The sequence below is a fragment of the Marmota flaviventris genome, chromosome 6 (assembly GCF_047511675.1).
Source record: "Marmota flaviventris isolate mMarFla1 chromosome 6, mMarFla1.hap1, whole genome shotgun sequence".
Classification (NCBI taxonomy): Eukaryota; Metazoa; Chordata; class Mammalia; order Rodentia; family Sciuridae; genus Marmota; species Marmota flaviventris.
The window spans coordinates 118,672,209-118,941,456 of NC_092503.1; the positions used below are offsets into that span (position 1 = coordinate 118,672,209).

At 46.1% G+C, this 269,248-nt stretch overlaps 4 protein-coding genes, 2 long non-coding RNA genes and 1 other non-coding gene across 10 annotated transcripts; 5 read left to right on the forward strand and 2 right to left on the reverse strand.

Moving 5' to 3' along the window:
* The first annotated feature begins 30,269 nt into the window (after nt 1-30,269).
* Nucleotides 30,270-36,156, forward strand: Rps10 (ribosomal protein S10). Its single transcript, XM_027943581.2, has 6 exons — nt 30,270-30,351; nt 31,179-31,328; nt 31,658-31,829; nt 33,540-33,617; nt 35,193-35,248; nt 36,066-36,156. The coding sequence occupies exons 2-6, from the start codon at nt 31,179-31,181 to the stop codon at nt 36,105-36,107; spliced, it is 498 nt and encodes a 165-aa protein (XP_027799382.1). The 5' UTR covers nt 30,270-30,351; the 3' UTR covers nt 36,108-36,156.
* Nucleotides 36,157-60,501: 24,345 nt separating this feature from the next.
* On the forward strand, nt 60,502-164,770 carry Nudt3 (nudix hydrolase 3). The gene is made up of 5 exons (XM_027943580.2): nt 60,502-60,878; nt 118,666-118,776; nt 159,207-159,251; nt 160,411-160,495; nt 164,076-164,770. The coding sequence occupies exons 1-5, from the start codon at nt 60,780-60,782 to the stop codon at nt 164,252-164,254; spliced, it is 519 nt and encodes a 172-aa protein (XP_027799381.1). The 5' UTR covers nt 60,502-60,779; the 3' UTR covers nt 164,255-164,770.
* On the reverse strand, nt 139,517-160,754 carry LOC139706043 (uncharacterized). The gene is made up of 4 exons (XR_011707757.1): nt 160,687-160,754; nt 140,275-140,515; nt 140,007-140,159; nt 139,517-139,898 (listed from the first exon to the last, which is right to left on the reverse strand). It is a non-coding gene; the product is annotated as an uncharacterized lncRNA (long non-coding RNA).
* Nucleotides 164,771-186,961: 22,191 nt separating the features above from the next.
* Nucleotides 186,962-189,462, forward strand: Smim29 (small integral membrane protein 29). 2 transcript variants are annotated; one of them, XM_027943520.3, is made up of 5 exons: nt 186,962-187,067; nt 188,167-188,350; nt 188,535-188,560; nt 188,832-188,937; nt 189,084-189,462. In XM_027943520.3, exons 2-5 carry the CDS (start codon nt 188,240-188,242, stop codon nt 189,147-189,149), a joined length of 309 nt encoding a protein of 102 aa, XP_027799321.1. In that variant the 5' UTR covers nt 186,962-187,067; nt 188,167-188,239; the 3' UTR covers nt 189,150-189,462. The 2 variants fall into 2 exon arrangements, with proteins under 2 accessions (XP_027799321.1, XP_027799322.1); XM_027943521.3 differs by having other exon boundaries at nt 188,167-188,290.
* A 1,365-nt stretch (nt 189,463-190,827) lies between these two features.
* On the reverse strand, nt 190,828-198,192 carry Hmga1 (high mobility group AT-hook 1). Of its 2 annotated transcripts, none has more exons than XM_027943518.3 (6): nt 198,081-198,192; nt 197,719-197,838; nt 194,726-194,868; nt 192,852-192,935; nt 192,109-192,159; nt 190,828-190,969 (listed from the first exon to the last, which is right to left on the reverse strand). In XM_027943518.3, the coding sequence occupies exons 3-6, from the start codon at nt 194,825-194,827 to the stop codon at nt 190,916-190,918; spliced, it is 291 nt and encodes a 96-aa protein (XP_027799319.1). In that variant the 5' UTR covers nt 194,828-194,868; nt 197,719-197,838; nt 198,081-198,192; the 3' UTR covers nt 190,828-190,915. The 2 variants fall into 2 exon arrangements, with proteins under 2 accessions (XP_027799319.1, XP_027799318.1); XM_027943517.2 differs by having other exon boundaries at nt 194,693-194,868; nt 198,081-198,191.
* A 13,539-nt stretch (nt 198,193-211,731) lies between these two features.
* Nucleotides 211,732-211,805, forward strand: Trnav-cac (transfer RNA valine (anticodon CAC)). Its single transcript has one exon. It is a non-coding gene; the product is annotated as a tRNA-Val (tRNA).
* An 856-nt stretch (nt 211,806-212,661) lies between these two features.
* On the forward strand, nt 212,662-222,454 carry LOC114099375 (uncharacterized). 2 transcript variants are annotated; one of them, XR_003583880.2, is made up of 3 exons: nt 212,662-212,988; nt 216,003-218,107; nt 218,316-222,454. It is a non-coding gene; the product is annotated as an uncharacterized lncRNA (long non-coding RNA). The 2 variants fall into 2 exon arrangements; XR_011707758.1 differs by having other exon boundaries at nt 216,003-222,454.
* The last annotated feature ends 46,794 nt before the right edge of the window (nt 222,455-269,248 follow it).

Consider the following 269,248-nt stretch of genomic DNA (forward strand, 5'->3'; position numbering starts at 1 on the left):
CACAAACTCTAGTGACATTATACTAAGTGAAAGAGGCCAGTCTCAAAAGGCTTATATGATTCCATTTATATGAAACGTCCAGGAAAGGCAAATCTATAGAGACAGAAAGTATATTTGGTGGTTGTCTGAAGCAAAGAGTCTATTTGGTTTCCAACACATACAAAGTAAAAACAAAAACAAAACATCAATATCTTTTAACCCTAACTATTTAGAATTGTGGATACCTTTGCAGGTAGCAAGGGGCTTGTGGTGGGGAAGGGCCCCAGGGTCTTTTTTTTTTTAAGTTTTTTTTTTTTTTTCTATACTGGGAATTGAACTCCAAGTGCTTTACCACTGAGCAACATCCCCAGCCCTTTTATAATTTGTTTATTTTGAGTCAGGATCTTGATAAATGTTCTAAGCTGGTCTCAAACTTGCTATTGTCCTGCCTCAGCCTCTCAAGTAGCGGAGATCACACATTGTGCCACTATGACAGATCAGAGGTCTTTCAGACCTGTGACAATCACATGATTGAGATATATGGTGGTGAGCTACATGGTGGTGACTTGGGTGTGAGCTCTTGATTAATTTGTTAAGAGGTCTAAACTATTTTATACAGGTTTATATTTTTTAAACAGAAAAAATGCTCAATGGTCACCTTTGGAGATTGCTAGAGCATCGACTCATTTCTCTAAAAACTGCTGAATAAAAAGAAAAACTGGCCAGGCACAGTGGTGCACGCCTGTAATCCCTGCAGCTCCGGAGGCCAAGGCAGGAGAATACCAAGTTCAAAGGCAGGCTCAGCTATTTAGCGAGGCCCTAAGCAATTTAGCAAGACCCTGTCACAAAATAAAAAATTAAAAGGGTCGGGATGTGGCTCAGTGGTAAAGCGCCCCTGGGTTCAGTCCCTAGTACCAAAAAAAAAAAAAAGAAAAAGAAAGACCGGAGCTTTTGTGTTATAGGCACCAGATGTCAGAATAACAAAGGGAAAATTTTTTTTATTATAAGTCTAGCTGCTAAACAAAATGACCAAATTAGAAAAAAATCGCCATCTGGCCGGGAGTTAAAATGCCACGGAAATCAAACCCTAAGTTGCAGTAAAGGGGGGTGGCCGCAGCGCTGGGGGCTCCTCGGTGCCCTGCGCCCCCGCACCCCAGCTGCCACCTGGAGTACTGACCGCTCGGGCCAGCCGCCTGGGCAGGCGCCCACGAGTCCGGTCGGTGCATGAGCCACGTACGCAGTTTCCCGTCTAAAATGCGGGCGCAACCGCTGCTCAGCGCGGCCCCCGGAAGAAGCCTCCAGACCGAGGTCCGGGCCAGGGCTCGCAGCCTCCGCCGCCGCAGCCCAACTGAGCGACGGTGCGGATCCGCGGGGCCAGCGACCGGGCGGCCTGAGCGACCGCAGGGACCGGTCCCCGCTTCGGGCCTCACCAAGCCCCCTGCCCAGGCAGTCTGGGGGGTCCCCATCCTACGTCCCTCAGGAGGCAATTCTTGACTTGGTTCTTCCGGTCGGGCTTGCAGGCTACTGTGACTGATCGCCAGTCCCGGGCCTGGGCAGGGTCACCGGAGCCCAGTCAAGACAGGTCTGCGCTTACCAGGCCCGCAGGGACCCGGGGGGCGGAGCCACCAATGCCCAGGCCCCGCCCATCCAGCCCGAACCAATAACAACGGGCGGGGCGGGGAGGGGCGGGGCCGGGGCAGGGATCAGGCCCCTGTACAGTCCGTCTGGGGCAGGGCCAAGTGGGGCAGGTGACACGGTCCCCGGTCACCCAACACCCCGGGAGCAGACAGCTGTGGCAGCCTGGCGTCTGATGGAGATGTTGATAGAGGTGACACCAGATACCCTGCTGTGGGAGGGGTTGGGAAGGGGAAGCAGAAGGGGAAAGAACCTCGTTCAGACCCACAGATGAATCACACACTCACAGAAGGACGCTGGCTGGAAGCTTTAAGCCCCTTTGCAGCCTCAGTTTACCTACCTGTAAAGGGATCGCTGTGAAAGACGAAGGAAACTAACACAGTGCCCAGCACATAGTATGTGCTCAACAAATATGGAAGTTGAGGCTGCCAGGGGCTCTAGGGTAACCAGGGTGTTAGGCGGCTAAATGCTGTACAGACCCATTGCTGGAAGCTCGGAGGCAAAGGGACAGAGAGTGTTTCCTTCACTGAATGGCCAGCGCTCAGTTCAGGTCGCAGGACATCACACCCAATACGCACTCACTCAACAGTCAACGGAACAAATGATGAGAGTAAATCCACAAACCAGCAACCCCCAAGTCCATTTATCAGCTAAGCAGAGGATCCCGAGCAAGACTCTGAGCTCAGTCTGTCCCTTTCCTGGCTGTGCAACTGAAAGCAACTCACTTCGCCTCTGAGAACCTCGGCTTCCATCTGCGAAATGGGAATATTGATAATTTAATTAATGATACTCTTCCCGTAGGCTTGTGACCAGGCTCACAGCAGAAAATGGGCAGTGCCCTATTATCAGGTGGGGCCCCAATCTCCCAGCAGCTGTGGGTGCTGCCTGCTCCCAGCTGCCCCTTCTCCTGGAAGTGGCCCTTGGCTCACAGGAACTGCCCCTCCTGGAGATGCTCCTCTGCGGCTGCTGGCCGGACTCCAGTGGAGGCTGCTGGAAGACCCAGGAGCATGATGGAAGCTGGCAGCGGCGGAAGTGGAAGGAAGGGGGCAAGTTCTGGGTACTTTGAAGGCAGAGCCAGGAGGATTTACCGATGTCTAGCAAGAAGATTCAAGAAGACAAACGAATCCAACTACCAATTTATAGAGGGGACAGAGGAACGTGCCTAACTACACCACGGGGATGGGAGCAACCCAGGGAGCCTGCACATCTGTTTTCCCCAATAGACAAACTGCAAAGAAATGAGAAAAAGAGCCGGGTGCAGTGGTACATGCTCCTAATCCCATCAACTCAGAAGCAAGGCAGGAGGATCACAGGTTTGGGGCCAGCTTTAGCAACTTAGTGAGACACTGCCTTAAAATAAAAAATAAAAAGAACTGGGGGCACACGCCTGTAATCACAGCAGCTCGGGAGGCTGAGGCAGGAGGATGGAGACTTCAAAGCCAGCCTCAGCAATGGCAAGGGGCTAAGCAACTCAGTGAGACCCTGTCTCTAAATAAAATACAAAATAGGGCTGGGGATGTGGCTCAGCGGTCGAGTGCCCTGAGTTCAATCCCTTGTGCCAAAAAAAAAAAAAAAGTGAAGACAAAGCTACAGATTGCAAGAGACTAGAGCATATCAAGCAATCAATCACAATGAGTGGACTTTGGATCTTAGCTTAAATGAAACACACACACACACACACACACACACACGAAGACATGGCTGAGACAGGAGGGAATGTGAATAGTAAGTGAATATTGGATGATATGAAGAAACTATTACTTCCTAGATACAATAATGGATTGTGGTTATGTTAGAAAAAGTCTTAATCTTTTAGGTATCTTTATATCTAGATATATTTAAGGTGAAATGATATCTGAGATTTGGTTTGAAATATTATTGGGAGCAAGAGAAGTGGAGATAGAAATTATACACTATGTTTATAAATGTTTATATTTTTCCATAATAAAAAAAATTACAAATAAGAGGTACATGAGGACCTGGATTCAATCCCTAGCACAAGAAAAAAAAATCAAAGACAGAATAGGAAACAGAATCCAAGAGAGGCGCTAAGTGGCCCAAAGCCCCCATGGTGAGTAAATATCGGGGCTGGGATCTCAGCCTGGACCCCAGACCCCTGCACCACTCAGCTGCCTCTCTGGTCTGAAGGCAGATGGTCAAGATGCAGGCAGACCCAGGGTGCACCCAGGCAGGGAAGCCCAGAGGTGGCAAGCAAGCTGGGTATGTGCCATGCCTGTGAGGAGTGGGAGAGCCCTGGGCCACCTGCCCCCGGAGGTCCACTCATGTGGACCATTTAAGATGCCAGCGTCAGCAATCCAGACTGGTTGTCCTGCCAGGCTCCTAGCCACGTCCTCCTTGTGTTCCCACACAAGTCTCCTCCCCAGCCCCTGAGCCCACTCTCTCAGGCCAACTTCGCCCAGCGGTCACTCCGCCTGGAATGCCACCTTCTGTTCCTCTGAACCCAGCCATCCTTCCAGGCCCATCGCCTGCAGAACAGCCACCGGGGTTTCTGGAGCACATAGACCCCAATCCCTGAGACAAGCCACCATCTCCACCTGTGGATGTCTGACAGCACTGAGGTCCCCGAGGAGGAGCCACGCTGCACAGCTGCGGCTTGTGGCTCAGTCTTGTGCTTACTGTGACCTCAGGCAAGCCCTTTAACCTCAGCTGCCTGGGGGGAACTTCATGAGGTTACTATGAATACGGAGTTAATAAATGTGGGTAAAGTTTTTGTTTTTGTTTTCTACCAGGAATTGAACCCCAAATCACGTATTCACTAATCCACATCCTCAACCATTTTTAAATTTTTTATTTAGAGACAGGGTCTCACTAGGTTGCTTACAGCTTAAGTTGCTGAGGCTAGCTTCAAAACTGCAATCCTTCTACCTCAGCCTCCCAAGCTGCTGGGATTACAGATGTGTGCCTCCATACCCAGCTGCCTGAGCCCTCTTTTGTGTCCCCTGGACACCCCACATTCCCCATGCTCCTTTCTGCAGCCCCCTGACACACACTTTACTGTCCCACCACAGCTTTTGGGTGGGAGGTGGGGGGACAAGCCCAGAAGGGACCAGTTAGAAACCAGTCACAGATTAAAAACTCTCCAAACCCAAGTTAGCAGCATGTGATTCAAATGAGAACATTTATTTCTCAAATGGGTTAGCATTATTTACTGACTCAATCTTTGACCATTGAAGCCTCCTTCGTCTCACGTAAATAAATGAGAAGGACCATCATTTTATCATTCCTCAGCAGCGCTAGGGAGCCCAAATCCACAAATGTATGACCACTGTCTAAGCAGCATTCAGAAACAGCGCACAGATGCAAAATTCAAAACATCCAATTTCTAAAAATGCACATGCTAATGTTCTAAAATTGTCGCCTTCAAGCAACATCCACTGACCCCTCCCCCAACACAAAAGAAGAGAAAATTAGGACCCTTACTGGCTCTCCCTCTCTCTCCACCCCTCCTCATCCAGCCTAGAGTGGCCAGACCAAGTCAATAAAAATGTAGGACACCTAGTAAATAGAGTTTCAGATAATGACAAATTTTTTATTTGTGCTGGGGACTGAACCCAGGGCCTCAACCATGCCAAGCCTGAACTCTGCCACTAGCTACACACCCCAAATAATTTTTTTTAGTACAGGTATATCCCATGTACTATATACTTATGTAAGTATATAGCATAAGTATATACTTATACTAAAAAACAAAAATAAATGTTTTTATTTATTTGAAATTTAACTGTGCATTCAGTGTTTATTCGGCATGCCTACCCCAACACCCACCATGCATTTTAATATTAAGTGATGTTTAAACCTTAGCCAAGGTCTGCTGGGTGCGGTGATGCACGCCTGCGATCCCAGAAGCTCAGGAGGCTGAGACAGGAGGATCCTGAGTTCAAAGCCATCCTCAGCAACTTAGCAAGGCCCTAAGCAATTCATCAAGACCCTGTCTCTAAATAAATTACAAAAAGGCTGGAATGTGGCCCAGTGGTTAAGTGCCCCTGGGTTCAATCTCTGGTACAAAAAAAAAGAAAAACCAAACCTAGCAGCCCGGCTCCTATCTGGTGTGCTTACTTCTCCCAGCCCCTCCACCTGCTTCCCCTGGAGGGAGTACCCCGGCCCCCTGCAATCAGTGAACTCCCCCACTCCTAATGCCCCCCTCCAGTCCCTTCTGTCCTGCCAGGCTCACAGTCAGTTTTACTTCCCCCAGTGAGGTTTTCGGCCACCAACTCATTCTTACTGGGGGTGCATGCAAATTTCGGAAGGGGCTCCTCATCTTCCATTGGGAGAAAACTGCTAAATATGACCTGAAATTGGCTGGAGAGACCAGTGGTCACTCGCTGCACAAGTACAAGCTAGGGCTTCTCTGTGCCTGGCCCTGGGGACATGGGGAACAGGACACGAACCACGCACCATGGACTCCACAGCCCAGGGGGAGACAGCAGTGGTCCCAGGAGAGGAGAGCAGGCTGTGGAAAGGAGCTCTGTGGTTGGGGCTCCCAGCCCAAGCTGCAGAAGCTTCTGGAAGGAAAAGAATCCTCGGGAGATGAGGGTGCAGCCTGTGCAAAGGCCTGCAGGCGAGAAGCATGGTTGGGGGAGGAACTGAAAGCAGGTCAGAGCAGCTGAAGACGGAGGGAGGGTGAGACCGAGGGAGCCCGGGGCAGGGAGGGGAGCACAGTCACATCAGGGAGACTGCAGGGCTGTCAAAGGAGCCGCACGAGCCAGGAAGGGCTCTGCAGATGGTGATGCCCTTCACAGGCACAGGCCTGTGGTGAGGAAGAATTCTTGGTGGCAGTCCCTTTCCCCGCTCCTCCACACGGCAGGTCTATGAGACTTGCCCAGAGCTCACTGGGAGGACCCCAAAAGCTGAGGATACCCTGGCTTGAGCCTCCCCAATCCTTAGATGCTGACCTGGATTTCTCGCTCCAGGGCTGCCACAGAGGTGAAGAACTCTGGTCTTAACATAGCATCCCAGGAAGACTGTGCCATCAGGAGGCCCAAGGAGAGCAGGACTGCCCACCACTAAGGGCCCTCACACCACGGCCCAATCAGAATCTCTGGAACTAGCAGGCTTGCAACACTTTTTTCCCAAAACCATGGCTGCCCATCAGGCCCAGGGCTGGGAAGGGTTAAATGAAACTGTCAGGTTTGGGTAGCTCTTTGGTCCTGGGGAATGTAAGGAAAGTTCAAGGGGGGCTCACCCTGCTCCTTCAGTCACCGACTGTTTCCCAGAGTCCCCATCCATTCATTCCACCTTTCATTCATTCTGCAAAGGTTTACTTGGTGCCCAACCCTGGTCAGGTGCAGAGTGATGACAGAGATGAATCAGAGTCCTAGCCTGCAGGCACTCCTGTCCAGAGCACCACAGTCAAGACGTAAATAAGCAAGCCTCCAGGCAGCCTGGGTCCAGAGCAGAGGGCAGGAGGGAGGACCTCACCTGGGGTACCAGGGAAGCTGGGGGGGGGGGGGCTGGTGAGAAGTGATTTGGACACTTGATAAGAAGGGCTGGAGGGGGGAGAGACTTCCAAAATCATTGAGAGACAGTCCAGTTTGCACTCCAGCTGTGCCAGGGCCCCTGGGCGAGAAGGGTTATTTATGGTTGTACCTAGAAAAAGCAGCTACCTGTGTCACTGCCCACGGGGTGCAGAGCTGGGTTTCAGAGGGGAGAGGACAGCCAGAGCTTAAAGCTCAGGTTTGAAGCTGGACCTGGCCAAGCTCTGGGGTCTGCCACAGCGTTCCTCATGTCCCCATGACCCCGTAATCTGTCCTCAGCCTCGCAAAACGCAAAAACAAGGGAGAGAGCGCGGCTCCAACAGGCAGCCCACGGCCTGGGGCGGAAGAAGGGCAGAGTCCAGCAGACCAGGCTCCTGCGGTATCCGCCGGCCTTTTAGCTTCACCTCCTTCTCTCTCTTTCCCCCTCCCGTCCCGTCGGTGGGGGAAGGGGTGGAGGACAGAAGGAAGTACCTGTAATCTAAACCAGACAGGCGCGGGCGCATCAGCGGCTGTGTTTCTCCCCGGCCCACTCTGATCCATAAATAGCCTACGCACCGAGCCGGCACCAGCCCACCCACCCAGCTGGTACCAAAAACATCACCACCCCCTACGCCCCAGCCCCCGGGGCCAGGAGGCCCCCGCTGCCCAAGAAAGCTATTTCCTGAGCTCTCCCCAGGGCAAAGGCCTCCGCCACCAGCTCCCTCTCCCGAGGGGTCCAGAGTGGGGACATCCTGGCACTGCCAGGGTGATACCCGCGCATCCCGGCTGCAAAGCATCCCCAGCGCGCCCACCTCTCTCCAGGTACCTGCTCCACGCACCCCGCGCCCCCGACTCCCGCCCAGCCACACGTCAGTCGCGGCGCCCGCCGCCACCAGCATCCGGCAGCCAGACCCGCCGCCGCCACCCCTGGCCTCTCTCCCAGGGCCAGACCCCTACCTGGGGGCAGGAGCGCCGGGCACCATCGGTGGCGCCGCGGGGCGAAGCGGGGCGTCTGGGGCCCGGCCTCAAGCCCGGACGACTTCCCGGGGGAGGAGGAGGAGGTGGCGCTGCCGCCGCCACCGCGTCTCTACGGGATCTCTCCGGGGCTGGGGAAGGAGGAAGGTCAGAGCCCGGGCGGCGGGGAGCGGAGGGCGGGGGCCGGCGGCGCGGATTAGAGAGGCATTTTTAGCGAACCAATGGCAGCGCGGCCGGGGCGGCGCGGTGGCTGCGCAGGTGGCCGCGCCGCGGTGCTGAGGAGGCAGCGCCCGGCTTAGCGGGCGCCGCGGGAGGGGCCGCGGGCATCGGCGACCCCGGCCTGCAGCCCGGTCCCGGGTCCCTCCCCGCGGCCGCGCTCTGCGCCCGGTGTCGCTGCCTGCCACCTTACCGTTCCCACCTCCCTGGCCTTTCCTCCGGCCTTGTCCGGGGGTCTCCGGTCCCTCCTAGTCCCCGCGACTCCTCGCGTGGTGGGTGTATGATGAGAGTGTTGGAGGGCTGGGGGGGGGGGGCGGAGGGCTATGGAGTAACGACCCCCTCCACGTCACCCCCACCATGCTCCACTCCCGCCCTCGGACCCCTGGGGCAACTGGGATCAGGCGGTGTGGGGCCTAAAAGGTAACCCAAGGCCTTCACTCTTCCTGTCTTGAACCCTCAGTGCCTCCCAGGGTCTGAGCTCTGCACCGGGAAGCGGGGCTTCGAGGTGATTCATTCATCACAGGTCCATCCCGGAGCTCACCCGCGGAGCTCACCGAGCGCTGGGCTGCAACAGAGTACAACAAACCAGGAGCTCTGCCTTTCCGTGGTTGACATTTATGAGGGAAGACAGATCTCAGGGGTATAGGAGAATATTTAAAAGTGGCATGCACAAAGGAGAGGCAGAGGCAGGAGAGGGAAGAGATGGGGAGGGGGTCGAGGCATCTGGGAGGCTTCCCGGAGGAAGCGTTTGAACAGGTGCTGAATGATAGCTGAGATTCCGATGAGCCAGATGATTCAGGAGGCAGGGAAAGGTTACTAGGAAAGGCAAAAGTCAGGGGACATTTGGCAGGAGCTGCGATCCTGGACACCCTCTGGGTAAAGGGTGGGCTGTAGTCTGAGGCTAATGAAGTCCCCCACACACATGCACACACTCCTACCCAGGTCCCAGCTATCCCAGTTCCAGGATTTGTCCTCACTTCAACCTGCAATTTCCTATTGGCCCCAGGGGGAGGCAGTCATGAGCATGGGAGGAGGGGACCCAGAATTCACTCAGTCTCTTTTTGAACACTTAACTCCTCTGGAGTTCAGCTTCCTTGTCTCCATAACTGTGTGGCAAGTTGCTTAACTGATCTGTGCCTGGGTTGCCTCATTGGAAAAGGGCATTGCAATGGCACCTACCTCTCGGGACAACCTAGGTGAACTGATTAGCATATTAAGTGCTGTTAATTTTGTTGCATCCATCATGATGATAACTATGCTTGCTACATAGAGTTATTGGAATTAGACAAAGAGTATAAAGCTTGGAGCCTAGTAGGTGTGCAAAAAAAAATGGCACCTAGTATTATCACAGTCACTAATTGCCTACACCCCAGATTTCCCCCCTTTTGGTTTAACATAGCGCTGTGGAATTCCCCTCTTTAGACAGAGCTGTCTTAATGGAAAGAAGCTACTTCCCCTAAGAGGATCTTAAAGTGCAATCCAGGATGGCTAGAGCAGAAGATCTGTCCTTCCCCTTCTCATGTTTCAGCCCCGCTCTGTGTCGCATTGAGGGCTTTGACGGAGGTGGGATGAGCCAGGATGGGTGGGTTTTAGAAGTCAGTGAATCCAGAGCGTTGACACTTGCTGATGGAGGACACTCCGTGCCCCTTGGCAGCCAGACGTTTGGTGGAGAGTGGCAAGAGCAGGAAGGGGGCATTCAGAGGAGGAGGGTAGTAATGCCTAGAGCAGAGAGAGAGGCTGGAGGCTCCAAAGCAGGCCCAGGAGCTGTGGACAGGATCAGGCATGCAGGAGGCCAACTGGGAGGCTTCCTGGAGGAGGCAGTGTTTGGAGAGGTGCTGATTGACAGCTGAGATTCTGATGAGCCCCATGACTCAGGAGGCAGGGAAGGTTACTAGGAAATGCCGGCAAAGTCAGGGGACATTTAGCAGGTGACTGGAGCTGGGGTCCTGGAGCACTTCTGGACACGCTGTCGTCTGAGGCTACAGGAGGTAATGAAGCATGCTCAGTCTGGGGAGAAGAGAGCAAGATGGGCGAGCTCCGTTACCAGGCAAGGTCTGCCCAGGATGGAATTCAGACCTTGGCCACCACAAGCCTGGAAAACATGAGAGGGGAACACACACACACACACACACACCTGCCCCGTGTAATCCAAAATAAAGTGTTATTTTAGGAATTGACACAGAACTTGCACGCTTCCTAAAATAAAACTAGCTTCCTTCGACCCTTTTTGATTGCAAAACTTACGTTCATCAGAGATGAATTTCCCAGCGCCCAGGTTGCCCTCTCTCTCCTTTATTGTTCAGGCCCTACCCAGAGAACAAGGCTCTCTCCCTTTCCCAGGGCATTTTTCACTTTTCCAAGACTTTTTCCCATCTCTTCTCTCCCAACACCTCTCCTTTCTCAGTCCCGTTAAAATCTGACCAACCCCTGTTCTCATGGGTCCCTTCTTCCCAGTATGACCTCCAACTTCCCACGGGCAGGAGCCTCTTCCCTTGGACTCTGCACCAGGCCTCCCTGAGGAGTTTCAGATGCTGACAAGACACAAAGGACATGTAGACAGAAGGACAAACCAGCACCGAACAAGCATGTGAAATAAATAAACCAATGAATGAATTATGGATTGGCAATTAATACTGCATGTCTGAGAGATGGAGGGTGACGGGGAGGATCTGGATTCTCTTTGTTCCATCCCACATGGAGGTTTCAATGAGGAGGGAAGGTTTTGAGGAAGTTCTCTATTATAACACACCTCCAGTTGGAAAGGAAGGGCAGGGATCATGTCCCAATTTTGGCAGAACAGGACTCTGGGAGCCCAGAGAGGGAAAGTGACTCATTCAAGGTCACACAGCACGCCAGTGACAGAGCTGGGGCTATAAACAGATCTTCTGACTTCTGGTCAGGTGCTGTCGTCACCCGATTCTTCTGCCTCCCCCACGAACCTGCATGGAGGTTGGGCAAGACCGAGCAGGAGAGCGATTGGCCCTGATGCCCATCGCAGGGTTTTATTTTCTGAGCTGGCTTTCGGCAGCACGCACAGAGGGGAGCAGGACACACCTGACTGATAAAAATACTTAAAAACAGTCTTACAGGTCCTCTGCCCTCGCCTTATCCACCCACCAGCTGGCTTCGCACTTGCAAATTAGGCTCCGTCACCTGCCTGGTGGACACAGGCTGTTGCCAGCTGTGCCCTGAATCCGGAGACCAGGGTGGCAGGAGCCTTGGAATTGTGGCTTTCTCTGCCTCTGACTCATGTCTGGGAGTTTAAAATGCCCTGGAGAAACACCACCTTGACAGAACCCTCAATCTTAGGAGGTGCCCAGATTTAGGACCCAGACCTAGCCTACACTCAAGAGAGGGTTCACCCCAGGACATACAGACTTGCAGACACAGAGCCCTTTCCCTGGACAAGGCACTTTCTAAGCTTTCTGCATGTAAATTATGGGGATAAGCATGATTACTAACCCCCTGTTACAGACAGGGAGACTGAAGCCAGAGAGGTTAGGTGACTTGCCCAAGGTCACACAGCTGGTAAGCAGTGGAACGGGATTCAAGGCCAGGCAGGCTGGTTCCAAGGGACATGCTCTTAACCCCACAGAAGGAAAGGAGCCAACGTGGGCGGAGGGTCTTACTATGCACAGGAGGATTTGACATACATGATCGCATTCGGTACTCTTAAACCCATTCTACAGATGAGGAAATGGAGGTAAGAGGGTCCTTTAGAGAGACCTCTCTCAAGGCATAAGAAGGAAGGACATTTGAGAATGTCCTTAGGGTATCCTCTCAGGGCCAGGCCTCAATGGCCTGGACACCATTGCCACCTAGTGGCACTGTACCTTAAATACCAGCAGAACACCTATGGCCAAGACTCTGTGTCCTGAACAGGAGAGCAGTGTGGCTCGCTAGTGACCATCCTTTCTATTTGGGCTGTGGCCCTGGGCTGAGTTCACATTTGTAATGTCATCCTCAAAATTAATAATTGGGGGAAGGGAAGTCTGCGTACTGGTTTTTCAGGGTCCCCAGGGCTTTCGCACGCTTGGTTTTGTCCTGTCACCACACAAAATGTTACTTTGATGCCCACATTAAAAAAAAAAAAATGTTTATATTGGGCTGGGGATGTGGCTCAAGTGGTAGCACACTCACCTGGCATGTGTAGGGCGCTGGGTTTGATCCTCAGCACCACATAAAAATAAAATAAAGATGTTGTGTCCACCGAAAACTAAAAAATAAAATGTTTTTAAATTGGAACTTGAAGCCAGGGGCACTTTCCCACTGAGTTACATTTCCTGTTTTGTTTTTTTTTTTATTTTTCATTTTCAGTTAAGGTCTCGATAAGTTACTGAGGCTGGCCTCAGACTTTCCATCCTCCTGAATCAGCCTCCCAAGTCACTAGAATTTCAGGCATGTACACCCCCACACCTTTTTAGAGGAGGCCAGTGAATGTCCCCGCGGCATCAGTGATACAACACAAAGATGATCTAAAATTTGAAAGAATCAGAATTTCTTGACGGGGTCTCTTTGCTGGTGTCAGAAAGTCTGACTAAGGTGGCACAGTGGGTGCTCCGCCAACAGTGGTGGGGACCATGCCTGGTCACTAGTGCTCTTCCCCAGAACATCAGGATCCTTGCTGGAAAGAGGACACCGGTGCTTCTTGCAGAAAAGAGACTCTCCTGGTTGTCATGGCTCCTCTCTGGCTCCTCAGGCACAGAATCTGCGGTGGCCCTAAGTGCAGGCAGGCCTCTGTCCCCCTCAGCCCTCTCTTTCCTACATGGCCCCCACCTGAGGCAGGACGGAGGGCCCCAGGCCCCCTCTGCACACACACTGCCCCTTCCCACAGGCCTGAATGCAAAGCAAGGAAGGCAGGCCACCGCCTGACTGCAGAACTGCTCAGGACAGGCAGAGTCCCTGTCCCACCCTCACATTACAACACATCCCCAACCCAAGCCCCTGAGCCCTGCTGCCGGGCCTGGCCGATACCTGAGCTCAGGGAGGGCAGCCGCTGGCGGGTGGACAGAGCTGGGGGCTTCCTGGGTGGACCTGCGGCCTCTGATCTGCAGCCCCTCTCCTCGGTGATGGGGGGTCACGGATGCAGGCCGCATCACTCCCCCGAGGACCTCTGAGTGGGGCGGTGAGATGGAGGGCAGGACTCCAGTGAGGTGACCTGCCGAATGGTCTCTCTGGATGCCCTTTATGACCCCATGTTGACAGTAGGGTTTGTTGTGGGCACAAAGTATGTTGGAGATTCATCTAAGGCTGAAGCAAAATTGAGCCAGACCAGAGATGTGCGGGGGCTGAGTCCCCAGCCACGTCACACCCCGAGAGGCCGAGGGCGGCATGTCCCACCAGGCCACCATCCTACACTCAGGGGAAGATTTGGCCTGCAGCACCCAGAGCCCTGCGCCCACTCCAGAAGTGGGGCCCCTCACCCTGCCTGGCTCCCTCTCGTCCCTCATGCTAGGACACAGGCCTCCCTGCATCATCACCCAAACTCACACAGCAAATACCGACTGGCCATTTCCACATCTGAACACAGCCCCTCCATGGGACAGCCCTGTCATCACCCCTCTTTACAGATCAGGACACTGATCACGCCAGCCGCTCACCACCTGAGGCCAGAACATAACAATGACCGCGCTGCCTTCTGCTAGTTCCTGGGTAGTAGGCCAATTGGTGAGTCTCCAGGGATGTCCAGGCCTCAGTCTCCAGAAGCTGTGTATGTCTGTGGGGAGCCACTCCAAACGCACGCACCTGTAAGTCCTGGTGCACCAGGGGGATCTGAATGGTCACTGCAGTTGGGCTTTTCCCCACTTGGATAATGAGGTGTGGCCCTAGGAGTAGGCAGCACCCAGAGGGGTTGAGCTACACTCACCTGTTCCTTTGTAATCCTACCCCTTTGCCCTTTTGGGGGTAGAATGTTACATGGAAACTCCCTGTGTGTCCCCTATATAAGAATAGGGGGGGCTGGGGATGTGGCTCAAGCGGTAGCGCGCTTGCCTGGCATGCGTGCTGCCTGGGTTCGATCCTCAGCACCACATACAAACAAAGATGTTGTGTCCGCCGAAAACTAAAAAATAAATATTAAAAACTAAAAAAAAAAAAAAAATAGGGGCTCTGTCTTTCCAAGCACCCTTAAGGTCACAGAGCCGTCTCTGGATTATTGAAAAGGTAATTCTGTGTGGCTGCATGCTTTCTTTGTTGTTTTCTTCAGTTATTGGAATAATCAGATTTTGTGAGCCCAGCATTAGGTTGCCAGCAAGGATAGATGGCGATATATCTTATATTATAAAAACAGATCTTAGATGGGCACCGTGATGCACACCTATGATCCAAGTGGCCTTGGAGGCTGAGGCAAGAGGATTGCATGTTCAAAGCCAGCCTCAGCAACTTAGTGTGGCCCTAAGCAACTTGTCGAGACCCTGCCTCTAAATAAAATATAAAAAGGGGCTGGAGATGTGGCTCAGTGGTTAAGTGGCCCTGAGTTCAGTCCCCGGTATTAAAAAAAATAATAATTCCAGATGTGATAAGTTATGGATTTTGAGAGATTATCCTAAATTATCTGGAGAGGCCTGATTTAATCACGACCCAGCCCTGCTAGCAACTTGATTTTAACCCTAACTTATCTCAGACTTCCATCCTCCAGAACTGGGAGAGAACAAATGCACGATGTTAAGCTGCTGAACGTGCTATTGTTGTTACAGCAGCAGTAGGAAACTAATACACACTACTAGACTCCAACTCAAGGTTACTATTTCCATCTAACAGAGTGAGAAACTAAGACTTGGGAAGCTAAGTGACTTGCCCAAGTCCACACAGATAGTAACAAAGCCGGGATTTGGATTTGGACTATTCTAATAGACCCTGTTGCCTCGCTGACCAACGTTGGAACCCAAACCCATGGCTCTGGCTATTTCTACATTATCTGCCATATGGCTTGGGGTGCATGAGTTACACTCTTTGTGTCTCAGGGTTTTTTTTTCTGTAAAATGGTGCTGTAACCATCACAGAGCTGGCTGGCAGTAAGTAGGCAGCCATTTTATCCATTATTGTTCTCTCTTATCCTAAATGGCCTGTAGGTTGCCCTGGCTCTTCCAGTCACAGGGCCGGGGACCCTCACAGAAGGCTCTGGTCCATCTGCCTCTGTGCCAGTACCACCTTCACAGATGACACCCTCCCCAGAAGCCAGAGAGATCAGGGGATCAAAGCACGGGGTTGGTAATAGGAGCTGACAGCTCCCAGCCCAGACACCAAGTGCACCTTCCACCCCCAGCCTCTGCTCTGTCTGCCCGCGAGGTGGATACTGCAGGGAGATGTTGGAGACATCCTAGGGAAGGGCGAGTGTGCTCAGGCTCTCGTCCCTCTACAGAAAACAGACCCAGGACAGCACACACAGCAGGTGAGTCATGCATGTGACCAGGTTCTCCCGTGAATCGGGCAGGGCACTGGTGAGTGAGCGTTGGCAGGGCCTCTCCCTCTCTGGGTCTCTTCCCTGCTCTGAGCACAGCCAAGCATTTGATTCTCACAATGATCACATGAACATGAATGAGGTGCTCCCCGATTCTTGAATTTTTATCCCTGGAACACTCCTATCTCTGAGAGATGCTGTTATCTTTCCCATTTTGCAGATGAGAACAATGAAGCCCAGGGCGGGGTGGTGGTGGGGGGAAGAACAAGTTGCTTTCTAGATGGTTCTGATTGCCGGCCATTTTGTCCAGTTTGGTTTCAGAACCTGATTTCTGAACCACCTGAGACAAGAAGCCTTCTTGGGCCTCAGAGTCGCCAGAACCCTCTTTTAATATGCAGCTTCCCGTGCCTCTTCTTCACAGCTTGTGATACAGCAGGGCTGGTGACACCCAGGAACCTGTCACTTTTAAAAGCTCCTCAGGGGACTCCCACGTGGGAGCTCAGCTACACTTAGAGAATCAAAGCTGTAAGATGTTTGCAAGTTCAAACAAATTCCTTGACATCAAGTAAGGCAGGAAGAGACCCTGAGATGACAGTAACTCCAATATCCCAAGCCTGCAGCTCTTTGTCACCCTCCACCATCGGAGCTGTGGTCCCAGCCCCCCTTTGTCACTCATCTTCGAATCCTCGGAGCCTCTGGGGGCTCGCGGAGGATGCAGAGCGGCAGGCAGAACTCAGAGCTCTGTTCCTCCTTCCCCAGAACGAAAGGCACAGCTTGTGGAATCTGTCTAGAGGCAGAAAATCCACTCTTCACCTTGAAGGGAGAAAGCCAGGCACAGAAGACAGCTGGAGCGGGCCCAGGGCCGGCCCTCCAGTTTGCAGTCTAGGGCTGGGGAAGGGGGACTGCCATATGGCCGCAGCCTGGCTGGAGCTCCCAGCAGCCCCCAAACAAAGCGGAGGCATCCAAGAGGACAATGTCGTGCCCTTTACTCCATCAGAATGTCACGGCCCCAGCAGAGCCAGCAGTGGCTGGAAGTCTCTGGGAATCAAAGAATGGCTTTAGGAGTGACCCCGACACCTGATCTGCCTTCCCCTTCAGCTGTCCAGGCCCTGCAGGATGCAGGGAGCAGATGACGGCTTCCAGCCGAGGTGAGGGGGCCACCAGGAGCCTGCAGAGCAAGGCACCCCCAGGAGCGTTATTCATGTTTGGGCCTTCTTCCTGCTCCATCTGGCCCTCCCTGGCAGAGCTCCCGGCTCGACTTACCCCTGGCAGGGCCGTGTGTCCTGCCAACCCTCCGAGGGCCCGGGAGGGACGGGAAGAGATGGGGCGGGGAGCGGAGACGGGAGCCAATTCTTTCCCATGGTGCTGGACCACACAACCCGGAGCCCCAGGAGGACACTGCACATTTGGGCCGAGGCGGAACCCCAAGATTCTTTTGTGTCCCCTACCCACCCCTGAGTGACCGTAACGGTGCAGCCCTCAGCCCGCATGGGGATGGGGCCTGCACGGGCACTGAGAGGGACCAGCCTGAGCTGGAATCTCTGGAGGTGGCACCAGCCATGCCCCCTCCTGTCTGTACCTGTCACTCCCCCACCAGGGGCTGGTGTCTGTTTCTCCTAGAATCCGGCCTGACCTTGTGATACTTTGGCCAACAGAAGGGCTCAGGGGTGACACCTGACCCTTCCTCATTGATCCTTAGGAGGCTTAGTGGCTCCTGCTTTAATGCTCTCTGGGGAAGCCACCTCTATGCTTTAAGGAAGCTCAAGTTACCGAGAGACCTGTCCCTGTGTAGGGAGGGAGTGGCCACATGGGGGTGGCGGGGGACTTGGAGCCAAGTTTTCTTGCCCTTCTACCTGCTCAGTGGTGACCTTAGAGTCACCAAAACCACAGATAAGGTTTACAACACAACCAGAGACCAACAGCCAGCAAGGCCGAAAATCCAGATGGATGAGGACAAGCTACTGATAGTCACAAGACCATGCATCTGTGGGGGAGGACTCAGAGGGACGCCACGGGGCAGCATCCGGTGGACAGGAAATCAGGAGACCTCAACAGGCAGCAGATATTCACCAGAAGGCAGGAGCCAATTTAAGGACTCCCGAAACTGGGTGACCAAGCCCAAGGGCCAAGGGTTCTGGAGGGTCTGGGGAGCTCACGGGGGTCTGGAAACAGGCACGGCAAGGCCACCTGCTCCGCTGGGCCAGGATCCACCCTCAGGAGACACTGCTGGGCATGGCATAGAATTTGGAGTAGAATAGGGACAACAGAAATGAAGGATGGAGCCATGTGAGGTGGGGCACGCCTGTAGTCCCAGGGACCTGGGAGGCTGAGGCAGGAGGACCCCAAGTTCAAGGCCAGCCTCAGCGACTTAGGCCTTCGGCAACTCAGCGAGACCCTGCTTAAAAAAATAAAATAGAATAAAAGTAAAGGGCTGGGGATGTAGCTCAATGGTAAAGCACCCTGGGTCCAATCCCAAGTATCAAAAGAAATAAAGAGAGAAATGAAGGACAGGAAGAGAGTCTGAAACAAATGGGAATGGCAGTTTCTGATTTATTGTCTCTCCTCTCTGGCCCTCCCTTTGTTCCTCATATCAGATGAGCTCACAAAGATCTTCCTAGTACTGCCTCCTAGTGGCTCAGGAGGCTGAGACAGGAGAACAGCAAGTTCAAAGCCAGCCTCAGCAAAAACAAGGCTCTAAGCAACTCAATGAGCCCCTGTCTCTAAATAAAATACAAAATAGGGCTGGGATGTGGCTCAGTGGTTGAGTGCCCCTGAGTTCAATCCCCAGTACCAAATAAATAGAAATAAAATAAAATAAAGGCATGCTGTCCATCTACAACTACAGAGAGAGAGAGAGAGAGAGAGAGAGAGAGAGAGAGAGAGAGAGAGAGAGAGAGAGAGATTAGAAACAGTAATCAACCCAGTATCAGCGAGTGTCCTAGATCCTGAATTGGGTGTTGAAATATCATTTCCCCTGGAAAGAGATCTGGCTTCTGGAGAAATGCCTTGTTTCAGGTCTAGATCAGAAAAGTACAGGATACAAGGTGAGCAGGATCCACTAGACGGACCCGCCAGCAGGAAAGCTCCTGAGGACTAACAGGATCACGTCAAAGAGACCCAGAAGCCAGGGGGAAGAGGCTCCAGCTGGAACATGGGGGCTTAATAAGGATAAGAATTACAATGGATTTAAATCAATCAAGTAGATTTAAATCTATGGGTTCATAATGCTATTAAAAGATAATTGCCAAGAATTTATTAATTTTGAAGAGTGGTAAAATTTTAAAAAATGGATAAAGAATTTATCCTGCTTTAAATATATATGTCTATATGTGTGCGTGTGCCTGAGTTTAAATATAAATGAGACAAGGCAGCTCCTTATAGAAGTATGACAAGGAATAAATTAAAAAGAAACAATAGATTAGATATCATCTCTTTTGGGGATGTGGGGGACCAGGAATTGAACTCAGGGGCACTCGACCACTGAGCCACACCCCCAGCCCTATTTATTTTATTTAGACATAGGGTCTCACTGAGTTGCTTAGCGCCTTGCTTTTTCTGAGGCTGACTTTGAACTCGAGATCCTCATGCCTCAGCCTCCCGAGCCACTGGGATTACAGGCGTGCGCCCCGGTGCCCAGGGGGATATCCTCATTTTGATGTCTTCAGTGAATTGGCTGGTACATGGCATCAACAGCTGCTACACAGAAAAGAAACAGCCAGAAATTCAGTCCCTCCTAAGGGAAGGTCATACAGCTGCCTGATGTACTGCCAAAGGGATCTGAGCCGAGTCTGATGATCCCCTGGAGCCAGCGGCCAGTGTGCCAGAAATACTGGGAACTGAGGAACACATCGAACTGCACCATGTGTGTGTAACCAGCAAAACCCAGACTGCAAGACCTGACCACAGGAGCGACACCCGTCATGCCCCTGTTCTACTGGCTGGAGTAAGTCACAGGTCCTGCCACACCCAACAAGAAAATGTTATCCAAGAGCATGACTCATGGGTATGGGTCACTTAGTGTGTGTTGGTCTCTCTCTCTCTCTCTCTCTCCTTTTTTTTTTTTTTGATACTGGGAATTGAACCCATGGGCAAATAACTCCTGAGCCACATCTCCAGTCCCCTTTTCTTGCATTTTATTTAGAGACAGGGTCTCGCTATGTTGCTGAGGGATTCACTAAGTTGCTGAGCCTGGCTTTGAACTCTCCATCCTCCTGCATCAGCCTCCTGAGCCACTGGGATTATAGGCCACCATACCTGGCCAAAACTAGAAAAATTCTAAAGGAAAACAGGAAAAAAAATTCTTGTGGCTTGATATAGGCAAAGGTCTCTTAAGCAAAGAAATTGAAGAAAACCTCAGAAGATGGAGAGATCTCCCATGCTCCTGGACAGGCAGAATTAATATTGTCAAAATGGCCACACTACCAAAAGTGTTATATAGATTTAATGCAATTCCTATTAAAATCCCAAAGACATTCTTCATAGAAATAGAAAAATCAATCATTAAATTTATTTGGGAAAATTAAGAGATGCAAAATAGCTAAAGCAATCCTTAGAAAAGTGAAGCAGGAGGCATCTCAATACCAGACCTTAAACTACACTACAGAGCTATAGTAACAAAAACAGCATAGTATTGTCACCAAAATAGACTTGTAGACCAATGGTACAGAATACAGGACACAGAGACTAATCCACATAAATATGGTTATCTCATACTAGACAAAGGTGCCAAAAACATTCACTGGAGAAAAGATAGCCTATTCAACAAATGGTGCTGGCAAAACTGGAAATCTGTATGTAGCAAAATGAAATTGAGCCTCTCTCTCTCTCACCCTGCACAAAAATCAACTCAAAGTGGATCAAAGACTTAGGCACTAGAGCAGAGACCCTGTGGCTACTAGAAGAGAAAATAGGCCCAAATCTTGACCACGTAGGCCTAGGATCTGACTTCCTTAACAAGACTCCTAAAGCACAAGAGTAAAATCAAGAATCAATAAGTAGGATGATTCAAATTAAACAGCTTCTTCTCAGCAAAGGAAACAATCAATAATGTGAGGAAAGAGCCTACAGATTGGAAGAAAATCTTTACCATATGCACCTCCAATAAATCATTAATCTAGGATATATAAAGAACTCAAAAAACTGAACACCAAAAAACAAATAACCCAATCAATAAATGGGCTAAGAGACTGAACAGACACTTCACAGAAGAAGAAATACAGTTGATGAACAAATATATGAAAAACTGTTCAACATCTCTAACAATTGGAGAAATCCAAATCAAAACTACTCTAAGATTTCGTCTCACTCCTGTCAGAATGGCAGTTACCAAGAATACAAGCAATAATAAATATTGGTGAGGATGTGGTAAAAAAGGCCAACTCATACATTGCTGGTGGGACTGAAAATTGGTACAACCACTGTGGAAAGCAGTGTGGAGATTCCTCAGAAAACTGGGAATGGAACCACCATTTGACCTAGCTATCCCACTCCTTGGTTTATAGCCAAGGACTTAAAATCAGCATACTGTAGTGACAAGCCACATCAACGTTTATAGCAGCTCAATTCACAGTAGCTAGACTATGGAACCAACTTAGGTGTCCCTCAATAGATGAATGGATAAAGAAAATGTGGTATATGTATTCAATGGAATATTACTCAGCTTTAAAGAAGAGTGAAATTATGGCACTTTCCAGTAAATGGTTGGAGTTGGAGAATATCATGCTAGCGACGTAAGCCAATCCCACAAAACCAGAGGCCGAATGTTTTCTATAATATGCAGATGTTGATTCACAATAAGGTGGGGGGCAGGGGGCACTAGGGAAGAATAGCATTGTCTTAGATTAAGTAGAGGGAAGTGATGTGGGGGGGGGATGTGGGGATAGGAAAGATAGTAGAATGAAACAGACATTATTGTTTGTATATATGTGACTGCATGACCAATATGATTCTGTAATACGTACACTCAGAGAAATGAGAAATTATATCCCATCTATGAATGATATATCAAAGTGCATAAATGCATTCCTTTTACTATCATGTAAAGCTAATTAAAACAAATTAAAAAAATTTAAAGATCTCTTAAGCATGGGCCATTAAAAAATTAATAAATTAAATGATAAATTTAAACTTCTGGCATTCAAAAGACACTACCAAGCTGGGTGCGGTGACACACACCTATAATCCCAGCAGCTCAGGAGGCTGAGGCAGGAGGATCACGAGTTCCAAGCCAGCTTCAACAATGACGAAGCACTTTAGCAACTCAGTGAGACCCTGTCTCTAAATAAAATACAGAAATAGGGCTGGGGATGTGGCTCAGTGGTTGAGTGACTCTGAGTTCAATTCCCCGTACCTACTCTCAAAAAAACAAGGGCAAAAAAACGAACTATACATTTAAAAATGGCTAGGACAGCTCTCTCTGCTTTCTGATCACCATAATATGAGCGGCTTCCCTCCACCACACTGTTTCACCATGATGTCCTGCCTCACCTCGAGCCCCGAGGAATGGAGCTGGCCTTCTGTAGACTAAGACCACTGAAACCGTGAGCACTCAAACTTTTCTTCCTCAAAAAAATAAATTAAATAAATTAAAAATGGCTAGGACAGAAAATATTATGGGATATATATTTTAACACAATTAAGACCTTTTTTTTTTTTTTTTTTTTTTTTTTGGTATCAGGAATTGAACCTGGGGCACTTAACACTGAGCCATATCCCAAGCCCTTTTTAAAAAAATTTTATTTTGAGAAAGGGTTTTGCTAAGTCACTTTGGGCTTCTCTAGTTGCTGAGGCTGGCTTTGAACTTGTGATTCTCCTGCCTCAGCCTCCCGAGTCTCTGGTATTACAAGCATGCACAACAACACCTGGCCAATGAAGACATTTTTAATGAATAAAAGACTTGAAAAGACCTTTCAACTTGGTGCGGTGGCACACACCTGTAATTCCAGTGACTCTGGAGGCTGAGGCAGGAGGATTGCAAATTTGAGGCCAGCCTCAGCAACTCAGTGAGACCCTGAGCAACTAAATTAGTGAGATCCTGATTCAAAGTAAAATGTCAAAAGGGCTGGGGATGGGACGCAGTGATGAAGCCCCTCTGGGTTCAATCTGTGGCACCAAAACAAACAAACACCCCCCCAAAAACAAACAAACCAAAAAAAGGCTTTTCAGAAAAGAAGATATTTGAATTACCACTAAACACACGAAAAAATGATTAACATTATTGGTCACTAGGGAAAACTATAAAAAGATCCCACTAAATACCTATTAGAGTGGTTTTAAAAACCGATCTTTAAAAAAAATCATGACAACTTTAAATGCTAGTGAAGATGCAAAGTAACTGAACTCTCATCTATTGCTGGTGAGAACATCCAAGGATTTGGCCACTTTGGAAAACAGTTTGACCGTCTGATGCCTCCTGTGCAGCTGGCAATCCCACCCCTGCCTATTTACACCCAAGAGAATGAAAACAAATGTCTATACAAAAGCCTGTTCACCAACGTCTATAGTCTATTTGTTGGTTGCCAAAAACTTGTAAAAACCCAAGTGTCCATCAAAAGAAAAACTGCATGAGTAAATTTAGTATAATAATTCAACAGAATACTACACAGCAATGAAAAAGCAAGAAAATCTAACATAGGCAGCAATAGGCATGAATGTCAAAACCACTGTGCTGGGCTGAGGTTGTAGCTCAGTGGTAGAGCACTTGCCTAGAACGTGAGAGGTGCTGGGTTCGAGTCTCAGCACCACATATAAATAAATAAATAAATAAATAAAGGCATTGTGTCCATCTTCAACTAAAAAAATTTAAAAAACAGTATACTGAGTGAAATAATCTGTAAACAGGAAAAGAGTAGTCCACATGACTTAATTTATATGAAATTGTAGAAATGAGAAATTTTTCAAAAAAATTTTTTAATTAAAAAAATTTTGAGACAGGGTTACAGCTAAGTTACATTGCTGAGACCAGCCTCAAACTTGTAGTAATCCTCCTCCTGCCTTAGCTTCCACAGTGGCTGGGATTTCAGCCTGAGCCACCACACCTGGCTTAAGGAAATCTAATCCAGAAAGAAGATCAGAGGTTGTCTGGGGCCAGGAAGAGGGAGGGATTGAGTATAAATGGCACAAGGAAAATACTGGGGAGCCGTGAAAATGTTCTTAATAGCACAAGGGCTATTTGTCAAAATTCATCTAATCAAACACTTAAAATGGGTGAGTTTTATTTGGTATAAATTTTACCTCCACAAAGTTGATTTTTTAAAATGGCCTAGACTGAACTATGGCATCTAGAGATGCCATAATGAGGCAGGGTGATGGGTACCATTGAGGGAACCAGGGACCATAACTGGTGTGGGATAGTGGGGGGCAGGGGGGGACTTCTGTAGAGGTGGGGGATTACAAGGGCATATGCATGATAAGTATTCACCACACAGGGGCTGGGGTTGTGGCTCAGTGGTAGAGCACTTGCCTAGCATGTGTGAGGCCCTGGGTTTGATTCTCAGTACCACATATAAATAAATAAAGTAAAGCTGTTGTGTCCATCCACAACTAAAAGTGTTTTAAAAATAGAATTCACTACACAAAAAAGAAAATTCACTAAGTTATACCTTTGTTTTCTGTGTTCACGTATCTGTTTTTATTTTATAATATTTGAAATGAATTTAAAAATAAAAGTAATACCAATCACTAACATTTCTTGAGTATCTTCCATATTCAGGGCCCTGTCCTAAAGTAATCCTTCCCCCCAAATCCATGGGGTTGGTATTGCTGTTATCTCCAGAAAAAAGGGAGAGGAAGTTGAGGCCCAGAGAGGCCAAGCAATTTGCCCAAGGCCCCACAGCCAGTGGCAGAGCTGGATTTTGGTGTAGGCCAAGTAGCTCCTAAGTCTGTGCTCAGAGGTAAAAGGAGGCTCTAATGGGGGTTAGAAGTAGAAACTTAGGAGGGGAAGGTGGCCGCAGGCTCTGCTGAAGAAGGAGGCTCCATAGGAAGAGGATATCGAGGTAGGAGTTTCAAGCCAAGATGTACACAAGCTTCGCTTGTTTCTTTTTTTATTTTTTCGCTTCTGGGGATTGAACGCAGGGTTGCTGTACCCCTGAGCTACAACCCTGATCCTTTTTATTTTTACTATGAGTCCCATCAGATTGCCCAGGCTGGCCTCAAACTTGGATCTTCCTGACTCAGCCTCCTGAGCTACTGGGATCATTGGCATGTGCCACCAGGTCCAGCTTCACTTGCGTCTTTAAGAAATCTTTCCCGAGTCCCTTTGTGTGCTGCTGGGCCCCACGGTGGGCATTACAGGCAGAAATCCCTGTCACCCAGGCCCGGACATTCCAAACTCAGTTTTTCCAGCTCAGGGTGTCACCCATGCTAGGCACTTGAATACGTGGTTAGCCAGGTACAGTGGCTCATGCCTCTAATCCCAGCAGCTCCGGAAGCTGAGGCAGGGGGATTGCCGGTTTGAAGCCAGCCTCAGAAATTTAGTGAGGCTGTAAGCAACCAAGTGAGACCCTGTCTCAAAATTAAAAAACGGAAAGGACTGGGGATGTGGCTCGGTGTTTAAGTGCCCCTGGGCTCAAAAAATTTAAAAAAAAAAAAAGTGTTGTTAGACATTCAAACCGAATATAAGGGAGTGGGAGAAGTGCTCCAAGGTTCACAGGTGGCAATAGAGGACCCAGACCTGACGGCAGTGGGGGTCACCTCCAGGGTGGATCACCCCAGCAAGAGCAGGGACAACAGGCAGCAAACGTGAGGCATTTCCTGAGTCCTGCTGTGTTCATCTTGACCCTGATCAGAGTCAAAGTGACAGGAATAAGGCGGGCAGGTGAGGCCAGAGTAGCCACCCTCAGCAGTGACAGCCGGAGGTGCAGTCACCTTGCAGAGGTCGTGCACGATTTGCCCTGGTGCAGGGCACGGCCAGGCTCCACTGGGAGAAGAAATCAGTCCTCTGTCCCCTGGCTCCAGACGCGGGTGACTCAAAGTGCCCGTGTGGTGGGCCTGGGTGTATCGGCAGCCATCGACCCACATTCCCAACTCACGTGTGTCAGGGGAGCTACAGAGGGAGACTCGCGACACAGATGGCTCTTTTTAGGAGGTTTCTGCCTGAGTGGGAAGAGGGAATGTGCTTAGAAAGCTATTCTAGGTGTGGGGAAGGGGGATGTGGGGAGAGGTGAGGCCGGGGAGTCTGTTGAGGAACGTCTGGTTCGTGGTCACAGCCAGAGCCTCGCTGCAGCTGGCCCGCCCCCAAAGCACCCAGGAGCTACCCCACATGGTGCTGCTGGCGGCGGCTGCCACTGTTCCCCTAGGCCCTGCTCCATTCCTGCTGTGACAGGAGAGGTACTTGGTTTGTTTGTTACTGGGGATTGAACCCAGGGATGCTTAACCACTGAGCCACATCTCCAGCCCTTTTAAAAATGTCAGTCATTTATTGATTGATTCATTGATTGATTATTGTAGATGGACACGATTCATTTTACTTATTTATTTTTATGTGGTGCTGAGGATGGAGCTCAGGGCCTCACCCATGCTGGGCAAGAGCTCGATCACTGAGCCACAATCCCAGACCCTTATTTTTTGAGACAGGGTCTTGCTAAGTTGCTTAGGGCTTCGCTAAATTGCTGAGGCTGACTTTGAACTTGTGATCCTCCTGCCTCAGCCTCCCCGAGCTGCCGGGACAGAGATTTTATTAAAGGCCCAGGAATTTCAAAAGGAAAGGAACTTGAAAAACTTTGAAAGCCATAGCTTAGCTTACTCATTTTTGAACCTGGGGAGAACCTGCCCCCAGGCTTCCCCAGGACCTAGACCCCAGCTTCTTCAATAGAGGACCCCTGGGGACTTGTAGATCTCTCCCAGTCTCTGGTTCTGACTGCATGAGAAACTCCTGCGCCCAATACCTACATTCACCAAAGGACACTATAGCGGAAAACTGAGAACAACCATCGACCTAGCCATCGACTGGCGAATGGATAAGCAAACTTAGAATCTTTTTACCATGGAATAATACTTAGTAACCAAAAATACCTATTGATACCTACTAGAGATAGGAGGGGGAACACAAAGTACACACTGTGGTGATAGCAGTCAGAATGAACACGTGGGAATGGGCAGGGGGTTGATTGGAAAGGGAGATTCCCGGGATGTTGACCATATTCTGTGACTGTGTCTGGATGGCAGGTAACGTGGATTTACACACACACACACACACGCGTTAGAACGCACTGAGTTGTGACCTAAAAACCCGTGCACTTTACTATATGCTTATTACACACCAAGAAAAAAGGAAGAAGTAAAATACTGACATCTGGTCCCACCCCCAGGGATGAATGTGACCCATGTGGAGTGTGGCCTGGTCAGCGGACCTTCGGAAGCCTTCCAGGGAGTTCTGATGAGCTGCAGGGCTGACCCCTCCTTGCCCTGCTCTGCACCCAGGGCTCTGGTGCCCTGTCCCTGCCCTTGGCTCCCTCAGGAGACCTCATTGCGAAAGGGCAGCCTGGGGCAGTGGGAAGCCTGCAGGAAGCCCGGAGAAGGAAACGTCCATTTCTCTAAAAACCTCAGGGGAGATGGTTTATTTCTGTTTTTGGTCCCACGGATTGAACTCAGGGGCACTCAACCACTGAGCCACATCCCCAGCCCTATTTTGTATTTTGTTTAGAGACAGGGTCTCACTGAGTTGCTGGCTTTGAACTCGAGATCCTCCTGCCTCAGCCTCCCAAGCTGCTGGGATTACAGGTGTGCACCACGGAGTGGGTTTATTTGTTTTCTTTTGAACTCGCTGCAGGTGATTATACCTTTATCTCCTGGGTTAGATCTCATAGCAATAGAGTGGGGTGGGGTGGGAAGGGGGTTGGTCTTTATAAAGGCACTCTCTAAACCACACCGCACCTTTAATACCATCACTACTGCTTAATTGCCTCTGGGGCTTTTTGTTACCTGTTGAAGAAAATTTGACCACCTCCCTGAGGCCACGTGCCTGTGGGACACCAGTCCTAGCCACTATGGCCGCCTGTCAATCAAGCTCTCTGTGGCCCCCAGGCCTTCCAAAGACATGTTTCCCCTTCCCAGTTCTCATCCGGAGCCTGATGCCTGCTCTGGGGCTCTTGGCTGAAACTTCACTCCTCACTTAAATCACTCTCTGCCACCACCTACGCTCTGACCATGTTCTCTATAGGTTTTTTTTTTTTTTTTTTTTTGGTATCCAGGATTGAATCCAGGGGCGCTTAACCACTGAGCCACATCCTCAGGCCTTTTTAATATTTTATTTAGAGACAGGGCCTCCCTGAGTTGCTTAGGGTCTCACTGCTGAGGCTGGCTTTGAAACCCCAAGCCTCCTTCCTCAGCCTCCTCCGCTACTGGGATTACTGGCGTAATCTCTGGCTTTTCCATAATCCTTGACATACAACAGGAATATCCGTTGCTTGGGGTGTGATCTGTGTATGCTCCTGTCCCCGTTTTAGCCCCACCACATGGGCCAGTGCCAAAGCCTCAGAGCCGAACTGCTGAATGGAAGTCAGCAAACTCCATAACGCGGGCACTGCCATCTGAGAAGGCTTCTGTAACGGCAGAGGTTCTATTATTCACTCCCTTCATGACCGCCTTCCATTCCCTCTGCTCTCCAGGAGGCTGCTGTTTATCCCTGAAACATTTAAGTGCAGTAAGTCACTGTATTAAAGGCTAGAGAGGGCACAGTCCCTGCCCTCAAGATAGTGCATCCAGGGATGGATATGCCCCCAGGAGCAGCACCAGAGAGGGGGAGGTGGAAGTGCTGTGGGTTCTTCCTCCTTCTCTCCCCTCTCCACATCCTCTCCAGGGGATCTCAGATCCTCACAGCATCTTGGATGACGTCCTTCCCTAGCCTAACCCAACTCTCTCCCACAGGACACAGGCTTAGCTCTATCTGAAATCACCCGAGAACCTGAAAAATCTGTGATGAAAGGCTAGGGTTGTAGCTGGGTGACAGCGTCTGCTTAACGTGCACAAGGCCCTGGGTTCCATCCCCAGCACACACATACAAATGTGACATGAGGTTAACAGCTTAACTGTGTACAGAGTGAGTCATACCAATAAATCAGGAATCAACACTGAAAAGTAGGTAATAAAAATGAAAAGACAATTTATAAAAGATGGAACAAATATTCTAAAAAGAAAAAAATGTTTAACCACATTAATAATTATATATACACACACACACACATTTAAAAAGCAGAAAAATTAGCATTTCATTTTTTAGAATGGCCAAAAAGCATAAGAATGATATCCTTCAATATCAGCAGGGATAATGAGAGTGAGCTTTTTTTTTTTTTTTTTTTTTTTTTTTGATGCTGAGGATTGAACCGAGGGCCTTGTGCATGCAAGGCAAGCACTCCACCAACTGAGCTATAGCCCCAATCCCCTAATGAGAGTGAGCCTTAATTGTTAGAGTCTGTAAACAAGTCTGGATGGCGCCTGGCAAAATGCCAGAGGGAGTGGTTTGTGAACTAATGCCAGGGAGCCATTAAGTGTGGAGATTTCTTATTGGTTGACTGATGTATCTAGTTTATGCTAATTAGATAAGCTGTGTGGAATGTATAAATACTGCTCCTGTCCTACAATAAATGGCTTCCACTCCTGCTGTATCAATGTACACAAGTTGCTCGTTATACCCCCGGTTATTTTGCTGCAGCCGGACTGCAGCACTTAATAACTGCTGGCATGAGTGTAACTGATAATGCTTTATGTAACTCAACACCATGCATGTAAGAAGCCTGAGATGCATGCTTTCTCACTCAGTGGTTATACATTCAAGATTAAGCTAAAGAAAAATACTGGGCAAGGGTGCAAATATGTGTGTAGCATTGCTTATGACTGTGATTTTTTAAAAATAGTTATAAAGCGTTTATTCAACACTGGATTACTATTCAGTCATCAAAATTGTAATTTTTAATATGAAAAGATTCATGACATTCTTTTAAGGAAAAAACAGCTTGCAAAACATATCATACATTACGTACAAAAATCCTATTTTTGTTAACTTTTTTTTTTTTTGTACTAAGGATTGAGCTCAGGAACACTTACAACAGAACGACGTTTCTAGTCCTTTTTATTTTGAGTCGGTGTCTCCCTGAATTGCTTGCGACCTCATTAAGTTGCTGAGGCTGGCCTTGAACTTAGCAGTCCTCCGGCCTCAGCCTCCAGAATCACCGATATTACAGGCGTGAGCCACTACGCCCGGCTTGTTAAAAGTTTTAAAAATAATAATACATTTGTGTGGGTGCATGTGAGTTTGGAAGAACATATACTCAAAACAATGATTATCTTTTGTTGGGGAACTATTTTTATTTGTGTATTTTTTTATTTATCTGTGCGTTTTCTCTCCTCCTACTCAAACAGCATATACCACTTGCATAAGTTAAATTACCGATGGGAAAGACGCGTGTTTCTAAAGACACCGTCTAAATATAAGCGACCATTTATCTGTTCATAAAGCACGCAGGCTCCCAAGCTCCCGCCCGGCGGCGGTTTCCTGGCTCCTGAATCCGTGAAGCGGATACTGGTCGCCAGAGCCTCCCACTCTTCAGGCAATGCCGAGGACACCCCAGGCAGCGCGCGGGTCCTGGCTGTGGGCGGGGCCGCGCAGCCCGGAAGAGACGCTGCCCCGCGCATGCCCCTTCCTTTCCAGCCTCGGCCTCGGACCCTGAAGCCTCCGCGGTGAGTTCTTCTGGCGTTCGGGTTCCATCTGCCACCATCGGGCCGTCCTGTCGTCATAGCGGCCGTGTCTCCCTAGGGTTTGGACCGAGGACCTCTCTGCCCCTCTTGGCACTCCCATTTCTAAGCGGCGAGAAGGGTTGGGGGTGTTGTTCAGGGAGTTAGAGGGGTGCTGGTAGGCGAAGTTCGGCGTCCGGATGGCGGAAGACGGAGGAGGGGAGTTTGAAGCCCTAGTGTGGCGGGGACCAGCCAGGCGAGGCTAGGGAGGCCGTACCCCACCTGCACGCGTTTCCTTCGCGGGAGGACCTTTCGCCTGGCCCTGGAGCTCTAGTTTGGGGTAGGGAATTTTAGGGGATGACGGTTGCGGGAACCTTAGCCCTTCTGTTGGGGGTCAGTGATCTGTGAGGCATCGGTGGGGGGGGGGGCTTTTCCACTTCCGAGTCCTGCTGCGTGCCTTAAAGTGCAGATGGGAGAATCCCCACTGGGTAGGTCTTGATGACCCCCCAGGACCGCTAGAGTACCATGTCTGCGTACTCCCCACTCCCTGTACCGTTGTGGTTGTCAGAGCTTGTGAAGTTGGATCAGATACGTGTCCATGTCCCTGTTTTAACGTCCTGGCCAGTATTCCATCTGAAACATTAGGTGGTGTGGGAGAGGGCTGGTCTCCAGTGAGTTTATTCTGCTGTTTTTTTTCAGCATGTCTTCTATGGTGTGTTTTGAATTTTCCATTCACTGGGCAGTGATTTTGTGGTCACTTAGGGTCATCAACTTAGTTACTGGGATCCTAGCTACATTGCTCAGAAACGTTCTTCATGATCACTTTCTTGCAGATGTTGATGCCCAAGAAGAATCGGATTGCCATTTATGAACTCCTTTTCAAGGAGGGAGTAATGGTAGCCAAGAAAGATGTCCACATGCCCAAGCACCCAGAGCTGGCAGATAAGAATGTACCCAACCTTCACGTCATGAAGGCCATGCAGGTATGGACTGGGATGGAAATGGGGAGATTTCCCACTAACGTTCAAGGTAGATTCCAACAAGAGATCAGGGTAGCTGCTTGCTTCCTTGAAGGACACTGATGTAGATATATGCTGTGAAAACTTGTCTCTCTATCCCCTTTGAAGTGCAGAGTTTCCAGCTTCTAATTATGTTCTTTGTTTTGTTTTGAGATGGGATCTCTCACTATTGCACAGTCTGGCCTTAAACTCTTGTGTGGAGGGGATCCTTGTGCCTCAGCCTCCTGAGTAGCTGGGACTACACACACTCGTGCCCAGCCTTGTTATGTCTAAACAGTAGTTTTCTGCCTTAGTCTCTCAAGTCTCGAGGCTACGTGAAGGAACAGTTTGCTTGGAGACACTTCTACTGGTACCTTACCAACGAAGGCATTCAGTATCTCCGCGATTACCTCCACCTGCCACCTGAGATTGTGCCTGCCACTCTACGCCGTAGCCGACCAGAAACTGGCCGACCTCGGCCCAAAGGTAGGTGCCTAATTAATGCCACCAAGGGCCTGCTCTGAAGCTGCTTTTTTTCTGAGGGAAACAGTGTATGTGAAATGGTATGATCTTTTGTGTGGGGGACAGAAGTGTTATTAAAACTTACAATTGGTGTTAGCTTTAGAGGGGAGGTGGCAAGGGCCTTTGGTCAAGTTCTAGAACCTTTGAACTGAACCCAGGTCTTTGTCCGTTGATGAAATTGCATTAAACATGAGTAGAAATTTGGTCTTTCTTCCCGAATGACTGCAAATATTCAGATACGTGGCAGGTCATTCAGTGATTATTTTCTAGCAGAATGAGATTGTGCTCAAGAAGTCCAGAGCAAAGCTCTTTACCAACATGTAAAAGAAATGAATGGTTTCTTGGCAAGGGGAGCAAACATTTTGAAAACGGGGGAGAATGTATATATAATTTGGGTGTGAAATAGGCTCCCTTATGAATAAAGTTATCTTCTGGCTCCTGAGATCCTTACTGGCTCACAGTTAGCATTTTTGTCAGGGTTCTGGTTACTTGTTATTAACTTGGTAGGAGCTGCAGAGAATTTCTTTTTTCTTTATTTTGTGCCTGAGATTGGACCCAGGGCTGCTTTGCTGCTGAGCTACTTCCCTACTCCTTTTATCTATTTTTAATGTTATGAATTAGGGATTGAGCCCAGGGGTACTTTGCCATTGAGTGTGTGGACAGCCCCCCCACCTTTTCCTTGGGGACGGGGTACCAGGGATTGAACCCAGGGGTGGCTTAACCACTGAGCCACATCCTCTGCCTTTTTAATATTTTATTTAGAGACGGAGTCTTGCTAAATTGCTGAGGCTGTTTCTGACCTTGCGATTCTTCTGCCTCAGCCTCCCTGATCACTGGGCTTTTAGGAGTGCTCCACTAGACCAGCCCAGCCCGGCCTTGTGAATACTAAGAGCAAAGGTTCTCTACCTAAGAATGAAAATGCTGTTGTCCTTCTGTAATCCACAAATTCTGATTCAGTCAGTCTATGTGGACCTGACATTTGCTTTTGCCATTCACTTAAGAGTCAAAAGTTTTGTTTTTTTTCTACTTCAAAAACAGTTTGTTTTTTAGTTGTATGGATTCCATTGGCTAGAGAGAATGCTGAATTAAATTTAATATTTTACATGTTTGGGAGAATTTTTAAAGGTAGACTTTACCTTAAACTTCTGACTGGGAATGTAGCTAAGGGGTCGTCTAGTGGCACAGGATCCTGTGATCCACCCCAAGCATAACATGCAAAAAACTGTGCCTTAGCCCATGAAGTCACAAGTTTTCAATTCTGGCAATATAATTATGTTCTTGTTATTATTACAGCATAATTATATATCATAGATTTCTATAGGTGTTCCACATCTGGGACAATGGGGGAAATAATGGGTTAATATATATACCGCTTATGAGGTATGTATAGAAGCCCAAGAGAAACTAAAGGATTCTTGGTGACCTCTACATTATATAATTACTTTTCCAGTCATATACTAAATTTTTCACTTGGAAAGATGGGGAGAATTCAAAATTTGGATATTTGTGTCAATATTTCTAAAATTGCCAAGTGATTGGAAAATGCCTTTATGTGGAGAGACTCAGTAGAAGAAAACCAGTTTTCTTGCAGTTCACCAGAGATGGAAGAGCCATGCCTCAAGAAACAGAGTTCCCATGCTGCTGTGTGTTCACAGTGTGGTTTAATTTATGTAGGTCTGGAGGGTGAGCGGCCTGCAAGACTCACAAGAGGGGAAGCTGACAGAGATACCTACAGGCGGAGTGCTGTGCCCCGTGAGTAATGGCATCTTCTGTATCTGGGCTGTTGGGGAACTCAAGAACCTGTTAGGAACACTTCTTAAGGGATTTTAATGGATTCTTCAGCCCTTACAGGTACAGGAGAGGTGCTTGATTTCAGTCTCCACATCATCAGAACAGCAGGAGTCCTTTGGAAATCAAGCCCTCTCAGGGGACACTAAAAACCTGTAACCAGAAAAAACAACTCTCAGGAAAGCCACATGCTTTCCTTTTTCCTATTTGCTGTTTTGTAAGCTCCTTGAGGGCAGCGCTCACTCAACTGTTTTTGCAAAAATAATGTGAAATTAGCAAGTGCTTACATTGACCCAGAGTGACAAGTTCACTGGGTTGGGTGCCTTTTGCATGCCAAGCACTATTGTAGGGACATGTCTGTATAGTAGACAAAAGGCTCAATTCTCATTGAGCTTTCAGTGCTAGGGAAGATGGGTTTGTCAGGTGGTCTGGGTGCTGTGTGAGAAAGTTAAAGCAGAAGTGGGTGGGTGTTGGTCATATTCAGTTGGGTTTTCAGAGTCTTTGCAGAAGTAAGCAGATATCTGAAGGACAGGACAGAAGGGGAGTCAGCCAAGGGAGCGTCCCAAGCAGAGTCCCTCAGAGGGCACCTAGCTTGTCAAAAGAGGGAAGATAAAGATGTCATATGGGAAGAACTTAGAGTCATTCACTCTGTTGCAAAAGTTGTGATATAAAAGCAAGTTCCAAAAAGAAATTCTTACTTCTACCACTCTTACCTGCCACCTTGTCATCTTTTCTGGTTCTTCGTATGTGAAGAAGAGAGCACTTGGCCTGAGCGCCTTACAGGGGGAGAGGGTGAATTCTTCCAGCTCTTGGTTCAGAGGAAGTTGGTGATGGCTTGTATTAGAAGTCATGCCACATGGGGAACTTGGGAACTGTTCTTCAGAGAATGAGACAGTTGAACTTGAGCCACAGGGTCCTCCCTTGAGAGTGAGCATAGCTTGGCAAGTGCAGAGGTGGGGAGAACATGGTGAGAGGGCTGGAAGTAAGCAGTCAGGACCCTGAGGTGGAAGTGGGCTGAAGGGAAACTCTGCTTTTAGTGGTATTCATTGAAACCACGTTATTGGCCCTGGCTCCCCGCCCCCCTTATTCTCCATGTGACTTACATATGAAATACACATTTCCTAGCCATACAATTTAAAAACAGGAGGAAATGGGTTGTGTGTTATTTTAACATGAAACCCTTATAAACATTGATATTTTATATTGTTTTGTTCCCAAGTCTTTGAAATCTAATGTGTGTTTCGAGCACATCTTGACATAAACTCCTGGCTGCCTGTAGGATAGCCAGCACTAGATCTTTGATCTTGTCTCTCCCATTTTGCAGCTCTGGGCCCTTAATTGTCCTTAAAGTTTTCCCTTATTGAGCTCCCTCTACAAGCTTAGTGCAGGATGGGAAGTGAGGGTCCTTTGTGGCTACAGTGGCCTTCCTGGAGAGGTGAATGGTTTGGGCTGAGTTTTGAAGGGTGGTATAGTGAAAGCTGACTGTGCCCCAGGAGAGGGAAGATAACAGTGATTTCACATTGATGTTTCTCTTTCCAGCTGGTGCTGACAAGAAAGCCGAAGCTGGGGCTGGGTCAGCAACCGAATTTCAGTTTGTAAGTATTCCCCCATTTGCTACTATAAATAGTCACTCTACTAACCTCAGGCTTGAGGCTTTACCAGTTCTGGGGATATGGTTTGGGTGGGGAGTCTGTTGCCTGTTTTTTCCCAAATTTCAAATAAGTTTTACATTGAGGAGGACCCAGTATGCAAACTTTAGTAAATATATGTTGCTGATGTGAGTCTCAAAAATCAGTACATGTGGCATGCTGGTGTTCTGTTTTATTAATGATGGTCGTAACTCCCTGAATTTTTAGAAAGTGAAATTTGAAATTGAACAAAACACTAGAGATTGAGTGGACTCCAGAATAAAGTTGGTCTGAAATCTCATCGTGTGATCTAGGGCAGGTTCTTTCCTTTTTTAAAAATTTCTTATTTTAGTTGTCGATGGGCCTTCATTTATTTATATGTGGTGCTGAGAAGCGACCCAGTGCCTCACAGACGCTAGGCAAGCACTCTTCCACAACCCCAGCCTTTGGGCAGGTTCTTTTCTGCTTCACTTTCTCATGTGTGAAACAGGGATGCTAATAGAGCAATAAAGGTACTGTGAGGTTAGTTGATCCAGTTGAAATGCAGGTCCTCCTGTGGCAGGTCTTCTTGTGGGCTGGGTGGCCACATGCCCATTCTATCAGTGAGGAAGTAGGCTTAGATATTGAATGGCCCCGTAGCAATAAGGGGCAGGGCTGGGGTTTATGGCCTGCACTCTCTTGGCTGTTGGCTTCGTATCTCTCTCCAGTGATAATGAAGCCAGAAAGCATGAGAGGTACAACCCTGCATGCTACTAATGCTGACTTCATGTTATTTCTCTTGCAGAGAGGCGGATTTGGTCGTGGACGTGGTCAGCCACCTCAGTGAAGTTGGACCGGATTATTTTGTTTTGAATAAACTTGTAGCCAGAAAAAAACTTGTGTATCCACTTTTGTGTGTGTGTTATATAGCTTTAACAGAAATGGCTTAAGGATCTGAATGTAAGTGGGGCGAGATTGGATTGGTTTGGGGAGTTGTCCTGTCTGGCATGACATCATTGTTGCTGATAGGGCTGTTGTGCTTGGCTTTGCCTTGTGCCCTCTGCTCTATCCAGCACCTTCCTGCAGAGTTGTGTTCTATGGAACCCACGCCTCCCTCACAGCCGTGCTGACTCAGTGCTACATGTGGGAAAATTACTCTTTGTTGGCCTGGAATTGAGATTTTGTTCTGAGTATCTTGAGAGGTTCTGGAAAGGATTAAAGGAAACAAATACTGTTCTTGGAATTCTGCACAAACAATTTAAAGGGACCATGTGCAAGGAATAGTGTTTAGGCAAACGGTTTTACTAATACCAATCTTAAGCCTATTCTTGGAATTCTGCACAAACAATTTTTTTTTTTATTTTAGTTCTCGGCGGACACATCATCTTTGTTTGTATGTGGTGCTGAGGATCGAACCCGGGCCGCAGGCATGCCAGGCGAGCGCGCTACCGCTTGAGCCACATCCCCAGCCCTGCACAAACAATTTAAAGGGACCATGTGCAAGGAATAGTGTTTAGGCAAACGGTTTTACTAATACCAATCTTAAGCCTCAGGATTTATAGAATTAAAGTGCATTAAAATGGCTTGAGGGCTGGGGCTATGTATGGCTCAGTGGAAGAGTGCTTGCCTGGCACATGTGAGGCACTGGGTTCGATCCTCAGCACCTCATCCACCTACAACTATGTATGTAAACTGGCTTGGGCTATAGTTCAGTGGTAGAGTGCTTGCCTTGCATGCACAAGGTCTTTGGTTCAATCCCCAGCACCACACACACCCACACATAAACTAATAGGCAGTTGGAACCCTTGTTATTCCAGGTCTTCCCTTTGAAAGAGGAAAAATTAGAATATTTTTCTGAGGCTTTCATAAGTGGTGACCCAGTGTAGCACTTGAGGAATTGGATAAGGGCTGTATGTCCAGTTTCCTGGGGGTAATGCCGACCATCATAGTGGTGTGTCAGAGGGGCTTTGATGGGAAGTGAAGTAGACTGAAAGGATTTTTACAGTGCTTGGCACAGTGACTGAAGGACCTTCAAATGGCCTAATGAGACCTTAGGAACACCCTTGCAGACTTTTGTAAGTGTGCTACTGGGGTTTGGGGTGGTAGGGTTGTTGGGATTTGAGATGGTAAGCTCAGCTAGGCAGTGACTCAGGACAAACATACCAAGTTTCAGCCAATTAAAATAATAATAGAAATACCGCTTTGGACTCTGGGGACTTGGGAATAATTTGTGAAGTACTATGAGCCAAGCTTTGTATCGAGATGGACAGTTTGTAAAAACCAAAAATGGTGGTATTGTGCTGGTACCTGACCTTGGGTCTTGGTAGGCAGTTGTACTTTAGACCACTAGGTGGCAGCTGATGGCAACTCCAAATAAAGCACTTCACAGTCCTGGGAGGTGAGCTTTGGAGTCTGAACCACCAATAAATAGAAGCTTGCTTTGGCAGGAAGAGGCAGTGTTTGGGGAAGCTAGTTGCAGCATGGCCTTGGCTGCCCTGCCAAAGATTGCTTTTTATCCAATTTTTCTGCTGGCTCGAGGATGTCAAGTGGTTTGCCCGTGTTCACACGCCTTGTGATTGTTTAACCTGGATTCCACTATGAAATATTAGTAGCTTCCGCCTTTCTGTTTCCCACTGAGATCAGTGAGTGGATGGACTTCTACAGCCTTGGTGATTTTCTGGCCCTAAAATGTCACTGTTTTTCAAGTAGGGCTCTTTGCCAACCTCTTCCCTTATGATTTAAATTAGTTCCAGAATATATTCTAGATCACCCCTGACTCTGGATAAACCCCAAGGAACCTATAAAGTAGTCCAAGCAAGTGGATAAGCATGCTGTTGGAGGAGAGTCTTGCATCCTCCAGTCCCCTCCATTGATAAGTTGAAATTCCCCTGTCAGTCATTCCTTAGCTGCTCAGGGATCATTGCTGGTAAGTACTCTAAGAAACAAGCTCAAAATTTGCCCTCAAGCACCTTATATATTGGTTATATATTGAGTATAATACCAAATACTACCTGGTAAATCATAACCAAACAATTTTTTTTTTCTTTTTTTTGTACTAGGGATTGAACCCAGGGGTGCTTAACCACTGGGCCACATCCCTAGCCCCTTATTTTAAAAGTTTGAGACAGGGTCTCATTAAGTTGCTGAAGCTGGCCTTGAACTTTGAATCCTGCCTCAGCCTCCTGAGTCGCTCTGATTACAGGTGTGTGTCACCACATCCATCTCCAAACTGAATTATAAGAAAATGTAGCGCAGGGGAAAGAAATTAAAGGGAAGCAGCCCAATGGGGTTTTTGTGGGACAAAGGAGGCATGAGACCAGATGGGGCATCTTGAAGAGTTTTATTGTAAGTGCCTCCTCGCTTGGGGAGAGTGGGTTAGGAAAGACAGTGAGAGGCCCAGCTGGAGGACTGCGTGGGCACAGCCACCACTAAGGGAAAGCTTTGGGGAAGGTTTTGGCCTCTTCCAGGGTTGCTTTCTAGGTCCATCATAGCTTGCTTCTGCCCTCCAACCCCTGCCTTACCAGCTCATTCCTACCACACAACCGTCACGAAAAAACAAAGAATTTTTAAAGGGATTTTGGAAGTTGATAGATGAAGGGGTTTTTCCCCCCCTAACTTAACATAAACTTCCTGATATGGTCACAAATCTCCTTTCCCCGAAAACTACAATTTCCTTATAACTAGTGCCAATAGCAGCTTCAATTCTCTGTGACGTAGAAGGCAGCCACCCTGCCTCTGGTAGATGCTGGGAGACAAAGAGGTGAATATAGAATCAGTTTAAAGGATTTCCCAAGAGCCAGGTAGAGGTGCACACCTGGAATCCCAGTGCCTCAGGAGGTGGAGGCAGAAGGATCAAAAGTTTGAGGCCAGTCTAGGTAATTTAACAAGACTCTGTCTCAAAAAAGGGTGCTGGGTGTGGTGTCACATGCCTGTAATCCCAGCAGCTCTAGAGCCTGAGGCAGGAGGATCGCTGGTTCAAAGCCAGCTTCAGCAATTTAGCAAGTCTGTAAGCAATCTAGTGAGACTGTCTCAAAAAATAAAAAGGGTTGGGGAGTGGCTCAGTGGTTAAGTGCCCTTGGGTTCAATCCCTGGTACAAAAAAAAAAAAAAAAAAAAAAGGCAGGGAGTGGGGAGTGCTGGGTATGTAACTTCAGTGGTAGAGCACCCCCAGGTTCAATCGAGTATGGCAAACAAACAAGGATTTTCCAAGAAACTCATTTTTGAGGAGGTTAGATCCTCTGGCCCTGAAGATAAGAGGTCCTGCTGAGGATATTTGCTGCCTAGTTCTTGGCAAGGGTCCTCAACAGGGTGGAGGAATTCAGTGCAGATTGTTTTGCATTTTCTAATTTTATTCAAATGGAATTATATAATATGCACTCCTTTTAGTTTGGCTTCTTTTACTTAGCAGCACTGAGTTTCACAATGTTGTTACAGATATTGGTAGTGGCTTTTTATAGCTGAGTATTTTACCTGTTGATAGGCACTTGGGTTATTTCTACTTTTTGACTATGGTGATTAACGTTGCTGTGAACATTTGTGTGCGGTTTTAGGTGAAACTGTGTTTGCAGTTCTCCTAGGTATATACATAGGAGTGGAGTGGCTAGGTTCTGTGGTCCTGGGTAACATTTTGAGGAACAGCCAAACCATTTCCCAGAGTGGCTGTACCATTTTACATTCCCTTTTGCAGGTTATGAGTTTTAATTGCTTCTCATCCTTACCAAGTCTTGGTTTGGCCAGTCTTTTAATCTCAGCCATTGTGAAAGTTTGGATTTTTTCCTACAGATGACAATTCACAGAATGAAGACGGGGTAGAGGTGGTGGAGAAAGGGAGACTTTGGTCAAAGGGTACAAATTTAGGAGAAGTTTTTATATCATATTGTACAGCATAATGACTATAGTTAACATATTAATATATTAAGATAATATATAATCATATAATATACATTATATCATATTATATGTCATACATAATATATTTCAAAGTAGCTACAGAGGATTTTAAGTGTTCTCACCACAAAAAAGGATAAGTATTCGAGGTGGTAGATAGGCCAACTGGCCTGATTTTTCTCATTTCAAAATGTTATATTTGCAGGGCATGTGGCACATGCCTATAATCCCAGCGGCTTGGGAGGCTAAGACAGGTGGATCGTGAGTTCAAGGCCAGCCTCAGCAATGGCGAGGCAAATACTTAAATCCTTACTGCAGAAAAAAATCCACATTCTTTACAGTGGCTGAGATTAAGTGACTGGCCAGACCAAGGTGCGGTGAAGGTGAGGATCTACCTGACTGAGTTTGGGTCTGCATGGTGACCACACAGGGGCACTGAGTGGTCATGGGTGAAGCGCTCTGTCACTGGGGACTACAATACACAGCCTGCGGGAAAGGGAGAGGAAATCCATCATTGGACTGCTCAGTTCTAGAAAGGAAACTGGGACAGAATGAGGGCTTTGGTGTGTGTGGGGGAGAGGGATGAAAGGGATTGTTTAAAAAGTTTCAGCCATAGAAAGCCTGGAGCCCATTTCTATTTAAAAGTGCTTTATTAAATAGAAACCCGTGATAAATGCATGGCATGGATCCAAAAGAACAGCCACTTGAAAAATAAGCCCTGCATGGTTTACTGACATATCAAAGAGGCCATTGTAAGAAAAGGGCATCTTTAAAAATAAATAAATATTAAGTGAGAGAGGATACTCGAGCTGAGGGACTAAGGAAGCCTCAAAATAGGGCAAAATTTATGGAAGCAGTGAATCCAATGGGATTTTAAAATTCTGAAGAGTCCCTGAAAGAAACGTCCAAATAAATAGTTCTAGTTTATTGAAATACACGAAAAGTTGGAGGTCAGTTTGAGGATCTGGAGGCACCAGTTCCTCAATATGCAAAAAGTGTATGGGGCTGAGTAGCCAGCTGATTCTGATAGCTTGCCACTATTACATAGAGATCTCCTCCTTCTGTTAAAGCTAAAAATATTTTTAAAATTTATACTGCAGTGGGGGATCCAATCTAGGCCCTTAGGCATGCATTCTAGGCAGGCATTCTCCCACTGAGTTATACCCCAGCCCCAAAGCCATTTTAGTAAGGAAATTTTCAAACATAAAATAAACATGATTATAGTAAACCACAGTGTAACCATCTCTGAGATTCAATGTTACCAACATTCCACGCCATTCTTTTTTATCCTCAGTCCTTTTTTTTTTTTTAAATTGCCAGACAGGGTCTTGCTAAATTGCCCAGATGGCCTCAAACTTGCAATTTTCCTGCCTCAGCCTCTGAGATCACTGGGATTAAGCCATGCACTGCCCCCCAAAAGTGGGCCCATTCGGTCATTCTTGTTACATGATACCTGCACCCTCTCCCCACCCATCCCATCCATAATTTGATGTGTTTTTTTAAAATATTTTTTAGTTGTAGTTGGGCACAATACCTTTATTTTATTTATTTATATGTGGTGCTGAGGATCAAACCCAGGGCCTTGCCTTTGTTAGGCAAGCACTCTACAGCTGAGCCACAACCCCAGCCCTGGTTGTTTTTGTAAGTCAGGTGTGTGTGTGTGTGTATTTTTTTTTTTTTTTTTTGCTTTACTGGGATTGTATCCAAGGGTGCTCTACCACTGAGCTACATCCCCAGCCCCTTTTAATTTTTAAATTAAAAAAATATATATAGGGGGCTAGGGATGTGGCTCAAGTGGTAGCGTACTCGCCTGGCATGTGTGCGGCCCAGGTTCGATCCTCAGCACCACATACAAACAAAGATGTTGTGTCCGCTAAAAACTAAAAAATAAATATTAAAATTTTCTCGCTTTCTCTCTTTAAAAAATAAATAAATAAATAAATATATATATATATATATATATATATATATATATATATATATATATATATATATATATATATTTAGTTGTAATACTTATTTTTATATGGTGCTAAGAATCAAACCCAGCATCTCGCAGGTGCTAGGTGAGCGCTCTACCACTGAGCCACAACCCCAGCCCTCCCTTTTATTTTTTAATTTGTGATAGGGTCTAGCTAAGTTGTCCAGACTGGCCTTGAACTTGCAACCCTTCTTCCTCAGGCTCCCGAGTAGCTAGGATGACCGACATGTGCTTCTCAACCTAGCTGTTGAATCTTTTTTATTGCTCAACAGCATTCCATTCCATGGTATGGATTTGCCACAATTTGATTAATCATTTACCCAACCAAAGGACATCTTGGTTGTTTGGGGTTACCATAAGTAAAGCTGCCACATATTCATGTTCAGGTTTTTTGTTTTTGTGGTTTTGGTACTAGAGATGGAACTCAGGGGCACTTTGCCACTGAGTCACATCCACAGCCCTTTTGACTTTTTTTTTTTTTTTTTTTTTCTTTTCTGAGACAGGGTCTTACAAAATTGCTTAGGGCCTCTGTAAATTGTTGAGACTGGCCTCGAAATTGTTATCCTCCTGCTTCTGCCTCCTGAGTCACTGGGATTACAGGTGTGCACTATCACGCCAGGCTTCATGTTCAGTTTTCTGAATAAACATATTTCTTAATTTCTCTAGGATAAATGCCCAGGAATGCAATTGCTGCTGGGTAGTATGGTTGTTGCATATTAAGTTTTTTGAAGCCAGGGGCCTTTAACTACTGAGCCACATCCCCAGCCCCTTTTTTTTTTTTTTCATTTTTTCGTGTTGAGACAGGATCTTACTAAGTTACTTAAGGCCTTGCTAAATTGCTGGGGCTGGCCTCCAATTTGCAATTCTCCTGCCTCAGCCTCCTGAGCTGCTGGGATTATGGGCATGCACCACCACGTCCAACTGCATTTTAAGTTTTTTTCAAGGAACTACCAGACCCTTTTCCAGGGTGTATCATATTACAAAAGTGATCCAGTTTCCCTTCATCTTTGCCAACATTTAGTGTTTGTCCCTATTTGTTTTTAAATATATATTTTTTAGTTGTTGATAGACTTTTATTTATTTATATGCGGTACTGAGAATTGAACTCAGCGTCTCACACATGCCAGGGAAATGTGCTACCGCTAAGCCCCAGCCCAGCCCCTGTCCCTATTTTTAATTTTAGCCATTCTGATGTGTGTAGTGATATTTCACTACAATTTAATTTACTTTAATGACTAATGATAATAAACAACTTTTTTTTGAGAGAGAGAGAGAACTTTTTAATATTTATTTATTTATTTTAGTTTTCAGTGGACACAACATCGTTGTTTGTATGTGGTGCTGAGGATCGATCCCGGGCCGCACGCATGCCAGGCGAGCACGCTACCGCTTGAGCCACATCCCCAGCCCAATAAACAACTTTTAATGTGCTGTTTTGTTATCTATATATCCTCTTTGGTGATAAGTCTATCATGTTGTTTGCCCATTTTCTTTATTTTTTTTGGCATTTATTTAATTTTAATTTGTTTTTTTCAGTTATACATAACAGTAGGATGATTTTGACATATCATACATACATGGAGTATAACTTCCCATTTTTGTGGCTGTACATGATGTGGCATCACACAGGTCATGCATTCATATATGAACATAGGAAAATTAGTCCAGTTCATTCTACTGTCTTTCCCATTCCCCTCTCCCTTCCCTTCCCCCCTTCCCCATTGTCCAATCCAGTGAACTCCTCCTTCTCCACCTTTTGCCCATTTTCTAACTGAATTATTTTTTATTTTGGTACTCAGGATTGAAACCAGGGGCACTCAAGCACTAGCCATATCCCCAACCCCTTTTTTTGTATTTTAGAGATAGGGTCTCACTGAGTTGCTTAGGGCCTTGCTAAGTTGCTGAGGCTGGCTTAGAACTTGTGATCCTCCTGCCTCAGCCTCCTGAACTGCCGGGATTATAGGCGTGCCTGGCTCTAACTAAATTATTTTTTAACCATTATATTTTTAAAATTCTTCATATATTCAAAGTACTTTTCCTTGGTCCGATATGTGGTTTGCAAATATTTTCTTCCAGGCTTGTCTTTTCAGCCTCTTTATGGGTCTTTCACAGAGCAAAATTTTTTATTTTCATGTAGACTAATTTATCATTTTTTCCTTTTATTAATCATGTTTTTGGTGTCAAGTGTAAGAAATCTGTCAAGAAGTAAAACTTGAAGTTTTCTCTGAAAGTTTTAGATCTTTCATGTAAATCCATGATACGTTTTGAGTTATTTCTTATATTAGGTATGAGGTAGTCCTTATATTAGGTTGAATTTTTTGTTTTTGTTTTGTTATGCTTATGGATGTCCAATTGCCCAGCACCTTTTGTTGAAAAGGTAATTTTCTATTAATTTTTATTTTGGTAACAGGAATTGAACCCTGGGGTGCTTAACCACTGAGCTACATCCCCTGCCCTTTCTTAATTTTTTATTTTGAGACAGATCTCAATAAATTGGGTTTAGGGCCCCACTATGTTGCTGAGACTAGCCTTGAACTTGAAATCTTTTTTCCTCAGCCTCCTTGTTTGCTGTGATTATAGGTATATACCACCATGCCTGGTGGCTTTGTTAATTTTATCTTGTTTACTTTCTATTTCATTGGTTTCTTCTCTTTATTAATTTCCACCTCTACTCAATTTAGATTTGATTTACTTTATTTATTTATTTATTTATTTGGGTGCTGGGGATTGAACCCAGATCCTTGTGCATGGGAGACAAGCACTCTACCAACTGAGCTATGTCTCCAGCCCTACTAGGTTTTTTCCCTAGCTTCTTTATTTTTTATTTTTTGTAGCCTTTATTTTATTTGTTTATTTTTATGTGGTGCTGAGGATCGAACCCGGGCCGCACGCATGCCAGGCAAGCGCGCTACCGCTTGAGCCACATTCCCCAGCCCTTGTCTAGCTTCTTAAAGTGGACACTGAATTTCTTTTAAACCCTTTCTTCCTAATAAAAAAAAAAAAAATGGTTACTTTGTCTGTGCTTCATTTACTCTCTGCCTATAAAATCCAGGCAGAGTGCTTAACAGAAGTAAAGAAGATAACTCTTGAGAGAAGAAATAATTATCCTTCCATAGATGATAGTGTCATCGTTTTTTGTTTTTTTTGTACCAGGGACTGAACCCAGGGGCACTTAACCACAGAGCCACATCCCCAGCCTTTTTAAAAAACATTATTTTATTACAGACAGGGTCTTGCTGAGTTGCTCAGGGCCTCACTAAATTGCTAAGGCTGGATTTGAACTTGTGACCCTCCTGCCTTAGCCTCCTAAGTTACTGTGATTATAGGTGTGCACTACTGTCTGGCTGATAATAGATTTAAATTTTTAAAAAATCCCAATATATATGTCATTCTACTAAGTGAAAGGAAAGTGACCACAACACTCGGAGCAACCAAAAGATCTTTATTGCAGCAGTGCAACAAAGAGAAAGGAAAGAAGGAAAGAGAGAGAGAGAGAGAAAAGAGAAGAGATGAACAGGGAGAGAGCAAGAGCAAGAGAGAGACAGAGAGTATGTGCAAGAAAGATAAAGAGCAAGAGAGAGAGAGCAAGAGAGAAAGAGAGAAAGAGAGGGGGACCTGGCAGGAGGGAGTTTTTATAGCCCAAATGTAATGGGGCCTCTGAGTCTGCAAGCTGCCTTGTTGGCCCAAGGGGGGGTTAAGTGTTCAGCCTTAAGCAGGGTTGAATGTTCAGACTTGAGGCAAACAGGTGATAAAGGACCAGATAGAGGGGGGTTTGAGTGCGTGGGCTATCTTGCAGCCAACATCTGTTCAGCCTGCCCTGCAGACAACACAGTTCAGCCTGCTCTGCACCCAACACTAAGTATGTTCAATTTTTTAAAAGTCCTGAAAAGTAAAACACTAATTAATATATTTCAAGTCCCAGGACATATCTGAAGGGAGATTTTTTTTTTTTTTAACAGAATTGGGAAGTTCATGTTTACTCATCCCTTCCACATGTCAGTCACAAGTTCTGACCCATGCCTCCCTCTACTTTGATGCCCAATATTTAATGATATATGAATACTGTCATTCAAAAATGGAATAGAGCTGGGGATGTAGCTCAGTGGTAGAGCACTTACATAGCATATACAAAGCCCTGAGTTCAAACCTCAGCACCACAAAAAGAAAGACAGACAGACTACCAGAGAGACATTTCAGGAAGATGCAATAATTATAAATATATATCCACCTAATAATAGAACTTCAAAATATATGAAGTAAAAACAGAACTAAAGGGAGAAATACACAAATCTACAAGCTTAGATGAAGATTTTATTACCTTTCCCTCAGTACTTGATAGAGCAACTCAACAAAAAATCAGCAAGAACAATATTATCAATTAATTTAACTTAATTGATATTTATAAAGCACTATACCCAACAAGTATATAATGGCAAAGCTCAAGACCAACCTGGGCAACTTAGAAAGTTGTCTCAAAATAAAATTAAAAAGGGCGAGGGATATAGCTCAGTGGGAGAGTGGCCCTGGGTTCAAGCCCCAGCACAGCGGAAAAAACAAAAATGTTGTTATGGACACAACAGGGTAGTAAATGATAAAAGAACATTTTATTTAAGAAAAGATAAAAAGTCAACATTAATTCTTAGGACGCTGTGGATATTCAGTGAATACTACCGCATGGAAACTTGGTGTTTCTTTTTCTTTTTTTCAGCATACTGTTTCATTTTTTTTTTCCTGAGAAATTAAAAAAAACAGCAATAAAGCTGGGCATGGCCGTGCACACCCCTAACCCCAGGAGTTTGGGAACCTGAGACCAGAAGATCCCAAGTTCAAGGCCAGCCTCAGCTAAGGAGGCCCCAGGCAACTTGGTGAGATCCTATCTCAAAATAAAAAGCAAAAAGGCCTGGGGCTGGGGCTGGGGCTGAGTGGTAGAGCATTTGCCTAACATTCAATTCTCAGCACCACATAAATAAATCAAATAAAGGTATTGTGTCCATCGACAACTAAAACAATATATATTTAAAAAAGGGGGGGGGGCTGGGCATGTAGCTCAGTGGTAAAATGTCCCAGGGTTAAATCTCCAGTACCAAAACAAAATACAAAGAAACAGCAATAAAATTGTTTGAACACATACAATTAAATTCAAACATGAAATAACAAAAAAGAAAAAAAAATTTTTTTTTGTACCAGGAATTGAACCCAGGGGTGCTTAACCACTGTGCCATATCCCCAACCCTTTTTATGTTTAATTTTAAGACAGTGTCTCACTAAACTGCCCAGGGCCTCACTAAGTTGCTAAGGCTGGCTTTGAACTCATGATCCTCCTGCCTCAGCCTCCCAATCACTGGGATTACAGTGTGTGCCACCACACCCAGCAAAAAAAGAAATCTTACAGAATATGTTCTTAGGGAAAAAAAGGACTTAAACTAGTAATAAAAAGGCATGACTATAGTCCCAGCAACTCATAAGGTTGAGGAAGGAGCATTACCAAGTTCAAAGCTAGCCTAGGCAATTTAGCAAGATCCTGTCTCAAAAATTTTTTTTTCAAAAGGGCTGGGATTTAGCTGAATGATAAAGTGCTTGTCTAGTGCATATAAGGCCTGGGGTTAAAAAAAAGAAAAAGAAAAAGAAGATATTTGGCAAATCCCAAATTTTGTAGATTAATAGTCTAGTTCTAAATAATACATGAAACAAACAGGAGATCATAACATTTTTAACTGATAGGAATATTTGTGGGGTTCAACTAAAGCAGTACTGGGGATTGAATTCAGGGGCACTTCCCACTGAGTCACACCCCCAGCTCTATTTTGTATTTTATTTAGAGACAGGGTCTCACTGAGTTGCTAAGTTCCTGGCCATTGCTGAGGCTGGCTTTGAACTCACAATTCTCCTACCTCCAAACCACTGGGATTACAGGCATGTGCCACCATGCCTGGCCCTGATTCATGTTTTAAGCCTCTGAGATCTGTGGGTATTTGTTATCCAGCAGTAAGTAACTGATACAAAAGAAGAGGTCAGAAACAAAAGGTGCCCCTGGAGGATTTAATGGGATATGACAAGGTGACCCTGACACACAAGGTGACCCTGGCAGACAAGGTGACCCTGGCAAGGTAGGAAGAATAAGCAGCATGTTCAGGAAGCAAGGGGAGTAAGGAATCTGTGAAAATCAATCTTCTGGAATTTTTTTTTTAATGGGATTTCTCTCTCTCTCTCTCTCTCTCTCTCTCTCTCTCGAGACAGAGAGAGAGAGAAATTTTAAATATTTATTTATTTTTAGTTTTCGGTGGACACAACATCTTTATTTTATTTTTATGTGATGCTGAGGATCGAACCCAGTGTCTTGCACATGCCAGGCGAGCACGTTACCGCTTGAGCCACATGCCCAGCCCCTCTTCTGGATTTTATTCACCATTCCATGTAGAATTGGTCCTAAGAAGTTACTTCAGGTGGTCCCTGATATGAGATCAACAGAATGCTGTGATCTTCATTCAGAAGATGGATTTTAGATGTGGTGGGTGGTGTGTTCCTCCAGACAAGTTCATCTCATTCCATCTGGAATGACTACACTCTACAAATAATGGTCACATTCTAGAAGGGCTGATTTTTCATTTAACAATAATTTTTTTTTAATTACTAGGGATTGAATCTAGGGGTTCTCTACCTCTGAGCTACATTCCCACTCCTTTTTTTAAATAAAAACAAAAAACAAACTATTTTTAGTTATAAATGGACACAATACCTTTATTTATTTTTATGTGGTGCTGTGAATTGAACCAAGTGCCTCACATGTGCTAGGCAAGCAGCCCACTGAGCCACAATCACAGCCCACCCCCATTCCTTTTTATTTATTCACTTTTTACTTTGAGACAGGGCCTTATTAAATTGTTGAGGCTGGCCTCAGATTTGTGATTCTCCTGCCTCAGTCCCCCAAGTCACAGGGATTACAGGCATGCGCCACCAAGCCTTGCTAACGATTTTTTGAACTGTGTTCTATACCAGACCCTGGGATAATTACTGAATCAGATAAGCAATTATAAATGAGACACAGACCCTGCCTTTAAGAAGACTGAAATGTGGGCTGGGGATGGGGCTCAAGCGGTAGCGCGCTCTCCTGGCATGTGTGAGGCCCGGGTTCAATCCTTAGCACCATATATAAACAAAGATGTTGTGTCCGCCAAAGACTAAAAAATAAATATTAAAATTCTCTCTCTCTCTCTCTGAAAAAAAAAAAAAAAAAAAAAAAAAAGACTGAAATGTGGAGTGCCGCAGTCTGGCTGGGCACAATCAGGAGCCACTTGTCAAAAGAAACTAACTTTATTTTTAGAACCACACACGCCAAACAAAACAGCCTCTCAGGAAAAACCCTCAGAGCCTCAACTGCCACCACCGGCTTTCCACAAGCCTCTCTCTCCCACACAAGCTTCCCTCCACCTCCCACAATCCTCCTGCTCTTGAGGCCGATTGGCTGGGTCATGTGGGCGGAGCCAAAAAAGTCCCCCAATGAGCAGCTCCGTGGTCTGAAAGGGCAGGGAAACAGCCCAATGAGCATCACCGCAGAGGAGCCAATCAGCTAGATGTTGCTGGGGCCGCTGTGAGCCAATCATCAGCCGGCAGCTGGAAGTTTGCTGGCAGCTGGAAGTTTGCTGGGGCCCCTTCGGCTGTGGCTCTCAACATCTCCCCCTCTCTGTTTAAACAACAAGCATGTGGCTTAGGGACTGTGCCTGCCTTAGGTTGTCCAATTGCAATTGGATCTTACCCGTCACTGACTACCGGTCCAGTATACAGCCACACCTGTGGAGAGGTCTTTGTACCAGCGGGGGGGTGAGGTTCTTTGCCTCACCTCTGTTGGCCCCCAAATTTTAGCTGGACGATCATGACAAGCAGAAGGGAGGAAGATACACCAAGCCAATTGACGGCTCCTTTTGGAAAAATTGTACCACCAATGACATCATCAGCAAAAATACCCCAACACTACCACAAGTCGCTGCACCAACAGATAGTTCACAATGCATACAGGTGAGCTCACAATGTGTCCAGGCAAGTTCTGCAAGCAGTTCAGTGATGGCTATTGTAGAAGCTGTAGATTGGTTTTATCTTTGACTTCACCAGCACTGGGATGAAGACAGGAATTCTGGCAACAATGGCTAAAGAAAAAATTATGTAACATTACAGAAGGCACTAAAAGAAAACAATTTTCTTAACAATTTACATTGTCTTCACCGGCACTGGGATGAAGATAGGAATTCTGGCAATAATGGCTAAAGAAAAAATTATGTAACATTACAGAAGGCACTAAAAGAAAACAATTTTCTTAACAATTTACATTATCTTTAAGAGAATTATTAAATATAATGAAAAGGAAAGGTGAAAGTAAACAGATCTGTTAACCTTTTTTGTTTACATATTAAAACAATCCTCAACAGTTGTTTACCCAATTTAAATTAAACCATATAAATCACGTGAAAAAAAATATTTGGATCCATTTTATCATGAGCGCTCATCATATATGATATATGGACATACATACATTCAAACATATAACACAAAACACAAGTGTGCACACATAATATAATACATACAACACATAACATTATAGAAAAGGCCTTATAACTTTTTACAGGTGAAATCTCCATTGCAATGTTTAAAAACTCTATAGTCAAAAAATAGAACTGATCAGCAAAACATTAACCTAGGTCTGTATGAGCTCAAAAAACAAAATAGAACTTCATGATATGGCAAAGGGCAATAATAAAATAGATATTGAAAAAAGCATCCTGGTTCTGTTGCAGATGTAAGAATAGCCAAACTGGAGTTTTGGATATCAGTTGTTATGGATTTGAGCCAAATCATCTTCTTTTTGGTCTGTAGAAATCGCTTTAGTTAATCTTTCTGGAATCCAAATCGGCTGCTGTTCTCCCTGTGGAAACACATAAACAGACCCCCGACTCCAGACAATCACTGGGTCAGGACCTTGGTTAATCTCTCTGGAATCCAAATCGGCTGCTGTTCTCCCTGTGGAAACACACAAACAGACCCCCGACTCCAGACAATTACTGGGTCAGGACCTTTCCATTGTCCTGTTAGAATATCCTTCCAAAGTACCTTGGGCTTATGTACATTTTTTGGACACATATGCCTTTCCGCAGCACTAAGTCCTGATGAATCCAAATTTAAAAAGTTTAGAGTAAAAAGGGTTATTTTAAGTTTATCTTTGGGGAATATATACCCCTTCCCAATTCCTTCTTTTTGCTTTAATAAGTACATTTTAATAGTTTGATGAGCTCTTTCAACTATGCCTTGTCCCTGTGGATTGTATGGGATTCCTCTTATATGAGTAATGCCAAATGTTGAGCAAAATTGTTTAAAAGAGGTAGAAGAATAACAAGGGGCATTATCTGTTTTTAACTGTTTTGGAACACCCACAGTGGCAAAATTTTGTAAGCAATGAGCTATAACATCTTTAGTTTTTTCTCCGGCATGAAGGGAGCCCATCAAAAATCCAGAAGAAGTATCAACTGTAACATGCAAATATTTTAATTTTCCAAATTCTGGCAAGTGTGTGACGTCCATCTGCCAAATATGGTTAGGTATCAATCCTCTAGGATTGACTCCAAGATTAACTTGTGGTAAAAAGGTCACACAATTTTGACATTGTTTTATTATTTGTCTAGCTTGTTCCTTAGTTATTTTAAAACGCTTTTGTAAAGTATTAGCATTGACATGGAACTTTTTATGAAAATTTATAGCTTCTTCTAGTGTAGAGAAAATATGTATGTCATGTGTAGTTTTATCTGCTAAATCATTGCCCAAACTAAGGGCTCCAGGCAATCCTGTATGTGCCCTGATATGTCCTATAAAGAATGGATCTTTTCTGTCCCAGATTAGACTTTGTATAGTGGAAAGCAAAGAGAAAACAGTAGAAGAAGGGGAAATCCTACCAGCATTTTCAAGAGATACTATAGCATTAACTACATACTGACTATCAGAGAATAAATTAAATACAGAAACTTTAAACATCACAAAAGCTTGTAAAACTGCATTAAGCTCTACCTTTTGAGCTGATTGTTTGGGTACTAAAAATGTAAAAGTTTGATCAGGGGTAACTACTGCTGCTGTACCATTATTTGACCCATCAGTGAATATATTTGGAGCATTCATGATAGGTGTTTTTCTTGTCATTTTTGGAAAAATTACAGGATGCAATGACCAAAAAGACAATAAAGGATTAGATGGTAAGTGGTTATCAAATGAAACATTAGATTTGCACATGATTATTGCCCAAGTATTTAACTCATTAGCTAACTCATCAATTTGATTCATAGTATATGGAGTAATAATTTTATTGGGAGAAATTCCAAACACTCCCTTTGCTGCTTTTATTCCTTTGAGTATTAATTGTCCTACAGCCTCAGGATACCTAGTAAGAATAGTGTTAGGAGAATAAGATAAATGTATCCATAATAATGGATCTTCTTGCCAAAATACTCCTGTAGGAATATTTTTTGTTGGTAGTACAATAAATAATAAAGGCAAACTTATATCAATTCTATCCAAATGCATATTTTCCATATATGTTTCAATGATTTTTAATGCCTTTCTTGCTTCAGGCGTTAACATTCGGGGTGAATTTGGATCTGATGGACCTTTTAGGATATCAAATAAAGGTCCCAACTCTCCTGTTGGTATACCTAAATAAGGCCTTATCCAATTTATGTCTCCTAATAACTTTTGAAAGTCATTAAGTGATTTGAGTTGATCTACTCGTATTTGAATTTTTGGTGGACGGACCATGGTTGAGGATAATAGAACTCCTAAATAATTAATTGGAAAATTTAATTGTACTTTATCTATTGCTATCTCTAGGTAGGTTATAATTTTTTAATAAGTTTGTAAGTGTGGCATAACATTCTAGCAATGTGTTTTTATCTTTGTGTGCTAATAATACATCATCCATATAGTGAAATATTTGTAGTTCAGGATTTTGATTTCTAAGTGGCTGGATTACTTTGTTAACATAAATTTGACACATAGTTGGGCTGTTAGCCATCCCTTGAGGGAGTACTTTCCATTCATATCTCTGATCAGGACCTTCATGATTCAGTGTAGGGATAGTAAATGCAAAACGTGGACTATCCTCAGGATGAATTGGAATTGAAAAAAAAACAATCTTTAATATCTATAACTAAAACATACCAGGTTTTTGGCAAAGCAGACAACTGAGGAATCCCTGATTGAGCAGGTCCCATAATAACCATCTCATTATTAATGGCTCTTAAATCTTGCAATAATCTCCATTTACCAGATTTCTTTTTGATGACAAAAATGGGAGTATTATGGGGAGATACAGAAGGTTGTATATGTCCTTCTGCTAATTGTTGTTTGACCATGTTATGGGCTGCTTGTATCTTTTCTTTAGTCAGGGGCCACTGAGGAACCCATACTGGTCTTTCTGATTTCCAAGTAATTTTTATTGTCTCAGTGGCCCTTTCTGAAAATCCAACCCATGTCTGTCTGTTCCTTGATCTATTTGTATTGGTGCTGCTATACCTTGTTCTTGTTTTTCTAATCTTTTTCCTTTCCTAAAACCTTGTCTAGTCATAATAGTGGGTGCATTTTGGTTGATGTTATTTGTTAATGTCAAACCTAATTGATCTAGGACATCTCGTCCCCATAAATTTACAGGAAGATGATCCAATACATATGGCTGTATAGTTCCTTCACATCCTTCAGGATCCTTCCAATCTAATACCATTGCACTTCTATGGGGATTAGTTGCCACTCCTAGGCCTCGAAGCATTTGAGTGGCTTGTTGTAATGGCCAATGTTTTGGCCATTCTTGACGAGAGATGATGCTAAGGTCTGCACCTGTATCCAGTAGCCCATTAAATTCATGTCCTTGAATATTTAGTTTTAGCATGGGGCGAGAATCTAAATTTAAAGAAAGCATAGCCCAATCTACACCTGTGGAGCCTAATCCCTTGGAACCTCTTTCTACAGTACGACTGGAAAATTTATCATGTAGGCTGGGTATTATTAGTAACTGTGCTATTCTATCTCCTGGTGAAATTACTGATATACCCTTTGGAGAACTGGCTATAATTTTTATTTCACCTTCATAATCGGGATCAATTACCCCAGGACTTATCATAAGTCCTTTTAGAGTAGAAGAGCTGCGTCCCAATAATAAGCCTACTGTTCCTTTGGGAAGAGGTCCTTTCACCCCTGTGGGAATGATTTGAACTCCCATCTCTGGAGTTAGTACTGCTCTGGCGGAGGCGCAGATGTCCAACCCTGCGCTCCCTCTGGTTTGTCTGATGAGGGATCTGATGGACAATGTGTCCTGGGCACTACCCTGATGGGGTTGCTGGGTTCCTCCAGTGCTCCGTATATTTGTGGTTTTGGGCCCCGGAGCATTGGGCCCCCCTGTCCATTTTTTGGCAATGGAGCCCGATGCCTTTCTCCACGATATCGTGGATAAACACCTGGTCCTTGTTTGTTTTTTGATAATGGAGTACCCTCTATGGTGGTTTGAGAATGGCATTCATTAGCCCAATGTCTCCCTCTACGGCATCGTGGGCAAATACCTGGTATTCTACTCCTTTGATACCTAGTTTTGTTAAACCCTCCTCCAATGGGGCAATTCCTTTTAAAATGTCCTGTTTGTTCACAATTGTAGCATGTTCTTGGCCTGGCATCTAAAGCCTGTTTTACTGCAGCTGCCACAATTTGCCCTTGTTCATTAATGTCTCTGGCATCTAAAGCCTGTTTTACTGCAGCTGCCACGACTTGCTCTTGTTCATTAATGTCTCTACATAATTTAATATATGTGTTTAAATCTTCATGTTTCCATGGTCTAATGATATCTCTGCACCAACGATTCACTTGCTCATAAGCCAGGTGTTTTAGTAATGGCATTGCTTGTTCTGTATTCCCAAAAACTCTGGTAGCTGTTTGAATAAGCCTATCTACAAATTCAGCATAAGGTTCATTAGCTCCTTGTATTACCTTAGATAATTGACCTTGTAAACCTCCATGTCCTTGTAAAGTCTTCCATGCCTTAATTGCATCTACAGCAATTTGTGCATATACACCAGGATCATATGCAATTTGTTGCTGCTGATCCTCATAAGGTCCCTTTCCTAACAACATATCTAGATTTCTCTGAGGATAACCAGCTGCTGCATTTTGCCTAGCCGTCTCCTTGCAAAATTCCTCATTGGCAACCTTCCATAACAGGTATTGTCCTCCATTTAGCACAGCTTTACACATATTAGCCCAATCTGCTGGCGTCATGTTCAAGTTGTTAATGGATTCGACCAAGCTTACAGTGAAGGGTGCTTGAGGACCATAGGTTGTTACAGCCTCTTTTAGCTGCTTCACTGTTTTGAAATTTAAAACTTGGTAAAATTGCTGCCCTCCTGCCTCAAATACAGGGCATGTTAATATTTGAGATCTTGTCTCAGGATCCCAACTATCAACTGCGGGGGTTGGGGACCTCCCAGCATATGGAGGTGGCCTTGTTAGTTGGACACTTACGTCCTCTGGTGATAGAAAGGTGTTAGTAGCAGTCTCCTGTAGAGGTGGTGCTGTTGGTTGGACACTTACACCCTCTGGTGATAGAAAGGTGTTAGTAGCAGTCTCCTGTTGTAACTTTCCCCCTGATGGCTTTTTCTGTTTTACACTTTCTTTCTCTGTCTGACTAGCTTGAGAGGCCTTCTCTTTTACTTGAATCTTTTCCTCTGTCTGACTAACTTGAGAGACCTTCTCTTTTACTTGAATCAATATGTCTTCTCCTTCCTCTACCATTGTCTGAACTGAAGGCTTTGGACTAAGCAAACAAGATATGAACGTCCACAATGGCAATGTGCCAACTGGCAGAGTCCCTGGGCTTTTCTTTTCTATTCTTTTTAAATCTTCACCATGATGGTTCCATTGTGATATATTTAACAACTCCTCCTTAAAAAGCCATGGGCTACATTTTTGTATTGTATCAACGTATGCCCTGACTGTTCTTGATTTTACTGAGATGCCTCCTTCCTCTAACAATTTACTTAACACTCTTTCAGTTTGTTTTTTACTAATTTCTGATCCCATATTTCTACTATAATACAACCCAACAAGATGACGCCAAACAAAACCGAGACAGAATGAAATAAAAAGGGAACAACAAAAAGTCATTATAGCCTTTCTATCCTCCTGACATGTGCATCCGTTCTTTCTCCCTATCTGTTCCTCAGACGTAAATAGTTTTTCCTCAGATGTGAGCGGTTTTTCTTCCGTCTCACTCATCTCCAGGGACAGGCAACTTAAAACAAAAGTGAAGCAAAATAAAAGAGGAATCTTAAAATGGCTACCCATCCTCTCGCCCTGCCCTCAGGGGAGAGCAGTTTCACTTACCCTCAGTCGCTCCCCGTGCGAGCCACCAAATGCCGCAGTCTGGCTGGGCACAATCAGGAGCCACTTGTCAAAAGAAACTAACTTTATTTTTAGAACCACACACGCCAAACAAAACAGCCTCTCAGGAAAAACCCTCAGAGCCTCAACTGCCACCACCGGCTTCCCACAAGCCTCTCTCCCACACAAGCTTCCCTCCACCTCCCACAATCCTCCTGCTCTTGAGGCCGATTGGCTGGGTCACGTGGGCGGAGCCAAAAAAGTCCCCCAATGAGCAGCTCCGTGGTCTGAAAGGGCAGGGAAACAGCCCAATGAGCATCACCGCAGAGGAGCCAATCAGCTAGATGTTGCTGGGGCCGCTGTGAGCCAATCATCAGCCGGCAGCTGGAAGTTTGCTGGCAGCTGGAAGTTTGCTGGGGCCCCTTCGGCTGTGGCTCTCAACAGTGGAGGACGAGAAAGGCAAGAAAATAATGACAACACTATGTAACACATGATGTGATAAATTAGGACAAACCCAGGCTACTAGGAGCCACCGAAGTAGTTAGGGAGGGCTTCCTGGAAGAGGTGACATGTTATCTTCATTTTGAAGAACAAATATTACTTGGCCTGAGGGAAGAGGCAATGGAGAGTGTGAGGGAGCCTTCCAGATGGCAGGTAAAGCACGTGCAAAGACCCAGAAGGTTGTCTAGAGGATTAAAAAAACTAGTTAGTTCAGAATGACTATAATATAGGAAATAAGGGAAAGGGTAAGGCTGGCAAAGGTCCAGCTCTTACAGGGTCTCATATTTCCTGGAAGCCTTTGAATTTTTATTGCCAAAGCAATGAGGAGCAATTTTAGGGCTTTAATTAGTGACACGTCTTCACTAAATTTGCATTTTGGAAGAATTCCTCTTACTGCAATGAGTGCATGTGATTGAAGGGGACTAGTTGAGAGTCAAGACCTCTTGTCAGGTAAAAGGGAGAGTCCAAATAAAGTAATGACTAAGGTAAAGGCAGGAAGGACCTGGGACTGAGGATGTCAAGAAGACAGAAGCAATCAAGTTCATGATTAATTAGATACAAAGTAAGAGATACAGCAACAATGACTCCTGGGTCTCTGGCTTAGGAAACTGAATAAATACCTTACTCTGATATGGACCTAGGAAACAACATATGGGCATGGTTGGTGCTGCATGCTTATAATCCCAGCAACTTGGGAGGCTGAGGCAGGAGGTTTTCCAAATTTTTAGGCCAGTCTGGGCAACTTAGTGAGACCCTCTCAAAATAATATAAAAACAGGCTGGGTGCACAATTCACAATAGCTAGACTGTGGAACCAACCTAGATGCCCTTCAATAGATGAATGGATAAAAAAATGTGGCATTTATACACAATGGAGTATTACTCTGCACTAAAAAATGACAAAATCATGGAATTTGCAGGGAAATGGATGGCATTAGAGTAGATTATGCTAAGTGAAGCTAGCCAATCCCTAAAAAACAAATGCCAAATGTCTTCTTTGATATAAGGAGAGCAACTAAGAACGGAGTAGGGAGGAAGAGCATGAGAAGAAGATTAACATTAAACAGGGACGATAGTGGGGAGGGAAAGGGAGAAAGAAGGGTAATTGCATGGAAATGGAAGGAGACCCTCATTGTTATACAAAATTACATACAAGAGGAAGTGAGGGGAAAGGGGAAAAAAAACAAGGGGGAGAAATGAATTACAGTAGATGGGGTAGAGAGAGAAGATGGGAGGGGAGGGGGGATAGTAGAGGATACGAAGGGCAGCAGAATACAACAGACACTAGTATGGCAGTATGTAAAACAGTGGATGTGTAACCGATGTGATTCTGCAATCTGTATACGGGGTAAAAATGGGAGTTCATAACCCACTTGAATCAAATGTGTGAAATATGATATGTCAAGAACTATGTAATTTTTTTTTTTAATATTTATTTTTTAGTTTTCGGCGGACATAACATCTTTGTTTGTATGTAGTGCTGAGGATCGAACTTGGGCCGCAGGCATGCCAGGCGAGCGCCCTACCACTTGAGCCACATCCCCAGCCCCAAGAACTATGTAATGTTTTGAACAACCAATAATAAAAATTAAAAAAAAAAGATACTCAGTAATTAAATAATAAATAAATATGAAAGGGAGAGTGATAGAAAAAGAAAACACCAAATCAATGCAGAAAAAATTATACAATGAGTAAAACAGTAAAATTTTAAATAAAGATACAATCAGTATTTAAAAAACAGGCTGGGGAGGGGATTAAGCTCATTGGTAAAGCACTTGCCTATCATGTGTGAGGCCCCGGGTTTGACCCCCAGTACTGCCAAAAAAACAACCAACCAGCCAAAGAACAAACACAGGGGAATGACCAGGAAAAAAAAATGCAGGATACAGATCTCAAAGATATACCATAATTTAGTTTTTATGCTCTTTGTGTCTTCCAAATTTTTGACAGTGTACTATGTCTATAAACTTTCAGTTTTTTATTCCTTTATTTTAAATCAGAGTGGCAGAGGAGAAAGCAAGAAAGACAACCAAAACGACCTAGTTTAGGAATTGTCACATGAGGATTGACTAAAGTGAACTGAAATTTCATACCTACTGTGGCAATGGTTGAGAGAAATGTCAATATTAGCTACAATGTACTGAGTGCCTAATATGTACTACAATCACTCCCTATTTTATGGAAGTTAAAAAAAATTGGGTAATCCTAATTAGAATAAGATGTATAATATGTCAAAATACACTCTATTGTCATGTATATATAAAAATACCCCCCCCCCCCCCCAAAAAAAGTGTGTGTGTGTGTAGTGGGGAGGAAACTGAGGTTCCAACTAGGTTTGGTTTGTCTGGTTTCAACTCCTGATCTCCCCAAGCCATTATACTAGGCTTTTCATCACTGAACCCTTTTTATGATTCTTAAATTTTTTCCCAAGGCTAGCCTTGAACTTGAGATCCTCCTGCCTCAGCCTCCCCTGTTGGGATTACAGGTGTACACCATCACACCAGACATAAAATCCTGATTTTTAAAATTATTATATAAAGTACAAGCAGATTAAAAAAGGGTAATAAGCAATTCACAAATCCTGCACAAAATTTTTCAAATGTTTAGGATATTGTAATGGTACTAGCTTGGTCGGGGCAGCCAGAAACATTCACAGCTCATACTCCATTTTTTTGTTTTTAGTTTTTCTTCCTGGAGAGCATGTATTATCTTTTTCTTAAGAATATGTTTAACATCCACAATATATACGCCTTGTGTATTGACAGAACCGATGTTGCATGATTTACATTGCGTGTGTCCCTTACATCTTCCCTCTGGTATTCGCCTCCCCACAACCTGACTTCAGTGCTGGGATCCAACCCAAGGGCTCGTGCATGCTAGTCAAGCTACATACGCAGCCCAGTATTTGCTTTGTGCATCAATAAAGAATTGCAGAATAAATATTTATTCCTTCTAATGGACAATATGTCCCAGCCTACAAGACTTTCGAGCTTCAGGCTATCGAAACAACGTGCACAATTCCCCGCCTCATTTCCATGCAGTTCCTAATCCCACACACTTCGGGTGACACTCTCGGATGCATTTAATTGTACCCACTTTCTCCTCCAGACGTTTCCCCCCCCCCCCCCCCAGGGCCAAGGGCCCGGCGGCATGACCTTGGGTCATCCTCGTCCGCAGACGCGCGGGGTGACCTTGGGCAAGTCCCCGCTTTCCGCTGACCCGCGTAGCTGGACCCCTGGGTCCGGGCCAGGTGCCCACGCCCCTCTCTTTCCTATCTCCCTCTGCTCGCAGCCCAGGGTCCCCAGGCCTACGCTGCCAGCGTAGCGGCTGCCTGGAGTCGTGCGGCCCTCTCATTCCAGACGCTCGTTTACGCCGCGCAGAATGGGAGGGCGCGATTCCCAAAAGCGGCCTGCGCCAGGGGCTCCCGGCCGTCCCACAGGCTGGCGCAGTCTTACGCTGCTGACGCAGCGCGCCCAAGATGGCGGCGCAGTCGTCGTCGGGGGTGGCGGCGGCAGAGGGGGCGGCGGCCGTGGCGGCAGCGGCGACGACAGCCGTGAGGGCTGCGGTGGCAGCGCGGGACCTGGGCCGGGGGGAATGAGGCGGCCGCGGCGGGCGAGCGGCGGAGCCGTGTAGCAGAGAAGCGCCTTCCCCTCCCTGCTTCCCGTGGCCGAGCCGGGGACGCGCGCGCGCGGCCGTCAGGAGCGGGCTCTCCACCCCTCCACTCCCGCGACCCGCACCGCACCCCCACCCGGGCTCGGAGGATGATGAAGCTCAAGTCGAACCAGACCCGCACCTATGACGGCGACGGCTACAAGAAGCGGGCCGCGTGCCTGTGTTTCCGCAGTGAGAGCGAGGAGGAGGTGAGGCGCTGGGCGCGGCGGGGTCGGGGTCGCGGGCGGCTGGCGGCCACGGCGCGGGGGGCGCGGCCGCCCGGCGGGGTGTGCGCGGGCAGCGGACTGGGCCGCCCCGCTCCGCGCGAAAGAAGTTCCGACGGAATTCCTGAGGCGGGGAAGAGGGGGACACAAAAGGGCTGGCGGGGCGGAGGGGAAGCGGCTGTGAGCGGGGCCGGGGTGGACGCGCCCGCCCGGGGGGATGCCAGGCTGCCGCCGGGGCGCTGGGGGCGGCCGCTGAGCCACCGGGGAGCGCCCGCGGGGAGCAGGCAGCGGCCGGGAGGGCCGGTCCCCGGTCCGGACCCCTAGCTCTGACCCAGGAAGGGCAGCTCCGCGCTTGTCAGCCCAGCACATGTGTGCAGAGGCCGCCGTGCACGAGGCGCAGGCCGGCCTTTGTGGCAGAGAATTAATTTTGTCCGCTTCGTTGGCAGGTTTGGGGTTTGTGAGGGATTCTGTGTGAGCCCACGCCAGGGACCGGGGTTGCATTAGGAGGATTTTGGACGTTGTGCACAAGCCAAAGCCAGCTGTTTATTTTACAGTGCGCTGGTTAGCCCTATGGTGTAGCCTGAGAAGAAAGGACACTTGAAAAAATAATTTCTGGGGAATGACTTTTTTTTTTTTTTTTCGTTTTAATTGGGAAGACCAAAAGTGGCACTTAAGATCTCTGCGGTTCCTCCACTGACCTCTAGCAAGACCCTTAGGGTTAAATTTGCCAGGAAAATAGAAATGTTTTAGAGTCTGTTTCTTTTTGCTTCGGGTACTTAAAAAAAAAAAAAGAAAGAAATCTCGTTTCCCCAAAGCCGTTTCTGTGGTGATGAAGGGAATTCAGGGAAGGCACATGTTTTGTAAATCCACAAAGAATAGCTGCTTTGGAAATTCATAAGATGCCTGTGGGAACGCATTTTTCTTTTGTGCATGGTGGTAAAATGGCAGTTAGGCTGGAAACAATGAAGGACGGTGAAATTCAATATGTTATATTCCAACGATCAGCAGTGGGCTAGGGTGGCAGGGTTGCAGTACAGTGTAAGTGTTGAAATGGGGGGGAAAGGAACTTGACCCGTTAGTTATGAAAAGAAGCTGTGATGAAAGAGACGGACAGTGCCAGGAGTTGCTGCTGTCCAGAGATATTTAGGAGGAAGTGGGAATTTAAATTACTGCCTGAAGAAAATCAAGGAAGCATTAATTGTGCTCTTGAGGGATCCCATATGTGCCCTTTTCCCGCAAAATAGAAGAAAAGATATGGAAATGTATACTTTGTGACCTAGCCTATATTAAAAACGTCCCTCAAAGAGATGCTTGTAAGAGTGATACTAATCAGGGCCATTTTGTAAATTATGTACTGTTTTGGAATACATACTTGAGTAAAGTGAAATTATTGGTGGTGGTTCCTGTTTCAGAGGTTTTGATCTCTTCATTATCATATCATATTATGGGAAATCAGATGGTATCATAGGTTGTTAACTGGAGGGAAAGCAAATTAGCATAATAACGTTTTTCTACACTATGCTTAAGTCTGAGAGCACCCTAATTATAAGTAGAAGGGTGTATAATTTTGTCATGAATGATACAAGACTTTTTTTTTTTTTTCAAATCATACTTGAAATTGAAAGCATGTGAGTATTTGGGATGAATTGGAGACCTTGTGTAGATCATAAGCAAACTAATAAAAACTTGATTTTCTATTTTCTGTTAGAAGTTTTATCATGTACTGATATTAGCAGAGTTAATGTTGCACGTTTACTTGAATGTTTAGGCTGTCCAGCTGCTGCTTGCAAATTAGACTAGCCATAGGACCTGCGTTTTTAAGAGCTTAAGATCTTAACCTGTTGAAAGAAGTTCCTTGAATGGATTAAAAGATTTGCCTGATCATGGAGTTTCCTTTAGTGATTTCTTTTTGAACATTGGTTAATGAGCAGAAGAATCATGTAAATCTTTAATTACAGATTCAGTGGGTGTTATAGCTAAAGCCTGTGAAGAACAAGAAAAATAATGAAGTGGGCCCATTTTAGACTCATTCAGTTCATTTAAGCAAGTATGTTTTAAATAAAGAACCTACTATGGGTGCAGCTCTCTGTCATGTGAGATTTAAAGAAAAGCATTCCTTCTTATCCAAAAGTAGTTTTAGATGGGGTTTCTTAATTGAGAGGGATTTTGGACCACAAAATAATCTCCAGAACACTGTTCAACTTTCAAATTATATAATTGTGTTGGAAGGGAAGTGATTTGTTAGTTCCAGAAGAACTTTTATGTTCTCAATAGATGTGCCAGAGACTGGAAGTATTAGCCGCCACACATTGTGGGAAAGTGAAATTCAAACTTAACAGGACATTCAACCCAATTTTATTTTTTAATGGGAACTAATGGCTTTAATCAAGATAAATAGTTTACAGAATATTATTAGCATAATATAGTTCTAATGTAAGTATAAACATGAACCTTGATTCATAAATTTAATTAGCTAGTGTCAAGAAACAAAAACAAATGTGAGGAAAAAGATGGAAATATTAGAAGATAATTGACCATTGAATAAAACCCTCTAGCATTGTGTTTTTTTCAGCCCCAGAAAACTTTACTTATAGGCCAGTAGTGAGAACAGCTGAAATTCAGATCTAGGTTAGGATGTGTGCACATGGAATGTTTACTGAGTGCTCATTGAATGTTGGGAGTGAAGGAGACAGGCATGAAAGGAGGGGGCTCTGGGGTTAGTGGGAGAAATAGAAAAAGAGGCCCAAACACAAGATGAAAAGGAGTTCTCTGTCTTCCAGACTTCTGGCTTCTTTTCCTGTTGATAAACTAAAGTTAACCAGAAAAATTCTCCATAACAAGTTCTACTAATTATTTGATGTTTTGATGCTGGACATCAAACAATACATGCTAGGCCAGTGCTCTGCCTCTGAGCTGCACCCCCATCTCTTACTAATGTCATTAACATTTTGATAAAATCTTGAGTTTGGGGTATTTGTGATAATGAACACATTTCCTTAGTCCTGTGAACCTAATGTACAGGGGACGTGCTCTTAACCAGCCCCCACTCCAGTCAGCTTGGCTCAGTGAACATTGGTTACTCATCAGGCCACTGGGTTCCCTGTACCCCAGGCATGGTCTCCCAGAAGTGAAATTGTGTGCTTATAAGGAGTCAGGTGTACTTATTCTTGTATCTGTTCATGCTCATCATATTTGTTGTTGTAATTATGCGACTTAATTAAATATGCCATAGGTCAGTGAAATTTGAGTTCAAAAAGGAATAGTTTATGAGGAATATTTTAAATGCTTTGGGAAAAGTCTATAAATGCAAGTCACTAAAATAAAATTACTGCTCAATTATATATGGCAGAACAGACTGGTAGAGATTGGGAAGAAATCTTGAAATTTTAGAAGGACTTTGCTTCTGTATTACTTTATGAATGTTTTTAGGATTTTGTTTTGTTTTGGTACTGGGAATTGAATCGAGGGGTCCTTAAACATGGAGCCACATTCCCAGCCCTTTTTATGTTTTATTTTGAGATAGCATCTCTCAGTTGCTTAGTACCTCCTCACTAAGTTGCTGAGACTGGCTTTGAACTTGTGATTCTCCTGCCTCAGCCTCCCAAGCCCTTGGGAATATAGGCATGTGCCATGGCAGGGTTTTTGTTTTAAAGAAACTAGGACTGGAAAACAGGTCCTTCATTATGTGTGTGGTATAGGAAAGACAGACAACTTCAGTAAGACTCATACTTAAAGCAAGATCTTGGTCTTACAAAGATTGGTGAATAAATATACTTTTATATTTTATTTTGGTACTCTGGATTGAATCCCTGGATGCTTTTTACCACTGAGCTGTTGCCCCATTCTTTTTATTTATTTATTAAAAAAAATTTTTTTAGGGGCTGGGGGTGTGGCTCAAGCAGTAACGCGCTCGCCTGGCATGCGCGAAGCACAGGGTTCAATCCTCAGCACCACATAAAGTAAAATAAAGATGTTGTGTCCACCAAAAACAGAAAAATAAATATTAAAAAAAATTCTCTCTGTCTCTTCTCTCTCTCTCTTTCAAAAAAATTTTTTTTAGTTGTAGATGAACACAATACATTTATCGTATTTGTTTTTATATGGTGCTGAGGAGCGAACACAGTGCCTCACATGTGGGAGGCCAGCGCTCTACCACTGAGCCACAACCCCAGCCCCTCCTTTTTATTTTTTAAGACAGAGTCTCACCAAGTACTTAAAGCCTTGCTAATTTGCTAAGTCTGGTTCAAACTTTTGATCCTCCTACCTCAGCTTCCTGAACTGATGGACTTATAGGTATGCACTATTGCACCCTGCTTTATATTTTTTTAATATGCCATATCATCTAGCTTATGGTACTTTATCATATTTAATAAAGTACCATATTTAATTATTTAATTTAATATGAAATTTGTTAAAATTTTATTCTGAATTGGTAATATGGCATTTTTTAAAAAAATTTTTATTGTTGGTTGTTCAAAACATTACATAGTTCTTGACATATCATATTTCACACTTTGATTCAAGTGGGTTATGAACTCTCATTTTTACCCCGTATACAGATTGCAGAATCACATCGGTTACACATCCACTGATGTACATATTGCCATACTAGTGTCTGTTGTATTCTGCTGCCTTTCCTATCCTCTACTATCCCCCCTCCCCTCCCCTCCCATCTTCTCTCTCTACCCCATCTACTGTAATTCATTTCTCCCCCTTGTTTTTTTTTTTCCCTTTCCCCTCACTTCCTCTTGTATGTAATTTTGTATAACCATGAGGGTCTCCTTCCAATTCCATGCAATTTCCCTTCTCTCTCCCTTTCCCTCCCACCTCTCGTCCCTGTTTAATGTTAATCTTCTTCTCATGCTCTTCCTCCCTACTCTGTTCTTAGTTACTCTCCTTATATCAAAGAAGACATTTGGCATTTGTTTTTTAGGGATTGGCTAGCTTCACGTAGCATAATCTGCTCTAATGCCATCCATTTCCCTGCAAATTCCATGATTTTGTCATTTTTTAATGCAGAGTAATACTCCATTGTGTATAAATGCCACATTTTTTTTTTATCCATTCGTCTATTGAAGGGCAGTAATATGGCATTTATCTTTATCATATTATTAAACTTCGGTCCCCCTAAAGTAATTCTAGCGAGATTGTCTCCCTCTCTCCCTTTTCTTTTTCCTTTCTTTCTTTTTCATTTATTTATTTATTTATTTTCAGCCTCTATAATGAGGGGGAAGGGACAGTCTTATAAGAATTTGTACTCTGTCTACCCTCTCTGGAGGAGGGATGAAGAATGTAACACAGGCATTCCATACAGTTGAAATATCTAGGACTGTGAAATACTCTTAGAAGAGCCAGTGATACGGAATATATGAAGATAATGTCACGGTTCCTGGGAGAGTTAAAGCTGCTCCTGAAGGTCTTTCTTTCTTTCTTTTTTTTTTTTTTGTTAGACAGGGTCTCACTATTGTCTGGTGTGGTTTCAAATTCTTGGACTGAAGTGATCCTCCCACCTCACCTTCCTAAAAAGCTAGCACTATAAGGAGAAAAAAAAATGAAGACTAACAAAATTGTGTCAGTTAGAATTCCTTGTGTATTAGAGCTGTTTTCAAAAAGAAAGGATAATGCTGGGTGTGGTGGTTTCATGCCTGTAATCCCAGTGAGTCAGGAGGATGAGGCAGGAGGATCACAAGTTTGAGGCCAGCCTCAGCAACTAAGTGAGACTCTAAACAACCTAGTAAGACCCTGTCTCAAAGTAAAAAAATAAAAGTAAAAAGGGCTGGGAATGTGGCTCAGGGTAAAGCACCCTTGGGTTCAGTTCCACAGTAATGTCTCCCCCCACACACCACCAAAAAATAAATAAATAAACACCAAAAGGATGAAATTTAAATTTTAAACTTTTCCACCAGCAGCCCTACAACTCTTGGCTGGGGGAGTGCTTCTGCATTTTCTTAGATCCTGGAGCTCACCAGGTTGGTTAGGGAAATGACTGACACTGAAGATCCTCAGTAAGCAGAGACTCTGGTGGCCTGAGTGTTTGTCTATAAAATGCCCCAGAGGAGCAAGGGGAAGGACGTCACTGCAGACCACACCTTCCAGCAGGCTCTAGAGAGGGGAGTGAGGCACAGGTGGCAATCCCAGGGGTAATAACCATGACGAAGGGCTTCCAGTAGATCCCAGGCTGGCTGGGGAGTATCTCATTGTCCAGTGTTACATCGTTCTAAGATCAGGATGCGTGTTCTGATATTCATTGGACATTTCTGCTCTTCATTTTTCAAAATCTTTCCCAGAGTCTGTTTTTTGTTTTATATTGTTGGCTTTTTTTTTTTTTTTTTTAACGGGGATTGAACCCAGGGGCACTTGACCACTGAGCCACATCTCCAGTCCTTTTTATTATCATTATTATTGTTTTTATTCTGAGACAGGCTCTGGCTGAGTTGCTTAGGGCCTTGCTAAATTGCTGAGGCTGGCCTTGAACCTGCAATCCTCTTGCCTCAGCCTCCTGAGCTGCTGGGATTATAGGTGTGTGCACCGGGCTGGCTTGGTGTTTTTTGTTTTCCCTTCTGCCTGCCCAATACCAGTCAGTTACTCATTTCTCCCATTATATACTTTTCTTCCCCCTTTTCCAGATGTGACTTCTGGGCTGAAGTCCTACTGCAATCCTCCTCACTGCACTTTTTTTTTTTTTTTTTAACAACTCTGTGCCCTACTCTTGCTTTAAGGTGATTCTCATTTCTCTGTAAAAATAGTGAGGTATGCTAGACTCAGCAGTGCTTGCCTGTAATATCGGCTACTTGGGAGGATGAGGTAAGAGGATCACAAGTTCAAAACCAGTCCCAGTAACTTAGCGATATCCTGTCACAGAATAAAGTAAAAGGCGCTGGGGACATGTTTCAGTGGTAGAGTGCTTGCCTAGCATGTGGGAGGCCCTGGGTTCAATCTCCAGTAAAACACACGCGCACACACACACGTGCACACACACACTCTTACACGGTTGCTTATCTACTGTGTGTGAAGCAGTCTTTAATTTTTCTTTACAGCCTAGTACAAAAGAGAAGGGGCTTGCTCAGGAATACCTTTGTTTACTCATCTCCTCAGCCCAGCTGTGGCTGGTCCCTGTCCCCCCCATCCCTCCTGCTGATTCAGCAGCCTCATTCCTGCAGTGTCTCATCTCTCCTGCATCCTTTCTTTCTCAACTTTATCATTCCAGGGAAAAGAGGCTATTATACTTCTCATTTTAAGAAAAACAAGGGGAGAAAAAGTTCTCTCCGTGCCATATTCCCTCCAGCTACCATCCTAGTTCTCTCTTCCCTTTCATGATAATTTTTCTTGTCATTGCTCTCTCTGCTTCCCCTCCACCCATCCATCCTTTCCTGAACTCATTCCATGTAGGCACTTTCTTCTGTTTGCTGAATTCCTCTTCACGATAATTTACAAGTTATTAACCCAATGGCCAGCTCTTAATTCTTGTGTTTTTTGATTTTTCCTTTCTTCTTTTTTTATTTTATTAAAAATATATATGTATGTATATATTTAGCTTTTTAGGTGGACACAATATCTTTATTTTATTTGTATGTGGTGCTGAGGATCGAACCCAGTGCCTTATACATACCAGGCGAGCGTGCTACTACTTGAGCCACATCCCCAGGCCCCTCTTCTTTTTTTAAATATTTATTTTTTAGTTATAGGTGGACACAGTATCTTTATTTTATTTTTATGTGGTGCTGAGGATTGAACCCAGTGCCTCACACGTGTTTGGCGAGCGCTCTACCTCTGAGCCACATCCCAGCCCCTGTTCCTTTCTTCTTGACACACTTTCTTCATCAGGCTTCTAGATGATCTCCCTAGTTCTTCTTCCTTTCTGATTGTTCCTTCCTAGTATTGTTGTAGATTCCTCCACATTTCCTGACTTCTCTTCATTCCGGTGTGTGAGGACACAATCTTTGAGCCCTTTCTTTTCCTTGGACTCATACAGTAAACAGTCTCACCCCATCTTTAAACACCATTTTTACACTTTGTTTTTGTTTTTTTGGTAGTAGTAGGGATTGAATGCAGGGTCTTGCGTATTCTAGACAAGGGCCCTACCTCTCAGCTATATTCCTAGTCACCTCCACCCCTTTTTAAAATTAAAAAAAAAATTCTTTTTTGTAGTTGCAGATGGGGCAGCATGCCTCTATTGTTTACTTTTGGTGGTGCTGGGGGTTGAACCCAGGGCTTTGTGCATGCTAGGCAAGCACTCTACCAATTGAGCTATATCCCCAGCCCCGCTTATTTTATTTTTTTAATGTGGTGCTAAAGATGGAACCCAGTGCCTCACATGTGCTAGGCAGTGCTGTGCCACTGAGCCCCAGCCTTTTTTTAAATTTTGAGAAAGGCTGACTTTGAATGATCCTCCTGCCTTAGCCTCCCAAGTTGTTGGGGTTATAGCTTGGGCCATCATACTTGGCTTTTTTTTTTTTTTTTTCCTTTGAAATACGGGGTATCCCTGCTTTGCCCAGCCTGGTCTCTTAATTCCTGGGCTCGAGTGATCTTTCCTGTCTCAGCTTTCTGTGTGGCTGGGACTTCTGAGCTATGCTACCACATTGGTGTAGACTGATTACTTTTAAATGTCTATTTTTTTCTCCTGAAATCAAGACTTGAATGGCCAGCAATCTACTTGATATTTCCATTTGGAAATATGATAAATTCCAAAGCCTAAACTGATTTCTTTTTTTTTGGGGGGGGTTGGAAATTGAACCTAAAGGTTTGCATATTCTACCACTAAGTTACACCCCTAATCCCCAATTGAATTTTTTTTTTTAATAGAGAGAGAGAATTTTTTAATATTTATTTTTCAGTTCTCGGCGGACACAACATCTTTGTTTGTATGTGGTGCTGAGGATCGAACCCGGGCCGCACGCATGCCAGGCGAGCGCGCTACCGCTTGAGCCACATCCCCAGCCCCTCCCAATTGAATTTTTTAAAAAATATTTTTTAGTTGTGGATAGACACAATACCTTTAGGTCTTTTTTTTTTTTTTACTGTGGTGCTGGGGATGGAACCCAGTGCCTCACGAGTACTAGGCAAGCGCTCCACCACTCAGCCCCAGCCCCAACTGAATTCTTTATTCCATCCACCAAAAAAACAAACAGCAACAAACTCCTGCTTTTCCTGCGGTAAAAGAAATCTTGATAATATCAGTTGCTCAGATGGGAAACCTTGGAAATCGTCTTTGCGTCTTCCCCTTCTCATCCCACATGTCATCTAGCAGAAATCACAACTCTAGCGTCTCCCAGCATTCACTGTGCTGTTCCTCCCTGGCCCGTCCTTGCCTCCTGCCTGACCGGTGCCGTGTCTTCCTAACCACTCTGCCTGTTTCTGCCCTCCTTCTAGCCGACTCTACCATCACTGCAAGGGTGATTCATCAACACAGAGGTCAGATCACAACACCTGCAGAGTACATCCAGAGTCTTAACTGTGACTTCTAAGGTCCTAGATGATCAGATCCCTTGCCACCCACGGCTCTGATAACATCTCTTCCCACTCTCCCTCTTACTCATGCCTCTTTTCTAGACATACTGGCCTCAGGGTCATTTTTCCCCCATATTGTCTGCCTGAATCACTCCCTCACATTAGGTCTTTGCTTAATGTACTTTATCAGACACGTCTTTAATGATCACACTGTTTAAAACATGGATGGTCTCTTGTCAACATGTGTCTCCAGTGCTTGTTATTATTAGACAGCACATACCACCACCAGACATATATTTATTTATTTATTGTCTTATTTCCTCCACTAGAATGTAAGCTAGTTTTTGAAGATTTTTGTGTTTTTATCTGTTTTCACTTCTCTGTCTTCAGTACTTAGAATGTAGAAATATCCAGTTGTTGAATGTGTGATTGAATGAATGACTCTGATTAGTCCCTGCTTTCAAGAAGCTTACTGTTTGCACTGGGATGTGGCTTAGTGGGAAAGCGCTTGACTCCCAAGCTTAAGGTCCTGGGTTTGATCAGACCTACCCACATCCACACCCACACACTTATGTCTAGTGGAGGAACTGATAGCCAAAACACACTGAATGCTAGTGTCTACCAGTAATACATTGATAACCGTGTTCCAGAGAATTCTCCCAGCTCTTTGCTTATTTCCAGTATTTTAGTGACAGGGTATTTGATAATCATGAGTATCAGCCCGATTCCAGTGAATGTGCTTTAGGTTGTAAATCTTTTCTGAGGCTTACTGGATAGTACTATAATAGGACACTCAGGATTTCTTTCAGACATTGAATATTGTGAGTCTGTGTCATCTTGCAGAATTTAAAAAAAATTTTTTGGTTGTCAATGGACCTTTATTTTATTTATTTATATGTGGTGCTGAGAATCGAACCCAGTGCCTCACACATGCTAGGCAAGCGCTCTGCCACCAAGCCACAACCCCAGCCCCATTTTGCAGAATTTGTGTTGGGTGATTGATACATAAACTAGATCCCTATTTCTAGTGGCACAAGTACCTGAGGGCAAAAGATTTTTTCATTTTGCTGATATCCTAGAACCTTTTATTAATACATAAATATTCCAGAAAACCACAGTCGAGATAGTTGCTATTTTAATGGCTTGTTGATAGTGGTTCCTAGTTAATAATGTATGTCAGGTCTGAATTCTAAAATTAATTAATATTGAATAGGTCATTTGGAGATGGAGGTTGATAGGGATGGTCATAAAATGTTCCCATGATCTTGTTCTTTATCTAGGTCAAGGTTTAAGAAACATGATGCAAAATTTGTGGGTGCTGTCCTGACACATTTGATTTATGGTGGTTAATGTTAGTGACAGAACAAAGGAACTTTCTCAGGTGGACCAGGTAACAGGATAAAAGAAGAGTAAGGAGTTGAGTTTGGAAATAAAATCCTCAAACTTAAAATTTAATAAAGAAACATACACCAAATCAGTTTCTCTGAGTAAAGTCCTTTCAATACCCAAGAAAACTTCCTTGAACCCACTTCGAGAATTTTTGCCTTAATGTAACATGCCTGCAATCTTTTCCACAGCCTTCCTGAATGAAGCCTTTGTTTCCTGACCCTTTGAATAGTGAAAACTGTTCACCCATTCACTCACTTCTTCCTTTCTGAACTTAATTTATTGAGTGCCTATGTCCAGGCTGGATGCTATTCTGGGGACACTAGTGTCAGAACAAAAGTCCTTACTCTTGTGGAACATCAGATAAAATGCAGGGAGATAGTATTGAGCAAAGAAATCGTTGCACATGATGAACTTAGGCAGCAGGGAGTGCTAGCAGAAAGTAAGTGTGAGAGTGGGGGTTTAGGCATATTTTGGTTGGGTGGTCCCCTCTGAATTACAAGGCAGAGGGAAAAATAGTTACACTCCAACGTGGAAATGACTTGGTCTGGAGAAAATACAGGAAGCAGGCCAGTGTGGCTGGAAGCCAGAGCTGGGGGAGCATGGTGGGAGAGGTGGAAGGCAGCCAGCTGGGGTGGGGCTTCTCCTTGACCCTTTCCTGCCTCCACCACCAGGAGCATCCAGTGAAACCAACTTCTTCCTTTGAATGTGAGGGGTAGAAATGAATGGGATGGTGAGAGTTTATTAGAAAAAGCTGTATTAAAATAATGTAAGAATGGAGATAAAAGGAAGTTCTATAGTTTTTTAAGAAGTTAATCTGAAAGGACTCCATCTCCCTCCAAAAATTTAAGACGTGAGGGAAAAAAGGAAGATGACAAAGGGGAGAAGAAACTTCATGAAAAATAAGGGAATACTGTGTGATGACCTAACATTTCTTCAACTCTTCTTAAGACAATTTAGTCAGAAAGACTTGTTGGAAATTGGTAATACAGGCATGCAGTACAAAATTTAAAAAGGGTGTGGAGTGAAAGGTGATTCTCCTTTCATGTCTTCCTTTGCCACCAGTTCCTTGCCTTGCCCTGCCCTAGATTCTACCACTGCTACTAGTTTATTTATATATATATATATATATATATATATATATATATATATATATATATATATATATAGTGTATGTGTGTGCATGTGCATGTCAAGCTCTTGCACACTGGTCAGTCAGGTAGTTAGAACTGATATTGCAAATGAAAGATCTGGAATCAAGGCAGGTGCAGTGGTGCATACCTGTAGTCCGAGCTACTTGGGAGATTGAGATGGGTGGTCACTTGAGCCCATGAGTTTGAGGTCTGCCTGGGCAACACAGAGACCCTGAATAAAAAAATACATACATGCATACATAAAAGATTGGGGGACAGTTTTTGCTTAATAGAATAAAGATTTGCCAAATTTTCTTAGAAATTTATTAGAACCCATATCAGTTGAATACCTATACTTTTTCATCACTTGCCTAGTTTTTTGAGGTTTGTTTACATAAAGTGCTAAGACTAGTGTGTGTGGACATGGGGTCAGTTCTTGTGAGGCAGGCAGGAGAGAGCTGGAGTGTGGAAGTCAGTTTTCTAACTGACCTTCAAGTCCTAAGAAGCAGCTTAGCAGTTGTCTGGGTCATACTGGGCTTGCTAACTCCTAGACTGTCTCATTGTTTAGACTACTTAGAAGAACTGAAAAAAGGAACCTTGTAAGCTTAAAGAACCTTTCTTTTCAAGGTAATGTATGAGCCTACACCTGTTAGGAAGCAGTTCACTTTAGCCACATGCTTAATCCCTGGCTGTGAAATGGGAACCTGTAGAATTATGGGTGGAATTGTGGTTTTTCAGCTCCTTCTGAGGCAAGAGGCCATGTCTTAAACTACTTTTGTTTCTTCTTCCCACCAGTCCCCCAAAATGCCAACAGAGCTGGGTGTGGAAAAACCTAAATAGAAAAACTTGACTTGAAAAAGATCATTGCAATTTAATCTCCTTATTTAATTTGAAATAGGAAAAAATTGCTAAAAGATACACCCATATTAAAATGTAATTGCAAAGTATTTGCAAAGCAGAGTAAGTAGTTTTATTTTTTTCTCTTTTGGACATCTCATCCCTTTCAGGGTATGCTTGTGCTTTTTAATGCATTTAATCAGAAGTCAACTGTTTCTGCAAGTCTGTTGTGTGTTTCATCCAAATACACTTTTAAAAATTCTTAGTTTAGAACACTTTTTACTCTATTTTAAATGGGAAAGTGACAACTTGAGTGTCACAAAGCCTTATTTTATGGTGTATTTTTTGAGCACTTCTAAGACGAAATAAAGAAAGTGAATTTTTAGTTCAGTATCAGAGAGAATGAAAACTTTTATTTAAAAGGAATAAAAATTGAAATGTATAGCAAGTAGAAATAAAGAGAAAAGGAATATTATAAACAAAAAAACGATCCCTTAAATAGACTTTTTTTTTGTACAATTAATCAATCTCTTTGTTCATAAAACAGAAAGGTAGTTTTCTTTTCTCTGGGTTATTTATTTAACACCTTTTGGATAAGCTTTATAAGAGCAGCATTGCACTGATAGACAGAAGTGGACATGAACTCAGACATACAGTGCTTATGCTTCTATTAAGAAGAGGAAGGATAGTGATTTTTCTTTGAATATTTAGGAATTCTAAGAAAACATGCAATAAGAAGTTGCTTTTATGAAACACTTTTTTTGTATGTATAACTTGAATTAATACATCTTAAATATGTGGTTATTATAATAGTTCTTGGAAATTTGATTATTTAATATTTTCACTTGCTTTCTCTTTGCAGAAATGACTTACTTGCTAGACCATTAGCTGAGTATGCTTAGCCCTGGAGTTGATGCCCTGCCAGTTCTCAGAGATGACTGTACTTGATTGCATGTCTAAGAAATTATTTTAAATGTTTAAAATAATTTTATATTTATATTTAAATAATTAGTATGTGTTTTTTATTTAAAATAATGCCTATGGATTATTATTATAATAAGACTTTTTAAAAAGTCTTTTATTTAAAGAAAGCTTTCTTTTTTGGGGGGGAGGGATTACCAGGGAGTGAACCCAGAGGTGCTTCGACACTGAGCCATACCCAAGCCCTTTTCGTTTTTTCTCACTAAGTTGCTTAGGATCTCACTAAGTTACTGAGGCTGGCCTTGAACTTATTTTTTTAAACTTTATTTTGTTTATTTATATTTTTTTGTGGTGTTGAGAGCCGAACCCAGTGCCTCACATGTGCTAGGCAAGTGCTCTATCACAGAGCTACAACCCCAGCCCTGGCCTAGTGGTTGGAATTACAGGGGAATGACACCACATCTTTTTTTTTTTTTTTTAAACTTGAAGTACAGTGCTGTGGAAGAAAAAGGAAGAGAGATTCTTCTTGCATTTGATTAAGTTTGTGAATGAGGACTTGGCAAAGGACTTGAGGGATTTAGAGAAGGGTGTGCTGTGGCCAGATTAGGCAGAAGAGGTCAAGGTCAGTAGGGGCAATAGCTTATGTAGCACCACCTCTTTAGAAGAGCTTGGGTAGCTGTGCAGGGAGGGATGTAGTATGTATTGGATGATTTTTTTTTTCTGGCATAAAATCAGAAATCATGGAATATAGTATGTAAAGAATTGTTCTGTAAATAATTTTGGAAGTATCTGTGTCTCTGGGAACAGGGATGTTTATTATTTCTAGAATTTCTGGCCAACCTCTCCTTCCTCAGAATACTCTTGTCTCCTTTTTGGAGAAAGCCCATCCTGAAGGGGACGAAGGGCCCATCTTTTAGTGCATAAACTGAATGGGCCATTATGCTACGTCCCTTTTCTGGTGTGCCTACATGAATGCAGTACTAAGGCTTCAGTAGTTGGCTTTTCAGTGCTTGGTGTCTGGCTCCTGAAGAGGCTGTGTGGAATCCCAGGGAGGGCATTGGCTGTGTACTGACCAGATGCTTGTGCTGAAGACCCGGGCTGTGGCTTTTGCTGCCAGCCCTGGAGTGCCTGTGGTATGACGCCAATCTTCCAGTCCTGGCCTACGGTCCCTGCTACTTCAGTTTTCTGAGCCTTTGATTTTCTTCCAGTAAATTCCTTTTGGCTTCATACCACCAGGCTTGGTTTCTGTTGCTTGCAACCAAGAATTATAATACACTAGCTGAGTAGTTTTTAACCTAACCTCCTTAGTAGTCCATTACAGCAGAAGAAATTTATATGTATTGACTCAGAAATTTTTAATTTATATTTTTGGGAGAGATCTTTTTCATTTTACTTCTGAAGCAGGCTTTAAATTTTTAAATTTTTTGAAGTAAAAAAATGTGTTCATGCTAATGGCCTTAAAATTGATTTTATTTTAAATTTATACACACACACACACAGAGTTGATAGGCCTTTATTTTATTTATTTATATGTGGTGCTGAGAATTGAACCCAGTGCCTCACACATGCCAGGCAAGTGTGCTGCTGCTGAGCCCCAGTCTCAGCCCCATAAAATTGATTTTAAATGGTGAAAAAATAATCCAGAAATTAGAGCAAATGTAACTGACAGTGGCTTGAACTCTTGATTATTTTTATGAAATGCTTACCAGCATACTTATGCCCTCCCTACCATCGATAACTTAGTTTTTAGAACTGTTCTAAAAACTGTTCAAGAATGTGTGAGGTTTTTAAAGTTTTAAATCATTTGGTTGTCAAGGACAAGATTTTAAAAATCAATTTTAACAATCCAAGATTAAAAAGACCGTAGGATGCTTTTAAAATACATATCTGTACTTTGCAAGTTCTATCTTGGCTAAGAATTGATGTCTTTATCTCTCTAGGTGTAGTGATAATTTTAAAACTATGGATATGTTCCCTGCTCTCCAGGAAGAATGCTTTTTAAATTGATTAAATGACCTTCAGCCATTTCAGTTCAGTTGAACAAGTGTCTTGTGTGGGGTCAGACAGGAAAATTAAAAGAAGCAGGACTTAAAAAGTATATGGAGCAATAAAGAAAACGGAGAAGAGACACTGTTTGGAAGTACTTAATTTTGGAGGCAAAATACACAAGTGGTCAGCCTTGGGCTCTAAGAAATGCATAGTTAGAAGGAAGAGGAGAGGGTAGTTAAGAGGAGGGAGCCCAGCACGACAGAGGGTGGGAATGAGTTAGTGAACACCAGAGACCCAGAGCACCTGAGTGGCTTGGTGGGGTGGCAGGGCAATAAAATGGGGGTGTTGACAGAGAGGGAGTTTGGGGGTATAGAGCCTTGGTTTAAGAGAATGAGGAGTTTGGGTTGACCTCACACTGGGGACCACAGTTGTCCCTCACAGGGTTGTTGTGTAAAGGCTCTGCAGGATTAACTCCACAGGCTTCTCCCCAGAGGAGTGAAGGAGTGACTTAAGTGATGCTGCAGTCAAAGGAGCAGACAGATTGGGTGACAGATGGTAAGTTAAAGATGAAATAAGAAGCCTGGGCTGGGGTTGTGGCTCAGTGGCAGAGCGCTTGCCTCGCACATGTGAGGCACTTAGCACCACATAAAAATAAATAGATAAAATAAAGATATTGTGTCCATGTATAACTTAAAAAATATTAACAAAAAAAGAAGCCTATGGGTGACAATGACTTATAAATGACCTGGGTAATAGGAAAGATGAAAATTGAGAAGAGAGATTGGTCTTGGAGAGAAGATGGGACTTCAGTTTTTTCATGTCCAATTTGAAGTAATCATAGGAATTGAACTGACAGTAGTTGGAGACGTGTGGCTAGAGGTGTAGTGAAAAGTCAGGACCGCAGCCAGAGTTGGGCATCAGGGACCTCAGGGAGAGGGTGGAAAGTGAGCACAAGAGAAAGTGGGCAGGGGGAACAGTGGAGTGCAGCATCCCAGTGCTCAGGGAGGTGCTCAGGGAGGCGGGATGGTGAAAGCTGAGGGAAGAGAACCTTTTGGAAAATTATGCCAGGCAATAGTGTCAGACCTGGAGCAGTCAAATGCCGCGAAGGTTGGGTGTAGCAGCAATGTTAGTGATGACTTTGGAAAGTGGTTCCAGTAGAATGTTAAGATGACATGTGGACTTGGGGTGGCTAAATCAGGCTTTGGGAAGGAAGTCTCCCTCACCCCCCTTTTTTTCTGCCATTGGAGGGCACATGAAAGAAAAAAAACCTAGAACCCAGATTAATATTGATGTGGATTTGAGAAAGTCTCTTCTAGATGACCTCATTCTGGGGAGAAGTTAAACATATTTCTGGAAGTGGTCTGGTGATAGGAGTTTAAGAGGCAAGAAAAATTGGACAGAGTTGCTGTGGTGTAGTCATGATCGAAGTGATGGTTCTATAAGGGGTGAAAGTGGAGGTTGAGTGGTGCTTATCCTCACACAGTCATGGGCCTGTTGGGCATGGGGAACCATGTAGGCAGCACAGACGATAAACTACAAGCAGGAGAGACAGTTTCAGATTTTATAATCTAGGCTTAAAAAAGGAGAAGGACTTTCAGTGTTGAAGTTTTGTATATTTTTTTATTCCTTTGCTTATAGGAGCTAGAGAGGGGAAAGGGAACAGTAGAGATGTTTTAAGGTTGGATAGAGACTGATTCAAGAACATCAGATAAGGTCAAAGGAATCAGGAAATTGAAAATCAGTTGCTTTATATGTGGAATGGAATAAGTCGTACCTAATTCATGAAGTTGTTGTGAGACTTGAATGAGGAAAGAGAAATAAAGTGCTTCTGAGATATGTAGTAAATGCTCAGAAAATGTTAGGTGTTGTTATTGAGATACAAGAGGAATCCCACTGGTCAACCAGTAATTATGATATATAGAGGATAATAGGAGCTGCAAAAGAAACCTGTCCATATGATTTAGGCATGGAGCAGTAACACATGCTAGATCGAGAAGAAACAGTGGGAAAGGAGAAGATCTGAGTGTCAAAGGGTAGAAGTTTGCTGCTACTCCACTGTAGAATGTGTAGGCATTAAAAAATAGTAATAAAATAAGATAAAAAAAGATTCTGGGACTTGGGATATAGCTTAGTGGTGAGCACTTGCCCAGAGTATATGGGGCCCTGGGTTCTATCTCAAGCACCCTGGGGGGAAAATGAGTGTGCATGTCTTGATGATAGTGGCTTCACAAGCCAAGTATAGTGGCACACATCTATAATCCCAGTGATTTGGAAAGCTGAAGCAGGGGGATCCCAAGTTCAAGACCAGTTTCAGCAACTTAGTGAGGTCCCAAGCAATTTAGGGAGACCCTGTCTCAGAATAAAAATTTGAAAGGGCTGGGGGTATACCTTAGTGATAGGGTGCCTCTGGGCTCCATCCCCAATTCTACATACACATACACACGCAAAATGTGTAACAGCTTCACACAGTTGCACAAAGATAGACTTCAGTGTGGTATGTGATTCAAAAATACAGAAAAGAAAGATTTTTTAATTTTTAATTTTTTTAAGTTTTTGTTTTGTTTTAAGTTGTAGTTGGACATAATACCTTTACTTATTTTATTTGTATGTGGTGCTGAGGATCGAACCCAGGGCCTTGCACGTGTTAGGCAAGTGCTCCATTGCTGAGCCACAACCCCAGTCCAAAAGGAAAGATTTAAAGGGCCTTATGGCAGTAGGTAAGACCTGAGGCTATAGAATCTTTAAATTTGTCAGTCTGGAAGTAGTCTTAGGCATGATTTATCCTTCTACCTCAGTGAAAGAAGTAAAAGGGTGTACAAATCTGTCTACTGTGATATTTCTGGTAAAATAATCTGTGCAAAGATAGGACATTCATTTCATCTGACAAATCCACAAGAGGGAGTTAAACAAGTAGAATGGAAAAATTTTGAATAAAAATATATTTCTAAGACTGATTCATAGCACCAGCATTTAAAACAAAAAACCTAGGGCTGAGGTTGTGGCTCAGTGATAGAGCACTTGCCTAGCACATGTGAGGCACTGGATTTGATCCTCAGCACCACATAAGAATCTATAATTAAAATAAAGGTATTTTTTCCGCCTACAATTAAAAAAGATATATTAAAAAAAAAACCCAGTAAACTGGTGGAATGAGAGGCTCTCATATAATTATAGAAATGTAGTCTCTACCAACTCCAGCAGCATCTGCTGTTCTGTTGTTAGTTTGCTGTAGTTGATCACGAGTCCTGGCACCAGTGCTTGTGTATTGTGGGAAGAAGCTGAATTTATCAGAAAGATGGATATTTTTGATAAATTTTGGATGCAGAATAATACTTTTGACCATTTTAGTGGTATTTCTTTCATTATGAGGATGATTTACACTCACTGTATAGCAACTTTGGAAAGTAGCCTTTGAGTCTAGTAAGTTATAAATTACCAGAGTTCTTGTTCTTTTTTTATTTTTTATTTTTATTTTGTGTGTGTGTGGTTCTGGAGACTTAACCCAAAGACATTCCCACTGAGCTGTGCCTCCAGCTGCCCAGGCTGGCCTTGAACTTGAGATCCTCCTGCCTCAGCCTCTTAGGTAGCTGGTATTATAGATCTGCGCCAACACGCCTGGAAACCAGAGTTTAAAATGTCTTCTGCTCATAGTTTATCGTCTGTGGCACTGCATGGTGCTGTATGCACAGGAGACCCACAGTTGTTTGTGAAGATAAATACCATTAATCCTCGAAATAATTTCCTCCAAAGCATATAAAAGTCATTATTTTCTTTAATCAGTAATGGTTTAGTTTTACAACATTGTGATTGATTTGGTTTATAATTTTATGATCTTTTTTAGCACATATAAGCATTTTTTCCTAGCCTGGCTTCTGTACATATTTTTTAAATCAACTCCTATCTATCTATCTATTTATTTATTTATTTTTTAGTTGTGGTTAGACACAATACCTTTATTTGTTTTTATGTAGTGCTGAGGATTGAACCCAGGGCCTCAAGCTTGCTTGTACCACTGAGCCACAACTCCAGCCCAACATTTTTATTTTTTAACTTTATTTTTTGCAGTGCTGGAGGTCAAACCCAAGGACTTATGTATGCTAATCAAGCGCTCTACCACTGAGATGCACCCCAACCCCGTACATGTATTTAATGGCTACATGTCCACTATACAGATGAAAGAATTTATTTAAATGTCCCTCTCATGTTGTAGATACATTGTTAAATCACAAAAGATGATAGTATTAGTGACTCCAGTAATAATTACTTTATTTTTGTCCCATTTCACAAAGTTACACATTTTAAAAAATATATGACACTTAACCAGCCATCTTAACAAAGCTGTCCTCTGCTTGCCACTCTCTTCCCCAGTGCTTGCTGACAGAAACCAAGCAGGCCAGGTATGGTGGCACAGACCTGAAACCCCTGCAACAGGAGAGGCTGAGACAGGAGGATCTCAAGTTCAAGGCCAGCCTGGGACATTAAACAAGGCCCTATCTCAAAATAAAAAAGACTGGGGATGTAGCTTAGTAGTAGATTTCCTCTGGATTCAATCCTCAGTACTGGAAAAAAAACAAAAATAAGAATAAGAAGTAAACCCTAAGTACATGTATGAAGACACGAATGGTGTGATTTTACTTTGTTCACAGCCATATATATGAAAAATTGTGCTCTATGTGTATAAAAGGAATTGTGATGCATTCTGCTGTCATATATAACAATTAAAATTTAAAAAAAGAATAAGCAATAAATGTGATACTCTATTCATTTAATCTGAGAACCACATAAACTGTGATTGATAGGATAGAGAAAGAGTGCCAGACATTTTTATGTGTGTCAGTGTGATTTGTTAAGTTTAGAGTCATCTCTGATGATTTCAGAAATGATCAAGTGCAGGTTTATTTGCAGTAAGAAATCAATAACATGTTTAGTAACAGTTAGACCTTCTTGTTTGTCTTGTTGCTTCTTGTCTACTGGGTACAAGACTTACTCTCTTCAAAGCATTTGGCAGTAGTCATAAAATTGCCTTTCAAAAACACAACAAAGTGGTAATAAACATTTTTAATGCATCTTTTCTTTGTTGGTGTTTGTCAACAGAACAACGATTTTAAAAAATTGTATTTTGTTTTAGCCGAGAAAATACATAAGAATTTACCCAGTAGTGCTAGTTATCACTGACTTGATAGTCAACTCAGTCTAAAATTAATATCTAATCAATTACCAAGTCCTGCTTAGGGAATCAAGTTGGACATCGATGTCCCCCATTCTGGTTCACTTAGTGCGTGACAGACGTTGTTGCTTGGCTGACCCCATGCCCATCCTTACCTCCCTTTCCACTTTTCCAGTTTTCTTTGCAATCAGGGATGCTGTATGACCTAGAAGCAGAAGTTTGCTGAAGAACAGATGTGACTGGCACTATTTTTTGTCTTGAACATTGAAGTGATATTTGAGACCATGTGGTGACAATCATAAGGAGGGATGTGGGAATGCAAAGGTATAAAGAGTCTGAGACCAGAACCAATGCTGTGGTCCATGCCTGTAATACCAGCCCTTGGGAGGCTGAGTCAGGAGAATAGCATATTTGAGGCCATTCTGGATGACGACAACAACAACAACAACAACAAAAAAGGGCTAGGCAGGGGCTGGGGTTGTGGCTCAGTGGTAGAGCGCTCGCCTTGCGCGTGCAAGACCCTGGGGTCGATCCTCAGTACCACATGAAAATAAATAAGTGAGGGCTGGGAATGTGGCTCAAGTGGTAGCGTGAAGCACTGGGTTCAATTCTCAGTACCACATAAAAATAAAGATATTGTGTCCACCTGAAACTAAAAAATAAAATATCAAAAATAAATAAATAAATAAATGAAATAAAGGTATTGTGTCCAACTACAACTAAAAAAGAAATATTAAAAGGGGGGGCTGGGCTGAGGCTGTAGCTCAGTGGTAGAGCACTTGCCTAGCATGTGAGGCACTAGGTTCGGTCTTCAGCACCACATAAAAATAAACAAATAAAATAAAGGCAAGCTATCCATCTACAGCTACCAAAAGAAAAAAAAAGAAGGTTGGGTACCCCTGGGTTCTGTTCCTGGTACCACAAAAAATAGAGAGGAGAGGAAGGAGGGGAGAGGAGTCTGAGTCTTAACTGCAGCCTGGTGGGGAACCTGGTGGGAGGAAGGACCCAGCCTAGTACTTTGGGTGCCAAACCCTGGAGTAGAGGCTTTATAAGATACTTGGTGGAGGTCTCTGTAAGGACTTTGGCCTTAAAATGTAAAGACTTGGACCAGGAATGAGATGGAGAGCCATTGAAAGGTTTTTAGCAGAGGAGGGACATAATCTGAGATGTCCACCTTTATATCTGTAAAGCACCAATTTAAAATAATTAAATAAATGAATGAAAGGAAGACCAGTAGAATAGTGCACCTCCATTTTGACTTTAAGCTGTTACGTGTCATGTGTGGATTTTTTTGTGCCATTCATGACATTATGTTGTGCTCAAAAAATTTTGGATTTTGGAGCATTTCATATTTTGGATTTTTTGATTAAGTATGCTCAGCCTATAATAGTCAACTTTATTGAAGAATCTTTGCTATGACAAGTAGCAGAGCTGGGCGAGGTGGCACATAATCCTAGCTACTCAGGAGGCTGAGGCAGGAGGATTGCAAATTAGAGATCAGGCTTGGCCTTTTAAAGTTTCAGGTAGGAGGGGTTGGTAGTGGTACAGTGCTTGACTGGCGTGTACAAGCCCTGGATTCTGTCCCCAGTATTGCAAAGGCAAAAAACAAACAGAAATGAGGTAGTAGATGGAAAAGGATGTTGAGTCAAGAGATAGTTTTATTTTTTTTCTTGAGAGAAATTGCATCAATTTTGTACTGATGGAGATTATCTGATACGATAGGTAAAATATTATGATACAGATAAGAGGTGGGGGGAATTTGGAACAATGTCTCTTAGTAGAATAGAAAGAAGATCCACATGCACAAAGGGGTGATTTATTTACTTGTGTTTTTTTTTTTTTTTTTGTACTGAAGATTGAACCCAGAGTCACTTAACCACTGAGCCACATCCCCAGCCCTTTCATATTTTATTTTGAGACAGGGTCTTGGTAAGTTGCTGAGGCTGGTCTCCAACTTGTGATCCTCCTGCTTCAGCCTCCTGAGCCACTGGGATTACAGGCGTATTGCATAACATCTGGCAAACTGAGGGGTTAGTTTTTTCTTGGAGCACATATAGTGCCTCCATGGTACCAGAAGAGAGGTAAGTTGTACAGGAATGTATGTAGATAGAGATGAAAAATGGTGGGTGTTCTCTGTGGATTGCTTCTGTATTCTCAGCAAAACAAAAATTGAGAGTGAGGGTGGGGAGATGAAAGTAATATACAACATTAGGTGTAGCTCTACACTGGCAAAGAAGACCCAAAGAAGAAACAGTCTGGAGTGATGTGATGGAACTGATTTCCCCCAGGGCCTCTGTCAGACAAGTGAGGCTTGTGAATTTCATATCTGGTTATCTTAAGTGAATAAGTGCACAGATCTTCCACTTTGGTTCTGAAGTCTTACTAAATGATGTATACTTAATTTTCTTCATTATTAAATTTCTTAAATCTTAGTTTCATATCAAGGGATATTTTTAGTATCCTGATTAATTAGGCATGATATATGTGTTCAGATGATTATTTTTCGCAGTCGTGTTTTACGTTAGATTCATCTTCATATTAATGGTCACATTGTACTTTATTATTCTACTGTAAATAATATACAAAGGCATTAGAAAAATTTATTAACTTGAAAATAAAAGGCTAGCAATAGTTCATCATTTCAGGTTTCTTATGTGGTAATAGCTAATGAAAACAGCCACCAAAAAAACAGTTTTTCAGTTGGTTGGTTTTTGAGGTACTAGGGATTAAACCTAGGGCCTTTCACACTAGTCAGGCACTCACTCTGCCACTGAGATACATCCCCAGCCCTTTAGCCTTTTTAAAATTTTTCTTTCTTGTTCTTTTTGAGACAGGATTGCTGAGCCTGGCATCAAATTTCCCATTGGTGTAAGACACATCCGTAAAACCAGTGGACAACTGGGTTTCAGTGAAGGAAGAAAAGCAAATAAATACATTACACTTTTGTCTAATCATCCATTCCTAGGATTGTTTATGCACTGCCTAATCAGAGTGAGTTATCATGAATTTGAAAATATGTTGCTTAATAATTAGTCTTTTGTGCAAAATCCAAATTCATCTTCTTTACATAAGTATATGGTCAGAGCAAAAACCTTTAAATAGTTTTGAGAGAAACAAACAACACAATCAAATCCAGAAAACTTGCGTCACTCATACTTTTGTCATTCTCTTTCCTTGCTTTTGATCCTTAGTGTATCATTCATATATAGTCTTGTGGGTTGTTGTGTTTTATTTATTTAGCAATGATGTACTGGGAATGGTGATGTGGGCCTAGCTACTTGGGAGGCTGAGGCAGGAGGTTTGAAAGGCCAAGGCCAGCCTGGACAATTTATCAAGATCCTGCTTCAGAATAAAAAAATTAAAGGGCTGGGGATATAGCTCAGTGGTAGTCCAAGTACTGAAAAACAAAAATACCCCTACACCACCCCCCCCCCCAAAAAAAAAAGAAGAAAAAAAAGATGGTGTAGACTAATGTTATTTCATGTATATTTGAAAAACAACATATAAGTGATTAGCCTTTTTCTCAATCTTATTTGGAGCGAATATGTTGCTATGTAGTTAAGTCCAGTTTATGGAGCTCATCTTGGTTGATGGGTCGCCTCTTTGTTGGTGACACAGTGACCATGACAGGAAAGACCTGCTTGCACCTGCTGATGTGATCAGACTGATTAGCTGATTACTGAAGCAGCTGTTTCTCTGCATCTCACAACTCTTGCTGTAGGTTGAATTTTGGGGCCCTTCCTGTGGTTCTTTTATACAATGGATGATACCCAGGAGCTTCTTGATAATAATTGCCTTGGTTGTGCATAGGAAGATCTCAGCCATTCTGTAGAATCAGTTCTGTGCTGTAGACTGGCAGTAATCCTGAAGACAGCTGGAGTTAGACCAGATTTACCAAAGAATTATTCATACAGGCAAATGGGAGTACAGAAGGCCTAGAAACTGTCATCTGATTCCACCTGTAAACAGTATGCTACACAAGAAATAGAAAACTGATTAAGAATTCTATAGATAATTTTAAGAAATTAGCTGATAAATTGTAGAATGACATGACATTGAGTTCTAGACTGAAAGAAGTTAGTTTGGGGGAACAATAGATATGAATAGCCTCCCAAAGGGTCCTGGTACCTGGGGCTGGTATACATATGCTGAGTGGCTTACTTTTAAGCATTTGGCCAGTGATGCCCAGGAGCCCCACATAATGTTAATTGGCAATACAAATTTCCAAGTAAAAGTCTCTTAGTAACTGTTAGATAAAAATCCATGCTTCTGAAAGAGAATAACATGAAAGAGATTTACTTAATTAGTTGTTTGGCATATGTAAGCAGCTAGCTCAACCTCTGATAAACACCAGATAAGACTACCAAGAACAGGAGGAATTAGACTTAAGGGCAAATGCCTGAAACCAGCAAGAGTAAGCAATTAAATATTACATAGACTTTCAAGTCTTTTCCTAAAGATAGGCTGTATCTGAAATCGAAATGCAGCCTTGCCTATAAGTAGAGGGATCAGGGTTTCAGAAGGCCTACCCTTTAGCTTTGGTTTTTTAACTAGCAAATGGTAAGACAGTCTTAAGAACTCTCCTTACTAGATGTGTTGAATCTTTTTATTGAGCTTGGCAAAAAATAGTTTCTAAAAATGTATGAGGAGCCAGACATGATGGCACATGCTTGTCTAGAATCAATCCCAGCTACTCAGGAAAGCTGAGGTGGAAGGATCACAGTCACAGGTTCAGACAGCCTGGGCAATTTAGCAAGACCCTGTCTCCCCTCTACCAAAAAACAAAAACCTTTTTCATTGCTCACATTCAACTTTTAATTTAGAAATTAAAATGTTTGAGAAATGGTTGCTCAAAATGTTTGAAATGAAATTTTGAAGGTGTGTTTACTCTGCACTGCTGTTAGAAGCCATTTTTTTTGTTTAAAAATATGATCTTTTTTCTCTTTAAATAGAGTCTTCTTAATTCAAGTTTATATGACAAAATACCATTTAATAGTCAGAAGTCTATGTTGTGGAACTTTCTTTTTGATTCATAGGTAGTGTTAGATTATTTCTAATGAAGGTCCTCACTGACTAGTGTTAAGTAACTGATGAGAGAGATTTGTGGTTAGCATGGAATGTTTTCACATAATGAGGCATTTGATGTGCACATTTTTTTGACTATAAAATTATTTAACATCATAGATTTGATAAAAGTTAATATTTTAATCCTTTCATCAGTTATAATTTTATAATTATGTCTGAATTAATTGGTGTATCCTGTAACCAGATGCTTCATGCTGTTTTTTGATTTAGAAGGTATTTTAATAAACTTAGTCTCCTGAATGTTTATTTCTCAGGCTCTTAATTGCACTGTTGCTCTAAGTATTGAAATTAATGTGCAAGATATCCCTCTCTAGATAATTTTTACACTGAATATTAAACATGAGAAAATAACCAAAATTATTTAATTTCTGGTCTTTTCCGTTTTTTATCACCCAGAAGTTCTAAACAAAAGATAAGCCCCTTAATATCCATTTACTACATGATACACATTAAGCTGCGTGATGTTGGTGCCTGGACCGAACTGTAGAAAGAGTGTTCATGATGATTACAGGAGAAGCAGAGCAAAGTCCAGGAGCCTCTGCTGAAGCATCTCTAACAGAGATCTGCTTGCCAGTCATCAGGAGCAGGAGCTGTTGGAAATTCCTGGGGCCTGGCCGGGAATTTATCCCTGTCTTTCGGTCCTTTGATGTTGCTTTGGACGAGGGAGAAAGGAGCAACTATAAAGAAGAGTGAAAGGAGACCAGGATGTGGATTTATATGGTTGTTTTGGTTGGGGTAATCATAATACTGCCATCACAGGAATGCTGGAGACTCCCATAAATCAGAGGAAAGGCTTTCCAAATGGAGTAAGAATGATTTCTCTGTAGCAATTTGAGAGAAACTAAGACCAAGATGGCAAGTAGTTTTTTAAAAAATTGGACTTTGTTTTGTTATAAAAAATTGAAAGTAGTTCCCTTGGAAGTCTTTAAGATAGCAATAGATCCTTCAACAACTATTTTTAAAGCACTGGCTCCCTGCCAGGTCCTAGGCTGAGTGCTTGGAAAGAGGAGTACTGATGAGCAAAAACAGGGGCTCTACTCTTAGGAAGCTGACAGTCACACTCAAAATGCTTCATCGCAGACTGAAGTGACATCGTCCAGGAAAAGAAGATCAAGTCACTGAGGGCATTTGACAAAAGGCCTTGATATGAACTTCCTGGGGCAGGGATATCTTAGGGCAAGCTGCTCTCATCTCTGAGGAGTGTTAGCCAGGCATTGGGAAGGACACAAAAGGGAGAACAGTATGATGAGCTCAGCGTCCTCATCCTCCAGCTTTAGTCAGCACTTGGACAATCCTGTTTCATCCATATTTTCACTCTTCTGATCATAGTCCTGACTTTAAAAGCAATAGAGGCATTTGAAGTGTTTTTAATAAAAGCAGAACCAGGTAAGAAATGTGATCAGAATTTTGTTTTAAAAGATTATTTGGGCCAGGAATGGTGGCACAGTTCTGTAATCCCAGCAGCTCAAGAGGCTCAGGCAGGAGGATCTCAAGTTCAAAGCCAGCCTCAGCAACTCAGCAAGGCCCAAAGTAAGTCAGTGAGGCCCTGTCTCTAAAAAAAATTGAAAAGGGCTGGGGATGTGGCTCAGTGGTTAAGCACCCCCGGATTCCCTCTCCAGTACCAAAAAAAGATTATTTGGGCTGTAGAATAGAGTAAATTGGAAGGGGGAGAGCACATATATTGGGAGACCAGATAGTTTATTATAAAAGTTCAGCTAAGTAAACATCTTGAGTTAGGTTAGTGGCATTGAAGCAGAAAGAAGGATTTCAGATATGTACTGGGGTTGGGGAGATTCTTTGAACTAGGTAACAGGTCAAATAGAGGAGGAAAGGAGAGGGGAGAAGATTCCTCAGGTGATTCCTAAGTTTATAACCTGAACACCTGGGTGGTTGATGGTGCCACAGTGTGAAGACCAAGCACAGAAAGAAGGAAGTCAGCCAGTTTCACTGAACTAATCTGAATTTGAGCTGTATTCTCATAACCTATCTCCAGAACAGAGGTTATCATTGTATCTAGATTCAAATAACATTATAGAGATGGCTGGTAGAATGGTCCAAAGACGGTAGCAAAAGGTTTATCCATTGGGACGGGTGTAAATTGTCAAAAATGTTTTATGGCTAATCTGTCTGGATTTTGAGTAATACTTGCCATTTTCTTTGAAGAGTCACCAGTCTTAAAAACGAACCAGGAAAAGTGTTACACTTTCAAAATATTTTTGAAAGCCTTATTCAAGTGTTATTTCTTCTTTAATCTTTTTGATTAAATAGATTTTAAACTGCCTCTAGGAAATCTTAGCTTTGTCTACAAGAATATGAATATCATATGCCTTATGCATGTGCATTGTGTCAGTCATAATACCAAGAGGTCAAGAGAAGGGTCTCTGAGGCTGCTGATCTCTGATAACTCCATAACATTCCTGAGAAGATCCCCAGGTACCTGCCCTGGTCATGGCTAGATATAATTCTCTGTAAGAATTTTTAAAAATCCTTTCACTGTTCTGAGTGGCATGTGATAAATGATTTTAAGTAAAAGACGAATTACTGGGGCTGGGATTGTGGCTCAGTGGTAGAGTGTTTGCCTAGCAAGTGTGAGGCCCTGGGTTCATTTCCCAGCACCGCATAAAACTAAATCAACAAGATAAAGGTATTATGTTCATCTACAACTACAAATATTTTTAAGAAAGTTGAATTGCTCTGGATCAGTATATTGCTTTTCTAGAGAAACCTTTCGGATATTGCCCTTCAAGTCACGCACTATTGCATCATGTTCTTTAATTTCCCTCTTAGCACCTCCCACTATTTGATATTATCTTCTTCACCTTTTTGTATGACTCTCCCTCCTTTGTGGTGACTCCATCAGAGCAGTGGTCTCTTTTGTCTTGCTCACCAGTATCTAGATTAGATATACATACACATCCCAGCAGATATTTTTTTCCTAGCCCTGCTGGCTGAAAAACTTAATTTATGACTCAGAATTATTCCTTTCCACAAAAATCTTTTTTAAGAAGTTGAAAGATTCATAAGATCTAAACAGAACCAGAATATATCCAATAGATAATTTTTGAATCAATATGAAAATGTAAATAGATTTCTTCCTCTGCTCTCATTTATCACATAATTCACATTGTTAAATTTAGTCTAAAATAATCATGTAAGAAAAGTGTTGCTTGAGCTGAGCATGGTGGTGCATGCTTGTAATCCCAGTGATTTAGGAGTCTGAGAGGAGGATTGCAAGTTGGAGGCCAACTTGCCTCAGCAAATTAGCGAGTCCCTAAATAACTTAGTGAGATCCTGTCTCAAAAAAGGCTGGGAGGGCTGGGGTTGTGGCTCAGTGGCAGAGCACTTGCCTTGCACATGTGAGGCCCTGGGTTTGATTCTCAGCACCACATAAAAATAAACAAAATAAAGATATTGTGTCTGTGTATAATTAAAAAGGGATGGAGGGTGCTGGGCATGTATCTCAGTGGTAAAGTACCCTGAGCTCAATCCCCAACACCCCTCCCCAAAGAAAGAAGTTATTTGTCAACAGATAAATTGATAAATAGTTTGGTACTTAATACAAGTTAAAGTGTTACATTGAAATGTAATGATTTACAAAGTATACAAAAGATGATTACATGTGATAATGTTTGGAATTTTTGCCTTGTCTTCTAAAAACCTAGTAGTTTATTTCATATTTTAAAAACTAATTATTTTTCTAAATGATGGAAATTTCAGGATTCTTTTAACAAATTTTATTTAGTAAGTGAAGTTGAAGCTATGAGTAACGTAATTCTCATAAATAAACATTCAATGTTGTCTTCATTATATACTTTTTCTTTGTTATTAACTTCTGAGTATGTGAGTGTACTCTTATATAGTCATTTTGATCAGTTGGCTTCAAATGGCAGGTCTGGTAGAAATCATTTTGAAAGAAATTAGCAGAGAGCTGGGGATGTGGCTCAAGCGGTAGCGCTCGCCTGGCATGCGTGTGGCCCGGGTTCGATCCTCAGCACCACATACAAACAAAGATGTTGTGTCCGCTGAAAGTTAAAAAATAAATATTAAAAAAAAAATTAGCAGAATTGTGTTCTTTGCTAACTATATTAGTCTTCCATCTGTATCTTGTATTTAGCCAATGACCTATTTATTATAGGTACACAAAAAACAGAATAGATCTAAAACAGTCAAAATCCCCAAGGCTGCCCAGGGGTTGAGCTTCAAGGAACTCTTCACTCTCTACAAGGAATACTATGTGTCCATTAAAAACAAAATTGCAAAATAGAAACAACAGATTGAGCTACTGTTTCCCAGGTGCTTAAATCTGGGAAGTTTTGTTTTGTTTTGCTGGGAATGGAGCCCAGGACCACATGCATGCTAGGCAGGCACTCCACCACTGAATTACCCATCAAACTTGGGAGTTTTTGAACAATAAATCGGGAATTGCTCTCCATGATCCATACTGGTTTTTTTCTTTTTTTCTTTCTCCATTCCATGTGTGATTTGGTGATGTGATTTGATGAGGGCCAAATAAACAAGACTTTCTCTCCAAGTCCTGGAGTTGAGAGGTTGTAAACTGCTGATGCTTCCTTGCTGTCTGAGGTCCTCTGGCCAGATTAGTCATCCCTCCAAGAGTTAGGTCCCTTCTCAACTTGTAAGGAGCCCTGTCCATCCCCAAGCACTTGATAGGGAAGAGGGAGAGGTGAAAAAGCAGCTTCAGGCAGTCCTAGAAGTAAAATATCTTTTAAAAGGACATCCAAAAAAGACATTCCTCATGAAAGATACAGTTTTATTGTTTTGTTTTGGTTTTGGCTGTACTGGGGATTGAATCCAGGGGCATAATACCACTGAGCTATATCCCCAGCTATTCATGCCAGTATATATTTTTAAATTTTATTTGGTCCTTTTAGATATATCATGTCAGTATTTTTTATAATAAAATGTTCTTTCCTTTTGAACTGATGGTCATTCTGGATGATACTTATATTTAATCTTCTATTTACTTACTTGGCAAAATATGGTGGTAGCAAGTATAAGTTCCTTATTAAAACATTTTTTTAAATTGTGGTAAAGTATACATAACAAATTTTGCAATTTTAACTTTTACTAAGTGTGCAGTTTATGGCATTAAGCATATTCACATTGTTCTACAACCATTACCTCCTTCCATCTCCAGAACTTTTTTATCTTCCTGAGCTGAAACTCTGTGCCCTTTAAACAATAAGTCCCATTCCTCACTTTCCCAGCCTTGGCCAAAACCACCAATCTTTGTGTCTCTATGAATTTGAATTTGGCTACAGATACCTCATGTAAGTGAAACATACAATTTTTGCCTTTTTGTGACTAACTTATTTCACTTAGCATAATGTCTTCAAGGCTTATCCATGTTGTAGCATGTGTCAGAATTTCATTTCATTTTAAGACTAAGTAATGTTCTAGTACCTTATTTATTTTTTAAAAACTTACTTATTAATGAGGTTTTAAAAGTCTGAAACTCATTACCAACATCATGCCCTGAGTGGACTGATATTTCACTGATTGGTTATTATTTAATAAGTATTTGTTATACCTTACACATACTATGCTGGATGCAGTCAGTGACACAAAAATTACCAAGGTTTAGGCCTTCCTGAATGGGCTTGTAATTTCTAGGGCAGGGAAACCTTCACTTACAAAGTAAAGGTTGAACAGAAGATTGGTGTTGAACTTCTCTTCTTGTGGTACAGTGTATTAAACCTACTGGTGCCTTGCCACCAAACTACACCCCCAACCCTTTTTATTTTTTGAGATCAGGTCACATTAAGTTGCTGAGGCTGTCCTCAAACTTGTGATTCTCTTGTTTAGCCTTTTGAGTTATTGGGATTACAAATGCACACTGTATTCAGCATTTGTTTTAAGTTTTAAAGGATGGTAGGATTTGTATATTGGCTTCCCATGATTTACACTTAGAAACTATCATTAGCATTTATATTTTTAAGTGTACTTATTAAAAATAAAAGCATCTGTGTTGGGGTTGTGGCTCAGTGGTAGAGCGCTTGCTTAGCATGTGCAAGGCACTGAGTTCGATCCTCAGTACCACATAAAAATAAATATATAAAATGAAGGTATTGTGGGCTGGGGTTGTGGCTCAGTGGAAGAGCACTTGCCTAGGATGTGCAAGGCACTGGGTTCGATTCTCAGCACCACATATAAATAAATTAATAAAATAAAGGTCCATTGAAAAGTTTTAAAAATATATTTTAAAAAAGCAACTATAAAAGGAAAGCAATAGGTTGAACTGCTGTTGGAAATATTAGAAATGAAAGAAGAACTGGCAGTGGTGGTAAACTCCCGTAATCCCAGCAGTTTGGGAGGTTGAAGCAGGAAGATTGCAGGTTTGGACCCAGCCTCAGCAACTTAGTGAGTCTGTGAACAACCCAGCAAAATCCTATCTCAAAATAAAAAATAAAAAGGGCTGAGGATGTGGCTCAGTGGTTAAGCACCCTTGGATCAATCCCTGGTACCTAAAAAGAGAGCTATGGGAGCTAAATTCCTAGACAAAACAGAACCTTAGTAAAGTCATTTAGATTCAGTTATAATATTTATAGTAAATGACAATAATACAACATACCAATTATTCTTGTTTCCTCTACCAATCATTTTTTCTGACTTTTTATAATAATCTGAAACATTCCTTGATTCTTGATGTTCAGTAGAGGTAGGTTTAAAAAAGTCCTTGTGCCAGGTGCAGAGGAAGGGAGGGAGGGAGGGAGGAAGGAAGGAAGGAAGGAAGGAATTTTTAAATCCTTGTAGTAAAAGAACTTGAAAGCAATTAAAAACAAGAGGTTGGGTTTGTAGCTCAATGGTAGTGTGCTTGCCTGGCGCACAAGAGGTGCTGGATTTCATACTCCCACCACATAAAAATAAAAAATAAATAAAACAAGGTATTTTGTCCATCAATATTACTACTACTACTACTACTACTACTACTACTAATAATAATAATAATAATAAATTTTTTAAAAACCCAGCAGAGGAATTTTTTATTAAAACAGTGTGGTTAGGTTTAATATTCTTAATCTTTTTATTTAAGCCATAGATGGACACAATACCTTTATTTTATTTATTTTTATGTGGTGCTGAGGTTCAAACCCAGTGCCTCAGATGTGCCTGGCAAGTGCTCTACCACTGAGCCACATCCCCAGCCCCAGGTTTAATTTTAACTTGAACTTGATTCAGTCTGGTCAGTTAGCAAATAACTTCCTTGTTTAGCATTTTATGGATAAAGAGGGAACAGAATATGGAAGACATACAAAGGTTCTCTTTATGTCTTCCTTTCCTCACTGCTTTCCTTAGGCCATGCACATCACACCCACCCCCAGCTCAACTGTGGAACGTAGGAGCAGTACTGCAGCCGGGGTGCAGGGTGGGGAAGCTGCATGGTGGGAGTAAAAGCTCTGCCAGGCTGCAGGGCAGGGCCAGAATCAGTGCTGAGCTTCCGTTGTGACTATTTCCATTGTAATGGGGGATAGGGGCTGTGAGAGCGGGCTTTTCTGGCGTTTCTAGACAAGTACACTACCACTGAGCCACATCCCTGCCCTCTTTTCTGGCATTTCTAAAGACTTCAGTTGGATTAATGTTGAATAAGACATGTGAAAGTTATAAATGTGCAATTTCTAAAAATATGTGTTGATCAGAACTCTCACCTAACTCTGTTTAATGCATCTATTTTGGGCCTTCTTTCCCCACTGCCAAGACTTACTAATCTCCTACAACTGCTGAGTATGCTTCTCACCCTTAAATGACAGGCTGCCTCCCTCTTCTTCAGAGGCTAAGATATAAATTCATTTATTTTCTAATGCAATGGGTAAATGAGGAATTTAGTCTGCCCTTTTTCTTTCTCTTTGGTTATTTGCCATTTTGGGGAATCTCTTTTGCATAGTTTCCTTCCCCTGGTGGAAGTTACTAAATACCATTAGATTGTTGAAATATTTATAATCAAAGTTAACTTGCAAAGGGACCCAAGTAACTGTTTATCTTTCTGAAGGTGAGATGGGGATCTGGAGGCCTGGTGGGGAGTCCCAGGTTCTGCTGGGCTAGCACCCAGTGAATTTAGATATGATTGCTAGCACGTTATGCAGTCTTTGAGTTCATAAATCAGCAATAAATGTCTGACAACTTTTGGTCACCCAAAAAAGTGAAGGGTAAGACCTCATCCTTGCTGGTTTGAGTGTTGTACTGAATTGTTGCTATGTACACTGAGCATGTTTTGCTAATGTAAACTGTTAGAATTCATGTGCTATAGAGCAGAAGCTACAAACAACCTGCTCTTTATTCAGGACAGTCACGGTGAGTGTTAGCTCACGGTGGATAGTGCTGCAGCAGGCAAATGGAGTCAAGTGGTGTGGCCGAAAGAACATGGCTTTCGAGTCAGATCTGGCCCTCAGGTTCAAGTTGCCCTCTTTAACCACAGTTTCTTCAAGTGTGAAATAGAAGTATGTCCACTAACAACATCTAAATCCTACTGTTATTTTGAGAATTAACTCAGATTATATTTATATCAATAGAACTTGGAACATTATAAATTGCTATAGAAATATTAGTCATAGCTGTTACTAATAATTCTGTGAGCTTAGATTTCACTGCCAGCCTCAGCAAAAGTAAGGCACAGGTTTTTCTTTGTACATCCCTTTTCAGGTCCTTTGGGTAAATACTAATGAGCATGACTGCTGAATCTTATGGTAAAAGTACATTTAGCTTTGTTAAAAAATGCCAAACTGAGCCGGGCACGGTGGCACACACCTGTAATCCCAGCAGCTCAGGAGTCTTAGGCAGGAGGATCAAAAGTTCAAAGCCAGACTCAGCAACTTAATGAGGCCCCCTAAACAACTTAGCGAGACCCTGTCTCTAAAATGTAAAAATGGGCTGGGATGTGGCTCAGTGGTTAAGCATCCCTGGTTTCAATCCCTGGACCAAAAATAATAATAATAATAATAATAATAATAATAATACTGGCAAACTGTTTTTGGAAGTGGCTGTCCTGTTCTGCATTCCTGCCAGGAGTGAATGACCTGTATTGTCATCAGTATTCTGGATTTTGGCCTTCCTAAGAGGTATTTAGTGATATTTCATTTTAATTTGCATTTCCTTGGTGACATGATGTGGAGCATCTTCTCTTAATGCTTATTTACCATCTGTAACTGTTCTTTCATGAGGTGTCTATTCAGGTCTTTGGCTTTTTAAAATCAGATTATTTGTTTTCTTATTGAATTTAAAATATTCTTTGTATATTTTGTTCTTTATATATCTTATCCAAAATAAGACCTTCATTAAACATGTCTTTTGCAAATATTTTCTCACTAATATTGGCTTGTCTTCTTTTTTTCTCTCTCTTTTTAATTGTAGATGGACACAATACCTTTATTGTATTTATTCATTTTTATGTGGTACTGAGAATTGAACCTAGTGCCTCACGCATGCTAGGTTAGCACTCTACTACTGAACCGCATTCCCAGCCCCTTGTCTTCTTATTCTCTTGATATTCAATATGCGTTTACACATCTTCTGGGGGAAAGTCTAGTTATATGGTGCACACACATATGTATATGAGAGGGAGGGAGAGGGAAAGAGAGAGAGAAGGATTTTAATATTTCCCAGTCTTATTAATCCAGGCATTTCATCTTCCTTTAGAAGTTAGGTAATTGTAAGTTTTAGTGAATATGGGGAGGAACTAGATACCTCATATATTGTTGGTGGGAATATGAAATGGTTCAGCTGCTATGGAAAAGTTAATGGGGGATTCTCAAAAACTTAGAGAATTATGTTTGACTCCTCAATTCCACTGCTAGGTTTATACCCAAAAGAATTGAAAACAAGTGTTCAGATATTTGTATAGGAGTGTTCAACACTATTCACAATAACCAAAAAGTGAAAAGAGCCAAATTAGTGGATGAGTGAATATCAAATGTGGTATATGGCTTGTACATGCATAGGAGTGTTATTCTGACATAAAAAGGAATAAAATACTTATACAGGTTAAATGTGGAGATGTACCTTGAAAACCTCATGCAAAGTTTAAGAAACTAGGCGTAAAATTACAATACAATATATATATATATATTGTATGATTCCATTTACAGATAGCCTTCCTGTTACCTTGGTTCAACATATGGTATTTTTCAACTTTTTTTGTGGGGGAGGGCAGGACAGGGAATGGAACCTAGAGGTGCTTACATACTGAGCCACATCCCAACCCTTTTTTATATTTTATTTAGATACAGGGTCTCAATGAGTTGCTTAAGGCCTCACTAAGTCTCTGAGGCTGGTTTTGAACTCTTGATCCTCCTGCTTTGGCCTCCCTAGCCTCTGGGATGGCAGGCATGTGCCACTGTGCCCAAGTATTTTTGACTTTATGATGGCAAGATGATGTGCATGCCAGGCACAATGGCATACATCTGTTATCCCAAGCGGCTCGGGAGGCTGTGATAGGAGGATCATGAGTTCAAAGGCAGCCTCAGCAATGGCAAAGTGCTAAGCAATTCATTGATACCCTGTATCTAAATAAAATACAAATAGGGCTGGGGATGTGGCTCAGTGGTTGAGTGCCCCTGAGTTCAATCCTTAGTACCAAACAAATAAAAAAAAGATGATGTGCATGCTATAAGAATCCTACTTTGGACTTTAAATTTTTATCTTTTTCCCAGTCTAGCAATATGCAATATAGTATTCTCACAATGCTGGGTAGCAGCATAAGGTCTAGCTTCTATTCAGCCATGTGATCATGAGGATAAACAACCGATACTCTGTACTATGTTGCTAAGCTAGTAATTGCATTTCCAGTCTGTGATATTTTTTACTTATCAGAATGTTCTCCTGATAAGTTAAGGAACACCTCTCATGAAAGAAAAGTAATAGGTAAACACATAGACACAGAAAGCAGATTGAGGGCTTAAGGAAGAGGGGATAGGAATACACAGTTTATTGGTGTAAGGTTTTATCTGGGAATGATAGAAGTGTTTTGACACCAGATAGAGGTGGTAGTTTCACAACACCATGAACATATTAAATTTCACTGAATTGTTCACTTTAAAAAAAATATTGTTTTAGTTTTCAACGGACCTTTATTTAATTAATTAATTTATTTATATGTGATACTGAGGATCGAACCCAGTGCTTCACTTGTACTAGGCAAGTGCTCTGCTACTGAACCACAATCCCAGCCCCAGTTGTGTTAGACCAGGACGCAAGAAAAGACCACTGACTCCAATTAAAATCAAATTAAAGCAAGCTTATTATTTCCACCGGCCGGGCTGCCTCTCCCTCCCAAAACAGCGGGAACAAGACAGCCACCCCAGCTTTCCTGCAGCCCAGCTTTATAGCCCAGAAAGTTACACAAAGTGGGGGGGGTTACAGATAACAGAACTCTGACAAGCATCACACTAATGGTAGTTTACATTTTCTGCTGGCCCCAACATCAGAATTTATGAGGACCATTAGAGCCTCAGAGAGGGTCGTTGTCTGGCCAGGGAAGGCCAAGATCTGTGAAGTGTCACTAAGGTTTCAGAGCGGGCTGCTCTCTGGTCAGAGAGCCAGGCATAGGTGAGTTCAAGGCACGGGCAGGCATTCCAAGCAGGTTCAGAATTTGCAGTAATTTATAGTAAAGCCGAAATTATCTTTTCATGGCTTTGTGGCAAGATGGCTCCCAATTTTAAGAAAAGATCAGGTTGGGTCTATCATTCCCCCCTTTTCTTATGTGTCCCTTTCAAATCTTTGATATGGTAGGGGAAGAGCACTGAGGGAATTTTAATCCCTCAGGTAACAGTCTCTAATCTTTTAGAACTCACCCAAAACCCGTCTCCCTGATTTGATCTGACTTAATTAATTACTTATATTGACAGTCTATTTTTGGCTCCATTGTTGTAAGAAGAGGGGCGTCGCTCGTTTTGGCTTCTTCTGAGCTGAGAGGGGGGTGGTGTGAGGGGGCACGGCATAAGGGACATGAGTTTCCTTTTAGTTCGGTTTGAAGTCTGGTTGGGGAAGAACAGGTTGTAAAGTCATCTGGGGATGGGTACTTCTATGAGAGAAACAAAAACCATGAGTACTGAATAAATGTTGCAGCAGCTGGAACATGTCACTGTATAGAAGTTCCCTCACCAGGCTTTAACATCCCTAGTTATCAGGACTGTGAGCATAACATTTAACTTTTAGTGTTACAGTTGTCCCTCCCCATAAGATACAGTTTAATAATTTAATGTCATCTGATCTTGCAAAATCCTTTTACTAGTATGACCTCTGTGTCTAATAGAGAAACCTTTAATTCTGTTACTCAGGGCTGGATAACCATACTAGCAAACACCAAGCCTACCTGTGTAGGTTAGGAATATCTGTAGGCCTTAAACTAAAAACTTCTGTCTCTGGAAGCTCCTCTTGATAGTCTCTTTTTATAGTTATCAGGCATTTCTGTCTGAGAAATGTAGCCTCCAGTCTTACTTATTTTGGGAGGCTAACATAAAGTGTATACCTTAAAATATTATTATTATTATTATTATTTAAAATACCCAGGAATGGCTGTGTTTTGGTTTTAATGTCTTTGCTAAGTGTTTAAGATGAAGCAGTCAAACTGACTTTTGTTTCTATCTACTGTTAACAGTCAGCTGAGTTTTTATGGGAGTCATTCCTGGGGAAACTTGAGAGCAGCTTCTCAGTTCTGCTAGTGCCATTTGTGCTAGGATGGGTCCAGGCCTTGCTTGACCATGTCGCTTCCCTCGGAAGCATCAGGGATATCTCCCTTCTCTGATGACTCTCCTCTTCATAGCAAATGCACTGATTGGCTTTCTGTTCTCCAGTGGTCTCATTAATCTCCCTGATCGGGAGGTTATGTGGCCCAGAGTTGCAAAGCTCTTTAGAGAAGTCCCCTGTTCCCTGGATTCAGACTGACTCAGAGGGCAAGAGCCAAATATTGGTTTTTCTGGCCCTTTTAATTTAACTTTAATTTTAAAACTTAATCTTAAACATCCAGCAAATAAATTTTAACAGCCTTATATTAAGAGTACTGGGCTTTAATGTCTATAACTTTATAATTATTTATCTTTTTATTAATTGGGATCTGTATTATCTGTCTTGTAGATGATGGCTTAATATCTTAAATTAACCCAGTTTGTGTTCTTAAAGCAACACTTCTGTAAACACTAACAGGAAATCTTTAGATCACTTATAAGGAAATTACAAAATAAAATTAACAAGAGTAAAAACATTTAGTTTGTGTAATAGCTACCCTGAATTTGGTATATTTGGTATACATTATATCCTCTGTTTGAGATCCTAGTAATCTTGACCAAAAAAAAAAACAAAAAAAAAAAAAACCAACTTTTGAACATAACTTTAAATGAACTAATATCTGGCCTACGGCTTTCATAGTCATTCTCACATGTAGTAAGATGGGACACAGAGCCTTATCTCAGGGAAGGCAGGGCTCTTTATAAATCTTAAGTGTTCTAGTTCTAAAGCTGATCTTTGCCTTTTAAATATCATTTTACAAAGTTTACATAAATTGTTTCAGGTCACATGAACACTAGCTAACACCATATGATATCACATTTAAAACATGAATTAAAGAAAGGCTGAAAGTTTTTAACTTTTTGTGAAAAGTAGCAAAATATTTTGTGCTTTACAATATTAACCTTTACATAGATTAGGCTCTCATCAACTTAAAAATACATTTAAATTGTTCCCCAATGTAAAAAGTAACATAAAACTTTACATATCTTATTGATAACAGGTAAATAAATCCCCAAAATATTTTTTTTACCATATAACTTTAGAACACCAGCTTGATATAATGATCTTTTAAAGCTTCTACCTTACAGACTTGTATACCTGGAAGATATGAGCACATTAATAGCATCACAATTACATTGATGTTTTTATATTAACCAAGTTTAGCTTTTAAAGAAATGACAGTACAATGCTCTAAAATAACAGTTCTTATTTAACCAGTTGTTTAATTTTTATGGTTGCTTGCTCTAGAAAAAAATAAAACTTAATAAACACAATGTTATGAGTAAACTTACATTTTAAGAAATTTTTGTCTTTTTAACACATGACTCATTGTAAAAACAAACTTATACAGACCTTAGTAAATCAATCAGATATTTAACAAAAGTACTCAGGAATGAGTAATCCGATTTTAAATTTACTTTACTTATTTTATCAAAATATTAGACAAGTGTATTGAACTGTGCTAGCCATTTTTTTGTTGTTGAAGGAAAAGTCCTAGAACCAAGATATATTAGACATTTTATAGATATTAATATTTTATTAGTTTTTTTGAACACCTAGAAAAACTTGTAAGCTTAAATGTAAAGACATTTATTTTTATCTGTTTATTCAATTTGAATTGAACCATTTAAATCACATGAATTAAAGATCTTTGGATCTATTTTTTAAAAATTTGTTTTCATGAGCGCTATTATATATGTTAATTTGTATATCATATATATGATATACGGACATATGGACATATAAACATACAACACATAACACAGGTGTGCACACATAACACAATAGTAAAGGCCTTGTAGCTTTTTGCAGGTGAAATCTCCATTGCAATGTTTAAAAACTCCATAATTGATCAAAGATATAACTGATTAGAAAAAATTAACCTAGGTCTGTAAGATCAAAATCATGAGCTCAAGAAAATACAGAATCTAAGAAAAAAACAAGAGTTCTAGAAAAAATGACTGTCCAGTAATTAGTAAATACCATAAAATTTATTTTTTTTCCCCTTGGGCCTCAGATCAGTCTCCTACTGAGCTTGCAGGCTTCTTTCATTTGCATTTCAACATAACTCCTGGCTGAGGTCTGGAAGGAGCAGGGAAAAATTGCTATTCTGAGCAGACACATCAGGCCTAAGGCATTTTAACCATAAGCCATAATTTTCAGGTTTGGATGTTGAAAATTATGATACAAGTTTAAGATACAATTCACAAAATTTTATCTTTACATCTTGTTTTGCCAACTGATACCATACTATGATTTACTATCCTTGTCCAAATTAATGCAGTGGTACACACAGTGACATTTTCCCAGGCTACCCAATTCAAAATTGGTGAAAAAAAAAACGGAATCACTGGGAGTTACTTTCCAACTTGGATGTGGAGTTCTTTAGTTTTCCATCCTAAGTATTTAAGTTCTCTGGCATGAATTATCTGAAATCATAAACTAAACAATTACCTAAACCCAGCTTTTAACTGCAAGATTGTGCAATGCTTCAAAAACCCATTCAGATACCAGATTGTTACAATAAAACATCATCTTTTAGACACACATTCAGCCAAGATCATTCCCAAGAAACAATTTATAATATCAACACACTATTGCACATGTCTTAAAGGGCCAGAAACAAAGACACAAGACAGACAGACAGAAAGGAGCTCCAGACTATGGCTGACAGACAGAAACTTTTAAAACAGAGCAGATAAGAGAAAAATCTCCTACACCAGTGGCACCATAGATGTCCCCACAAGGGGACCAGATGTTTTCACAGAGGGGCAACCTGAAATGTAAAATCAAGAGTCTCCATGGCAACTTTACTGCATTTAGTGTCCCCTTTTTCTTTTTCTCTCTCTCTTTTTTTTTTTAAGAAGACAGAGGTGGCATAATCCTTACAGTGCAAGGAAGGAAGGCGGGAATTCCCCGAAGCAACAGGGCTTCGGCAGCTGCTGGGAGTCCCTCAGTCCCTCCTTTTACTTACAGGATTAGCTCCTCTGGTTCGGTTCCACCCCAGGCGTACTCCATCTCCTAACATTTCAGTGGTCAGCTCTCAAAAAGTTCCCGGTGGGGGGGTGGTATCAAAATTTGTAACTTAAAGTTCGGTTCCTGACCTTGAAGCCAATTTAATAATGAGGACAGGGTTTTGAGAAAAAGAAAAAGGGAGGTTTATTGCTTTGCTAACAAAGGAGAAACACAGGGGACTCTGCCCAAAGGTTGTGACTCTCTTGATCTGGAGGGACAGGGGTTTTAAAGGAATTTCACTTTTTAATCTGGGAGATACTCAGTTCTTAGATCCCCAGCAGGCATTGCCCTCTGCAGTGGGTGTACTCCAGGCAGCCAGCTAGGGGCTTCTCTCATCCTGCTTAACAAAGGGGGGTAAAGTTCATTATCGCAGTTCCTTAAAACACAGTCCAAAGTGGTGTCAGGCTTACTTGCTTTATTACCCATTTTCATGTCCAGTATCCTTAAGTTCTTACCACAGAAATCACACAACAAAAGGCACAAAAACAAACAAACAAAAAACATATAGAACACAGAACAAAACACAAGAAAACAGAAACCCGGCGCCGAAACAGAAAAACAGAGGAGCAATGCAATGTCTTGCTAAAGCTCTGGGGTAGGAGTGCGTGCGTACCCATCGGCACCTCTCTACCCTTCCAGAGGAATTCCCTACAGAACAGAACAGAGGACAGAACGATTTCTCGTTACTGTCCGGACAGGAGTATATGTAAGCCTCGCCAGGCCACCTCTCTGTCATCAGAAGAGATCTCCCTTAACCGGATACCAGATGTTATAAAGGTGCCACTTACCTATGGAGGCCTCCTCCACCAGGTGCTTGCTGATAGTTTTAGTGTGGCAGTTCACTGCAGTGCTCCAGGGACCAAAGGCTCACTCCGAGGCCTTGGAACGTCTCAAGGTGCGCACCCCCTAGAGTGGCTCTCCAGCCCGGAGCCCTGGAGCGAAGGCCGGCTTTAGAATTTCCAGCAGTCTGCTCTTGTGATCTGGTCGGGCAGGGTCATCTCACTGGGGAACTCCAAAATGTTAGACCAGGACACAAGAAAAGACCACTGACTCCAATTAAAATCAAATTAAAGCAAGCTTATTATTTCCACCGGCCGGGCTGCCTCTCCCTCCCAAAACAGCGGGAACAAGACAGCCACCCCAGCTTTCCTGCAGCCCAGCTTTATAGCCCAGAAAGTTACACAAAGTGGGGGGGGTTACAGATAACAGAACTCTGACAAGCATCACACTAATGGTAGTTTACATTTTCTGCTGGCCCCAACATCAGAATTTATGAGGACCATTAGAGCCTCAGAGAGGGTCGTTGTCTGGCCAGGGAAGGCCAAGATCTGTGAGGTGTCACTAAGGTTTCAGAGCGGGCTGCTCTCTGGTCAGAGAGCCAGGCATGGGTGAGTTCAAGGCACGGGCAGGCATTCCAAGCAGGTTCAGAATTTGCAGTAATTTATGCCAAATTATCTTTTCATGGCTTTGTGGCAAGATGGCTCCCAATTTTAAGAAAAGATCAGGTTGGGTCTATCAGTTGTTCACTTTTAAATATTTAATTTTGGGGCTGGGGATGTGGCTCAAGCGGTAGTGCACTCGCCTGGCATGTGTGCGGCCTGGGTTTGATCCTCAGCATCACATACAAAGATGTTGGGTCCGCCAAGAACTAAAAAATAAAAATTTTAAAAATTCTCTCTCTCTCTCTCTTTAAAAAAAAAAAATAAATATTCCATTTTACGTCTGTTTCACCTCAAAAAATGGTTTTAAGACCACTTAGTTTTCCCTTTGGTGGTGCTAGGGATTGAACCAGACCTTACATGTGCTAGGCAAGTGCTCTGCCACTGAGCTTCATCATAACCCACGGTAATTTTTGAAAGTATTCACTTAAAAGTATTCCTTTTAGGGCTGGGATTGTGGCTGAGCGGTAGAGTGCTCGTCTCACACGTGCGAGACCCTGGGTTTGATCCTCAGCACCACATAAAAAATAAATGAGTGAAATAAAGGTATTGTGTCCACCTACAACTATAAAATAAATATTTTAAATAAATAAATAAAATAAAGGTATTGTGTCCAACTACAACTAAAAAAAATTATTTAAAAAAGTATTCCTGGGCTGGGGATGTGGCTCAAGTGGTAGCGCGCTCGCCTGGCATGCGTGCGGCCCGGGTTCGATCCTCAGCACCACATACAAAACAAACATGTTGTATCGCCGATAACTAAAAAATAAAATAAAATAAAAAAAAAAAAGTATTCCTTTTAGGTTAGAACTAAATGGCAACTTAAGACATAATTGTATGCAGAAAAAGCCTTTGTTTTCTGCATACTTCATTGGGTGGGTGTTTTGAGGCTGTTTCATTCTCTAAATGCTTTGAAGTACAATTGAAAAACAAATTTAAGATAATTTTTTAAAATTTTCAGAGGCATGTAGAAATGTGGTCAAATTAATTGTTGAGCAGTGATGCTTTTCCAGAGTTGGGCAGAGCCATTTTTGTTTTGGCCTCTTAATGATTGAGAAAAAAAAAAGTCAAGAATAATTTTATAATTTTGATTTCCTTTGCTTTAAGAAAAGATTTGCAAGCACTTTCATTAAAAATACACGAAAGAGGGACAGGGGTTGTGGCTCAGCAGTAGAGCGCTCGCCTAGCACAGGCGAGGCCCTGGGTTCGATCCTCAGCACCACATAACAATAAATAAATTAATTAAAGATTAAAAAAAATACACGAAAAAAGTCAGCTAAACATTAAAAAGATCAGTGGAGGAAATGTTCGAAGAATGAGCAGTTTTCACTAAATCTAGCTCTATTATAGGTTAGCAAAAAGATTAGAAAGAGGAAAAAGGTGATGGATAGGACTAAAGACTTTTAATGGTGGGTAAAAGGATACATATATGCTAGTATAGAAATTGATTTTCCCTGACATTTTATATATGTGTGTGTATGTGTGTAATTTATATATGTATTTATTTTACCTTTGTTTTATATATTTATTTATTTATACATGGTGCTGAAGATTCAACCTAGTACTTTGTACATGCTAGGCAAGTGCTCTACCACTGAGCTACAATCCCAGCCCCCTGACATTGTATTTTAAGAGGCATTTATAGAGGAAATTATCACATGTAGGTAATTTGTGTGTGTGCTACTGGTGATTGAGCCTAGGGGTGTTCTACCACTGAGCTATATCTCCAGCCTTTTAAAATTATTTTGAGACAGGTCTTGCTAATTTGCCCAGGTTAGTTTTGAACTCGTGGTCCCCCTGCCTCATCTTCCTGAGTTGCTAGGATTATAGGCATGTGCCACTGTGCTCAACTGGCGATGTCTTGAAATGTGGTTTATAGAGGTTCAAAATTGTTTCTCATTTGGTCATTTTGTAAAGTTTAATGAGCTCCTTAAATTATCTATTTATGCTGGATGTAGTGATCCATACCTGTAATTCCAGCACCTCAAGAGGCTGAGGCAGGAGGATTGTAAATTCTAGGCTTGCCTCAAAAATTTAGTGAGATTCCTATTCAAAATAAAAATAAAAAGGACCAGGCATGTAGCTAAGTGGTGAAGTGTTCCTTGGTTCAGTCCATAGCGTGCGCTGGTGCGCGCGCACACACACACAAATTCAATGGTCAAAAATATGTTTCTATCATTCAGAATTCAAATGACAGGTGGGCGCAGTGGTGCACACTTGTAACTCCAGTGGCTGGGAGGTTGAGGCAGGAGGATCATGAGTTCAAAGCCAGCCTCAGCAAAAGCAAGGCGCTAAGCAAATCAATGAGACCCTATCTCTAAATAAAATACAAAATAGGGCTGATGATGTGTCTCAGTGGTCAAATGCTCCTGAGTTCAGTCCCCAGTACCCAACCCCCCCCCAAAAAAAAGAATTCAGATGGCTTAAGATACAGAGAAAATTCTGCCGTGCTCGTCTTCCCCAGTTACCCCATTTCCTTCCTCATAGACAACCAGTGTCATCAGTGTCTGTGGTTCCTTTAATAGATGTTTGATTGTATAAGATTTATTTATATATAATTTTCTGGATGTTGAATAATTAAAACTTCTTGGTCTGTAATGAATTTTTTCTCCATATTTACATCTGTTTGCATGTGAGTCTTTGAGCAGTGGTCTGACCACAAGTATAGAAACACTTAACCAGGAATTCTCAATCCTGTTTTTTTTCCCCCTCCTGTCCTAGGGATTTAACCTAGGGATGTTCTGCCACCAAGCTGTATCTTTCTTTTGTTTTTCTTTTTTTCTTTGTTTTTGTTTTGTTTTGTTTTTGTGGTGCTGGGATTAGAACCCAGGACCTTGTGTATGCAAGGCAAGTACTCTACCAACTGAGCTGTATCCCCAGCCCACCAAGTTAAATCTTGAGCCTGTTTTATTTTATTTTGGTACCAGACATGGAACCCAGAGCACTTAACCACTTAGCCACATCCCCAGCCCTTTTTATTTTTTATCTCGAGACAGGGTTTTGCTAAGTTGCTGAAGCTGGCCTCAAACTTGGCCATCCTCCTACCTCAGCCTCCAGAGTCTCTGGGATTATAGACATGTATCACCTTAATCTTAATCCTGTTTTTTTCTGTGACTTTTTGTGATAATGCCCTGTTCTACTCATCACTGTTTTGAAAGTCTTGGCCAGTTCAGTAAGGCAGGATTTAGAAATCAGGATAAATTAGGAAGGAAGAAGTAAAACTCTTATTTGCATTCAATATGATCATCTATGTAGAAAATCCTAAGGAATCTACCAAAAGCTACTAGAACTAATTAGTGAACTAAATGTGGCATAGGTTTAAGATTGATGTACAAACATTGTGTATGTTTCTGAGCAAGTGTTGACTATCACCAGGCTAATTTACTTAATACCTTTATAAAGAGTTTTTCCAAATTAGTAAGAAAAAGATCAGTAGCCCAGTAAGAAATGAGCTAAAGATATAAAAAAAGGAAACACATTTTACTCTTAACTATATGAAAGATACCATACTCCCCTCATAATAAGAAAAACTTGAATTGAAACTAAAACAGGAACACTGTATTTCACCTATCAGATTGGCAAATATCAAAATGTTAGAGAGGCTGTGGGAACAGTCAGTCTCATGGGCTACTGGGAGGCACATAGACTCGCACAAACCTCAGGAATGACAAAACATCAGTATTTATTTAATTACAAATGTGCCTGTCTTTGACATGGCAGTTCCTGTCTCAGGTTCAGTAAGCTACTCTTGTCACATGTCAATAACCTCCACTTTGCCAGCTCCAGGGGTCTGTCCTTAGTTCTTGTCTTACTTGACCCTTCTGTGGCATTGAGCCCCGTAGGTCCTTTGGGCACTTCGCCTGTGCTCCGCTGGGTTGTTTACTCTCACTGATTGTTGTTCTCAGATCCTTTGTTGGCTCCTCTAAAACATGAAGAGCCTCTAAGGGCTCAGGTCCAGAGAGCCATGGACTGCTCTGGGTATCCTGTCCAGCTCCACATACAGCCAGATGTGAACCTCAGCTCTGCCCTCCTTGCTGAACCACAGACTCGGCCCTCCACTGCCCTTGGCACCTGGGCTTTACCTGGGTGAAATCCAGCTCCTGCCCTGCCTGCCTGCCTGTCCTTGCAGGAACTCAAGTCCAGCTGAGCTTCCTTCTTTTTCCTCATCGCAGTCCCCGGTGGGAATTCTCTTGCCTCCACCATTTGGCAGTGGAGTCAGGAGTGTCACTGCTGCTCACCCCTGCTCTGCTACCTCCTTAGTGGAAGCCATCTTTGCTTCTCCTCTTGGAGAAATAATATGTGACCTGCCCCATTCCTGTCCCTCTCTCCTTCGCAGGACCTTTGCTCCCGGGGGTACTTTCCCTGACATGCCCTTTCCTGTGGAGAGCCAAGGCTTGCCTCCTCACTTCTATCAGTTCTCTCTGGGTATTGCCTCTTACGAGAGGCCTCCTCTGACCCATGCTGTTTAAAGAGAGCTCCATTAATCTCTGCTTCCTCACTCAGTCTTAATTTCTCTTAGGAGCTATTGACAGATGACGCTATTTTTGTTTGTTTGTTGTCTGTCTTCTTTTCCCACTAGATGGTCTGTGAGCACAAGAGCAAGACCTTTGTTTTGCTCATTGCTGTATCCTGAGTACCTAGAACATTGACTGGCATTGAGTTGATGTTCAGTGAATATTCAGTTAATTACAGTTTTTACCAGTATATTCATATGTGGCAAATGGCTCATGTATAAGGCTATTAATTGTAACTTTGTTTTTAATAGTGGAAGATTGGGAATACCCAAGGTGTTCATTGAGAGGACTGGTTAAATAAATTATGGTACAACTATATATTGAAATTACTGATGATTACTGTATGATTTCTTTTATATGAAAAGTTCAGAATGGGCAAAAATAATCTGTGGTGGTACAAATCACAACAGAGATTACCTCGGGACTGAGAACACTGACAGAAAGAGGCACAAGGAACTTTCTTTCTTAATGTGGTTCTGGGGATTGAACCCAGGGTTGTTCTACCACTGAGCTACATTGCCATCCCTGTCAGCGCAGTTACTTGGGTGAATTTGGGGTGACGCAAAATACCACATAGACACAGAATACCTTTTATGTGAGCTTCAGGATGGTCCCTGTCTCCTTGCCTCAGGCTTCCCAAGATGGGGGGCAAGAGAAGGTCACAAGAGGCCTACGAGAGAGAATTAGGAAGTGTGCTTTTATTTTGGGGGGTGCTGTTTCTTAGAACATTCTATCCAAAAAAGGCAGAAGGGGTAGGATTACAAAGGAACAGGTAAGTGTAACTCAACCCCAGAGGGTGATGCCACACCTTGTTATCAAGCTGGGGCAACGCCCAAGTTACTGTGGAACACAATAATTGTTCAGGACCCTGGGGGGCTTAAAGGTGTGTTTTTCCAGGGCAGCTCCCCACACCTCATCCCCAAGCCTGTTTATTTCTTATTTTCAGCTAATTTGCCCAGGCAGGCTTCCAGCTTAGAATCCTCCTGTCTCAGCCTCCCAGGTCACCAGAATTATAGGCATGTGCCACAGTGACAGCACAAGGCACTTTCCGGGGGAGATGGAAATATGTATCTTTATAGAGGTGTGAGTTCAGGTGGGTACATTAGTCAGGCTCACAGAATCCTGTCCTGACAGTCTTTGCTTTTCAGAACAGGTGAATTTCATTTCAGTTATAACAAAATACAGTTCCTAAAAATGAAAACCAAATGGGAATAACTAATTTAACTATATCACAAGCTGGAGGCATAATCATAGAGAACATAGCTCTTTCAGGAGACCTTAAAACAGTATTTGGATTTGAATGTTAAATAAGAATTGGCAAGATGTTGATAAATGTTGAAGTGATGGTGACTACTAGGGAATTCATTATATTTTCTCTATGTATGTTTGGAATTTTTCTATAATAAAGTTTTACTATATTTTTAAAAAGAGCTGGGTGTGGTGGTGTGCACCTGGAGTTCCAGCTATTGGGGAAGCTGAGGCCAGAAGATCACTTGAGCCCAGGAGTTTAAGACCAGCCAGATAATGAGACCCTGTCAATAGATACTCTGACTGATTGACCTCAGTATGTGTTGATGTAACTGTCTCCATGATTTACGTGAAAAAGTAAAATAGAACAATGTATATAATGAGTTACTATACGGTTAACAAAAAGGAAAGAAAATAAATAAATGTTTATTTATACTTATATGCTGTACTGTCCCCAGAAGTCTTCACGAGAAGTGCTCTGGGGACAGATGTAAGAGAGAAGGCTTTCTTTTCACTTTGTCCTTTGGGGCCTTTTGAAAATGATCCCCAGCACTGCAAAATAAGTAGAGGAATTAGGAACCACAATTCTAGACACATGCACCTGTGTAAGTTTAGAATGATAGAAAGCCAGTGCTGAAAGGATTTTAGAGATTCTTTAGACACCTCATTTCAAACCTAAAGAAGCTGAAGTCTAGGGAGGTGAAATTTTTTTCTTTGTATTTGTGTGATGGATGTGTATTAAAGGCAGACTGGTTTCCCAAGTTTCTTGACTATCCTCTTCTAAAAAGCGGACACCATGTACTTTGACATCTTAAATTGGGTTGAAATGTGATCAATACATTGATGCTATTTTTGAATGCAATATCTGTCTTTGAGTTTATAATGAATGTCTCCTTTGTGAACCTGTATTTTGGAGGACATCAAGTACAAGACTTGGCAAAATCAGCCTATCAACGAGCAGGAGTTTTACAGTACTTTACTATAGCTCTAAGCCTGTGTGGGAAAATAATGCAGTTTATGGATGTCAGGAATGCCATTCCTTCATTTGTTTTAATGACCCCAAGAAACTGGAGCATTCTAAATATTCCATTCACTCCATTTGGCTTTCAGAAATTTCCTAGGAAATAATGCTTGGCATTCTTCTTGGGTCAGTTATAAAAGTCTTCAGTGCTTGTTCTAAAATACGGCAGCTGTACCCGAGGTTTTAAAGTGACACACCTCCTTCTCAGGGCCCCCAATTGTACTGTACAGAGGTAGTCATTGTCTAGTGTTATATCCCACACCCTGGGTTTGCATACTTAAGGATGGTATTTGTGTATAATAGTTTGTGTCTGTGACTACCTTTTCATATCATTCTTGCTGCTCCCAAGGTAGAAACTGACAGACTGACAGAGTATCTGTTCACTTGCACTGTATGGTGTTTCTCTGTAAGTAGGCAGGAAATAAATTCATTCCTTCCTGCCTCCCTTCCTCCCTCCCAGGGATTGAACTCAGGGGCGGTTAACCACTGAGCCCCATCCCCAGCCCTTTTATATTTTATTTAGAGACAGGGTCTCTCTAAGTTGCTTAGGGCCTTGCTTCGTTGCTAAGGCTGGCTTTGAATTCGCGATTTTCCTGTCTCAGCTTCCAGAGCTGCTGGGATTACAGGCATGTGCCACCATGCCAGCTAGGAAATTTATTCTTTTATTAAATAAACAACCTAGTCATGTAGGCAAGAAAAATGATGTTTATAAGGCATTTTGTAAACTGTTTATATTTAGTGGTTCTTGCTTTTAGCAGTTTTTTGAGCGCCTGTATTTACTCATCTTTTAAACATTTTATGGATCATTGTGCACAAGCAGGTATGACATCAGTTCTTTAAAATATTCTGGAAAAGATAGTAGACCTCCATTTATTTGAGAATCCAAGCAGATACAAATAATTATTCATTTTGATGTTGGTCTTTTATTAAGAAGGGACATATACATGATGGAAAAGGGCTTGTCTGTAGAACTAGTCTACAGGGCATATCACAGATTTGATGGGGTTATGTAGTCCTTGTGCCACCTGGGTGCCAGCAGAGCTTTCTGGCCATAATGGCAGTGCTGGGGGACTGTTGAGGGCTAGGGCTTTGCATTGTTGGAAATGAGGTTGTGTTAGGTACATTACTGTGTGGCATTCTCCAGAAATTAGCGACACGTCATCATACATAGGCTAATCTCTTCAAGGGAAATATCTCCTGATCGTTAACCTGGGGTGTCTGGAATATACCTACCCCCTCAGTGGAATCGGGGGCCTAGAGGGTGGGTGGGAAAATGGGGCAGGCTCCTGGAGCTGGGGCTTTGCCTATGCATGTATTGCCCCTTGGTCAACCTCACCCTGACTGGAAGATTCTGAAACTTGTTTCCCAAATCACTGTCGCTTTTCCTTTTCTTAGTTCCAGTTCCACACTTATATGATAGACCACTTGAAATACTCGGTGGTCGTCACACTGCGCATGCTCAGAGACCGGCCTCCCCATCCCTTCCTGTGCTTCCCTTCTTCATACTCCTCTCGATGGTCTCCTTGGAGGCAGTTTCCCCACTGAGCCAGTCCCTGAGCAGTACGTAGTACTCCTGTGCCCTGGCCCTCCTCCTTGTCCTATTGGTTCTTCCTGGGATGTATCTGAAAATCTGTCACTTCCTTCCAACTCCTATTTTCCTACTGCCCTTATCATTCTGAACTTGAATTACCACGGAAACCTCCATCACCAGGCCTCTTCCATCTCAGTGCCAGAGTGACCTTTCTGAAACCCACATTGCCATTTCTAGGCTTCAAAAACTTCAGTGACTGGGCTGGGGTTGTGGCTCAGTGGTAGAGCACTTGACTAGCATGTGTGAGGCACCAAGTTCGATTCTCAGCACCCATATAAATAAGTGAATAAAATAAAGGTCCATCAACATCTAAAAAAAATATTAAAAACACACACACACACACACACAAAAAAAAAAACTTCAGTGACTTCCCTGTTGCTTTCAATCCAAAGTGTTTATAATTGGACCCTGCCTTTTTTACCTCTTGGCCCTCATTTCTTTTTTTAATTCTGTCTCTCTCTCTCTCTCTATATATATATATATATAGATAGATAGATAGATAGATAGATAGATAGATATAGATATATAGATAGATATAGATAAATATACAGTATCTTTATTTATAAAAATAAATAAATGTGGTGCTGAGTTTGAACTCAGAGCCTCACACTTGTGAGGCAAGCGCTTTACCACTGAGCTACAGCCCCAGCCCCTTGGCCCTCATTTCTCAAAACATTTCTTTGTTCTTTCTGTCACTGGTCCATTCTTTTCATTTGTTTAGCAAACATTTGTTGATTGCTTATATGGGTCAGACTCTTTGCCAGTATTATTAGGTGTGAGGCAGGCAACAGAACAGATTTTTTTTTTTTTTCCTTTTTGGTGGTGCTGGGGATTGAACCTAGGGCCTTGTACATGCTAGGCTGACACTATACCACTGAGCCACATCCCCAGTCCCAGAACAGATCTTTAGACATTTCATTGCCTCTCGAAGTTAATCAGAGCAGGCGAGGTTAACATGCAACAAATTTGACCTAAATCATTGTTTTAGCACACTAAGAGTTTTATTGCTTGTTACAATGCCTGTCAGTCATGGGTTTTAAGAGGCTCTGCTCCACACACACACACACTCCTCTGTACAGGGGCCCAGGCTTGTAGCTGCACCTACTGGACCTCCCAGGGTCCTTGGGTCCTGGGGCAAAGGAGGAGAGAGACTGGATGGGCTTCTTGCGGCTACAGCCCAGTGGTGACGCCTGTCCCTTACTCACATTTCATTAGCCAATCTAGTCACATGGCCCCACCTAACAGCAAGAGAGGTGGAAATACTGTAGGCAAGAACATGGACTGTCTGGTGAGCATTCTGGTCTCTGCCAGTTAGTGACATGTAAGCAGTTGCTGACTTTAAATTCTTAAGGGCTGAGACTAGAACCACTTTGTTTTGTGTTATAAGCACATGGACACACAGTAGCCATTGAACGATTTTTGTTGTTGTTATTGTTGGCGTTGAATAACTGTTCTTGAGCTTGGATTCAGCTTAAGTCACTTCTGTTACTATCTCTCCACCACCTCCCCTCAAGCCTCAGTAGGTGTCTCTTCTCTTCCCATGATGCCGTGGTGGTACCCTGTTCATAACTCAACCAAAGCATTCCCAACTCTGTATAATTATGCTTTTTTTTTTTTTTCTTAGTCCACTGGATACCTTTAGAGCAGGAAATATGCTTTTCATGTTCTTTAAAAAACTTGCTGGACATGGTGGCAGTCTGGACAACTTAACAAGACCCTGTCTCAAAATTTAAAGAGAAAAGGACTGGGGATGTTGCTCAGTAGGAGAGCACTTGCCTAGCATGTACAAGGCCAGTACCACCAAAAAAAAAAAAAAAAAAAAAAAGGAAAAGTAATTAAGAAATAAAACATTGCTGTATTTCTCTCTCCCTCCATTAGATTTATCATTCTTACTTTTTTTTTTTAATTCTTTCATTGTACATGCGTGTCGTAGTTGATATGATGATCTCCTCTCTGTGTCCACATGGAAAACAAATTGTCCCTGCCTTGTTGATTCCTGCCTGCTGTATACAGTCACCATATCATGAGCCTAACAGTGTGTTTATCCATCTCTGTGCTGTCACCTTTCTCAATGACTAAAGCTTCATAAAGGTCTGGTTCTTGGTTGACCGTACTCCACTATGATCTGTCTTAAAATTGCAGTGGTTTTAATTTCTGTATCTCCAGTCCTGGCTTGTGATGGTGCCTATTGAATATATTTTGAACAAATGATAAATTCTAGGATCCCCCCCTTAGCACGTTACTTTCAGAATCTTTTAGGAACTTTGTCACTTAATTTATTTTTTAGAGTATTTTGTGTGTCAAAATTAAACTTCATGATAAGAATTTAATGTTCAAGGCCCTGGGTTCAGTCCCCGGCATCTTCCCCCTCCCCCAACAAATAATTTACTGACCAGAACACCCTTTAGCATTTTACAAGGCAGGAAGGAGTAAGGCCCTGGCTAAGTAAAGAACTTTCTCTTTTGTTTTGGGGTTTCGGGCAGTAAGTTTTCAACAGGTTGTCAAGGAAACTTACTGAGGAGAGCTATTTACCAGTAAAAGTGTTTGCTTTGAAGTGTGACTAAAAGTAATGAGGCGTTATTACAGATAGTCTTACTTCATAGTCAAGCTTTGAATGTGCGAAGCAATAACACAAGCTAGATTTACCAATTACTCTTTCACAATGATTGAAATTTAAAAATTGATTGGTTATATTTTATGTCAGAGTTTTCCTTTTCTTTGCTTTACCTTTGAAATGTTCCCATAAAGATTTTTCATTTGGACTAAGCCTTGGCTGAATGGACCTAGTCAGCCTTTGAAGTCATGCTTAGGTTTAGAAAGGCTGGAAAACATTTTTCTAGGAGACAGGGGAAGAAGGACTTTATTGTCATTTATATAACAAATTAGTGAAGGATTAATTGATTTTACTGCGTTTTCCTCTTGGCTGTTTCTCATCGATTAGATTGCAGGCGTGCCGCTGGGATTGCAGGCATGTGCACCACCACACCCAGCTCACGTCTGAAAACTGGGTTTTGAAAAATTGGGATGAAATTCATGTAACATAACATTAGCCTTTTTTTTTAAAATATTTATTTTTTAGGTGTAGATGGACACAGCACAATGTCTTTATTTTTATGTGGTGCTGGGGATCGAACCCGGGTCTCGCCCATGCTAGGCGAGTGCTCTACCACTGAGCCACAATCCCAGTCCCAACATTAGCTGTTTTAAAGTAAATAATTCATTGATATTTACTGCTTCTGATCTACTTTCAGAACACTTTGGTCTCCCCAAAATAAAACCTGTGCCAGTTAAGCACTTGCAAACCATTTCTCCTCCCTCCCAGTCCCTGGCAACAACCAGTCTGTTTTTTTCTCTATGAATTTACTTGTTGTACATATTTCATATAAATGGAATCATATCATATATTCCATTTTGTGTCTGACTTCTTGTAGTGTAGTGTTTCCAAGTTTATTCATGTTGTGTGTCAGCAGTGCATTCTTTTTATGACCAAATAATATCCCATTGTGTGAATATGCTGCCTTTTTTTTTTTTTTTAATACTGGGAATTGAACTCAGGGGCACCTAACCACTGAGCTACATCCCCACTCTTTTTATTTTTTATTTTGAGGCAGGGGGCAGGGTCTCACTGTTGCTTAGGACCTCACTAAATTGCTGAGGCTGGCCTCAGCCTCCTGAGTCTCTGGGATTGCAGGTGTGCACCACCATACCCAGCTATATTTTGTTTGGATATCATCCTCTTTGATAGACATTTGGGTTATTCTGAATAGCACTGTTGTACACTTGTGTGCGGGTTTTTGTTTGAGTTCTTATTTTTAGTTCTTTTGTGTATATACCTAGAAATTACTAGGTCATGTGGTAATAGTTTTGTGTATGTTCAGTGCTGGGGATATAAAGCTAGGGCTTCCCACATGGCAGACAAGTGCTCTACAACTGAACCTTATCCCCAGTTCTGGTCATACAGTAATTTTATGTTAACTTTTTTTTTTTTTTTTTTTTTTGGTACTGGGGATTGAACCCAGGAGTGCCACTGAGCTGCACCCTCAGCCCATTTAATTTTTGAGACAACATCTCACTAAGTTGCCCAGGATGACATCAAATATGCGATCCTCCTGCCTCAGCCTTCCAAGTTGCTGGGATTATAGATATGTACCACTGCACCCAGTTTATGTGAATTTTTGAGGAAACACCGAACTGTTTTCAAAACGATTCACAATGGCTGAATCATTTTGCCTTCTACCGGCAATGTACAGTTTCTTCATATCCTTGCCAGCACTTGTTATGTCCCTTTTGTTTGTATTAAGGCTCTCCTTATGGGTATGAAGTATTGTGATTTTACATTTCCCTAATGACTAAGTGATGCTGAGCATCATTTCATGTGTCTATTAGCCATTTGTATGTCTTCTTGGAAATGTTGTCTTTTGTTGAATTGTAAGAGTTCTTTTTATATTTTAGATACTGTGCCTTTATTAGATACATGATTTGCAGTTATTTTCTTCTATTCTTTTGTCTTTTCACATTCTTTTTTTTAAGGTGGTTATAGTATCTTTATTTTATATTTATGTGGTGTTGAGGATCGAACCCACTGACTCATGCATTCTAGGCAAGTGCTCTACCACTGAGCCACAGCCCAGCCCCATGTCTTTTCACGTTCTTGACAGTGTTCTTGGATGCCTAGAAGTTTTAAATTTTGATAGAGTCCAATTTGTCATTTTTTATTTTGTTATTCATGCTTTTGGTGTTATATCCAAGAATTTGCCAAATCCAAAATCATGAAGATTTACCTTTATGTTTTCTTTTTTTTTAGTTTCAGTTCTTAAATTTAACTTGGTTCATTTTGAGTTAATTTTGTATATGATCTGAGTAGGGGACTCTTTTTTAATGGCAAAATTTCATGGAGCCTCTGCGTTATATTGTGAGTATTCTTTAATTGAACATACATACGTACCAACAACAACAAAAAAAACTACTGTGGATTTCATAGAAAGTTAAATTATTCTGCATTGTATTAATCAAAGCAGAACTTACATAGTTTTTTCAAAATACTACATGTAAGACATTATTTCTTTCAGTCTGTAACGGATGTGGGTTCATGCCCTTTCCCTAACTTCATGGTCTCCACGCAGTCTGCACATCGCAGGTGTTGTAGGTGAGAACTGGGAGAATCTGCCATGGCAGGGAAACAGGAATTAAGGATGAGGATAGAATTTCCAAAGGCCCATAATTGGAGAGACCTCAAGGGGGAGAGAGGCAGGTGACTGGAAGGTCAGTGACCAGAAGGCATTGGGGTAAATGGGCCAGAGAGGGCAACAGAATGACTGCAGAGCAGAAGTGAAGAGCTCACAGGGAAAATGGCTTAGAACAGGGAGGCCCAGTCATCATCATCAGAGAGGAGATTCAGGAATAGTTAAGCATTCCTTTAGTTTTAGAAATAATGCCAGTCCAACTCTACCTCCCAATTAGAGTCCAGCTGACTTGACTTAGCATTTGTCCCAAAGATGGGAAGGGAAAGGAAGTAGAGACATTTAAATTTTATTTCAGCTGTGATCAGAATACTGGTTTAAGTTTCAATTACTAAAGCTGTATTCTTTTTTCTTTAATTAGTGAAACTATATTTTATGACAGTGTTTTTTATGTGGTTTGTTTAGTTTTCTTTCCATTAATAACATTTCCTAGTTTAAAAAGTCCAGATTTATTTCCCCTGAGAGAATGATAAAAATAATATTCTGCTTCTCCCATAGAGGAAGGTTCTCATTACACCCTTAGGGCTTAGAGAATTTAGGATGGTGAGTTACATTGGCCTGTGGCCACCTGATAGAACAAGAATTTGGACACACAGGAGAGAGAACTGTGGACGGAAAGCATTGGACCATGGTGGCAACCACAGCCAAGGGTGCCTTCTGGCAGCTCTCTTGGTGCTTACAAGCCCTTTAGTAGCATTTTTTAAAGTTGTCTTTTGGTAACTTTGTCAGGTATATGTTCAACGGGCTTTAGAGAAAGGGACAGGGAGGAGATGAGACTGAGGACTGAGTCTGAGGAGAGGTCAAGCAGGTACCCTTCTGTTTTTACTAGGCAGAGTGTCCTTTTGAAATGAAACAGAAACCTATCTTATAAAAAAGCAATTTGGAGAGGCGTAAATAAGGAATGGGTCTTAATTATAACTTCAGCGTTTGTGGGGTTTAAACTACATTTGTCCAAATGTCTTTTTAAATTTTTAACCCTTTCCGTGTGACCTCTGTGACTTCAGGTGCTGCTGGTGAGCAGTAGTCGCCATCCAGACCGATGGATTGTCCCTGGAGGTGGCATGGAGCCTGAGGAGGAGCCAAGTGTAGCAGCAGTCCGTGAAGTTTGCGAGGAGGTATGTACTGAAGCAAAGGGCGCAGCTGTACCTCGTGACCATGAGCCTGTCCTATCTGTGTGATTCTTTAATTTATCACCACCCACTGAATAAGCATACTTAAGATCACAGAGATACCATCTAATGGTTACCATGTGTCTTCTTGATTAAAGGAATGATTGGGTGTGACATGGTAATGTTTATCAGACACTCATAGTAGTGGTAACTGTATCCAGTGATACCTGACAGTCCTTTGTGACTTTCCATGGATCTCCTCCAACACTGCCTGTTACCTGTGGCAGAGGATCAAGTATCAGCCCTAAGAAACAAAACAGTCTTCATTAGTATAATGGCTCATTCTCATTAACCTTGGGATGAGGAGGAAGAAGAGACCCTTTTCTCCCATGCTTCCTGGATCCTAGCCATGAAATAAATGGTGGCTAAAGCAACAGTTCTGTTAGCCGGAGCTGGTAATGGTGCAGCCTGAAAAAATGACAGCATCTTCTTTTTTATTTAGTCATATGGTATTCAACATACATGTAGTAAGTTCCTAGGCCATAATATAAGAGTCTTCCAAATAAACAGAAAAAGTCAAGTCATGGGCCCTTAGTTCCCATATTTCACGATTTTGCAGTCTGGAGGAAACTGAGAAACAGACTGAAATTTAGAATCAAGAGGAAGGAACTGATGTTTCTCCATAGCCTGTTGTGGCAACACCATGCTCTGCTCTGCATATGGTATCTCATTTAGGACTCATAATTAATTGTATAAGGTTTATTGTCCTCATGTTCTTACCCTGGCACACATAGGCAGTATGTCTTAAAATCCCTTTCCTTGTTCTAGAGGGCATTTAAGACTAACATATAAAGTAACATTAGGGCTAGTCTACATTCTACATTTGTTTTGGGTCTAGCTCTTGTTGAGGTCCCCTTAGACTAATTGTATCCTAAGAACATCCTAGGTTTCTCATTGCAAACTCCTACAGGCTTACATTGGCTTATGTCTAACTGATTTTATCTTGTATTTGGTATCTGTAACTGGATTGTAATCTCCAAAGGCAAAAATCATATTTCCCATATAAAATTCCCCTCTTCCTGAGCCTAATACACATACTAAATAAATAGACAATAATATTAATACATAGATCTGTGCTAGATGGAACAGTGGCTGGAATAATGCAGATTCTGAAGAAATACCCAAAATGGAAATGATCAGATACAGGAAATGATAAACATCAACAGAGTAGACATGAGAAGGTGTTCTCACAGTGGCTACTGAGGAGACTAACCTGGTGGAACCAAATGGAATCCAGAGGGTATATGATGAAAGGAAGTCAGCCATGGAAATCTTGGTTTCTCATTCTGTTAGTTAAAAGCTTCGTGACCTGTGGAAAAAAAATAGTTTTAAACTCTCTGAACTTGGCCCCTCACTTGAATATCTTCCTGTTTACTCCACCATGGGAGGAGGGGAGATAGAGTGAGTTTCAAATGAGAACATGAGTATGAATGTCCTTTGTAAATAATATGTGACTCTTATCTGTTAAGATTTATGCAGGGGAAAAGAATATGTCCTTATTATTCAATAACAGGTTTATCATATCACATCACAAGTCCCAGGTTGGCTGACTCAGTGGTACCAAGAGCCCCGGGCTTTCCCACCTTTTTGTTCCACCATCCCTGGTACATTGGCTTTTGTTCCTGGCTCCTCTCCTTGTGGTCACCATGTGGCTTCTCCTGCTCTACCTTCACACACTCTTCAAATACAGGATAAATAGTTTTGCCTTAGGGGTCTCTTTTTATTTGGAAGAAAGAAACCTTCCCTGGGAATACCCCTGTAGACTCTTTATGTTTGGTGGTCCAGAGTTGCTTCATAAGCCCATGCTTAAATTAGGCCCCAGCAAAGGGAATGACAGTTCCTTGTACAAACGCCTAGCCACATGAGGCACTGGGTTCAAACCTCAGCACCACATAAAAATGAAATAAAGAGGGGGCTGGGGATGTGGCTCAAGCGGTAGCGCGCTCGCCTGGCATGCGTGCGGCCCGGGTTCCATCCTCAGCACCACATACAAACAATGATGCTGTGTCCGCCCATAACTGAAAAATAAATATTAAAAAAAAAAAAAAAAAATTAAAAAAAAAAAATGAAATAAAGATATTATGTCCACCTACAACTAAAAAATAAATATTAGAAAAAAACTGGTAGCCTTTACTGACTAGGATTTCAGAAGCCTTTTAAGAGTTGAATATGAAACAATTTAAAAGCATAACCAATAGAAGATAAAATCTTTATCTTGTTAAAAATACTTATATTGCAATGTGACACTATATCCTCATTCTATAGTGTAAAAGAATGGACAGATAATATATACTTTTAGAGTAGAAAAATTCATTATGCAGGTCAGACAGTCTCTGTTGCAACTACTTAACTCTGCCATTGTAAGGCAAGAGTAGCCAGAGATAACACATAATACATAACAAAATGGACCTGCATTCCAGTAAAGCTTTATTTATAAAACCAGTGATGAAAGGTTTTTTAAAAAGTTGTTTGTTTAAATAAAAACAGAAACGGTGCGAGCCCTTGATACTCAGTGTGGCTGCTCCACCAGCACTGTCAGTGTCACCATTTCTTGTTAGAAACAGAAAACCTCAGGCTTTACTCCAGACCTAGTCTCCAAATCTGATTTTACTTGTGTGTGTGTGTTTTGCTGGGGATTGAACCGACAGCCTTGTGCATGTGAGGCAAGCACTCTACCAACTGAGCTATATTCCCAGCCCCCAGAATCTGATTTTAAATAAGATCCTCAGATGATTTGAGAACCCACTGTATTAGAGTATTGAATTTGTACAAAGAAGTGTTCTGAGAATTCCTCTCCATGGGGTGTGGAGAGAACTTGCTCTTTGAGGGCTGGATTCTGATTGGCTGTCTGCATATCCATTGTAGTTCCTTTGGGACATGGTGAGACTAGAACACTCAAAAGTGCTTTTCCCACACTCTCCTAACAGTCGCAACTAAGTCTCCCTGGTGAACTGAGGTTTGCCCTATATAAAGCACTTGCACAAAGACTGCTTAAGGTAATCACAAGGAGAGAAGCAGGTCAGGTTCTGAGGGTAGCCGGCCCATCCTTTTGGTGACACACATTTTGACAGAGCAGATGTGGTCTGGATTGGCAGCTATAGTGTCAGCTTCCTGATTTAGCTGTTGCCTTTTGTTTGGCAGCTTCCTGGTCCATCCTTGAGGGAGCAGCTCCCTTGGCAGCCCAGTCTGCAGTGTGTTTTGGGGTATTGTTCCTGGCACCTTGCCCAACAGTCTGTTTCTTCAGCTCTCCCAATGGTTCTGTAAGCTGTTTTTATTTATTGTTTGACAAATTCTTCTCTTGAACTAATCAGATTGGTTTCTGTTGACTACAGTTAAGAATCTTGACAATTTATTAATTGGGTCTACGGTTTTTTTGGTGGTAAGTTTTTTGAATTCATGATATTTTCTGGATATAATCCTCTTTGAGAAGAGTGACTAGCAAAGATTTTTCTCTCATTCTGTAAGTTGTCTTTTTGTATTCTTTTTTAAATTTTTTTTATTTTTTTAGTTGTAGTTGGACAGAAAGGTATTGTACTTTTTTTTAAATTCATTTTTATGTGGTGCTGAGGATCGAACCCAGGGACTCATACATGCTAGGCTAGCGCTCTACGCTGAGCCACAACCCCAGCCCCTCTTTTTATATTCTTAATTGCTTCCTTTGCTATGCAGAAGATTTTTAATTTGATGCCATCCCATTTACTAACTCCTGGCATTTTTTTCTGAGCTTTAGGGGTCCTGTTGAGAAAGTTGTTGGAATGTTGACGCTACATTGTCTTCTAGAAGTTGCATAGTTTCTGGTCTAACTCATAGATCTTTGATCCATTTTGAGTTGATTTTTGAGCAGGGTGAGAGAGAAGGGTCTAGTCTCATTCTTGTACATATGGATAACCAGTTTCCCTAGCACCATTTATTAAAAAGACTGACTTTTCTCCAGTGTATGTTTTTGGCACCTTTGTCAAGGATCAGATGACTGGGTTTGTCTGTGTGTCTTCTATTCTGTACCACTGCTCTATGTGTCTGCTTTTATATTAGTACCATGACTTTTTATTTTATTTATTTGTTTGTTTATTTGAATGTGAGTGTGTGTGCTGGGGATTGAACCCAGGATTTTGTACTTGCAAGGCAAGCACTCTACCAACTGAGCTGTATCCCCAGCCTCTATGAAGTTCTTGTTCCTATAGTTCTGTAGTATAATTTGAATTCTCAACAATTCTATTTTTGTAACACTTGCTTGGATTTGACATCTGTCTCAGGAAAGCTGGCCTTAGTTGTTACTATTGCTGTTTGTTTTTTGTTTGGTTTGGTGTTATATTTGAATTGCCTTGCGTTACAGGAGTACAGCTAAGATGTAGAATAGAAAATAACAGTTACTATGTCATCGGTTGCAATAGGAAATGCAGGGGCTGGGATGTAGCTCAGTGGCAAAGCGTCTGCCTTGCATTCGCAAAGCCCTGGGTTTGACCCCCAGTTCCAAAAAAGACAAAAAAAAGAACCCCACCAAAAAAAAATAAGATTAAAAAAAAAAAAAGAGGAAATGCAGTGAGTGAGTATGGAAGGATATAGGGTACTGTGCTTACCATTTGTTCCTTGGAAATTTGATTCCGTTCCTCTGTGGGTAAACGGAAGGATAGCGAGAAGTAGAAATGAAGTGTTTGTGAAACAAGGAAATGAAATATGCACCACAGATCATTAAATTATGTTCCTCATATACTTAATGTATTACCTGATATTCATTATCCTATCTTGAAGTGAATCCTGATCTTTTTTTTTTTAAAGAGAGAGAGAGAGAGAATTTTAATATTTATTTTTTAGTTTTCGGCGGACACAACATCTTTGTTTGTATGTGGTGCTGAGGATCGAACCCCGGCCGCACGCATGTCAGGCAAGCACGCTACGGCTTGAGCCACATCCCCAGCCCTGAATCCTGATCTTGAGATTAAGCCCCTCTGCCATTCTCAGCCCTTACGAATCCTGCCTAACCTTACACATTTTTTTCTCCTGAAAACAAAGGAGAGTTCATTTCATCATACCCCATACTTTATTTCAGAATCATTGAAAGGATAAAGAAATGTTAACTGCTCTTATCTTCAAATAAAGTTCTAAATAAATAAAATGTTGTACACACAATAAAAATTACAATTCTTTGGCTTACAACAAAATAGAATAGAGTGGGAGGCTGAATCAGGACAATCACGAGTTCAAAGCCAGCCTCATCAATGGCAAGGCCTTTAGCAACTCAGTGAGACCCTGTCTGTAAAATAAAATACAAAATAGGGCTGGGGATGTGATGTGGCTCAGAGGTTGAGTGCCCCTGAGTTTAATCCCCAGTACCAAAAAAGAAAAAAAAAAGAATGGAGGGTAGTTTTTCCAGTTCCACATCCATCAACAGAGAATTAGACTTGAAATCAGGAAAGATCTTTTAAAAAAAAATTTTTTTTTTAAGTTATAGATGGACAAAATACCTGTATTTTATTTGTTTATTTTTATGTGGTGTAGGGGATTGAACCCAGTGCCTCACTCATGCTAGGCAAGCGCTCCACCACTGAGCCGCAACCCCGTCCCAGGGAAGATTTTTTTTTTTTTTTTTTAGAGAGAATTTTTTTAATATTTATTTTTTAGTTTTCGGCGGACACAACATCTTTGTTTGTATGTGGTGCTGAGGATCGAACCCGGGCCGCACGCATGCCAGGCGAGCGCGCTACCGCTTGAGCCACATCCCCAGCCCCCAGGGAAGATCTTGATAGGTATTTTTTATTGTCCTTTAAGACCATGTACCTGTAAAATAGAAAGCAATATTTAGAAATTCAGTTTTCAAAATGTTAATATTACTTTAAGATGTAGTCAAAACCTAAGTTCTTCTGTGTGCTTGAAGATCTTATTGTTTTGTTTTTAAGCATAGATTTTATAATTGCTTTCAAAAGTCCTTATAAACTGTTATAAATACCTGTAACAGTTAATTGATAACCTTCACATTTCAAATGGCATTAATTAATTTAGTGTATGTGCTTTTGAAAAACTTCATTTGTCTGAGTTAAACAGAAAACTTACAAAGCTCTTTAATTAAAACAAAAACAAAAACTTGTGACTCTTAAACTTACAAATGAGTCTAAGTCTCCTCATCCTGCCTCCTCTTTTTTAAGCACTGGGGATTGAACCCAGGGACATTGTACCACTGAGCTACATTCTTAGTCTTTTTTATTATTATTATTTGTAGTTGGACACAATACCTTTATTTTATTCATTTTTATGTGGTGCTGAGGATCTAACCCAGTATCTCGCACATGCTAGGTGAGCGCTTTACCACTGAGCCACAACCCCATCCCCTATTTTTTATTTATTTTTATGTGGTGCCAAGGATCAAACCCAGGGCCTTGCACGTGCTAGGCAAGCACGCTACTGCTGAGCCTGAGCCCCAGCCCCAGGCCAGCATTCCTAGTCTTTTTGAGAGTCTCATTTAGTTGCCGAGGCTGTCCTTGAATTGTGATTCTCCTGCCTTGGTCTCCTGAGTTGCTGGGATTACAGATATGAGTGAGCCCTCTTGCCTGGCCAAGTCTTAGATTTCTTTAAATATTCCCATACTGTATATAAGCTTGTTAAGATTTCTAACTTAACATCACAAGTTATAAATAAATTATTCAGTAATACTCTTTTAATGTGATATTCTAAGACCGCCAGTCTAACAAATAGGTTGATTCTTACAAACATCACAAAATCATAAAATGTGTCTAGTCTCCTTCCCTTTATTTATTTTTTGTTTTGTTTTGTGGTGCTGGGGTCTGAACCTGGGCCTCATGCATGTTCTAGTCTCCTTAACACAAAAAATATTTTACTGTTATTTCGATTCACTTAAACATTTCTATATCTAATTCTAAAATAATATTTCTAGGATGTAAAGATGTTTGCTAGGGGCTGGGGTTGTGGCTCAGTGGTAGAGTGCTCGCCTAGCATTCTTGAGGCACTGGGTTCAGTCCTCAGCACCACATAAATGTAAAATAAAGATATTGTGTTCACCTAAAACTAAAAAAAATTTTTTTAAAAAAAAGAAAGAAAGAAAGATGTTTGCTCACTAGAAAAACTGATCTTTTCTTTTCTTTCCTTTTTTGTGGGGTGGTACCAGGGATTGAACTCAGGGGCACTCACATGAACCACATCCCCAGCCCTATTTTGTATTTTATTTAGAGACAGGGTCTCACTGAATTGCTTAGTACCCCACTTTTGCTGAGGCTGGCTTTAAACTGGTGATGCTCCTGCCTCAGCCTCCTGAGCCGCTGGGATTACAGGGGTGTGCTACAACGCCTGGCTGATTTCTTACTCTTTAGCTGTGCTCACAGTGGTGAGGTCATGTGGTATAAAAGCAGGCAACCCTGCTTAAGTACTGACTGCTGCAACTTCATCAAGGCTTCTGTGTATGTGGTAAAGGTGTTTATTCATACAGAAAAATGTTTGTAACACATTTCTAAGGGATCAAAGCAGGATAAAACAGGATTTATGATGTGGAACCATTTGGTGGGAAAGAAAAGGGTATATCCATTTGTGTAGACAGCATAATAGTTAACACTTATTACACACTTACTGCATGTGAGTCTGCTCTAAAGCATTTTGTATGATGCAGTGACATTGTAACTGTTATTATCTACATTTGACAGGCAAGGGGAAAAACACTAAGGTTCAGTGAAATTAAATGATCTGCCCAAATTGTGCCTTGTACTCACAGTAGGACTTGAATCCAGGACCTCTAGCTTGAATACCTGTTCTCCTAATGCTGTGCTCCTTGAAAGAATGTTTACCAGAATGTTCACATTGGTTATCTTTGGGTCAGCTTGTAGGTTATCAGATTCTCTGCATTGAACATAAATTTTGTTACTAGAAAAAAAAATTCCTGCCAGGTACGGTGGCACGTGTCTGTAATCCCAGTGGCTCGGGAGGCTGAGGCAGGAGGATCACAAGTTCAAAGCCAGCCTCGGGCTGGAGATGTGGCTCAAGTGGTAGCATGCTCACCTAGCGTGCGTGAGGCACTGGGTTTGATTCTCAGCACAAAGATAAAATAAAGATATTGTATCCACCTAAAAAACTAAAAAAAAAAAATATTAAAAAATTATTATTTTTTGTTTGTTTGTTTTATTTTTATTTATTTATTTATTTTTTTAAAAAAGCCAGCCTCAGCAAAAGCAAGGTGCTAAGCAATTCAGTGAGACCCTGGCTCTTGATAAAATACAAAAAAGGACTGGGAAGTGGCTCATTGGTCAAGTTCCCCTGAGTTCAATCCCCAGTACCCCCCCAAAAAAAAAATCCTATGTAAGCATGAATAGAATGAGATTATTAAGTAGTTTATCATGGCATGTTCAGGCCTAGGTATCACTAAACTCTCCCTATTCTTGTTCAACTCAGCTTAAAATATTCAGCATGTTGGTTGAATTCAGAAACATAAATCTTTTACATTTGAAACATCATCAACAACACTTAAAGGAAGAACTAAAAGGTTCTCCTTTATAAACTGCCCTCCACATTTTAGCTGCTCACAATCAAAATCCTATTATAGTGACCCTCACAGGGTTAGAGGGACCAGACTTTTTCTCAGGGCCTGCTGTGAGCCTTACAACAGTGCATTCCTAGCCCAGGGCAGCAAAAGCTTGTGTGAACATCCATATGATAGTCTCTGTAGTTACAAAAGAAAGGCACCTCATTGTGTGGTCCTTAGGTGTTCTTTCTTGCTAAGTTCAATGGGAAAGGTAAAACCCTTATCACAGGGTGAAAGAGAAGCTGGCTCTGAAACCCTCTGCCTCTGTTCTTGTTACATTCCTTTCACCCCTTCTCACCTCAGTCAAACCAAGAGCATTATCACAAAGATAGAGAACATCTGAAAACAAAGCAAGAGAAAATTAAGTACATAAAGCATTTGTATACAGCCTAATTAGCCTGTGACATAGGCTCACCTCAAGACAATGCGTACTTGGTCTCTCTGAATTGTAACCCTAATGTTGCACTTCTCTGTGCTTCTCTCTTACTACAATACACTTTGCTGTATAAAACTCATCATCTTGGAAATTTTTTCAAGTTAGTGATGTCTCATTATCTTTCCTATACCTCACTATCCTCCCTTAAGCTTTTCATAGACTGTCAGAATTTATGTAAAATGTATGTATGTAAAAATTTCACAGCATGTTTGACATAATCAGCCTTATTAAAGAAAAAGTTTGAAAGTCTTGATACTTAATGTAGTATTTATTATTAAGACCATTTCCCTTCTTTAGACAAGTTCTTGTTATGTTGTCCTGGCTGGTCTCAAAACTCCTGGGCTCAATTACTGTAGTCACTGGGACCAATGGTCACTGGACTTGTGAACCACTGCCAAGAAGCAAGTTTACCTCCCTAATGGGACCTCAAGAGTTCAGAGCTGCTGTTTGCTGTGGTACATGCCTATAATCCCAGCTACTTGGGAGGCCAAGGCAGGGCGGATTATAAGTTTGAGGCTACCCTGTGTAACTTAGCTTTTTTAAAGGGCTGGGGATGTAGCTCAGTGGTAGATTGTTTGCCAAGCATGGGCAAGGCCCTGGGTTCAATCCCCAGTACCACACAAAAAGAGTTCAGAGCTGCTTCTTAATTATCTTCAGTCCTCCTAATCTGTTTTATGGCAGTCTGACAAGAGTTTATTGTAACCCTTCTTGGTCTCATTGCATTTTCAGATAAGAACATAGAAAATGCCATAGTGAACTTTATTTTAAAAATCTGTATGTTTGCTGGGTGCAGTAGCATATGCCTATAATCTCAGCAACTCTGGAGACGGAGGCAGAAGGATTGCAAATTTAAGGTCAGCCTCAGCAATTTAATGAGGCCTTAAGTAACTTAGTGAGATTATGTCTAAAAAAAAACAACTAGAAGAGCTGGGGATGCCAGATGAGATGGCACACACCTATAATCTCAGCAGTTTGGGAGGCTGAGGCAAGTGGATCATAAATTCAAAGCCAGCCTCAGCAACTTAGTGAGATCCTGTCTCATAATAAAAATAGGCTAGAGATGTGACTCAGTGGTAGGCAGTATCACTGAGTACCCTGCCTCCAATATATATATATCTCCAGTTAAGACCCATATATATGTATGTATTGTGTGTGTGTGTGTGTATTTAATCCCAGTTCCTCTATTATGCATTTCCTGTCCCTGAAAAAGGTTGGTTTTATATTTATATTATAGCAATCAAGAGGGTCCATATGGTATCTCAGAATTGTCTGTAACAGGAAAGCAGAATTTCATGTCTCCTGTTACACAAGAGTATAACATTTAAAGTCTGTGACTACTTGGTAGTAATTTAAGAAATTCTTTTGTCACCTTTTTTTTTCTTTTAAGCTCATAAATGTTTAACTGGATGTAGAATGAGAAAAAGTGAAGGTTCAGTGTAAGCTCAGTATGTGTTTACTTTTTATCAGGCCCAAACAGTTGTGAATAGAAGGTAGATGGTAGGGTGTCACAGAATTTATCAAAGAAATAACATTTTAAAGCCGGTCGTGGTGGCGCATGCCTGTAATTCCAGTGGCTTGGGAGGCTGAGACAGGAGAATTGGGAGTTCAAAGCCAGCCTCAGCCAACTGCGAAGCACTAAGCAACTCAGTGAGACTCTGTTTCTAAATAAACTACAAAATAGGGCTGGGGATGTGGCTCGGTGGTCAAGTGCCCCTGAGTTCAGTCCCTGGTACCAGAAAAAAAAAAAAAAAAAAAAAACATTTTAAAAATCTAGAACTTTAGTCACAAAATATATGTCATTTAGTAGCAAACTTTAAAATATGAATTATAATCAGGCACAGTGGTGCATACTTACTTATAATCCGTACTACTCAGGAGACTGAGGCAGAGGATCTCAAGATTGAGGCCAGCCTCAGCAATTTAGGCCTTGTCTCAAAATCAGAAATAAATTGGGGCTGACGTTGTGGCTCAGTGGTAGAGGGCTTGCCTAGCATGCATGAAGCACTGAGTTCGATTCTTAGCACCACATACAAATAAGTAAAATAAAGGTTTATCAACAACTAAAAAATATTAAAAAAAAAAACAGAAATATAAAGGACTTGGGGAGGGGCTAGGGTTGTAGCTCAGCGGTGGAGTGCTCTCCTAGCACGTGTGAGACCCTGGGTTTGATCCTCAGCACCACATAAAAACAAATAAATAAAATAAAGGCATTGTGTCCAACTACACCTAAAAAATTTAAAAAAATTTTTTTAAAAAGAACTTGGGATGTAGTTCAGTGGTGAGAGCACTTCTCAGTTGAATTCTAGTTTTAAAAAAAAAAAGAATGAATTAAGAATATTTTCAATCATTTTAACATAAGTAAAACAGTTTGGGGAATTAGGAGAGGTGAAGTTATAGACCAGGACTCTCCAGCTCTTAAGCTTATAGGGAGGAGGACAGGCAGTTGGCAGTGTGTGTGGGCTTGGCAAAGTATGGAGAGCCTGCCCTAACCTCACGGCAGCCCCTGCTCAGGCCCCGCCAGCTGTCATGTGGCAGCTAAGACCAGGCGTATACACATCCATCCATCAAAACATTGTGTTCTGCACCATGACTATATATAATTTTATTCAGCAGTTGTACCTTAATAAAGTTGGGAAGGTGAGGGAAACGTCACGTGGCCAGGTCCTCAGCCGTCTCCAGGGAATCCTGAAAGATGAGTTCTCAAGTGAGATCTCCTGATCTTTCAATGTAGGCAACTAATTTAAAAAAAATGTTTTTTCAAAATGTTAAAGTTGCTTTTGGATTAAAAAAGCAATAACAACAATAATAATGAAAGGCTAATAATGAAAAATAACTAAAATTTGTTCTTAATTAGGTGAATCAGCTGTGTTCCAGATTTCGAGCTCAAACTGAAACTCTGGCCTCCTAGAAGAAGATAGTTTTCCTTTTTTCAGTCTCCTAAGTAATAAGTGAAAGCCAATGAAGGTTTTTAACCTTTGGAATATATTTAACAGAAATGTTAAAATGAGAAAGTATAGGGCTGGGTTGTGTCTCAGAGGTAAACTGCTTGCCTGGCATGCATGAGGCACCGGGTTTGATCCTCAGCACCACATGAAAATAAAATAAAATATACTGTGTCCACCTATAACTAAAAAATAAACATTTTAAATGAGAAAGTGCATATCTAGTTATAAATTGCTGTAAATTAAAAGAGACCATCAGTTAACCCCATTTGTTTGTTTAAAAGCAGGCTTTATTAAGATGACCATCTCTGAATTCTTATTATTTAATTTTTAAAGGATTTTAAATACATGAATATGAATTACCAATTTTTAATGTACATGTATGTCTGTTGGACCTATAGATTTATCTTTAACATAGGTATAAAAATAAGTTGGGCAGGTGGTGTAAACCTGTAATCCCTAGCTCAGGAGGCTGAGGCAGGAAGATTGCAAGTTCAAAGCCAGCCTCAGCAACTTAGCAAGACCCTGTGTCAAAATAAAAAATAAAAAGGGCTGGGGATCTAGTTCAGTGGTTAAGTGCCCCTGGGTTCAATCCCTAGTACCAAAAACAAACAAACATAAAACAGGTACAAAAATATATAAAGAATTTTTTTAATATTTATTTTTTAATTGTAGTTGGACACAATACTTTTATTTATTTTTATGTGGTGCTGAGGATTGAACCCAGGGCCTTGTAGATGCTAGGTGAGCGCTCTACTGCTAAGCCACAACTCCAGCCCGACAAAGAATTTTTCTATTTGACATTTAAAAAAAAAAAAAATGGCTGGGTACAAAATAGACATAAATACTTATATGCCAACCATATTCAACATCTTGAGCTGGAAACTGAAGCGCACTGACATGATGGACGCTGCTTTCCCCAAGGCAAATTGCGTGTTCATCAGGATCACCATGACTTTATTTTTACTTGGAAAAAGACATTTTAAGCTCTTTTAGTCACAGCATTACAAAATACAAGTATCTGCACCTAGTACACTACATGTACTGATTTTAGTCTGATAATTTTTTTTAATTTTTTATTCTTTTAAAAAACGGAGTATATCTTATTCTAATTAGGATGCCAGTCTGTGGATATGCATAATGTTGAGATTCACTGTAGTGCATTCATATGTGTACATAGGAAAGTTTTGTCAGATTTCATTCTTTTTTATGATAGAAATAGCTTTATTCTGTTTTATGCCATCTCTTTCTTTTCTTGTATAGAATCTTTTCTAGAGTTTATTTATGTTTTTATTAGTACATTTTCGTTTTACATGAATAATTTATTCTCTTTAAAGGATTTATTAGGAACTGTGGCATAGTCATAAAAATTTCAAGAAAGCTTTTGTTTACCTAACATGGATTTTTTTTTTTTTTTTTTTGGCTGCAGTAATGGGTCACTCATTTCATCCCAGCCATTTTTATTTTGGGGTGGGGGGTTGGTTTTGTTTTGAGATTGATTGATTGATCGATTGATCGATGGGCACTTCGTACTAAGCCACATTATCAGCCCTTTTAATATTTTTATTTTGAGACATTATCTTGCTAAATTGCTGGGACTGGCCTTGAATTTGCAGCCCTCTGCATCACTGGGATTATAGGCGTGCACCACTATGCCTGGCAAACATGGATTTTTTTTTGGTGAGGAAGCTTCGTTATTCTGCCCTTCTAGGAAAGCAGAGACACAAAAATATATACAAAGAAGTTAAGAGCTTGTTCTTAGAAGAAATAAATTTGAATACATAAAATGAACAGAGAAAACATCCCACGTTTTGATGTACAAGCTGTTGTGAGGCCATTTTACATTAGAGAACAAAATGAATCCTGCAGCCCACAGGACCTTTCAGGCCTGTGAGTGAATCGGTATTGAATCTTCTGTTTCTGGCAGCTGAGACCTTAGAAAGGACCTGGCTTCTCAGTTACAGTTCAGGGATGAAAAGAAACCTTGGCATAGACACGTCCTCAGTGAAAGGCCTGGCTGAGGTACAATTGTGAAGATCCCTGTGCTCAGCTTTTGCTGTGTGCTCATATGGCCAAGTGAAATTTCAGCTCAGGGGATACTGGTTTTTTCAGAGGAACTCCTCTATTCCACATGGAATAGAAAATGGCAGCTATCTACTCCTATCTTCCTTCCATGTTTACTTTTAGAATTATCTTCAGGAAGATTGAGTTTTGGTGACTATCATTGTGACTTTTGCAAAAACTCTTAGTGGACACTATTGACTCTATGAAAACTGATATTCATAATGTTCTTACATATTTGTGTTAGTGACTATTTTAGTTTAAAAATATAGATAATTTTGACTAGGAATATCCACTAGAGTGATGTATAAAAATATCGCTTTAATAATAGAACTGACCGCCTGTGATCCCAGTAGCTTGGGAGACTGAGGTAGGAGGATCTCGAGTTCAAAGCCAGCCTCAGCAAAAGTAAAGTGCTAAGCAACTCAGTGAGACCCTGTTTCTAAATAAAGTACAAAATAGGGCTGGGGATGTGGCTCAGTGGTCGAGTGCCCCTGAGTTCAATCCCTGGTACCTGCCTCCCCACACACAAAAAAGTAGAACTGAAAGCTGGCCTCTGTGGCACATGCCTATAACCCCAGGGATTTGGGAGGCTGAGGCAGGAGAATCACAGGATCAAAGCCAGCTTGGCAACTTAGCCAGGCCCTAAGCAACTTAGTAAGACCTTGTCTAAAAATAAAAATGGGCTGAGGATGTGGCTCAGTGGCTAAGACCCCCTCAGTTCGATCCCCAATGCCAAAATAAATAATAAATAAGTAAATAAATAATAAAAATAGAGCTGAGACTGGGGATGTAGCTCAGTGGTAAAGCACTTGCTTAGCATGAATGAGCCCCTGGATTCCGTTCCAGTACCAAAATAAAAAAGAGAGAGAGAAAGCTGGATGTGGTGGCATATGCCTGTAGTCCCAACTACTTGAGAGACTGAGGCAAGAGGAAAGCAACCTCAGTGCCAGCCTGGGCACCTTAACAAGACTGTCTCAAATGAAATTAGAAAAAGGGCTGGAAGGGGGATGTAACTCAGTAATTGGGTGCTTCTGTAGCATGAGCAAGGACCTGGGTTCAATCCCCAGCACCATACAGCAAACAAACCCCCCCCCCCCAAAATTATAATCTTTGTAAGGCCCTGATTCTGAGAGGTTTTTTTTAATATTTATTTTTTAGTTGTAGCTGGACACAATACCTTTATTTTATTTATTTTTATGTGGTGCTGAGGATTGAACCCAGGGCCTCACACGTGCTAGGTGAACACTCTACCGCTGAGCTACAACCCTAGCCTGATTCTAAGAGGTTTTAAATGCTCCTTCAAAGCACTTAGTGATTCTTTTAGTCAGGCCAAGGTTGACCCCTTGATTAAGCTGGTGCTCACCTTAGCTTACCATTTTTCTTATTGTAAAAATAATACATCGAAAAATGAAAAGACAAAAAGCACATTTTTTTTTACAGTTCTATTGCTAATTATTTGTTTCTTTTCAATCATGAACCTTTTCAAACATACAAGAAAATCTTTAGTAAAATAAACTATTTTTAAAACTACTATCTTCTAAATATAACATCTTTTGATCTTACATATTTTTGCTTTATCTCTGTATATTTACCTCCCTATATTTTGTTTCAGCATGTAACTATGCCATTTAAATAAGTTATAGATACCAGAACGTTGGCACATGCCTATAATCCCAGCAATTTGGGAGGCTGAGATAGGAGGGTAGCAAGATCAAGGCCAGCCTAAGCAATTTATCAAGGCCCTAAGCAACTTGGACCCTGTCTCTAAATAAATAAATCAAAGAACTGGGAATGTGGCTCAGTGGTAAAGCACTCATGGGTTAAATTCTTAGTACCAAAAAAAAAAAAAGTTGTAAATGTCATAATCATGATATATTACCCCTGAATTGTGTTCCAGGTTCACCCTGACCTTTCTTTTTTTTTTTAATATTTATGTTTTTAGTTGTAGTTGGACACAATACCTTTATTCCATTTATTTATTTTTTATGTGGTGCTGAGGATCGAACCCAGGGCCCTGGGCATGCTAGGCGAGTGCTCTACCACTGAGCCACAATCCCAGTCCCGTCACCTTGACCTTTCTTGAACCCAGACCTGTTATCAGCCATTTCTCTGGTGAATTCCCTTTTAGTAGAAAATGTTGTGTAGAAATGTTATATAAATGGATAAAAAAAATGTGGCATTTATACACCATGGAGTATTACGCAGCACTAAAAAATGACAAAATCATAGAATTTGCAGGGAAATGGATGGCACTAGAGCAGATTATGCTTAGTGAAGCTAGCCAATCCCTAAAAAACAAATACCAAATGTCTTCTTTGATATAATGAGAGCAACTAAGAACAGAGCAGGGAGGAAGAGCAGGAAGAAAAGATTAACATTAAACAGATACATGAGGTGGGATGGAAAGGGAGAGAAAAGAGAAATTGCGTGGTAATGGAGGGAGACCCTCATTGTTATACAAAATTACATATAAGAGGTTGTGAGGGGAATGGGAAAATAAACAAGGAGAGATATGAATTACAGTGGATGGGGTAGAGAGAGAAGATGGGAGGGGAGGGAGGGGGGATGGTAGAGGATAGGAAAGGTAGCAGAATACAACAGTTACTAATAGGGCATTATGTAAAAATGTGGATGTGTAACCGATGTGATTCTGCAATCTGTATTTGGGGTAAAATTGGGAGTTCATAACCAACTTGAATGTAATGTATGAAATATGATATGTCAAGAGCTTTATAATGTTTTGAACAACCAATAAAAATAAATAAATAAATAAATAAAAAAGAAATGTTATATAGACATCAAGGTTAAGGTGCTACTCGGTACCATTGCTCCTAGGCCCTTTCAGGAGACAGAAATAAAAAACATTTTTTAAGAGTTATGATCTCATGTTAATATTTCTGCTTCAAATTTAACATTACAAGCCTTTTTCTTTCATTTTCTGTTTGTATCTCTTAAAATATTGGTTTAATAACATTATTCTGATAACATTATTGTTACTGGCTTCTAAAAACATTGTTTGTTCTAACATAAAGCATGGGATCTTGAGAGATGTAAATTTTAGTGCTGTAAAGCAGCAACTGCCAGTAAAATTTTAATTGGCTTGTAACACATGTTTGTGCAAAACACAAAACTAAATAAATTAGAACAGAAGCACTAGGATTTTCAGGAGAAATGTCATAGAACCTGAGAATAGATTCTCGGTTGTTTAAAATGTTGCTTTTAGGGAGGAGCACTGGTAGGAGTAGACTGGATAGCTCTTGGTGCAGCTTTGTGTCATTTAGGAATTGAATCTGGGTTGCTTTGAATTGGGGATAAATGACAAAGACAATATTAGGAAATAATTGGCAGTGGCAGGAAGGTGTTGCTTAACTTTTCTTTCTAAACCTGGATTCTAGTTTGATTTATTTTAAGTACAGTGGCTTCTTCAGCTCATTTGGGAGCTGTTTTCAGAGAGAGAAATAATAAAACAAGTTAGGAAACAATCTGAGAACTGGGCAGGGAGATTATTAATTTCTTCTGTGTAGATCTGGGCCCCATAGATACCCTTATTGTGCTGATAAAAAAGGTACTACTGTGTGGTAGACTCCTGTATACACAATTACCATTCTTCTCTTCGTATATTTGCTAAATGATTACTTAAATCAGAGTGGTTCTCAATCTTGTCAAACCTGATACCTCCTTTCTATAATAAATGCTTTGTAATTAATACATTCTTCTGTATTAATATTTATCAACTAAAGAAGGGGTCTAGGGGCTGGGGATGTGGCTCAAGCGGTAGCGTGCTCGTCTGGCATGCGTGCGGCCCGGGTTCGATCCTCAGCACCACATACAAACAAAGATGTTGTGTCCGCCGAGAACTAAAAAATAAATATTAAAATTCTCTCTCTCTCTCTCTGTCTTTAAAAAAAAAAAAGAAGGGGTCTATTCTAGGCTTAAAGAGTTAAATCCATGTTTCCCATCTGCATAAATGTGTGGCAAGACTTTTAAAAAAAAAGTCCCACAGAACTAATCTTTATTTTTTTTTATTTTTTGGTACCAGAGTTTGAATCCAAGGGCTCTTAACCACTGAGTAACATCTCTAGCCTTTTTTTTGTATTTTATATAGAGACAGGGTCTCGCTGAGTTGCTTAGGGCCTTGCTAAATTCCTGAGGCTGGCTTTGAACTTGTAATCCTCCTGCCTCAGCCTCCCATTGCCACTGGATTACAGGTGTGCACCACTGCGCCCAGCCCACAGAACCACAAAATGGTAAGACCATCCTTCCAAGTTCAAGACATCTAGCAATCCTGGTCCCTTTCATTATGTGCCTCCCTTCTATCGTCACCAAAACCAAAAGACATACACTTCCACAGTGCCCTTGGGGGCAGTCGCAGTTGTGGAGAAGTGCCATTTTGGCAGATCTGGGAATTCCTTTTGTCCTCAGATCCTAGTTGCTTAATTACTCATGCTTAACTGGTAACTCTGCCAGGCTCTTGCTGTGGGCTTCTGAACATGGTAGATACAGTAGAAGAAAAGAAGGGTCACGAGTACAGCAGGGTGGCGGAGGGCTCTGGCAGCCCGGCAGAGAAGTTCACAATGGAGGAGGTTCTTAGACCGGGGTGTGGTGGTGAGATTATAGTTCTGCTCAGTGACTTGCAAATCCATGGGATGGACTGGGGAAGATAGCAATGGTGATTCCTTTTTTTTGAGAGTCTCACTGAGTTGTCCAGGCTCACCTCAAACTTCTGATCCTCCTGCCTCAGCCTCCCAAGTAACTAGAATTACAGCGGTGGGCCACAGCACCCAGCTGGAGTGGTGGTTCTCCCATGGGATTCGCCACTCAGCGAAGAGGAAATAATAACTGAAAAAAGACATATTCCATCTCACTGATCATCAGGTAAATGCAAAGTAAAACAAGCTGGTGTCTTGTTTCTGTCAAATTAGCCAAGATTTATAAATAAATTCTGTCAGTGAGTTTGAAGGAGGCATCATATATTAACAACCTTAAGAATGTCTTTGTGTCTTGGGCCCCGTGAAGTGGTCATTCCACCTGCTCTCCATGTCATGGCTTGCCACACGTGCAACATGATTCATGGTTCCCTCCTGCCCCCTCTTTGGCTTTTCAACTTGGTCACTACGTTTAATGGAACTTTCATGACTTTATGGGCTGATGTATAAAGTGCTTTATTCACCATCCCATTGTAGTGTAGGCTTTAAATTTTGCTTTTTTTTTTTCTTTTTGGTTACAATATTTGTATTTAGTATGGACATTTTAAAAAGAGAAAAATAAAAAGAAGAAAATTTAATTTTTTCTTGCCACTAGGATTTTTTGTTTTGTTTTGTTTTTAAACTAGGAATTTCACACAGGGCCTCAAACATACTCTACCTCTGAGCTATTACCCCACCTTGTAACATTTTGATGTATTCTGTGTTTTCCCAGCCTGCTATAGGGTTCCTTCTCAACTGCAGGCTTCTGAAGGAGAATCTCAAATATCAGATATTGGGACGAATTGAGAGCTTCATAAAAATATAAGAGGAAACAGGGTTTTCTAGCACTTCTCTTTGCTGTCATTTCCTACCATTCCTTTTCTCCCAGAGGAGCCCTCTCTTCCTACCACAGTCAAGGACACATTGACCAAATCTTGTAACTTTCTGTGCCTCTTGGTTATATCTCACCCCAGCATTTTCACTAAGCATCTGCCAAGAAATGTTTGTTCATGGACACAAAGAAGCATGTACAGTCATCACGATTTTTCTACCTAAATCTATCCCCAAATAAAAAAAAATTAATTAAAAGAAAAAAAGAAGCATGTAAAGAGGCTCATCAAAACTTGGTTTGTAAAAGCAAAAAATTAGAAACCATCTACATGTCCATCAATAAGAGATGGACATTTATATTATATATTTTCACCTAGTTTAAAAATAAACTAGATGATAGGAAATCTGTATATCCTAACACAGCATCCTCTAAGACATGAAGTTAAATAAGATGGCAAATGTGGTCCCATTTGTATAAACTGAAATATACTAATGCCTATACATGTGTGTGTTCATATATATGTAAATATATTTATAGAATTGGAAAGAGAAATTATTAAACTGATCATAGTGATTGCCTTTGGGGAAGGAGGTGGACTCAAAGGAAGACCTAAGGAACTTTTGCTTTGTCTTAAAAAAACAACCAGTTTTTTATAATCCTGTTGTGTTTTCTAGAGTCAGGGCAGACATATGAGCCATCATCCAGTTGTGAAAATTCATATTTAAAGTACTTAATGGTATAACCCTCCCCGCAAGAATTCTAAAGAGATATTTTTGAGCTCAGAACAGTTAAAATTAGAATTGCTGAAATTCTTTCCCACATTGTCGTCTTCTTGGATCTAAAGAAATGAAACCAAAGAACTTTAGTTAGGATTTTGTTTTTGCTTTTGAAGCAAGCTTATTTTCAACTTCAAAACTTTATCTTCCAATTCTTAGAATTTTTTTTTTTTTTTGTCCTAGTTAGAATGCTTATTGACGATTAGGTTAGTTGGAGAAGGGATAGTTCACATTCAATCTGTGAGACTGTTAATGTCTAGGTTAATTTTTAAAGGGGTAAAAGATATTTTGTCCAGAAGTACTCCCTGAAGAATCATCAAAAATGCTAATCAGCCTGTGAATTAAAGAATGTTGTTGTATTTGGGACCCCTTTTGTTGGTGATGCTGATACTTACGAACTTAGAAACTATTACCTATTACTACCTACCAAAACTTAAAACACAAATGAGCATTTTTATTTCATGCTTTCTGTGAGACATGAATTCATGCAAGGTGAAGCCATGCTCCATAAGCCCTCAGATCCCAGCCAGAAGCATCACAGACGGAGCGCAGAAGACCTTTGGGAGCCGGGAGACTCGCGAATAATTTTTTCTTGTACATCTATTTAAGTTTGCTGATTCCTCTTCATTTCTTCACCTCTAAATGTTGAATACCCCAAAATTCAGTCCTTTGCCTTTTTTTTCTTCTTGTCTGCCTCCTCTTTATTTCTTGGTGATTTCAGAGCTTTAAATATAGTAGGTGAGGGCTGGGGATGTCGCTCAGCAGTAGAGCACTCGGCTAGCTAGTGCAAGGCTCAAGGTTTAGCCCCCAGTAACCTTGAAAGAAAAGCAAATACAGCAGGTGAGTGGTTGAGTTCGTGGGTGGGTAGGTAAACAGATGGGTGGGTGAATCATCCATTCCCAACGCGGCTTTCCTCAACTTGCCTGCTTGGTATTTCCATTTGGAACTCCAGCAGGCATCTGAAACTCAGTATATGTAAACCTGAAGTCCACGACCTTCCCAGACCTGCTCCTCCAGCAGTCTTCTCCATCTTAGTGAATGGCAATTCCATCCTTTTGGTTGGTTCACCTGAAAAACTAAAATCATCCTTGTTTTCTGTCTTTTCTCTTACCTAATACTTAGTCCCTCAGTTGGCTCTACCTTCAAATACACGTCTCTACCACCGAGGTCCAAATCACCATTGCCTCTTACCTCAGTTCCTCTGTTCCCTCCACAACTTTCGCCTCTTCTATTTTTGATCCAGCAGCCAAAATGATTCTCTTAAAAGAACCAGGTTGCTGCAGTGGACCCAGCAACTTGAGAGACTGAGTCAGGAGGACTGCAGGCTTAAGGTCAGCCTTGGCAATTTAGCAAGATCCTGCCTCAAAATAAAAAATACAGGACTGGGGATTGTAGCTCAGTGGTAAAGCATCCTTGTGTTCAATCTTCAGTACTGCAAAAAGAAGAGCAGGTGAGTGGTTGAGTTCGTGGGTGGGTAGGTAAACAGAAGGGTGGGTGAATCATCCATGCCCAACTGGGCTCCCCCCAACTTGACATGACAGGTCATGTCATTCGCGGGCTTTCTGACCTGCAGCTCTTAGGTTGGCCAGTGGTCTGCCTCCTCATCTCTCACTCCATCTTTCTTAATGAGCTCCAGCCAGCCCTGAACCTCCTTGCTGTTCCTCCAACACCAGGCCTTTCTCACTCAGGGCCTTTGTAATTGCCATTTCCTTTGTCTAACATACTGTCTAAGGTGTTTAGCCTGGAGGAGAGAGACTCCATCCTGCTGGTTTTTCCTAATAGTTTTATAATTAGTTCCTTTATAGGTAAAGAAACGCTGTGGTGTGGAGGATGGGAAATTCAGTTTCCAACAACAGACTGCTCCCATTGTAAGTGGTAGGCCCAAGCATTTTTATCTGTGCCATATTAAATACCTTTACTCAGAGTCCATCCCCTGCCATTCTTGATCATTCAGAGTTCTTCTATGTGACTTCAGATCAGGTGGGAGTTCTAGGAGGTTTCTTGAATACTACTAAAGCGGTCATTGCATTTGCTGTCCCCCTCCCTTTTTGATGAAACTGGGAATTGAACCCACGGCTCTATACCACTCAGCTACATCCTCAGTCCTTTTTATTTTTTTATTTTGAAGCAGGGTCTCCCAAAGTTGACCAAACTGGTCTTGAACTTGCCGTCCCCTTGCCTCAGTCTCCTGAGTTTCTGGGATTCCAAGTGTGCACCACCAGGACCAACATTTCACTCCATTTTTGTTCCTTTCACTACATTTCGTGGCTGAGGGACCATAAGGGGCAGTCTGGTACACCGTCTGCACTGCGGCTTCTGTCAGGTGAGAAACTTGGTAGGGCTCCACATCAGGCCCTCAAACAAATATGGTTTGGTTTCAAAGTAAGCCAAAAAACCACTCTCCAGAGGGCTAAGCTTTTGAAGTGGGTTTTTAAAATGGAGAGGAAGGCAGTTAAAGAGTGGAACCATATCATTTTTAACCAAGACAGCCAGAGCTCCTCCGTGGCATGCTTTAACTAAGATTTATAAGAGCTGAAAGATGGCAATCAACTATTTATGGCTGTGTGACCAGCAACGCTCTGGGTACAGAGCTGAATGAGGACATCGCTGAGAAGATCCTTAGGCTTGAGAAGCTTGCGAGGAGCAGGGAAGGTGCCTGCCTGCCTATTTGGGGACTGTGATGTTTAGTGGAATCTATTTTTATGAGGTCATAGAATCACATTGTTACAAAGAGCATCAAGAGATTATCTGTTTAAATCTTAGTTTTAGTCAAGCAAACCTTTACAACATTTAAGCCTCCATTTTTTTCCTCTTGAGTACATATTTGTAAAAATACTCTGGTACAGTATCTAATAAGTAATTTTTAATTTTAAAAAGTCACCTTTAATTTTATCCACAAGTGAGATGCTACTATACACCTATTAGAATAGCTAACATGATAAAATGAACAATGCTGAATGAGAGTAAGAAAGGTAGTTGCAGTTTATTGCCACTTTCAAATAAACTTTCTGTTCAGTGAATTGAATATATGTGTTATTAAATGTTTCAGAGCCAGGCTTGGTGGTGCACACCTGTCATCCCAGAGGCTTGGGAGGCCAAGACAGGAGCATCATTTGACACCAAAAGTTGGCCAGCCTGGGCAACATAGTGAAATACCATCTCAAAAAAAAAAAAAAAAAAACTTAACATTTTGGTAATTTCATACAGACCAATAAGTCTTTTTTTAGTCCTGGAACTTGCGCATTTGATTAACTGCTTATATTGTGACCATCTACTCATATTATTTGGTATACATGTGATTGTTTTGAAGGATATCATGAATATGCCATAGTTTGTTTAATCATTCTATTTTAAAAGTAGTTTAGTTTTGTTTAACATTAGTTTTTAAGCATTTTTAGGTTCACAGAAAAACCAAGTGGAAAGTATAGAAAATTCTCATAAACCCACTAACCATACTCATGCATAGCCTCCCCCATTGTCAACATCCCTCCCCACCATGGTACAGTTGCTGCAGTCAGTGGACCAGCTTTGACACATTATCACCCAAAGTCCATAGCTGACATCCTTGGTCAAGATATAATAATGTGTAGCCACCATTGTCATTTGAAACATTTTCACTGTGCTAAAAATTCTTTGTGCTCTGCCTGTTCATTTCTCTCTCTACCCCCCCCCCCCCATAAACTTCTGGCAACCACTGAACTTTTTACTGTCTCCATAGTTTCTCCCTTTCCAGAATGTCACATAGTTGGAATCATCCAGTATGTAGCCTTTTCAGATAGATAACTTTCACTTGGCAGTGTGCACTTTAGTCTCCTCCATGTCTTTTCATGGCTTAATAGATCATTTCTTTGAGCATTGAATAATGTTCCATTATCCGGTTGTAGCACAATTCATTTATGTATTAAAGGGCATCTTGGTTCTTACAAGTTTGGGTCATTATGAATAAAGGTGCTATAAACATCTGTGTGCAGGTTTTTTTGTGGACATATTTTCAGCCCCTTTGGGTAAATACCAAGGAATGATTGCTAGATTGTAATTTTGAAAAAAAAAAAAAAATTCTTCTAGAGCCAGGTACAGTGGTATGTGCCCATATTCCTGGCTACTTAGAAGGCTGAGGCTGGAGGATCATGAGCCTGGGCAACTTAGAGACTGTGTCAAGAGGCAGGGTGAAGGGGAAGGAAAGGAGAGGAAAGGAACCATCTTCCAGAGTAGCTATACTGTTTTGCATTTCCACCAGCAGTAAATGAGAGTTCTTGTTGCTCCACATCTTCCCCAGCAGTGTTCTGAATTTTGGCCCTCTTAGTGGGTTTGTAGTGAAATCTCTGTGTAATTTACATTGTAGTGTGGCACAGAGTGGTTCATCCTATACGCATTTCCCATCTGTGTATCTTCTTTAGTGAGGTGTCTTTAGGTCTTTTGCCTTTTTTTTTTTTTTTTTGGTACTGGGGATTGAACCCAGGGGCGCTTAACCCACTGAGCCATATCCCCAGTGCCCTCCCACTACTTTTTCTATTTTATTTAGGGACAGGGTCTTGCTGAGTTGCTCAGGCTCAGTGGGCTCAGGCTCAGGCCTTGCTAAATTGCTGAGGATAGCTTTGAACTCGAGATCCTTCTGTCTCAGCCTCCTGAGCCACTGGGATTACAAGCATGTGCCATCTCTTTTAATCAGGTTGTTTAGTTACTGTGGGTTTTTTTTTTTTTTTAATATTTGTTTTTTAGTTGTAGTTGGACATAATACCCTCATTTTATTTATTTTTATGTGGTGCTGAGGATCAAACCCAGGGCCCCCGCATGTGCTAGGTGAGTGCTCCAACACTATTTTTTAAAAAATATTATTCCATTTAATAAGTTCCTAGAATATATGGTTTCATAGAAGCCAAAAATAGAATAGAGGTTACCAGGGATTAGAAGTAAAGAATTATGAGTTACTTTTTTATGTAATTTTTTTTATTTATATATATCAGCAGAATGCATTACTATACTTATTATAGAGAGAAAGCACAATTTTTCTTTTCTCTGGTTGTATACAAAGTATATTTACACCAATTCGTGTCTTCATACATGTACTTTGGATAGTAGTGACCATCACATTCCACCATCATTAATAACCCCGTGTCCCATCCCTTCCCCTCCAACCCCTTTGCCCTATCTAGAGTTCGTCTATTCCTCCCATGCTCCCGCTCCCTATCCCACTGTGAATCGGCTTCCTTATATCAAAGAAAACATTCAGCATTTGTTTTTTTTTGGGGGGGGATTGGCTAACTTCACTTAGTATTATCTTCTCTAACTCCATCCATTTACCTGTAAATGCCATGATTTTATTCTCTTTTACAACCTCAGTTCTTTGTGCAGTATTCCCCTGAGCACAGTACTAGGGATTGAGCCCAGGGGCACTCTACCACTGAGCTATATCCCCAGTCCTTTTTATTTTATTGTGAATCAAGATCTCCCAAAGTTGCTTAGGCTGGCCTCAAAATTGTGATCCTCCTGCCTCAGCCTCCAAAGTTGGTAGGACTATAGTAGTGGGCCACCATGCCCAGTTTTCTGTTTTATTTTTGAGACACAGTCTTGCAAAGTTGGTGAAACTTGGGATTTTCCTGTCTCAGTCCCCTGAGTTGCTGGGATTATAGGCTGTGCTAACATGCCTGTTTTCTTTGTACATTTTAGATAATAATTTTGTATCAAATATCTGTTTTGCAGATAGTTTCTCTCAGTTTGTGTCTTTTCATTCTCTTGACAGTGTCTTTCACAAAGCAACATTTTTTTCTTAAAAATTTTTATTTTTCAATAATTTCAGATTTATAGGAAAGTTGCAGAGATATTAGAATTTCCTAATGTTAACATTTTACATGACCATGGTACATGAAACAAAACTATGAAATTTTGTATTGGTACATTACTATTAACTAAATTATAATTTCATTCAGATTTCGCATGTTTTTCCACTATTTTTTTTTTTTTTTTTTGATGTATCCAGGGTGTCACGTTGTATTTAGTCATCCTATTTTCCTAGTCTTCTCTAGTCGATGACATTTTGGGTCTTCCTCTGACAGTGCGATTAATGGTTTCAGAGGTCACAGTCCATGGTCAGCCAACTCCACACTCAGGACCTGAGGTGAAGCAGAGCGTCATGGTGGAAGGGGTGGCAGAGGAAAATTGCTCACCTCATGAAGTGCAGGAAACACTGAGAGCTTAGCCCAAAATTTTTTATTTTAATAATGCTCTCTCTCTCTCTCTTTCTTTTTTTTTTTTTTTTTTTTGCCATATTATAGATTGAATCCAGGGCCCTTGCATGATGCTAAGCAAGCACTCTGCTGCTACACTGAACTATGCTGTTCCTTCTTTAAAAAAAAAAATCACACCTTTGAGCTGGGGCTGGGGCTCAGTGGTAGAGCGCTCGTCTAGCACATGCGAAGCCCTGGGTTCGATCCTCAGCACCACATAAAAAATAATAAAATAAAATAAAGGTATTGTTTCCAAATACTTCCAAAAAAATAAACATTAAAAAAAAAATCACACCTTTAGTGTCATATCTAAAAGACTGTCACCAGGGGCTGGGATTGTGGCTCAGGGGTAGAGCACTTGCCTAGCATGTGTGAGGCACTGGGTTTGATCCCCAGCACCACATAAAAATAAAAACAAAAGAAAAGTATTGTGTCCATCCACAACTAAATAGAATAAATTAAAAAATAAAATAAAAATAAAAGGCCATCACCAAACCCAAGGTCACCTAGATTTTCTCCTGTGTTATCCGACCTTCTTGGAATTTTATAGCTTCACGTTTTACATTTAGGCCTGTTATCCATTTGGTTTTAATTTTTTTGAAGGTTTGAAGATGTGTGTATGTAGATTTTTTTTTTTTTTTTAACGTGGATGCCATGGTTCCAACTTCACTTGTCAAAAGGACTTTTTTTTTTTGGTCCCTTATATTGCTCTTGCTCCTTTGTCAAAGATCAGTTGACTCTGTCTGTGTATTTGGGTCTGTTTCTGGGCTTTCTGTTCCATTATTTCTTGTGTCTTTGAACAGACCACACTGTCTTGCTTACTGTAGCTTTACAGTAAGTCTTGAAGTCAGGTAACATCAGTCTTTGACTTTATTCTTCTTCATTGAGTTACCTAAGTGTTTACCTCCCTATAAACTTGAGAATCAACTTGTCAGTATTTATAAAACAACTTGATGGGATTAAACTGGGATTGCATTGAATTTACAGATCAATTTGGGATGAACTGGCGTCTTCTGATGTTGTGTCTTCTTTCCATTCACATGGAGTATTGCCATTTATTCAGTTTTTCTTGGATACCTTTCATCAGCATTTTCTTCATACAGATATCTGGTTCATAATTTTTTGTCAGATTAAATGTACTTATTTCTTTTGGGGTGTTAATATTAAGTGATACTGCTTTTAATTTCAAGTTCCACTTGTTCATTTCTGGAATAAAAGAAAACAGTTGACTTCTGTTTTATTAACATGACAATTATGTCACCTTTAAACAAAAATAGTTTCATTTCTTCCTTTTCCATATGTATACCCTTTATTTCTTTTTTCTGTCTTATTGCATTACCTAAGACTTGCAGTGTGAAGTTGAAAAGCAGTGGTGAGACTTTGGAAAGGAGTGGTGAGAGAGAACATCCTTGCCTTGTCCCTATTCCTAGTGAGAAACCTAATTTCTCTCCATTAAGTATGATATTAGCATAGGGATTTTTTTGGTTTTGTTTTGTAGATTGTCTTTCTTCTAGTTTGCTGAGGGTTTTAAATCATGGATTAATTAATTTTAATTAATGATTAAAATGGTTACTAATTAATTAAAATTATTTAAAATTAATTAAATTAATTAATTTAATCATTTTCTGCATCTATTGATATGTGAATTTTCATATTTAGCCTCTTGATATGATGGATTGTTTTATTTCACTTTTGAATGTTGAACCAGCCTTGCGTACCTGGGATGAATCCCACTCAGCCATAGCTGTGATTTTCCTTATACATTGTTGGATTTGATTTGCAAAATAATATTGGTCGTTAGTTTTCTTGTGAAGTCTTTGTCTCGTTTTGGTATTAGTATAATGCTGGCCTCATTGAGTGACCAGAGAGTATTACTTCTGCTTCTGTATTCTAGAGGCAATTGTAGAGACTTGATGTAAGTTCTTCCTTAAATTTTCAGTAGAATTTATCAGTGAACCCATCTGGCACCTTCTGTTTGGAAAGATTATTAATTATAAACTCAATTTCTGTAATAGATACAGACTTTTTCAGATTATATTTCTTCTGGTATGAGTTTTGGCAGATTGTGTCTTTCATGAAATTGGTCGTTTCATCTAGGTTATCAAATTTGTGAGCACAGACTTGTTCTTAATATTTCTTTATTTTCCATTTGCTGTCCATGGGATCTGTAGTGGTATCCCATCTTTTATTTCTGATACTAGCAATTTGTGTCTTTTCTTTTTCCTTAATTAGCATGGCTAGCAGCTTATCAATTATGTCTATTCTCTAAAGAACCACAGCTTATCTTAGTTGATATTTTGTTTCAGTTTCATTGATTACTGCTCTAGCTTTCATTATTTTTCTTCTGCTTGCTTTGGGTTTATTTTGCTCTCTTTTTTTTTTTCCCCCCTAGTTTCCAAAAGTAGAAGTTTTTTAGTTTTGTTTGGTGAGTGGTACTGGGAGTTGAATCCAATTGCACTGGGCCATTGAGCAATATCCCCAGCCCTTTTTATTTTATTTTTTAATTTTGAGACAGGGTCTTACTAAGTAGCTCAAGCTGGCCTGCATTGCAATTCTCCAGGCTGGAATGTAGCTCAGTGGTAAAGTGCTTGCCTTACTTATGTGAAGCCCTGGGTTCGATCCCCAGTTCCAAAAAAGAAAAGACATAAAATAAACCCTTGCAATCCTCCTGCCTCAGCCTCCAAAGTAACTAAAATTATAGGCATGTGCCACTAGACCCTTAGATTATTTGTTTTAGATCTTTCTTCTTTTCTAACATATGTATTTAATACTATAACTTTCCCTCTAAGCACTGCTTTTGCTGATTCTCACGATTTGATAAGTTGTATTTTTATTTTCATTTAATTCAAAATTTTTCTTGATTTCTGCTTTGCTGTGTTATTTAGAAGTAGACTGCTTAATTTCCTAATGTTTTTGGATTTTCCAACTGTTATTTTTAATTTTAATTCCATTGTGGTCTGAGAGCATTCACTGTGTGCTTTCTGTTCTTTTAAATTTGATTAAATTTAATCCCCAACTTGCCAGGATTACAGGCACACACCACCATGCCTGGCGCCGTCTATCTTTTGATCGTCTATCATCGGGTGCATGCACATAAGGCATTATTATGTCTTTTTGGAGAATTGGCTCCTTTGTTGTTATATAATGCCTCTCTCTATTCCTCATAACTTTCTTTGCCCTGGAGTTTCCTGTGTCTGAATTAATATAGCTATTCTTGCTTTCTTTTGACTAGTATTAGCATGGTATATATTTCTCCATCCCTTTCCTTTTGATGTATATGTATTTTTATAATTAAATTGAGTTTCTTGGGGCTGGGGATGTGGCTCAAGCGGTAGCGCGCTCGCCTGGCAGGCGTGCAGCCCGGGTTCGATCCTCAGCACCACATACAAACAAAGATGTTGTGTCCGCCGAAAACTAAAAAATAAATAATTCTCTCTCTCTCTCTCTCTCTCTCTCTCTCTCTTTAAAAAAAAAAAATGAAAATGAGTTTCTTATAAACAGAATATAGGTGGGTCTTGTTTTTTAATCCACCCTGACAGTCTTTTTTTTTTTTAAGTTATATGTATTTTTTTAGTTGTTGGTGGACCTTTATTTTATTTATTTATTTACATGCAGTGGTGAGAATTGAATCCATTGCCTCACACATGTTAAGCAAGTGCTCAACCACTGAGCCACAACCCCAGCCCCTGGCATTCTCTCTCTTTTTTTCCCAAAATATTTTTAGTTGTAGATGGACACCATACCTTTATTTTTTTATTTACTTATTTTTATGTGGTGCTGAGGATCGAACCCAGTGCCCAGTGCCTCACGCATGCTAGGCAAGAGCTCTACCACTGAGCCACAACCCCAGCCCCCTGACATTCTCTTTTAATTGATGAATTTAATCCATGGTTGCTTAGGTAATTATTAATATAGCTGAATTAGTATCTGCTATGTTTGATGCTGTTTTCTAGTCACCGTCCATGTTCTTTGTTCTTTATTTTGTCTTCTCTGTCTGCCTTTTGTGTCTGTCTGTTTGTTGGTTGGTTCGTTATAGGAGAATCCAGGGCCTCTCGTAGTCTAGGCAGGCCCTCTGCCATGGAGCTGCATCCCAGCCATTATTATTTTTATTTTGAGACAGAGTCTCACTGACACCAAGCCTGCAGTCCTCCTGTCTTGGTCTCCTGAGTAACTGGGATTATGGGCCTTTTGTGGTTTTAATTGAACATTTTATATGATAGAATTTCTTTCTTTCTTACTCTCCTACTTCTATTTTAGTGGGGTTCTGGAAAGAGGAGATAATATGCATTGTCAGTCTACCATCATATTTTTTAAAGTTTTAGAATTACATATCCTCTTTTCTTTTGATTCTGAAGTAATGATAGAAGTATTTTTGTTTCTCTAAGGTAGTGACATAAGATACTATAGTATCTTATGTCACTACCTTAGAGACATACCTTATAGTGACATAAGATACTCATCCCCTGATTGCAAATAGGTCTTGTTTTTATAAATTCAGTCATTTCTATGTAGGATTTATCTTGAACACTTGTGGCTTTTAAAAAAGAATCACTCTTGGGGAAGTGGCTCAATGGTCAATTGCCCTGGAGTTCAATCCCCAGTACCCAAAACATAAAAAAGATTTTTTTTTATTAAAAATAAATAAATAAATAAAATAAAAAAGAATCACTCTTTAGTCAAATAACTGATATCTTAAACTTACTAAGGGAGCCTAATTTAAAGGTACCTTGCTGTTAGAACATTTTTAGTGCAAGTAACTATCCCTAAATTGCCTTTCAACCATTTTAAAAACTGGAATAAAAGAAAATATGATGTCCTTTATGCACATTAGCTGTTATCACACATAATTGAATACTACCCATTGATGAGTAGTTAATTCAGTGGCTAAGTGTAGAGATTAGAATCTATCCTGTTAGTGAATATACTACTGTATTTGAACTAGTTTTTGTTGGAACCCTGAATAGAGGTTGAATTACTGGGATAAGAGCCAATTGCCTTCTGCTAAACGAATTGAGTTCAGAAGAGTCTTCCAAAACAGTTGTATTTGCTTTCCACATCCAGCTCCACATTCCAGGAAAGAATGTTTAGTCATTAGGAAACACCTCCACAGCCTGCTTTCCATTGACTCTAATAAAGCTCACAGTGGCTTCAGCAAATACCACACACAGCCCTTGCCTCTAGCAAGTCCACAATTATTAAACTGCAAGAAGCCGCTGGATTTAGATGTGTCTGACAATCTGGCTGAGGTGCCACTTAGCAGCTTCTTCTTAATTCATCAAATTTACAAATGCAAGTAGTCTGGAAGTAAATTTAAGAACTAGATTGTTTCTCCTCTTGAAGAGACTTCACATGGATCAGTATTAAAAAACTGTGTCCAGGTTAAATCACAGTAAATGTAAGTTGTTGACAGTTAATTAACAGATATATCAGGTAAGTCGTAACCAAAAGAAAACTTGGATAGTAATTGTAATATTAGAGAAAATAGAATTTAAGTCAAAAACATTTGAAGAAATTAGAGGGACATAAAAGAAATCTGGGCGCAGTGGCACAGGATCTCAAGTTCAAAGCCAGCATCAGCAACTCAGTGAGACCCTGTCTCTAAATAAAATACAAAATAGGACTGGGTATGTGGCTCAGTGGTTAAGTGCTGCTGAGTTTAATCCCCAGTACCAAAAAAAAAAAAAAAAGACTACCAGTCGTTGAATAACATCATTTACAAGACTGAGGAAGTTAGGTGTGTCAAGAGCTATTGTACCAAACGAAGAAGAATAAGTAGGTTTTTAAGCACAAATGGAAGGGTTATAAAAACTAATCCTATGTAAAGTAATGAAGTACTAAAAATTCCATTGCATCCCCCTGAGTGCTGTCTTACATAACTAATTCCAGCTGCTTAGAAAACTAGGCAGGAAGATGTCAGGTTCGAGGCCAGCCTGGGCAATTTAGCAAGATCCTGTCTCAAAAAAGTAAAAAAAGGGATTGGAGTGTAGCTCATGCTAGAATGCTCCTGGATTTAATCTCCAGTACTGGGAAGAAATAAAATCTAGAGCATCAACATTATATGCTGTATATACTCTGATACAGTGCAATAAAAATTAGAAATCAACGAGAAAGCCAACCTAATAGAGAAACATGTTTGGAAAGAAAAAGATACTCTAAATAATCCGTGAGGGAAAGCACAATTCATAATAGAAATTAGCAGATGTAACTGAACAGCTACAAAAGCTTTCAGACACAGTTGCTTTCATAACTTCTGGGATGCAGCTCAGTTGGTTCTTTGTACCTTAGATATTATATTAGAAAGTAAAATAGACATTAAGTATATTAAGCAATCAATTCAAGAGGCCTGAAAAAAACAGGAGTAAGCCCAAAGAGGATAAAAGGATGGAAACAGGGAGAAAAGGAACAGAAATCGTAGGAAAAATAGAAATGAATCAACAAAGCCAAAAGTAACAGAATTATTTGTTTAATAAAATAGATGAACCTGTGAGGACTAATACAAAAAGAAAGCCAGACACAGTGGTACGCACCTGTAATCCCAGCAACTTGAGAGGCTAAAGCAGGAGAATCACAAGTTGAAAGCTAGCCTCATCAGCTTAGCGAGGCCTTGAGCAACTTAGTTAAGACCCTGTCTCAAAATTTTTTAAAAAGGGGTGGGAAGCTCTGAAGATGTAGCTCAGTGGTAAAGCACCCCTGGGTTTAATCCCTAACACCAAAAAAAAAAAAAAAAAGAATGTGTGCTATTAGTACATAAATTAACAACTAGGTTAGGAAAGAAGAATAATGTCCTATGGCTCTATTCTGAAATCTCTAGGTCCTTGGCTACTGGAGAATAAATATAATTGAGTCATAGTATAAAACTCTCTCAAAGGCTGGGTGTAGTGGCGTACACCTATAGTCCCAGCAGCTTGGGAGGCTGAGGAAGAAGGATCACAAGTTCCTGTTTCTAAATAAAATACAAAATAGGGCTGGAAATGCAGCTCAATTGTTGAGTGTCTCTGAGTTCAATCCTTAGTACCCCCACCAAAAAAAAAAAACTCAAAAGTATTATAAAAAAAATTGGAAGACTAACTTCATACCGTGGAATAGGGATGTTTTTAAAATAAGATCCTAAACTCACAAAACTAAAAGTAAAATCAATTGTGTCTAATAAAATACGTTCAACAAGTACATCAAAAATAAGGCTAAACCGGATATGGTGGCACAGACCTATAATCCCAGCAACTTGAGAGGTTGAGGCAGAAGGATTGCAAGGTCAAGGCCAGCCTTGGCAACTTAGTTGAGACCCGTGTCTCAAAATTAAAAGGAGTGGGGATATAGCTCATTGGTAAAACACCCCTGGGTTCAATCCCCAATACCACAACATTTTTTTAAAAGGCCAAAGACAAGTGCCAGTACCAGAGTGACAGAAAATAGTTACCACAGAATGTGTATCAAGACAGGACAGATTACTTCTGAAGATCAAGGAATCCAGCTCTCAGGGCTTGGTATGTAGCTGAGTAGTGGAGTGTGAAAAGGATATGACTGTAAAATTACCATTAGGGAACATCTGAATGTTCGCTGAACATTTTTTTAATATGTTTTTAGTTATTGATGGACCTTTATTTAATTAATTTATTTATTTGTATGTGGTGCTGAGAATTGAACCCAGGGCCTCACCCGTGCCAGGCAAACACTCTACCACTGAGCTACAACCTCAGCCCCTGTTTGTTAAACATTAAGGTGCACAATTTCAATTAAAAAGCAATGTAATAATTGGAATGGTGGCATATGCCTGTAACCCCAGTAACTTGGGAGGCTGAGGCAGGAGGATCACAACTTCAAGGCCAGCTGCAGCAACTTAGCAAGGCCCCTATCTCAAAATAAAATTAAAAGGGTTGGAAATGTGTGGAAATGTGGCTCAGTGGTAGTATGCCTGGGTTCAATCCCAGTACCAGAAGGGAGTAGAAAAAATGATGGCAGCTCATACACTACATGTGTATTTTGATGAGTGTTTCAGTTTGCTATATAACAAAACATTTCAAAATTCAGTGGCTTATAATGTAAGTATTTACTAATTCTTAGGTGCCCATGGATCAGCTCCTGGTGTTAGCTGGACTATTCAGATGTCTGCAGCCAGCCCTGGGTCAAGTAAGCAACTCTGCTGACTGTACTGGCTGTACTCTCTGTTTGGAGGCTGGCTGGCTGTAGGCTGCTCAGCTGAGACACCGTGGCCTTTCACGCTTTAAGAGGCTATCTCAAGCCTATTCACATGCCAGTGGCAGAATTCCGGTGCAGGTATCACGGAAAGTGCAAAGCCTCTCGAGGCCCAGGCTTGGAACTGGTACATCATTCTCATTTTGTTGGCCAAAGCAAGTCATGATTAGACTAGATCAGGGGTGAGTAAGTAGATTCTATCTCTTGATACAAAGAGCTGCAAAATCACCTTTCAAAGGACACAAATGTGAGAAGAGGTGGAGAATGGTGGCTGGTTTTGTAGTTGATATACTGCAGAGAGCAACTGAGTATCTGGGAAAATTGGGAATTCTTATCCCTGTGTCTCAGAAATACAAATTTTAATGTAGGTTTTATAGAAATTCACACATGATAAGGAGATCTATAAGAGGTTTATTTAAAGCATATTAATGATAGAACTAAAAAAATGGATTAATAAACATGGTAATTTCATAAAACATAGTTGTTTAGCAGTTAAAGTGAATTAACTAGAACTACATGTATCATATACCATATAGTGTTAATAGTGGATACATAGCTAAGTAGTAAAAGTATAAAAACACACAGGAGTTTATTTTTGGTACTGAGGATTGAACCTAGGGGTGGTATAAAACTCTGTCAAAGGCTGGGTGTAGTGGCGCACACCTATAGTCCCAGCAGCTTGGGAGAAAGTTGCTGAGATTGTTTTTGTTACCTAGATCTAAAATTCTAGAATCCATACTCTATAGTTTGAGGTTTGGGAAAGCACTTCCTCCATTTGATCAAATAATGACGAATAGAATATATTATTTTGAATTTTCACTGTTAGCTTTTAAATACAGATCCCTTCTCTGGATTATGGGGTTTTAACATAAAGATTGAAATTTAACTGCTTTCATATGATTTCAGATAAACAGGACCATACCAGCAGACTAACTGGACCAAACTTATACATACCCTAAATCAAATCTTATCCCCAAATGCCTGAGCCAAATATCTGTCAGCCGTGACCCTGACACCTATCTTGACCTGCATGTAGGAATCATGTGAGAGATAAAAATAACCCACTCTCAGGTTGCACATGGCAGCTTTTGAAAAAGAACAGGAGATAAAAGTTGGACTCAGGGTCCAGAATCGTGAAAAAGTAAAATGATTCAAGTGAGCCCTGTCTAGGAGGACCCTGCACACAAGGGGTCTTGCTCCTGATGAGCGCCATAGCTACACTGACTCCCACATGCTGGGAGGGGACCCAGAGGTTCAGGCATGCTAGACACAAGCCCTTCCTCTGAACCACACTCCTACTCTGAAACCTTCTTTCATACACATGCACACACACACACTCACACACACACAATACAAATTTTATTTCTGGATGGACACAATGCCTTTATTTTATTCATTTCCGTATGATGCTGGGGATCGAACCCAGTGCCTCACACATGCTAGACAAGCGCTCTATCACTGAACCACAACCCGGACCCTGAAATCTTCTTTCCTAAAGGGGACCTCTCCTTTAGGAAACTGCCAAATCCCCCAATATGAAAACCGGTAAATGTAGGAATATTTCTCTGCTTTTTATTGTAGACTGAGTGGTAGGATCACTTTAAATAGATTTCTGCTAAGTAAATCCCTTAAGTATGAGTCTAAAAGTCTGAAAGACTAAAGGACAAAGAAAACTGTCATAAGGAAGGCTAGGAGTGTAGCCTCGTGGTAGAGCACTTGCCTGGCATGTGCGAGGCCCTGGGTTCAATTCAGAGCCCCACCCTATAAAAAACCTATTATTAGTTTCTACAAGTTGAAAGTAAAGGGTAAACAAATGCCACTGAAATTTTCATATACAGATGGCAACATTATTTGATTTACAGTAGATTTTACAAAAATATACTTATTTCATACTTCTGAAAGGTGCTTTTATATTTCACCCAAATGCTTCTGACATTGGTGTTGAATGCATAAATTACTATTAAAAGTTTTGAATATATTGTCATAATAATAACTTGATTGTGCCCTTAAAATTTGGACGTTGTTTCCTTTTCTAATTTTTTTACTTCTTCATAAAAAAAAAAATTAGGTGGGCAGCAGCTGCTACAGCGAACATATTCCACTTTCCAGAAGGGAGAGGGGAAGGTGGCCTCTATAAACCCATCTTTCCTCACTGGCCCCTATCCCCTCCCCCCGCCCCTGCTGTGGCAGCAGCTCTCTGCCCAGGCCCTGGACACCTGGGGCCGGAGCACAGGTGGCTTGAATCCAGAGGTGATGAGAAGGGCTTTCTAGTCCAGTGCCTGCCAGCTGTGCCGCCTCTTTCAGGCAGCCTCACTGACTAATTCCTGAGGTAAAGCTAGTTTTATCTGGCTTTGAAGAACAATTATTTCTAAAAATGTAAGACAAGCAATTAAAGTAAAAGAAAGATAGATGTTTTTATTCAGGTAGATTAAAACCCACCAGGGTGCATGGATATAAGGAACAGATATAAAATAGTGAGAAAGCAGGCATGTTGGCAAGAGAGGAACAAAATTAGCAGAAATTAATGTCAAAATGTAAGTCATCCAGTTTAGGCCTTTCAATCCATTTTTATTGTTTTGTTATTAAATATCTCTTAAGAATTTTAGAGTATTTAAAATTTTGTTCATTCTGTACAAACTTATTGAGTATTGTGTTTAGAAGGTATTTTTGTGCCAGGCACAGTGGTGCACAGTTGTAATCCCAGCAGCTCAGGAGGCTGAGGCAGGAGGATCACAAGATCAAGGCCAGCCTTAGCAACTTAGCGAGACACCACGCAACTTAGTGAAACCCTGTCTCCAAAAGGACTGGGATGTGAGACTCGGTAATGAAGCGCCCCTGGGTTCACTCTTCGGTACCACCCCCCCAAAAAAAGAAAAAGTATTTTTGTCTTAATTTTTAATTTTTTTTTAATCTTTTTTTTTTTAAGAGAGAGTGAGAGAGGGAGAGAGAGAGAGAGAAAGAATTTTAATATTTATTTTTTTAGTTATCGGCAGACACAACATCTTTGTATGTGGTGCTGAGGATCGAACCCGGGCCGCACGCATTCCAGGCAAGCGTGCTACAGCTTGAGCCACATCCCAGCCCTTAATTTTTAATTTATTACCCAAAAAAAGTGGCAGTAGAAATGGAAAACAAGTTATAGCATTACCCAGGTGCTTCCAGAGGCTCTTCGCCTTTCCCTCTCGTCCCTTCTGCTCCCAGAAAATAGAGATAAATATAAAAGCTAAAAAAACATTGCCAGGGCTGGGGATACGGCTCAAGTAGTAGCGCACTGGCCTAGCATGTGTGAGGCACTGGGTTCGATCCTCAGCACCACCTAAAAATGAAATAAAGATATTATGTCCACCTAAAGCTAAAAAATAAATATTAAAAAAAAAAAAGACATTGCCAAAAAGACAATAGTCTTATCCAAAAGGAAGGTGAACACTTATGAATCACAAACAGAATTTCAGAACAGCAAAGAAAAGACAAAGCCTGTCTGGCCTTGGGTGGCACGTGGTTGAACACGGTGGAGTAAGCAGAGTCCAAGTGCCCCTCCTGAAATGGGATGTGGGATGAAAGGACACCAGGAGCTGAGACGTTCAGAAAGACCTGGGCCTAGGCAGAGAGAGAACACAGGTGCCCTGCCCAGCAAAGGACAGAGCCATGCCACCTCTGACCCCTGACTCTCCCTGCAGTGCCCCATATCACCTAGATGACCGTGCCATGATCTGGCCCTGGAGAGTGTGGGGAAAGCAGCCTCAGCTAGTGCAGGAGGAATTAATCAGAGATGAAGGATTTTGTAGCATGACTTGTGACTTAGATTTATATTCAAGACATTCAACGAGTAAATGAAGGAGTAACTTACATTTTAAAAGAATAAACACTTACCTAGCACAGGGGCACACTCCTGCAATCCCAGCAACTCAGAGCCTGAGGCAGGAGGATCACAAGTTCAAGGCCAACCTCAGTAACTTAATGACACCTTATCTCAGTAAAATAAAAAGTGCTGGGCTGGGGTTGTGACTCAGTGGCAGAGCACTTGCTTAGCACATGTGGGCACTGGGTTTGATCCTTAGCACCACAGAAAAATAAAATAAAGGTATTGTATTCATCTACAACTAAAAAAATATTTTTAAATAAAATTAAAAGTACTATGGATGTAGCTCAGTGTTAGAGTGCCTCTGGGCTCAATCCCCAATACTGCAAGATATAAACACTTGCCTAGGATGCTCTAGGTTCAATTTCCTAGCACCTCAAGAGAGAGAGTATATGTGTGTAACTTCATGGAAACAAAAGTATACATGATGGAAATAGGTTGGAATGAAAACAGTTGAACAGAAAATTAGTGAATTAGAACAGACTGAAAAATTCATCTGTTCTGGGGACATGTTTTTTTATCTATCTCAAAAATACTCGTGAAAAATTCACCTGTCACCAGGCACAGTGGTATACACCTGTAATCCCAGCTGAGGCTGAGACAAGAGGATTGCAAGTTCAAGGCCTGCCTCAGCAACTTAATGAGATCCTGTTTCAGAATAAAAAATAAAAAGGACTTCGGTTCTTTTTTTTTTTTTTTTAGCTGTAGATAGACACAATACCTGTATTTTACTTTTCTGTGGTGCTGAAGGTTGAACCCAGTGTTTCATATATGCTAGGCGAGTGCTCTACCACTGAGCCACAACCCCAGCACAGGACTGGGGTTCTAATTCAGTGGTAAATTGTCCTGAACTAGGTTCAGTCCCCATTACCCCAAAAACAAAAAAAAATCTACATGCAGTGCATCAGAAAGAAACAAATCTAGCCTAGGAGGGAGATAGGAGAATCACAAGTTCAAGACCAGCCTTAGCAACTTGGCTAGACCCTATATCAAAGTGAAGTTAAAAGGCATAGGGATGATGGGCTGGGGCTGGGGCTCAGCGGTAGAGTGCTCGCCTAGCACATGTGGGACACTGGATTCAATCCTCAGCACCACATAAGAATAAATACAAAGGTATTTTTAAAAATCCTAAATTTTAAAAAAAGGCATGGGGATGAGGGAGAGAGAGTGAATGAGGAAGAAAGACATAAATCTAAAATTTGAAAGGGCTGGTGGAAGATGGAAATTATATTTTAGGAAGGTATAATCTCTGAGGTTGTCCCTCTTCCTTTCACTCTTGGTCACATCACTCAGTACATGTCTGGCCCAATACCCTGCACTAGGATTACCATGTTTATGTGTCTGTTGGCTTGGGCTTTGCTGAGGTCCTGGGGGTTCCTGCATTATCTTCTGGCATATTGTATATAGAGAGCCACAAACAAGCCAGCCGAGCAAGGGTCTTGCTCTCGAGGGTCGTGCCCGGCCTGTTCTCTGCGCACCTCTGGCACAACACTGCTCTGGCTTAGCTCAGGCATTCCATGTATGTGTGTTACAAAAAGAATAAGTAGCGAATACCTCACTGTATTTTTATATAGTTTCATTGACTTGGTTAATCATCTTACTTGTTTGGCCAGTATTTAGTGGGGAGAGAGACCAGGAGAGATGAGAGGAACAGGAACTCCTCTTCTCCGGAATGTACCCTGGTGTGACCAGTCTAGATGTAACATGTAGGAAACCTTGGGGTAGCCTACTCAGCCCTGGAGTCTCTGCCAGCGTGTCCTTTTGGTTTTTATTAGACTGCTCAAAAAGACTCAGTGAGACCAGCAACGTAAAAATGTCTGTGTTAATTTTTCTTTTTCCTTTTTCAGGCTGGAGTAAAAGGGACATTGGGAAGATTAGTTGGAATTTTTGAGGTAAGTCTCTTGACCTCTTTGGTACAAATGGTATATTAATAACCACATATTCCTAATCTGGGAAAGAGCTATGCTTTCCTGAATTTTCAAACAAAGCACAGCAGAGAATAGCATTCTTTCTTTCTTTTTTGATACTGGGGATTGAACTCAAGGGCACTCAACCACTGAGCCACATCCCCAGCCCTATTTTGTATTTCTTTTAGAGACAGGGTCTCACTGAGTTGCTTAGCACCTTGCTTTTGCTGAGGCTGGCTTTGAACTTGTGATTCTCTTGTCTCAGCTTCCTGAGCTGCTGGGATTACAGGCGTGCGCCACGGAACCAGGCACCATTCTTTCTTTTTAAATCCTTTAATGTCTTCATCCAAAAAGCTAAAATAATTTTAGGCATTATTTATCCCATACCTACCTTTCTTCCTCTTCTCCTAAGGTGGGAGGGAGGAGAGATAAGTGTAGAGAAAACAAGAAAAATAGGAGTTAGGTGTCTGTAATACAGGAGGGAAACACAAGAAAATTGGCTGTGGTATGTGAAAGAAGGTGAAGGACCTGAGATGTCATGGGAATAGAGAGGAACAGAGTTCATAGGAAAAGGGGAGGCTTGCCATACTCAGCCAATCTGATGGGGCCACCAAAGCTGAGACCTCTTTGGCGTTCCTGCCATCCATAGTCTCTTTTCTGGCGTTGTATTTAGTTACATTTACATGGTTTTTGTTTGTTTGTTTGGGGGTTTTTTTGTACTGGGTATTGAACCTGGGGCACTTAACCACTGAGCCACATCCCCAGCCCTCTTCCTTTTTTATTTTGAGGGTCTACCTCGAAGTCTTGCTAAATTGCTGAGGCAGGCCTCAGACTTGCTCAGCATCCCGAGTAGCTGGGATTACAGGGGTGTACCACGCCTGGCTCATGGTCCTTTTTCTTGAGAGGTCTCAACATTCCTTTGAAGTTGCAGTTAAAGGAAGCGGGGGGGAAAAGTGAGTGTAAAGTCTTAACATAGACCAAAACTCAGGTATAACTTGTTTTAAATAGGCCATGATTGTAGGATGGGAAAAAGTGAAAGGAATCTTTATGTCTAAGTTCTCTGGACGTGTGCATAAGAGTGTGTTTCCGCGATCTCGCTCTCCAAGGAAAAACTCTCCCTCTACCCTTCTCTTTTGTCTGTCAGAACCAGGAGAGGAAGCACAGGACGTATGTCTATGTGCTGGTTGTCACAGAAGTGCTGGAAGACTGGGAAGACTCAGTTAACATTGGTAAGTCCTGACTGCCTTGGAAGAGCTCCCCATAACTGACACTTGCCCTTAGGGCATTACTCAGAACCAAAAAGAGCCTGTTGAAGAAAATAAATGGTAGAAGGGTGATTTTTTTCTTTTTCTTTTCTTTTTTTAATGAGACACAGTCTTGCTAAGTTGCTGAGAATCTTCACAGAATTGCTGAAGCTTACCTGAACTTGAGATGCTCTGGCCTCAGCCTCTCTACTTGCTGGGATTATAGGTGTGCACCACCATGCCTGGCATAAAAGAGTGTGTTTAATAAAATAAGCACATATATTTTGAACTTGAGAAAGTTATTATTTTGCATTGTCTAAAAGCAAGCTGAAAAAAAAAACAACAGAATTTTAAAATAAAATTAAAATGTGCTAAAATCAGGTATAGGGTCAACAAGTAGAAACATGGCCCATACATATTAGAGGTATTTCTTAAATCAAATTGTATCCTCCCCAAAAGGGTTATGCATCTGTATCTCCTGAGCAGATACTGACTGAGGCCTGCAGCTGGCCATGGGGACCAGAAGTGAGAGCAGGACCTTCTTGTTTCTCATGGTGCTCACTTATGTTGAGGATACAGTTCTGTGGTAGAGTGATTACACAGCAAGCTAAAGGCCCGGGTTGGATTCCCAGTGTTAGGGGGAAAAAAGTTTGTATTGTTGGAAAAGACTGTGGGGTGGTATACAACTGTCCCCAAAGAGTCACTCCATAGATGCAAAGTAGTGAGGACAGTGTTTAGCTTTATTCATACTACCCAGCTTCCTTGTAGGGAGCCATTTTCTTTGATTTGCTCCCAGCTATTTTATTACTTTTATTTATAAGAGAAAAACAATAAAAGATTTTAAAACATCAATTTGAAAAAAAGAGCTGGGCACAGTGGCACATACCTATAACCCCAGCTACTTGGGAGACTTGAGATATCATTTAAAAAATATGACATTTAATGGCTGCATGACATCACATTTAACTAATTCTCTATTATTGACCATCAACAGTCTGTAATTTAGTTATCATAAATAATGCTATGATTAGAAAAAGATCTTTAGAGCTGGGAGTGGTGGTGCACACCTGTGAACCCAGTGGCCCAGGAGGCTGAGGATGTGGCTCAGTGGTTAAGTGCCCCTGGGTTCAATCCCCAGTAGCAAGAAAATAAATAAAAAGGAAAAAGAGTGGCTCAAGCGGTAGCGCGCTCGCCTGGCATGCATGCGGCCCGGGTTCAATCCTCAGCACCACATACAAACAAAGATGTTGTGTCCGCCGAAAACTAAAAAATAAATATTTAAAAAAAAAAAAAAGGAAGAAGATCTTTAGCCTTGTTTTTTTCTATTTTAACCTTCCAGGGAAAGACCCATAGTCTAAGGACTACCTCAGTAAAGCATCCACACTTTGAAGGGTTCATGGTGTGTATTGAAACTGCTCTCCAGAAAGGCTGTTCCAACCCTCAGTGTCACTCATAGGGGTCGGTTGCAGTGTCTGTCTCAGCACACACTGCTGCCTGTTCTTCATCTTTCTTAGTTACTTAGTTGAAGCCCTGCATCTCACTTCAGATTTTATTTCAGCCTCCTATTTTAATGTGGCTGTAGTTAGTGTGTTTGTGTGTGTGTGTGTGCCGCGCACATGCGTTCACACCCTGCTCTGCTCTTCACCAACACTATTCCATAAGCACCTTCCTGTGGTCTGCTGCTAGGATTCACAGCCAGGGGAACACCTGTGTAACATTCCATCAGATAAATGCACCTTCATTTGTCTGCATTGAGATGTACATTTAAGACACAGTCTTTCTCTAGTAACATGAAGAAGATCATCCAAAGGAAAGAGTACAAACTTACTCCTCACATTTTGGACCAGCCCTCACATTAGGACCAGTTCTCATAAGTGGGTGTAAAAGGCTTTTTTTGGACATTAATAGAGCAAGAGCACCTTAAAAATTAGTATCACAAGTGTGCAACTGCTGCCTGACAGAGTGCTGAGGACGGGGCCGCAGCGCACTCACCTCTGTCTCGTCCTCAGGCCCCAGCACTGGAGTCCAGGAGTTAGTTTTCAGCAGTCCACACTGAACCTTTTGACATGAGTTTCTTGCACTGTTAAGAGATACAAAGCCATTAAGAACTGAAGGGCTACAGACCGCCCAGACTAACGGTGAGAGGGCATGGGGACAAGGCATGTCGACAGTAGAGGGAAGGATTTGGGCAGGTGAATTTTATCCATCTGCCAGTTCATAGCAGAAACTAATATTACACTTTTCCAGAATATACTTTCCGTTAGAGGTAAAAGATTCAACCATTAACCACCTCAGTTGATAGTTTAAAAGTCAAACACAGAACAGTATCTTGCCTAGTATGCATGAGGCCCTGGGCTCAGTCCCCAGCACCACAAAAGAAAAAAATTTAAGAAAGACTGTGAAGATAGTAATGCTTGTGTTGAGTTGGGTTCTGCTGTTTGTCGTTTTGTTTTGTTTTTAGTGCTATGGATTGGACCCAGAGCCTCGAACCCTCCAGGCAGGTGCTCTGTCACAGAGCTACATCCAGACCCCTTCCCTTTTTTTGAAACAGTCTCACTAAATTGCTCAGGCTGCTCTCAAACTTGCAGTCCCCCTCAGCCTCCCAACCACAGCCCCCCCCAACCTCAGCCCCCTGAGCAGCTGGGATTAGAGGCATGCTCCCCCATGCCTGGCTTCTTTTATATTTCCCATTAAGTAGATATACCACTTAAGTCTTTGATTAAATAACTGATTATAGGCCAGCAATCCTAGTATTCTGCCGGCTGATACTCATGTTAATTTTTCAGAAGGTAGAAATACTACTGGACCTTTCACCCAAGCTAGGGGGAGTCCCAGGGCCTAGAGAAGCACACTGGAGGTCATGTGGCATGGTCACTCTTAGTCTCAGGTTTAATTATGTACCTGTTTTCTGCAGTAAGCATTTGTATACTATTTGGAGCATATAAAATATGCTTCCTTTTCTTTTGTAAGAAAAGAAAATAAAGGCTGGGCACCGCAGCGCATGCCTGTAATCCCAGCAACTCGGGAGGCTGAGGCAGAAGGATCGCAAGTTCAAAGCCAGCCTCAGCAATTTAGCAAGGCACTTAGCAACTCAGCAAGACCCTGTCTCTAAATAAAATACAAACAAGGGCTGAGGATGTGGCTCAGTGGTTAAGCGACCCTGGGTCCAATCCTGGTACAAAAAAAAAAAAAAGAAAAGAAAAGAGGGGGAAAATTTATAAAATACACATTTCAAAAGTGTTGAGAAGCATTGCTTTAATGTTTTCTTCTTCATTTTCTCAGAAGTTCTAGGTTCATAAGCCTCCTGGTTGCAACTCAGCAAGACCCTGTCTCTAAATAAAATACAAACAAGGGCTGAGGATGTGGCTCAGTGGTTAAGCGACCCTGGGTCCAATCCTGGTACAAAAAAAAAAAAAAGAAAAGAAAAGAGGGGGAAAATTTATAAAATACACATTTCAAAAGTGTTGAGAAGCATTGCTTTAATGTTTTCTTCTTCATTTTCTCAGAAGTTCTAGGTTCATAAGCCTCCTGGTTGCTTCCCTCTTGTACTTATTTCTCTCCACAGGAAGGAAGAGGGAATGGTTTAAAATAGAAGAAGCCATAAAAGTGCTGCAGTATCACAAACCCGTGCAGGCGTCGTACTTTGAGACGTTGAGGCAAGGCTACTCCACCAACAACGGCACCCCGGTCGTGGCCACCACGTACTCGGTTTCTGCTCAGAGCTCCATGTCAGGCATCAGATGACTGAAGACTTCCTGTAAGAGATGGAAAGTGGAAACTAGACTGAAGCGCAGACCTCCCCCTCCCCCGGCTCTTCTCACCTCTCCTCACAGGCCTCCTCTTTCAATGTGGCATGATGGGCAGCAGAGCAGGGGTGCTGGTGACGTTGCTGTTTGGTGTTAAGTGATGGGGCTTTTCCTTCTTTTTATTGAGGGGGTGGGGGCTGGGTGTGTGATCGTAAGTACCTTTGTGCATGACCTGTCCCTCCCCTCCACACCCGGCACTCTCTGAAGGGGGGCAAAGAGCTTTCTCCACTTGGGGTTCTGAAGTGTTCCTGTCTCATCCCAGCCCTGGCCAGACATTTTCTTTGATTTTTAATTTTTTTATTAAAATATACCAATGTGAGATGAAACTTTTCAAGAATTTGTCCTATAATGTGCTGTTCAGTCCAGTAGGTCGGTCACTTTCACTGCAGGCTGCATTTATCTACACATTATATACTGGACATATAATATGTAAATAAATGACTTTTAGAAAGAATTTAACCATTGAATTTTTCAAGGTTTTGGGGTTTTGATTTAGGGATGTTTCTGGTGTGGAGACCCTAATAGTTAATTGACATTTTATTTTTGATGCTATGGGCTAGGTACATTTCCCTGCCCTCTCTCCATTCCCCAGTTGGAACTGTCATTCCCTAGGTGCAGGAGGAATTCGGCCACCTTCATAGCGCTCCCAGGACTCACGGTCTTCTCTTCAAGCTGTGTCTCCATGCTAAGGAAGAAACCTTTTTTTTAATTACCAATCCAGGAGCAAATGGCCTCAGCCTAGACCCAGAGAAACAATGGTAGCAATTGCGTTCTGGCCTACATGTCAACAGTAGGTTTTGAACTGGATTCTTGGGATTACGATCTTGAAAACTGGAGCATCAAGCCCTGCTTCTGCCCTGCCAGCTGGGGAGCTTTCCGCGGTGCTACATCCTGCCCACAACAGCCTCTCTTCTCGCTGTGTGCGCCTCACACCGCGCTGAATGGGCATCATCCTGGGCTCTTGGAGCAGCCACAACTGAACTTTGCAAGTGCGGCCCTGCTCAGTCCTGTCTCCACACATGGTAACCTTGTTGAGGTCCTGAAAGGTACCCAGAGGAAAGTATGTGTACTTGTCCTGTGATGTGGTGGAGCCTCTGGCTACAGCAGGAGCACCCTGCTCCCTGCCAGGATGTGAAAGGTCCATCTGCTGCAAGAGCAGCACTAGGCCATGCGTCAGCCCCAGCCTGGCCGTGTGATGCGTTGGCTTGCTGCGGGTGGTCTTGGTGTGTGGATACAGGTTCTTGCTGGCTTCCTTTGCCAGTTGTATTGTTTTGTTGGGAAGTGAGAGGGTCTCATGAAGGGTCTTGAGAATCAGGGATGGGAGTGGGGTGGGTTGGGATTAGTCCCTGGCTTAGGACAGGAGATGGTAGCCAACATGTGAAATTAAAATTGTAGATCTGTTTATTTAAAAATTCTAATAATTCATCAAACTCCTTAAAGCTTTTGCTCTTCCCTGCCACTCAAAGAAATGTGTCCCTCTGGTGGGCCTGTGTCATTTAGCCTTCAGCATTTCTGTGGACATTAGTTTTGCATTCTTTTTCCCAGGCTTGACCCACAGAGACAGAAAGTAGTGCTGGCAGTTTTCCTGGGGTGCCATCTTACCTCTGGGGAAAGAATTGTATGCCAGACAGGGTCCCAGTGGACAGACACAGCACCTTGAAATTTAAGTCCAAAAGCCCACTTGCTGTTCACAGGTCCTGCCCAAAAGTAAACACTGATTCTTATTGCCTGACTCAAAGCATTCTAAAGTTCTATCCAAATAAGTAAAAGAGGAAGATAAAATAGATTTAACTAAGCACTAAGTAGAATCAAAAAGACACATTCTTGCAGAAAAATTCTACCTTTTTGATACAGATTGAAAGTGCTTTACAGGAAAATAGATCTCCTGAAAAAGGAACCTCATTGGTAATAATAGTTTGCATTTTTCAATGATCTGAAAATGTTTCAGCAGGGCTGGTGTAAAGAGATACCACCCTGAAAAGTTCTGTTTTGATTGTTGTCTCTGGATCAAGAAGGTGCACTGTGCTAACAAGTACTTTTCAGTGACATGAATGGGTCCTATAATGCAGTCAGCTGGAGAGGGAGAGTGCTGAGGCTTTCGTGACTGACAAAGGGAGGCTTTGTCCACTCCACAATTGTTGAAGTGGTGCTATTTCCTGCTGCACTGGATTCTGACAGCAAGGCTGGTGTTTTCCCCTCCCTGGCACCATGAACACTGGCTGTTTTTACTGATAAATATTTGGAGTCCTTTTCTGATAGGTTGGTTAGAGCCATGGTCGCAACATCCTTTATCTCTCCAAAAAAAGCAAAAAGAAACAAAAGGAGGTTCAAAAACTGTCCTACACACAGAATATTTTGTTGGCATTGATTTGCTGTTATTTCTACCAGTGCTAGGCTCATGCAGGCTTGATGGAAACAGGTTCTGAATATTTATGGCCAGTACAGAGTCTCTGGCTCATAGTAAATCACACGGAGAGGCGGACTGCTGCTGGAGCGACCATCAGGGCCACCACGCTCGATAAAAAACACAGCAATGGAATTTATTATTATTATTATTATTTCTTTACTTCATAAATTGTAGCCATTGGGAAACACCAGTGAGGTCATGTGATCTTTGTGAACCAGGACTAAATTCTGTGTGTGAGTATGTGTGTGTGTGGGGGGTGCTTTTGGGAGTCAACCATGTGAGGTTCTCTGTAGAAGCAGCGCAGCCCGCACACAGCAGCCTGGCCTGTAATCCCACCACTCCAGAGGCAGAGACAGGAGGATTTCAAGTTTGAGGCAAGCCTAGGCAACTTAGGGAGCTCCTGTATCCAAAAAATAACAATAAAATAAAAAGGGCCGGGGATATAGCTCAGTGCTAGAGCGCTCGCCCAGCACGCTCACACCCGGGCCTCCATCCCCAGCACAATAAAGAAATGCAGCCGTAAAACAGCAAATATGACAGGATAGAACAGTTAGTGGGTTGATGGGTTTGGTTTTCACACGTGTCCACCACCCGTCTGCTCTGGTGGAGAGGCCTCCCTCACTGCTGAGCCTGGGCTGGACCATCTAATGGGATCAAAGGGTGAGGGAGTCTCACTCCCTCTGAGGCCACAGAAGGCCCAGGGAGCTTTGCCCTCTGCATTGCCTGTCCAGCCCCATGGAACAGGGGGCACCGAGGCCTTGCTTCCTGTGGCCTCTGGGGAGCAGAGTAGGTCACTCACTACCCTCTGGGGGTGTTGTGCAGCAGTTTTGTAAATGTGTTGCTACATGACAAGTTCTTCAGGGCAAAAATTCTGTTTTGATGTTAGGAGTCGGCCCATGTAAAGTCCCTAAGGCTTTTACTTAAAAGAAAAAAAAGTTCTGGGCAAAACCACTCCTCCCCTCCTTCCTTCCCCTTTTTCTTCTCCACAGACAGTGCTTGTTGGAGGCCCCTCCTAAGCCTCCCTAACAGAAATGTACTCAGTCTTTCCATCTGGGTATGCGTTTTGCCAGCTGAACTTCGCATATTTCTCATTTCCATCCAATGCAGTACGGCCATCTTCGGTGGAGTCTCCTCTTCATCAACTTTTAAAATAGTTTAGTCTGAGCCACATTTATGCTTCTCCTTCAGAAGAAAGGTTTAATAACCACATGCGATTTTTGCCAAAACTATATGATTTTAATATTTCTGAAGCATATTTCTAAGCCCCTCTGTTTTGATTTGAATCAAATGAAATTGATTCGGAATTGGGAGAAATATCTGGAGAAGTCTCTTCTCCACAGTGATATGACATTTGGCTGTAAGAGAAATGGGAGTTGGCTGTCACTGTTAGTAGAGCTCCGGCCTGTCCCACCTGCATTTCAGAAGGGCGGTCAGCTTTTGCAGCTATGGGGGAGGGGAAATTGCTTCATGGTGACTGAGCAATACAAAGTGGCTTTTCTAGTACTTTAAAGAGAGAGAGAGAGAATGAATTTTAATATTTATTTTTTAGTTTTCGGCGGACACAACATCTTTGTTTGTGGTGCTGAGGATCGAACCCGGGCCGCACGAATGCCAGGCGAGCGCGCTACCGCTTGAGCCACATCCCCAGCCCTCTAGTACTTACTTTTAAGGACTGGAAGAGGTCAGACATGAGGCTTTGCAGTTCAGACTGCCCCATTGAGGTGGCATCAATTTGGAGCCCTACTGGGCAGGACCTGTCTCCTGGAGGCCATGCAGCCGCCTACCAGGGCACCTGCCTCATTTGGAGTAGGCGAGAGAGTTCCCTAGAGTCGAATTCTGAGCTCTGGGATGAACTTTGTGATGGGAACTTCCCTGTCCAGGAGGGCTGTATTTTCCATGTCACTCTAGGTGTCATCCAAACCAGTGAGACATTTGAGATTTTAAGGTAAAAATATTGCAAATTAGGGAGCATTATTTACAAGCTGTAAAAGATGCTGCAGTCCATGCACGAAGTTGATCTGAGTGACTGTGGTCCTGGGGGCACTGAGGTGGAGGAGGAATCCCCATGGGCCTGACGGCCTTCCATCCCTGCCTCTGACAGGGCTGCATCCCATTTTGACCAGTGTTTGTATGAGCCCCAGAAAGTCTCTTGTGTTTTGCTAATAAGCTAATAACCCTGCAGGAAGCCTAATCAGGGCATCTGAGAAAATGATGCTTCTCACCTTCAGATTATCATATAAATTGTCTTACTCCCTTTAAAAGTTAATAAATGAAGCCAGCCATGGTGGCGCACACCTGTAATTCCAGCAACTGAGGGGGCTAAGGCTGAGGATTGCAAGTTTGAGGTCAGTCTCAGCAATTTAGCAAGCCCCTGCCTCAAAATAAAAAAATAAAAAGGGCTGGGGATATGGCTCAGTAAATAAGAGCCCCTGGGTTCAATCCCTGGTACCAAAAGAAAAAGAAAAAATGAGCCACTCAGGAGGCTGAGGGAGGAGGATCACAAGTTTGAGCTCAGATTGGACAGCTTAGTCAGACCCTGTCTGAAACTTAACAGTGAAAAAGGCTGGGGATGTAGTTCAGCAGTAGAGCACTTGCCTAGCATGCTGAGGCCCTGCTTTCAATCCCTAGTACTACAAAAAGTAAGAAAACAAAAGGAAGATTACTTTATGTTGGTTTTAGCTGTACTCCTTGAGTGAGGCTAGCAATCACCTGATTTTGACATGAAGCTTTTGAAGTAAGAGGTTCTTGTGTGGAACACACCTTACAGTTATGGCCATTGAGCCTGAGCTTGTGTTAGAGAATGGGGCTGTCCTCTGCCAGGGAGCTCAAAAGAAGCAGTGACTTGGAATTCAGCAGGCCAGAGGGGCTCTGCTGAAGAAGTAAATGCTTTGGCCAAAAAACCAAGATCAGTACCTGGAAGGTGACAAGAGTGTCACTGCTTATTTCTCCAGCAGGCGGTGTCCAGTCACTCAGGTCTCCTTAGTGTTCAAAACTGGGAATGTAAAGCAAACACTTGACTTCTTATCAGGCAACAACAGAAAAGACATTTAAAACCCTGGACGTGGTGCGTTAAAGGATGTGGAAACAGCCGCGTTGTCATCTTGTCATTCTGGTCTGGAATAAATTACCTGCTAAATCGCTCATCATCTGTGGGAGGACTGTGCAGAGAACATCCCAACAATCTACTGAAAAATAGTACAACAGCTGTTTCAGGCTTGAAAACTTAGATGAAAATCTTCATAACCCCTAGAAGCCAATGAAGATGCTTCAGTCCCAGTGGGGGCCCCTCAGCCCATGGTGCGGGGTGAAGGAGCTCACCAGTGGGAAGTCATTTTGCCAGTGAGATTGCCTATAAATGCCTTCAGGAAGTAATCCTGGTTTGGGCCTCTCTCCAAGCTGAATTGAAAATGTTTACCTAGGAATGAGGGCTCTACCACTGAGCCACAACCCCAGCCCTGAGCCTTGATCCTTATCCTCCCTTTGTCATGGAGAAAATGTATAGGTAAAATAATCCGAAGGACATCTAGTTTGGGTTATACAGTTCTGCAGTAATGCAGATTGTCAAGACCCAGGATGGCACAGGGCTGCTACTCCACATAGAGCCTCCCCAAGCCAGGGCTAGGTCAGGGTCGGGGGTCTTGAAGAGCACTGGATGCAGGGAGGACTTAGAGACCTTTCTCAGGGAGCAAGAGGCTTGTATCCTGAGAATTTGAAGGCGGTCCAAGGGGAATGACAGGCATCTGAATAAACCACAGCTTCCAAACAGAAACTTCCTCTCTTGTGGCTAGGAGCATTTTTGCTCAAGAGTTTTCCAAAGGGACTCTCCCTTCAGAAATGTGACTTGCCGCCACTGTTTCACGTAGCCTCAGCCTTCCACCTCTGAACAGACTGGATGTGTGGTTCAAGGTGCAGGTGCAAGAGGCGTGGCTTGGCTTGGCTTCGGTAGTTCGGAAATTATCATAAAATATCTATCATAAAATATCACTCTACCATAAAAGAAATATGTGGAACAGTTTTATAAATGCCAGATCTGTTCTGTTGTTTCACTGTTTTATGTCTGAAAAATTTCAAGCTGGTTTGTAATCAAAGAAAAGATTGGTAGTTAAAATAAGTAAAATTTCAGTTTGTGCACTTCAAGAAAGATGTCTGCTGGTTGGCCATGTGCCAGCACGTTTGGGGATGTTGGGGACTATTGTAAAATGAGTAAGTGTCACTTATCCTGTCCGAGAGAGTGAAGTGGAAGCTTGGGAGTGGCATCTTTATACCTGCTTTTGCCAGCCTAGCTTTTATTTCAAGGACCTTGCCTTGCATCCTGTCCCATGACTTTGGTAAGGGACAGGCTTTGAGCGACAAGGCCCCAGCTCTGTGTGACCACAGCTGTGGGGTCAGAGGTTCTCCTAAGGGGTTTCCTCACCACAAGCACCTCACTCAGCATCAGAAAGGTCAGGGTCCGGGACCATTCCATTGAAGCACTAGATGCGCTTCCCGCCTCGCATGCTTGCTGTCCAGATGTGGCCTCCTCTCCCCGGAACCCATGGGATCGAGGCAGAGATGCTGAGATATATTGAGTTCAACTTTTCACAAAAGACACAAGTCTGTCTTGTCCCTTTCCCTGGTGCTCAGGCATTTTGGTTGAGGTATAAACGGCCAAGTCCACCAGTGTCTCTGGGACTGAGACGCAGCGCCAGGGGCCACCCGCTCAGGCTGTTTCATGGTTGTAGAAAGTGGAACGACCAGCAGGCTGAGTCCTGGGGGCAGGAATGACCCTAGAGGAGTGGAACAGGACTGGGGAGTCCAAGGAGCAGCCTGTTCAGGGAAGGACAGGGTAGTGTGGCCACTGAACCTCGGCACCTGGTGCGGGAGATGAAATGGGGGTTTGGGGTGCTGCTGCCCTTGCCCTGATCCAGATGCATTTTGGGACTGATGAGCTGCCCAGCCTGTGGGTTTTTTTCTTTTTTTTCCTCCTTCCTGTCCCCCAAACAACCTTGCTTGGCACTGCATGGAGAGCACTTTCCCACCTGCACATGGCCACCACAGGCCTGGCCTCCTCCACAGTGTCTGCCCAGCGCTCCTGAGGACAGCAGTGCTCTCTGGGGGGATGGAAACTGGCCTCGAGAAGGTGAAGTTTCCTGTTCACTTCCCTCAGAGCTTTCCTCCTGTCTCCTCCCCCACAGTGCAGCCAGCCGCGCTGTCACTGTGGAGGAGAGGAGAGGGGAGCAGAGAAGAAAGGGACGCTGGCCGGACCCCGAAATAGCCCTAGACAGGTGCGTGGCAGATGCCATCCCCCTCCCCCATAGCAGGACAGCCGTGTGTGGCCCTCCCCTGCTTCACTAACATACCTCCCTATGTGGCGCCTGCAACAGGGACCAAGCCTCCCCTGAAGTCTAGGGAGAGCTCTGGTACTCCCCGCACCCTCCACTCCGAATCCCACTCCTTTTTGTAAAAACAAACGCTGGAGCCTGTGAGTGCCGCCCTTCCCTGTGTCCACCGGTTCCTTCCATGTGAGCCATGGGGGAGGGCGGGCATGGGACATGGGCTGTAATCCTGTGCCAACCAATAAAAGCCAGTATTTCACACTCTGTTAGCATCCGGTCTCTTCTCTAAAGGATTTACCACGAGTCCTTCATATCAGTCTTTAAATGTCACCCCCTGCTTCTCTGGGGTTCTTGACAATTGCCCTAGAGGTCAAGGGTAGCTGTGGAAAACTGAAGAACACAGTGGACAAGCCAGCGTCAGCCAGCACTGCTGCCTGGGGCTGGGGAGGGCCTGTCAGCAGGAAGCGGAAAGAGCTAGGCTTCATCCTGGATGAGGGAGACAGCAAGAAGCAGCTTTCCTGTGTGTGGGTGGAGTCAAGGACAAGTGCCCCCACCTTTTGTTAGTGGGGATTGAATCCGGGGTGCTTTGCCACTGAGCCACATCCCCAGCCCTTTTTTATATTTCTTTTAGAGACAGGGTCTCACTGAGTTGCTTAGGGCCTCTCTAAGTTGCTGAGGCTGGCTTTGAACTTGTGATCCTCTTGTCTCAGCCTCCCTAACTGATGGGATTACAGGCGTGCACCACTGCACCTGGCTAACAAGTACTACTTTTTGAAGATACACAGCAGGTAAGGCTTGTAGGCAGAGGACACAGGCAGACGATATTGTGAGCGAGTAAGTGAGCTGTCCCTCTGAGCCCCAGACAGGAAGAAAACCACTTTGAAGTATAATGAAAAATAGTACAATGGGGTCAATAGTACAGATGGGCACAGTGGCTTATGCCTGTAATCCCAGCCACTCAGGAGGCTGAGGCCAAGTTTGAGGCCAATCTCAGCATCTTAGCAAAACCCTGTCTCAATAAAGAGGGGTTGGGGCTGGGGTTGGGGCTCAGTGGTAGGGCCTCGTTTTTCACATGTGAGGTACTGTGTTCCATCCTCAGCACCACATAAAAATAAATAAAAGATATTGTGTCCATCTACAACTTAAAAATATTTTTAAAGGGGGGGGGCTGGGGGTGTGGCTCAGTGGTAGAGTGCTTGCCTGGTACATGTGAGGCCCTGGGTTCAATCCTCAGTCCCACATGAAAATAAAGGCATTGTGTCCACGTCCAACTAAAAAGATATATTTAAAGCAAAAGAAATTTTTTAATAAGAATTGGGGGGCTGGAGCTGTGGCTCAGGGATAGAGCACTTGCCTGGCATGTGTGAGGCCCTGGGTTCGATCCTCAGCACCACAAATAAATAAAATAAATAAAAGATCCATTGACAACTAAAAAATATCTTGAAAAAAAAAAAAAGTTGGGGCTGTAGCTCAGTGGTACAGCTCTTGCTCTTAGTGTACAAGGCCCTGGGTTCAAGCCTCAGCGCTACCCCCCAAATGACTGATAGATAATCACACCATAAAAACCAGGGACAAATTTGACTTCATGTACATGACATATTCCTGAACAAGGCAGTCTCACAGCCTCAGGCTGCTCCCTGAGGGAGTGTGGGCAGGAGGGTTTTGAGAGGCCTCCTGGAAGCCACTGTGACCTACCATGCAAGAGGTGATGCAGTCTGAAAGAGGGAACCTGGGGAGAAGAGGGGGAGGAAAAGAATCAACAGCTCATCACCATCAGGTCACCACGTGCCCCCTGGCACGGGCTGGCTTCTCAAGGCAAAACTGGGGTCACCACTGGCCAGCGTTCATAAGCCAAGAAAGCCGAGTGGTCAGTGGAAGGGGGCCACATCCAGGACAAGAGCCACACAAACCTAACCCAGAGGCTCATGTGTGGGCCCAGATGAAGTCAGAGTGTCTCTGTGGTGATAAATGTCAAACCGAGTTGAATGGCTGGTGAGTGACAGTCTGTGAATAGCCAAAAACAGAAAATTGGTGAACTTATTCCACTTCATTCCACATGGGACAGATGGCTTCTGCCCGTCGGAGCACCTCTCCCCGTAAATCCTGACTGTGCAGGCTGCCTTTGTCCATGTCATGATGATCACCCCGCCTGCTCTGGTAAAAGGAGTCTTCCTTGTGCCTGAGTCTGTGAGCATGGGACCGTAGGTGCTGACAGAGGGCCACTTCCAATCAGATGGGGTGTTCTGGAAACACCCCACTTACCCATGTCACATCCTCGTGGACCGCTGTACAGGTGTGTGGCTCATCAATGTCACATCTACTGCATGTCAACTGATTTTCATTCCATTCTCAGGGTAAAGGCAGAGTGTGGAGTCCTCATTCTGTGGCCTGCAGGACTTTGTGGCTAAAGAGAGAAACATAAAAGTGGCCCCAAAAAAACTTGGGGCAAGAGTGAGGAGAGGAAATGGTCTTGAAGGACACCAGTGCAGCTCTGACCATAGGGACAGGCAATGCGTTCCTGTGGCCTTCGCTGTCATGCTGGTGCTCTGACCTCCCAGGCAGATTTGGCAGAACTCCTGCCCATCCTCCACTCAGGCTGACTCCCCTCCGCACAGACCTGAAGCCTGCGGTGGAAGCCAGGGCCTTGGTTGCTTCCTGGTTTCAGGCATATTTAGGGTGTGAAGGGCTTGTTTTCTCTCCTTGGTCTTGTGACACCCAGCTAACATCTCAGCATCCAAAGGTGAAGCCATGAGGCCCCATGTTCTGTGTCCTGAATACCAGCAATGTGCTAAAACCAGGACACACAGTCCTCGCAGAGGCACCTGCTTGGATGACAGATGGCGTGAAACGGGAGAGGTGACAGCCTGGGTAGAATAAGCTGCAGGAGGCGGGGGTGGGGTGGGGGGGTGCTGATGTTGCAGAGCCCAGTTGAGATGATAATGGAGGAATGGGACAGAGAGCAGATCAGAAAAGGGGGAGGGACACATTCATGGGAAGGCTGCCTAGTGTGACAGGTGTGGGCGGTGGAGTTCAGCCAGGTGCGGGTCCCAGCTCCACTGCTGACAGGCTCCGTGATCTTGACATGTTGCCATCCATGACTGCTGTGTTTAATAATAAGTGAAGGAGTATATGGCACCAAAGTTGGGGTGTGATCACTATGTGCTGCACCTGCTTGGGAAATGCCCAGGGCTGTGCGTGCTGAGTTTACTATATAAATAGAGTCACAGCGACACAGTCACATGCAAGAAAAGAAGACCGAGGGGGTGACCGACCCCTTCCCCCTTCCCAAAAGAAGAGGCATCATCTGAGAGGATTTGGGATGGATGAGGGGATCCCCAGCTGAAGGGACCCCTGGGGAAGGGCAGGTATCTGGAACTTGATGGTCATAGTGGGCTGGGAGGAGAGAGGGCCAGGCGATGCCGTGGGAAAGGTAGGCTGGGGTCAGTGGCTTGGCTGGCCGCGTTTGAACTTTACTCTGCATGACTGGGAAGCCAACGAGGCTTTAAAGCAGTGGTGACTGCACTGACTCGGGCATTTGGGGACAATAATACCACTCTCTACAGAGTGCTCACACTGCTCCAGGGCTTAGTCCCAGGCCTTGCGTTCACGGAGTCTTGGTCATCGTGGGAGGTGTAGGTCATGGGAAAGGAAATGGAGGCTTAGGGGAGCTAACCACTTTAAAACAACTAGACAAGTTCATTCTGGAATCACAAGAGTAAAATACCCAGGATAACTAAGACAATTTGGAAAAACTGGACTGCAAGAGAAATCCTATCAGCACACACAAAGGTAACTCGGTGCCCTGAAAGAAGATCACTCAGGAGAAGTAAGTTAGGAAGTCGAACAGAACGCAGCAGGGTGCCAAGGAACAGACCCTGCGTGACAGGAGCGTGGCCAGAGCCAGAGGAAGCACACGTGCTCCTCAGTGTTTGGGCCTCAGACCAGCCAAATGGGAAAAATAAATAAGGTCCGATCCCAGCCTCACACCATCCAGGGCAATGAGTTCACAAATGTGAAAAAAATGAATTACAAAACCCTTAGGAGAAAACCTAGAAGTAACATCCAGGATGACAACTGAACTCCGAGCTGAGGGGTCCCCATAGGACCCACCCTCTTTGCGATGGGCAGTACTCTCTTGGTCATGGTCACCTTAGACTGCAGGATGGGCCAGGACAGTAGGGAGGTGGTGAATGAGAATGGGGTTGGCATCCTGTCCCCAAACACCTCATATGAAGGTGGCTAGGGAGGCCGAGGGAGGGGCTTCCTGGGTATCACTCAGTCAACAGGTTGGTCACCGCACTCACCGCCCACCATGGCATCGACAGCCTGAAATAACCAAGTTAGAGAAAAGGTCTGTTTGGGGGGCTGGGGATGTGGCTCAAGCGGTAGCGCGCTCGCCTGGCATGCGTGCGGCCCGGGTTCGATCCTCAGCACCACATACAAACAAAGATGTTGTGTCCACCAATAAATAAACAAACAAACAAATAAATATCGAAAAGAAAAGGTCTGTTTTGACCTGCGGTTTGGAGGTTTCTGTTCCTGATCCTTGGCACTCTGCTGCCAGCTTGGGGTGAGGCCACACAACCTGGCAGGAGCCCGTGGGAAAGCAGAGTCACTTGCCTTGTGGCCAGGAAGCAAATGAGGGGAAAAAAAATAGAGGAAGTAGCTGGGATCCCACTGTCCCCACCAAGGGCATGTCCCCAATGACCTGAAGGCCTCCCGAATAAGACCCACCTCCTAAGGCTTCCACCGCCTCCCTGTAGGGTCATAGTGGGGACCAGGCCTTTAACACACAAGTCCTTAGGGGACAGTCCAGATCAAAAACTGCAGCAGGCACTGACGATGTACAGGTGCAGTGACAGGCATCTGTGAGGCACCCGTGGGTGAATGTCTGGTCACAGCACTTAGTAGAAGAGGCTATAAATAAGATGGTTGCAGCGAATCATCGCTTGACAGTGTTAGAAACGTTTTAGGGATAGTCTAGTCCAATCCTCTATTTTACAGTTCTAGAAACAGCACAGTGGGAAGGGACTTTTCCCCAGTGTTCTGGACTGAAACCCTAAGTTCCATAAGTAGCTAGCGGCCACCAGGTGCAGTGGGGCATGCCTGTGACCCCTGATACTTGGAAGACTGATGCAGAAGAATTGCAGGTTTGAAGTCAGCCTCAGCAACTTAGCAAGGCCCCAAGCAACCCAGTGAGACCCTATCTCTAAATAAAAGTATAAAAAAGGGCTGGTGACGTGGCTCAGTGGTAGACCCCAGGTTCAATCCCTAATACTACAAAGGAAAGAAGGAAGGAAGAAAAAAAACAGCTAGCTGCTCTTTGTCGTCATGGAAAGCATTTTTAAATATCTGTCTTACTCTGGCCAACAAACTGTCCAACCAGCGTGGGGCCCAGACCCCATGTCCATCACCCTGAATTAATCCATCCATTCCTCTCCCCTCCTGGGTAAGAGCTGGTCCTGCTCAGAGAACAGTGTCATGAGGGGACACCACGGGCTCATGCTTGCCCTCCATTCAACCTCTGGTGCTGCCTGTCATTGGCCAGTGACTGCTGCATTAGCAAGTCCAAGGCCACTCACCTGTTCTGAACCCAGCTCCTGAGCTCCCCCTCCCCCTGTCCTTGGCCACACTTTGGTTCTCTCCCTACTGTAGTTTTCAGGGGAAGTTCCACCCCTTGGCTCAGCAGCCCTTTAGCTAGTCGGCCCCGCCCACCTTGTCAGACCACTTTCTCGCCACTCTGTGTCCCAGAACTTTCTGCAGATGCATCATCTACCACAACTCTACCACACTGTTCAAACCCACAGGGTCTGTGCCCTTTAGGGGGAAAGATCTCTTGAGATCCTTCTTCCTACACTATCTTGCCCCCTCAGTCCCACCCCCAGGCTGCAGGTGCCCTCTGAAGGCACACAGGGAGGCTCTCCCCAGTCTTGGTCTCTGACTGATGTAGAGCTGGTACCCAGGAAATTTGGTTGGAGGAGACAAAAAGCCAACTGGCATTTTGAAAGTGTCCACAGCACAAGGAATGTGTGTGCGGTGACGTCCTGCCCTCTCAGTTCTTCCCCACTGCACCCCACACCGCCCACCCCTCACCCCCACCGTGCATTTCCCCAAAACCCTGGAGCAAATACCTGGTCCCTGAGGGACCTGGGGCAGGAGTGTGGAGCAGGGGAGGTGGGAGGCTCCTCCCCTGGGGGCATGGTGCTGCCCATCCACTGCAGCAACATCACCGAGTCCAGCCTCCCCCTGAAGCCCATCTCCATCTTTCTCTTCCTGCCTTTAGTCTGGGGGACATGGGGGAGGTGCTTTTTCAGGGAGAGGAGACCCCCAGTTCCTGCTGCTCCCTCTAACTCAGCCAGGATCCTGTGAACTTCCCCATACCTAGGGCAGGAGGCGACAAGAGGCTGGTCACTTCCTGAGGAAGCTGAAGGGCCACCCTCACAGCTGACACTGTTTTCTGGGCTTCCCGGTTAGTCTCCAGAACCCCCTCCTGTCAATTCCGAGAGCTCCTGCACAGGACCCCGGACTTTCACATCTCTCCCCGGGGGCAGGCACCTCCATCCCGACTTGGTTCTCCTGGAGGGAGCCAGAGCCTGAGGAGCCTGAGGGCAGAAGGGAGCTGGGTCCCTGGAGAACCAGCTCGGGAGGAGGAGAGCTAGGGAGGCTGCAAATCAGGCCTCGGGTGCTGCCAGGGGACGCCATGAGGGCTTCCCACTGACTCCTGCAGGACTCACTCAGTCCCTCCTCAATATCCCAGCAGCCCCAGCGTGGAACACCTGGGTGCCCTATCCCAGCCCTGACACTGCTCAGCTTTGAAAGGAATATGGACTGTCCTGTTATTGAGAAATGACCAGCTTGGGTGGGAATCCTTTCTACTTGGGGGCCTGGGAGGACCAGCATGGAGGATGCTGGGCAAAGTCACAGCGAGCTCAGGGCTAAGCAGAGACGGGCCTGTGGCAGGTGGCTCAGCTCCTGGAAACCCATATTCACAAGCACCTGACCATGAAGTAGAAAGTCCCAAAATGAAGTTGATGGCCTTGTATATTTTTATTATTTATTGATGAATTTTTAAATTTTATGTATTTATTTGTATGTGGTGCTGAGACTCGAACCCAGTACCTCACACATTCTAGGCAAGTGCTCTACCACTGAGCCACAACCCCAGCCCTCCATTTTTTTAAAAAACAATCTTCATCCACAATATTTTAAAAAGTTTAATCGAATCAAATTAACATACAAGAGGCTATACATATTTAAAATGTCCAATTTGAGACCAGCATGATGGCACACACCTGCAATTCCAGCTCCTTGGAAGGTGAGGCAGGAGGATCGCAAGTTCAAGTTCTCAAAACAAAAATAATAAAAAGGTGGTAGAGTACTTGCCTAGCATGCCTGAGTCACTGGGTTCAATCCCCAGCACTGCAAAAGAAAAAAAGAAAGAGGAAGGGAGAGGGAGAGAGGCCAGGGGCTGGGGAGGGAGATTATTAGTAGATTAAAAGAAAAAACATACATGGGATATGCTATTCTCCTATTGTCCAATTAGTAGGGTGTATGACATTGACTTCCTATGCTGACATCCCTGTGTTAAATCTCCTTTGAATATAGTGCATAATTTTTTCTAATGTGCTATTAGATTCATTTTGCTAGTATTTTGTTGAGTATTTTTATGTCTATATTCATTGAGAATATTGGTCCATATTTTCTTTTTCTTTATTTCCTTCCTTTGTACTAAGTACTGAACTTTGAACTCAAGGGTGCTCTACCACTGAGCTACATCCTTAGCCCCTTTTTATTTTGTATCTTGAGACACAATCTCACAAAGTTCCCAGGCTGGCCTCCAACTTGTGATCCTCTGTCTCAGCCTCCAGAGTAGTTGCAATTATAGGTGTGTGCCACCATACCCAGTGCCCAGCTCCATTATTTCCTCTTTCCTGCAGGACTTAAATTCAGTTTGATTTTTTTTTTTTTTTTTTTTTTTTGTAGTTGTAGATGGACAGCATGTCTTTTCTCGGCCTTTTGGCTAAGATCAAGTGTATTTTCTTTCTTTTTATCTGGTGCTGAGAATTGAACCCAGTGCCTCACACACTAGGCAAGCACTCTACCACTGTGCTACAGCCTCAGCCCTGATCTACTTTTTTTAGTTTCTTAAATTGTAATGCTGATTTGAGATCATTATGCTTTAACAGATATGAATTTCCCTCTGAGTACTGCTTTTACAATATCCCTTAAGTTTGGGGATGTTTTAAATTGGTCTTACAGTATATTATAATTTTCATAGTGGCTTCTTCTTTGACCCATTGGTTGTTGAAGAGTGTATTTATTTTCTACAGATTTGCAAAATTTCCAGTTTTCCTTCTGCTATTGGCTTCTGGTTTCATTTCATTTTAGTCAGAGAAGATACTTTGTATAAATTTCAATCATTGTGAAAATTTACTGAGAATGTTTTTTAAAAATTATTTTTAATATTTATTTATTTTTTAGTTTTCGGCGCACACAACATCTTTGTTTGTATGTGGTGCTGAGGATCAAACCCGGGCTGCACACATGCCAGGTGAGCGCGCTACCGCTTGAGCCACATCCCCAGCCCTTAAAAAATTTTTTGTAGTTGTTGATGAACCTTTATTTTATTCATTTATTTATTTGAGGTGCTGAAAACAAGCCCAGGGCCTCACACATGCTAAGCAAGCGCTCTACCACTGAGCCACAAACCCCAGCCCTGAGAATGCTTTTGTGGGCTAACACCTATGTTAACAAGGAATAGTGACCTTTAATTTTGTTTGTTTGTTTGTTTTCTGGGGTGGGGGGATGGGGATTGAACACAGGGGTGCTCTACCACTGAGTCATATTTCCAGCCCTTTTTATTTTGAAACAGGGTCTCACTAAATTGCAGAGTGTGGCTTTTAAACTTGTGATCATCCTGCCTCAGCCTCTGGTGTAGCTGGAATGACAGGAAAGTGCCACTGTGCCTAGAGGGTCCTTTTTTTGAATGTTTCTTTGGCTTTGATATCAGGGCAATACTGAGTTAGAAAAAGTTAGGAAGGATTCCCTCCTCTCAAAATTTCTGAGAAAGACTAGTGTTAAATCTCCTTTAGATATTTGGTAGAATTCACCAGTGAAGAAGACATCGAAACGGTTGGAAGATTTATTTTTATTTTTTTTTTGCTTTGGTTGTTTTGTTGCAGTGCTGGGGATGAACCTGGTGCTCTACACTGGGCAACACCACCAGGCCTGTTATTTTTTACTTTGAGACAGGGCCTCATTAAATTGCTGAGACTAGTCTTGAACTTGTGATCCTCCTGTCTCATCCTCCCTAGTTACTGGGATTACAGGCATATGTCCGGGTCCCTGGCTGTTGGAAGGTTTTTTAGTATTAAGATTTTTGAGGGGAGTGAAGGGAGGTGTGGGGCTGTGGGGATGACAAGGAAGGTGGAGTGACAGACATTGTTACCCTCTACACATGTATGCTTACACCACTGGAGTGACTGCACCATGTGCAGCCAGAGGAAGGAGAAGCTGTGCGCCATCTGTGTACAGTGTGTCAAAATGCATTCTACTGTCATGTATAACTAATTAGAACAAATTTAATTTTTTTTTTTTTAAAAAAGAAGGTTCAGAAGAGAAATGATTGGGTTATAGCCTGAACCTAGTCAGTGAATTCATCCCCTGACTGGGATTAACTGAGGGGTAACTGAAGTGGTAGGGTGTGGCTGGAGGAGGTGGGAACTGGGGTGTGGCTTTGGGTATATATTTGTACCTGGTGAGCAGATTCTGACTCTGCAGCCCAATCACCACAGGAGCTGCTTCCCTCTGCCACAGTCTTCGGCCATGATGTCTGCTTCCCCTTGAGCCTGGAGGAATGGGGCGGGCTTCTGTGGACTAAGACCTCTGAAACCCTGAGCCCTGATATGAACTTTTCCTCCTCTTAAAAAAAAAAAAAAATTTTGTGTATATGGCCTGACATGTTCTGGAGAACATATGTCTGGAGAATGTTCCATGTGCCTCGAGAAGAACTCATGCTCTGGTGTTGTTTGGTGGAACCTTCTATATGTGACCATTGGATCCAGTTGGTGTAGTGTTTTTCAAGTTCTCTATTTCATTATTTATCCATCTGGATCTCCTAACCATTATTGAAAATGGGGTACTGAAGTCTCCAAAACTATAATTGTGGAATTATTTCTAAATATGTTCTCACTTGTATGTGAAATCTAAAAACATCAAACCATAGAAGCAGAGTATAGTACAATGGTTATAAGAGGCTGGGATGTGGGAGATGGGGAGATGTTGGTCACAGGATATAAAGTTGCAGTCAGAAAGGAGGAGTAAGTGGTAAGTATTTAAGGTGATGGATATGTTACTAGCTTGATTCAGTCCTTCCACACTATATATATGTAACATTGCTTTGTACCTTATAATTATGTAGGATTCGAATTCAACAACAACCAAAAACCTTAAATAGGGGCAGGGGTGTAACCCAGTGGTAGAGTACATACTTAGCATGCATGAGGTCCTGAGTTCAATCTGACACTGAAAAGAAACCAACACAAAACACTGAAGCCAGGTACAACAGCACAGGCCTAAGATGCAGTCACCTGGGAGCTGAGGCAAAAGGATGGCAAATTCGAGGCCAGACTTAGCAACTCAGTGAGACCCTGTCTCAAAACAAAATTAAAGGAAGCCAGGTGCGGTGGCTCACACCTGTAATCCTAGTGGCTCAGGAGGCTGAGACAGGAGGATCACAAGCTCAAAGCCAGCCTCAGCAACAGCGAAGTGCTAAGCAACTCAGTGAGACCCTGTCTCTAAATAAAATACAAAATAGGGCTGGGGATGTGGCTCAGTGTGCGAGTGCCCGGAGTTCAGTCCCTGGTGCCCAAAATAAATACATTAATTAATTAAATTAAAGGGCTGGGCGCAACCCTGTAACCCCAGCAGCTGGGAGGCTGAGATAGGAGGATGGGAAGTTCAAAGCCAGCCTCAGCAAAAGCAAGGCACTAAGCAAGTCAGTGAGACCCTGTCTCTAATAAATACAAAATAGGGCTGGGATGTGGCTCGGTGGGAAAGTGCTCCCTGAATTCAATCCCTAGTACCTCCTATCCCCCAAAATAAGCTGGGGATATAGCTTAATGGTAAAGTCCCTGGGTTTTAACTCCAATACGGCAAAATCTTTTTTTTTTTTTTTTTTTGATGATGCTGGGGATTGAACCCAGGGCCTTGTGCATTTGAGGCCAGCACTCTCCCAACTGACCTATATCCCCAGCCCCAGTACAGCAAAATCATAATTATTATAATAAAAATTTTTTAAGAGTTGGGGTGTCGCTCCATGATACAGCAATTGCCTAGCTTGTATGATGCCCTGGGTTTGATCTTCAGTACTGAAAAAAAAAATTAAATGAAAAATAAGTAAATAAAATAATGCTCCTACGAACATTCACGTATGTATATGTTGAGGATAAATATTTTCATTTTTTTTCTGGGAGTGAAACTGCTTATCTATCATTAGATAGGATCATGTGGTTTTTGTTTGTTTGTTTGTTTGCTTTTAAATAGGTTCATGTTTATAAAAAATTCCAAACAGATTTCCAAGAATATGGAGCAATTTCTTGGGCTGTGGCTGTGGCTCAGTGGTAGAGCCCTTGCCTAGCATGTGTGAGGCATGGAGTTTGATTCTCAGCACCACATACAAATAAATGAATAAAAAAAAAATAAAGGTTTATTAACATCTAAAAATTTTTTTAAAAAAGAATTTCTCCCTTAACTTCTGTCAATATCTCTTTTATATATTTTTAGACCCTGTTTTTCAGCATGTATGTTTGCAATTTCTGGATCTTCTTGATGAACTGACCCTTTTATCAATATAAAATGTCTCCTGTAGTCTTTATTTTGTGACTCCTGCCTCAGTCTCCCCAAGTAGCTGTGACCCCGAGTGTGCGCCCCACGCCCAGCTCTCTCTGCAGAGTGCGGCTCCTTAAAGTTGTTCCACAGCTCACTGGTGCCCTTTTCATATTTTTCTTTCTTCTTCTATCCCTTCCCTTCCTTTTCTTTATTTCTGCAATTTTTTCTCTGTTGTATTTATATTTGGATTTATTCTTGTTATGTGTCCAAGTTCATTTTCTTTTTTTCTGTAATATCTACCAGGAATCCCACTCGGTAGACACTTTCAGTTGAGTCTGTGGATTTCATCTCCAGTTCAGTTTGGGTTTTTAAAATATATTCTGTGACTTCGTACTTAACTCTTGGTATCTATGGAATGCAGTTATGATAATGTTTAATATCTTCTGCTAGGCCTAATATCTGTATTATCTGTTCTTGGTTCATTTCAGTTGAATGAGTTTTTATTTTTATTATTTTCAATAGGGGTTGGTTGTGTTTTCCTGATCCTCTACAATACTTCTGGATTTTTGTTTTTTAAGTAATGGATATAATATCTTTGTTTTATTTATTTATTTTGTTACTGGTGAAACAGTTACTGGTGACCACTGGGCCACATCCCCAGCCCTATTTTGTATTTTATTTAGAGACAGGTTCTCACTGAGTTGCTTAGCGCCTCGACATTGCTGAGGCTGGCTCTGAACTCATGATCCTCCTGCCTCAGCTTCCTGAGCTGCTGGGATTACAGGCATGCATCACCATGCCCAGCTTACTGGTTTATTTTTATGTGGAGCTGAGGATCTAACCCAGTGCTTCATATGCTAAGCAAGCAACCTACCACCAAGCCGCAACCCCAGCACACCTCTGGATATTTTTAACGGATGCCAGATATGATGAATTTACCTCTTGGAACTGAATATATTTGCATTCCTATACATCTTCTTGAGCTTTGTTCTGGAATTTAGTTAAGTCACTTGAAAACAGGTTGGTCTTTTCAGGTAGTGTTTTTTTATGATGTTTTCATGGGGTCTGGAGCAGGAGAACCCAAGGGTGAGTGAGGTGTTGGAGAAGGGGATGCATGAGTACAGGCAATGACTGAAGCAACACCGTTAGTCAGGGGAGCATTGGGGAATTGGACTGCTCTCTGGTTGCTCATGGGATACAAAGCCTGGGTTCAGAAGAAAATGGGCCTCACCTGCAGCGCTGGAGGAACAACTGTCCAGGAAGAGTTTTTGTCACCTGACACCCCATCCCACCATTTCCTGAATGATCAGGCCATGTCATCGCACTTCTCAGGATGTCAGCTTGCTTGGTTACCAACTGGAGTTGCTTAAGCTGCCCTGGGTAGCTTGCACAGGTGTCCTGTCCTAGAAGAGAGGGAAGTAAAACATGTTGAGTCTGACATGGAAGCTAGGCCATTTCCACATACAACATGAGCACTGGACTGACTCATGGAGGACTCTCAGGAACTATGGCTGGATGTCCAGAGGATGAGCACAAACCTGGGTATATGGGTAGCCAAGAGGGCCTGAGTTCTCAAATTCATCACTTGCTCCCATGTCCTTGCAAGACAAAACCCTGGGTGGGTGGTCCTCCTTCTTTCCAGACTCAAAAGCCTGAGAGCAGCAGGAGATTCTGGAAGCCCCCAGGCTCCTGGGTTTCTGTCATTCTTTCTCTCTACCCAATTCCCTGCCAGAGTCTGACAGTGGTGTCTGCAGGCAGGCTAGAGGTCAAAGTGCCCATCTGCCCTGTGGTTCCCAGTGGGTCTGCCTCTCTCAAAGACTTGTCCTCATTCAGCCTTGTCTGGGGCTTGAATAAACCTAGGACAGCTCAGACCAAGTCACTCACCATGTCTGTTGCCAGGTAGCCAGTGGTGAGTGGTTCCCAGCACTCCACACCCACTCCTAAGGGTTCCCCTGACAAGAATAGGGTGACACGGGCCATCCCTTATCCTCATTACCACCTGATGACCCAAGAGGGCTTCAGTCTGGTTTAGATGCCAAAAACTTGATATTCTTTGGTGACTCCCCCAACATCAAGCCTAGAATAATCTGATCACTTGTGATTTGGGGTGGAAGAGGAGGCTCTGGTTCAAAACTGAATGCATATATAAATTAGTTATAGGTATGTACAGGTATGTATACACACATTTGAGGTAAATGTAGACTCTGGTGTTTGGGATTGAACCCATGGGTACTTAACCACGGAACCACACTCCCAGCCCTTTTTTTTCTATTTAATAGTTAGGGTCTCGCTAGATTGCTTAGGGCCTCGCTAAGTTGCTGAGGCTGGCTTTGAACTTACCATCCTCCTGCCTCAGCCTTCTGAGTTGCTGGGATATTGACATTGGTACACTTCACCAATCTTACTCAGGTTTCTCCAGTGTGTACCATCAGACCATGAAAACTTTAACCCAAGATTCCTGAGCTGCCTGTGTCCCCTAAGACACAGGAAGGAAAGAGGAGAACAAGAGGAATGTAACATTCAGGACACGGCCTATGAACCAGGCTCCTTTTCTGAATCATCGTTTAATCGTCACGACAGCCTGTTTCACAGACACTAAGACTGGACACAGAAAGGGTGGGTGGGCCTGAGTCCCGCCGCTGGGCAGGAAGTAACCCACGCCCCCGCCTCTACCCGCTGAGCACAGCCCAAGAGCCTGTCAACAAACACCGATGGAGGCCTTGTGGGCCGGGCGCCGGGTCCTGTCGTGAAGGGTCTGGGCTAGCGCGTGGCGTGACACCAGGCCTGGGCTCCAACCAGAAGGGTGAGGGCGACGGACCCCGGCGTCGCCCCCAAGTTCCGACTCCAACTCTCCGGCACCGAGGCGCCCAACCCTGACCCGCCCGCGGAAAGCGAGGGAACCACCCGAGCCGCCTGCAGCCCTGTGATCTCCTCCCCCAGCTGCGCAGCCCTCGGCTGCCCCCTGCCGCCGCGGGGTGGACCCTGCACGCCCCGCTGTCCCCGCCTTCTCGCTGCCCACCCCCGCCTCCGGATTGGCTGCTCCGGAAGGCTCGGGCAGTTCGCCTTCCGCTACCGGATTGGCTGCGCCCCGGGGTGAGGCCCCGCCCACCTCCCCGGGTCCTTTGATCACGCGCCCGCCGGCTCTTCCGGGGCCCGGGAGCCAACCCTGGGTGTTCCTGTCGGGGCTGCAGCGGCGGGAGGTAAGGCATGGCAGGGTTGGATGGGCTGCAGAGTGCAGGCACGGGTCCACACGTCAGGGTGCCGGGATTCCAAGATGCCGAGGCGCGGGGCGGCCCCTCCACGCTCCCCCAATACTCCACGCCCACGGCCTGAGCCTCCCAGCACGGTGGGAACTACCTTCCGCCCGCCGCTGCTGGCCAGCATCCTAGGAGCGGCCTGATGCGTTCCGCATCCTGGCGTGCCTCCTCGGTCTGGGACGGCGGAGCCTGTCGCTAGGTATGGGCAAGCCTGATACCCCACGGACACGGGGCAGGGAGCTCTACCTTGCCCTCTGATAGAGACCCAGGCAAACATGGGTCAGGGACCTTGGACAATCTTGGTGCAGCTGCTCCAAGACGATCTTCTCGCTTCTGTGTATGGGGACTGACCCTCTCCACTTCGCCTGTCAACCCTGGCCAGGAGGGGAGGGACCTGGGAGGAGTCCCGGGTGGGGAACGGAGTGAGATGACATCATCTCGAAGATAAGGTCCAGCCCTATCCACTGTGCACACACTGGTACATGAGACTGAGTGGGGTGATAGGGGGTGTCCGGGTTCTTGTGACACCAGGGCTAAGAAGGACATAGAGCCTACGCATGGAGCCTGTAGCCTGAAGTGTGGGGACTGAACCAGAACTGAGGCAGGCCCCTTCAGATGCTCCCATCTCACCTCTAGGTGCAGTCCACCCCTCCTGTTTACCTGATCTCCATTTTGCTCCACTGGATGGGTGCTAACAGCCCAATGTCCAGGTCCGTGACAGGACCTGGAAACCTGCACCTACCCTTTCCCCAACAATTGAGACTCCCAAATGTTCATCCAGCATCTGAGCTGGGCCCCACCCTGACTTAGGGATAGGAGCTGGACAGGAAACAGATCCTGGATCTGGACCTTCCTTTGGTGCCCTTTCCACCCAGGATTGGCCAAGAGTCATTGGAGGATTACACAGTGTGTTTTTGTAGAGGATGCCTCATCCCAGGGTTTGACCTGGGGCGTTTTTTGCAGATCTTGGGCTCTGGGGGAGGGGCTGGGAATTTGGATGTCACTGTAGGAGCAATTGATAACCTCCCTTCCTCCTCCCCAGGGAGCCCTGTGGAGGCACCCTCCCGAGGCACCACTGCCCATGCTGACCACCCAGCCCTCCTGCTGCTGATGTCATGAGTAACACCACAGTGCCCAATGCTCCCCAGGCCAACAGTGACTCCATGGTGGGCTATGTGTTGGGGCCTTTCTTCCTCATCACCCTGGTCGGGGTGGTGGTGGCTGTGGTAAGGAGCCCCCCACATGCACACATAGACACACCTGTGGCCAGGCAGGGGCTGGGTGGGCCTGGTCAGGTGCACACAGCATCTTAGCTGTCCTTCTGAGGGAGTGAAGGGTGTGGAGTTGGGCCTCCTCACTGTGGGCCTTCCTGGGCTCAGCAGCCTCCACAGTGCTGTGTCTCTGTTACAGGTAATGTATGTGCAGAAGAAAAAGCGGTGAGTGTCCCCACCCCAGTCTGATATTTCTTCCCATAGGATCTGAGTTGTCTGTGAGTGGTAAAACGCCCTCGGCCAGTCTGAACCAAGCCTGAAAGTCTGTTCTCCTTGCCTCATGCAACTCACCCGGGAGAGGCCCCTTTGCAGCCACATTGTGTCCAGGACACCCACTTAAATGCCCTGGCTGGGGGAGGGGGAGTGGCCCCAAGCAGTCAGGTATTTGATGGGGGTAAAGGTGGGGCTTGGGCTGAGCCCCTGCCCTGTTCTCCAGGGTGGACCGGCTCCGCCATCACCTGCTACCCATGTACAGCTACGACCCTGCTGAGGAGCTGCACGAGGCTGAGCAGGAGCTCCTCTCTGACGTGGGAGACCCTAAGGTGAGCATTCTTGGGCAGGGGAAATCAGGTGGAGATGAGAGAGCAATCCTGTCCCTCATACTCCTGAAACTAGACCCCATCCTGCCCTGGGCTTCCCCAGTGGGGCACCTCCTCCAAGTGACAGCCCTCAGTGTCTCCCCCCACAGGTTGTACATGGCTGGCAGAGTGGCTACCAGCACAAGCGGATGCCCTTGCTTGATGTCAAGACATGACCTGGTTCCAGGCCCTGACCTCCAGCCTTGAGAGTCCTACAGGCTCCTGTGGTCTTCACCCCACCCCACTGCTCCATCATCTTGCTCCCTTTAGACCCTTTGCCCTTTGTGGGCTGACCCCACCCACCCCCAGGCACTGACAGATCTCATTTTGGGGGTACTGTGGCTGGGAACAGCTTTGCTTTCTCTAACCTGCCTGAACTGGGCCTTGGCACAAACCCCCAGGAGGGATTTGGAATTGTTTCCATGGTTACAGGACCCACATGTATAGTATTCAGTATATATATTTTGTAAATAAAATGTTTTGTGGCTAGGGGTGTGGTTGACTTGACTTCAAGAAGGGTTTAAATTACCTCTGGAGCTCCTGTCATTGCCATTTCTTCTCCCAGAAATGGCCTAAGGGCGGAGAGAGCCCTTCCAAGTACCAACTTTGCTTCTCACCCCTCTACCCTGGCTATAGGGGCACACATTACAGAATGACTCTAGTCCAGAAAAGGATATTTTTTTATTCAAGTAACTGCAAATAGGAAACCAGAGGGGAGCCCCAGGCTGGGACAAATAATGGCCAACCTCTCCCCAACAGAACAAGGGGAGAAGGTGGCCCCTACACCCTTCACGGTCAACAGACCCCCCTCCTCACTCTGCTGCAGCATCCTAGGGGCAGGACCCCACCTTCCCTGGGACTGGGGTAGTAGGTAACCCAGCCTGCTGCACCCCAGTGCCCCTTCCCCCTGAGGAACACCTTGGGGAGGGGAATATGGTCGGAACAGGGGGGAGGGCATGGGGATGAGCGTCTGGCGCTGGTAGCAGCAGGTGACTGATGTCTAAGAATGAAACATTGAACAAAAACCAACACAACTGTCCAGAGGTAGTTTGTGAACAGAGGAAAAGATGGAACCAGAACCATGGGGGTTGGGAAGGAGGGGGAGGCAGCTTGGGCAGGGCAGGCTCCTTGTTGATAGCGCCCCCTCATAGGAAGGTCAACAGCTGAGAGTGGAAGCAAAGGATGGGCAAGTAGCCCCTGGCCTGCCTTGGGTGGCTGCCACAGGGAACCTGGGCAGTAGATGACTCTTCTCTACCCCTGCACTATATACTCAGATCCCAGGGTGAGAACAAGGTGGTAGGGCCTGTGATAGGGGACAGGGGCTCCAACTCCTGCCCCCTTTCCCATACCCCAAAGGGGCTGTCCAACCTAGTGCAGGGCTCAGGTGGGGAAGAGAGTGGGGAGTTCCACCTGACAAGTTTGGCTGGGGGCTCAGCACCCCTTCCCCATTGGCTACACCTGCTAGTGCAGGTCCAGCAGGGGGGCATGTCAGAATGAGATGGGGTTTGGACCCCTTAAGGCCAGGGGAGCCCTCCCAGGCCCCTCTATGGGAAGTCAGAAGGAACAGTGGAGCAGAGAAGGGGCCCTCAAACCAAGAGCCCAGATAGCAATGTCCCCACCAAGTGGGTAAGGACTAGCAGGCGCAGGGTGCGGCTAAGTGGGACGTTAGCCTTGTCCAGGAGGGCAAGTGTGTGTGCATGGGGCAGGGGCAGGAAGGGTCGCTGGGGACTGAGGCTAGAGGAAAACTGCTTCCCATGGGACCACAGGGGCCCTGCAGCGGCTGGTGTGCTGTGTAGTGTGCAGTGGGGAGGGCGCAGGGGGGGGGTGGCGGGCCAGAGGTGTCAGTGGGCCTGGGGGAAGGGGAGGGCGGTGGGAGCGGAGTGAAGCTGTCCAGTCCCAGAAGAAAGCTGCTCCTTGGGGAGGGAGCAGGCGGCACGGGCGGTCACTGCTCCTCTTCAGAGGACTCCTGCGAGATGCCCTCCTCTTCCTCCTTCTCCTGCAGAAGTGGGCAGAGCAGCTCTGGGTCTGGACCCCTCCTCTATCCCAGAGGCCGTCCCCACCCCGCCCTGCACTCCCAGGCTCTCCAGAAGGGAGATGAGTCAGGGCTGAGTGTGTGGGTGACTCAGCAACCTCCAGCCCTGGGTTTCATTCATAAAAATGAAGAATTTAAAAGGGGGAAAAAAAATACACACACATGCTGCTCACACACAGCCAAAGCCAGGCCCCTCGGCCCAGGGGAGGGCAGGGCTCTGCAGAGGAAGTGACTGGCTCTCTCCAGGAGGGAGAAGAGGCAGCCTGGAGAGGGAGAGGAATCAGGAAGGGGCAGCAGAGGGCAAGCCCTGGGGTGGGCGCAGAGAAACAAGATGGCCTTGGCCCACAGGGCAGGCCCTGAACTGTGGAGCTGGGCCCGAGTCCTGAGTGGCCAAAGGCTGACCCCGGCCCAGGGTGGGGAGGAAGGGGAAGCGCAGGCTGCCTGGGCTCACTCACTGGGCGGGAATGCTGCGACACCACAGGGCCCGCAGCCCCTGTGCCAGGCACAGACTCCAAAACAACTTGTTTCCTGTTACTCACTCCTGGGGCCTAGCCAAGAGTGCCCCCTAAGCCTCCCCTACCCCATGGCCCAGCTCTAGCAATGAGTGCCTTGGGAGTGGAGGGGCAGGTGAAGGGTAGGAAAGGGCGAGGAACAGAGGAGACTGTGCACTCCTCGGGACAGCCTGCCACCAGCTACCTGGAGCCCAGAAATGAATGGTGCCTCCCCATGAGGGGAGGTGGGGTCACAGTGTAACTCCCAACCAGCCTGGAACTAGCAGGGCTGAGCTGAGCTGCTTTGCCATTTTTGCTCTTTCCAAGAACATCCTAGTACCCCCCCGCGGCTTTTCTTTAGCATCAACTAGATGACTCCCAAAGTCTATGCTAGGAGCAAAGAGGCTGCAGAATGTGTGGGCGACCACTCCTCATGGGCACAGTCCTATAAAAACCCTGGCAAACCCCTTCCCTTCTCTGGATCTATGTGGACATGTGTCATGTCCTGGCATTCCTGTTGCTGCAGGTCAGGGACAAGAGTTGGTGCACAAAACTAGACACTGAATTCTTAACCCCCACCCCAAAATGAGCCACTGAAGCAAGAACACCTACCAGTTTCTTAGGTCTGCCCCTGGGTTTCCTCCCTGGAGCTGTGGTGGTTTTCTGGAGGGTCAGAGAAAATATCCCGTAAGTAAAAAAATGCTAGGAAGCCCCCACTCAGTGCCCAGTGCCCATTAGTGAGGAGAGGAAAGGGAGGTACAGAACTACCCACTGTGCTCAGGGCAACCCAGGACTCACCCCAAAGGCCCACCCAAGTCCAGCTGCTGATGACTGGCCAGCCACACTTGCCCCCCACCCAACATACACACACACCCCCTGCCCCCTCCTCCACCTGTGACTCAGAGGATATGAGTCGTGTCTCAGAAAAAATAAAACACAAAACAACCCTTCTGAAAGGCTCATGCCACTGGGAATCTGGCCTTCCCTGCTTATCCCCACCTCTTTGGGCTCCAGGGACCCCAAGGGTGAAGGGGACATTCTTGGCCAGGGGCTGGAAGAAGCCCTTTACTCTCCCCATATCGCCACCTTTCTCCAGACTGGAAAGCCACCCAAACTTCTGACTTGATTTCCCCACCATCAGTGACAGGGCCAAGGCCACAGAAGAGACCTCAGTCATGACCCTGCTTCCCACGCTTAGCAAAGACCCACCACCCACTATGTACCAGGATGGGGTGGGGTGAAGAATCAGGACAAGCAGTCTCTTCCCAGCCTCCCTACAGATAGATGTGCCCATGAAAAACCAGAGGGGCCTCTCTCCAGTGGCCCAGGTGGGGCTATTTCCCCTCAAGCCTCACCCGGGTCTTGGCAGCGCCCTTGTTTTTGCTCCCCTTTGGTCGGCCCCGAGGTCTCTTGGGTGTTGGCACTTCGCTGGGTTCCTTCTGCAGAGATAGAAGGAGGCAGTCAGGGTCATAGCCACCACCTGTCTGTCCAAGCCCCTTCAGAAGACACCCCTGTGCCCCACCCAGCAGGGTTAAGTTAGCAAGAAAATTCCTGACCCAGTCAAACAGAACCAAGGCAGGAGGCTGGCAGGAGGCCAGACGGAGGCCAGACGGAGGCCAGCCCTTCAGGATTCAGGGCCTCAATGTGACCATTTTTCAAAGCCCTCCACTCCCCCCCCCCACCACCACTTTCTTCCCTGGAGGTTTCTGGGACAATGAAATGACAAGAAGCCAGAAGACCTCTGGGAAAGATGCCATGGGCAGGAAGAAACTCTTAGATGGTCCTGCTCCTGATCTTGGGCAAAATACTTAATGTTGGAGCCTCAGCCTCCACCCTACAGGAGGTCATAAAACCAAATCAATATGAGGCAAATATTTGGCACTGGCCTTGATCATTATCACCTTTCTCCCATAAGATATGCTGAAAACTGGGGAGACTCCTAGAGAAATTATGCCTAGACTCCAGAGATCCCTACCACTGTTGCTGAATTTTAAAAGCCCAAGACAAAATAAAAAGCTTCTGCATAACACATAGAAGGACACTCTTAGGGGCAGCTCCAGGGGCCCTTTATAAGCATGGCCCTGTAACCCCCGACCTCTGCCAAAAGGTGGAATAAGGGAGGCAAAGGGGCTGGGCTAAGAGGATGAGTCCAGCACCCTGTCCTGAAGGTGCTGAATTCACCACACAATCAAGACTCTTTCTCTTTGGGTACCAGGGATTGAACTCAGGGGCACTCTGCCACTGAGCCACATCCCCAGCCCTATTTTGTATTTTACTTAGAGACAGGGTCTGAGTTGCTCAGTACCTCCTTATTGCTAAGGCTGGCTTTGAACTCTCGATCCTCCTGTCTCAGCCTCCCGAGCCACTGGGACTATAGGCGTGCCACTGCACCCAGCAGACTCTTTCTTAATTCATAGTCTCCTGAGACTCCCTGGCTACAGCTGGGAAGACCTGCAGGTGTAACAACCTGCCTCGTGCTGAAGGGACGAGGCCAACTTCAATTCTTCTGTTCCTCAGGAAGAGGAAGTAACTAGGCTTCAACAACCATCCCTTGCTTGGGAGACAGCTTCCTTCCTGTGACAAGATCTCTGCCACATTAACAGGTGGCCACATTCCCTAGGGTGCCTAACACTGCCAGCAGTCACCCCACCTCACTATGGGACATTATAGGGTAGCAGCACCAAGGTTACTGCCACTAATTACCCAACACCTTCAATTTCTTGGGCCTCATTAATGTTTTCAGAGCCAGGGACAAAGCCCACCTGAGGACTACTTAAATTGTGGCCTGCGAATAGGTGCTGGCCCAGGAATTCATTATGGGCCTGAAATGGACAAAAATTGACAGTGTATAGAAACTTGTACACAGCAAATTGACAAGGAGTAATCTTATATGCACTGAATCTTATGATTAAAACCCTGGGAGATAAATCACTGACCTCTGTGTAGACCACTGGGTTGTTTCTGGCCTGGATTTCTGGCACTGGCTTTAAAACCACCTTATCTTGAGTTCCTCAGGCCCCAGGACACTCTCCTGGGATGTCTGAAGGATCTGATTATACAGTCGTCGTACAAGTTATGAGCACACAGACATGCAGGCATGATTCTGGACCCTTCCATGCCATGTCCACACTTACCGAGCCACCAAGCACCTCCCTAGCCCCAAAGGGTAAATCGAGGCAAAGTTTTGGACACCCACCTGACTCCCTACCAGCGCTGTCCCGGGACTCACCGGAGGCTGCTTGCGCGGCCTGCCCCGGCCTCGCTTCTCAGTACCATCCTTTTCCTGCTTGGAGGCCAAGGGCTGGCTGGACTTTGAGCTTGACTCACTCATCTTCCTTCACTATGGAGCAGATGAAGAGCAAGGCTGGGATGCTGGAGACAGAAAAAGTAAATCTTAAACAAAACATCAGCTTCAGCAATCTTCTACCTCTCACCACCCCCACCCTGGACACACTGCAGGAACCGCCTGCTTCCAGTGGACCCCAGGACTCCGACCCTACCCTAGACAGAAGGTGCTGCCCATCCCATACATGCTACCACGGAGTGGAGGGGTGGAGCAGTGCCGTTGGTTCTAATCAGCTCCTTATCTTTTTTTAGAAGGGTTCTTTGTTGTCCTGCAGCCACAGGGGTGGTGCCATGAGGTGCTGCCAGCCCAGACCTGGTAAGGCAGCCCAAGGACAAAGGTGAGGGGAAAATGGGATCCCACAAACTGCCAAGGACCCCTCCCTCTTGTCAGCAGCTGCTGCTCTCTCTTGTGAAAACCATGCCTAGGCAGTTCTGAGGGGAGTAAAAAGTCAAGTGGAAAAAAAGAAACCGTGGTATCTGCAGCCATGAATGTCATCCCCCTGCCCCTGCACTGACACTGCCTATCTGGCAAGGTCCCAAGCCTGAGGACCAGATGCTAAGAAGGGCCAATCAGAGTGTGGGGATGTCAACCAGCCAGTTCTCTCTGCTCTCTCCCAGGGCAAACTCTAAAGGATTCAGAGATGGAGACAACTGAGGGAGAGAGGAAATGGCTGAATGTGCAGAGGGTGAGGGAAAGGAGCTGGGGATGTCCTCTCCCCCCAACCTGGCCCACCTGGAGACAGATGGGGCTCACTTACAGGAGGGGTGGGACTCCAGAATGGACCCTTCCTGGGAGACCTATATCTCTACCAACCTGTCCTTGGTTAGGGGTGGGCACAAGTGGCCCCACTTCTGAAAGTCTGCCCATCTGTAAGATGGGCACAAGGCAGCACCTGCCTCAACACCCTACCCCCAGATCTTTCCAGACTGCTGAGGCTGAACCAGGCAGTATTTAAAGAGACTTGGATGGAAAGACATCTCACTCACCACAGTGAGAACTAAACTTTTTGAAGATGTTTCTTTTCTCTTTTCAGATTGAGGCAATTTCCAATTTTAACCCAATGACAAGAAAACATTTTTGGAAACTTGATTTTTGAAGGGCTCCGACCCCACTCTCGAGCACTTAGAGACCCTGCAGATGGCAGGACTTTGGTAATCATTCTATTTTATAATATTTCAGACTGGGAGACCCTTTTAAACAGGGTGGTTGGTGATTTATCCTGCTCCATCATTAGTGGCTTGCTCTGCTCTGTAATTACAGGCAGTGATTAGGATCTCACATTACACCACAGGTCCCCCCTCAAACTAAACATCAAAATTAATCAGCTAAATGAGTGCTGACCTCACATGAGGTCTGCCTCAGGCCCTCTCAGAGGGGGTTCAGGTGGGGAACCAGTCTCTCTGGAAGCTCTCATGCTGTCTGGTTTCTCTACCCACCTCTGACTATAAGGGACCCCTTAATTCACCCACTCCCACCTTTCAGTTAGGTCCCCACTGAATGAAGGAGGCAGGCCCTGTCATTAATAATGAGGCCAAGGAAGGCTTGTCTTTTCCACCTGTTTCTGAACATCAGGGAGGCCTGGCTTGGAGAAGCCACATTTCGGGCCCAATACCAATCCCTGTTTGTAATAAGCCCTTCTGAGCCTTAAACCTATCTCCTCCATACAACGTGCAGTGTGTGTGGCCCTTAAATGATTAGAATTCTGCAAAAATAATTCAGAAAAAATCTGGCAGCTCCATTATTTTCCAGGAAAAAAAAAGTGGCCCAGAGAAGCCCGATGAGTGGCCCAAGGTCACACAGCAAGTTGGCGAGAAGGATGGAGTAGGTTCTCAGTGGCCCTTCCAGTCCGCCACTTTGTACAGGGCCTAGCAGCTAGTTAAAACTCGATTGCCCCCAGCTCCAGACCGACCCTGGGTGACTCTGCTAGTGTCTGCAGCCGGCCTACAACCGCCGGCCAGCCGGACTAGGAGCTAGGGCGCGCGGGGGGAGGGGCGCAGGCCATTCCTGCAGGCGCGGGAAACCAGCGCACCCCGACCGCATGCACCGCCACGCGGGTGCACCCGGCCCCACTTCCTGCCAGAGGGGGCACCCAAGCCCGCCTTGGGGCAGGAAACCTGGCGCGCGCTAGAGGAAGAAAACCCCCTCTCCTCCCTACCTTTCCCGAAAAATAAAACCCCAGAAAAAAAAAACAGAAACGGGGAGTCAAAGGGACTAGTTCCAACAGAGCCCAGCAAAGCAGAGAAACCAGTTTGTGGGGGCGGAGGGCCCTGGGGGCTGAAGAGGCGCGGGCCGGGCCAGAGGTAGGGTCGGGGTGAAGCCCCAAGCTCAGGCCCGCGATCCGGCCTCATCTGCGGAGCGGCCCCGGGGAGAAAGGCCGAGAGAGGGCAGAGCCGAATCTCGGGGCTCCCGCCCCTCCCCCTCACTTCGAGAACTTCCCCAGGATGCGGGGGGCGCTCGACCCCCCGCTCGCCCACTGCGCCGCAGCCCGTGCCTCTCCCCGCCCCCCACCCGGCCCGGGCTCGGGCGGGAGCGGCGGCCGCGCGAGGTGCACCGGGCTCCGCTGGGTGCACAACTCGCGCCCGCTGCAGCCGCGCAACCCCCTCCCCCACCGCGCGCCTTTCCCGGGTCCCCGCCCCCCGCAGGGCGCCCGCGGCGCTGGGGACCCGGTGCGGGCGTTCTCCCCGCGCCGCCGGGCCCCGCCGCCCGCCCCCGCGCCGCGCGGCCCTCCCCGCCGGCGGATCGCGCCGCCCGGGCCTGGGAATAAAGCCGGCGGCGCGCGCTGCAGCCCCGGGCGGCTCGCAGGAGGGGCGGCGTGCGGGCGGGGGCGCGGGCGCCCCCCTCGGCCGCCGCCGCCGCGGGCCCCGGGGACGACTCACCGCGAGCTCGGCTGCCGGCCTGCGGTGCGCGCTCCGGGCTGCCGGGAGCGACGGTGCTGGGCGCTGAGGACCGGCCTGGCTCCGCCGCCGCCGCCGCCGCCGCTGCTAGCAAATGCGGATCTGAAACCGGGAGAGAGGGCAGAGGCGCTCAGAGACCGCCGCCGCCGCGTGCTCGCCGCCAAGGCCCCCGCGGGGTATTTATATGTCACATCCAGGCGGGGGGACAAAAATATCCCCCCTCCCCCAGAGGATGGCGAGGGGCAGGAAGCTGGGCACGGCCCGTGCGCGGCCTCAATAAATAAATAATTTAATTAAATTATAGATATAAAAAAAAGAAGCCACCGGAGCGGCCGCGAACTCACGCCTTCTTGGAGCCGCGCCAGCGCCAGAAATAGCCCCGGCTCGGAGTCCCAATTAGAGGAGCGCAGCCCCGGCTCAGGGGAGCTTAAAAAAGAGCGACCCAGGGGCAGGGGGGACGGGCCCGCCCGCGCCAGCCGTGTCACTGGGGTGGGCGGGGCCATGCAAATGAGCCCGGGGATTTAAAAGGGCGGCCGCCCGCCAGCCGCCGCCGCGCGCGGGTGGGTGCTGTCCGTGGGCTGGCCTGCGCGGGAGGCCTGGACCGGCAGCCCGAGTCCACGGCCCACTCCCACAGTCCCGGGCGAGGAAATACGGGAGCGGGCGACGAGGAGTCTCGAAGGAGCTTTTCTCGTGGGTGGGGGTTGACGGGGGCGTGCTTCCTGCCTGGAATGGGGTCCCGGGTCAGTCACCTCTGGGGTCGTTCCGGGCGTGTGGGCCCGACCCCCGCATGGCGCGTGGGTGTGGGCGGGCGCTCGCGCCTCCGGGGGTCCACGCGGGCGGAGGGGGTGGAGATAAACGCGCCACTTGGAGAATTCCGCGGCCTACTCGCCGCCCCTTTCGCCTAGATCGACGGCTCATAGATTTCCCTTGGGCGGACAGGTGTCAGCATGTGCGTTTCGGCGTCAACCCGCGTGTGGTTGGCGGGTGAAATACAAGTCTTGTGAAATTCCGACGTGAAACTCGGGAAATGCTAAGTGTTTAAATTTATTAACGGCCGCAAGTGAGCCGTAATCAAGGTGCAGCCTTCAAGCGAAACAAACGATTGGCCCTTTAGCTACAGGTAGCCCAGAGGGAGGAGTTACCCTTCTAGGTGACCTGGATGGGGTTCTGGAGACACGCGGTCCCACTTCGGACCCTGATCCCCTCCACGGCGACTTTTTAAAAAGTAAAGGGCGGGTCAGAGGCCGCCTGGAAGCGCTTTGAGGGCAGGGGCTGAGTTGACGCACACCATATCCGCCGGGCCTTGGCCCGCTTGGCGCCTGGTTCAACAAAGACTTGTTGCACGGAGCGAGGAGGAAGCCAAAGTGGGAAGATGGCGGGGAGGGCGGTGGGGGAAGAAGGCGCAGCCGAGAGGCGCGCCCTGCAGGCCGGCCCGGGCCCTCCCGGTGCACCTCCCTGCGCCTGGTCCCTGAGGCGGCCTTCCACACCTCCTGTGATGCAGGGAATAGCAATGCGGCCCAGTGACACAGGGCTGTGACTCATGTTTTTCAGGGCTCCCCTTCTTCCTCCCCGGTCAGCCGAGGCCCTGGTCCAGCCCCCTCCTCAGGGGCGAGCCGGTGGAGGGGCTACGCCAGGCAAACCCAGCGCCCGGCGTGGAGGCGGGGTGGGGAACTCGAGGGGCCGGGCCTCCAAGTTTCAGGAATGCCTCAGGAATGTTTCCGGTGGGGGTGGGGAGCGGGGCGGGCAGCCGGGCCCAGCCCCCACCGGGCCGGCGGGATGGCGCTCTGGGCGCGGGGCAGCACGTGCTCGGCCGGTGGGGGCGGGGCGCGGGCGCCCGGGCGGGAAGGCGCTGGAGGCCCAGAGTGGGTTCAAAGGGGAGGGCACGGGCCTGGGGCGGCCGGCCTCCGCGCGCTGCTCCCGCCCCACGCCCAGGTGAAAGGCAGTTCCTGAGGAGACCTGGGGCCGGTCCTGGAGGGAGAGGAAGTCACCGAAGGGCGGCCAGCGAGGAGGGGAGAGGAGGGCGGTGGGGGAGGGGCGGCTGCCCCTTTGTCTGGAGCGCTGGGGGTGGGGCGGGGTGGAAGCGCGCTGCTCCTTCCATCTTTGTGCCCCGCGCGCCGAGCGCGCGCTTAGTAGGCCGCGAGCGGAGTTAGCTGGAGGGCTCTCAAGTTGCGATCCGCGGCACCTTTGCAGGACTGAGTGGGAAAGAGAACCTTCCGCCCCTGCCACACCCTGTCCCAGGTCGCAGGCCCTAGGCAGCAACCCGGGCGCCCAGGTGCGGGCCCGAGCATGTGCCCCAGCGCCGGGCGCCCTTCGACAGAGCCCTCCCTGAGGCCGCGTAGGCTCCTAGGCCGGGGCTCTGGGGCTGGCGGCCGCCTGGGTTTCGTCAGCCCCTTTCTGCAGATGCCGCTGACCGCGAGGCAGCCCCCTATCCGGACGGGACGCGTGGCCCTCCCCAGGAGGAGCTTGGGCAGGAGGAAGGGTCCTCCGCCCCGAGCGGGTTGTGGGAAAGCTTGGCCAACTTCTGGGCCCGCTTTTAGCCAGCCGACGTGGTTCTGTTTTTCCCCTCGTCCTGATTTTGCTCACCGACTTGTTTTCTACCTTGCATTGTGTGTATTTTTGTAAGCCACCTCAAACCCTCTCTGGAAGAAGGCGCAGGTATAAATAAATTCGTAGGCAAATAAATATAGTAGCTTGTTCCTCTCCAGGATTACCCACACCCTTGAAATCCAAATAACTCTACCCACTGACCCCCACCTTCAGGCTTTCTGGATGCAAATGCCCCGGATTCACTTCCTTTCCTTGCTTCCTCTTGAACAGAAGGGTGAGTGGTGGGGGTAAAAAGATGAATGAGTCCCAGCGGATTTCCCGAATTTCCCGAGTAGAGGAATCAGGACCGGGAATACACCAAGAGAAAGCTGCATAACAACCCAGGAACTGCCATGAGGCTGAAAACATTGAGTGACTACTGTGTAACCAGGAGCTAGTCCCAACTCTTGGGGTACAGCCAATGAATAAAGCAAAGTCCTATTTTTGAAACTTGAAAAGTGGGGGAGGCAGATGCTTAAAGAAAGAGGGTTGGAGCTCCAAAAGGTAGAGAAAGATGGGCTTGAGCAGGCCTTCCTGGGATTTGGATGGCTGGGGTGGGAAGGACACACCACGGGGAGAGGGAGCTGTTCCAGGCCTGGGACATCAGCTGGTTGGCCAAGGCCTGAGGGGTCCCAGAGGAATTGCCATCAGAACCAGTCTTCTCCCAGGAAACATTTTCCAGTGATTGGAGTTGACTTACACATTACTCTCAAGGACAGCCTGGCAAACCAACAAGAATGTGTGGGGAATGGGGAGGGAGTTCAGGTCAACTTTATTTCAGGACAGCTGAGGTAGCTCATTTTTTAGACTACATGGGAGGGCAGGTGCAGAGGTTCTGTTGTGTGGCTAGGTGGTAAGGTGTGTTGGTGTTCTAGGGGTCTAGGCGAACCGGAAGTAGATGGGAAGGGTGGTGGAGGGGAGGGTTAGGTATCCATCTAACCTGTTGTCCAGATCAGTAAAGTAAAAAGTAAAACTTTTACTGGTAAAATCTATACAAGCAGAAAACACTCATAAGTGTTGAACTTGATGTAGTTTTACAAAGTGAACCCTTTTGTGTCACTAGTACCCAGATCAATAGGTCTGTGGCCCCTGCATGTTACCATTCTCACATCCGTGTATGTCCCCGTGGGGATGGAGCCAGGCACTGCGTACTTTCCTCAGTTTCCTTTGTTCAGCGTTGCATCTGTGAAATTCATCCATCCCATCGCATGTGGCTTCAGAATGCACATCCTCATGACTGCATAGTTACATGGTGTGAATGTTCCACAACTTATTTATGCATTCTGTTGAAGGGCACTTGGATAATTTCTGGTTTGAGACTATTGGAAATAGTGCTGCAATGAGTGTTCTAGAATATTCCTGGTGAGTAGATGTGCAAATTTCTGTTGGGTACATGCCTAGGAGAGGAGTTACTGGATCACAGGATATGCATGCTCAGCTTTAGCAGACAAGCAAGACACTTCAGAGTGAAAGGAGCACTATTAATAGTTAGGAGCAGACAACGGGCATAAACTTGATCTGGCCCATAGCAACTGGGACTGACCCAAGCAAGCCAAGAGGTAGGGTCACCCTGGCACACAGTGTTTGACCACTCTTCTGGAGAGCCACCCAGCTACTAGTGCATCTGGTCATCTGGCAGGATCAGGCCTCCAGGCCCTGCTGACCACAAGCTCTGCTGCCAGGAAGCCTGGCAGGCCTAGAGTGGGAGGAGGGCCTCTTCGGGTTCCAACTTTCGAGGGAAAAACTCTCAAGTAAAGGAGGGCCCGGGAAGCAGGCACCTTTCTGCTTCCCTGATGTGAGCTGGCCACCCACCCTGCACTGCCCAGGTCACCGTGGGTTTTATCATTTTTCCTCTTCAGGGCTGGATCTCCAGGGAAACACAGTTTTTATCCAGCCTCAGGGGGAAAAAAAAAAAAAACTGGAGGTGGAGTTTGCAAAAGCATAACGTTCTCCCAGATCCCTCAACACCCTTACCATCAGGAATGCTAGTGCCTGTTTTACGGGTGTTAAAACTGAAGGGCTAGCTGGGCACGGTGGCACACACCTGTAATCCCAGCGGCTCAGGAGGATCACGAATTCAAAGCCAGCCTCAGCAACAGCAAGGTGCTAAGCAACTCAATGAGACCTTGTCCCTAAATAAAATACAAAGTAGGGTTGGGGATGTGGCTCAGCAGAGTGCTCCTGAGCTCACTCCCTGGTATAAAAAGAAAACAACCTCAAGGCTGAGAATGTGGGTCAGTGGTAGAGTGCTTGTCTGGCATGTGCAAGACCCTGGGTAGCAGAGCCAGGATGCAAACAAACAAAAGGGACAGCTGAGTCTTGGGTAGTTAAGTAGCTTAGGATTCTGCCTCTTCCTGTCCCTCTACTCCCAGGCTGGCTGGTTTGTTGCCTTCTCCCAGCCTGACCAGATTGATCTGGTGTGTGGCTTTGAATGGAGTAGCTACATTCCTGTCCTCAAGGGGTTTCCTCTGGGGTGGGGGTAGACAAGAACATGGACAATTTCACCATGCAGTGTAACTGTAAGGGGGCCTGGGGAAGCCTAGGGCAGGGACCCAGGACATATTGCAGGAGGCCCAGGAAGCAGACAGGTAGGAACAGCAGTGTCTGGCAGGGGTTTGGGCGTGGAGGTGTGACTGTCATGGTAGTTTGGAAATATTGTCATGTGGGCTGTGGAGATTCAACAGCACATTCAGCATCATCCAGTCACTAGTTTTGGACTTTGGTCAGAGCTGAGAGAAAGGCCTCCTATTCCTAGATCACAACTCAGCCCTACTGTGGGGCTTCCTGACACCCTACCCCATCACTGGGGCAGAGGCCAAGAGCTCAGTCCTGTTGTTCCAGGAGGTCAGGCCTGGAGCCGGCTCCTCCAGTTCTTCCAACAGTTTTGTAAGCCTCTAATTCCCAATACTGAATCTCTCTACCTGAAATGTAAAGTAGTTTCCTGCTGTGCTCAAAACCCTCCAGGGGCTCCCATCTTAGAGACCAAAAACAAAGGCCAACAAGGCCCTGCCATCTGTCTCCTGCCCATCTCCTACCTCCTGCTCGCTCTGCTTTGGCCTTGGGCTTCCCCAGACCTGCCAGGCTTGAGATTACCTCAGGGCCTTTGCACCTGTGGTTCCCTCTGCCTGGTATGCTCTCCCAGTCATCTCCAGGGCTTGCTGTCTCATGGCCATCAGGTCTCTGTTCAATATTACTTGTCTTCACTATTTAAAATTGAATGTCTCTCTCTACAGGATCACATCGGCTTTACATGTTTTATTTCTTTTCCCAGAACATATCAATTTCTAATATACTATATAATTATTTAATCATTATCAATAATAAATGGTATGTCTGATATTTTCTAATTCTCTCCACTGGAACGCCAGCTCCGTCAGGTTGAGACAGCTGTCAATTTTATCTTGTGTGTTCACTGAGCCTGGGACCTAGCACAGTGTTCAGACCTCAAAAATGTGTTGAATGAAGAATAATTAGGCCAAGTAGTTTCTGTTACCCACAAAGGCCAAACCCTGGGGCATCTGTCCCCCAACCTCAAGCCAGGCGAGGGCACATGGCAGCAGTCAGATGGCATCATGTGACAGGGTGGTCAGGCCTCAGACAGGTGAAAAGGTATCGTGTGTGTCCCCTGTGGAGACCTTAGTTTTTGCATCCCGAGGTTCAGCATGGTCTTCATGTGCTCTTCTGCTTGTAGTGTTCTAGTTTGTCGCCAGTTGTAGAAAACTGTTGTTGTTTTTCCCCTTTGTCCCAGGTTTATCCTGAGGAGCTGGTAGCCGCTTGTCAAATACCTTGTCCCTTAGGCTTAAGGGATTGGCAGTTCACTGTGGTGCCGAGCACTGGTGGCAGCTCACTAGGGAGCCTAACTGATTGACAGTGTCCAGGAACCCACCCGGTGTGCCAGGCCCTGCAGGTCAAATGCCCCCAAAACATTGCTCCCTCCTATGGGGAGGGGGTGACTGGGAATAGTCAAGCTTGAAAGCCTTGGGGCCCGTGAAAGCGAGAGTCTGACATTGGTTACACCGACCAACACACAGTGTGTTAGAATGGGACTGCGGGACAGCATGCAGTGACCCTGTGGTCTAGTGGGTGCTGGGGTCATTTTCTGGAGTCCCGCGAGAGTCCCTGGGCTGGGTTGGCCTTCCTAGGTCCTGACCCAGGGCCAGAAGTCCATGGCAGCTCCTGAGCCAGCTTTAGAGTGTGAAATTTAGCTACCTGCTCCCGCCCGTGGAACCCATCTGGGAGCAGGGGATTCTTCAAAGCCACATCTATCTATGTGCTCAATTCTCCACAACCTAAATGGGGCTCTCTATGGCCTCTCACCTTCTCGTCTGTGTTTCTTGACTGCTCTCCAAGCCCAGTGGGAGTGGGTCCTGTGATGCCCACAGGAAAGGCTGGCTGCCCTGTGCCTCAGGCCTGCCGGTTCTCCATCACCAGTCATGGGATGGCCCCTCAGCCCGACAAGCCCAGGTTCTGGCCTGGTCCCTTCTACCTCTGGAAGCTGAAAGCCCCTACTGAGCTGCCAATCAGACTGAGGAGACCTGGGTCCAGGAGTCCAGGCCACCCTGGATTCTCACCCCATGACTTTCTTAGGTCTGAGAGTGTGCTTCTGAGGTCTCCAACCTGGGAGGACGTCCCAGAAGTCCACGTATCACCTGGGGCCCTGCACACTTCCCCTAAGCTGAAGCCTGGCGATGGAACTGAGAGCTGGGTGGATGGAGGTGCAGGCCCCTGGCAGCTGGGGAGAGAGGTGTGGGAGGGGCCAACTCCATGCCAGAGATTTGTGAGAATTCTCTGGGGCTTTGTTTGGTTCCTTTCCATACCCGCAAGCCTTGCTCCTTAGGGCCCAAGGGGGCCTTGGCGCTCAGCAAAAGTTTGGTGAATGGATGGATGAATGGGAGCAAAAGGGGCTGGAGAAGGGGCGGAGGAAGTGGGTAGCTGGGGGGAGGGGGAGAGGGGAGTGGGGGAGGGGAGGAGAGGAAGCCACTGGAGGGAGAGCGGAGGAGGGGGCTGGGCAGGCCCCGCTGGTCTGGAATCTGTCTTGGAGATGGCGGCGGGGCCGGCAGGGTGGGCCCACCAGCATTCCCTTCCCCACCAATCTGGCTTCAATTTCCTTGTCTGCTCCCTGCTCACCCAGTCCCTACCCTCACTCCATAAATCCTGGGGTGCAGTAAGTCCTCCAAAACCCAGTCCTCACTGCAAATTAGGTGGGCAGCCTCTTTGTTTTCTTATTTTCTAGGATGAGCAGTCTGTGGCCCTCTGGGACCTGAGTGCCTGGGCTGGGCATGTGAATCTGGGAGCTAAGCCTTGCTGGGACATCCTCTAACCCTGCCTGACATCTCAGGTCTGGATCTGGGTGCCCTGGAGAGACGGGGCTAGGGTGAGAGAGTCCAGGGGCCTGCTCCACTGACAGCTGCCAGGGACTCCCGTTGCTGTGAGCAGTGCCAGGCAGGAGCGGCTGACAGCCAGGTTTCTGGGTCACCATCCACGGTACCCTGCCAGTTCCCAAGTCTTAGGTGAGGAACAAGGGCAGGTCTACATCCCAGGGCCAGGCCTTGCTGCCTCTTGGGTTTTCTGGAGTGCTCCCGCCCTCATCTCCAGCCTCTCAGCAGCCTTAGTCCTAAGCGCCTGTCCCCCAGGAAGAGGCTGGTTATTGATACCATAAATCCCTTAGGTTTGCAGAGATGGGGTGCATAAAAGAGATCCAAAGCCCCTCCACAATAACTTCTTGGCTTGGGGTCCTCTCTTCCACCACCGCTTCCTGGGATATGTCCACAGTTCAGAGGTGACCCTTTCCAGCAGTTTGCCTTGGCCGGGGGGGCTTTGAGAGCAGGATGATATCTGGGCAGAAAACCAGGGCTAATCTTTCTCCCAGTTCCCAAAGAGGTGTAGTAAGGTTGGTATCTGATGTTCCCACCCACTTTGGCATTGTCCTGGGTCCATCTTAAGTGGATGGCTTGGTCCCCTGGAAATCTACAATGTTTTTAAGATCAAAACATGAGTTGAGGATGGCATGTGCAAGGCCCTGGGTTCAATTCCCAGTAATGGAAAAAAAAAGTTCAAAATACTAATTAAACATCTCATTGGAAACCAGGTGTGGTGGCGCATGCCCATAATCCCAGCAACCAGGGATTGTTCAGGGAGGCTAAGGCAGGAGGATCGCAAGTTTGAGATCAGTCTCAGCAACATATTGAGACCCTGAACAAAACTCAGCAAGACCCTATCTCAAAACAGAAAATAAAAAAAGGGCTGAGGATGTGGCTCAGTGGTTAAGTGGCCTTGGGTTCAGTCCCTGGCATAAAAAAGAAAAAAATTATCTATCTATCAATCTATCACTGTAGCCCTGGCTAGAAATGGATAAAAATGAAGGGCCTGGGCAAGGGCTGCCTTTGGTGACCATCAAGCCTCGAGAGTGGGACATGACTCTGAGATTAGGAGTCTGTGTCCTGCCTGCAACTTTAACCAGCTGGGTAGGTAGGTAGGTGGGATGCAATGACATTGCACCTGCCCCTCCTCAGTCCTCAGGGGCTCAGCAAGGTCAAGGGCTTGCTGCAGCCAGTGGAGGAGCCTGGCTCCAGGTGTCTGCAGCTCCCGTTCCTTCACTGACTACTGTCCTGCCTACCCCAATCAGTATGCCTGGTCCCACCACCCCACAGAACTCTCCTACCCCCTTACCTACTCTACATTCCTTATATGACACAGCCCTTCCTCAGAGTCACCACTGCGCTACCCCTTCTGCATACACACTGCCCAAGCACTTGAAGTGTGAGTCTGAACTGCAGTTTGCTGGAAGTGTAAGTACTCACTGGATTTCGAAGGCTTAGTACCAAAAAAAAAAAAGGAAAGCTAGGCTTGGTGCTGCACACCTGCAATGCCAGCAACTCTGGAGGCTGAGGCAGAAGGAGCCCAAGTTTGAGGCCAGCCCTGGCAACTTAGTGAGACCCTGGCTTAAAAGGATTGGGAGCCTTGGGAGCCAGGAGTGGCGGTACAGGCCTGTAATCCCAGCAGCTCGGGAGGCTGAGACAGAAGGATCATGAGTTCAAAGTCAGCCTCAGTGAAAGTGAGGTGCTAAGCAATTCAGTGAGACCCTGTCTCTAAATAAAATACAAAGATGTGGCTTAGTGGCCAAGTGTCCCTGAGTTCAATTCCAGGTAACTTCCCCCCCAAATTAAAAGGATTGGGGATACAACACCCCAGGATTTAATTTAATTCCCAGTAACAAAGAATATGAGTAAATAAATAATAAGAACAAAATGGTAATATCTGGATATATTGGATTAAATAGAATCTGTTATTAAAATTTATTTCATGTGTTTCTTCTACTTTTTAAGGTGGCTACTAGAATACTTAACATTACAGTCATGGCTCCCATTCTATATTTTGGAGAGCCCTGGTCTAGATAATTTGCTTATTTATTTATTTAAGTACTGGTGATGAAACCCAGGGCCTCTGCATGCTAAAGTGCTCCACCATTGAGCTATACCCCCAAACCTAATTTGCTTATTTATTATTGATCATTGTCTCCCTTACCCACCCAGACAGAAGGCCTACTCTTTGAAAGGCAGGTATTATAACATATTTTATTTACTTTCTCGTTTTCATTTTTGTTCAGTTTGTTTGTTTTTTTTTTGCTTCGATATTGGAATTTAACCCAGGGGTGCTTTACCACTGAGCTACATCCCTTGTTGTTTTTCTTTTTTGAAATAGGGCCTGGCTACATTCTGAGGCTGGCCTCCAACTTGCAATTCTCCTGCCTCAGCCTCCAGTCACTGGGATTTACAGGGCCATTGCACCCAGCTATATGGCAGGTTTTTAAGAGCCTGGCACTTAGTAGGTAAATATTTCTGTAATTGAATCAAACTGATGGGTTCCAGGACAACCTAAGAGGGCTGGAAGAGTCCGAAGTGGCAGAGCTTCATACTTGGTCCTCCGGACTCTGTGGGACCGCAAGTTGTCAGCTTCCTGGCACACCCCACAAGGCCCCATTGGGTGTCAGGGAAGACCCCAAGGGGTCCTTGACACCCATCGCGGGCTTGCGATCTGGTCGCAGGGGACCATGCCGGCTGGGGGGCACTCACTGCACCTTTGAGAAGCTGGGAGGGAGCAAGACCGAGCTTTGGGGCTGCGGAGCACAGGGCGGCTGGGACCCTCCAGGGTTCCTCTCCGGCCATCCCGGAGGCAGCACGGGCCCCGCCTGGCCCTGCGGGCCGCGGGCCGCGTACCTGGGAGCGGCGGGCGGCCGCGGCCTCGGCGGCGCGGGGCGTGGGTGCAGTGGTTTGCGGGGAGGCCGTGGGCGAGGGGTGTGTAGGGCTCGGGCTCACACAAGGTCACTGTGTCAAAGGAGCATTTCGGACACTTTCTCTTTCCTGCGACTCCACTGCGGCTCCGAAAGCCCCTTCCGCAGGGACTTCCCTCCGCGCCTGACTCACGCTGCCTCATGCGTGTGACTCAGGCCGGCGCCGCGCCAGCCCTGCTCCCGCCCCGCGCCCGCCACCCAGCCCGCCGCCGCGGGGACGCGAGGGCCCGGGCCGCGGGGGGCGCCGCGGGGGTGGGAGGGGAGCCCGGGCCGGGGGTGGCCGGGGGTGGCCCGGGGTGGCCGAGCGTGGGCGGCCCGCGGGGCAAGGGGTGGGGCTGAGGGGCGCCGGGTCGAGGCTGCGGAGCTGCAGAGCGGAGCGGGAGGATGGCGAGCGGAGAGGGAGCCCCCGCGGGGAGAGACCGGGAGGGCACGGCAGACGGAAGGCCGGGAAGAGAGGTCCAAAGGGGGGACTAGGAAAAAGGGGCGAGGCCTTCAGTCTTGCCAGGGGTGAGGGCGGCCTTGGGGACAGGACTCCGGGCCATGCCCGACCTGCCACCCAGGGACAGGGGTGGGCTGTGCGGGAAGCCTGGCCGCGGAGGCCTGCGAGCCTCCCCTCCAACCCCATCTCCCAGTTCCCTGACGGCAGGCAAGTCCCCGCAGGTCTCCGCACCGCCATCTGCCCATCTGCAAAATGGATTGGGGCCTGGGATGGCGGCACTGCCCTGGAACCCCAGCCACAGCCACTTGTTTGGGGGAGGCAGGAGGATGGCGGTTCAAAGGTGGCTGGGGAGGGAGGCCCGGTCTCAAAATGAGATTTGAAAGTCTGGGGACGTAGCTGGGTGGTGGAGCACTGGTCTGCGCGCAGGGGGCCCTGGGTTCACTCCCCAGAACCAGAAAAACAGGAACGCAGCGACAAAGAGAGGGATGGGAGGATTATCCTGCCCCCTGGGGCCTATTATCCTCCCTTGCCCACCTGTTGTTCCTCTGTCCCCTCCTTCCAACCGGCGCTGCTGACTTCTGGGCCTGGTCCTCAAGTTCCCTTGCAGCTGGATTCCTGTCCAGCACCCCACCCAGGAGATGGGTGGGAGTGGGGAGAGATGGAGACAGGTGGAGCAGAGTGCCTCTGTGCCTGCCCTGGCTCGGTTCTGGTTCCTGGCCTGGGTGCAGCTTGTCCCTCTGATGGCATCTAGGGGATTTTCCCGTTTTCATTTCAGCCTTGGAGGTCCCAGTGCCTCCCCAGCATGGCTGGGCCTCTTCACCTGCCAGAACTTCTGCTGAAGCTCTTGACCCTCTGGGTTGGATTCCATTTCCTGCCCAGGCCTTGACAGCCACACAGCAGGGGGCATGAAATGCCGCAGCCCAGGGTTTGGAGTTTTGTAAGTGCTCAACAAATCAATCGGAGCTCTTAGCTTTCCATCCTGCTCCTGCCCCAAGCATAGGGGAGAGATGATCATTATGGAAGTGGTCAGCCTAAGCAAGGACACCTGTCACTCTTCCAATCCTCACATGAGTCTGTGAAGCAGGGATGGGGAATTAGCTTCCCTCAGATGAGAAAAACAGGCTGAGACATTTAACAAGCAATGAGGGAATAAGAGCAGCGACAGCAATCTGGCTGTTTCCCATGGGTAATGGGCCAGATCTGGGAGGAGACAGCTTTGAGTGACAAGAATAGTAGCTAACATATAGCCACATTTCTCAAGGGCCAGAGAGTTCTGTACCCTTATAACTCAGTGAGGTGGCTGTTCTTACTGCCATTTTGCAGTTGAGGTAACAGGCACAGAGAGGTTAAATAACTTTTCCAAGGCCACCCAGTAAAAGTGAAGTGAAGGGGCTGGGGATGTGGCTCAAGCGGTAGTGCGCTCGCCTGTCATGTGTGCCGCCCGGGTTCGATCCTCAGCACCACATACAAACAAAGATGTTGTGTCTGCCGAAAACTAAAAAACAAATATTAAAAATTCTCTCTCTCTCCTAAGGACCCCTATGGGGTGTGAATCAGGCTGGGCGGAGAAGGGTCAGCCAAGTAAACACCTGCATCTAAGCCCAGTGGGAAGCCTGGGCAAAGGCTTGGAGGGGAAAGAGCTCACCTAGTGGGTTTCAAAAATAGCCAAGGAGCCACATGGTGAGGCAGCCTGTAATCCCAGAGACTCAGGAGGCTGAAGCAGGAGGATCACAAGTTTGGGGCCAGCCTCAGCATCTTAGTGAGGCCCTAAGCAACTTAAGCAAGACTCTATCATCAAAATAGAAAATTAAAGGCTGGGTTTAGGGGCGCATGCCTGTAATCCCAGCTGCTCAGGAGGCTGAGGCAGGAGGATAGCGAGTTCAAAGCCAGCCTCAGCAATTTATTGAGACCCTAAGCAACTCAGTGAGCCCCTGTCTCTAAATGAAATACAAAAAGGACTGGGGATATGACTCAGTGGTTAAACACCCCTGGGTTCAATCCCTGGTGCCAATAAAAAAAATATATATATATATATATATATATATATATACTGGGTAGCCATGGGAGGTTTTTTTTAGCAGGGGTGGGGCATGTTGGTATTTTGGAAAGAACTACTCTGAAATTCACAGGAAATACTCTATTTTCCTGTTGAGTGCAAAGAGCTTTAAGTGGTCATGCTCAGTGCTGGCTCTGCTAAAGCCTGATGAGTCCTCACACACATCACTGATGGCAGTGGCTTGGTGACCTTTCTGGAAAGCCACTGAGCCATGTGTTGACCTCCTAATTCCATTTCTAGGAATCTCTCCTCTGACATATTTAGTAAAAGGGTCAGAGATTTATTTCCCAAATAATTAATCTAAAATTAATTTCTTTTTTTTTTTTTTTTGGACCTACACACCACACACAGGGTTCTAACAGCACTAGGCCACTAAGCCACATCCCCAGCCCTATTTTGTATTTTATTTAGAGACAGGGTCTCACTGAGTAGCTTAGCTCCTCCCCATTGCTGAGGCTGGCTTTGAACTCTGGATCCTCCTGTCTCAGCCTCCCGAGCTGCTGGGATAACAGGTGTGCATTGCTGCGCCCGGCTTTAATTGCATCATTTTTATAATAATAAAGGAAAACAACATTAATGTCCAGAAAGAGAGGGAATTGTTGAAATAAATTAAGAACAAGGGACTGGGGATATAGCTCAGTTGGTAGAGTGTTTGCCTCACATGCACAGGGCCCTGGGTTCAATCCCCAGCACCACAAAAAAAAAAAAAAAAAAAAAAAAGACTTTGATAGGGGCTGGGGCTGTCGCTCAATGGCAGAGGGCTTGCCTAGCACATGTGAGGTACTGGGTTTGATCCTTAGCACCAGAGAAAAATAAACAAATAAAATAAAAGCATTCTATCCATACACAACTACAAAAAATTAAATAAATAAAATAGAAAAATAATGAACTATGATAACATGTTTTATAGAATTAACCTGACTTTTGGGGCTGGGGTTGTGACTCAGTGGTAGAGTGCTTGCCTCACATGTGTGAGGCTCTGGGTTCCATCCTCAGCACCGAATATAAATAAATAAATAAAATAAAGGTTCCATCAACAACTTAAAAAAAAGAATTAACCTAACTTTTTCTTTTGGTACCAGGGATTGAGCCCTGGGGTGCTTAACCACTGAGCCACATCCTCAGCCCTTGTCATTTTAAAAATCTAAGACAGGTTCTTGCTAAATTGCTTAGGGCCTTGCTAAGTCACCTAGGCTAGCTTTGAACTTTGGATCCTCCTGCTTCAGCTTTCCAAGCTGCTGGGACTACAGGTGTGGGCCATGGCACCTGGCTTAACCTAACTTCTTCTGAGAGAGTAAACACCACAGAAAGACTCGTACAACTCCTGCAGCTAACGAGAGCATTCAGCAGAGCCCAGGATGCAAGATCACAAACAAAAATCACCCGTGTCTCTGCACATTAGCAGTAAACAAGTGGAAACTGAAATGCAAAACCTCTACCGCTTATAATAGTTGCAAAAGAAAGAAAGAAAAAAGGAAATACGTGGGCATGACAAGCCTGCACACCACACCCAGGATGTTCTAACAGCACCCACAAGACGGCTGGGCTGCGCACTCCAGGATGCTCACGAGGGGAATGAGGCCTTCATAAATGGAGAGGCCATCACTGCTGTGTACTGGAAGATTCACCATAGTAGAGATGTCCTTCTCCCCTAAGGGAATCCATTTCCAGGGCTGCCATCACAGCCAGATGAGAACCACTGGGCTCGCAGCTCTGCAGGCGGAGGTCCGGCCAGCCGTGAGCAGGCGTGCTCTGGGGCCCCAGGGAGCCCCTGCTGCCTCTTCCACGCAGCTTCTGGGACTTACCTGCAGCCCTCCGTGCTCTGTGGCTGCAGCTGAAGCACTCCGGCTCCTGCCCCCAATGTCACCGGGTGTTCTCTCTGTGAGTCTGTGACTCTCTGTCTCACCTCCTTTCTTTTTTTCATGCAGGGCTTCCTGGTGGTATAGGCAAACACTCGACCACGGAGCTGTCCCCAACCCTTTTAATTTTTTCATTTTGATACAGTGCTTAAGTTGCCCAAGCTGGCCTTGAACTTGACACATCCTTCTACCTCATCCTCCTGGGTAGCTGGATTATAGGTGTACATACCTGGCTTCGATGGCCCTATATTTCCTTCCTTCCTTCCTTCCTTCTTGTATTGAGGATTGAACACGGGGGTGCTTTATCATTAGCTACATCCCCAGCACCCGCCCCTTTTATTTTGAGAAAGTCTTGCTAAGTTACTGAGGGCCTCACTCAGATGCTGAGACTGGCCTCAAACTTCTGATCCTCCTGTCTTGACCTCCTAAATCTCTGGGGTTAGAGGCATGTGTCACTGCACCAGGCTTAAATGGCCCTATTTCTAAGGTTGCGTCTTGAGGAATTGGGGGTTAGGACTTTTTTTTTTTTTTTTTAAAGAAAGAGTGAGAGAGAGGGAGAGAGAGAGAGAATTTTTTTTTTTTTTAATATTTATTTTTTAGTATTTGGCGGACACAACATCTTTGTCTGTATGTGGTGCTGAGGATCGAACCCGGGCCGCACGCATGCCAGGCAAGCGCGCTACCGCCTGAGCCACATCCCCAGCCCGGGGTTAGGACTTTAACATTTCTTTTGGGGGACACAATTCAACCCATAACAGTGACCTATACACAATTCTAATCAAAAGCCAGCAATAATTTTTTTTTTTTTTTTTTTAGATGTAGGCAACCTCATTCTAAAATGTATTGGGAAGGGGCTGGGGATGTGGCTCAAGTGGTAGCACGCTCGCCTGGCATGCATGCGGCCCGGGTTCGAGCCTCAGCACCACATACAAACAAAGATGTTGGGTCTGCCGAAAACTAAAAAAAAAATAAATATTAAAAAATTTTCTCACTCTCTCTTTAAAAAAAAATCCTTAAATTGTCTAACTTTAAAATAAATAAATAAATAAAAATAAAATGTATTGGGAAAGGCAAAGAAATTAGAATAGCTAAAACAATTTTGAAAAAGACAAGAAAGATGCAGGAATGGCTGGGCGTAGTAGCCCATGCTTGTAATCCCAGCAGCTCAGGAGGCTGAGGCAGGAGAATGGCAAGTTTAAGGCCAGCCTCAGCAACTTAGCAAGGCCCTAAGCAACTCAGAGAGAACCTTTCACTCAGGCACCACAGCTAAGATCAACTCAAAGGAATCCGAGATTCATAGAACTTCCTGGGAAAGACAGGAGAAGCTCCCTTCATGACCCAGGGTCGTCCAAGAGTCCTCAACATTGAGACTAAAAGCCTGATAGTGAAAGAAAAAAACAGTAAGTTGGATTTTATCAAAATTAGAAACCCTTTGCTCCGCGAAAGACAAGGTAAAAAGGATGCGATTGCAAGTTATAGGCTGAAAGACTATATTCACAAATCACATGTTTTACTAAAGACCTGTCTCCAGGCTGGTGGTGATGGCACGTGACCACGAACCCAGAGACCTTCAAGGCTGGGCAGGAGGGCGGGGCGTTTGAAACCAGCCCCAGCAACATAGGGAGAAAGTCAGCCAGCAAATTAAAAGTGGGGGAGTTGAAGAGACACCTAACCAAAAAGGAAATGCAGATGACCAGTTCATGAAAAATGCTCAAGATCCTCAAGCATCGTATAAATACAGAGTAAAATCACTCTGTCCCAGCATTCCCATTTCTAGATATTTACCCCAGAGAAATAAAAACTTACGTTCACACAAAAACCTGTATGTACAAGAGCCAGGTGCGGTGGGACATGCCTGTAAACCCAGCGAATTAAGGAGGCTGAGGCAGGAGGATTGTGAGTTCAAAGCCAGCCTCAGCAACTTAGCAAGGCCCTGAGTGACTCAGCAAGACCCTGTCTTTAACTAAAATAGGGCTGGAGATGTGGCTCAGTGGTTAAGTGCCCCTGGGTTCAATCCCCGGTACAAAAAAACAAAAACCAACAAAACACTTAACAAGAATGTTTATAGCAGCTTTATTCATAATCACTAAGAACTGGAGGCAGTTGGAACATGGTGAATGAACAAATGAACTGTGGTACGCCCACGCCTTGGAATACTACTCAGTAATAAAAAGGAACAAACTATTGGTGCATTGAACAGCAAGGATGAAAGAGGCCAGTCTTGGGAAGGCTGCAACTGAGTGGCACAGTGACAGCAGAAGATACCAAACAGGGTCATGAGGACAGTGCAGAGGTTACTAGGGTTGGGGGAGGGAGGACTAGAGGGGACCTCATGGGGGAGCTTTTCTGGTTGATGAAACTGTTCAGAATCTTGATTGTCACAGTTATATGCCTTTGTACATGTCAAAGTCATAGAACTGCATACCAAAGGAGGTCAAGACTACTATCTGATTAAAAAAAACCCAGCCAGGTGCAGTGGCCCATGCCTGTGATCCCAGAGGCTCAGAGGCTGATGCAGAAGGACCATAAGTTCAAAGCCAACCTCAGCAACAGCCAGGCACTCATCAACTCAGTGAGACCCTGTCTCTAAATAAAATATAAAATAGGGCTGGGGACGTGGTTCAGTGGTTGAGTGCCTGAGTGCCTGAGTTTAATCCCTGGTACCCCCACAATAAAAAGAATAAAAAAGCCCTATATCCAGGACTGGGGCTGTGGCTCAGTGGTAGAGGAGCACTTGCCTAGCAAGTATGAGGTAGGTCCTGGGTTCAATTCCAGCACCAGAAAAAACAAAAACAACAACAAAGAACCTCAGATCTTATATAAAATTTTTATCAATTTAGAAAAAAGTAAAATTGAATTTTAGAAAATGCCAGCAGCACATCTCCCTCCCTCCCTCTCTCCCTCTCTCTCTCTCTCTCTCTCTCTCTCTTTCTTTCGTGCTGGGATTGAACCCAGGGCCTTGTGCAGGCGAGGGGAGCCCTCTACCAACCGAGCTGTATCCCCAGCCCCAGAAATACACTTCTGACTAGGGTGCAGGTCTGCACTAGGCGGGAGGGTCAGTGAGGGGCTGTTTCAGCAGCTGGAAGAGCTGAGGAGAGCCTGAGCTGTGGCGGGAAGTGGCCAGAGGCATTGACCTGGGACAGGCCAGTTCCAGGGTGAGGACTTTCCCGGGGCCACTTACTGCATGGATCTGAGGCAGAGCGATGCACTCAGGTAAGAAGGCGGTAGAGGCTGGGTCACATGGCAGGGAGGCTGTCTCAGAGCCAGTGATGTCACTATGTCACTGCAGAGCAGGCCTGGGGTCCAGGCCCTGCTGCGGGGGTTTGGACGTAGGTCCTCCTGAGAGGGCAGCGAGGCCGGCCAGGCCTGCAGTGGCGTGGGGGCTCCACCAGGGCTGTGGGGCCCCTTCCCAGGGGCTCACCAGGGCTGTCAGCTGGTGGTCTTGGTCCCAGCTTCTCTCCACAGGCTGATGGAGCATCCTGGTGACTTGGTGGACGGCATCCCCCAGAGTGTGTGACCCCAGACTGAGCGCTAGGCAAATGCCTTTCAGCTCCTCCATGGGAGCCAGGCCTGGCCAGTTGTGCAGTAGTGTCACCCTTGCCATGTGGGAGGGACAGCGGGGCTCAGTGCCAGGAGGGGTGTGTCCTTGGCATCGTAGCTCAGCAAGGGCAAGAGACCGAGCTGACCTGGGCCTGGACCCCCTGCGCCCCCCATGCTGCAGCTGCGCCGTGTGAGGCAGGGACAGGCAGGGTGGCACAGTGGTCAGGGCGCAGGGCAGGCCTTCATGCCCGTGTGATCCCTGCTGGGCCCCTGCTGAGGCCGCTGTGTTGGCCAGAAGTGCCCAGTCACTGTCGGCGCTGGGGAGGACATGCCTGGCAGGCCAGGGGAAGCCCCTGTGTGACCACTTGGCTGTCATGCCTCAGCCTTACAGGGGACACCGCCTCCATCCTTGAGGGCTGTGGGGAGGAGCAGGATGGAGGCCCGTGGACGGCGCTGGACTGGTGCCTGCCCATCATAGCTGCTCGCACAGAGCTCCCTGGGTTACTGTCCCTGCTCTGTTCTCTGGTGGCCTCCTGGTTGCCAGCCCTGAGGCCCTCCCAGCCCTGCCCCACCTGCCTTGCCACTCCCTCCATCTGACTGCCAGCCGCACAGCCCCCTCCTCTGTTCCCTTTGCTCACGGCTCTCCCAGGTGGGGCGCTCCTCCCAACCCAGGGCACTGTGCCCCTCAGGCCTCCTTCTGGTACCTTCCGCCTGGCCACAGGCTGGAGCGCAGCTGGGGTGGTGGGATCCACACAGCTGCAGAGGGGCGGAGGGCAGCCAGCTGAGCTGGGAACCCCGGGCTTGGGGTGGCAGCCACTTCCACTGCACTGCGGCAAGAGGGTCACACAGGAACGGGGTGAGCGGTAAGTGGGTCACAGGACTCCGGGACGGGCAGCCAGCAGGGGCTGCAAACTGGGCCTTTTCCATCTGCGACTTGGACGTTCAGTAGTTCAACAGAACTTTAATTGATCTGGAGGAGGGTAATCTGAGGGCTCAAGGGCTGACAGAATCCCTGTCTGTGTCCCCTGGGTTGCTCAGGCACCTGCAGTCCCTGGTGGGTGGTGCTCAGCTCTGGAGCCGCTTGGTGGAAGCTCCTGCTCAGCCTCACCAGCGGCTCCGTGGGAGGGTAACAAAGGCCCTGCGTCCTGATTAACTGATCTGACAAACCATCTGTCACCACAGCCCTGAGCCACACTGCGGAACTGCCTGGTGTGTCACCAGGCTGGAGTCCGCCTCGCGATTCTCACCCAGATCCCTAAGCCACCCCCTCATGGTCAGTCCAGACCCCCGGGAGTGACCCCGTGGCCTGCTCCTCCTTGGAGACTCCTGAATGAGGAGGACCAAGGGCGGGTTGTCCTCAGCCCTGAGGGGACTTCCCATGGTGGAGAAGGTGAGCAGAATGTGCCCCTTCAAAACAGTGGGGACATGCCCCCGGCCCATCTGCCCCCCACACCTCCCAGGAGCACAGGGCGCCCTGGAGAGTCTCCACGGAACGTAGGAGCAGCCCGCTGGGTGGACAGGAGGGTCCCACGGCCGCAGAGCTGGGAGCTGAAGGAACGCCAAGAAGCCGGGTGCCTGGTCCCTGCTGAGAGGCTGTCAAGGTGCCCTCATCTGTGTCTCTGAATGGGTGATTTCTGCCACCCTGGGGTGAAGCCAGCTCTGGGGAAATGCTTCCCACCTGGGCCTTTGTGTGGCTGACCTTCAGGAGGGAGGAGGGATGGTATCCCGGTCAGCAAGATTCCCAGTGCCGTGGGCAAACGCCCTGTCTCAGGAGGCTTCCACCAGGACACCTATGCTCTTTTGTAACAGGGTGAACAGAGAGGCTGGCTGATTGAGTGGCTCAACAGTATCATCAAGGACCAAGGTTGTGCCAGGTGTGGTGGTGCACAATTGTCATCCTAGAGTTCAAGAGCCTGAAGCAGGCCTGGGTTTGTGGCTCAGTGGCAGAGTGCTGGCTTTGCATGCATGAGGCAGGGGGTTCGATCCTCAGCACCACATAAAAATAAATAAAATGAAGATGAAGATATTGTGTTCATCTACAACTAAAAAAAAATAACATAAGATAAAAAGAGGCTGAGGCAGGAGGACTGCAAGTTTGAGGCCAGCCTCAGCAATTTAGTGAGGCCCTAAGCAATTTAGTGAAACCCTGTATCAAAATAAAAAGGGTTGGGGATGTGGCTCAGTGGTTCAGCATCGCAGAGTTCAATCCCTGGTACGAAAACAAAACAAAACAAAACAGAAAGGACAAGGTCATTTTCAATTTTCATCTCTACCACTGCTGAAATATCAAAATTTTCCTCATAGTCACAAGATGGTTGCTTGTTACCAAGCATTATATCTAGACATGACAATGTACAGTGAGGATGAACTTTCCCAGAAGCGAGCGGCCAATAACCTCTTCTCTCTCTCTCTCTCTCTGTGCTGAGATCAAACCCAGGCCCTTGCACCTTCCAGCAAGCGCTCTACCACTCAGCTGCAGCTCCAGCTGTCCTTGTGTCTCACTGGCCATATTTATTCTCCATTTGCTCTTTTACAAATGGAATCTTCTGAGTGTCTTGTGTTTCTGTGCACCGTGTGGGCAGGGGTGCCATGTGCCCTTTGTTCCAGGCTCTTTTCAAGGGGTTTGTAGAGCCAGCAGTCTCAGAAGATAGTGTTTTCTTTTAGGTTAAAGGGCAGGTTTGCTTGGGTCCCCTTCTACAGTTTTCCTAAGCTCTGGGTTCCTCTCCTGTGGTACAACCCACTGCAGTCACAAGACCACCTCGCCGCAGTGGAGGCTGGGAAATGTAGTCTTTATCTGGATACTGGGGTGCTTAGCTAAAACTCCAAATTCTTTTTTCTTTTCTATTGTGCCAGGGATTGAAACCAGGGGTGCTTAACCACTGAGCCACATCCCCAGCCCTATTTTTTGTATTTTATTTAGAGACAGGGTCTCACCGATTTGTTTAGCGCCTTGCTTTTTGCTGAAGTTGGCCTTGAACTAGTGATCCTCCTGCCTCAGCCTCCTCAGCTGCTGGAATTACAGGCGTGGGACACCGTGCCCAGCTAAAACTCCAGTTTCTAAGAAAGAAGGGAGAAAGGACTGGGGGGTAGGGAGGCGTTTGCAGTCTCTGCCAGTTACCCCCATAGATTAGGGTTCTACTAGGAATTCAGGAGAAATGGCCTTGGCCAAGCGACAATGCCTAGCGCCACATGCCCATGTTACAGAGGAAGAATGGGGTCCCGAGAGGCAGGGTGGGAACCTGTGCTCCATTGTGACAGGCGAACACTCTGCACTCCAGGTTCGCTTACCCGGTCTTGGGGTTCCCCGGCTTTCCCAGTCTCTGCTCCAGCACAGGTTGGGGGCGTCCGGGTGGGGAAGCCTCCTGCAGCCTCTAGTGAAGGCTGCCTCTGCTTCCTCCCACGAGCCCCCTCTGTCCTGCGGCTGCTCAGGGGGTGGTCCCTCCCTCAGGTCCCTCTCCACTTCTTTCAGGCCTGTCGCCGACACACCCCACAAACATGCTTGTGTCCCGCTCTTGCCAGGCTCAGTCCCGGCTCCATGCTTTGCCAGGCCGACTGGGCATCTGTGACGCCTCTTCCTCTCCCTCCCTGCGATCCCCTGCGTCGGGGACGTCACTGTCCTGCCTCACCTGCCTCCCCAAAGCCTGAAGCACTCAGCTTCCCTGTTTTTTTGTTTTTTTAGTGCTGGGCACTGGAATCCAGGGCCTCACACATGCTGGGCAGGTGCTCTGCCACCGAGCACACCCCAGCCCTGGCCAAAAAATACCTTCCTAAAATGGTATTTTTCTTTCTATTTTCTTCCTGTTCTTGTTTTAAAATCTTCCATGGCTCACCATTGTTCTCAGTATAAAGACCAAAATTCTCTTCTTAGTACAACAGAACAGTCTCTCTTCCCCATTATCCATTCTTTTCTTTTTTGGGGTTCCAGGGGTTGAACTCAGGGGCACTCGACCTCTGAGCCACATCCTCAGCCCTATTTTGTATTCTATTAGAGACAGGGGCTCAGTGAGTTGCTCAGTGCCTTGATAATTGCTGAGGCTGGCTTTGAACTCTCAATTCTCCTGCCTCCGCCTCCCAAGCCCCTGGGATTACAGACGTGTACCACTGTGCCTGGCCCATGCTTTTATTTTTTAAAAGTCATTTTCCTTTTATTACTCTTTGGTTGTTTGGGGTACTAAAGAATGAACCCAGGGCCTCACACGTGCTTGGCAAGTGCTGTCCCTGAGCCACATTCCCAGCTCTTTTTAAGACAGGTCCAGTGCTCCACATCTGTAATTCCAACAATTCAGGAGGCTGAGGTAGGAGGATCACAAGTTCAAGGTCAGCCTCAGCAACTAGAAAGGCCCTACACAACTCAGTGAGACCCTGTCTCAAAATAAAAAATAAATAAATAAATAAAAAGGGCTGGGGACATGGCTCAGTGGGGTTTAATCAACAGTACAACAAAAAAAAAAAAAAAAAAAAAAATGGGGCTGGGATGTGGCTCAAGCGGTAGCGCACTCGCCTGGCATGCGTGCGGCCTGGGTTCGATCCTCAGCACCACATACCAACAAATATGTTGTGTCCTCCAATAACTAAAAAATAAATATTAAAAAAATTCTCTCTCTCTCTCTCTTTAAAAAAAAAATGACAGGGTCTCGCTAAGTCGCCTAGGCAGGCTTCAAACTCTGGACCCTTCTAGCTCAGCCCTTCAAGTGGCTGGGATTACAGGTGTGTGCCACACCCAGCTGAGCACAAGCCCATTTAAATAAAGACTCCATTCCCAGCCTTCCTTTTAGCTAGGTGGGGCCACATGACTAAATCCTGTCCTTACATGGCTGTGGGGTGAGGCTTCTTTTGCCCCTTTATTTTCCCTACGGATAAATGCAAGCCTGGTGATTGACACTCCACCATCTCGGACCACAGGAAGAAGGAGTGCAGCAATATGGCAGCAGGAGGCTGGCCTGACCTCGACCGGGGCTGGCCCTGGCCCTACCTATCTTTAGTGATGGGAAACAGTCAGGGACCTCCTAGTTCAAGTCATTTATTTTGGATGTTCTCTTGGCTCAGCCAGATCCCACCCAAATCACAGGCCCCTGCTGGTCCTGCCCTGTGCACTCTGCAGCAGCCAGTGAGATGTGGCTGTGGGTTCTCAGTCTCTTCTGCGCCCCCAGCTGGTCCTGTCTCAGGCCTTTGTACATGCTCTCCCCTCTGCCTGAATCCCCATCCCCACCGGCTTTTTCTGGCCATCTCAATGCACCCTTCAAGATTTAGCCAGGGTGTTGCTTGCTCAGGGGAGACTTCCCACATGCAGTGTCCTACCTAGAGTATTGGTACCCAGAGCAGATTTTTTTTTTTTTTTTATGGTGCTGGGGATTGAACCCAGGGCCTTGTGCATGAGGGGCAAGCACCCAACCAACTGAGCTATATCTCCAGCCCCTTAGAGCAGATAATTTTAAAAAATATCCCTCCTCTCTATATTAATTTCCTTATTATGATTATTATTCATGAATAATAATGACCAACAAAAATACAGTAAAATTTTTATTTTATTGAATTTCGTGTATATAATTATCATAGTAAAAAATAAAATAGAACAATCATGATAGTGCAAAAAATAAAGAAATAATGGATTAATATTGTAATTTTAAATTTTATTGGCAAAAGGGAAAAATGTCTATCTGCACCTATTGCGATCACGAATCAACGTCACAGTCTCCGGACTTCTGCAAATCTGACCATGACATCATCAGAATCGATCTTTGCATATTCATGATTTGAAAAGAGCACAGGCAGATTTGTTAATCTATCTCACTCATGATTGATTGAGCAGCATTTTTTATTTTTATTTGGAAACCTCTTTTCTCACATGAAGCAATAAATGCACAAATGTTAGGGAAAGCCTTCAACATAAGGATAAGTTTGGCAGAAAATCAAAAAAAGATCCATTTCACAATAAATTCCAGAAATTACAGTATCGTCAAAGTCTGTTTCTTTGGGATTCATCGTAGCAGCTTTCAAATATCTTCCCATTTTAAGCCAATAAAACTCAAGTGGTCACCTAAAACCATGCTACCAGTGTTTCTACCAACCCCACTGCTTCAGCTCAGGATGACGCAGGACAACAGGGACCCCAGGCCAGAGGGAAGAGTTCTGAGTCCATGTGAAGCCCAGCAGCTGGGTCCCCCTCCTTGGGAGCGGCTGCATAACTGGGAACTCTCCCAATTAACTTCCAAGTAGCATGTAGTGTTTATTAAAGGGTAAGTAATAAAAATGTGTTAATTTGAAACTTACATAGATATTATTAAAAGTCAACAGTAACTGAAGCAATTGTTGAGGTCTTAAACCATCAAAAGAATCTGGGGGGAGGCCATTGTTTAGGATTGCTGGTGTGCGGTGATAATAAAGAGCAGACTGGCTTTTAGTTGGTTCTTATTGTTTTAAAATTTGTTCCTGACAGCATCTCCTCCCTCTGCCTGCACGTGCGGGGTGGCTGCTGCATGCCTGCCCTTGGCGCATACTCCTGGGTCTGCCTCCTGACAATTCCTTCTGAGGCTCTGACCTCAATTATGAGTCCATATTGTGCTTGTATCATGATCCCTGGGTCCTGTTCCTCACCAGACTGTCCTTTCTGTGTGGGGCAATCACTGTGGTTCATGGCTGTGCTCATCTCTTGGCAGAGTACTTGGTACCCAGAAGGCCTTCAGAACATGTTTGTTGAATGAATGTATGTGAAGAAGCTGCCACAGGGTATGGACTCAATAAAGTCAGTGACAATGGCTATGATCTGTGGCATATTTATAATATGAAATTTAAGAAGCCTGCCACCAGCCTGGTGGGGTGTGGCACTCCTGTAATCCCAGTGACTCTGAAGGCTGAGGCTGGAGGATCACAAGTTTTGAGGCCAGCCTGGGCCAGCAAGACCCCTATCCCAAAATGAAAAATAAAAAGGGCTGGGAGTGTAGCTCAGTGGTAGAGCGTCCCTGGGTTCAATCCCCAGTACCAAGGTGGAAAAAAAGCATGCCCCCACATTCAAGGTCAACAACAGCTACCTCTTGCAGCCTTTGTGGTTCCGTTCAGTTAAACCACATCTCCCTCCCTCCCCTGGGTCTCTGGGAAAGAACTTGAATCATATCTTGCCCAACAGTTATTCCTGGAGGGCAGCAGTCACTCACATTTCAATCTTCTCAGGGGTCCAAATGGTTTGACACAAAGGAGACAATGATCACTTGTTTAGTGGTAGTTTATCAAGCACCCAGCTCACACCAGGTTTCTAAGTTAGGACAGCCCTCCAGGGAATGAGGAAAGTTGAAGGACTTGCTCAAGATCATACAGCTAGTCATTGCAGAGCCAGCGGTGGCCCAGAGCCCCAGAACCCTGTTCCCTGCCTGACCCCATGTTGCTGCCCAGCATGGATGGTGTGTGTGTGTGTGTGTGTGTGTGTGTGTAGTGTTAGGGGAGACTCAATTCAGAGGTCAGACTGGGGAGTCTCTCCTCAGAACCTAGCTTGCTCAGGAGCTTGAACTTTAGGTCAGTCGTGTGCCTGGGTCGACTCCTTCCAAGCACAAGGGGCCGGCACCTCCGCCCTTCCATGGGGGTGAGCATCCAGGTGTGCATGCGGAGCTTGGGGTCCGGGACATCAATCCCAGCTCCACCGCTGATATGGCCGAGATGGGTAACCTCCAGACTTTGTCTCCATCTGTAGAGAGACAACAGGAGCAACCCCCCCCCGCCCCCCCGGAGGAATATTGACGGAGGCACTGGGCCAGCGCTGGCATCGAGGAGCTCTGTCAATGGCGATGTCTTCCATGTCACTAGGCAAGCGATCCACCACTGACCTACACCCCAAGGCTTCATGTCCCATTCTCTCCCCTCCTCTTTTACAAACGGGGAGCTGGGTGCACCCCGAGGGACCCCGCAGGGAGAGTGCATGCCACATTCGATGGCGGGCTGGCATCACCAGGATGCGGGGATAGTGCTGGCGCCCTGGACCGGAGCACGAGGATGTCCCTGCGGCCCCGCTTAGGTCTCCCTGGGGCCGCAGCGTGGGCAGGCTTGGACCCACAGGGCCACGTGCAAGCCCTGGGGCTGTGGGGTTCGCGCCTGGAGAGAAGCCCGGATGGGCCTGGGCTGGGATTCTCAGCGCAGGGCCGTGGCGCCACCTCGTGGTCGTGGTCGGCGTTGTCGCGCCCCCTCGGAAAGTCGTGGGGCTGCTGCTGGCGGCGGAAGGACAGAGGCTGGAGGGGTCAACAGGGCCTCTGGGGCTCCGGGAAGGCAGCGGCCCCTCAACCCCTGTTCCAGGCTTTGGAGAGAAAACTAGCTCTCCGCGCGCTTCCTGTGGCCCGGGACACCCCGGGGGACACCCCGGAAGCTGGGAAGGAAGGACTGGGCGGGTCCGGGGCAGGTGAGGCAGAGGTGGCCCGGGGAGTGAGGGTGTCCCGGGCTCAGGAGCAGGACGACACCCGGCACCCACACTGTGGCTGACTCCCACCCACGGAATCCCGCGACCTTTCTAGACATGTCCCTGTGGCTCAGGTGGAGGCCCTGGTGGGGGAGAGGATGAGCTGGAGTCCGGCAGCCTCCCTCCACCTATTCCTGATCGCTGAGGGCAGTTGGCCAGATCTCGGCCACATTCCGGCCATAACTCCTGCCAGGAACCCTGAGCGCGACCATGGGCCTGAGATAAGCTTCCCGGGTCAGTCCTCCGCACAGGTGAGGCCTCCACTGTGATCAAGGTGGCCCGCATGGTCCTGCAGAACCCTTCCCAGCAGTGCCCAGGGCTGTTCTGGTCCCCACTGTAGGGAGAGGGCAGCTCAGGGATGACCCTCTGGAGGAGGTGTGGGCATCTCTTATCTGCAGCTTAGTGTCCCAGCCCTCAGCCTGCACAACAGGCCCCCAAGGCCCCAGGCCCTCCTTGCTGGGGCTTGACCTCCCACAGCTTGCCTCACACCGCCAGGCCAGGAGCCCAGCTCGCATTCCTCTGCTCTCCACCTCTGTTGCTTCATCCCTTGGGGCATGAGCTTCTCCCCACTCTTTATTTTCTCCTGCACTAAAAGAAAACTTAAAAATTTCTGTTGGGAAGGATTTTCACATAAATGAATAAAGAAGTGGTGCATGTAAAAACCGGGGGGCTGGGGCTTAGCTCAGGGGTAGAGCCCTCCAAGACCTGGCTTCCACCCCAGCCCTGCAACAAAACACGAGAAACAAACTAAAAAATAACCCAAGTGGTAGACACATGCACCCAGCTGGGAGTAAGAAGGGCCACGTTGTCACTCAGTGTCCGATGAAGGCCCCCAGAGAAGGTCCACTGGACAAAACCGCTGGGCACAGTCCGCCTGCTGATTCCTGAGATTTCTCAGGGCCCCTTCTGAGAAGGCAGTGGGCAAGTTTGGGAATGAACCCTGAAAACTTGGGGCTCCCTGAAACCTCTGGTCCTGTGGGGCTCCGCATGGAGGCAGGCTCTCTGGATTTCTCCTTCGGTTCCCAGAGACCAGCCCTGCGGGCAGAAGCTCAAGGCTTCCGGGTCCTCCACTGTGCCTGTGGCCAGGACTGCACCGTGAGGGGCATCTCACCAGTAGATGGTTAAGGGTAGGCGGAATTGGGCCAGGCTGCCCTTTTTTGGTATATTGTATATTTTACATAATGAGTATATTACATATTGTTTTATCTAGGGGGATGTAAACTCTCTCTTTTTCAGGGGGTGGGTAATGGGGATTGAATCCAGAGGTGCTTACCACTGAGCCACCTCCCTAGCCCTTTTAAATTTTTTTATTTAGAGATAGAGTCTTTTTTAAAAATGAATTTTTTAAAAAAATATTTCTTTTTTAGTTGTAGTTGAATACAATTTATTTATTTATTTATTTTATGTGGTGCTGAGGATGGAACCCAGGGCCTCGCACAACAAGCACTCTACCACTGAGCCACAACCCCAGCCCAGGATAGGGTCTTGTTAAATTTCTTAGGGTCTTGCTAAATTGCTGAGGCCGACTTTGAACTTGTGATCCTCCTGCCTCAGTCTCCGGAGTTGCTGGGATTATAGGCGTGTGCCTCTGCACCCAGCTTGGACTCTCTTTTATTTATTTTAAATGACACCGGTGTCCTCTTGGTGTGGCTGGCTGCCCTCTCTGCCCTATGCCTGGCTGTCACCCTGAGCTCACCCTTCCCCATCCTCCTGGGCCGCCCCTTTACCTGCACTCACACTGACTTTCTTCCTGTGTACTCCTTCCTATGGATGGGACAGTCCCATGTAACTTCCTGAGAAGGGCTGGTGAGAGGGAAACCTTCAAAAACAGGGCAGCTGGGAATGTCGCTGGTTTACCAGCACATTTGATGGACAGTTGGGCTGGCTATAAAACTCTGGGTAGAAGGTCACTTTTCTTTCTTTCTCTCTTTTTTTTTTTTAATATTTTTTAGTTGTTGATGGACCTTTATTTTTTATTTATTTGTATGTGGTGCTGAGAATCGAACCCAGTGCCTCACACATGCCAGCCAGGCAAGCACTCTACCACTGAGCCACAACCCCAGCCCCTGGAAGGTCACTTTTCTTTTGAAGGTTGAAGCAGTGACACTTTGTCTTCTTGCTCTCAGGGGTGCCTGTGACCAGCTGGAAGCCATCCTAGGTCCTGACCCTTTATATGTAACCTAGTTTTTCCTCCTTAGAAGCCTGTGGAATATCTATGTCTGAAATTTCATGATTCTGGGCTTTGTCGAGATTCTATTTTTATTCATTATATTGGCACCCAATAGGTCATTTAAATCTGGAAACTTACATTCTTTAGTTTAGAAAATGATTGCTTTTACCCCCCAATACTGGGGATTTTTTTTTTTTTTGATACCAGGGATTGAACCCCAGGGGTGCTTTCCAACTTAGCCAGATTCCCAGACCTTTTTTTATATTTTTTGTTTTTGAGACAGGGTCTTGCTAAGTTGCTGAGGCTGGTTTTGAACTTGCTATCCTCTTGCCTCAGCCTCCAGAGCCCCTTGGATTACAGGCATGTGCCACCACACTCGACTAAAGCTGGGTATTGAACAAACCCAGGGCCTTACACATGGTAGGCAAGCACTTTGCCATAGAGCCACATCCCCAGCCCTTTTTATTTTATTTTGAGACAGGATCTTGCTAAATTGCCCAGGCTGGCCTTGAACTTGCAACCTTCCTGCATCAGCCTCCCAAATAGCTGAAATTTCAGGTGTGCATACTGGCTCAGCTTGAATATTGTTATTGTTTTTTTTTTTTTAACTTTAATGAGATATTATTCACATACCACACAGTTGCCACATTTAAAGTGTACAACCGATGAGTTTTAGTGTATTCACAGAGTTGTACATTCATTACACAATTGGTTTTGGAACATTTCATTACCTTGGGGAAGAGACCCCACACCACCTAGCCGGTACCCCCACTTCCCTCAGCCCTGGGCAACCACTAATCTACCTTTTGCTTCTATGAATGCGCCTGTTCTAGATGTTTCATTTAGGTGGGATGCTGCAGAAGATTGGCCTCTCTCACCGTGGCCATGTTCTCCAGCCTCAGCTCTGTGCTGTGGGTCAGCACCTCCTTCCTCTTAATGACCAGGGGATGTTCTGTTGTGTGGATGGACCAATTTCTTTTTCTTTTTTTTGCGGTGCTGGGGATCGAACCCAGGCCTCACACATGTTTGGTGAGTGCTCTACCCCTGAGCCCTGTCCCCAACCCTAGAAGGACCGCATGTTGTTGATCTGATGGACAGGGGATATGTCCATTTTGGGGCTATTATAATGGCATGGACGACATGGTTCTACCCTCTCTCCTTTGTAATTCCTACAATTTGGATGCTGGTTTTCCTGTGTGGGTTCTCAATTTAAACAGAAGGTTAAAGAAATTGGAAGGGACGGCAGTCAGAGAGGGGGGCTATCCTCTGCCTTTGACCCAGGTGTGTGTTACCATGGGTGGACACAGCAGCCTTGAAGACCCCTCCAAAGGCAAAGGGACCCCGCAGCACGAGGGACTGAGGGGCTGGAAGGGGTCACACAGGAGGGCACCTCCTTGTCAGACTCTAGGATTGGGGGAACCCCCAAAAGCACCCCGGAAGGAAGCTCATATGTGCGCTAGGACAGAGGACTGTCCCCGGGACATGATGGCCTTGATGTACCCTAACCGTACCCAGCCTCTGGAAAGTCTTGTTCTTCTCTCGCATTTCCTGTCCCCCAGGTGTCCTCTTGGAGGAACAGGCTGTTCCAGTGGTTTAGAGGCGGTCACTTGCTGACTGCCCCTCTGGAAAATGAGACCCCGGGGGTAAGTTCTCCTTCTTGCAGGCATCCCTCCAGGATCACCCTGGGACTCCGCCCTTGGCCTGGGGGCAGGGTGACGAGGCAGGTGGAGCCCAAGGGAGCAGCCACAGCATTCTCCTTTGCCCTTGAGGTAACTCCGTCTCCCGCTCGCAGGGCTCGTGGGCGCTGGCAGGTCACGGTGGCTGGCCTGGCTGCCCGGGGAGCCACTTTAGAATGAAGGGTGCTTAGTACCTGGCCTTCCTGGTTTTGCAGCGTTAGCAGTCCCAGGGCAACAGGAAAAGCCCCAGGATCTCCTCACTCCAACGGCACACAAGCCACTGGGGATCCTGCCTGAGATCCCACAGCTTTGCCCAGTCCCCGGGCAAGGCCGAGGCTGCTGAGCTGCTCATTCTACTCTGAGAGCCAGGCTCAAGATGATGTTGGGGGAGGAGCAGGGCATTCTGGGAAGAACAGATATGATCTCAACGAATCCTTCAAATAACAGTGGCTTAACAAGGAGGATTTATTTTGCTCACATGTTGATGAGATCAGAGGTGACCTGTCCAGGACTAGGAGGTCAGTTCCACATGAGGACCATGAGGACCCAGTTCCTTCCCTCCTGGTGTCCATCATTTTATTTGGTTTGTTTTGGTTTTTGCTACTGGGGTTTGAACCCAGGGGTGCTTTACCATTGAGCTACATCCCCACCCCTTTTCATTTTGAGACAGTGTCTCATTTAAGTTGCTGAGGCTGGCCTTGGATTTGTCATCCTCCTGCCTAACCCTCCTAAATTTCTGGGATTACAGGCACTGTCCATTTTTTGGGGGGTGGTTACCGGGGATTGAACTCAGGGACACTCAACCACTGAGCCACATCCCAGCCCTATTTTGTATTTTATTTAGAGACAGGGTCTCACTGAGTTGCTTACTGCCTCGCCTTTGCTGAGACTAGCTTTGAACTTGCAATCCTCCTGCCTCAGCCTCCTGAGCTGCTGGGATTACAGGTGTGAGCCACCGTGCCTGGCATGCTGTCCATCTTTTTAACATGGGGTAGGTAGCTTGCCCAGGGCCACACTGTTGAACGCGGGTCTTGTGGCTCTGATTCTCATGTTCTGGGCACCACTGTGCGTGGTAGGCATTGGGGAAAGGTGTCCAGCAAGGGCACAGGTGGTAGGGTGGGCAAGGAGATGTGTTTTCCAGCAGGAAACCAGGGGCAGGGGGCTTCCAGGGACCCAGGTGGTGCTAGCAGGGCCTGTCGTCAGGTAGGCAGCTGGGTCTCAGGACCCTGGGCAGGGGAGCAGGAGGTGAGAGAAGCTGGGTCCTGCAGAGTGGGCAGTAGTGACCCACAGCAGGCAGGCAGCTGTGCAGCCACAGCACTCTTTGTTTTGCTTTTGCCTAGATATTTCAAAATATTTGATGCATGCAGAAAAGTACAAAAAATAATATAAAGCCAGACACCCTCCAACCAGCTTATTTTATTTCTAATATTTTGGCTTATTTGCTTCTGATCTTTGCTTTATTGAAAAGAAGAAAGGTCACAGAAGGAACTAAAGCCCACCCGTGGCCTCCCTCCTTCCTTCCCAAACATGCTTTAAAACTTTTATCAAATAGGTTTATATTCATGAACAATATGTGCTCCTTTTGTGTTCTAAAATTTTATATGAAAAAAATTTTTTTTTTTGAACCAGGGATTGAACTCAGGGGCACTTAGCCACTGAGGCACTTCCCCAGCCCTATTTTATATTTTACTTAGAGACAGGGTCTCACTGAGTTGCTTAGCACCTTGCCATTGGTGAGGATGGCTTTGAACTCACAATCCTTCCACTTCAGCCTCTCAAGCCACTGGAATTACGGGCCTGGGCCACCATACCCAGTGAATCTTATCACATATTACACATTATTTTGCGAATCACTTTATTTCAATATGCTTTTGAAATCTATCAGTGCTGGTCTGTGTAAGTTTAATCTGTTCACTGCAATCTCTGTATATAGCATCATTATTGACATTTTTATTCTTTGCAGGGCTGGGGACTGAATCTCGGGCCTCATATGTGCTAAGCATGTGCTCCACCACTGAGGTACACCCCAGCCCTCTTACAGAGGTCAGGGAAGAAATCTCTTCCAGGTCAGTATACGAATGGCTCTGATTTCTTTTGAATGACTGTGGCTTGGGCCCTGTGACCATGTAATTTCCCTTTCTGCCCTGACCCCTGGAGTAATAGGACGAGCTGAAGTCCATGCTGTGGGTAATGAACTTATTTTGGGTTTCATTTTCTCTTTCCTGCCTTTATTTTTACTTTACCCCAAATTTGCCTCTGATCTGATTAAAAAAAAATCTTGTTCTGTATTTTTTGGGGTGAGATTGGTAAACAAATGAGTATTATGCCCTCACTGTGCCAGTACTGTCTTGGGGTAGAATCAGGCCAGGGACTTGGAATGAGGCCTGGAGCAAGAGTGGGTGATGAGAAGGTCACCGAGGGGTCCCGGGCGAGGGGCACATGCTGTTCTCAGCAATGGGAACTGTCTCCAAAACACTTGTGCATGAAGAGTCTCATTTCTGCATTCTTCAAAACAAACTTATGATTGGCTTAGAGCCTGCGCCCGCCTGGCTGTCAGGACAACCAGCCATTATTAGTCTCTCTCCATCACCTCAGCTCATGTCAGGATCTGGGTTCCTTGGTCCCAGGAAAAGGGGGAGGGGTGGCCCTGTCCTTGTCCCTGGCGGTGGAGGGGCCTGGTGCTTGGGTGGCTTTCAGGCAGCATCCTCTGAGCAACCCCTATGGTCCTGAGCTGGGACCTTGGAGCCTGTGGCCGTGGCTCCTCATGCTGGGGCCTATCCTGTCCTGTCCTGGCGGTTCCCGACACACACACGCCTGTGTTGTGGCCCACCTTTGCAGGGCTTTTCTAGAGCTAAAATCTTGGAAGGTTGAGGGCAGGTTTGCTTCCTGTCCAGTATCGTGTCTCCCGTAGGTTCACGTGTTATTTCTCATGAAAGACACGAGGTTCAGGCGGAGGCTGTGCTCCGTGGTGCCTCCCCAGGTGGTCGAGTGCTTGCCTAAGGTCCCTGGTCCTTAGCATTGCCCACAAACACCCTTGAGTTCCCTGAGCTGGGGCCTCCTCAGCTGTGATGCAGACCCACTGTGTGCTTAGAATCCACTTGGGCTGCTTTGCATGTTCCCATGGGACTAGCGGAGCAAGAAGAGCCATCGCCAACGCAAAACCCTTACTGCAGCTGTGCCTTGAAGTCCTTCATCTCTGACCCAGGAATCTGACGTCTTCTGCCATCACGTGTGACATGGCGACGGACTAAGGTGTTGGCTTGCAAGTAGGGGAGAGTCTCAGGTTCTCCATGGCTTTGGGTAGGGCCTGGATTAAGATTCTCTGTAGTGGCCTTTGACCTGCCTTGTGGCTGTGGCTTCACCCAGCCCGTTTCTTTTTTCAATTTTGGTAAAAAAAAATACATACCATAAAATTTAGCTTTTTTAAAACTTTTTTTTTTTATTAGTTGTTGATGGACCTTTATTTTATTTATTTATTTTTATGTAGTGCTGAGAATCGAACATGCTATGTATGCACTCTACCACTGAGCCACAACCCCAGCTCCCAACCCCCGCTTTTTTTTTGGAGACAGGGTCTCACTAAGTTGCCTAGGGCCTCACTAAATTGCTGAGGTTGTCTTTGAACTCGCAGTCCTCTTGCCTCAGCCTCCCGAGCCGCTGGGATTACATACGTGTGCCACCACACTCAGAATAAAATTTAACATCTTAATCATTTCCACTCAGCGTGCTGGAGGCCCTGGGTTCAATTCCCAGGGTGCGCACACAGAAATAATTTCCACCATCTTTGGAGGGCCCGTCCTGTGTTGGAGAGGCCCGCTGTCCAGGGAGGACAGAGCAGGTCTGCTACTCTCCCTGCTCCTGACCAGCTCCCTGTGGGGCCCGTGGGGCTCAGGAGAGGCCATGAGCTGCAGCTGGAGGTACGGGGCTGGAGGAGCTGCTCCCAGGGCCCCTCCTGGCTAGGACAGTGGCCACGGGCTCTGTTCTCCAGGGCTGCAGCGTGGCTCCTGCCCAGGCCCAGGGGCAGTGGCGTGACCCTGGGCACCTGGTCTGATCTGGGCTCCCTGGTCCTCCTGAGGTCCCACAAGTGCCCTCCTGTCCTTCGTCCTTTAACCTCCCAGCATCAGCAGGGTGGTTGCCCAAGCGCCATGTTCCTGTGATTATTTATGACTTCTCTCTCTTTCCCTTGGCTGGTCTTACTAGAGGTTTGCCAATTTAATTGGTCTTTTCACAAAAACTACTTTTGACCCTTATTGATCTTCTCACTCTGTGTTGTTTCCTATCTAGTAATTCTGCTCTTATCTTTGTCTCTTTCTGATGGCCACTTTCTTTTGATTTATGTAGTTATTCTTGCTCCACCTTGGTCAGTAATTTGTGATTAGTTTTAGTTTTTTTTTTTTTTTTGTATCAGGGATTGAATTCAGGAGCACTCAACCACTGAGCTACATCCCCAGCCCTTTTTATTTTTTTGAGACAGGGCTGAGGCTGACCTTGGAACTTGTGATCCTCCTGCCTCAGCCTCCTAAGCAGCTGGGATTACAGACATGCACCAGGCACCCAGCTCCAGGAATTTTTTTTTAATATTTTATTTTTTAGTTGTAGATGGACATAATATCTTTATTTTATTTTTTTATGTGATGCTGAGGATCGAACCCAGGGCCTCGCACGTGCTAGGCAAGTGTTCTACAGCTGAGCTACAACCCCAGCCCAGGAATTTTTAATAATACATTTTTAATTTAAGCTGGTACATGCTTGTAATCCCTGCTACTTGGGAGGCTGAGACAAGAGGATTACAAGTTTGAGGCCAGCCTGAGAAAATAAGTGAGACCCTGTCTAAAAAAATAAAAAGGTGACTGGGGATGTGGCTCAGTGGTAGAGTGATTGCCTAACATGTACAAGGCCCTGGGTTCGATCCTCAGCACCACAAAAAATAATTAAATAATTAAAAATATAAAGGGCTGGGGCCACAGCTCTGAGGGAGAGCCCCCTGGGATCTCTAGCACTATAACACAAATACCCCCTCCACCAGCACCCCCCCCCCCCAACAAAATCCTGCCTTAATTTCTTTGGTGAGACAAATATCCTCACCCTAACTGGCTCTTTCTTTCTTTCTTTTTCTTTTTTTTTTTTGGTACGGGGTATTGAATTCAGGGGCTATTGACCACAGAGCCCCATCCCCAACCCTATTTTCTATTTTATTTAGAGACAGGATCACACTGAATTACTAAGCACTTTGCCTTTCCTGAGGCTGGCTTTGAACTCACAATTCTCCCACCTCAGCCTCCCGAGCCTCTGGGATTACAGGCGTGTGACACCGCACCCAGCTCCTAACTGGCTTTTATAAAATGAAATCTTTACATGTTGGATTTGGCTACAGCAGGAATCTGGGGTGGATGGGGACTCAGCTGTGCTGGCAGTGAGACCCATACCTTCCCTGTGAAGGGCAGCTCGGCTGTGGCAAGGGTCTATAGTAGTCTGATGATGGGGCAGTAGCTTTGGAGGCCTGGTAGCTCCCCTCTCTGGGCTGTAATGTTGGAAGGGTGCATCGGTTGGCTTGATGTCCCCAACATTACTAAGTTGCTGAGGTTGGCCTTGAACTTATGATCCTTCTGCCTCAGCCTCCTGAGTCCCTGGGATGACACGTGTGTGCCAATGCACCTGGCAGGGATTTTTTTTTTTTTTTTTAATGGTGCTGGGGACAGAACCTGGGGTCCCCTGCACACTAGACAAGTGCTCTGTCTCTGAGCTGCATCCCTAGCCCAAGAAGGTTTTTTTTTTAATTTTTTATTTTTTGGGGTACTGGGGATTGAACCTAGGGGTGCTTAACCACTGAGCCCCATCCCCAGCCTTTTTTATGTTTTATTTAGAGACAGGGTCTCGATAAGTTGCTTAGGGACTTGCCAAATTGCTGAGGCTGGCTTTGAACTCATGGTCCTCCTGCCTCAGCCCTCCTAGCCCAAGAAATGTTTCTGATTGAGTGACGTCTTATATTGACCCAGGTGTCCCGTATCTCTCTCTGACTCATTCTGATTCAGGCCGTGCTCTGCCAACTCCATTGTTCTGGGCCTGAGAATGGCAGAACCTCGTGGCAGAGGGCAGCTGCTCAGCTCACGGCAGCCGGAAGGAGGAGGGGAGGAGGCTGGCCAGGACAAGGTGTGGTCCTGGGGGAGGCCACCCCCCAGTGACCTACTTCCTCTAGCCATGCCTCACCTGCCTGCAGTTTCCACCTGGTGTCCTTCGGGCTTCCTCCGACCAGGTTAGAGCCCCAACAGATGCCCCACCTCTGATCCTGGCTGCATCGGGGATCATGCTTTCAAAATGTGAGCTTTTGGGGAACATTCCAGAGGTGAACTGTAACAACGTGCAATGAATGACTGTGGGGGGTGGGGGGAGATCCAATGGCTCAGCCTGCTAAGAGGAGGCTGGAGGACACTTCTCTCATTGTCACTTAGGAGTCACAGTTGGGACAAGGAGGCACTAGGACTCCTGCTCTGGAGGATGTGGACTCTGCCGGGGGGTGGCTTCCCTCCAGGGCCCTCAAAAGCGGCTGAACCAGTTCTGCCTCCTCAACTTTGTGCCAGTTACTGCAGGTCACCAAACTCAGCTCCTGGAGCACAGATGTCCCTTCCTGGGCTCAGGCGCCTCACCTGTGAAGTGGGGGTAACAGGGCCGGCCTCCGGGGTGGCTGTGAGGGTTAAATGGGTCACTCCACGTATAAGAGAACAGTGACCAGGACCTAGAAGCAATGCTGTGCTGTTACTGTGGTTCTTACCCACTCGCAGCCCTTGAGCAGGAGGCTGGGGAGTGGAGGGCAGAGGGCCGTGGTGTCCCTGCCCCTCCTCTGCCGGCTCTGGTGGGAGGACAAGGGATTCCTCTCATTCCCTGCAACACCTGCGTCCTCGGTGGCAGGAAGGCAGGCTGCCCTTTCCCAGGCCCTGAGCCGAGAAAAGCAGAGAGGACAGAAGCAGGTGTCCTGGGGGCAGCAGGGGAGCAAGGACCTGAGAGGCCACTGGGAGGTCAGGGTCCATTTGCCTGTCTCACACCCAGGGCTGGCCACTGGCTGAGGACCCTGGGGTGGTGGAAGGGTGGACCTGCAAGGCCTCTTTTCCCCACGAGGGCACTGAATGGACAGGGGACCCAGCCAGGAGCCTGCCAGCCCTCTGTCCACAGAGGCCCAGCTCTGGAGGCCATAGAGGTAATTACTCGGTGGCAGGGATCAGTGACACGCAGATCCCCTTTTCTCTCTCCTGTCCTCTCACCCCAGCTCCTGGCAGAGAGAGCCGGTGGGCCCCTCCCCTCCAGAGCCCCGGGTGTGGACCCCAGCCAGCTGGGGGAGGGGGGAGCGCATGACCCGGTCAGGTGGAGTTTAAATCTGCACTTGAGGGGACTGGGCTTATTGTACGTGAAAGTCACCAGACAAACAAAAAACAAATTGAGTTTTGTGTGGAAGCGCCCACCCCCACCCCAGGCCTGAGCCTGCCCTGGACCGGGGCTGTGGTTGCCAGCAGGGCCTCCCTAGGCCAGCACCTGGCTCTTCTCACCCTGACGGGGTCCAGCTCAGGTCCTGGGTGGGGGCCGTAGGGAGCAGGGGGTGAATAACCTCGGCCCTCCCTTGCCAGGCCTGTCCCCACCTGCCGACCACATCAGTGATTCAGGGTGGTGCCACCAGAAAGTCCTACCCTGGAGGCCCAGGAGGGCAAAGCTGTTACACTGAACCAGCTGGACATGGGCCAGAGGCCACCCACTGTCCCACCCTTCCTCTGTGGGGGTCAGGCTCCGGCCAGGGTCAGCTAAAGGTCCTTGGAGAGCCCGAGGAGCAAAGCCCCTGAGTTTAGAGAAGAGGCAGGAGTCTGGGGCCGGGGCAGATGACAGGAGCCTTGGAGACTCTTAGCCAGGGCCTGAGAGGGCACAGGGCGGGAAAGGGGCAGAGACAGGGCCTCAGAGGGTGAGGAGCTGGGTGGGCCAGGGACAAACCTGCACCTGTCACCAGCCGAGGAAACCAGGCCAGAGTCAAGGAGCCAGATTCCCAGAAAGTCTGGCAAAGCCCGGTGTGTATTTCGGGCTTGGATCTGCCAGGGCCACACCTGGCCCCCCCCAACAGCCCTCCTTTGTTGGAACATTTTCCTTATCTTTGCTTTCCTGAGGTCTTTTATTTAAAGCATGTGGTTTGCTCAGTGACTGAAGGTGGGCCCTTTCCCAGGAGCTTGGTGGAAAGTGTTTCCAGAGACTACCTTCCCAGGTCTGTTTTCTCACCTGAGTGGGGGGTAAATGAAACCATGTGGAGTCTAGCGCAGTAGGTGCTCAATTAATGGTGAGTTGTTTTTCAGCCTCCTCCCTCCACCTTCCTGAAGGTTCCTTGTCCCTATAAAGGAAGGAGAACGGCGGGACCCAAAGATCAAAAGGAGTGTTGGAGCGCCCTCTGCTGGCCAATGGTCACCAAGGCCCAAGTCAGAAACTGTGGAAGCCTCCAGCCAGGCCAGCTGGGGGCCCCCTGAGGACGGAGCTGTCAGCTTGCTGTCTCATCTTCTGGGAGAAGGGAACAACCCCTGTCCCTGTGGGGAAGGGCATCAGCAGCTGCCTGTGCACATCTGTGTGGCAGGGACGCCACCCACACCTGACCCTCCTGCACTGCTCGGTCCTCCTGGCTGCCAGCCCTTGCCACAGGTTATGTGCTGGAGGTGAGGTGGGAGGCCAGGGGAGGCTCTGCCCAGGTCTGGGATGCAGACGCCATGTCACCATGTCACCTGCTGGAGTAGCTGCCATGAGACATAATACTTCACCCTCAGCCTCTAGTTCCCCCGGCAACCTAGTGAGGACAGGTTTCCATTTCCTCCAAACACTACTTTTCAGGGTGGGTGGGTGACTTGGACCCAGGGCTCCAAGTCCCTTTTGTTCTTCCTTCTGCCTCTCCTGGTGTTGTAGCATCTCCATCTCATCTGGTGCCTGAGCAGAGTTGGCTGGGCCCCAGTACCATGCACACCTGGAGTGACGGGGAACTTAGCACCCCTGAGCCAGGGACCGCCTGGATTTGTGACTTGGATCGCCTTGAGGAAGATGTCATCCTGCCTGTGGTTTCTCCCACTGCTCAGGAGCAAGGCTATTCAACCTGCCACCTGGAGATGTTCCCTGGTAGAACCCCATCGCTGTCCCTTCTCCTGAGATCCCAGCAAAGACCAGCGTCGCCATCATCCTTGGCACGATTGGCCCAGCCCCAGGCTTTTAGATGGGGGTCCATCCTGAGCCTGCCTGTCACCTCCCGTTGGCTGATTCCCGATTGTTGTCTCTGTTCTTTCTTCCTCTGTCACCCTTGCCCCTCTGCTCAGCGTGCCCCTCAGCCCTTTGAATTACCCCAGTAGCCTCCTATGGGCCTCCCTGACTCTGGTTTTGTCCCCAGGGCCACCATCCACTCCACAGCCCACGTGATTTTCCTAAAAAGCCTCGCTGCCAGCTCCAGTGTCCCTGGGGGATGGTCTCAGTCCGTCTGTGGGAGGCCTCTCGGCGCTGCCCTTCTGCTCTCAGCCCTGGGAGCTGTCCCTCCCCCCTGATGGCTCTGCCACCTTTGCTTTGCAAATGTGTGAGCACTTGGTCAGGGAGGGACAGGAGCCCTTTCAGCTGGCCAGGGCCGGGCCTCGGGGAGCAAGCTCATGTGTCCTGTCTGTACGGGTGGATGGTCCCCCCAGGAGATGAGCAAGTGTCCCAGCTCATGAACTATGGGTCCAGGCGCACTGACAGTCTCTCTTTCTCTCCTTCAAGTTCCTGGGAGAACACACTGGCGAGTGTGAGCACTGAGTGTGAGCGCTGGCCGAGTGAACCCAGTGAGGCAAGGAACCCAAGTGCCCCCACGGCAGGCTTGACCACCTTCCCAGTGACCCTGCTCCCGATTCTCAGGGCACCTGGGTTCACCATGGATAGTGGACAATGTCTGTTCAGGACTCCCTTCTCCTGACCCCCGCCTTCGTAACATGTGGCAGCCATTGACTGGCTCAGGAGAAGGCACCTGGTCTGTTTGGGCCAGCTATTGCCTTAATCCTGGCCAGAGCTACCAGGATGCAGGATATGAGAACAGATCCTTTCCCTGTGGAGTTTTTGAATCTGGGATCCAGGGACTAGTGGTGGATCCCTGTCACGCATGGAAAGCAGCAGGAATTAAAACTCAGAAGCTCTTGGAGGCTATGTGGGTGGAACATGGGGATTTCTGCCCTCAGCTGCAGGTGATAGCTTCCTGATTTTCTTTTGGGAAGTCCCTCTCTGCCCTTCCTTGTGATTTGATGGGACTTTCAGTCCATCAACTAGACTGGCCAATCAGATTCTCTCCTGGGAGTTTGGAGCCTGCAGAGAAACCCATAGGCAAGGTGGCTGGGCTTGGCTACCTTGCCATTTCCTCAGTTGAAGCACTAGTGCAGTGAGCATGCTTATTCCACTCACTGGGATTCACCACCTGGTAATTTATTTACATACACAATTTTTTAAAAAATATTTTTTTTGGTGGGGAGGGGTAACTGGAGATTGAATTCAGGGGCACTCGACCACTAAGCCACATCCCAGCCCTATTTTGTATTTTATTTAGAGACAGGGTCTCACTGAGTTGCTTAGTGCCTTGCTTTTGCTGAGGCTGGCTTTGAACTCGTGGTCCTCCTGCCTCAGCCTCCCCAAGCCTCTGGGATTACAGGTGTGTGCCACCGCATCCAACATTTTTTTTTTTTTCATTTGCAAGTAACACTTCATTCATGCCCCTTTAGCAAATTCTCCTAAGAGTAAGGGAACCCTCCTCCTAACCATCACAGGGTTTGGATATCTATTGTTCCTTAATGAATCACCCCAGTACTTAGTGGCTTCAAACAAAAGCAGCAATTATAGTATTTATTTGGGTCCTGTGATTAGCAGGTGGCTTTCGCCCAGGATCTCTCTGGGGATTATAGTCCAAGTGTCCCCCCTGCACATATCTGGTGGCTGAGGCTGCCTGTGGCTGGGGACTTGAGCTGGGCTATTCACCAGAACACCTTGGATGGCCTCTTCATGAGGCCTGGGCTTCCTTACATCATGGTATCTGGGCTCCAAGAGTCAGGATCTCAAGAAGCAGGAAGTGGAAGGTGCCGGCTTCTTCAGGTCTGGTCCCAAACACTGGCAGTGTCATTTCTTCTGTATTCTATTGGTCAAGAAGTCACAGACCAGGGCTGGGGTTGTGGCTCAGCAGTAGAGTGCTCGCCTGGCATGTTTGTTCAGGGCGCTGTGTTAGATCCTTAGCCCCACATAAAAATAAAAATAAAGGTATTATGTCTAACTACAACTAAAACAAAATATTGAAAAAAAAAAAAAAAAAGAAGTCACAGATCCCAGATTTGGGGACTTAGCCCCATTTCTTGATTGGAGGAGTGTCAAAGAATTTGTGTGTTGTGTTTAAAACTGCTGCATACCCCGTCGACTTAATGTTGATAGAGTAATATTACCTAAAACAAGTCCACATTTAACTTTGCATTAATAATGTTATTTATAACTATTTTTAAAAATCTAGTCTGCAATCCAGGATTATGCAATACATTTAATTGTCATTAGTTGTGGGAAACCAACCTTGTACATGACAGAGTCTCACTCCCCAGCTGGATGGTGAGGCGCTCAGTCACAGAAATGTGGCAGGGCTTTCCCCACCCTCTTGGGTTTGAGGGTCGGTGTCTCGTGCATGGGTGTGTCTTGCTACAGCCCCATGGGTGAAGCTATGCTCACCTGTTCCTTTGTAATACAACCCCTTGCCCTGTTTAGGGTAGAATCTTCCATGGAAGTGCCTTGTGTGTGTCCCCTTCTCTTACTGTGCTCTTGGGTGTGGCCTACCCAGGTGTCAGTCAACCTGCTGACAGTGGACATCATGAAGATAGACTCAGCCCCCTGAAACCTGACCCCTTGCCTCATTTGAATAGCTTCTCTTCAATAAAAGGGGTCAGCACGTGCTCTCACTCTCTCTCTCTTCCTGAGGACCCTTAAGGTCAGAGGAGCCGTCACAGCGACCCCAAAGAAAAAGGTATTTGTGTCTCTTGTGTGGTTATTTTTTTTTTGATGATTTAGAAATCTTTTTTTTTTTTTTTTTGAGAGAGAGAGAGAGAGAATTTTTTAATATTTATTTTTTAGTTTTCTGTGGACACAACATCTTTATTTTATTTTTATGTGGTGCTGAGGATTGAACCCAGCACCCAGCGCATGCCAGGCGAGAACGCTACCACTTGAGCCACATCCCCAGCCCTTGTGTGGTTATTTTGAGCAGCCTAGTAGCCCAGTTCAACTGGAGTGACCCCTGAGCCTTTTAGTCTTGAATAGAAACCCGGCAATTAGTATCTTAGAACACTTCCCCTGTATTTTGCTTTACACTATTGTATTAGTACCTTTTCTGTTGCTATAACAAAATACCAGAGGCTGGATACTTACAAAGAAAAAAGTTGGGTTGAGTGTGGTAGTGCATGCCTGTAATCCCAGAGGCTCAGGAGGCTGAGGTGGAGGATCCCAGGTTTGAAGCCAACATTAGCAATTTAGTGAGGCTATAAGCAACTTAGTGAGACTCTGTCTCAAGATAAAAAATAAAAAAGGCTGGGATATGACTCAGTGGTTAAGTGCCCTTGGGTTCAATCCCTGGTATCAAAAGGAAAAAAAAAAGGAGGAGAAGAAGTTGGGTAGGGATTGTACCTCAGTAGAAAAGCACTTGACTAGCACGCACAAGGTCCTGGGTTTATCTCCATCAACACACACACACACACACACACACACACACACACACGTTTATTTAACTCCCAGTTTTGGAGGCTGAAAGTCCAAGATTGAGTGCTGGACTCTGTGTGGTCTCCGGTGAGGGCCCCTGGGCTGCATCACAACATGGCGGACGGCCTCACAGTGGGAAGACTTGCCACAGGGAGAGACTACATGGAGAGACAGGAAGCCAGGCTTGGTCTTTTATAACAACTTGTTCTCATGAGAATGTGCTCTCTCACAGACCAGCAATAACCGCTTCCTAGGGCGGTTCCTCCAGTCACCTAACCACCTCCCATTGGGCCCCAACTCCTACTTTTTTGGGGGGTGGGGTACTGGGGATTGAGCCCTATACCACTGAGCTTTGTTCTCAGTCTTTTTTAATTTTGAGACAGGGTCTTGATGTGTTGCCCAGGCTGGCCTTGAACTTTTGATCCTCCTCCCTCAACCTCCCATGTAGCTGGGATTACAGATGTGCACCTAGTCATTGCCATTTTTTTTTTTTTTTTTGGTTCTGGGTGTAAATCCAGGGGCGCTTAACCACTGAGCCACACCCCCAGCCCTATTTTGTATTTTATTTAGAGACAGGGTCTCATTGAGTTGCTTAGCACCTTGCTTTTGCTGAGGCTGACTTGGAACTTGTGATCCTCCTGCCTCAGCCTCCCGAGCTGCTGGGATTACAGAAGTGAGCCCCCGTGCCTGGCAGTCATTGCCATATTTTGAGTCCAGTTGTACTGTAGAATAGCCTACATCTGTGTTTGTCTGATTACTTAACCCTAACCCCAACCCTAACCCTAACCCTAACATGAAGATTGTTCTGGAGAGACCTGGTCCCAGTGTACGAGAACTGGCTCAAGTTGCCTTGAGATCAAAGAAGAGGAAGATGGGTTCCAAGATGGCACCAGGTGCAACTGGGGACTGACTGACAGGAAGGACAGCAGCAAGATGGGTGGGTCCCTGCGACCCCAATCAGGCTTCCGTGGTGAGCAGGACAAGTGACCTCCTCCAAGCCACAGCACACCCGACCGCCTCAAGCTGATACGAGGACATCAGGCACATTCCTGGTGCTGATGGCATCAGTCTGAGTGGTGCAGCTCCAGGCACCAGTTGGGACACTAGAGGGGAACAGACTAAGGCTGCTCGGGCACTCGTGGTGGTGTGACCCAGGATGGCTGCTGTCAGGTCAAGCCGAAGCCACACACAGGTCAGGACACTCTTGGCAAGAATACTGCATAGGTGCTACGCACGCCTCCTGCAGGGCCTGTGGGGGCACCTGGTGACAGTCCCCTTGGTAAAGGTCCTTCCCCTCTTCCTGGGTTTACTGACCACATGACTCAGAGTGGACAAGTCCAGGTCCACTTGATGGGCCTTGGCAATGTGCAGACCCATAGTTTTTATTTTTTAAAATTTTACTGATTTATTTTTATGTGGTGCTGAGGATTGAACCCAGGGCTTCGCACGCGCTAGGCCAGCCTCTACCGCTGAGCCACAACCCCAGCCCCAGATTCATAGTTTTTTTTTTTTTTAATTTTAATTTTTTTTTAGTCATACATGACAGCAGAATGTATTTTGACATATAATACATACATGGAATGTACATACATCAATCATATTGTCTATTCTATTCTGCTGCCCTTCCTATCCCCCCTACTCCTCCCCTCCTCTCCCATCCTTTCTCTCTATCCAATCTAATGTGACACACTTTTTTTTTTCTTTTTCTCATCACAACATCATACATGTATTCTGTATAACAATGAGGTTCTCCTTCCATCATCCGTGCAACTCCCCTTCTCCCTCTTTTTCCCTTCCACCTCTCTTCCCTATTTAGTGGTAGTCTTCTTCTCATGCTCTTCCTCCCTATCCCATTTTGAGTCACCCCCCTTATATCAGAGAAGACATTCAGCATTTGTTTTTTAGGGATTGGCTAACTTCACTTAGCATAATCTGCTCTAATGCCATCCATTTGCCTGCAAATGCCATGATTTTATTATTTTTTAGTGCTGAGTAATATTCCATTGTGTATAAATGCCACATTTTTTTAATCCATTCATCTATTGAAGGGCATCTAGGTTGGTTCCACATTCTAGCTATTGTGAATTGTGCTGCTATAAACATTGATCATAGTTTTTTATTTCTAGAAAGTTTCTTCTTCTTGGTGGAGAGATATGTAAAATCTTTAATCCCGAGACAGGGTCCCGCTAAGTGCTCAAGTCCTGGCTAAGGTGTTGAGGCTGACCTTGAACTTTCGATCTTCCTGCCTCAGTCTCCCAAGTCACTGGGATTGCAGGAGTGGCCCCATGCCCTGCTTTGCAAGCCTTCTTTAGCCATTTTTTTTTCTGATACTTAAAAAAACTTTTTACTGATTTCATTTTTGTTTTCTTGGCTCTCTCATTCCATTCATAAATGCCTGTTATATATTTTCAACTGAATTTAATTTTCCTTGAGTATCTTGCAATTTAATCTTTATTTTTGAGATTATTTTTGGTTTTTCTTTATTTCCTGATTTTCATTTCCTGCTTTCTCCCTTTTTTTTTTTTGGGTGGGGTCTATATTTGCTTTGTGTTTAAAATTTTACCATGTAAAGTAGTTTTCAGAGCGTGGTGCAGGGTGCACACCTGTAATCCCAGTGACCAGGGAGGCTGAGGCAGGAGGATCACAAGTTCAAGGCTGGCCTCATCGACTTAGTGAGATCCTGTCTCAAAATAAGAAATAAAAAGGGCTGGGCACCAGACTAGCATGTGTGTGAGACCGTGGGTTCAATCCTCAGGACTGAAAAATAAAAAGTATAGTGTTTTCATATATGTAATGCTTTTTTGGTAAGAAAACTTAGCTCAGATTTGAGTGTGGAGTTACTGATTTCTTCTGCTTGGCATTTTTCTCTTTCTCTTTCTCTCTTTTTCACAGGGGAGTGAAGCCAGGGGTGCTCTACCACTGAGCTATATCCCTGGCCATTTTAAAATTTTTATTTTGAGACAGGGTCTCCTTAAGTTAGGATGGCCTTGAACTTGCATCCTCCTGCCTCAGCCTCCAGAGCTGCTGGGATTACAGGTGTGTGCCACCACTCTGCTTGGTATTTTTCTGGGGGAGAATTTTCATCATCTGAAATAATTTGGTTTTTGTTGTTTTCTTACAGTAAATTTGTAGGAAAGCACTCACTTTTTTTTTTTTTCAGTTCGTTTTGAACTCTCTTCCATTTCCCTTGACTAGCAACAACAGGGACTTGAGTCAGAAGTGGGAGGTTAGAATGACTTGCTAGGTCTCTTTAAGAAAATATCATTTAAAAAAAAGGGGTGTGGGGCTGGAGACATAGCTCAGCTGGTAGAGTGCTGGCCTCACATGCATAAGACCCCTGGGTTCAATCCCCAGCACCACAAAAAAAAAAAAAAAAAAAAAAAAAAAAAAAGAACAACATTATATTCTCTTTTTGGGGAAGGGTTGGGGGTGTGGTCAGGCTGGTCTTTAACTCCTGGGCTCAAGTTGAAGAATATGGGAAATAGGCTCCAGAGCATTTCCCCCCCATCTGCAGTGTTCCTCCCGGCTTGTCTGGGCTAAAATTGAAGCTTTTATCATTTAAAACCCAGGCCTCAGCCAGGGGAAAGGCAGGAAGGGAAAGCTCCATAGGAACTGGCTGGCCTGGTGCGTTTTGCAGGCCTGTAATCCCAGCAGCTCAGGAGGCTGAGGCAGGAGGATCACAAGTTCAAAGCCAGCCTCAGCAAAAGCAAGGCACTAAGCAACTCAGCGAGACTCTGTCTCTTAATAAAATACAAAGTAGGGCTGGGGATGTGGCTCAGTGGTCGAGTGCCCCTGAGTTCCTCCCTGGTACCCCCCAAAAAGGAACTTGCACCTGCCTGGTACCTAACCCCAATACAATGAACCCCAGGAACTACCCTCCTGTCCCACTCTAAATGAAGCCTATAAAACTCAGACCCTTGTTGATCCAAGGTCTACTTCCCATCTCCTGGCTCCTGCCTCTGTCATTTGTGCTTCACACGTGATCCTCCTGCCTCAGCCTCCCGAGTAGCTGAGACCGCAGGCCTCCACAAGAGCACCCTCTGCCAAAGAAGTTTATAAAACAAGTCAGTGAGGGGCTGGGGTGCAGCTCAGTGGTAGAATAGATGCCCTGGCTTCCATCCCCAGTGCCACCAAGAAAAAAATGCCAGTGACACCCTTCTGGAGGGAGGGCTGCTGCCATTGACACTGAGTTTTCTTTCTTTGGTGCAGGGGCTGGAACCCGGAACCTCCCTTGACGCCCCAGCCTTGGGCTTTCCTTTGATTTTATGGTTCTTCTTGTTGCTGTAAAGCCCTTGACCTCCGCAGCTTCCTCCCTTCTCTCCATCCATCTCCCAGCCTCCAGGGACGCCTTCCTCTTCCAGGTCACCTGCTCTTCCCCACCTCATGTGTTCAGAGCCCTCTGGACTCCCATTCTGTTCCCACATGTTCCCAAACCCCTTCTGGCCAGGTGTGGTGGAGCGCACCTGTGATCCCAGGGGCTCTGGAGGCTGAGGTAGGAAGAGTGAAGTTCAAAGCAGCCTCAGCAACTTCGTGAGGCCCTAAGAAATTTATAGAGACCTTGTCTTAAAAAAAAAAAAAAAAAAAAGGTCAAGATTGTGGTTAATGCTCAGTAGTTAAGCATCCCTGGGTTCAATCTCTGGCACACTCCCCCCCAAAAAAACAAACAAACAAACAAACAAAAAATATATACCCTCCCTTACCAGCCCACCTCCCAGAAGTCCATGCTCCACCAGTATCGCATCAGCCCTTTCTGGGTGCTCAGGGCAGGATCCCGGCTCTGGTGGGAATTTCATCTGTGTCTCCAGCCGGCCCTCGATGCTCTTCCTGTTTCTCCCCTCCCCTCCCCCTCTTCTCCTCCTTTCTTCTCCTGGTGCTGAGTTAGTAGGAGCCCAGGGCAAGGCTCTGCCCCCGAGCCACACCCCTCCCTCTCCTCTCCCCCTGACCCTCTTCCCACGTGAGCAGACCTGTTATTCAGATATTTATTCCTCTGCTTAGCTGCAGATGAAAGTGTGAAGCACCCTGTTACTGGCCATGACAAAGGCAGGGGCATAAATGACTTTATTTGCTCTCCTTGTCATTCTGTGTGGCTCTGGGAGGATATGTGGACAATGTGGAATCTGGCAATGGCCATTATCCTAAGGGACCATGGCAATGACCTGGCAGTAAGCTGGCAGTGACCACTGGCAAGTTCTCCATGGGTTGCGGAGACACTTGTCTTATTTTTACTTAAGATTGGACAGAGATGCCCTGTTGCTTGCACTGGAGAATCCTAGCTGTAAATTCATGTTTCTTGTCACCAATGGGGCTGGATGGCAGAGCAGGGCCCATGCCAGCAGAGGGAGAGGTGCACAAGCTTTGGAACCCTTGGTTGAAGCCCAGGGACCTGGGAGCTTCGGAATTTCCTATCCTACTGGAAATAAGTATAGGAATTAACTTACGAATTTTCGGTGAAGTAAATACTTTGCCAGAGCGAGCTCAGGCATGCCATTGATACCCAGATGAAGGACAGGACGTACACTCCCAGAGGCATCCCTCTTGGTGTCTCTCACGTCCCTCTTGGCCACCAAATCCCTCAAAGATGACCAATATCCTCGCTCTCCCCCTGGGCTAGTCTCACCTGGTTTTGTACTTGTACAAATGGCGTCACAGTGGCTCAGCATGTGTCCTGGGACCTGGCTTCTTTTGCCCAGCATCTCTGTTGCAAGCTGCACCCGTGCTGTGGAGATTCAGGATATATTCTGGAGATGGGGCTGACAGGACCTGGAGAGTCCAACAGTGACCGAGGACAAGCCACTGCACCTCTGGGGCACAATCCCTTGTCTATGAAATGGGGCCTATGGTGACAGCTGTGAGCATTGTATTTCTCACATGGAACCCCTTCAAAGGGCTTGGACTTAGAGCTGAGTGTGGTGCTGCATCTCAGTGGCTCTGGAGGCTGAGGCAGGAGGATCATGTGTTCAAAGACAGCCTCAGCAACTTATTGAGGCCCTAAGCAACTCATCAAAACCCTGTCTTTAAGTCAAATATAAAAAAAGGCTTGGGATGTGGCTCAGTGGATAAGTACCCCTGGGTTCAATCTCCAGTATATATATAAAAAAAAATGGCTTGGACTCGGGCCAAGGCCCCAGGAAGCCCTTTGCCTCACGGTAGTACATGGTGGTACCTGGGAGAACTTCATCTTTAGTCCCTTTCTACCAGCTACACACCCCTGGCCATTTGTACTTTCAGATGTTGAACCAGCAATTTTCCTGAAGTGCCTGTCTGCAGTCTGTCCTATCAGCCCCTAGTGCTTGAGCCCCTGGGAGGACATGGCTGTAGTATTAATAAAAATGTCACACGGAGGGCTGGGGTTGTGGCTCAGTGGTGGAGTGCTCGCCTGGCATGTCCGAGGCCCTGGGTTCGATTCTTAGCATCACATATAAATAAATAAAATAAATACTGTGTCCAACTACAACTAAAAAATAAAAAATGTCACATGGATAATGTGCATGTAAATGATCACACCTCTTGACTATAGGGCCTTAGTTTGGATTGTTGCAGCCCTGGGGGTTGAAGCCCATTCTCTGTCGCTCTCCCTAAGCCTCTGTGAAGCCAGGGACCATCCTGTACCTCTGGGGCTGTGCAGAGGAGGAGGGGTCTCCCTGCGCTCTGAAGTGGCTGTTCTCCACCCTGGGAATCCCGAAGCCCAGGTCCTCCTGCACAGATCGGACTAGTTGGTTTGGGGGTGCAGTCTGGACATCGGAAGTTTAAAAGCCTCCAGGTGACTCTCAACTCTGCAGCAAGGCTGAGGGCCAGCGCCTGGCACCGAGGGCGCGCCGTCGGGCTAAGACGGCAGAGAGGCGGGCTGCTTTGCGAGGCTGGAGTTTGCAACCTCCTGGGCGGAGGTGCTCACCTACCCCCGTTCCCGCCTTCCCCCCACTGAGGAAACCACGGGCCTCTCGCCGGTCGCCCCCTGCCCCGGGCTGCCTTGGATTTGCGGGAGCGCGCATGTGGGTGCATCAAGGGAGCCCGCTCCCTGCCACCGGAGCAGGTGAGCCGGCCGCGCACGAATCCGAGGGCGGCGGCCCAGCTGGGAAGCAGCCTCGAAATAGACACCCCTTGTCGCCCCCGCAGCCTCCTCTTGGAATCTGCTCAGGTGAAAAACAACCCTTTCAATCCGGGCGTCTTCCCGGGCCTCGCAGTGGGCAGGCGCCGAGCGCAGCGGGCTACGTAGGCTCGGGCCTGGGTCCTGCTCACGTTTGCGCGGACCCGCCCGGGGCGGGCCGGCGCGTGCAGTGAGGGCGCCCGACCACGCGGCGGCGCTGGCGGCCCGCGCTAGGGAGCTCGGCAGGTGCGGCGCCGCGGCTTTTTGAAGGCGGTTCCTCGCACCTGGTCCCTGGGCGCCTGAGAGATTATCTCCCTGCATTTGTGGGTGGCTGAAGGGGCCCTTCATACGGAAGACCCGGCAGAGGCCTGCGCAGGCCAGTGCGTACCCCTTCTTGCAGACGCAGCAGAGTTGGGGCCGTGAAGACTCCCCCCCCCCCCCCCATCTCCATCCTCATGCCCGGCTGCTGCCGCCTTTTGTCCCGCATTTCCCACGTAGGAGGCAGGACAACCCTCCATCTAACCAGTCGGTTTGTCTTCCATCTGTCCATCTAAAATTAGTTGCCTACTGTCGGCTAACTGGACCAAAGAAATAGGGGAAGGGGACATTATCCCTTCCAGTCCCAGGGAGGGATGCCTGAATTCTGGGCCAGGGAAGATGCTTGAGGTTGAAGGTTGGAGAAGGTGGGGCTTCTGGGTGTGGAAGAGAAGATGACTGGTCACAGAGGCGAGGAGAGTGGAGGGCCCGAGCTCTGTGACTTTAGGGAGCAAGGACCTGGCCACTCTGTGCTAGTGGCTGCCCAAAGACTGAGATCAGGAGACCAAGGCTGGGGCGGGGAGTGACTGCGCCCTGAGACTCAGAGGGGGCCTTGCGGTTTTTGGTTGGTTTGTTTTGGAACTGGGGATTGAATCCAGGGGTGCTCTACCACTGAGCCACATCCCCAGCCCTTTATAAAATTTTTTATTTTGATACGGAGCCTTCCCCAGTTGCCCAGGTTGGCTGCAAACTTGCCATCCTGATGCTCTAGCCTCTGCAGTCCCCGAGATTACAGGCATGCACCCCCTGGCTAAGAGTGGCTAGCTTTTAACCACAGAGCATGTTAGCCAAGGACAGTCCCCTCCACCCCCAGGGTGGCTCTGGGCCTGGCACTGACTCTCAGGAGCACATGGGGTCTGTTTTTTTTTTTTTTTTCGGTACCAGGGATTGAACCAGAGGCACTTAACCACTGAGCCACATCTTAAGCCCTTTTTATTTTTTATTTTGAGACAGGGTCTCCCTAAGTTGCTTAGGGCCTTGCTAAGTTGCTCAGGCTGGCCTCAGACTTGTGATGCTCTTGCTTCAGGCACTGAGGGCTGGCACTACAGGCGGGCCCTGCTTCACATCACGTTCAGCACCTCATGGAGTCTCCCACTCATGCCCTGCTCTGGGGACAGGGTCTGCTCTCAGCCACCAGCCATCAGTGTGTGGGAAAAGCCTTTACCCCTGGGAAAGGATTCTGGCTTTGCCAGCAGGCAGGAACCAAGTGGAGCTTAGCCAAGGTACCACCTGGGGGTCCCCAATACTCTGCCACCCCAGGAGGTCTACGGGCAGAGACAGCTCTGATTAAACTGCAGGGCAGCCCTGGTCTCTCTGGGCCCCAGTTGTTATCTGAACAGGGGAGAGAAGGTGCTGTCCCAGGGTAGGAAGGGCTGGGGAGGCTAGGTGTGGGTGCAGGCACAAGCTGGGTGCATGGGGGCAGGGTCCTCTGCCCAGACCCCTTCTCCCCTCTGCAGGGGTTCTGCATGTCACGCCAGCTGTGCCTCCTTGGGTGAGTCTCTGTGCCTCCCAGCTTCTCTGTTTGCCGAGTGGGATCACGACCCTGGTCTCTGTGTCACAGGGCTCTGGAGGGGGCTAGCTCTACTCCTGCAGCAGGGCTACTCGGAGGAGCACCTGGCAGCCAGCAGGTGATCAATGTGCTCCTTCTTTCCTGTCCTCCACCCAGCCTGTCCCCAGGCCTGCCAAGAGGCCATTTTCCCATCCCCAGCCACATCCTCACCTTGCTCCTGCCTGTCCCCCTCATATTCCATTGTGGGGGCCTCATACCCCACTCCAGCTGGTTGGAAGTCTATTAATATTTCAGTTTGATGAATTAAAGATTCTTTTCTACCCTCCTCCTTCTGATGTCCCAGGAGGGAATTAAAAGCGCATCCGATCCAATCAAACGCCATTAAAATGCAGCCCACGAGGGTAGGAGCTGGCGGGTGTGGGCTTCTCCTCCCCAGCTCGGCTTTGTCCTCTTTGGGGGGTCTGGGAGGTAGCGCGGTGGTTGAGAGGCAGCGCAGGAGGAGAGGGGAGCCGAGGAGGAGGAGGAGGGCAAGGCTTGTCTGCAGAAGCGCTGCTGCCTGAGGGAAGCAGAGCCCTGGTGCCGCTGGGTCCCCAGGACGTGCAGGTTGGGGGTGGAGCGCTGAGCGCCATAGTCCCACCCGGGTGGGACTATGGCGCCTCTCCTGCTCTTCCTGGAGCAGGCTTTTTTCTGGGTCAGCCCGGCCTCCCCGTGCTCCGTGGTAGGTGCTGGTGGTGCCTCGGGAGCAGTGATGGAAAGCTCTGGAGACAAGCCCGAGGGGTCGATGCTCCTCGGGGCTCCACCAGCCGCAGACCTGGGGGTCGTGTCCAGCTTTCTGTCCTATCAGTGTCTGTGTCCCTCACAGGAAGGGAGCAAGTGCGGGGCTCACTTCCTGCCGTCTGCCAGCAGCTGCTGCTGCTTCTTTTTTGGTACCAGGAGTTGAACCCAGGGGCGCTTCATCACCGAGCCACATCCCCAGCCCCCCTCCTTTTTTTAAAATTTTGAGACAGGATCTCACTAAGTTGCTTACAGCCTCGCTGAGTTGTTGAGGTGGCTTAAAACCTGTGATCCTCAGGCCTCCGCCTCCCAAGACGTGGGATCACCCGTGCGCCACCATGCCCTGCTGCAGTGGCTTCTTAAACAGGACCAAGGCTGGCGTGGGGTTGGTGGGGACATTGGCAGAGGGGCCCGCCAGGGACTCCCACCCCACTGTCAGTCAGTCAGCTAGGCTGTGTGGCCTTTGCCTTGTCCCAAGGGACTGGAGCCCAGTTGGAGGACAAGAGCCACCAGACACAGTCTAGGGCCCCCCTCACAGGGATCCTGATAGTTGGAGAGCACTCGCCATACCTGGTCTTCCCTCTTTTTTGGGGGGGAGGGTACCAGGGATTGAACTCAGGGGCACTTGACCCCTGAGCCACATCCTCAGCCCTATTTTGTATTTTATTTAGAGACAGGGGCTCACTGAGTTGCTTATTCCCTTGCTTTTGCTGAGGCTGGCTCTGAACTTGCGATTCTCCTGTCTCAGCCTCCCGAGCCGCTGGGATGACAGGCATGCATCACCGCCCGGCTGACCTTCCCTCTTGTCCCCAACATGGCCCAGAAGTGAGCTGCAGGCCAAATCTGGGGTCACATTTGACAGTCGAGGATTTGAGGCCCGGGACACACCCATAGTGCATGCTGTGGACGGTGACGGCTGGATGGCCCATGGCGAGTGTGCCTGAGATCAGAGGGGCAGAAGGAGAGTATCCATCAGGGGTGCTCAGGGGGTGCTGCAAAGCAAAGACTCCCCTTTTCCAGATCGGGGCCCCCTCCCTTCTGCCTTTCCCGGCAGCCTCCTCTCACAGCCAGCTGGACAGCGGCGCCTCCTGCGCCTGTCACCTGCCTGCTCCCCCTGGTGCCCAGAGCCCTGCCACTCAAAGGAAGGGGCAGGCTGGCCAAGAGGCTGCGGCCAGGAGGGGCTTTTAAATGTTAATTGTATTTTGACATCCGGGCTTGTGACATCCATCCTAATGACATTTGGCTCGAGGTTGACAGCCCCCGGACATGTGGAAAGAGATAGAGAGAGATGATAAGTAGTTTTAAATTGCAGCGTGGCAAAGAGGCTGCAAAATCCTGAGTCTTAAGAAAAAGAGAAAGAGAGAGGAGGAGGAGGAAGTGGAAATCAAGGAGAACCAGGAGGCTTTCTCTCTAGTTACCCAGCGCCTGCTGGATGCATGGCCTTGCCCCGTGCAAGGTCCAGCTGCCCCAACTGGCTGTGCACCCTGCTTCTCCATGTCTGGGTCTCAGTTCTTCTAAATCCTGTTTCTCTTTCAAAGTCTAATCTCTGTGACCCCTCACTTCTGGGCTACCCATAGGTTTAGGTGGTACCAGGTGCTCAGTGCCCCAGATGGCCGCTGTGGGTTCGCCTGTGATCCCAGTGACTTGGGAGGCTAAGGCAGGAGAATAGTGGGTTCAAGGCCAGCCTTAGCAATTTAGCAAGGCTCTGGGTTGTGGTTTAGTGGTTAAGCCCTCCTGAGTTCAATCTTTGGTACCAAAAAAAGAGAAGACCTGTGCCCCAGAACACTGCGACCTCTGCTTTAGAGGCCATCTATCATCCAAACTCTCTCTCTCCACCCCTTCCTTCTTCCTTCCTTCCTTTATTTATTTACTTATTTTATGGTCATGGGGATTGAGCCCAGAGGTGCTCTACCACTGAGGTCCATCCCCTTTTTATTTTGAGAAAGGGTCTCGCTACGTTGCAGAGGCTGGCCTGGAACTCGTGACCTCCTGCCTCAGCCTCCTGACTAGCTGGGGTTGCCCTTGTTCCTCTTTCCTCCTGGAATGAAGCACTTCCTCCTCTGCCCAGGGCAGGAGGAGGTTGGCTCTGGGTTCTCTTGGCTCCTGCCCCAAGGCTGATGGAGGAGGAGCAGTTGCCCAGCCTCCCCTCCTTCCGTCCTTCCTACCCACTTCCTCTTCTGCCTCTTCTGGCAGGGGAACTGAGGCTGAGAAAGGAAATGTCATGCTGAGCTCTGGAGGATGCTAAGGTTGACCTTGGACCCTTCTCTCCATCAGTCTCCCCAACCATGGCTCCTCTGCCCATCCAGCTGCCTTGACTTTCACGCAGGTAGGGAAGAGAGAGAGACCGAGCCAGCCTCTAACTTGTCCTGCACCCCTGTGTACTTAGCATGGGCTAAGGCCCCTCCAGGTGCTCTATCCTAAGTTTTCCCATGCCTGTTCTGTTTGTGTCTCTGGCAATCGTTCGAGGGATCCTGAGGGATCCTGCTCTATCATCTGGCAGCCCAGGTGGCCCCGCTGGTCCCTCCTGTTAGCCTATGGGGGGAGGTGGAGGCTGTGGATGTGAATGTCCCAGGTCCACCTGCAACGGGCGCAGGTGCACAGACCCCCAGACACCCTTGATGCCGGGTGTTGTGGAATTTACAAAGATAATATAGTGAAAATACCAAGGAGCACGCAGTGACCCCAAACAAAACACGAGAGCTTGCAGACTGGCGAACCGGCTGGGAAAAAGTGTCTCCCACCAGAGGAGCTCAGTGGCACAGTGGGGAGCCTTCAGGTCAGGCCTTGGGGTCAAATGAGTGTCCCTAACTCTTATCGGTGAGTTTGCGGTTTTCGGAGCATTTTGGATTTTGGAATGGAGGCAGGGGGCTGTAGCTTTAGCCAATTCACTACTTCAGTCCAAAAAGCATGAGAAAGTTCCGCAGGGTGGGATGGTTCCTGGGGGCTGGTTCCATGACAGCCTGTAGGGGAAGTAGATTCTTGGGGAGGTCCTGTCTGGAACCCTCAGGGGACCAGGATCACCTTGTCCCAGCCTGTCCTACAGCGGGGGCTGGGGGATTTCCTGGTGGCCATGCCCTCGGGATTCAGTATCATCACCAGGTGCAGTGGTGCACGCCTGTATTCCCAGCTACTTGGGAGGATGAGGCAGGAGGATTTCAAGCTTAAGGCCAGCCTCAGCAATTTAGCAAGGCCTTGTCTCAAAAATAAATAAGTAAATAAGTGAATAAATAAAGGCAAGGGATAGCTCAGTGGTGACTCAGGAGCCCCTGGTTTCAATCCCAGTGCCAAAGAGAGAAAGAGAGAAAAAATAACCCTCAGTATCCCTTGTACGGTGAAGAAGGGGCTTGGTAACCCCAAGAAACACAGCAGGAACCATTTACCCCAGGATTCTTAACCCAGGGGGCCCTCAGCTTCTTTTTTTCTTTTTCTTCTTTTTGTCCTGGGGACTGAACCCACAACCACTGAGCCACATCCCCATCCTCTTTTTTTTTGGTACTGAGGATTGAACCCAGGGGCGCTCAACCACTGAGCCACGTCCCCAGCCCTTTTATACATTTTATTTAGAGCCAGGGTCTCACTGAGTTGCTAAGTGCCTCACTAAGTTGGGGAGGCTGGCTTCGAACTCCTGATCCTCCTGCCTCGGCCTCCCAAGCAGCTGGGATCACAGGCGTGGGCTACTGCTCCCAGCAGTCCTCAGCTTCTGACCTCAGCACAGGACGACCAGTCCCTGTAGGGTGGCATGTGACTCTGCAGAGCCAGGGGGACATTGTGCTCCCTTCATGGTTGATTCTTCATCCTGGGAATGCTCTGCCAGGGGACAGTTGTTGTTTAAGCTCCGCCCCCCTCCCACGTCGCCATCTAATGGCCTGGTTTAGGGGAAGCCAAAATTGAAACCCATCAGATGCAGAGGCATAGGCAGTGGCTGGGTCAACTCAACATGGGGACGGTTTCCAGGTCTGCAGTCTCTCCCAGGGGCCTTGCACCTTGAGCTCACTTTGATTTATTTCAACAAACGCTAAATTCAGAATTTTCAAAGGCAATTGCCCTTTCCTATTAGGGTTCTTTTGAAATGGAGAAGTCACAGAAGCAGGTTTGTAGGTATGAGTTGCCACACAGCAGGGGAGTGCACCGGGCGACTTGTTTTCCCTCACTGAGAGGCCAGAATAAAAGCATGAAGAAAGAATCTGCTATAGTAGGAAGGAGTTAGGTCAGATCCCAGGAAGAACTTCCAGGTTATGGAGGTCTGAAGCACAGGCATGGGACTTTGTATTGTTATTTTCTCCAGGACAGGATGACTTGCCTCTTCTTCCCTCAGCTGTCTGTGCTCCAGTGTGGAGATGGTGTCTCTTTTTCCCCGGGTAAGCCTGTGCATGGGAGGCCTGGTGGATTAGAATCTCCCACCCTGCTCACCCACCGATAGCAGGTCATCCTCTTGTAAAGTTTCCGAATAAGACTCACCACTGAATTCTAGAGTCCTTAGAGAAATCTTGGTCCAGTGGATCTCACTGCTGGGGAAACCAATGCTCAGAAGGATTCATGGGTCTTATGCATGGCTCTTGACCCAGGGGACAGGCTTCAGTCCTGTGACCTTCTTTCTGTGTGCCCTTGGGCTTGCTGAGGAGGACAGTTTGGGATTCAGGCCTTGGGGAAGCTGGTCCAGGCTGGGAGCCCTGGCTGTGTGACTACTTGAAGTCACTTCCAGTCACTCTCTTCCACAGTGGGTGGCTACCTGGTCCCCCAGGGCAGGGGATGCCCATGGAAGTTCCATGAGGGGTGTGTGTGTGTGTGTGTGTGTATGTGTGTGTATGTGCGTGCACACCCGTGTCTGTCTGTCTCCACGGTAAGTCAATCAGTCATGACCTGAGAGAGACTGCCCGGGGGCAGAAGAGGGTGTCTCAGCTGGACAAGTCGGGGCTGTTGCTCAGAGTCTTGGCTGAGCACTGTGGGTCTGTGGAGGCCTGGGGTGGCCCAGGACAGCGGCCCAGAAGAGCCAGGCCTCCGGCTGGGAACCTGCACGCTGGACGCATCCACAAACTCAGCCATCTGCCAGCCGACAGCATTTCTTTTTTTAACCCCTGAAAAATATAGCCTGCCCAGCCTTCTGTGACACAGCTGGTGGCGGGTGGGGGCAGGATAATTATGGCCAGAGTGAAGGCAATACCGCGGCCAGGGGTGGGAGCGTGGCGGTGTTCGTTTGGACTCTCAGTAAACCGTGGCCTGTGTTATTTTCAGTTTAACTAATCCATTCATCCGGCCATCCATTCATTTATTCAACAAAAGGATATTGAGGATTATGTTGTGTTAAAAATCGCCGTGGCTCCCGCTCACAGGGACCCAGATGGTGCCCACTTCAGCTCATTCCCTCTCTTGGCCACCCTGTGAGGAGGGCCCAGGCCCTAGCTGCATATGTGGCACTAACCCTGGAGAAGCCGAGAAGGAACCCCCTCTTTTTAGCAGACACAGCCTCAAGAGAGGACTGATCCTTTGTCAAAACCAAGTCAGGCTGAATCTGAGCATCCCCTGTCCCTCAACTGGGTGGCCCCTTGCAGTGAACAAGCCCTGCTACTTAACAGTCCTGCTTTGAGGTGAGCACCATCATCCTTGGATTACAGGAAATGGGTCTGAGCCCACGAAGATGGTTCCCAAGGACATGGCCTCTCCAGGGACGAGAGTCTCCTGCAGGTCCAGAGCAGCACACGCTTGGCTGGGCAGAGCTGCTGGGCAGCAGGAGTCCTCATGGCCTTCGCTTATATTGCCATAAAGAGCTTCGTGCTGAGGTCCAAATGGCCATGGTGCACGCTCCTCAGGGCAGACTCAGTCCTGTGTGTTTTCTCAGTCTGCGAGTGGAGTCGGGCAGGATCTCTGTCAGCGTTGGTTACATGAAGACCAAAGGTGCCAATGAGTGGAGAAACAATCTGGGCCCTTCCATGAGAGACCTCAGACACTGATTTGGGAAATGAGACATATATTTGGGTCATCACATGTGACAGCAAAGACAGGGCATGCTCTGCGAGCAGTTCTTCATCCACTAGGCACTCCTGGAGCTCACTGTGGACAGGTGTGGTACCAGGCCCTGGATGAAGGCTGGTGAACAAGCAGGTCCTGGCCTGCTCAGTATGGGGCTGGAGGAGGAGCAGCCTTGTGGGAAGGCGTGGGCCATTGGTTAAGGGGCATAGAGGGGCTGGCTGTTATTCTCAGACTCTCCAGACATTCCTCTGACCTATAAATGGGGTATCTTTAGGGGTTGGGTTGGGAGGATGGCTGAGCACTCCCAGGGCTGGGCATAGTCAAGCACAAGGTGGCCCTCTGCAGGTCAGCTGGGAGGATGGAGGTACTGATCGGAAGGGAAGCCACCAGCTCTATGTTGTGCCCCCTCTCTGGGACAAGGACAGTCACACGTCACATCATGACTAACTGGAGCCACTTCTGCAGTCTGGGGTGAGATGCTCTTGCAATCCTAAAAGGACTGCGAGGCTGCCTCCCTTGCTTCCTCCCCTGCCTGCCTCCAAGGCCAACCCTCTCCTGGGCTATTCCAAAGGCCCCTTGGGAAGGAGGGAACTGAGTTCCAGCTCTGCAGGCTGATGGAATCTTCTCTGGGTCACCGTAGCCTGTGACCAGCCACCTGTTACTCTTTGCAAACCGTTGCTGGAAGGAGACCTTCCTGCTGTGAACCAGCTGGCGCATGTTCCCTTAGCCTGGTAGGGTTCTGAGGTGGTGGAGGGCTCCGTAGAAGGGGTCCACTCCCCCACAGGCTTGGAGACCTGGGACACGTGGAATTGCTTAACTGGGCCTCAGTTTCTCCCCTCCTCATATGCCTGAACCGGGGTGTGAAGATGAACGTGCCACATGGGGGCACACACCACGTGTGCGGATGTGTGAGAAGCAGCCCTGCAGATGGGGGTTCTCGTGACGCAAGGGGTCGTGGTAGCGCCCCCTGTGCTTCCCCATGCTCTGCTGTACTTTTCAGGGTGTCAAGAGGGTCTGTTCCTTGACCCTCCACCTCTGGGGTGAGGAGGGGTCTCTGCCATATCTTTGGGGCTGGTGGCCAGGCACGTGCACCGGGAGGTGTGGGGAAAGGGGGCTTCCGGGAGGGGGCGACAGTGGGATGTGGTGCAGGGGAGTCTTTGGCGGGGCAGGCGTGGCGGGGCGGCGGGGCGCGGCGAGCGTCCCAGCCTTCCGGAGGTGGAGGTGCGGGGTAGGGGGTGGGCTCCCAGGTGCTCTCTCTTTAAAAGGCCGGCGGAAGCGCCGCGCGCTCGACCCGCACTTGCAGCGCAAACTTGCCGGGCTGGGCTCGCGCCTCCCGGGTGCGGCAGCGGCCGTGGGCGCCGGGGCGAGCGGCTGCGGCCCCCTCGCCGGTTCGCGCTCCCGCCCCGCCCGCAGCCTCCCCTCCGCGTCTTCCTCGCTCTTCCCGTCTCTCGCTCCCTCGCTCGCTCGCTCGCTCGCTCGCTCTCCAGCGCGCTCTCTGGCTTGCTCTCATTTTTTTCCTGCTGCTGTTGCTGCTGCCGCCGCCGCCGCCGCCGCCGCCGCGGCGCCGCTCGGCGCCCGCACCTCGGCCGGCTGCGCTGGCTGTTCTGCTCCCGCTCCGCTCCCTTCCTAGCCCGGAGCCCTTGGCAGGATCCAGCTCCCTGGACCGTCTCGCCCGCGCTCTCGGGCTCGGACGCTGGGCTTCGCGGCCGCGGGAGTCGGGCTCGCCGCCGCTCCCAGCTCGCTCTCTCTCCCCGGAGCAGCCGCCGAACGCCGCGCGCTTGGCGGCGGCTCCAGCCGATCGGCTGCAGGCTCATCCCCGCTGCGTCCGGGACTCCGGGCGGCTCCGTGCCGGGCTCGGTCCTCAGCGTCAGCGCCGCCCGCCGCGACCGGGCTCCGGGCACCGCAAGAACCGAACGTCCGGCCGCCGCCTCCCTGCGCCCCCAGGGCGGGCGGGCACTACCGGACCCCTCGGCACGGCTTAAACCTCGCCGGCTCGGGGTGAGTTGTGGCCCGAGGGGAACGAGCAGAGGGGACTGTGCCCTCCGGCCTCCTGGGGCGCGGGCTGCGGTGGAGACACCGAGGCTCGGGGAGGTGGCCTCCCGCGAGGTCCCGCGCTCGGGGTACCCCGAGGAGAGCCGGCGAACCGAAGCCCTCGAGGCCTGAGGGTGCGGGACCCGGGCTAGAGGGTCTCCCCTCGGGGCAGAGACCCCCCTCTCCGGATGCCTCCGAGGGAAGGAGTGGGGCAGCGGCTGTTTTGAGGGTCTGGGGGAAAGTAGTGTCGCTGTGGTCAGCGGCTATGTCAGGTTCCATCGGATGGAGGGTCGTGCCAGCTCCCAGGTGGGGGCGGCGGCATTAGCGCGCGGCTCTGCGGAGAGCAGGGCAGGCGGGGGCGCGGGGCATTATTTGCACCTCTCCTCCGCGGTCTCCCGGAGGGAGGGCAGAGCCAGCCTCGCGCGCCTTGGCTCCCATGCCAGGCACCGCGTCCGGCTCTGGTGCCCGCCCCAGCGCCGCCTTCGCCACCGGCCAGAGCCTGATAACCGCTGACCCGCAGCGGCTTAGGGCATCCCCGTAGGTCTGGGGTCTCCCCGATGTCCCGGGATTTCAGGGTCAGGCTCTCTCCGGACACTCAGGACCATCCCTCCCTGAGACCCTGAAGAACCTGAGTCTCTACGCTGCAACCTGGAGAGGGGAGCGCCCGTGTGGATCTGTGTGTGCATGTGTGTGCGCGCGTGTGCTGGGGGGAGGCCCCTGCTCAGGGGTCGGTCTTCCCCGGCGCCCGCAGGCTGGAGGCGTCCCCTTCCCGTGCGGGGGCGGGGCCGGGAGGTGGAGGACCCGACTGCGAGGGGCGCCCCCGCACCCCGGAGGTCTGAATCTGTTTGTGCTGAGATGGGGCAGCGGTGGCGGTGGCAGGGAGTCCTGAGCCCGAACGTACGAGCGCCCCCTGCCCCTAGGCTCTGATTGACACCCTCACCCCCTCCCCGCGACTGTCAGTCCTTTTTGGAGGGGCGCCTCGGTTCTTTACCTTCTCTCCTCACCATGCCTGCTCCTGGCGAAGGGAGAAAACTGGCATTTCGGAACACAGACTGAGCTGGGTTTACCGAACTGGAAGACACAAGATTGTCAGAGTGGTGGCTGCTCCTCTGTCAGTCTGGAAGGAAGCTGGAGGTGATGGGGGAGGGCATGTTGTGTGTGTGTGTGTCCCCATACTAGATTCACCCCGTCTATTCTGGGGTGAGAGTGGAGGTTTATGCAGGCCGGGAGGCCAGCTGGAAGGGCGTGGGTACCGAGCACTCTGGTCCCATAGAGCACTATCTGCAGTGCTCCACCTCACATTCCCAGGCCAGCCCATGTGGAGGCAAGGAACCTTTGCATGCCATCTCTCCACTGCTCAGGATGTGGCCCAGGCCTGCCCCACTTTCTCCCTGGGCTCAGGCTCTGCGTGTGCCTGGAGGAAGAGCTTCCACCAAGAGCGGAGAACTCTAGGACCTTCCTGAGGTTCGGGAAGTGCCCCTTCGGAGGAGCCTAGAGACTCCTGGGTGGGGCACCCGGGGCAGAGGTACCCTGTCTGTCCTGGGCAGGCCACGGGGCCTGCAAAGAGGGTCTGGCTGCAGTGGGGAGGGGGTTGGAGCCTTTGTCCCCTCTCCCTGTCTTCCTCCCCTCACTTAGCCCTGGGATAGACGCGCCTGCTCACTTGTGAATGAGGGGACCACTGTCTTCACCTCCTCTGGCTTTCATCCTTTTAGACATAAGCTTTCCCTACCTGCCAACACCTTCGCATCTTTTAGGAACAAAACACCCCCAAAAGTTATCCCATCCCTGGAAGGAAGCCAGCAATGTTTAACTTAAAGGATGTCCTATGAATGGTGCGTTTCAGGAGAGACATATGAGCAGGGAGATGCAGCTTGTTACAGAGCTGGTCCTGAGCAGGCAGTGGGGAGGCAGGGGCCTGTCAGGAGTTGATCTGCTTCTTGGCCTTAGTGGTCTGGCTGGGGCCGCTCCTCCATCCCCCTCCCTCCTCATCCCAGAGACCTGTGTCTGGCGGTTTAGCTCTACTCTGTTGGAGGTGGGACATCTCTGGGAGAAGAGGTGGTGAGCCAGCCTGTGAGTATGCTATCTAGAAGGGTCAGGGGGCCAGGCCCACCCCTTCCTGAGCGGTCCACGACCCAGCCCCCAGGCTGTTTGACCACATGGTGCTAGCCCTGCTGCAGGGGACAGCTGGTAGGAAGAGATGGGAGCAGGACCCATGGGCTCCTGAGCTTTTAATTATAGCTGGTAGACACGTCCTCTCCCTAGACAAGCGTGGAGCAGGCAGCCCCTAATTACCACCCACCCCAAGACATCTACCCACCCTGCTGTCCTCCTCTGCTCAGCCTAGAACCCAACTTTCCAGTGGGCAGGCCCCGCTGGCAGCCTGGGCAGCTGGGCCTGCCGGCTGCCGGCTGGAAGGTTATCTCACTTCTGCAGAGTGGCCGCCGCCGTGGCCGCTTGGAGAAGGCTGTGGGGGAGCTGGCATCTGGGCTGGGGCCCTGCTCGCTGGGGCTGGCGGAAGAGATGCTGGCTGGGTGGGTGGGCCCACCTGAGGCAGGAGGCTGAGAGGCAGTGGGGACTTGTCTGCTGGGCAGCGGGCCTGGGGCAGGGGAACCCCAGCTTCCTGTCACTGCCACTCAACCCTGATTTCCATGAGTGCCAACTCTGCCCTTGTTGCCTGGGACCCTCCAAAATCCCAGGGGTTTCACTCCTTTGGCGTGGGAGGGCTTGGTCACACTCTGTGGGGCTCCTCTGTCTCCCTTTGGCCTCCATCTCTGCTGCTCTCCCTCCCTGGGCTGGTGAGTCCTCATTCCCAACCAGCTTCCTTTGTCCCTGCCAGTGCAGGAGTTACAGGCTCTGGTGACTTCTGTCCCCTACTTCCCTGCCTCTCTCTCCTGGCCTGGGCCTGCAGGGAGTGGAACTTGCTTAGAGAAGTGGCCAGCTCAGCGCGCTGGCTGCCTCCTGGCCTTGCCTCCTAGCCTGTGGGCCAAGAGATGCTGTTCCAGCCTGTTCCTGTGTCTTTTGGCTCCTTGGAAAAATGAATACCACAAGGATAGTAAAAACCACCCCTTAAATTAGAGCTGATGCCTCCTGTCGAAATGTTTTATTATTAACCTCCCCATTGAGCAATCTCAAGGCTGCAGTGAGGCATAAATATATGTGTACACACGTACGTTAAATAAATTGAGGAACGCAGTGCATAATGACATTATGGGGACCCCATTCAATGAAGGTAGAGATTATCAGCAGTAATTGGGAAACGACAGCCCTAATGACAGCCTATGCCATTTGGGGCCAAGCAACATGGGTCAGGTTAAGCCACCCAGCTCCCTTGGAGAAGGCCCTGGCCACCCTGGTTGTGAGGGGGCCCTTTGATGGCAGAGTCCAGGAGCTCTCCTGGTTTGGGCCACCACCTGCATTGAGACCAGCAGCTCTGGGTTCCACCTGGTCCCCCATACCTGGCCTCCCATAGCACCCCTCCACTCCCTGGGCTGGACCTGCTTTCTGTGTGGGGCAGGACTTCTAGTAAAAACACTGTTCTCACTACAGGGTTATTTGAAGTTTAAATATAGAAATGGAGATTGGGACTTGACCTGGATTCTGAAGCTCTGGTGGGTGATTGATCCTCAGATGTCACTCACTGCCCCGTCTTGGTGCCTGGCTGTGGTGTGGCCCCTGGGCACTGCATTACATCCATGGCTGTGCAGGACAGTAGGGTCTGGTTGTGGGTGGGGCCAAGGCAGCGGCGCCAGGTGTCCCGGGCAGTGCTGGGCTTGGGGAGCTGCAGTTTAAGGAGGGGGACAGGGAAGGGAGGAGAGGAGGAGGCCGTGGGGTGGGAAGCTCACAATAGCACCAGCTGCAGACAAAGACACTTGCCCACTTGGGCTCTGTGTTGGAAAGTGAGGGACACTGGTGTCACCGAGGGCTGGGGGAGTTGGGGTGGGAAGGAAGGCTGGGGGTCGACGTGGACAAGGAGGTCTGCTAGATGGTGGAGACCTGGGCAGTATGAACGTGGGGGCCGGCCCCTGGCTCTGGGAGCAGAGGAAGGTCAGTGCTGGTGTGTTCTGTGCTGTTCTGGGGGACAAGGGCCTGTGACCTGTGCTAACCTTGCGGTGATCCAGTGCTGGAGCAGTGGGTGAGGCTCGTTCCAACTGTCCTGAGCGGCCATGCCTACACAGGTAGCTGCCCTTATGGGCCTCAGGTTTCAAGAGAGGCCCTGTCTGTCACCATGCTCCAAGCCCTCGAGGAGCCCCTTATTTCTTCATCCACTTGGTGGCCCATAAGGGCCTGCTTAGTCTTGGCTAGGTGGCATTTCTTGCCTTACCCCATCTGCAGTCCTTCCCACCGCCCTCCAGGTAGCCAGACTCCTTGTATTTCCTAGCACTGAAGCTAAGCCCATGCCCACCTCAGAGCCTTTGAACTTGCTGTTGTACCTGGAATGTATTTCTTCCAGATTTCTATCTACGAGGCCCATGCCTTGTAATTTCTGGTCAGTGTCACCTCCTCAGAGAAGCCTTCCCTGATTCTTCCCTTGTGAAGTAGCCCCTCTGGGTCGTTCCTTCTTCCACTTTATCTTCCACAGCCTGGATCCCCTGAAGAGTCCCACGCAGTGCTCCCCTGGGCCCACGGGTGTGAGTGGGCTGTGTCACCCCCAGAGCAACGGGGTCACATGGCGAGCGCTCAGCCCACATTTGAATGAAAGACCAAATGGTGGTGGAAGAAGGGGTCACATTCTACATGGGACCACACCACAGCTTTGGGAACTTGCTGTGAGGCCCGAGCTCCCTTGGTGGAGTGGAAGCACCGCGGCAGGTCCCCTGCCTTGGCCTCCGTCCTGGTGCGGCTGCCGTGGTGGCGCTGGGCAGGGACTTGACTGTCATTCATTTTGTGTTTTCTGTGTTTTGGGCCTTGAACTGGGTACAGGGAGTGCAGAGATGAGAAGGGTGCTTGTCACATGACCCTTAGTGTGTTCCCAGGTCATCAGGGTCAAAAAACAACATGGCAGGCTCTGCAGGGGCCCGAGGTGATGGGAATTGGGAAAATCAGAGCAGGCTTCCTGGAGGAGGAGGAGCCCTCAGCTGCTTTTTGAAGGGAGGGAATCATAGTTTTGGGCACGGCAGGACACTCGATTTCAAGTCGCTCTCTTCTTAGTTTCCACTGGCATTAAGCTAGGGAATTAGGTCCTCCTCCCGCCCCTCCTCCCTTCCATACGTATTTCTCTAGTGCATCTCACCCCGTGGCCAGCACAGAACTGGCCACCTCTGCGTCAGGCTCTTATTGTGGCAGAACAGGGAGGGGGGCTGCTGGAGTGGAGTCTGCGTTTTAGAGCTCAGAGGGGCTCCCAGTGCAGGTGGGGGAGACCAGTCAGCCTGTGGGGGGCGCAGGGAAGGAGGCTGGGGAGCCAGAGCCCCCTTAGAGCAGGGCTGCTCTTCAGAATGAGTCCTCGCTGGTCCGGGGGGTCAAAGGTTCCACCCCAGCCCATCAGTCCTGAGTTTACTGCCCCAAACCCTGTCCCCAGCTCCACCACTAGAACCTGGCCCCTGTGGTGAAGAATTGTCCGGAAAAGACTCCTGTAATAAGATGGGCTACCTGGGAGGGCTGGTCATCATCACCTCCCCTCATGTCCCTTGTCCACTTCACCCTGCTGGGGATGCCAGCGTAGGCTGTGGGGGATGGCTGTGCTTCTAGGGTTGGGAGGTGCCCCCTGGTCATGCCGGTGGGGATCACACTGGGCCTGGCTTGCTGTGCAGCTGGGGTTGGCGGACAGGCTCCAGGTGACCAGGATCTGAGCCCTGTCCATTTGGGATGAGACTGTCCAGCAAACCACACCTCTGCCCAGCCAGGGGGTGGCAAAGAGAGGCCATTGGTGAAGGAAGGGGAGAGCCCTTCAGTTCCCTCTCACCGTCCCCACGAGGCGTCTGGACAGCTCAGGAGACCCAAAGCCTGCTCTGCCCACCATCTCGCAGTCCCAGAGCTTCCTGAGCCCCTGGGCAGGGCTGGGCTCTGCACAGGGAGGGTGACTAGAGGTGAAAGGTGCTGTGGGATATGGGTAAGATGGGAGGCGAGAGGACGGGGTCGGGTGCCACAGGATAAAGGAGCAAGACGCAGGGAAGGAGGTGTGGGGTGCGCTCCTGGCCACCCTGACGGCACCCGCCTGTCTCCTGTGGGAAGGCCCTCAGAAGGCCAAGTGCAGGAGACGGTGTCTCTGGCTCTGGCCCCAACCCTGAGGAGCAAGGTACAAAGCTCTTCCCTCTCTTTATTCTACTGTTTGGGTTTTGTTCTATTTCGTTGGTTTTGGAAGAATAAAAAGCAGCTCAGTGAAAAATAATTGGAGGTTTAGTAAGTCTCGGTGGTTCCCTTCAGATCTGGTGTTGTTCTGTGGTCTGTGGTTCTGCCTGGCTCGGGCCTGGCTGGGGAGGGCAGAGCCTGCTCCTCAGGGCAGCAGCGATCCCCGAGGCCCCCCCCACAGGCCCTCCCTCAGGTGCCAGGGGGCCCTCAGCTGGCATGGCTGGGGACTCCCCTGCCCTGCCTGTGGCCGAGGGGTAAGGGGCAGCCTGCAGCTGCTTGCCAGCTCTCCCCATGTCCCCGTTCACTGAAAAGAATGTTCTGGAAAACACTGTTAGCCTGTGAGCTGTCTGTGTGGAGAGGGAAGGATGGCCTCCCTTCCCCTCTGCCCCTGGTCCCTGCTCCTTCTAGGCCCTCATCCTTCAGGGGAGGAACCAGGGAATAGAGGGGGGGAGAAAAGAAAAGTGGGGTGAGGCCCCCCTCAGCTGGGCTTGGCTCGGATCTGCAGCTGTCCTGGGGTTTCCCTGGGGAGGCCCCCACTCACTGCCCCAGGCTTGAGCTTCCCTGGCTATTTTGGATTTGGCCAGGGGGTGGGGAGAGTCTAAGGACTGGGGAAAGGACTTAAAGAAGGACCCCCTCCTGCCCCGGCCTGCTCCCCCTCCTGGGCTGGTGGAGGCAGCGGTGGGAAGGAGCACGGGGCGCCTCCCCCGCCCCTGCTCTCCTGGCTTCTTTCACTCAGGGTATTTTTACTTTCCCCTTGTTCCTGTTACATGATCAAAGGCAGGAGGGGAGGCTAAAAGAGGCAGCGGTTTGCCCGGCTCTCTGGAGGAGCTCAGAAAGGCAGGCCCAGTAGGACCGAGGGCTGGTGTGGGCCCTGCTGCGGGCAGGGGCTGGACCCAGGCCCCAGGAGGGAGGACTTGCAGGGATCTGAGGGGCTTGGGGCAGGGCCTGGGCCTCGGGGCTCTTGGTTCTGACCCTGCGGGTGTCTGCCCTTGTCCTCTCCAAGGCCTCCTGCCCGTGGGTCCCCGTGTGCACCCACTGCTCAGCTCGGATGTGCGCAGGCCTCACAGGGAAGCCAGCACCGAGCCCCCACGAAGGATCTGGAAGCCTGAGCACGGCCCGACTGTTGAAGCGGCTGCGCGTCGGCCTCCCGGGCTGAGTCTGCCCTGCTGTGGCACACTCTGTCACCATGCCAAGATCCCTCCATTTGAAATTCATGGAAACCAATCATGAACTCACAGGGCGTCAGGGCTGGCAGGGACTGAAGGATTGGCCGGCTGGTCCAGTGCGGGGAGCTGCAGGGGTGTGGGCACCCTGCACACCCTCACATCCCCCGGTTCCCTGTCACTTGAGTGTGAGATGGGGACAAAAACACCACACGGCTCACAGGGCGGAAAAACGTAAGGAAGGCACCGAGAGTGGTGCCCGGCAGGCAACTGTGCACAGCCATTGGCTCCCTGGGCCCTGTCACCAGACAGACAGTGTCTCCTTGAGTAGACTCTCTCCTACCTGCAGCAGGAAGTCTAGTATCCTTGAACCCTGCCTGTACATAGGTTTCTTGATGATTCTACCATCATTATGACGACAGAAAATATGCCCAAGGGGAAGTATAGCCCTTAGACTGGATTTTGCTCCAATTCACCCATTTTACAGATTTTGAAACTGAGGACCAGACAGGCTGTGCCTTGCACAGTAGTAACAGACTGGAGTTGTGGAGGGGTTTCTCCAGTTTCTCTTTTCTGAATTGCCTGGTGCTGGCATTAGCAACCCAGCGCCCGCCTCCTTTCACTCTGTCTAGGAAAGAGATCTCATAGACTCATCCACAAGACGGTGTGGGCTCCACCTACCTGGCCTCCCCATCCCCTGGGTTTTGGAAGCATTGGCCTTCAGCCCTGGGTCACTGGTTCCTGGAGATGGTGGCATTATGAAATCATCTTTGGACTCCCTCAGAGCTCCCTGGGTGGCTGAGCTGGCTTCCACACCAGCTTTTCTTTTTCTTTTCTCTGTCTGGCGCTGGCTGGGGATTGTAGGGGAGCTCTCCAGCTGAGCCACATTCCCAGCCCCTTTTATTTTTTGTTTGGAGACAGGGCGTTGCTAAGTTGCTGAGGCCAGCCTTGAACTTGCTGTACTCCTGCCTCAGCCTCCTCAGTAGCTGGGATTACAGGCATGTGCCACTGCAAACCTGTACACATCTTGATTGGCTGGGTGACATTGGAAGAGCCATGATTTGCATTCAGGCCACTGGTTTGCCCGCAGAGTGTGGCTAGAGGGAATTAGTAGCCATACTCTTGGCTCCTGAGGAGCTCAAGTGGAGGGACCATTTCAGTGAGTGAGGTGAGGGTCTGCAGAGGCCGAAGCCCAGGAGCTGAGGCTGGCTTCTGGGATGTCACACCATGTCCCTCCTTCCTCTTGGCCCAGAACTGGAGCAGTCAGGGCCTTTGTGGGGGGGATATTGGTGGGGCGGGGCTGGATCCAAGACCTCCACTTGGCCTTGATGGAGGTGCCATGTCTCTGGGGAAACCTCTCAATCCAAACACGAATCCTTTTTCAGCTCTCTGGGGAAACTGAGGCATAGAATGGCCAAGAGGCATCCTGGTCTGCATTTGTCCAACCCCTGGGGAAGGGGACTTGGGAGCTGGCCTCGGGAGCTGGCCTCCCAGCCAAGCCCTGACTCCCTGACTCTCTAGGTGGAGGGAAGGAGGCTGCTGGCTTTGGGCAGGGAGCCTGGGCAAGGGAAGGAACCCCCGGGGGAAATTAGCCCAAATTAGCAGTGAGAATGAGGCAGAGCTGGTGTTCTCTCCTCTACCCTTGCAGATAAATATTTAATCACAACAACAATAATAATGACGACGATCATAATAATGTGCAGTAGCTCAGGCCGTAACCTGAGCCCCACTCACAGGGAGGGGTGTGGGGAGTGGAGAAGGGTGATCCAGAAAGGAGAGACAGAGAGAGTCAGGAAGGGGTGAGGGAGCAAAAAGGAGTCGCTGGAGTTTATCCTCCGCCTGGGACAGTTGAGCCGCTGGGTGGGAACGTGCGAGTGGAGGGCCCCCCATGTCCTCATGGATCAGGAGGAAAATCCAGAACCCCACATCCCTGTTCTCCTCGGCCTTCCCCGGCCTTCAGCATGAGCTGGGCTCATCTGGGGAACCACAGCCACCCCTTGTTGCCTTCTTGGTTTCTAAGTCCCCAAAGAGTCAACAAGTCTCCGATTCCAGAGCCTGGAGCTGGGAAGCCTGGGGAGTCTCTCTGGGCCTCAGTTTCCTCATCTCTAAAATGGGTTTGGGCACAGCAAAGCTGGTTTCTTTCTTTGGCTCCTGCAGGCATGTTGAGGAAGGCCTCCTCCCCAGCCCTTCCTGCGGTTCCTAGGAAGTGTGCTGTCTGACGCCTGGGCCTCTGATGGCCGTGGGCACTGGCCCTGGGCAGTCCTCAAACGTGACCTAATTTCTGCCTCAAACTCTCCCATTTCAACCAGAGTTGAGCCGCAGCTGGGAGGAAACCCAGTAGAGGAGATTTATGGAGTCTTTGGCGATAACCTCCAGCATCTCCCTCTCCCAGGCTCCTGATGAGAGATCAGAATAGCTAATGTCTTCTCTGGACTTGTGTTTGATATTTTCTCTCTCTCTCTCTCTCTCTCTCTCTCTCTCTGGTTGGTAGGAGAGGACTGGAGCTGGTTTCTCCTTGATGCCAGGATACGCAAGCTAGGACCTCTCCACCCTTCCACAGTCATCCATGAAGATCCGGCCTGCAGGACTTGG

Excerpts from the sequence above, each read along its gene's own strand:
- Rps10 (XM_027943581.2), top strand. The coding sequence starts at position 31,179 with ATGTTGATGCCCAAGAAGAATCGGATTGCCATTTATGAACTCCTTTTC. Across the intron at positions 31,329-31,657 it reads ACGTCATGAAGGCCATGCAG|TCTCTCAAGTCTCGAGGCTA; the intron begins GTATGGACTGGG and ends TTTCTGCCTTAG. Across the intron at positions 35,249-36,065 it reads CAGCAACCGAATTTCAGTTT|AGAGGCGGATTTGGTCGTGG; the intron begins GTAAGTATTCCC and ends TTTCTCTTGCAG.
- Nudt3 (XM_027943580.2), top strand. The coding sequence starts at position 60,780 with ATGATGAAGCTCAAGTCGAACCAGACCCGCACCTATGACGGCGACGGC. Across the intron at positions 60,879-118,665 it reads GCAGTGAGAGCGAGGAGGAG|GTGCTGCTGGTGAGCAGTAG; the intron begins GTGAGGCGCTGG and ends CTGTGACTTCAG. Across the intron at positions 159,252-160,410 it reads GATTAGTTGGAATTTTTGAG|AACCAGGAGAGGAAGCACAG; the intron begins GTAAGTCTCTTG and ends TTTGTCTGTCAG.
- Smim29 (XM_027943520.3), top strand. The coding sequence starts at position 188,240 with ATGAGTAACACCACAGTGCCCAATGCTCCCCAGGCCAACAGTGACTCC. Across the intron at positions 188,561-188,831 it reads TATGTGCAGAAGAAAAAGCG|GGTGGACCGGCTCCGCCATC; the intron begins GTGAGTGTCCCC and ends CCTGTTCTCCAG. Across the intron at positions 188,938-189,083 it reads CTGACGTGGGAGACCCTAAG|GTTGTACATGGCTGGCAGAG; the intron begins GTGAGCATTCTT and ends CTCCCCCCACAG.
- Hmga1 (XM_027943517.2), bottom strand. The coding sequence starts at position 194,827 with ATGAGTGAGTCAAGCTCAAAGTCCAGCCAGCCCTTGGCCTCCAAGCAG. Across the intron at positions 192,936-194,692 it reads CAGCGCTGGTAGGGAGTCAG|AAGGAACCCAGCGAAGTGCC; the intron begins GTGGGTGTCCAA and ends CTATCTCTGCAG. Across the intron at positions 190,970-192,108 it reads GGGGCAGACCTAAGAAACTG|GAGAAGGAGGAAGAGGAGGG; the intron begins GTAGGTGTTCTT and ends CCACTTCTGCAG.